Genomic DNA, 288358 nt, shown 5'->3' with positions numbered 1-288358 from the left:
AGGACTGCATTCCTTCTAGAGGCTCTAGGGAAGGATCTGCTTCTCTGCGTTTTCCAGCTTCTGCTCAATTTCCTGGTCTCACAACCCCATTCCTCCATCTTCAAAGCCAGCAACATCAGGCGAGTGCTTCTCGTGTTGCAGCCCTCTGACTTACCCTTCTGTCCCCTCTTCCAGGTTTAAAGGCCTGTAAATTGAGCCCACCTGGGTAGTTCAAGATACTCTCCCCATTTTAAGATCGGCTGATGAGCAACCTCAATTTCTCATTTGCCATATAACCTTACACACTCATAGTTTCTGGGGATCCAGGCATGGACATCTTGGGGGGAGAAAATACACTGACTACCACACCTAATAATGTCATTTTAGTTGGGAAAATAGGATTTTCTGAAAGATGGAAGTAAAGACAATCCTCGCAATTCAAAGAGAGCCAAGGCTTAAACTGAGATTTTCCTGAAGCATAGCATTTAGCATGCAGTGAGTAGTCAAGTACATTGTCACAACGTAATTGAGTAGCAATATCAGTTCTGTGTACCTTGAAAGATGCACATCATCACTATTCATCAACAAATTGCAAATTAAAACCGCCATTAGATTCTACTACCCACCAATAGGATGACTAAAATTAAAAACACTGATAATACCAAGTCAAATTCAAAGGCTAACATAGGCCAAATAAATGAGAATGCGGCCCATGGGCCACAAGTTTGACATGTTTGATGTAGAGCAACAAGAACTATTATGCATTGCTAGTGGGAATATAAGATGGCACAATCACTTCGGAAAATATTTTGGCAGTTTATTGTAAAGTTAATCATTCATTTATTTGACTAGTATTCTACTTCTAGGTATTTACCCAAGATGATGAGAACATATGTACACACAAAGGCACGAATGTTCACAGCATCTTTATAACAGTCCCAAACAGAAAACAACCCCAAAGTCCAGCAACAAGTGAACGAATCAACAATTGGTGGTATAATCATACAATGGAATACAACTCACCAATGAAAAAGGAACAAACTACTAATGCAAGCAGCAACATGAGTGCATCTAAAAAACATTTTGGGCCAAAACCGGTTTGGCTCAGTGGATAGAGTGTCAGCCTGCGGACTGAAAGGTCCCAGGTTCGATTCCGGTCAAGGGCATGTGCCTGGGTTGCGGGCATATCCCCAGTAGGGGATGTGCAGGAGGCAGCTGATCGATGTTTCTCTCTCATCGATGTTTCTAACTCTCTATCTCTCTCCCTTCCTCTCTGTAAAAAATCAATAAAATATATTTTAAAAAATAAATAAATAAAAAAAATAAAAAACATTTTGGTTGTATACATTTGTAAAACTACTTGAACTATACACTTAAAATGAGTGAATAGATAGATAGATAGATAGATAGATAGATAGATAGATAGACACATAGATACCTTAGTAAAGATGATTTTTTTTTAATTACATAAAATAATTCGAGAATATAGTAGTGATCTGGAAGATATGGCCTAGGAAATCTCAATTAATATTCAGAAGATATAGAAAAATGTTAAAGATAAATTTAAAAACAGGAAGTTAGCTTCAAGAGACATAATTGTCTAAAAGTTGTAAAATGAAGAGACAAAAATATGATAATGTCTTCAAAGTTCTGAATGATTGTTTTACTTAGATTTATATACCTGGGCAAGCTACTGTAAAGGGGGGCTCTAGTTCCCAGGCACCCTAACCCTCTGGCATTTAGAAAAGCCTAGCCAATGGAAACTGATGGTAAAAAACTGAAGGGAAGCAGAAAGGTATGATCCGAATGTTCCTCTCCCTGTCTTTGATCTGTACTGTCTCCTGAGTCCTCTGTCCCAGTTCCCAGTCACTGTCAAGGTTCCATGTTCCATCAGGTATCCCTAGCTCCTGAGCTCTACAAACCCCAGCTGCTTTTTCCCTCCTGCCCTAAGGCTGATAGAGCTCCTACTGTTGCTCATCCTCCTAATGTTTGTCTTTAATTTGGGCTGGTTTTATAAAATTTTTAGTACTATTATGACTGGTACTTATTTTTGTCATTATGAAGTACAGCTGTTTATTCTTCCATCACCTAGGTAACCAGTTTCTTCTATTGCATCTTCTCTGTTGGCCTTCGTGCACTTAACCTTCTAGTGCATTTGATGTTAATGTAACATGTGAACAAGCAAACAAACAAGTTTATTGTTATTGAGAAATGTTTTACAAAGAGAATAACATTGTGATTCATTATAAAGTTATAGGTAAAGGCTTACTTTAAGTACAATAGGAACATGGGAACAAATTTTTACATTAAGACTGAAAAGTAACAATCATGAAAGACTTGATATGTTAATTATTATTCTCCCTTTATAGTCCAATGAAGTAAGGACCAAATTGTATAATTTTTCCTAAGTGATAATGACAAAGTTGGGAACCACACCAAGATCTTTGGACTAAAAGTTTAATGTACTTTTCATAAAACTTAATTAGCAGTAGGTTGTGGTTACTTTGATGAACACCAGTAGTTCCTAAGGTAGGGTGAGGACCTTGAAAAAAAAGAAAGAAAAATATTCTCTGTTGAAATAGCTAGAATGGTTTTTATTGTTCTGACAGAACCCTGATTGACGTTCCCATTATCACCACTCCTATTCTACATTCTACCAAAGGATCCTCGCCATCACAGTAAGAGGAGAAGAATAAAGATGATCCTAGTCAACACAGTAAGAGAAAAACAGCTTTCGGAGAGCGGCCACAAAGCCTGTGCAGCCACCACAGAACCCGGAGCTGTAGTATCCCCTCCTCTTCCACTCGTTGCAACCAATAAATTGCAACGATTGTAAAAAAAAAAAAAAAAAAGAAAGAAAGAAAGAGAGAAAGAAAGGTGATCCTAATCATCATCCTAGCTAATAAAGCGGGAATATACAAATTGACCATCATGCCGTAACAAGATGGCTGCACCCACAGTGGAGGCAGGGATTCCATAACACAAGATGGCTGTGCCTGCAGTGGAGGGCGAGTTCCCTTAACCAGCCTTAATAAGCAATTAGCAGGGACCTGAGGCTGTGCCCCCCGCCTGGTGGGGCTTGACAGGGGACCTTAGGCTGCATCCCCCCACCCCGGTGCCAGGCTGGGAGACCTCAGGCCGCACCCCCCGCCCCAGTGCCGGGCCAGGGTACCTGAGGCCATGCCCCATGCCCCAGTGCTGGGCCGTGGTACCTGAGGCTGTGCCCCCCGCCAGCAGGGCTTGATAGGAGACCTCAGGCCATGCTCCCCTGCCCAGTGGGGCTTGACAGGGGACCTCAGGCCATGCCCCTCACCCCGGTGCCAGGCTGGGTGACCTCAGGCCACGCCTCCCATCCTGGCGCCAGGCCGGAGGACCTGAGGCCATGCCCCCTGCCATACAGGGCTTGATGGGGGACCTCAGGCCATGCCCCCCACCTGTGGGGCTTGACAGGGGACCTCAAGGTGTGCCCCCCCCCAGCCCAGGTGGGGGGGACCACAGGCTGGCCAGGTGATCAATCAGGGGGCCACAGGCTGGCAGTGTGATCAATCAGGAGGCCCAGGCCACCCTCTGTTGGGCGATTGATCAGGGGGCTCCGTGGAACTGGGGAATGGGGGTGGAGGGATGGAAGACATGGACAGCACCAGGCCAAGGTGGGTGCGGGCGGCAGCTGGGGCTGCAAAGGCCTAATGCTTGCATGAATTTCATGCATCAGGCCTCTAGTAGTAAGAGAAAAAAACAACAGTGCAAAAATAAAGACATTCCAAATAAAATAAATTGTGAAAGTTTTCTACCAAATGATACTGGAAAAGGAACTTCTAAAAAATGTATTCTAAAAATCAGGAAAATGGTCCCAGAAAGAAGAAATAGCTTCTGAGAAGTCTAAAGGAAAGCAAAGAGGGAGAAAGAAAACCTAAAATAAGTATAATGGTTGTCGGAAGCCAATTCCAGCATGTCAGCAGGGTTGAATCATCTGGAGATGGCTGAGGGCATTTCCCCAAACCTGAAAAGGATGCATAAAATGATTGCTTGCTGCCAGACAGCTAAGGGCACTTCAATCTACATGTTATTGCCTCCTACTGGCCAAACACCTGAACAGCCGAATGCAGTTTTTCCAAAACCTGACAATCTGACAATGGATTCTGTACATAACCCTACCCTTTGAAGTGTGTATCTACCTCGCCTTAGGACAAATTGTGTTTAAAAAAAGCAAGGGGTCCTGAGATGAGGAGAACTTAGTTTCTGTAGCTAAGTCTGCTCTGACTCCCTATAATGCTTTCCAAAATTATGTTTCGTCTCTGGACTCTTATTTAATTTATGCACAGCGCCTTCTCCAGATTGCTGAACCCTTCTTGATGCCGGATCAAGACCACCAGCAAATGGTGAATAAGAAATGAGATAGAGAGAACCAAGATGGCGGCATAAGGTATAAACCTGTGCATGCTGCCTCCCACAACAACACTGAAATTACAACTATAAGACAAAACAACTATCATCCAGAACCACGGGAAAGCTGGCCGAGTGGAAGTTCTACAACTAGAAGGAAAGAAAGAAGTGCATTGAGACAGGGTAGGAGATGCAGAGGCACCAAGAACAGAGGTACGAAGGCGCGCGCGAGGTGGCTGCACCTTGATGCACATTTTTTTCAATCGGAAGGGGATACAAGCTCTCGAACGCACTGAGCTCGTTGAAAGCGAGATTCTGAGGTCCCAGACTCCTACTGGGAGAAACTGGACTGTCTTGCAGTGGTTTGGAAAGTGAGGGCGACTTTCTTGCAGAGCTGCTTGCAGGGATCATTGTTGCTGTGGGGGCATGGGACTGCAGAGACACCAGGAGTTGCAGACACGCTGACGACAGTTGCTCTGCCCTGGTGATTCTCTGAGACCCCACCCCACTCAATTTACATCCCCTCCCAAGCTGTGCTCAGCGGTGCAAAGAAATCACCTTGGCTTTTGCAGCCTAATCTAACTGCAGGTGGGTTAGAGAGCTCCAAAACTTCCAAATTCCAAACAAAGAGGAGAAATCTGCTGATATCTCTGTACCTCCTGCTGGGTGGACTCACACAGTGGTTGACTTGGAGATCCAGGAGCCAGGGTACCCCTGGTCAGATACCAGGTTTCAACTCCTCACATCCATAAGGGACACTCTCAAGAGGCAGACTCAGTGAGCACCAAAGCCCCACTAAAGCAAATCCTGCCCCATAAGGCTGTCTCTAGCACAGCAGTTCTTCTTATAGACACAGTGGGTCCTTGCAGTCAGCCAAAAATGCAAAGACAAAGAAACATGTCACAAATGAAAGAAATGGAGGAAAGCAAACTAATGGAGGACATAGAGTTCAGAACCACAGTTATAAGATTACTCAAGAATCTTCTACGAACCTCCGAGGAACTTAGTGAGACCTTCAAGGATCTTAACGAGAATGCCAAAAAAATGGAAAAGTACCAGTCAGAAATTAAACATACACTGACTGAAATAAAGAATAATATACAGAGATACAACAGCAGACAAGAGGATCCCAAGAATCAAGTCAAAGATTTGAAATATGAAGAAGCAAAAAACACCCAACCGGAAAAGCAAAATGAAAAAAGAATCCCAAAATACGAAGATAGTGTAAGGAGCCTCTGGGACAACTTCAAACATACCAACATCTGAATTATCAGGGTGCCAGAAGAAGAGAGAGAGCAAGATACTGAAAGCCTATTAGAAGAAATCATGACAGAAAACTTCCCCTACCTGATGAAATAAATAGACTTACAAGTCCAGGAAACGAAGAGAACCCCAAAAAAGAGGAATCCAAAGAGGACCACACCAAGACACATCATAATTAAAATGCCAAGGGCTAAAGACAAAGAGAGAATCTTAAAAGCAGCAAGAGAAAAACAGTTAGTTACCTACAAGGAAGTACCCATACGACTGTCAGCTGATTTCTCAACAGAAACCATGCAGGTCAGAAGTGAGTGGCAAGAAATATTCAAAGTTATGAATAGCAAGAACCTACAACCAAGATTACTCTACCCAGCAAAGCTATCATGTAGAATTGAAGGTCAGATAAATAGCTTCACAGATAAGAAAAAGCTAAAGGAGTTCATCCCCACCAAACCAGGATTATATGAAATGCTGAAGGATATTCTTTAAGAAGAGGAAGAAGAAGAAAAAGGTAAAGATAAAATATATGAACAATAAAGTGACAACAAATACATACCTATCAACAAGTGAACCTAAAAATTAAGTCAGAATAAACTGGTGAATATAATAGAAGCAGGGGCATAGAGAGGGAGCGAACTGACAATTCTTGGGGGGAAGGGAGTGTGGGGAGTGCGGGAAGAGATTGGACAAAAATATTACACCTATGGATGAGGACAGTGGCGGGGGGTAAGGGCATGGGGTGGGGTGGGAACCAGCTGGAAGGGAGCTATGGGGGGAAAAAAGAGGAACATCTGTAATAATCTGAACAATAGAAGATTTATTAATTAAAAACAAAGAAAAAAGAAAAAGAAATGAGATAGATACAGAAGAGCTTTAAGAATTAGAAGAAAAAGAAAAAACAAATTAGAAGAGATTCCTGATAAAGCTGGAACTTTAAAGATACAAAAACCCTCCTTTTGTTCTGTCACCCTCTCTTCCAAATACATAGAAATATACAGTAGGAAGTAGAGGTTGAAGTCACAGACTTAATAACATAGAAAAAAGGTGGTTTGTGTTTTGTTTTGTTTTGAGATCATTACAGTGCTTGTAGAAGAAAAAGATAAAGAGATTAAAGAAAATTCAGAGGTGGTAATGGATATTGAGAACAAAGATGATCCTTCATTGTCATCCCTGAATTAAGAAACTAATGAATAACATAGGGAAATGTATTCTAATATCCTATCTAATAATAGACAAACATGGTAATTAACCATACCTCCACTATGTTTCCCATTGACTAATCAGCAGGATATGCAAATTAACTGCCAACAAAGATGGCAGCCGGCAGCCACGCAGCTGAAGTGAACAGGAGGTTTGCTTGCTCCAGTGATGGAGGAAGCCAAGGTTCCCCACCTGCTGCAGCCCAGCTCTGAGCTCCGGAAGCAACAATGTTTCAATTATAGAAGCTAAACAAACTCCAGATACCTGCTTTCAGCCAGCCGGGGCCTCAGAGCTTAGAGCGCCAGTGATGGCAACAGAGTTTCAATTATAGGAGCTAAACAAACCCAGATACCTGCTTTCAGCCAGCCACAGCCTCAGAGCTGGAGCTGGGCCTCAGAGCTGGAGCTGGCTCTCAGCTCCAGTGACAGCTATAGAAGGTAAATAAATCCTAGAAGAAAAAAAAAAAAGAAGAAAAAAAAAAGAGGCTGGGAGCTTCAGTCACCCGCCAGCCTGAAAACGGCTCTCAGCCCCTCACCCAGACTGGACACGCACCCCAGTGGGGACCCCCACTCTGAAGGGGGTGTGACCAGCTGCAAACAGCCATCAGCCCATCATCCAGGCTGGCCAGGCACCCAAGCAGGACCCCCACCCTGATCCGGGACACCCTTCAGGGCAAACCAGCTGGCCCCCGTGCACCAGGCCTCTACCCTATATAGTAAAAGGGTAATATGCAAACTGACCCTAACAGCAGAAAGACTGGGAATGACTGGTCACTATGACACACACTGACCACCAGGGGGCAGATGCTCAATGCAGGAGCTGCCCTCTGGTAGTCAGTGTGCTCTCACAGGGGGGAGCTCTGCTCAGCCACAAGCCAGGCTGATGGCTGCCAATACAGCGGTGGTGGTGGGAGCCTCTCCTGCCTCCTCAGCAGCGCTAAGGATGTCTGACTGCAGCTTAGGTCTTCTCCTGCTGGCAAATGGACACCCCCCAAGGGCTTCCAGGCTGCCAGAGGGATGTCTGATTGCCATCTTAGGCCCAATCCCCAGGGAACAGGCCTAAGCCAGCAAGTGGTCACCCCTGAGGGGTCCCAGGCTGCGAGAGGGCACAGGCCGGGCTGAGGGCCCCCCTACCCCCGAGTGCACAAATTTTTGTGCACCGGGCCTCTAGTACCATATAAAACTCTTTAGCAAAAATAAAAAACTGGAAATTTTTTACATATTGAAAGAATATACCATTTTTCAGGAAAATATGACAGAGCTTTCAACACCAAGCCATATCTTGGTGAAACTTTTGAACTTCAATGATTAAAACTTTATGCAAGAATATCAAGTCACTCCAAGGTGGAGACAGAATCAGGCTAGCCTCAGATATCTTCACAATAATATTCTGTTCCAAAAGATAAGTTAGCAATTGCTATAACATTCTAGAGGGAAAAAAGTATGAGCCAAAAGCATTATGCCCAACCAAGTTGTATTTAATTTAAAGTCATAAATTAAAGGTGCCTTTGAACAACCAAAAGAAAGAAATAGAAAACATTTGTACCCTTTACATCCAACTGAAATATGAATCAACTTTGTAATGGAGCAGTGATAAAATCCCATGGTGAACATTTAATCTTTATAAATGTCATACTAAATTATAAGCAACTATGGTAATGACAATTATAGAACCAAATGTAAATGTGTTAAAACTTGGCAAAATTAGAATAAGATAACTAACAAAATTGGAAGATGGGAAAAGCAAGTGAGACTGCTAATTTCCTTGCCATTTCTGGCAGGAAGTCAACCAATAGAAAATTAGTACATATGGTTAAATAAGATGACTCTAACTTCTCAATTACTTTTTTTATTTATAATTTTGAAATTCTTTTTTAGGGAAGAAACATTTATCAGCAGCTTTCATTTTCACTTCAGTTTCTTTTTCTTGTGTTAAATTTAATTACATTTACTTTCATTTCAGTTTATTTTGGTAAATTGTATTTTATAATATAATTAAAATCAAATTGAAGACTTTCTATTAAAAAATATGATATAATTTTTATAAAACTAGTGTTATTTAGTTCTCTCTCTCTCACCTTCTATCTCTATATATGTACAGGATAAGCCTGGAATAATAATGTTACTGATGGTATGATTATTTTATAATTTCTCCTCTGTACTTTGTCAACTTGCTTGAATTTTTAATGAAATTAGCAAAATAAAGTAATTAATCAAAAATAAGTAAAATGTGCCCAATAACAGAACATTGATATTTTTATCCATTTAAAAAAAAAATCAAATACAATGAGGCTTACTCTTAGCAATTAAGGCATTTTAAGCACTTAAGTCTTCTTAAGAAATCCTGATCCCTTCCTTTTAAGATTGCAAATGAGATACTATATCACTGATAATGCTTTGGAGCAAGCCACCAGATATCACTGAAATAACCTCACTAGCATTATCATTGTCATTAACAAAAAAATGTTCTCATCTCATTCTTCATATCCCAAGCTCATGAACAGTCTTCCTTTAAAAGCCAGACCAATGCCATATGGGGGAAAAAGACTAGTCTTTGCTTCCCATTTCACTTCTTCACACAGTATCCTAAAAGATCATACTCAATGATCACAACCAACTTGTTACTAAATGTTTTACTTTTTTCTGTAATACTAAGTCAAAGTTAGGAAGCATAAAGCTGAATTAGTGCAGAATGCTCTCTGTGAATAAGTCATGTGGTAACTAGCATCCCAATAAAGACTTTCATTGAAGTGGCAATGTCCTTCTTTGTTGCTTACTGATCTGTGAATAACTCTTTCTTGTCTGTACCATGACTCAGGAAACAATCACTAACCAAACAAAGAAAATGTTTCTTCCATGTGAGGAAAAACAAAAACTGCTGGGCATGTCTCCTTCACGTCTATTCCACCCCTAAAACCCAATGTCAGGCTACTCATCAGTGGTCTTGCCTACATTGTTCTAGGTTGCATACCACTGATTTGTTGTTGTTGTCATTTTGCTTTCCCTCCATACATACTGGTCATTTGTTTGGGGCTGGTTTTGCACACTTCTTAATATGGATAGATTGGTACCATCTATACTAATAAAAGGGAAATATGCAAATTGGTCACAATGCCCTAACAGTCATGACCAAATATGCTAATTAGTCATGGCCGGTATGCAAATTGACCATCATTCCAACACAATAATAAGAGAAGGATATGCTAATTAGTCCTGATATGCTAATTAGTCACAACCAGTATGCAAATTGACCATCACTCCAACACACAAGGTGGCCACTCCCATGTGGTCAAAGATGGCCACCCCCATGTGGCCACAAGATGGCCTGCAGGGGAGGGCAGTTGGGGGCGACTGAGCCTGCAGGGGAGGGCAGTTGGGGGCAATCGGGCTGGCAGGGGAGCAGTTAGGCATCGATCAGGCTGGCAGGGAAGTGGTTAGAGGGTGATCAAGCTGGCAAGCAGAAGCAGTTAGAGGAAATCAGGCAGGCAGGCAGGCAGGTGAGCGGTTGGGAGCCAGCAGTCCTGGATTGTAAGAGGGATGTCCCAGATTGGAGAGGGTGCAGGCTAGGCTGAGGGACACCCCCCCGCCAAGTTAACGAATTTTGTGTACCGAGCCTCTAGTCCTATATAATAAAAAGCTAATATGCAAATTGTACCCTCAGGAGTTCTACTGGGAGACCGGGAGTTTGATCGCTCGCTATGATGTGCACTGACCACCAGGGGGCTGGATGAAACATGGCAGGCAACCAGCAATGGTGGGAGGCGGGGGTGCTGAGGGAGTGAGGAAAGGAGAAGGTAGGGAGGTGGGGAACCTGATTGGCCCTGATTGCTGGCCGGTCCTAGGGACCCTACCCATACACGAATTTCGTGCACTGAACCTCTAGTTTCTTGATATAAGGAGGGAGACTGAGTCTTGCTTTTGCACTTTCAGAATTGATAGTAGTCAAGACTCTCTCATTACCAAGTGACAGACAACACAAGGCAACGTAGCGTTAGCAAAAAAACAGAAGCAGTGAACTCACAAACCAGGAAGTTCAAGGGTGGGCTTCTGCCACAAAAGATCTGAAAGACCAAACTATATCATCTGAAATCAGCCCCTCTCTATCCAACTTTTGGTCCTGCTTTCCTCAGAATTAACTTCATCCTCATGATACACAAACTAAAACCACCAGCCACTCCAGACTTATCCATTCAAAAGAGTTTGTGGTCCCAGAGGAAGGAGAAGGAGGCCTGCTGTGCACTATATTAATCCCCATAGAGGTTGCACATGATTGACAGCCTCACCAGAATTACATGGATTGAGGGAGGCTTATCTTGCTTAGCATAATGCTCTCCATGCGCATCCATGCTGTTGCGAATGGTAAGAGTTTTTTCTTTTTTACAGCAGCGTAGTATTCCATTGTGTAGATGTACCACAGTTTCTTAATCCACTCATCTGCTAAGAAACAGAAAATTTTGGAAGTAGAATTTTGTAGGATTTTTTAGTAGGATTTGCCCCTAACTGTAATATTGTGTTTTAGGATACTTTTTTAATAGGTGGTATGGTAACGGTGAAGTTTTTACATTTATCACTTTGGTAAACTCATAAAAAGTTTTTCAGAACACACAAAGTAATTCTTTTCCATAGAAAATTATTGGTTTTTATTGTTGAAAATGTAGGGGAGATTCTAGTGAACATGGGCTGTTTTTCCTGGAAAGCATTATGCTAAGCAAAATAAGCCATTTGGAGAAAGATAAATATCACCTGATCTCACGCATTTGTGGAATATAATCAACAACATAAACTGATGAACAAAAATAGATCCAGAGAGAGAGAAGCATCGAACAGACCGTCAAACCTCAGAGAGAAGGCAGGGGAGGAGGAGGGGAGTAAGAGATCAACCAAAGGACTTCTATGCATGCATATAAGCATAACTCATGGACACAGATAGTAGCGGGGTGAGGGCATGTGCTGGGGGGTGGGAGTACCTGGGGAGAGGTCAATGGGGGAAAAAGGAGACATATGTAATACTTTAAACAATAAAGAATTTTTTTTAAAGTTTCTGGTTCATCCCTCTTGCCAGTTTTATTTTTCTTCTGCTTGTAGGAAATCATCAAACTCAGGACTTTATTTATCCCAATACATAGATTCACATTCTCACTGGAATCTACTTCACTATTTACGATTTTAAATTATCATGAGGTAAAGTATTTATTTTGTTATTTTCATCACTATCTTTTTATCACTACTTTTATCTTTTAATACACTCTTTGGAGACTTTTAATACATTTCTTAAAAAATGTAAAATTAACAATAACATGTAATTAATGTAAAACAAACTACAAAACAAACAAACTACACTCTGTTATTTTAGGGAAAATGACCTAACAGCACTTGTGGGGCATTGTAGTAGTTACAAACATGTTCCTGAATTTTTGGACATTTCTCTCATTGAGAAATGAAGTCTATGTCCCCTCCCTTTGAACTTGTACTGACTTTAGTGACTTGTTCTTAACCAATATTATGCAGTAAAAGTGACAGATTGTGACTTCTAGGGCTGGGTCATAAAAGGCAACACAGCTCCAACTTTGGTGACTGATCTACACTGATTTGGAGGCTGAAAGCTCAACTATCCAGAAGTGCCATGCTGTGAGGAAGCCCCGGCCACATATAGAGACCACTAGAGGCCTGGTGCGGGATTCATGCACTGGTGGGGGGTGGGGCCTGTGGGGATTAGCCCGCTGTGGGAGCGCCTCTCATCCTGGTCAGCCAAGAGGCTGTGGACCCACACTCTGAGCGGCTGCTCCCTAGTCCAGCATCTTCTGTGGAGCCAGAGCGCTCCCCTCTCCAGGGGACCCGGTCAGCAGGGCCCAGGGACAATAGCACTGAGAGGTGACGGTGAAGTAGGCCTCAGTCTGGCAGCAGCCAGAAACCTGCTTCCCAGCCTCCATGGTCAGCTCTGCTGCAAGCCGGGCAGCAGCGCTGCATGGCCTGGGGGATCCAGAGGAGGTGACAGGGAGCGAGGAGGAGGAACCTGGGGTGAGGAGACAATGATAGCAGCCTGGGTTCCTGCCCATCGGTTCAGGGTTTGCAGCAGGAGCAGCTGCTCATCCTGGTCAGCTGAGCGGGGCTCCCATTGTGGTAGCACACTAACCACCAGGGGGCAGCTCCTGCATTGAGCGTCTGCCCCCTGGTGGTCAGTGCATGTCATAGCAACTGGTCAACTGGCCGTTCTGGTAATATGCAAATTGACCAAACGGCAGAATGACCAGAATGCCCACAGCCCCTCCCCCCGGCTGGCCCCACCCCCGAATGGGCACTTCCAACCAATTGGGAGTGGGGCCTCCAGGAAACCACCCAAGGACCCTCCCTCTGGCCTGCCTGCCCCTGATGGCCCCCATTGGACGGGCTAACTGGACCCCATGAGTGCACAAATTCATGCACTGGGCCTCTAGTATAGGATATTTAAACATTGGAGTCAATATCTTCACCTGTGGTCTGAGCCAGTAACCAGCATCAACCACCAGACATGTGAGTAATGATGCTTCCAGTTGATACTAGCTCCCTCCATGGAGTCACTCCCAGATGTTTAGTGTTCCCATCTGAGGCTCTAGACATCTTGGTGCAGAAACAGGCCATTTCTACTCTTACTTGTTTGAATTTGTGAACTGTGAAATCTCTGAACTTAATAAACTGGGTGTTTTAAGAAGCTAAGTTTTGGAGCAATCTGTTATGCAACAATAGATAACTGGAGCAGGCATATCCTCATCAAATATTAAGAATGTGATGGTTAAAACCATAAGACTCTATTGTGCTGTACAATCAGCTGGACAAAAAGTAGAGAGCCTTAAAATATAATTGTGGCAAAGACGTAGGGCAATCTCATACACTGCTGTTGGAAATGAAAACTGGTCAACCATTATAGAAGACAAATCTAACAAAATCTAGTAAAATTGCCCATGCACATGCCTAGTGACCTCAGTACTACTCATAGCAATATAGCCTAGAGCAACTCATTTGTCTGTTTGAAGATATGCATCAAAAATATTCATTGCAAAACTATATGTCATAGCAAAAACATTTAAAGCAATGTAAGTATCCAGCAAAACAAGAATAAATAAATAAACAGAGGTAAATTTACATGATTGAATTCTAAGTGGGAGAGAAATGAATTTGAGTTACAAACTTCAACATGGGTGAACCTCAGGAGCATAAAACAAAGAGGAGGAGGAAATTGCAGACATATCTATAAATATGACATGGTTTACCACAAGTTCTAGATGCATATTACCTCAGCATAGTGGTGAATAGCAAAGATTATGATGCCAGAAAATAACTGGGTTCAAATTACACATACAAGCCAACTGTGTGTCCTGGGGAGAGTTACCCAACCCCTTTGGGATTTATTTTCCTCATTAGGGAAAATGGGGATAATAATAACTAAAATAACATTACCTATATCATAGAAGATTTTATGAAAATTTTAGCACTTTTAAAGCCCTTAAAAGAGTGCCTGGAGCATTGTAAGTGCTCATGTGGCTATTTTATCATTTGCATAATGAATAGAGTACATGAAAGTGATGAATACCAAATTCAGGATAATGATCACCTCTGGGACAGGGATGAAGCAAAGGATGGAGATAAAACTCAGGAGGGGATCACAGGGGCTTCTGTTGTACTATCAGTGTTTCCTGTATGGAAACAATATGACACCTGCATTAGTGTTCATTATATTTTATACATTTTTAGATGTTTTCAATATTCCATAATAATTACTGAGAAGAACAAAGACTATCATGAAGATTTTCTGGGAAAACCTTCACTAAATGTACATGTTCACTCTTTGAAATGATACTTCTGGCCCTAGCCAATGTGGAAATGTGGAGCAAAATAGAACAACAATAGCACAAAATCTCAGATGATTTCAGAAGAAAATAAAGAAAATACTCAGGTGCGACAAATGAAGAAGGAGCTTAAAGCTATGGCATAAGCAGGAGTGAGATACTAGGGTGGCTTACAGGAATAGACTAGCTAGAGGCCCTAGGGATGGGCCATTGAGAGTTTTACTGCTCACTAATGTTGGGAGAGGAGATGTGGTCGGTCATACAAGAATAGCAGACACGTCAGCATTAAGCCTAGAGCCTAAAGACTGAGTATCAATGAAAAGGGTACTGAAAAAAACTCCAACCTCCATCCCTGGCCAATGAGAGGAAAGAAGATCGTCATTTGGTAAGGGCTGGGCTCTGTGTGTGGCGGGGGAGGGGGGGGAGGAGAGGGGTACATACTTAAAAAAAAAAGACAGCTTGAGAAATCATGTTCCCATGTCTGAAACTCACAAATATGAGGTCAAAATGTATGGTTTGAAAATTCAAGCAAAGGAATTAACAGAGAAACTTGTCAAGACTAAACTCCTTTGTCAGATATAACTGGAAAACCATATAATGGTGATATCTCCATAACCCAATACTCTCCCTAGGAAAAAAATCTAAAAGTGATATTTAAAAAATTACAGATCACATGAGGAAATCAGCTATCATGAAGGAAGAGTTGGAAAATACACCAAAATGGAAAAATCAGCACTCTAAGAACCAAAAACTAAGTAATCCAGCCTCAAAAATTAAATGTTGAGAATATGGAAAGATTGGGAGAAGAGTCGAATGAAAATTCTAGAAACAAAATACATATTAATGGAGTAGAGAAACCACAGACTATTGTTGCATAGTAACCTGTAAAGAGAGAATTTAAAAATTGGAAAAGAGAACTGAATAAGTAACTAGGAATGTGGCCCAGAGAGATGAAAAATGTGTAGGATAAAATGAGAAGACCTAAAATATATCAAAGAGAGAGCAGTAGATATTCAATTTTCAGAACAACAATGACTGAGAATTTCCCAGAATTAAAGAAACATGAGTTGTTGTTTTTTGAAAAATACGCCACACCCATGGAAAAGTGAATACAAGCAAATATACACCAGGTGCAGCAGAGAGAAACTGTGGAGCATCAAAGAGCATGCCTGAGAAAACCTTCAGTGCATCAGATAAAAAAGTTACCTACAAAGGATGACTATTAGATTGGCTTTTTATCAGCAAACATAGATTCTAGAAGATCACAGAATAATATCTTCAAAAGCTCAGAATAAATATCTGTCAACCTACAAACCCACTTCAAGTTATGTTCTTTGGAAGAGTGAGGGAGGCAGAGAGGTCATCTTCAAGTCAGCCACTCACTAAGAGAAATATTTTTTAAATGTACTTCAGTAAGAAAGTGAGCCCAGGAGGAGGAAGATATGAGGAGCAATAATAAACAAAGGAGTTAGCAAATATGTTAGTAAGCATTCAACATAAATAAATACAATAAAGATTTGTGAGATGAATATGAATAAGATTATTGTGTAGATGTTCCTTTTGAAATCACAAGCCATTTCTAACTACACTTTGAAAAACACTGAAATAGGTTTTTCTCCAGTAATTCAAAAGTGGTTGGAAGCAGACATGTTTTGCCTCTTTAATGCCAATATTTAAACCTCTGTTTATTTTTCTGATGTTATTGCATTGATTAAGGTCTCAAGAAAGGTTGCATGGTTGCCGGGAGCCGGTCCATCCTTGCTGTTTCAAGGGACCTGGCATATATGGCATACTGTTCTTAATATGTTTGCTCACCTTCTAGGCACTATGTGTTTTAACCAAGGTCTCTGAGAAAGGTTGTTTCCCCAGGTAGGGATTTTCCCCTGAAGTTAGGGAGGGAATAAAACCTCTTAACTAAGTGCCAGGTGGGTAATTAATCACTTTAACTACGGACAATCATGCTTAAGCTACATAATCTTTACTCCCTAGAATGGAGATAAGAAACGCCCTAACCTTTGTAATAGAGATTGATAGGATTGAATCAACTGGTATAAATACAGATGTAACAAGACAGCAGGAGAGAGAGAGAGAGACAGAACCTAGGCACAGAACCTACACAGAACGTTCTCTAGAGACAGAAGAACTTTGCTGGAGAGAACATGGCAAAAGATCCTGGACAGAAACTGACCTCAGAACCTAGAGACAGAACCTAGCGAGAGAACATGGCAAAAGATCCTGGACTGAACCTGACTACAGAAATTGGCAAGAGAACCTGACTAGAACCTGGTGACTGAACCTGGCTGGAGAACCTGGCTGGAGAATCTAGCAAGACAACATGGACACAGAACCTGGCTAGAGATCCTAACCAGAACTTCACTGGAGATCCTGACCAGAACTTGGCTAGAGATCCTGGCTAGGCTGCTGATCAACTGAATGCTGTCTCCGTATCACTCCTTCTTCGCCGACTCCGTCCACACCTTTGGGGACCCCTGGACCCGCTGGGGTTAGACCCCAGCACATGGTGTCTTGTTCTTCACGTAAATGCAAATGTTTCTAATATTTATTAATGTTTGTGACAGGGTTTTTGGAGATTACTGCTACCATATTACCATATTTCTCCTACTTATAATTTACTGTTATTTTTAATTTTAAAATTAGGAATGGATGCTACTGTAGTGAATTATAATAACAGAATAATTGATTTACTAAGGTTGAACCAGCAAATAGCAATCTATATATATATAACCCTAATATGCAAATAGACCAAACAACCAAACAAACAATGGGTCACTATGACATGCGCTGACCACCTGGGGGCGTGCCAGAACATGGCGGGTGTTGGCAGCAGGTGGCAGAGCGCAGAACATGGTAGGTGTCGGCTGCTGCAGGGGGGAGGGTGGAGCAGGTGAGCGGGAGCACCAGACCAAGGCAGAGCACTGGTCACTGTCATCTCTGGTGGTTACTGAAAATTCTTTGCTCCTGTGTGCTGCAGTCCCACCTGGTGCTCACACCCGCTGGGAGCCACGGCTCACTCCTGCTGCCGGCGCCTGACACCGGTCTGATTGCTCAGTGCAATCAGCGGGTGCGAGCTGCGGCTGCTGGCCCCAATCACTCCTGAAGGCTTCTCCACCTCCCCCTGCTCCTGAGGGGCGATAGGGCAGCAGCTGCCCATTGATGGTGCTGGTCCCACTCGCACCCGCTGTTGGTGCCGGCCCCAATCACAGTCAGCGGGTCCGAGACCGGGGCCGGCGCTGACAGCACATGGGAGCCGCGGCGGCGGGAGTGGGGCTGCCAGCAGAGAGGGGACCACAGTTCCTTTCAAGGTGCACGAATTCATGCCCTGGGCCCCTAGTATAAATATAATGGAGTCACAACATTTATTTCACACTCCACTTGGGATAGAGAATATGTAACTCCTTTACTTTATCCCGTATCAATCCAGGTCCCCCCTCCTCCAATTCTCCAGCTTCTGGCTAAGGAAAGGGTTTTTAGGCTATTCAATGTAATGTATAATCCAGACTAAGAAATCAAGCAGCTCCTTTAGAAAAAAATTGAGTCTCTCTGAGAGTTCTGCGCCCTCCCTCCCACCTGATTCTCTACCCCAGATAACATGTCTGCAGGAAGAGAGGGAGTGGGTGACCTGTGTGCTCCCCTTGCACTGGGGAAGGGCTCTCAGGCATTGTTCCTCCACGCGTCAGGCACCATGCTGACACTGCATCCGCATCATCCGCTCTTTTGCATAAGACACCCCAAGTATTTCCAGCTTCATTGAGTTCCCCCTCCTCTCAGCTCTCAGCATGTTCTGTCCACATTAGACATTTGGCTGTGCCCTGCGGTGACTCTCAAGCATAGTAGCTCTAAACATATGATGTGCTACTGTCTTCTGTTGTGAGGTTGCCACTGGTACTTTGTTATTAATAAATTAAAATACCCAAGATCCTCTTGGATTCAAGTAGTCCCCTTAACCACACTCTCTCAGTTACTTGAAATATAACACACTTTCTTGGGTCAGCAAAAGAGAAGTGACAGCTGTGGCCGCACAAACACCCAGGGGAGTGTGTCTCCCATGAGATTATCGCGGTCGCAGGTGTCATGGTATAAATGTCCAGCACTGCTGACGCGCTTGTAGCAGCTCCTGTGCTGCCACAGGGCTTAGTGATGCTCCTTGCTGTCTTCGTTCACCGGATAGCCTGGCATTCCCGGCAGGCAGGGACTTGGTCATGTACGCCTTTGAATCAGCCTGCAGTCCCGTCACATAATGTGTGTTGATTGAGTGCCCAAATGCTGGCCTGAAAAGGCTCTGGACACATTAGCCCAATGAAATCATACATTAAATGGACTGACCTAAACTGTCTATTCTGATACACCAGCCCACAAATTAGATTTCACAGCTATTTTTCTCTATTAGCAGGATCATAAGTGGAACACGCAAGGTTTTAAAATAACATCTACCCGGAATAATATCTTGGCCCTTTATCATTCACTGGTTGTGCAGAATTGAGGAAGGTTCTTGGCCTGACTGATCCTCAGTCTTTTCACTTGTAAAATGGAGATTTAAGAATGCAAATAAAATGAAAACAAGTCAAAAACGGGAAGCATCTAACACACACACTTCCTGGCTCAGATCGGTATGCAGTGGATGCTCATTCTCTTCCTCCTCATCCCTTTCCCTCAAGGAGCAGGGGGAGGTTATATAACCAGGGACATAGGAGAAGAGGAAACCTCGGACATCAAAAAAGGGATGTCTGATAACTGTGGATCCAGAAGCTGAGTTTTACTTTTTGCCCCTGGCATCTGCCCTACTATAGTTGGGCAGGTTGTGAGCACCCGTGGGACTGCCCTTGAGGCCAGTCTTCAGGCTAACTCTCCCAGCCCGTCTGTGGGTGTGGCTGGCCCGGCTCCTTGTCAAGACAAGTGCCCCTTTGTGCCTGCTCTTTCCATTCTTAGAAAGATGACTAATCTGCTCTGTGTCTGAGAGATAAATGCCTTGTAAGTTGTGGTCTTTGCCCAGATCTATGACTATGTTGCAGGAGCCTGCAAGGTTCACAGGGTCCTGGCACTTCCTGAGGTGATGTCACCATGGGATTAAAAGCCTGTCCTGGAGTGGCCTTGCCCTGTGTATCTAGATAGGAAAGAGCCTTCACAGCTGGACAGGAACACATAGGGAACACTGGCAATGAGCAAAGCTAACATCTATTCTAGTTTAACCTCTTTTCCTCTGAAAAATGCCCTTTTTTGCCTGGCCAGTGTGGCTCAGTGGTTGAGCATTGACCTATGAACCAGGAGATCATAGTTCAATTCCTGGTCAGAGTACATGCCTGGGTTGCAGGATCAATCCCCATTCAGGGTGTGCAGGAAGCAGCCGAAGAATGGTTCACCTCTCATCATTGATGTTTCTATCTCTCCCTCTCCCGTCCTCTCTAAAACCAATAAAACTCTATATTTTTTAAAATGCCCTTTTATGAAACATTAGCCAAGGGTTGCTCTTTTTGTCTGGGTCATGTGGAAAATTGTGTTATTCTAGGAAGGAAATGAAGTGGCATTTCTTGGCAGCTAATTTTGAATTCTGCATTTTAAATCAGTCAAAGAGCTTCTGCAGCTGGCGGAAGATAGAAACTTATTTGAAGAGAGGAATGAGAAGCTCATCAAAGAATTACAACTCCTCAGGGCAATTTTGATTATAAATAGGATAGATGCCATCTGCCTAGCATGGTTTCTTCATTCATTCATGTGTTCATTCAGAAATATTATTATTAGGCACGTCAGTTGTGAGGACCTTCTGTTCAGTACTCAGGATACAAAGATGATAAGGCACAAAGATGGGGGACATACACGTGAACAAGTAATTAAAGCCACATGAGACAAGTGCAAAGAAATGCATAAGTAAAGCACAGTGATAGCTGGGGTGCAGAGCTGCAGAAAGGCTGTCAGGAACATTTCACAGAGTAGGCGCTGAGCTTTGGTTTAAGGATGAATTGGTCTCTAGGTATATCAGTGGGGAAGGGCAATCCAGTCAAAGGGAACAGAGAGTATGTATACAGGGAATGTATACAGGGAATTGCAATTAATATTCTGTAATACTGGAATGCCAGAGAGCAACTGGAAAGTGTTAAGAAATGACGTTGGAGAGGTCATATAGGATCACAACTTGAGAGGCATGGAATGTCATACTATGATCATTGACCTTCACCCTGTAGGTTACTGAAAGCCATTGAAGGACATTATGTAGAATGTGATCTTAGATAAAGATAATGTGATCTTAGTTGTATTTGAGGGCTTAGGCTGGGATCAGGAAGAAGAATGGATCCTAAGAAATGAATAAAAAGTGTTATAATCCAGGAAAGAGGCACTTGAGGTCCCCAGTAAAGTGAAAAGGAGGGGACAGATTGCAGGACTTGGTGACCATTGGAGTATAAAGTAAGGAATTCCCAGGTTTTAGGCTTGAGAAGCAGATTTGTGCATGAGTCCGTGTGGCTGTTGAGAATGTGGTTGGAGATGTCCTCAGCTCCTCAGAGAGGTCTGGATGGACATGTAGGTTTGGGAGTCATCATGCATAGTCCAGGTGGGAGTTGAATCCTTAGGGGAATATACAGAGCAGCAATCACAAATGAGCAGCTCAAGGCCCAATATAGTAGTAGATATGTTTTGCTTGGCCTGCAGACTGCTTTTAAATATTTAAATGCATTGCCAACATTTAAAAATTGGGAGATATAACAAAGAAGGAAATTTAAAGTTTGAGATTTTCTGGAAAAAAATCAGAGTATCTGGCAACACTGAGCCCATATTCTCATGGTGATAACTGGCCAGGCCTGATGAACGACTTCCCCTTGAAAAGGGGCATCCAGCTCACCTCTCTGTCTCCCTGTCCATTTTCACTCACACCACCTATTTGGCCCCTGAAGGTCTGAGTTTGCAAAGAGAGGGCTAGAGAACAGCCGCAGTAAAGGGGCCTGCAGCAGCAGAACCATGCCCCCCAAAGACATCCATGTCCAAATCCCCAGAACCTGGGAAGAGGTTAGGATACATGGTGAAGAGTAAGTAAGGTTGCAGATGGAACTAAGGTTGTTCTTCTGCTGAACTTAAAATAGAGGGGGGCGGGGGGGTTGTAGATTACCCAAATGGGCCCAATATAATCACATTAAGTCTTTAAAAGTGAAAGAGGGAGACAGAAGAGGAGGTCATGCAGTGTGAGAAGGACTCGGCCCCATGGTGCTGACTTTGAAAACCGAGGAATGGAAGAGTCCTTAGAGTGGGAGAGGCAGGAAGTAGAGGAGAGTCTGAGACAGAGATGTGACTTTTACAGCATGGTCAGAATAATGAGATGTTAGGAAGACTTGACAAGCCATTGCTGGCTTTGAAGATGGGTGAGGCCCATGCGCCTCTAGAAAAGGCAAGAAAACAGAGGTTTCCCTAGAGTCTCCAGAAAAAACATAGCCCAGCTGACACCCTGACTTCAGCCCAGTGAGACTTCTAACCTTGAGATCAATAAAATAATAAATTTGCATTCTTTCAAGCCACTAAGTTTAAAGCTTATGACAGCCATAGAAAACTCTTCCATGGCTGGTAGAAAAGGAGTACACAGGGAAAGGGACTGAGAAAAGCCACAGAGAGAGGAGTGAACCAGAGGGAGTGCAGTTAGATTGTCTAGAGATGACCATTTTCAAGTAGGGGACGCTATCAAATGACACTGAGATGTGAAGTCCAGTTCTGAAGGCAAAGGTTGGAATTTATCAATGTTGTCTAAACCTAGGGGTAGTCAGAATGACTAAGGGACATTGTTTGAAATTCCAGTTGCCAGGGTCCACCCAAGGCTACTGTTTTAGGCTCTGATACAGAGATAAGTCTAGCCATCCCTAAAGGAGATGGCCTGATGTTTGACTAGATTAAATAAGTACTTCACATTTGTTGACTTAACTCTTACTTCTAAGGCTCTTTGCAGCCTTTTAACAGAAGAAAACCCATTTGAACTTTAATGCCACATTTTATTAAAGCTATTTATCTGCATGATTTTTGTCCCTATGTGGGTAATAAACTACTCGCAGGTGCTTGCCAAATATTTGCTGAATGAATAAATAAAATGAATGTAGCCACTGGAGGACTCCATTGTTTTCCAAAGCTTGGCAGGATGAACAGAGATCATTTCTCTCTTAAGCCTGTATAAATTAAATAATTCATTCTCTAGTTATGTGGGTGAAGTTGTAATTTTCTACTTAGATGCCTGGAATCTCCTACTGCTTGTCAGGTCATCAGAAGCAGCCAGGATTATACCCCAAGGGGCTCGCCAATCTGTATGACAAGGCACCTCATTTCATGGTCCTTTCTTGAAATGGCCTTTGGTAATAGTACATTAGCCAACATAAAATGAAAACTATCTCTAACCTGATCCTGGAGGTTGTAGAGAATACTCCCAGTTAAATACCTAAAGGGCTGAGTTAGGAGACTGGCCTCTGAAAATTATCAAGCTAAGAGTGCCAGCCTTAGCCAGTCACAATGGCCTTCCTATACTTGGTATAACTCTGACGTTCAAATCGTGACATTAGTGTGGGCCCTCGACACACTGGGTGACAGAGTGTGACACAGGCCTGATCTACTTTGCTTTCTGGGGCAAATTACAAAGGACAAGGAGAGATAGGACACTGTTGTACGGCTGAAGTTCCAATGCAAGAAGAGATTTCCAAATGCTCTGCATTGAATGGGAGACTAGAATTCCAGTAGAACTTTCAGGCAGAAGGGCCATGAGCTGAGATCCAGAGGGTGGAGTCTGGGAGATTCTGAGGGACACCCTGCCTCCTAAGAAGAAGGAAGATCGATCAACTGTGCGAATAGTAATAAGTGACTGACAGAGAGTGCTGACTATGTGTTTTCATGTCAGTGATGGCAGGAACCACTGAGATAACTAGTTGGAACAGAAGTCAGGTTGCAATGAGTGAAGAAAATGCTTTTGAAAAGCTCAACGGCCGAAACCGGTTTGGCTCAGTGGATAGAGCGTCGGCCTGCGGACTGAAAGGTCCCAGGTTCGATTCCGGTCAGGGGCATGTACCTTGGTTCAACGGCCGAAACCGGTTTGGCTCAGTGGATAGAGCGTCGGCCTGCGGACTGAAAGGTCCCAGGTTCGATTCCGGTCAGGGGCATGTACCTTGGTTGCAGGCACATCTCCAGTGGGGAGTGTGCAGGAGGCGGCTGATCGATGTTTCTCTCTCATCATTGTTTCTAACTCTCTATCTCTCTCCCTTCCTCTCTGTAAAAAATTAATAAAATATATTAAAAAAAGAAAAGAAAAAGAAAAGCTCAATGGAGTTGGGAAATTAGGTCAGGATGCTAGGAAGAGATGTCATAATGAAGGAAGATGTTTTATTTTGTTGATATGTGCTTGATTTTATTTTGAGAATAAGGGGGACTTGAACATATACTATCTGTGGAAGAGAGAGGTTTTAAAACAAAGGAAATAAAATTATAAAGGAATAAAGATAGAGGCGAGATAAAGAAATGGGATCATCAACACTGTCACAGGTAGGATTAGTCAATAACTATTTATTGACACCTTACTATGTGCTAGGCACTGACCTAAATGCTGGGAATGAACAACACATACAGTTATGGTCCTTTCCTAGTGACATTTACAGTCTAGAAGAGAGTGTGTTTTCCTTCCGTTCTTTTTAGTTGCAAGTGAGAGAAACCCACCAGCTTAAGAGAGAAAGAGCAACTTATGTAACAGAAAAAAAGAAAAGAAAAACCCTGGCATGGCTACCTCCAAAGATAACAAAAATGTTTTCAGGGTATTCTCTCTCTCTCTCTCTCTCTCTCTCTCTCTCTCTCTCTCTCTGCACTCATGTGATAGCAAACATGGTGCCCACTATCTTCATCATTATGGGGTCCATAAGGCCTACAGTCTCAATAAAATAAATAGACTAGATGCATCTCAATCAATGGCTCTACCAAGATTCTCTGGATTAACTCCGATTGTGCAGGTTTCATTTATGTGTCCATTCTTACCTGTTAACCATGGCCAGGGAGATGGGGTATTTTGAATGGCCTCAAACTGGTCACATGTCCACCTCTGGAGCAGGAGTTGGGGTGGGATCAATATTAACTCACCACATGGACTAAGAACAGAAGAGGATGGTTCCAAAAAGGCAATTTTGGTTTCTCAGCCAGAAGAAGGGACACTGGGAGTCCACTATAGAGAGGATGCCCATGAAAAGAAAGAAGTGCCTCTGTTCTCTTTGGACTGGAGCAGAGGAGGGACGGATTGGTGCCAAGGGGACAATTTTGAAGATGCAGGGTGGGAACGGGAAAGTCAATAGCTGGAACACCAGCTCTCCTGAAGATGTGGAAGCCAGTGCACGTGCAGAGGGGATGGGGCAGAGGTAAGTTAGGGAACTTGTGGAAAAGGGTTAAGGTTTGGAAGAACAGCTGGGGGAAATAGGAAAAGGAGCTGAGCCATGACAAAAGGATCACTAAGGGTTTCCTGATTTTGAAGGCCATGAATTTGACATGGCCCTAATTTGCACAGTTATACAATTTTCTCCACAGGCTCAGCCCTGCATAATTATAGCAATGGCCATTTGTGTGGAAAGGCACAGCAAGGACCCCAATCTTCATACCCATTCTGGAACAATTTGGCTATTGGGTACACACCCAGCAGTTGTATTTGTACAAGAGCTTCTAAGCCTTTTAGGAGACGTGGTGCAGAAGGAGAGAGAGTGGGCCTCTATGACACAACCCTCCCACCTCTCAAGGAGCCACCCTCTATGGAGAGGACACTCACTGGGGGCTTGAGGATGCCCTGTGCTTGGGCCCCTCCCAGTCCCTGGCTCCTTGGGCATGAAGAATGTGCAGGTGGCATCTCTGGCTGGTACCTGGCAAATACTTCATGGCCCTGTCTCTGTTACTTTTCTCTACCTCAAAGCTGTTGAGGAACTAACTTTGGTTAAGCTCCTCTTGAATACCAGGCACTTTAAGTTTGAGATCTCATTTAGCCCTCTTGTCGTATTGATAAGATATAAGATAAAATTTCCTAAAGTGATATGGCTAAGGAGAGGGTCTGGATGGGTTAAGGCCTTAGCTTTGTCTGTCACGTGCCCACCTGGTTTCTATTATTGGGGATCCTAAAACACTGCTCCCTACCCTGGGATCCAGAGATTCCTGGAGGCCCTCAAATGTCCTGCCAGGGCCTGTGAGACTGTTTCCTCCTTTGAAGGGCCTATAATTTGCTAGAGTTTCAGACTTTGGCCTGGAGAAGTGTGCTTGCTGGTGGGGAGACACCTGTCAGCCCTGAGCGGTTGTGGACAGGAGCTTCAGAAGCAAGTACTGAGCTTGTGGTGGTGGGCGCTGCAAAGGCCAGGGCCACGCTGGCTAACCACAGCAGTGCCTTTGCCAGGGATGTGTCAGAGAGGGATGGCCGTGTCTTTCAAGAAAGCCAGGAGGAGACATGCAAGCTGCCAAATAGGAAATGTCAAGGACAGTAATGATTACAGCCTAAAAAAAAGTTCATTGGCCTTCAGAGGGCAAGGTCCAGGGGGCTTGGCACCCAGTTACAACACTCAACTAGGCCCACCCAAGCACCACTGTATGTGTCAGCCACTCCCACGCTCGCCCCAATCCAGGAGGACATGGAAAAATGAGAGTTTAAAAGCAAGCACTGCACAGAACATTATGTTTAAAAAAACACTTCCACTTTAAAAAAGAAAGTTTTTAGTCCTTCATGGAGGTATTATTAAGCCCATCTTATAGGGGACGAAAGCAAAGCTCAGAGCAGAAGTTCACCCAGAAAAAGAGCAGCAGGGGCAGGCATCAATCCTGGGACCTTCCGGACCAGAACACTTCCACGGAACCCACAGGAAGCACCTTTGCCAGCGGGGCTGGAAGAGGTCAGCATGGAGGTGGTGGCCGTCTCCTTGAATTCCCTCGTGAATGTACTTTCACATTAATGTGCTGTTTTCTCCTCTTGTAAACAATGAATGAGTATGAAGGAATATTCTTCGTGAAAAGTTGTGCAGTGGGACAAAGGTCTTTAATGCTTCACATTCGGTTCATGGGAAGTTTTCTCTGACTCCTCACCAGGGAGGCCCTCCTTTAGCCAAAGTCAAGTATGTCCTTGGCTTCCATTGTTGTAAAGCGCAGGTAAGGTGTATGGATTCTGGTAATAAAAGGGAGGCAAATGGGACTTTGGAAAGCACAGCATGTTAAACAGTGAATGCTCTGCTTCCTGGACAACACACCTCAAAGCCTCTGTACCCGCCAAGGCAGAGGCAGCACTAAGCCGGAGCCACCACCTGACAGGATTTGTTTGACAGCCACAGTTTTTGTTGTTGTTGCTGTTTTTTCATAGTCTTTTTTTAAAAAAAGTTTACCTAGTAACCAATATTTAACATTTGGGTGTGACCATTAAACAAATCAGGTTTCTGACCCTACTCAAAAACAAACAATCCTACTTAAAAAATGGGCGAAGGACATGAATAGACATCTCTCTAAAAGGATATACAAATGGTCAATAAGCACATGAAAAGATGCACAGCATCACTAATCATTAAGGAAACAATAATCAAAACCACGCTGAGGTACCACTTTATACCCATAAGGACAGCTATCATAAAAGAGATAGAGAGAGAGGTAAATTTTATGTATATTTTACCACAATAACAAATAAATAATCAGATATCCATTTTTCCTTGGGAAAAAAAAATAGATTAAGACTATGCAGACACACTGGGCCCACATTCTCAGTCAGCGGTTCATGGCAATAGAAGAGGCCTCTGAGCAGAGGCTCCTGGGAGCTCACATCCCAGCAGTAGATTACAAAGTCACCCAAGAAGCCCCCAAGCAGTGGAGTCTCAGGCAGATTTAAAAAATGTATTCAGTAAAGGGGGGGGGGGATGTAAATTATAAAGCTTAGGGATCAGATGCCATTTCTGGGAATGGGGATTTCTCTGCCAAGGCTCATAGGACTGGTGACTGGCCAGGGGACCATCCATTGCCTGGACCACACTGTGTGTCTGCGTGTCTCTGTGGCACATGGATCTCAGCCCAGGCAGGACTCCATCCAATTTTCTGAGCAGGGAACTCTCTTCTGCATGTGAGTGTTCTTCCTGGGCCTCACTGGGCAGATGAAAGACCACTGACTCAGGCAGCCTGGAGATTCATAAATTCCTCCAGCTCGAGTAAGAAACCCAGGGGAATAATTTCCAGTTAGGGGGGCGGGGTGAAGAAAATAATTTTCCTCCCACCTTTTGTAAGTTCTTCTGGCCGGGTTAATAATCAAATTAGCATGAGACAGATTAACAGGAGAAAAAAGTCCAAATTTCATTACGAATGTATATGAAAGTCCAAAATGTATGACGAATGTGGTACCATACAACATGGGACCTGAAGGTGCACTGGGCAGTTTTAGACAAAAGAGAAGGAGGCAAGGGCCTGAGGTTCCAAAGGGAATGCAGGCAACTTGCAGGTGGATGGGAAAGAACAAACACGTAATAAACAAATTCTTGCTGGGCTGCGGGAAATAATGGGACACAGGGAAGTTCACAGGGGCTTTGCTAGAGTCCTCAGTCTGCCATGTTTAGTTTATATGACGATGCTATGCTGATGCCCCTTTCCTGTAAGCAGGTCTATCTATATGAATTCCTACAGACAGGTAAGCGATTCTGAGGCTTTTGTTTCTTCATAACCAGCTTAAAATTAAGATTTTAAGCACAAAAGCATACTTTTGGGATGGCAAAACTTTGGTCCCTCCCATGGTTCAGCATATAAGGAGCTCTGTCCTAAGGGCAAATAAAACTCTGAATGGACTGAAAAAGAAGCAACTCTTCTCAGATTCCCAAGAAAGGGGAAGACACAGGGCTAACTGCTGCCGCTCATACTGGAGAGACAGACAGACAGACAGACAAATAGAGCGAGTCTCAGCTCTCCAGAGCAGAGACTGAGGAGTGGAGCAGTCCCAGGTTCCAGTGCTGGGTGGGAAAACCTGAGCTGTAACTAATGAGTTAAAGAAGGCTCAACGTGGATACCTCTGGGCATTAAAAACGTTGGGGAGCGCTGACCTATGAACCAGGAGGTGCATGTCTAGATTGTGGGCCCCTTCCCCGGCAGGGGGCGTGCAGAAGGCCACCTACCAACAATTCTCATCATTGATGTTTCTCTCTCCCTCCCTCTCCCTTCCTCTCTGAAATCAATAAAAATATGAGTTTTGTTTTTTAAAACATGCCAGGGGAATCTGTCTTGGGTTGTGGGGAGTAGGTGGCAAGCTTTTGTGTGTTTTTTCTCCAAGAATTTGGCCAGGTTTTCACAGCAAGTATCTGAGAAATATAACCTCAGGTTTCCAGCAGGGAGAGGGAAAAGGAACCAGTTTGCATTATACCAGAGTGCTCTGTTCACTTAACAAGGCCTGGCCTCAGGAGAAACCAGGCAACCAGAGAGTAATCTGCTAAGGTGCTATAGAGCTTACCTGGCCTGCCGGAGGCAAATACCCAAGTGAGCTGACCCTAGCCAGACCTAAGGGGATGATGGGATGATGATTCCTAGGACATCACTGTGATGTTTTAAAGATGCAATAAAAGTTCTGTATTGAAAAAAATAAGGTACATGAAAAAATGTTCCACATTGTATGTCATAAGGGAAATGCACATTAAAACCACGAGATACCAACCACTACGTACCCATTAGAATGGCTAAAATCCACAACATTGACGACACCGAATGCTGGTGAGGATGTGGAGCAACAGGAACTCACAGGCATTGCTGATAGGAGTGCAAAATGCAGAGCCAGTTTGGAACACAGGTTGGCAGTTTCTTATAAAACTATACTTACTCTTACCACATGATCCAGCAATCCTGTTCCTCAGTATTTACCCAAAGGGAGTAAAAACTTATGTCCACAGGGAGAAACTAAGATGGCGGCATAGATAAACACTGGGAAACAGTCGCCTCCCACAGCAATTGAAAATTATCCCAAAGGACAGAGCAAACATCGTCCAGAACAACAGGAAGGCTGGCTGAGTGTAATTTCTACAACTAGAAGATAAGAAAAGCACGCTGAGAGCCAGAGGAGCTGCGGAGGCTGAGTGCAGAGGTACGGCGGCGGCTCGCGCGCGCGGAAAGGGGGTGGCACCTGAGGACGCGGCTGTCTTTTTGAATCACAAGCTCCCGACTGCTCTGATCTCCGGTTCTGGGAAGTCTCTGGGGACCCAGGACTCATACGGGGAGAGGCTGCTCTGTCAGGCGGCAGCGGGCGAACTTGAGGGCGGATTTCCCTCAGAGGTGCTTGCAGCCATTACCGGGACACTGAGACGCGCGACTCCGGGCGTGGAGAATCAGCCATTGCTTCTTTCTCCGGCCTTTTGACTCCCTGAGACCCCGGCCCACCCAGGCTGCGGCAGAGGCTTTTGCATGTGAATGCCCCGGCCCTTTGCAACCTGATAATTACCTAACTGCAGCCGGGCCAGCCAGACCCGGAACTTCCAAGAGAAGGCCCAAGGCCCCGCAGCGGCTTGCATTGCTTCACAGCTGAGCCTCTTCGTGGCCCGGCTGTGAGGCCTCAGGCAGGGGCTGAATTAGCACCTCCTTAGATCCAGGAGCCACTGTACCCAGTGGTCAGAGGGGGACCATTCTCCCACTTCAGACACAGCTGCTTCCCACAGCCAATTGGCCTGGAGGTCAATTCCTCCCAGTGATCCTACAACAACCAAAGCACCAAGAGTGCACCAAGAGTGTCCACCCCAGGTAACTGGGGAGGCTGAGCCACTGGGCCCTACAGGACACCTGGCGCGCAGGGCCACTCTATCAACACAGGGAAGCAGCCAAAATGCGGAGACAGAGAAACAGGTCACAATTGTCAGAAACGGAGGAGGACAGACGACTGTATATAGAGTTCAAGGCCACGTTTATAAGGTTTTTCAAGAATTTTATGGAAACCGCCAATAAATTTAATGAATCCCTCAAGGAGTATAGTGAGACCATGGAGGACATGAAAAAGGACCAACTAGAAATTAAGCATACACTGACTGAAATAAAGAATATTTTACAGAGATCCAACAGCAGACAAGAGGATCCCAAGAATCAAGTCAAAGATTTGAAATACAAAGAAACAAAAAACACCCAACCGAAAAAGAAAAAAGAAAAGAGATTCAAAAAGTATGAAGATAGTGTAAGGAACCTCTGGGACAACTTCAAGCGTACCAACATCAGAATTATAGGGGTACCAGAAGGAGAGAGAGGGCAAGATATTGAAAACCTTTTTGAAGAAATAATGACAGAAAACTTCCCCCACCTGGTGAAAGAAATGGACCTACAAGTCCAAGAAGCGCAGAGAACCCCAAACAAAAGGAATCCAAAGAGGACCACACCAAGACACATCATAATTAAAATGCCAAGAGCAAAAGATAAGGAGAGAATCTTAAAAGCAGCAAGAGAAAGACAGTCAGTTACCTACAAGGGAGTACCCATCCGACTGTCAGCTGATTTCTCAACAGAAACCATGCAGGCCAGAAGGGAGTGGCAAGAAATATTCAAAGTGATGAATACCAAGAACCTACAACCAAGATTACTTTATCCAGCAAAGTTATCATTCAGAATTGAAGGTCAGATAAAGAGCTTCACAGATAAGGAAAAGCTAAAGGAGTTCATCACCACCAAACCAGCATTATATGAAATGCTGAAAGGTATTCTTTAAGAAGAGGAAGAAGAAAAAGGAACTCTTACCATTTGCCACAGCATGGATGGAACTGGAGAGCGGATAAATACCACAAGATCTCACTTATTTGTGGAATATAATGAACAACATAAACTGATGAACAAGGACTGATCCAGAGACGGAGAGGCTTTGATTGGACTGGCGGGCCTTTGAGGGAAGGTAGGGGAGGGTGGGGGCAAGGGGGAAGGATCAACCAAAGGACTTATATGCAAGCATATAGGACTAACCAATGGACACGGACAACGGGGGGGTGAGGGGATGAGCGGGGGGGGGGGGGGGTAGAGGGTACACATATGTAATATCTTAATCAATAAAAAAAAAAAAAAAACTTATGTCCACAGAAAAACCTGCACTTGGGTGTTTATGACAGCTTTACTCACAATTGCCAAAATGTGGAAACAACCAATATGTCCTTCAGTAGGTGAATGGATAAACTATGATACATCCAGACAATGGAATATTATTCCTCACTAGAAAGAACTGAGCTATCAAGCCATGAAATGACATGGAGGAAACTTAAATGAATATTACTAATTGAAAGAATCCTTTCTGGAAAGGCTACATACTTTCTGATTCCAACTGTATGACATTCTGGAATAGGCTAGACTCTGGATATGGTTGTTGCCAGGGGCTGGTAAGGAAAGAGAGATAAATAGGTGGATCACAGAGGATTTTTAGGGCAGGGAAAATATTCTGTACAATGCAAGTCATACATTTGTCCAGACCCACAGAATGCACAACACCAAGAATGAACCCTCATGTAAACTATAGACTTGGGTTCATGATGATGTGTCACTGTAGATTCATTCATTGTAACAAATGCACCGCTCTGGTGGGGGAATGCTATGTACATATTGAGGCAGCAGGCAGATGGGAAATCTCTATACCTTCCTCTCAATTTTGCTGCGAACTTAAAATGACTCCAAATAAATAAATAAGTAAAATCTTTACCGCACCCAGGGGCTGGCTGAGTCCTCCCTGAGACACTGAGGTGGGCCCCAGAGGGGCAAAGTCCATAGCCCATTGCAACAGGGCTCCCAGAAGAGGTCGATTACCAAGACCTGTGTCTGCAGAAAGCATCAGATCAAAGAATAGGAGACAAAAGAGAGTAAATAGAAGAAGTTAGAAGTAGGGAGCCCATCGGCGGGAATGGAGTTATTAAATTGGAAGAACTAACAAAATAAATTGGAGGGAGATGACGAGTTAAACTAGAGTCAGCGAGGTGCTGGGTGTTCTATGGCTGGTTCCATTTGGACCTCAGAGGCCTGAGTATTCCTGCCACATGTGGGTATGGGGTGCTTCCTCTCCCTGGACGTAGCCAACATGTGCTAACATCCTAGTCTTCGTGTCCAGTACTGCTGAGCATCCAGAGCCTGAACGTCTCTGTGATTGTGGCAAAAGGGTTTCACACTGAAGGCTGGATCTGTCCTTGGACTGACTGACTCTGGCCTTCAGCTGATCTCCCATGACAACTTAGTAATAGTGGAATATGTGGTAACAGTGTGCCAACATGAACATAAGTCTTCATATATTCAGCAGTTGACTGTATTAGTGTGGGCCTCCAGAGATGTGGATCAGTTTCCTGCTAGGCAGTTTTTATGTACGTTTTGCTTTCCTGAGCTTGTTTGTGTGTAGTTAGCCCATTTGATGTTAGTACAAACAAGTATATTTACAGGCACCGAAGGGCAAATTGTTAACCCAGACTAGAGAAGCTTCATAATTTTCTTTCTTTCTTTGAACATACATTTCATTCAATAGAAAAATAGAAGTTAGAAGTAAAAAGAATTGTGTTAAAATTAGTTGAGAAAGAAAACTCAGTTGGTGTGTTTTAATTAAATTAATTGTAATTAAGTGCTAATGTTTGAAATGCTAAACCAGAATCAGGAATGCTGTTCAGGCCTATGAGCTATGCACAACAAGAAGAGTTGTGTCCCAAAAGCTGAATAATGACTTACCCCAAACTTAGGACTCCCCGTAAATACCGCACTGCTTCATTTGCCCAACTAAAAAATATCAAAGGAAATCATGATGAAACCGATTTTCCTATTAATGTTGGATGTTTCCTAAATAAATTGACATACAAAAATATCATGTATCTCTGAAGGCAAGGAGATGAGTACTGATTGGACAGCTACTATGTGCCGGAGGTTTCTACAGGTTCTGAGGGTGATGGGGTGGAGAGGCAGGACGGTGGGAGGAGCTCAGGCCAGGGAGATGGAACTATCAGTTCTCTGGTGCCTGGTGTTGTCTGGTGCACTTGGATGGCCAAACCCTCCAGACTCAGCAACTCACTTCCCTACTTCTCTAGTTTCAATAAGCTCTATGGCTTGGAAAGTCACATAAACTGTGAAATGGGAGTGTTGCAAATCAACCTATCATAAACTACCATGCCCTATTTTTATTACCTTTGTGGCATTTCAAGGTGAAAGCCTATATTTAGCCCGTCTTTTGTTTTATGGGGAAATTCCAGCTGATAGGCGTAAGGTTCCTCTTGCCTGTCCCTGGGACCTGCACTCTCACACTGAGCTGCGGGGAGCTTGAGGTCCAGAGGTCTCTTCTCTAGGACAGTGTGGGGGCAAACAAACAAACAAACAAACAAACAAACAAAAACCTTCTTCTCTCACTTTCTAAACTCTTCTCACTGGGCTAGCTAATCAAATTAACAAAGATAGGTTAGGTTAATAAGAAAAAGATCAAAATGCTAAGACATGTGCACAGGGACTTCAAATAGGCATGAAAATCTCAAAGACAGTGAGGCAACATTGGGTATAGATGACGTTTCGGACCAAAAAAAAAGGCGGGGAAACAGGTTATTAGATCTCAGAAGTGAGAATGGGTGACTCACAGGTAAGTTGAGGAAGAGTGGAACACACATGGCAGGTAAATTTTTCCTAGGCAACTCAGAAACGCGGGGACAGCCCTCCTATTTGCCAGAATTCAATAGGCTAAGATGCACATCCTATGATCTCCTTCCTGAAGCAGAGTTTGCTGTATGAATCTTTTGGAAGGAAAGGGGGCAGGGTCAAAGGCTCTTTCTGAGTCTTTTGTTTTTAAATTAACAGCTTAAAATCAACATCTCAAAAAGCAGTTTCAGGATGGCAAAACTTTGGTTCCCTTTCACAGTGAATAGTCTGGGAGCCATTTACAAAACTGGGCCTGACTGGCATTCCCTTTATCTCCTCTTAAATTCCACAGCATAACCTTCAATGTGGGAACTTTAAAAAAAGTTTTTTGAATTTTACAAAAAGAAATGTCTGGGAGTTGTTTGCCAATGTGGAAACGCTCCTTAAGCAAAAGAAGTGATCTGTTTCATCCACCCTTTCTCCTTCCTTACGAAAGATAAACATGGGGAAACTCGCTGTGCATCCATCTGAAGCTTGAAAGGCCGTCTGGCTGATCCAGGGTTCCATCTCTTCCTGTGACAAGAACACAACAATTTGTTGTGTGTTTTTTAAAGTGAATAAAAACAATTCCTCACTTCTTAAAATTTATCTTAGAAATAGCAAAAACTTGAGAGAGTCCCAGGAAGAAGTGAGCAAACATTGCCAATATGCCAACATGTCTATGAATTTAACAGAAAGAGGCCTTCCACTCTCTCCACACCACTGCATGTGTGGATTTCTGGCCTTGTCCCTGCTTGATGTATTGGTTGTCTGTAACACCATCAGGTTGTAAATCATCACTCCACCTCGCCCCACAGCCTGCTGGAGGGTGTCTCTAATTCCATAAAGCTCAAGGCAAGTGGCTGTTCAATTAAGGCACAGAGTCTGCAGTCAAAAGGTCTGGATTTGAGATCTGTGTCAGTCACGTACTCACCATGTAACCTTGAGCAATGTTATTTCCACTAGCTAAGCCTATTTCCTTGTCTGTGTGATGGAACAATGGTAGTACCTACTTCAGTTTCCTCATTCATAAAGAGTAAATAACTGTCAAACTACAGCGGGAAGGCTGGGGAGGGTTGGGGGGCGGGAGGTGGCAGGTAAGAGATCAACCGAAGGACTTGTATGCATGCATATAAGCATAACCAATGGACATAAGACACTGGGGGGTAGGGGAGGCTGGGAGGATGTCAAGGTGGGGGGGGGGAGGGGGAAGGAGACATATGTAATACTCTTCGTAATAGTTTAAGCAATAAAACAAAATTAAAAAACAAATTGAAAAAAGAGTAAATAATAACATTACAGATCTCAAAGATGAAATAAATGAGGGTAAGGTGCAAAGCAGTGTGGTATACAGCAGGCATCCAAAAAATGGTAATTACAAGTATAATAATATAAAGATGGCACCTAGAAAATTATTTTCAACTTAGGCTGGAACTTAACACTGACACAGAAGGAAAAGAGCTGTCCTGTGGCCAGGGGCACAGTCTCTCTGAAGAAATGCTTCAAAGGCCGTGCTGTAGTTAGTCTAAACTAAGTTTACTGCACCCTAACTACCCATGAATTGCCCCTAGCTCACAGTAAAACCCTGAGAAAGCACTTATCCTCAGTTTCTTCATCTGCATAATTAAGCAGCCTCTTAAAATTCATTCAGCATTTATTCAACAAATATTTGTTGAGTACCTACTGTGCTCCAAGCATACATCTAGATGCAGGAAGCACAGCTTTGAATAAAAATTTCCTGACCTCCTACATCCTAGAGGGGAAGTTAAACTGAAGTATGGTAGCAGTCATCTCAGGTAGAAACTGTAGTTTAACTTTAACCCTGCTGTTTGGCTTCTGTATTTATTTGCTTTGTTTAACAATAGAAAAGTTGCTTTGATTTTCTGAATTGTATAAATCATCCCATTTGATTGAATGCCTTATTGATTGTAACGTGACTATCCCATTGATTGTGATCTAACTGGTTTTAGACAGCAAATTCCTCTGTACCTGGGAACCAGGACAGCACAATTATCCCAAGACCTGAGGGTTCCAGATAATGTTTCCCTGTCAACTCAGTGGTCCCAAGTCCCGAGGGCTCTAGATAATGTGTTTCTGTCAACTCAGTGGTCCAAAGACCCAAAACTATGACTAATCTTTGTAGATAACTAATCGGCTCAATCTCGCTTCTGAAACTGCTTTGTGCAAACCAGGGTCCTCATTCCAAACCCTGGGCTGTAATCAATACCTTTGTGATTTTTGTCTATAGAAGTCTGGTGTTTCGGCCATCTTATCACTATGAGATTTGGGGAATGGCCCCTCATAGTCCCGGATTTGCAATAAATGTGACTCTTTAATTTGACTTCTTGAGGCATCCTTCTGTGATTCGTGGGGTACATTACAACAAAACAATAAACGAAAATAAATGCCATATATATATTTATATATGGTATGTTACATGGTGACAAACGTTATGGAGAAAAATGAATTAGAAAAGGGGCTCTGTAAATACAGGAGTCGAGGTGGATGAATAATTCAATTTCCAGTAGGGTCATCAGAATAAGATTTAAGAAGATGATATTTGAATAAAGAGAAGGTTAAGGAACAACTAATCCAGATAATTGAAGAGAAAGTTTTCTAGGAGTGGAAACAGCAGGTGCAAAGGTCCTGAGGCAGGGGGATGCTCTAGTAAACAATGAGGTCAAAACAGAGAATTAGTGCTGAGAAATGGGAAGAGGAGGTATCTTGAGTACATCATTGAGTCTCAAACATAACCCTTCCTGACGCCAGCCCTGTCATTCTCCCCCCACTCTTGTGAACCAATAAATTCTCTTTAGGGCTTGAGATAGTTTGAGTTGGGTTTCTGCAACCTGAAACCAGCATGTTCTAAGTAATAAAACTATTCTGTAAGTATTAAAAAAGAATGACAGACAAACAAATATACTAGCATAGAAAATAATCACAGCAATTATTAAATGAAAAAAGTCAAATTGCAGAATAGTATCTTTGGTAGCATTCTGTGTATATAAAGTGCATTTTGTGTGTGTATTGTGCGTGACTTTATTGCATTTATTTTATTTTTATTTTAGTAAATGCCTGCAGGATAACTGGAAGAACACTTACCACGCTGTTAGTGGGAGATGAGATTAGGAAATTTGTATAGTTCTGCATTGTTTTCTGATGGTGAGCATGTTATTACTTTCATAATAAAAATATATAATGTAAAAAAAAAAAAGGAAGAAAGTTAGTCACTGAATGTATCAAATACCTGCCTGCCCCATTTCTCTGATTTTTCTGTCAGAGAGAAGAGAGTTAGAGGCACAAAAGAGAAATGGTTCCATTGTTAAGCCAACCAACACTATATTGATTGAGATAGTAAATCCGAGAGAAATAGACAAACTTAGTTACATAAAACTAAGAGATTTGCATCATAGGGAATTAAATGCCCAGAGTCTAACCAGTGGATGAAAATTAAAATGAGCTGGAAAATGATCAACACTGTTTGTCTCATAGTTTGGGGGGTGGTGTTGTGGGGCGGGGGGGGGGGGGGGACAGGAGAATTAGAATCCTACTCGGTCTTTGTAGAGCCACCGGATGGAGATTGGGGACCCACAGGCTAGAACTGAGGGAGCCTTTGAGGCGCTCAGAACCTGCAGTATTTCCACTTGCAGTTACACAGGTGCAGGGAGGACCTTGTTAAACAGTCATCTAAAGGGAAGATATTAAAGGAGAGAGGTTGTTGAGGAGCCCCGTGGAGAGGGAGTTAAGAGAGGACAGCATGTCACAGCAAGTGAAAAAGGCAAATCCAGCAGTGGACCTTCACCCCCTGACCAGCTGAGGTGGGGTGAACCCCAAGGAGGTGGCCTTAATGAACGCTGTTACTTTATTCAAAGGATTCAGGGAGAAGGAGGCCCCATGAACTTGTATGTCATTAGTGAGGCAACATAAGCAAAGACATATATTTCTTCTGTTTCACATGACACCAAATTCTAGGAATTAATCAAAGAAAGTTAAATCTCTCAGCAATAACTTACCATTTTCACAAATTTTACAAATCTGACATGTAGCAAAGAAAGAGATGGGTTGATACATTTAGGACAAATGTACCAAAAAGAACATGAGATGAAAGGGACAGAGTCAGAGGCAGTATCAGCTTCTATTTTCAGAAAACAGCAGCCTTGGACATAAACCAAAAGGCAGGTGGTGTGCACGCACTCGCACTGAGACCAAACCCACATCAACCTCTGGTCACAGCTGCAGGAAGAGATAGCAAATCGCTATCTCCCCATCTGAGGAGCTACGATAAAGATTGCATGACAACATAGTCCTTCCCCAAGGAAGATGTGCACCATGGGCACCCTGCCTCTGGGTTAACTCTTTCTGTAATCCCTGTTGATTTTCAGCCTCTAGTGCAGTGGTTCTCAACCTCCTGGCCCTTTAAATACAGTTCCTCGCCGAGACCGGTTTGGCTCAGTAGATAGAGCGTCGGCCTGCGGACTGAGGGGTCCCGGGTTCGATTCTGGTCAAGGGCATGTGCCTGGGTTGCGGGCACATCCCCAGTGGGGAGTGTGCAGGAGGCAGCTGATCGATGTTTCTCTCTCATCGATGTTTCTAACTCTATCTCTCTTCCTTCCTCTCTGTAAAAAATCAATAAAATATATTTTTTTAAAAATAATAATAAATAAATAAATAAATACAGTTCCTCATGTTGTGACCCAACCATAAAATTATTTTCGTTGCTACTTCATAACTGTAATGCTGCTACTGTTATGAATTGTAATGTAAATATCTGATATGCAGGATGGTCTTAGGCGACCCCTGTGAAAGGGTCGTTCGACCGCCAAAGGGGTCGCGACCCACAGGTTGAGAACCGCCGCTCTAGTGCCAACTTCTTCCCCTTCCCAGAAGCTCGTTTGACAGTAATCACCTCTGGACACGCTCAGCAATGGGGTACTCTCCTATTCTGACAGCTAGGCAGAGGCAGAACCTAAGTGCAAGTCTTTGCACGGTGACTTCAAATTTGGCTTTTTCTATCTTACAAACCTGGATGTATTTCAACCCAGGTCATCTATCCATCCACATCCATCTAACCAGGAAAGGGTCGGCACTAATGGCAGACACTGGGGAGACATATGGAACTGGATGTGAGTGTGACGCTGCCATTATAATGGTATAACCATGGGCCTGCTAACTGGCTCTCTAAACCTCAGTTTCCTCAACCTTAAAAGGCAGCTGAAGATGGATACCTTTGGAGTTGTACTTGGAATTAGAAATGTTGCATGTAAATTTACTTGGGCTGCTCCATAGTAACATGTATTATTGTTATTACAGACTATTGGAGGAGGAGACATCCGAGGACGCTGAAGGTCACAGTTAGCTTCATGATATAAAAAACATGGGGTGTTGCTGAAGAGCAGAGGGTAGGCTTCTAAATCAATATTGAAAGTAGGTATAGAGTGAAGTTTCAGAAGTTTGAGGATGTATAGGGGTTAGCTAGAAGAAGGTAGGCAGAGCAATTCTGGGCAGAGAAAGCAGAGTGTACTAAGGCATGGGGGTGTGAAACACGAGTATGCATGGTTTTGGTGATGGAAGTAAAGATAGGGTTTAGGGCAGTGGTCAGCAAACTCATTAGTCAACAGAGCCAAATATCAACAGTACAATGATTGAAATTTCTTTGGAGAGCCAAATTTTTTAAACTGAAACTATATAGGTAAGTACATTGTTATTAACTTAATTAGGGTACTCCTAAGGCTTAGGAAGAGCCACACTCAAGGGGCCAAAGAGCCGCATGTGGCCCGCGAGCCGCAGTTTGCCGACCACGGGTTTAGGGGAATAGATGGCTGTGATACAAAAGGGATGCTCAGGGGCCAGCGCTTGAGTAGTCTTGCGTGCTAATCTAAGAGGGTTAAATTTGAGGCTTAATGTTGAGGAGAAATGTGGTCAGATTTGTGGGAAGGATAAATTAGATAGAAGTCAAACTAGTGACAAATGCTTAAGATGCCACTCAGAGCTCATGAATATCAACTTCAGAGCAACTATGTCAGAAGAACCTATATTTTAATCCAGTGCTTCAGTGTAAATCTTATTTGCAATAAAGTGAAAGAAAAATTCTTTCACTTTATTGCAAATAGGTAAGAACATAGGGCTGGACTCAAACTGTGTTTGAATCAGGACTCTGCCACTTCCTAGCTGAGTGGCAGAAGTATTTACCCATTGGCAAGGTATTTGACCATTGTGGATCTCAGTTTGCCCATCTGTAAAATGGAATAATAATACCTGCCTCAAAAGGGTTGCTATTAAGATTGTAAGTGGTTAGAACAGTTCATGGACTAAGCAATCAGTGATGACCAGTATTTAGAGATGATACTAGGAAGGCTGTTTGGCCTCCAAGCCACTCTCCACAAGATGGCTGCCTTTGCTGGCTTCTTGGCTTTAACTCTCTGGATTGGAATCAGCTGCCAATTAAGCCTCAGTAATTCCCAGTTGCTGAGTTTATGTAAAAATAACATATTTAATGCTCATTGGAGCATCCTCATCAATTGTAATGTCTCAAACAGCTCAGTTCATTATTTTAAACACCATAAGACAATGATACATTCTGGTAACATTCAGGTGTGGTTTTTTTTCTTTTTATTCCCACCTATTTCTTAAAATATGAAATATTTGGACTTACCAAATAACATGCTATACATATAACAAAGCATAACAGCAAACCCAGTGAAATCACTTTTCTGAAATGTTGCTAATGCCATTGCAGCTTGCTATGGTCCTAATGTTTGTCCTACACCCCCCCGCCACCCCCCGCCACACACACACACACACACTCTCCCACCCCCCCTCCCCCGCCCCTCTCAAATTTACATGTTGAAATCCTAATCCTAAAGGTGATGTAATTTGAAGGTAGGGCTTTGGGCGGTAATTCAGTCATGAGTGAGATTCCTGCCCTATAAAGAGGCCTGAGAGGGCTCCCTGTCCCTTTCACCATGTGAGGAGACAGCCAAAAGACAGCTAGCTGTCTATGAACCAGGATGTGTACTGACCAATCGTTTTTCATTTTTGTTGCTGGGAATTCATTGTTATTCCTTTGTCTCACTGTTATTCCTTTATTGATTCATAATCTGTATTTTTCCCTTTGGGCTAATTTTAGTAACTTCTCTTTGTCTTTGGTATTCTGAAGTTTTTCAACAATGTGCTTAGTGGTGTGTGTGTGTGTGTGTGTGTTGAGATTTATCTCACTGGGGACCCTTTAGGTTTTAGTATCTGAGGTTACTATCTTTTATCAATTCCAAAAGTGTCTCATTCATTGTCTTCAAATATTGCCTTGTCCCTTGAAATTCTGGTTAGAGGCATATTAAAGCTTCACCCTCTGTCCTCAATGACTCTTAACTTCTCTGCTATATTTTCCAGCAATTGTCTCTCTGTGCTGCCTCTGTGTAAGGCCCTCAATCTACTCTCCACGCCCCAGTTCTCTCTTCAGCTGTGGTCTTCTCTGCTGTTAATACTTCCACTGGAATTTTAATTTCAATCTTTTCATTTTTCACTTTTAGACATTCTATATCGTTATGTTTCAAATATAATGGATATTTCTATAGTCTGTTTCACCTTCCTCACATTTTTCCTTTCTTTATAATTTAACATATTAAATACACTCAATTTACTTTTGAACTTATTAAAAAGAATTTAAAAATGATATATATTTTTATCACTCATGTTAACTGCTTCAGAGAAGTCGTCTATTTTTACTTAATATTTTTATTATTTAAAAATGCTTATAGCTTAGGATATAAGAATCTTACCACTGGATCCTTACCTGCCCCTAGAAGTCTGGGTCCAGCCATCACTATGGACCCAGCTCTCACTGTACAACATGAGTAAGTAAACCAATATCACTCTATGCCTACTATTTAATGTATATTTCTCTTGTCACTGAGTCTGTCTCCAACTGGCCATATGGCTACTGCAAACTTCATTAATTTAATGAAGGAGTTTATTTTTAACTCTCAGAGACTTAGCCTCTCCTTTCTATTACTGAGGTATCCTGTATTCCAATGACATCTTTTCAATAATTAGGGATAGTTTCAAAAGACAATTTGATCTGCTATGTACTCATTGATATAAATACTGGCTTATCAACTATACCAAAAGTATCATGCATTTTCTAACTGATTTATGCCTTGTAATCATATATCAATCCAATTCTTGCAGTAAGGGACAGATATCACTTATTTTATAAACTGCCTAGACCAAGCATGTCAAACTCAAAAGCTAACATGGGCCAAATAAACAAGTCATGCAGCCTGGAGGCCCCGAGTTTGACATGCTTGGCCTAGACTAAATTTCAGCAAAGTTCATTTATTTCATACAAGAAAACAGACCCCCCACACTATTAAAACAAAGATTAAAAAAAAAAAAACACCTAGATTTGTTTTCAAATACTTACTTGGCACTTCCTACATGTAGAAGTGATAGCCAGCATTCCAGGTGTGAATCAGGTATGGCAATGCTCACAAGAAATGTTTACCTTACCAATATTTAGTTTTTTTATTTAAAGCATATGGATCTATCCTCGATATCAGCACATAAAACCTGCTTTAGTGCCTTATCAAACTTTTTACTGTCTAACACATACCAAATCTTGATTGAGAGAACTAATCCTAATATCAAAAGCCAGTGGCCATCACGACCGAAACAACTGGACAGACGACTGAACAGCAGGCTGCGTGGGGCAACCAGGACGGCAAGGGAGGCAGTTGGGGGAGACCAGGCCAGTAGGGGGAGGTCTGTTGGGGGTGACCAGGCCAGCATGAGGGGGCAGTAGGGGGTGACCAGGCTGGCAGGGGGGGGTGTTAGGGGCAACCAGGTTGGTGGGGGGGCAGTTAGGGGCACCCAGGTTGGCAGGGGGCAGTTATGGGTGACAAGGCTGATGAGGGGGGACAGTTGGGGGCAACCAGGCTGGCAGGGGGCAGTTAGGGGTGACCAGGCCAGCAGGGGAGGGCAGTTAGGGGTGACCAGGCTGGCAGGGGAAGGCAGTTGGGGGCAACCAGGCCTGCAGGGGAGGGCAACTGGGGGGTGACCGGGCCTGCAGGGGAGTGGTTAGGGGGTGATCAGGCAGGCAGGCAGGCAGAAGTGGTTAGGGGCAATCAGGCAGGCAGGCAGGTGAGCGGTTGGAAGCAGTAGTTCCAGATTGTGAGAGGGATGTCCCAGATTAGAGAGAGTACAGGCTGGACTAAGGGACACCCTCCCCTCTTCAGTGCACAAATTTCGTGCACAAGGTCTCCTGTATGTATGTGTGTGTCTGTGTGAGTGTGTATGTATGAATATAAACACCAGAGGCCCAGTGCATGAAATTCATGCCCTGGGAGGGTGTCCCTCAGCCAAGCCTGCACCCTCTCCAATCTGGGACCCCTCAGGGAATGTCCGACTACTGGTTGGACCTAAACCGGCAGTTGGACATCCCTCTCACAATCCAGGACTGCTGGCTCCCAACCGCTCGCCTGCTTGCCTGCCTGGTTGCCCTTAACTGATTCTGCCTGCCAGCCTGATCACCCCCTAACCACTTCTCTGTCAGCCTGATAGATGCCTAACTGCTCACCTGCTGGCCCGATTGCCCCCAACTGCCCTCCCCTGTCAACCTGGTTGCCCCTTACTGCCCCCCCCCTGCTGGCCTGGTGGCCCCCAACTGCCCTCCTTTGCTGATCTGGCCGCCCCTAACTGTCCCCCCTGCCAGCCTAGTTGCCCCCAACTGCCCCCTCCCGAACTGGTCACCCCCAACTTATCCCCCTGCTGGCTGGTTGCCCCCAACTGCCCCCCGCCCCCGCCAGCCTGGTCACCCCTTACTGCCACCCTCTGCCGGCCTGGTTGCCCCATGCAGCCTGCTGCTCAGTTGTTTGGTTGTCCCTTACTAACCCCCCTGCTGGCTTTGTCACCCCACTCAGCCTGTTTGGTCATTCGTTCGGTTGTTTCAGATGTGACAGCCCCTGGCTCTATATATATGGATTGTTGAACACCTATTAGGTTCCTAAGGCTGCCATAATAAAGTACCACAGACTGAGTGCCTTAAAACAACATAAATTCTCTCACAGTCCGGAGGCCAGATGTCTGAAATCAAGGTGTTGACAGAGCCAAGACCCCTCTGACATGTGGGGAAGGATCATTCATTGACTCTCCCAGCTTCTTGTAGCCCCAGGTGTTCCTTGGCTTGAGGCAGCTTAACTCCACTCTTCACCTCTGTCTTTCTTTTGTGTGTCTCTGTGTCTTCACATAACACCTTCCTATCTGTCTCATTCTTACAAGGCCATCAGTCCGTAGGATTAGGGCTGCCTCTCTACTCCATTATGACTTCATTTTGACTAATTACACCTGTAATGACTCTATTTCCAAATAAAGTTACATTCTAATGTAGTGTGGATTTGGAATTCAACATATTTCTTGGGTGGACACAATTCTACCCAATGACACATACTATTCCTTCTAGAGAAGAGTATGTCTTCCAAATAGGCTTGGATTATACTGTCTTAGAATCATCGGAATTTGCTTTCTTTGTACTAAGTTTGGGTGCCAGGTTTTCACCTCTCATTAAACAATGCTATAAGAAAAAGCATGAGCCTTGGCCAGTTATCTCAGTGGTTAGAGCATGGGCCCACAGACTGAAGGGTCACGGTTTTGATTCCAGGTCAAGAGCATACACCTCAGTTGCAGGCTCCATACCTGGCCTTGGTCAGAGTGTGTGGGGGAGGCAACCAATGAATGTGTCCTTCTCACATCCACGTTTCTCTCTCTCTCCCCTCTCTCACTCTCCCCCTTACCCTCTCCTTTCCACTCTCTCTGAAAATGGAAAAAAAAATCCTCTGATGAAGATTTAAAAAAATAATTTAAAAAAGCATGATGAATGTCACTACTGTATTTACTAATTCATTAAGAACCCTGCCCCATTTGATTTTTTCCCCCAGGACTAAGTGTTACAAAAATTCTCCCCCAGAATAACTTGGATATTTTCCTTTAAAGTCACTGAGAATCATACATCTATTTATGTGCTACTTCTTGCTTTGGCTGCCAGGAAGCTTAAACATTTTAATAACTATGTAGGATGCTGCAGCTACATGATCTGCATTTTTCCTTCTCCTCTCATGTTACTTTTATTTTAATTTGGACGGTATATAATTTTAAAAGATGGTTCTCGTAACAAGTCACTAAAATACTTTTGCAAAAATGTAGCTAGTAAGTAGGAAAAAGCCAAAAAAAAACAAATAAATAAGTCCCTCTTCTTCTCTTCTCTCCTCTTCTCCTCTCACTCTCCTTCTCTCTCTCTCTGTCCCCACTCTTCTTCTTTCACAGCACTTTCCCTCTGTCCCAGCTCATCCATCACTGAATGACTCAAGATTATAAGCCATCACCATTCAGTTCTCCAGCTTACATTTCAGGTGCATAATCCAAACTGTATGCAGATAAACAAGGAGGGGGAGGCAAGACAATCACTCAATTTATCCTTGAGTAAATCTACTGACTTCCTTCAAAGATAGAAAGAAAGAAAGAAAGAAAGAAAGAAAGAAAGAAAGAAAGAAAGAAAGAAAGAGAGAGAGAGAGAGAGAGAAAGAAAGAAAGAAAGAAAGAAAGAAAGAAAGGAAGGAAGGAAGGAAGGAAGGAAGGAAGGAAGGAAGGAAGGAAGGAAGGAAGGGAAAGAAAGAACATGGGACCCATGCAACAGTAAAAGTAAAAGAAATCTGGAAAAGCAGAGGTATTAAACAAGGAGAAAAAATTAAATCACTGAAATTCACACTAAAAGCCCCCCAAAAGTAGAACTTACTAGTAAACTGAAGAAAATTGGACATGGAAGTCAAGCTGTAGTAGACAGTCAGATAGGCATGAGCAGATCAGGAACGATGGGCCAGGTACAGAGGGTCACCAGGGCGGAGAGCCCTAGGTGCCTAACTAACAATGGGCAAAACTACAAGCCCTTGTGCAACCACTCCCTTAAGCATTAACCCCTGGAAGATGGCATCTAGGCTTCCACTGTGTTTCAGTTCCAGGCCCAGAGAAGCAGCAAAATCAGACAAAGTAATGTCATAGCTGACATCAGGACCCGATGCCTTGACTAATGACCCTCTGGAGCCGACCAATCAATGGAGACCCTGGGAAGACAAACTGGAAAAGCTCATGAATATTCTATTGAGCCCCTCCCCTGAGACCTCAGATAAAAGCTCTCAGGATAGAGGACCTAGCAGGCTCTGTTTATGGAGCATGCCCAATGGGACTTTCCCCACCCCCTACTTCCCCCAGGATCCTCCCCTCCACTCCCCTCCCCTCCCCACTCCCCTCCCCACTTCCCTCCCCACTCCCCTCCCCTCCCCTCCTCTCCTCTCTTCCTCACCCCTTCCTCCCCTCCCCTCTTCTCCCTCCCTCCCTGCCTTCCCCTCCCCTGCCTTTCCCTCTCCTCCTCTCTTCCCTCTTATACAGCTCACTTCTTCTACCTCTGTGACTTCCAAATAAACTTTTTCTTATAATTTGAGTCCTGGCTATGAATTCTTCTCTTTGCCAGAACTCAAGAACTGAGGTTGCTGAACTGAGGCTAGCACTTGGGTGCCGTTTTTCCACTGCTAACAAAGCTGTTGAAAAAAGATCACATAGAATTTAGTGGGAAATGGCATAGAATGAAGGTGATCAAAGAGTGGATGAAAGATATGGCTAACAGACAATGGAGAAGTGACAAACGACTGATTGCTGGACTGACTGCTGTCTTTGAAGATGGACATGAATAGATGGAACTGAAAAAATTTACATAATAGAAGAATTTTCTAAAAGAAAGCAGATCTTAAAATTACATTTTGAAAGGGCTCACTACATTCCCAGAAAATTTAATAAGAGCTTTTTTCTTAGAATTTCAAGGATTGAAAAAAAAATCCTGCAGCCATCTAGGCAGAGGTGAAATGGCCAACTTTGACAACAAAGAAATTGGATATATTCCAAGCAATGGTAGATGCTAGAAGAAAATGCAACAGTGGTTAATGAATATTGAAGGGGGAAATAATTCTATACCTGGTCTAATCACCTTTCACATACAATTGTAAGAGAAAGAAATTCTCAAATATGCAAAACTGAAAAATACATAACATTTATGCACTTCTGAAAATTTTTTCAGGAAAAAATTCAAGACCATGAACAGGTGAATAACAAAATGAATGAATGAATGAATGAATGAATGAATGAAAAAGTCATGAGGTACAAAAGGTTTGGCAATGAGCTTTGAGTCTACTTATACCTAAAATTATATTTAAATAACCAGTACCCTAAGTCATAAAAATTAAATATAATTGTTATAATGCTTTAAAAATTACATAATATAAAGAATAATATTTTGATGACAATACATTAAAACAAGAATCATATTTGCTCTCCAAACTAATAAAAAGAAGATAGTCTATGTAGATCAATTTCATTATCTTTCATCATCATTTCATTTCTAAGGTAAAATGAGAAATATAAATATAAACATATTATTTAACACACTTTACAATGTCCAAATTGCCCAAGTAGAGTATGGCATTCTAAAGTGACTCCCTGCCGAAACCGGTTTGGCTCAGTGGATAGAGCGTCGGCCTGCGGACTGAAAGGTTCCAGGTTCGATTCCGGTCAAGGGCATGTACCTTGGTTGCGGGCACATCCCCAGTCGGGGGGGAGTGTGCAGGAGGCAGCTGATCGATGTTTCTCTCTCATCGATGTTTCTAACTCTCTATCTCTCTCTTTTCCTCTCTGTAAAAACTCAATAAAATTAAAAAAAAAAATTGAAAAAAAATAAATAAATAAAGTGACTCCCAATGGCCTTTACCTTCTGGTGTTCATGGCCTTTTGTGTTGGTCAAACATAATGACTTGCTTCTCCAAAAAAGCATGTGGTAGCCCTGGCCAGTGTGGCTCAGTTGGTTGGAGCATCCTTTGGTACACCAACGGGTAGAGGGTTTGATTCAGTGTGGCTCAGTTGGTTGGAGCATCCTTTGGTACACCAAAGGGTAGAGGGTTTGATTCCCGGTCAGGGCACATACCTAGGTTGCTGGTTTGATTCCTGGTTGGGATTCCTCGAAGGAAATTAATCAGTGTTCTCTCTCACATCTATGTTTCTTTCTCTCTCTCTTTTTCTCTTCTTCCCTTCTCCCTCCCTCCCTTCTTCCATTCCCCTCTCTCTGAAATCAATAAGCATATCCTTGGGTGAGGATTTTTTTTTAAAAGCATGTGGCAAAATGATGGATTTTACTTCTGAAATCAGGCTAAGAAAGACTATTACTTCTGTCTTGCTTACATGGTTTCTCTGACATTTCTCACATACTTGCTTTGATAACGTTGTGAGTTGCCCTCCTATGGAGAGGCCCAGGTGGTAAGAAACTGAGGCTCTCCAGGGCCCATAGGAACTAAATCCTGCCACAACCACATGAGTGAGCTTGAAAGCAGATCCTCCCCCAAGTGTGGCCTTCAGTTGAACACAGAGCCAGTCCAGTCTTGACTACAGCTTGTGAGCACCCAAAGCAGTGGACTCTGCTAAGCCATGCCAGGGTTCCTGACCCACAGAAAGGGCTAAATTTTAGGGTGGTTCTTTACACAGAAATAGATAACTAATTCACAGTGGAAGATTAAAACAATAAGACCAAAGAAAACAGATAATAAATCAAAAGAGAAAACCAAGGAATGATAAGGATTCAAAATTTAAACAAATATAACAGATAAGATTAGATACACGATCCTGGCCGGGTGGCTCAGTTGGTTAAAGTGTCCTCCCGTCCTCCAAAAGATTGCAGGTTCCGTTCCTGGTCAGGGAACATACCTAAGTTTCAGGTTCCATCCCTAGTCAGGGCAAGTATGGGAGGCAACCAATCTCTCTAAGATGGATACCTCTCTCTCTCTCTCTCTCTCTCTCTCTCTCTCTCTCTCTCTCTCCCTCCCTCCCTCCCTCCCTCTCCCTCCCCCACTTCCATTGTCTCAAAAAAAAAAAAAATCAATGAAAACATATCCTCCGGTGATGATTTTAAAAAAGATTAAACATATCTAATTAAATAATTTCAAGTGGGTAATAAACTTTTTAGAAAATGATTAAGTGGGACAGAGATAGTCACTTTATAATGGCAAAGGATACAGCTCACAATAAAGTTATTACTAGTATAAATCTTCATGTATCAAATACTATAGCATTAAAATACACAATGAAAAACTTCAAGAAATAAGAGGAAAAAGAAAAGTTGGGAGATCTTAGTGAATTTTTTTAATTCTTGAAAAATTAAGAAGAGAAAAATTATGCATAGTTATAGAAGATGTGAATAACAGGATCAAAAAAGATTGATGGTAATATCTGCTATAAAATAGATGCTCAATAAATACTTATATCAATCTTACAGCCTGTGAAGAAAAAGAATACTAATATTGTAGGTTCGCATGTAACATCTACAAAAAGAAATCATAGTCACAGGAAAAAATTTTAGACAATATATACCAAACACTTCACAGGGATAATTCTCTCACTCCCCACTCTCTCCAATCCAGCCACACTTGGCAACCTTGGTGTTTCTTGAAAACTCCAGGAATAGATTTATTGGGAATTCTGTTAGTAATTTCTGGTTGTTTTAATTTCTTACCACATAGTTCATTTTTCATGATAAACAAATAAAATTTTTAAATGTTCCATGTCCTTATCTCTTTATAATTTTCCTGAATCAGTCCATTCCTGTCTTTCTTTTCTTTCTGACAGGAAATACTGTTCCACCTTCCTTCCAAGATTAAACAGTGCCTAGTTCCATCATCAATTATCCCCATGCTCTGAATTTTCATGTTTCAGCTTGTACTGGCTTCCTCACTTCACCTTATCAGCATAGTTAATTGTGTCCTGTTCCCAATCCTAGACCATCCTTTCACCCGTAGGGCCTAGCTTCCCCCTGTCCTGCTTTGTCAAAATTCTGTCTTGCATCCTCCATTGCCACAATTCCAAATCCACCTCTTCTAGACATACTTTTTATCGGATCGATATTGCTTATGGGTCTTTGTACTTAGAGTAATTACCAGCTTGCTCCCAAACCCTCAGTTTCATCAAAGGGGTTAACTCCCTGGAAAAGATCAAGGTCAGAAGTGGGGAAGACTATGCACTCTAAACAAGTCAGCTCCTCTCTTGGCAGAAGTCATGAGTGAGCATTGCCCAGGGACTGAGTCCTCCCCTCTTCAACATTCCACCAACCTGGATCAGAGTCCATCTGATGATCAGACCTCTTCACCTCCAAACACTTAGCCCTACTATCCAGTGGACACTGGTTCAAGCCACTCGTGTTTCTTGCCTGGTTACTGCAATAGCTTCTTGCCTACTTGCTTTCACCATTGCTCTCTATGATCTATCCTGGAGAGAGCAGCCAGAATAATCCTTTGAAAATATGCCTGATCATGTTACTTCTCTGCTCAGAACTCTCCAGCTGCTGCCCGGGTGAAAGTCAAAGTTCTTGCAGTGCCCTACCAGTCCTACCTCACCGTCGGTCCCAACCCAGTGGTTCCCCTCAGTCCTCTCCCTCCCCACGCTCTCCGATCCAGCCACAATGGCTTCCTTGGTGTTTCTTGAAAACTCCAGGCACACATTTACCTTGAGGCCTAGGCCTAACTGTTCTCTCTTTCTGAATGTTTTTCCCTCAGAAATCCCCAGGACCATTCTCTTGCCAACTCAAGATCTTCCCTTGCATGTCACCTTCTTAACAAAGTTCACCCTGATCACTGTAGATACCATATCATCCCACACTCTCTCCTGCATTCCCAATCTCCTTTATCCTGTTTTATTTTTTGTAACAAATCACTTTCGAATGTACCATAGAATGTACTTACTTAGTTTATGTTAATTATTTAATGTCTGCCTCTCCCACACTCACATTAGAATGTAAGCTCCATAAGGGCAGTAAACTAGAATGGTGCCTAGCACATAGTCGGCACCCAAAAGATATTGATTGACTGATTGAACAAGTGGTTCTCAGCCTGGTCAAACCTAATGCTCCTTTTAATAACAAATATTGGGCACATAATGTTTAACAGTGGGAGGGGGAAAATCATAAAGTACCTACACAAGTAATTTTTAAAAATTCAAAGATATGCCTTAACTATAACATAAAGGATAAAGTAAATGTGTGATCCAATACAGAACTGCTCGGGCATGCCTAAACTAAAAGACACAATGAAATAGATGCTTGTATCCATCTTTAGAATTGCAGTGAAATAGCCACGAAATGGACTGTACTGGTCATTCAAATTCCTAGAATGGCATTGCCATTCGATTTATCACCACATTCTAGGCAAATTTAATATATCTTAAACTGTGTGAAAGATACTTTATGTTTATATATGAAATAGATTCTAGGCTAGGTAAATATAGACAGGTTTTTCATCTACATGAATGAGCAGTGGGAAGGTCAAGAAATGACAACCATCTTTCATTCCCTAGACCTCTTTCCCCACATCCAATTGATTGTACTGCTCTGTCCATTTTCCCTCTGAAGTATCTCATAGCTGCTTCCTTCCTTAGAAAATTTTCATAGCCTAATTGATACTTCTACTCCAATTCATCTTTTGATGCTTCCACAAAAGGAGTTTCTGAAGATAATATATATATATATATAAAATTATTTATACTTAGTATAGTACCTGACATATAATCTATAATAATAAAAGCATAATATGCTAATTAGACCAGGAGACCTTCCAGACATCCTTCCGGACAACCTTCCAGGCGAAGCCAGGGCTTCGAGGGAAGCCCAGGCCCCAGGTGCCAGAGGGAAGCAGGTGCCGGCAGCTGGGGGAAAGAAGGCCTACTTTTGCACAAATTTCGTGCATCAGGCCTCTAGTAAGAGTATAAATATTTATTATACCACACTAATATTAATACTTACTTTTAAATTTTACTTACTTAATAATAAATAATAATAATTACACTATACTAAGTTTTTCTATCTCTTTTAATCTGCACAGTCAATCATAAAGTAGGAACTATTATTTGAATCTTAAAGGTGAGGTTTGGGGAGTGTACACAACTTACCTAAGGTCACAGCGCTGGCTCAGAAGTGACAACACCAGGATTCCAGGTCTATCTGGCTTCTAAAATGTGTTTGTTTTCGACTTTCCTATGGCCTCTAGCCTAATCACAACCTTCTGCTCAGTCTCTATCCCTATCCCACCTGCCTTTTCCTTCCCACCCTATTCTTCCAATCCATAGGTTCTTCTTCTGGTTTTACTTAGTTCCTTGTTTAGTAAGGACTTACTCATCAGCTATTTCAAGGAAGTCCTTCACAGCAGGCTCCTCTTACTTTGCCCACCATGTCTGTCTGCTTCTCCCCACTCTCTTCCCCCCTGCCCCCACCAAGGTACTATTGGGGAAGGAAATGGAGAGTGAGTGGCGCCAACCTTGGTAAGTGTACCAGTAAACACACAAAAAAAAACCCTATATTTGATTTTGTCTCTGCCTCACTCAGTGTTGCTTTATAATTCTAATATAATGAACCAGTTAAATAAAAAGTTCTTTGTAAACTGTAGAGTGCTTTACAATATAAGGTGCCATTATTCACCTTCCCTTTGCATACATATCAGGGCTTCAACTGAGTTATTCTGTAAGCAACAGAATAGGTATTTCAAGCAGGGAATGCCACGTGTATGTTGGAGGTGAAGGGAGAGGATGGCCCTAAAGAATATAAACTTGGCCAGGGAAATCGCTTTCTCGTTCCTGCCAAAACCCACTAAGTAAAACGTGGCATTCGTCTGAAAAGCTCCAATTTTAAAATCTTTCTAGGAGTGCTGCCCTCCCCTAGCTCCCTGGGGGTTTTAAGTTCTTAAAAATGTCCTGCCTGCCCTAACTGGTTTGCCTCAGTGGATAAAGCGTTGGCCTGTGGACTGAAAGGTCCAGGTTCAATTCCAGTCAAGGGCATGTACCTTGGTTGCAGGCACATCCCCAGTAGGGGGTGTGCAGTAAGTAGCTGATCAATGTGTCTCTCTTATGGATGTTTCTAACCCTCTATCCCTCTCCCTTCCTCTCTGTAAAAAATCAATAAAATATATATATATTTTTAAAAATGTCCTCCCTTACATTCACAAGGCCCCTTCTCCAGGCCTTTCCCATCACTTCACTTGCAGGCCTTCCCCCTTCCTGGTGACCCCAGTCAAGGACTCCAGCCCTGCCCCGCCCCGCCCCGCCCTGGGGAGGACTACAAGTCCCGGCGTGCCTCGCGCGCCCGGCCGGCCGCTTGGGGGCTGGGCGCGTGGCCGCCGCTGAGCTCTGCGCGGGGGGAAAGCCTCCCGGCGCCGGCCACGCGGGGAGGTAAGTGATCCACTCGTGCTGCGAGGGCACTGGGGACGCCCCGCCCTCTCCCGCTCCAGTATGAAATGACACGAAGAAAACCACAATAAAAACCCTCCCTTGTTTCTGCTGTGTGTCCGGTGCCTCTGCAGCTTGTTGCACCCACAAGCGAGGAACCTGTCACCCTAGAGTGGACGCAGGGCAGCCGTGTGCCCGGCCCGGCGGAGAGCGGGGTCGCCGGGGGCTGCGGGGTAGAGCTCGCAGAATGGAACCGGGTGGCGGCACGCCCCACACACCCTTTCCAGAGACAGGCTGCCCGGGAGCCCCCAAACTCAAAGCGACCGTTTCTTCTTACAAGTCTTGGTCAGAAACTTTTCCCTGTGTCGCCGGGGCCACCAGCGTGCCGTTTGGCTCTCGGACGGCGCCGCTGGTCCCAACGGCTTGCTGGTGTCCCCTCCTGCCCTTGGCCCGCGTCCAGCGCCCCTTCTGCAGGCCGCCCCTCGCTTTCCCTGGAGATGCCCCTGGTGTCCCGGGCGACTCCTCAAGATTTCTTCTGCGGCCACAGGGCCCCACGCCTGCGCTCTGCCACGTGGGCTGGACACTCGGGGCTGGTTCCCCGACGGGGGCAGGGGCGGCGGTTCCCCCGGAAGGCGCTGGCTTTCTGGGCCAGGCTGCTCTCTGGGGGATGACTGCTGATCAATAAGAGAAGCCTATCCGAAGCACCCGCTTCCCTCCCCTCCTGACCCGTCCCCCCATCTGAGCCCATTCCCAAGTGTACCCCAAAGCTCTGCTCCAGAACCCCAGGATTAATGAAGGTATCTTAGCACATTCCATAATATCCTGGAACAGAAAGTCTTGTTCGTTTGCATCTATCTCAGACCCTCACTTACACACACACACACACACACACACACACACACACACACACACACCATGGACACGACACATTCTGCAGATAAATACCACACACCACAAACAGGCACAATGCACAGACGCAGTACACATAGCACAAATATGACGCTCATCACACATACATTGCTCACACATGCATCACACACACCATTTATGCTACACACAAATGCCATACACACGCTACACATCATTTTTATTAGCAGAAAAGAAGGTTAATATCATTTTGTTGAAGGGACTGAGGAGGAAGTGGGTTAGCACTAGTATATATACTTATACCCACAAATGTCAGTTTATTCCAAAGTTAGAAACTAGCTGGTGTCAGAATTTAGAATGCCTTTGTGGCTCATTTTTTTAACAAAATGGAATTGATTTCCTACACCTTCGTAAACGCTTTCCCTTGTCTAACAGACAAACTTTTGATCACAGCAGGCAAGGGATGTCCTTTTCTATATGTAGGGAAAAATTCTTGGACAGTCTTCACAGAGTCCTTCTTCCTGAGATTGTGTCTAAGGAATAGTTGGGTGTAACTTCATTTTCTTTGCCTCTCCTTTCAAGAGCAGAGAGCTGAACCTCATTTTGTTCTGAGTAGTGGCAAGATAATACTGTCAGGACACCTTCCTCGCCCCCAGGACTCGTAGGCCCGCCCTCTTCCATTTGAATTTAGTTGGGAGAACAGTTCAGGAATTTCAATTCCAAAAGGTCTGTAACATCTGCTGGTGAAAGAGCTGTCTCATTCAGAAGAGTTCATCATTTTGATCAGCTGTAGTAAAAGGACCCACCCATTTGACTCATGCTCAATTAATGGTGCTCAAAATATATGTAAACACTTAGAATTCATCCCTAAATTATTGTTTGCTTTTTCAAGGGGCAGTCGCAAAAATGATGAGAAAGACATCTTCCTCAGCAATGATTTTTCAAGAAGTTGGAAATTTCTAATATCATTCCTGGAATAAGTAAGAGAAAAAATTTGACTTTAAATGTCAGGTTCCAAGTTTAGATCATAATTGCTGATCTTGTAGTTCCCTTGAAAATTACTAAGGAAAAGGGTGAGCCACAGATTTCTCCTGAATTCTGCCCAAAATCTATACAGTATTACAGCAGCAGATGACTTCTTGGAAACTTGTATTCTCCACCCTATCTTGAGTGGTTTTGTTTACATCTTGGCCCAAAAGTTTCCAAATTTTGATTGGTGTTTATTTCAGTGGCAGCTATGTATGTTTCATGTCTGTCTGCAGCATGTTTGTGGAATGGGAATGTTTATCTCTACAGGGGGTTTCCCAAGCCAAGTACGAGAACTGGGTAACTTCATCAAAAGACCATGCCCAGTCTCTACCCCACTTCCCAATTTCCCGAATTGGGGTTTAGGATGGTAGGAGATACTATGACTTTGGGGGTTGATACAATATTTTCTTTTTCATATGTAACTAATAGAGTACCAGGTGCTCATAGATAATAAGAGGTAATTGAATGTATGGAATCACACTGTTTGTGCAACTGCGATAAACAGTTAAAATTAAACCTTCCAGGCACTGGCTGGTGTGGCTCTGTTGGCTGGAGCATCCTGTATATGGAAAGGTTGCAGGTTGTATTCCTGGTCAGGGAACATACCTAGGTTGTGGGTTCCATCCCCAGTTGGGGCGCATATGGGAGGCAAACAATTGATGTTTCTCTCTCACATTGATATCTCTCTCTCCCTCCCCCTCTCTCTAAAATCAATAAGCATATCCTCAGGTGAGGAATTTTTTTAAAAAAAATTAAACCTCCCAGAGCGAATTGTTTTGTTGGAGAATAAGGTTTGTTTCATTTAGAATTTTTTGCTGATTTCATCTGGTAGGATGACTACTTCAATGAAAGAATGTGGGCATTCTCAGGAGGTCTGGTCATCCACTGTGCATCCTCTGAAATAGGTTACTTCCTGCACGATGAAGTAAAAGGGTTTTCTGCTGGGCATTGCTTTCCTTATCCTCGCGAAGACTGCTTAAGAGCCAGCCCTGGGAACTGTGTCCACAAGTGTTTTAGGAAGAGAGAGTAACTCAGGAAGGCCGCTTCTGCAGGTCCACTGGTTAGAGCAGACCCTAAGCACCAGGTTCTTTCTGTTAATGTCTCTTCATTTTTTTTCTCGCGCGGGGGAGAGAGTTTGAAACATGACATTGATGCTCAGAACAGCAGCACACACTTGATCCTGCAGCACCAATGAAGGGGAGGGAGGAAATAAAGCCACTGAGACAGCTGGGTTTTCCTTGCGCGATACAGGTGCAGGGAGAGGCGTTGGGGCTGGGAGCGCGCCCTCCCGGGCGGGGCGTGGGAGGGGCGGGCATGGGGGGCGTGGCGTGGGGGCGTGGCGTGGCAGGGGGGGGGGGCGGCGCCGAGCGCGGCCGCGGGCGGGAAGGGCGCTGTCGCTTTAAAAAAGCCGCCATGAGCCGCGCGGCAGTTGGTGCAGCTCGTGTGCGAGTCCCAACGTCACGCTGGCGGCGCGCCAGCCCGGTGCTGCTTCGCGGTGTCAAATTGTCCCTCCTTGTTGAATTCCTTTGCCAGCCTACTTTGTGAAAGAAAACAGTGGGGTTTCTTTGGCTGTTCTTGATAAGCCTATAAAAAAAAAGTGACATGTTTTAGTTGCTTCTAGGTAGGTTTTTCTTTTTACTCTCCCCCCCTCCCCCCTAAAAAAAAAAAAAAGAAAGAGAAAATATGAATAAGACCGTGTCGGGGGGTGCTACAGAGTATCCCTCTGAGTGTTTTGTTTTTGTGGTGGTCGCTGAGATGCTGAGAAAATGGTGACTCTGTCCACAGTTTGCCACGGCAGTGACAGCCTCCCCGGCGCGGGGGCAGCCTCCGGCCCCTCCGCGCGGCGGGGTGTCCGCGCCGGTCACCTGGGTGCGCGGCTGGCTTCCTCCCGGGGTGTCGGAGGGTCAGCGCGGGGCGTGTGCGTGAGTGTGAGTGAGTGTGCGTGAGTGTGTGATGAGTGTGATGAGTGTGCGCGTGGTGCGGTGAGCCCCTCGCAGGAGTGTTTGCCGACCCTCCTCCTCGGACTGGGCACAGCTCGCGATGCACCGAAGGCTGCGCTTGCCATGTCAGAGTCGTCCCCGGAGGAGGAGTGTGAAGTGATGGGAGAGGAAATGTCTTTAATTTATGGCTTCAGCTGTACAAGAGCAAGCTCGTTTCAGAACTAGTGTTTTTGTTTTTTGTTTTTTTTGAAGGCAGTTTTGTTCATAGCTTTTTCATCTTGCTAATTGCATATTAGTTGCGGAGGGGTTTTTTTGTTTGTTGTTTTTTTCACAGTCCTTGTCCTACTACACAAAAAGACAAAGTGATGGATGCTTTTCTATCTCCTTGAATGTTTTGGTGATTTTTTAAACATAAATCTGAGTAGCTGCCTTCCCTCTCTTACACGCACACGGAGGCTCCCACCAGCACCACCTTCCTGTGCTGAGGGCTATCTGACATTTTTGTGAGCTCCCAGCATGGCCACCTCCCAGGGTTTTGAGGCTTTTTCATTGAGAGTATGTGAGGTAGGAGGATACTTGCTGACAAAAGCTTTAAGTGCTCTTTGGCATTGCTATGGAAAAAAAAATATAGAAAGAGTGGGAGCAAACAAAACAAATGCAATAAGAAAAAAAGAAAGTGCAGCCCACGGTGGGAAGGGGCAGGAAAAAAAGGGATTGTTTTTTGTTTGTTTTTTTTTTTTCCCAGGACTTGGGCTCATTTCTGAGTTGCAATGTCTTAAGTGGGAGCTTGCACCCAGAGGAAGCTGTGCCAGTTCACACAGAACTTGTTTTGAACAAGGATTCAATTTCATTTGCAAATGCTTATTGTCAAGGCAGGGAGTGCCAGCACAGAGGAAAGCACCCCTATCCGACTCCTCCAGCTCCTTAGGTTTAATCACATCTCTCCAATCGCGAGGGAACTGGAGATTTAAACAAACATACGTGCGCTGGTGTGAAGCTGTGAAGGAAGCATTATGTTTCCGGTTCAGAATATATATTCTTCTCTCACTTTCTAAGAATTAAACACAAGCTTTTCTCCCTTATTGATTAGTTGCTGAAGTAAAGGAACCCTGCAGCCTTCCCATGCTATCTGTTGACATGGAAAACAAGGAAAATGGCTCTGTCGGTGTAAAAAAGTAAGTGAAACTGGCTTGTGAGTTCTGCTTCTGCAAACAACAGAGGGGCTTGGCTTCTCTTTTTATACTCCTGCTTATCTACCACAAGACCCTGGTGGGGGCTTGTACTTGGTTGGTCTGCACTGGCCACCAGCCTCCCTTCTCCCCCTTACGAAAGTCTTTTTCCATATTCCATGTCTGAGACAGGTGACCCAGACTCCAAACTGCAGAAAGGGTTAGTGGGTCAGGCTTTGGAACAGGGACGGTTGAGGATTTCAGCCCTGCATTCTGTGTATGGAAACAAAAACACCAACACCGAGCAGGCACACTCTGCCCTCCAAGCCCATAGGCTACAACGGTGGGGGCAGAAAACAGAGTTCAAGTCTTTAAATTTCATTTTTTATTGATTTCCATGTCTCTTTAAATAAAATTACCTCTCTCAAAACTGAGAGCTGTAATGAGGGAAGGACAAAAGCTTCAGCGAGAATACTAAGTTTTAACAACTTTCCTGTCCTAATTTTATGAACTTTGCTTTCCATGGTTAAGATTTCAGTGTATACCGTAGCATTCTATTTTAAGGTCTGTTCTCACATTTGAAACTTTGATTATATTTGCTGTGAGTTATATGCTTGATTTTTTTTTTAAATTGGAAAATTCAGTTGCATTGTGTAGCATATTCTGAAACAAAACAAAAGTGAACTCACAAAGACATCTGTGAGTATATGAAAAAAAATGTATATTCTCACTTAGGAGTTATATTAAAGCTATAACCACTTTGATTACAAGGATAAAGTAAGTTCCAATCCAGTGTTATTTGTTTCATTTCTTTCCATGTCATTTAGTTTAAAATTGCCTTCATCTTGAGCTTAGGGGGGAACTAATTAAATGTAATCTATAGAAGCTGTAATATCTAAATGAGGAAACACTGTGCTTTATGTGTTTATGAATGAAGGTATATTGTTCATTAAAGTTACATTAAACTTAATAAAAATGCTTTTTAAAATTCCCAGGTAATTCATTTATCAGTGTCCTGCTGACATGCTTATTCCCATTCTTGAAGTTTGGGGTAGGTAGATGTAGGGGGAATGAAAGGAACAGGTGCTTTTATATGTATGCGTTAGATCAGTGCTGTCCAATAGTACTTTGAGCATTGATGGCAAAGTTCTATTCTGTGAAGTCCATAATGGTAGCCACTAGCCTCATGTGGCTATTAAAAACTTGAACTGTTACGAGGGTAACTGATGAATTGAACTTTTAATTTTATTCCATTTTAATCAATTTAAAAAGTTAACTGCTTTATTGAAATATAATTGACATGTAATACATTATAAATCTTTAAAGTACAAGATTTGATAGGTGTTGACATTTGCATACACTCATGAAACCAATACAATTAAGATAATGAATGTACCCGTCACCCCCAAAGTTTTCTCATGACGCTTTGTATTCTATATCCCAAACCCCACCATCCTTTCCTGCTCCGTATCCTCAGGCAAGCACTGATGTGTTGCTATAGCTGAGTTTACTTTTTCTACAATTTTGTGCAAATGAAATTTTTTCAGAATGTGCTTTTTTTCAGCGAGGGCGGGACGGGGGTCTAGTTTCTTTCACCAAGGATGATTAATTTGCGATTCATTCATGTCATAGTGTGTACCAATAGTTCATTACTTTTTATTGCTGGTAATATTTCATTGTATAAATATATAATTATTTGTTCACTGTTTATCCTTCCACTTGTTGGTAGACATTTGGGTTGTTTCCATTTTTTAGGTATTAGAAATAAAGTTGATCAGACCATTTGTAAACAGGTCTATATGTGGACATACACTTTATTTCTCTTGGATAAATATTTAGAAATGGAATGGCTGGGCTGTATGGTAGGTGTATGTTTAACATTTTAAGAAACTGCCAAACTTATTTTCCAAACCGGTTGTGCTATTTTATGTTCCCACCAACAGCAAGTGAGCATTCCAGTCTATATCCTCACAAACGTGATTAGAAAATATTTTCTTGTATGTGATTTTTATTTTCATTCTCTCTTTAGTGTCTTTCAAAGTGCAGAAGATTTTCATTTGGATAAACTCCAGTTTATCAAGTTTTTACATTATAGATAGTGTTTTCAGTGTCATATCTAAGAAGTGCTTACCTAACCCAAGGTCAGGAAGATTTTTTCTTATGATTTCTTAGACTGAGGACTATGATGTTTTAGTTAATTTTTGTGTACGGTGTGAGATAGGAATAAAAGTATTTCTGTTGGTGGTGGTGGTTGTTTTTTTGCCTGTGGATATCCCATTGTTCCAGCATTTGTTAAATTGTTTCTGCAATTTTGTTGAAAAATTAATTGATTATATATGTGTGGATCTATTTCTGGACTCTATTTTATAGTCTATTGATGATTTTGTAGATATTCATGCCAATACAACACTATTTTGATAACTATAGCTTTATAATAAGTCTCAAAATCAATTTTTGTTATCTACCCAACTTTATTCTTCTTTTTCAAACTTGTTTTGGCTCCTCTAGGTCCTTCACATTTTCATATGAACTTTAGCATCAGCTTGTCAATTTCTATTTAAAAAATGCCTACTGGTTATTTGATTGGCATTGCATTGAATTATAGATCAAATGAGGGAGAATTGAAATCTTAACAATATTCTGTTTCCCAACCCATTTTTCTCTATTTACCTTAGGTCTTCTTTAATTTTCTCAGCTATGTTTTGTTGTTTTCAATGTGCAAGTTTTGCACACCTCTTCTCATATATTTCCCTACATATTTCATATTTTTATTCTATGATAAATTGTATTGCTTTTTAAATTTAAATTTTTTTATTGTTTGCTGCTATCTAGAAATGCAATTGATTCTTTTATATCTACCTGTATCCCACAACATTGTTAAACTCACATTACTTCTAGTAGATTTTTGGTATCTAACATAAACAATTACGTCTTCTGAGAAAAGACAGTTTTACTATTTCCTTCCCAATGTGGATGCCTTTTATTTATTTTTCCTACCTTATTGCACTGAATAGGACTTCCAATAAAAAGTTGAATGGAATATTTCCTTCCCAATGTGGATGCCTTTTATTTATTTTTCCTACCTTATTGCACTGAATAGGACCTCCAATAAAAAGTTGAATGGAAGTAGTGAGATTAGATATCCTACTTTTGTTCTTGATCTTCAGAGAAAACATTTAATCTTTTTAAAAATCTTTCTTTTTCTGTATGTCATTTTTTTGTCTGCTTTTCTTTTTATTCTTTATCATTGATTTTTAAGCAATTTAATTATGAGACTTGGTGTAGTTTTCTTCATGCTTCTGGTGCTTAAAATCTGTTTGTTTGTTTTTATCTGTAGGCTTAGTTTTCATCAAATTTGAAAATTTTTTAACCATTTTTCAATTTTTATTTTGGTTTCCCACCACGTCTCCTTTGGGGACTCCAATTATAGGTATATTTGATCACTCAATATTGTCCCACAATTCACTAATGCCAATTAATTTTTTTGTCTTTTATCTCTGTGTTTCATTTTGGATAGTTTCTATTGCTTTGCCTTCAAGTTCAATAATATATTTTTTCTGAACTGAATAATCTCTTGTCAATCCCACCCAATATATTTTTCACTTCAGACAATGTAGTTTCCACCTCTAGAGTTCAACTTGAATCTTTTTCCATATCGTCCATGTCTCTACTTAACATATTCAGTCTTCCCTCTAGCTTCTGAACAAATGAAATGTACACATAATACATGTTTCAATCTACTTGTCTACAGATTCTGTCATTTCTCACTCAGTTTCAGTTGATTGCTTTTTCTTCTCTTTATGGGTTGCATTTCTCTGCTTCTTTGCATGCCTGGTAATTTTTGTTATTAAAACTATACTAAATTACAGTTGGCATCAATAGTGTATTAGTTTCTGCCCAGCCGGCATGGCTCAGTGGTTAAGCAATGACCTACAAACCAGGAGGTTATGGTTCGATTCCCGTTGGGGCACATGCTTGGGTTGTAGGCTCGATCCCCAGTGTGGGGCGTGCAGGAGGCAGCCTATCAATAATTCTCTCATGATGTTGGTCTGCAGACTAAAGGGTCCCCGGTTCGATTCTGGTTAGGGGCACATGCCTGGGTTGTGGGCTTGGCCCCTAGTGTGTGGTATGTAGGAGGCAGCTGATCAGTGATTCTCTCTCATCATTGATGTTTCTCTCTCTCTCTCTCTCTCTCTCTCTCTCTCTCTCTCTCTCTCTCTCTCTCTTTCTCTTTGAAATGAATAAAAATATATTTAAAAAATAGTGTATTAGTTTCAGGTGTACAACATAATGATTCAGCATTTGTATACCGTACGGTATAACCACCACACTAAGTCTAGTAACTATCTGTCACCATACTAAGTTAATTACAATATTATTGACTACACACATTCTCTGTGCTGTACACTACATTTCCATGGCTAATTTGTTTTATAACTGGAAGTGTGTACTCCTTATTCCCCTTCACCTTTTTCACCTATACCTTTACACCTCTCCCTTCTGGCAACCATCAGTTTGTTCTGCTTCAGTGAATCTGTTCTTGTTTTGTTTTGTTGTTTTACATTCCATATATAAGTGAAATCATATAGTATTTGTCTTTCTCTGACTTATTTCATTTAGTATAATACCCTCTAGATCTATCCATGTTGTCACAAATTGCAAGATTTCATTCCCTTTTATTGCTAATATTTCATTATATATAAATATATACCACATCTTCTTTATTCATTCATCTGTTGATGGATACCTAGGTAGCTTCCAAATTTTGGTTATTGTAAATAATGCTGCAATGAACATATGGGTGCATATATTTTCAAATTAGTGTTTTTATTTTATTTGGATAAATACTTAGAAGTGGAATTGCTGGGTCATATGGGTAGTAATTTTTAATTTTTTGAGTAGACTCCATACTGTTTTCCATAGTGGTGGCATGCCTGGTATTTTTTATTGAATATCAATATTGTGAATTTTACCTTGTTGAGTGCTGGATATTTTGTATTCCTATAAATATTCTTGATCTTTGTCCTGGGATGTGCTTATGTTACTAGGAAACAGGTAATTTGATCCTGTTAAGTCTTGCTTTTAAGAATTGTTTAGACTGTCCTGGTTGGTGTGGATCAGTTGGTTGGAGTGCCGTCCTGTACACTGAAGGGTAGAGAGTTTGATTCCTGGTCAGGGCACATACCCAGGTTGCAGGTTCAATCCTGGTCAGGAGGCAACTGGTTGATCTCGATCTCTCTCTCTCTCTCTCTCTCTCTCTCTCTCTCTCTCTCTCTCTCCCTCTCCCCCCCCCCTTCCCCTCTCTCTCCTCCCTCTCTTTCCCCTCTCTCTCCTCTCTTTCTCCTCTGTCCCTCCCTCCCTCCCTGTCTCTAAAATAAATGGGAAACATATCCTCAGGTGAGGATTTAAAAAAAAAAGAAGAATGGTTTAGGCTAAGGGTATTTTTCCCTTTCATCGAGGTAAGACTCACCTTTGCACTCTAGCAAATGATCCTGAATTATGAGGTTTTTCTCTCTGGCAGATGAAAACAGACACTATTCCCATCCCTGCATGATCTCCAAGGATTGTTCTACTTTTTTTGAGTGGTTCTTTCTCTAGCCTCAGGTAGTTTCACTTGTATGTGATAACCATTACTCTAAGTACTTGAGAACTTCAGATGTCCAGAGTTCTCTCTGTGTAGCTCTTCTTTTTCTAGGACTCCACCCTGTGCACAGCCTAAAATCATTTTCCAGGTAGTAACTGGATACAGTTTACCTTGCTTGTTTCGCATCCCTCAGGGATCACTATTTTTAATTGCCTATGTCCAATGCCTTGAGTGTCATTCTTTCATATATTTTGTCTGTATTTTAGTTGTTTTAGGCAGAAGAGTAAATCTGGGCCCTGTTACTCCATTCTAGACAAATAGAAGTTCCAGTTAATTTGTATAGCAACAAGTGATTAGTGATTAACCTATGGGACAGGGCAGAGTAAGATTATATCGCAGAATCCCCAAAGGCTTAAAACATAGTCTTTTTTTAAAAAAAACATAGTGTCTTAATGCTATTTCTGAGATCTACCAAAATTGGGGCTTACAGTTGCTTCCAATTTGCTTTCTAGGTATGGAAAATATAGTTGCTTACTGGGGAATGTACTATTGTTACAAAGGATCATTGCCAAAGAAGCCTAGTATAATAGACCTTACTCCCTGGCCACATGCTCCTGATCGGAGCTTCAGTTTTACAAGGCTGCTATTTATGGAGTCCCTTCTATGTGTCTAGCACTTTGTGTAAGCCTTGTTAATTCTATTTTGAGGTACGTGTTATTATTCCCATTTTATAGCTGAGGAAATCAAAGCTCCAGGAGGCTAAGGGCCTTCTAAGATTTCACAGCCTGTAAGTTAAGTGGTGGGACTGGGTTTCAGACGAAGGCTGGCTCTGAAGCCGAAGTGCTTTCTTCTGCACTGCAGTGACTAGGTTGTCAGAGGCGCTCTCAGTCACTTTTACTACACGCGTGCAGCTGTAGAAGCCTTTTTTTTGTTTGTTTTCAAGATTTGTAGATGGATACAAACATCTAGCTACACTAATAAAAGAGAAAAATGGTAATTGGCGTACGGCGATACCGTTTTCATTGGCTAATCAGGGCTATATGCAAATTAACTGCCAACTAAGATTGGCAGTTAACTGCCAACAAGATGGCGGCTAATTTGCATATGTAGGCACAATGCAGGGAGGCGAAAGGGAAAGCAGGAAGAAGCCCCCTGCCACTGACAGTGATCGGAAACCCAGGGGGGAGCTAAGAGCTGGGGGGCAGGGCAAAGGCAGCCCTGGGACCGCCTTTGCCCTGCCCCCCAGCCATGATCGGAGAATCAGGCGCCTTTGCCGCCCTGGCCAGTGATAGCAGGAAGTAGGGGTGGAGCCAGCGATGGGAGCTGGGCACGTCGAAGCTGGCAGTCCCAGGAGCTAGGGGTCCCTTGCCTGGGCCTAAAGCGAAGCCCACGATCGCGGCGCCCCCCGCTGCCACTGCAGGTCCCCGCTGCCCGGGCCGGACGCCTAGGCCAGAGGCTTTAGGCCTGGGCAGGGGCGGAGTGTAGGGAGCAGCTACAGGGTTAAGCCTCGGACTGACCTGTGGACAAAGTCACAAACAATTCCCAGCTTAGAGGGCACAGTCCTCTTAGCATAATTAGGCTTGACCTTATGAGGCTCCCTAGATCTTATCTGGGAAGCTAATGGGCTGAGGAAGTGCCAGAAGTATAACCATGGTGTAAACAAGTGAAACTCACAAGAACAGAAACAAGTGAAACTCACAAGAACAGTGTAAATAAGTGAAACTCACAAGAACAGTGTAAATAAGTGAAACTCACAAGAACAGTGTAACTTTGGTAACCACTACCTTGTTTACCGCTCACTATAAAATAAAGGCTCAGCTTGCCTTGGGATCTTCCCTGTGGCCTCAGCCAGGCACAGGGAAGATCCACGGAGACTAAGGAAAGCTAGAGAGTTTTGAACGCTCTCTCCGTGTAAAACATTCTTCGCCGACTCCGTCCACACCTTTGGGAACCCCTGGACCACTGGGGCTGGCCCCCAGCAGTGGAGCCTGCAACCGCGGGGAGCTGGGGGTCTCCTGCCCAGGCCTGACACCTCTGCCGGAGGCCTCAGGCCTGGTCAAGGGGCCGATCCGGTGATTGGTGATCGGAGGGTGATGAGGGTCAACTCCTCTGGCCGAGGCATCAGGCCTGGGTGGGGGGCGGAGCCGGGGATTGGGGGGATATGATGGTTCCCTTGCCCAGGCCTGAAGCCTGGGTCAGAGGCGTCAGGCTTGGGCGGGGGGTGGAGCAAGATCAGAGGGAGATGGGGGTCCCCTGCCCAGGCATGATTCCTGGGCCAGAGGCCTCAGGCCTGGGCGGGGGCCAGAGCCAGTGATCGGGGGGAGATGGGGGTCCCCTGTCCAAGCCTGACACCTCTGGCGGAGGCGTCAGGCCTGGGCAAGGGGCCGATCAGGCGATCGGAGGGTGATGGGGGTCAACGCCTGAGGGCTCCCAGTATATGAGAGGGGGCAGGCTGGGCTGAGGGACACTCTCCCCCCCACACAACACACACCCAGTGCACGAATTTCGTGCACCGGGCCCCTAGTATATATATATATATATAAAGAGCCAAAGTCCGTAACACCCAAAACGACCAAACGGATGACCAAACGCCAGGCTGCGCACGCAGCAGGCTCTGTTGGATGGGGGCTGGCAAGTGGTCTGAATTGCCATCCTGGGTCCTGGCCACCCACTGTGGAAGTCAGTCCTGGGTCCTGGAGCAGTGGCCGGGCAGGGGGAATTTTGCAGAGCATGGCGCGGAGGGACCAGCCTCTCAGAGCAGTGGTGGAGCAGAGCAAGTTTTGTGGAGCATGGCAGGGTGGGAGGAGCCTCACAGAGCAGTGGTGGCGTCAGGGGAGCCTTGCAGAGCAGTCGAGGGGCCGTCAGCATGGCAGAGTGTCCCGTGTCCCGGGGCGGGGAGCTTCACATAGTGTTGCAGGGCGGCAGAGGCCATGCGACGGAGGCCAGGCTAGGCCTAAGGACCCTAACCATGCACAATTTCATGCACGCTGGGCCTCTAGTCTAATAGTATAACCATAACTTAGCAAAGATAGGACTTCCCTTTCCAAAATGGTATATTTCTTGTAAGTGCAGAATATTTTAATGTCTGTGCTAAGTACACTAGGCCAGTTATTTCTCAAACTTTGGTTTGCATCACTTGGAAGGAGTATTAAAATATAGATTGCTGGCCCCACCTCCAGAGTTTCTAATTCACTCGGCCTCTGGTGTGCCCAGGAATTTGCATTTCTTACTTGTTCTCTGGTGATGTTGATGCTGATGTTCTGAGAACCACTGAACTAGGATAGCTCAAGGTTTTTCAACTTATGCACTATTTTTTGTTGTTGCTGTTAATCCTCACCCAAGGATATTTTTCCACTGATTTTTAGAGAGAGTGGAAGGAGGGGAGAGACAGAGAGAGAGAAACATCGATGTGAGAGAGACACATCAATTAGTTGCCTCCCACATGAGCTCCGACCAGGGCCAGGGATTGAGACTGCAACTGAGGTACGTGTTCTTTGACTGGAATTGAGCCCTGGACCCTTTAGTCCATGGGTTGACACTCTATCCACTGTGCCAAACTGGCTAGGGCTCAACTTATGCACTATTGACATTTTGGGTCAAGTCATTCTTAGCTGGGGTTGGTGGGGGTGTACCCTGTGCATTGTGGGATGTTTAGCAGTGTCCTGGTCTCCCCCCATAGGATGCTAGTACTGCACCTTCTCTGATCATGACAATAAAAAATGTCTCCAGACATTGCCAATTGTCTCCTGGGGACAAAATCAACCCAGTTGAGAACCACTGCTCTAGGCTAAGCTCAGCATGAAAAATGTGTAACAGGGTGAATAGGACTAGTTAATATATTTATATTTGTCATTTCTGCTTAAGACTCTTAAAAGACCATGAATTTCAGTGTGGAGCTTCCTCTGCCTTTCTTTTTCTGCCTCTTGCTTAATATAGAAAGGGAAAGGATAGTGAAGAGAGGAAGAATAAAGCAAATGTGGTGAAATGTAAATATTTGAAGGATTATGGGTGATGGTATATGGGCTTTTTGCACTACTCTTGCAACTTTTCAGTTATAAGTCTGATTTTTAAAAAATCTAGCCAATTCATTAGTTGAGAAGGAAAATTCATCTTCCTTTAGGAAAGAAAGTGTGGGGACCCTGTGTAGAGTGCACTGAATGTTCCAGGCCACTCTGAGCATAGGAATCATAATCAGGAGTGCTCAAGGCTAAGTTGCTATATGCAGGTGCAAGAAGCAAAGACACAGCTATCGTACTGTATGTGTACTGCGCAAGCGTGCCCTTCTATAACCCAAAATAGTGGGGTCACTGTTTGGAAAGAAGCCTCTTTGTCTAAGTTAGTATTAAAGTATGTTACTGACCAGCAGGCAGCTCGCTTGGAGGCAGCTGCTTAGTGAGGCAGTAGCTCTAAGGATGGCTCCTGTACAGCTCCTATGTTGGAGGCTACAACTACTTTGTAGGAAAGATGTATTGTTACCCAGCCGGTGTACGGCTACTCTATGGCACTTTACTGTGAAGAACTGCTTTGTCTAATAGTGCCTGCCATAGCAATGGCTACTTGGGCTACAGTAAAGACTCTCATATACCCACAACTCCTCATGGCTTCTCCGTCAAATAGCTGGCGTCCAAGGGAGTCCAGTCTCTGGCAGAGGGACTGGGACCTGACAGAAACAAAACTTCCAGCCCAGATTTGGACACCAGGGAGAAATTAAGCGTGACATTGGAAAGCAATGGACAGAGTCCAGTCAGGTTGTGCAGTCGGGCTTGACCTGGTTTTTGTTAACTAGCAGAAGAATAATTATTAGGCAAATAATTTAATTTCCCTCTGACTTGGCTCTCTTGATTTAAAATAGGAGCGGGGGATTGTTGTGAGGATGAAAAGAAGACACTTTAGACTGTAAAGTGATGTAGCAGTGATGGTCTTTATAGTCCAATTCCTAAAGCACCAGAGCACCTCCTGTGAACCACACTGCTAATTGTCTTCACAAATGTTACTTCATTTAATCTCTGCAGCATAAGCTATGGTAAATATTATTGCAGTCTTTTTTCAAGCAAACAACTGGGGCTCAGAAAAGTGACTGAAGTTCACATGAGAAAGTGGCAAAGCTGAGGTTTGAACCCAGCTCTTATGACCCCAAGATGACCTTTTTTTTTTTTTAATCCTTACCTGAGGATATTTTTCCATTGATTTTTAGGGAGAGTGGAAGAGAGGGAAAGACAGAGTGAAATACTGATGTGGAGAAACACATTGATTGGTTGCCTCCTGCATGCGCCCTGACCAGGGCCCAGGCCGGGAGGAGTTTGCAACCCAGGTATGTGCCCTTGACTCAAATCAAACCTGGGATCCTTTGTTCCATAGGCTGATGCTCTATCCACTGAGCCAAACCAGCTAGGGCCCCAAGATGACTTTTTTTTCCTTTCAAACAACTTTGTCTTATAACTATCCTCACTCAATTCATAAACTGGATGGAGTCTGGCTTTAGTGTTGGGACAGGTATCTTCTAGTGCCAGACAGACCATGGATTCTTATGTCATTGTTTTGTTTTTGTTTTGTTTTTTTTTACCAGCCGATGAAACAATTTTATTTCACAGTTGTATTTAAAACCAGAAAGACACTGAGTTCTCCATATAAAAACATTAGTAAAGGCAACTGTACTTTCTAGAAAATGATTACATAGACCCTCTCCAAAAAAAAAAAAAAAAAATGCATCCCATTATATGCTTTTAGTGAAGCTGCTTGCAATTTGAAACCTCACATCTGGACTGATTCCTAAAACATACCATTCCACCACTGCACCATTTGGTTCAAAGTATAGAATATTGTCATCAGTACATGTTCCTGCATTCTTACGCATTTGCTAATACACATATGGACTGGGGGATTGTCACTTACTGCTCCATTGGTTCATCAGCCTTTTCTGCAGGTTCATCAGCAGGTTGAGCAGGCTGTGCCTTTCTCTGTGGCCTTTCTTCAAGGCCTTCCAGGAATAGAGACACATCATCATCATCATAAATCGTAAACTCCAAGTCTTTACCAACAATTCCAATGGAAACATTCTTTGTAGTTATATCTTGTTCTGCAGGAAGTGTCTCTCTTAAAGCACGCAGACCATGCTTAACCAGTTCATTCAAATTGCACTCCATAAACTCAGACATATGTCTCTCCAAGTAAGTATGAGCTGATTGAGAATGGGCTCCAATGGACATAGCTCTGCAGTCAAAATAGCTGACGGACAGGTTTGGAAAACATGAGGGCCCATATCATCATAACCAGCAATAAGCAGTCCAACACCATATGGTCTTCGGCCATATCTTTGTGTTGGTATCTGGGTCTTGCTTCCAATTAGAGATACAAGATGAGACACAGGAAGAGGTCTGTCAAATACAAATCTGGAATCCAAACACTCCTGGCGCATAAAATTACATAGCAGTCTACCATCAGCAGTAAGTCCCGCAATTGAAATACCAATATGGTTGTCAACATGGAGAATTTTTTTCTGATGAGCTGCAAGCTCTGACTGTGCTCTCTTCAATGCAACCAGTACTGCATGGGTTTTTGATTTCAGACCAACTATGGCTGAACCTTGTTTGACAGCTTCCATGGCATATTCAATTTGATGAATCCTGCCCTGAGGGCTCCAAACAGTGACATCATTGTCATACTGGTTGGGAAACATGGTTCCGACGCGGCCCTGGCTGGCGGCTCCTCCTGCAAAGCTGCGGATCAGCTCTTATGTCATTGTTGTAAGAAAGGGAAAAAGATTTTTGGAACTTATGCTTCAGGCCTTCAATTTGGCAAAGTTAACTAAATGACTGTGACAGGATAAATACTACATTGACACTTAATTTTAGTTCAGGGTCTTCAGTAAAAAACAAAAAAGTTGATAGGAAAAGCACGCACTGAAAAATTACATTTAAAAAGTGACAAAACTTCTGTCAAGATGGTAGCATAGGTAAACTCAGTACTCGCAGCCATATCAGAATTACAGAATTACAGCTAAACTACAGAACCATCAGCACTCAGAACCACCTGAAATCTAGCTGAATAGAAGTCCTACAACTAGAGATTTAAAGAAGAAGCTACAGCCTTAGCCAATTTGGCTGTGGATAGAGCAGTGGTCGGCAAACTCATTAGTCAACAGAGCCAAATATCAACAGTACAATGATTGAAATTTCTTTTGAGAGCCAAATTTTTTAAATTTAAACTATATAGGTAGGTACATTGTTATTAACTTAGTTAGGGTACTCCTAAGGCTTAGGAAGAGCCACACTCAAGGGGCCAAAGAGTCGAATGTGGCTCGCGAGCCGCAGTTTGCCAACCACGGGGATAGAGCGTTGGCCCGCAGGTCCCTGGCCTTGGTTGGGGTGCCTGCAGGAGGCAACCAATCAATGTGTCTCTCTCACATCGATGTTTCTCTCTATCTCTCCCTTCCACTCTCTCTAAAAATTAATGAAAAAATATCCTTGGGTGAGGATTAGCAAAATAAAAATAATGAAAATGAAGAAGCCAGGTTGAGACTGGTAGGAGGGGCGGAGACACAGAATTGTCTGGTCCCACACCCACATGTGTTGGATAAAAATCAGGAGGAATATCTCAGCTGCGGAGATTCCACCTGAGGAGCAAGAGAGTCCCAGCCTCATACCAGACCCCCAAGTCCAGGATTCCAGTGTTGGGAAGAGAAGTCCCCATAACTTCTGGCTGTAAAAACCATTGGGAATTTGGGCTGAGATGGAAGGCTACTGGAGTCCCAGGTAGTTCTTCTTAAAGGGCCGTCACATGGACTTACTTTGGCTCACTCCCTTTTAGCTTCAGTACTGGGATCACAGCGCAAAAGGTGCCAGAGACATAAAGGGAAGAACTGAATTGCCTGGCATGAGGGTGAGAGTTATGTGTGAGGCAGCTTTCTCTTAGACAAAAGTACTGGCAGAGGTCATTATTCATTTGATGAGTCCTCCCCCCAGAGCTGGCAGACAGGCGCCATATCTGACTCTCCATTAACTAAGCTATCACAGTTTGCCCCCACCAGACTTGCAGGCCCACCCACCCACCCAAGCTGTTTCCAGTGGCTTTTCCATAGTAATAGCCTGTCTTGACTCACACTTCAGACTTTCCTAAAATCTCCCAAACAAGCAGTATCTGGCCTCAGAGTGCCTCATATCTCTTGCTAAGTAGGCCAAGGCCCAGCACTAGCAACAGCTGCCTGTGGTTTGTAGCTTGGCCTAGTCTCAGCACCTCCAAGCGCAGCACAAATAACAGCCATTTGCAGATCACTTTGTAGCTCATGATGGGATGCCCTGGATGGAACATAGGTGGTAGCTGACCTTGACTTGAACCTCCAGGTAGGCCCCAGAGTCAGCATACCCAGTGAACAGCTTCTGATCATATTTTAGCACTACCAAACCACCTCCCCCGGGACACATTTAAGGGGCAGACTATATCAGCACCAGAACCTGGATGAAGTAAGTCCTGTTCTGTGGTGGGGCCCTTGCACAGCTGATCCACCTCTGTGGTTGGTGGTTGCAGCCAGTCCTTCTAGATGATTGGCCTGGAGTTTATCTCTCCCATTGATGTGCCAATAGTAAATCAGGCTCAACTACAATAGGAGGCTGTACAGCTCACATCGGTAGTGGGGAGCACACCTTAAGTACCCAATCTGAGTGATTGGGGAGTCTGTGCCACTGGATCCTACAGAACAAATTCTTTATAATGGCACTCTACCAAGCCTGGTAGATATAGCAGGTTTACTTAATACATAGAAACAAACACAAGGAGACTGCCAAAATGAGAAGACAAAGAAAAACATGTACCAAATGAAAGAACAGAACTCCAGAAAAGAACTAAACAAAATGGAGACAAGCAATCTACTAAATGCTAAGTTTAAAACACTGGTTATAAGGATGCTCAATGAACTTAGTGAGAACCTCAACAGCATAAAAAAGACATGAAAACCATTTTAAAAAGTCAGAAATGAAGGATACACTAACTGAAATGAAGAAGAATTTATAGGGAATCAATAGTAGAGTAGATGAAGCTGAGAATCAAATGAGAAATTTCAATATAAGGAAGCAAAAACATCCAAACAGAAGAGCAAAAAGAACTCAAAAACATTAGAATAGTGTAAGGAGCCTCTGGGACATCTTCAAGCATACCAACATTCACATCAAAGAGTTGCCAGAAAGAGAAGAGGGAGAGCAAGAGATTGAAAACCTATTTGAAAAATAATGACAAAACTTTCCTAACTTGGTGAAGGAAATAGATATACAAGTCAAGGAAGTGCAGAATCCAAAACAAGATTAACCCAAAGAGTCCCATATCAAAACATATCATAATGAAAATGCCAAAGGTTATAGATAGAGAAATGTAAAAGCAGCAAGAGAAAAGTAGTTACCCACAAGGGAGCTCCCATAGACTGTCAGCTGATTTCTCAGCAGGAACTTTGCAGGACAGAGGGGACTGGCAAAAAGTACTCAAAGTGATGAAAATCAAGGACCTAAAATCAAGATTAATCTACCCAGCAAAGCTATCATTTGGAATATAAGGACATGTAAAACGCTAAAGGAATTTATCACAACCAAATCAGTATTACATGAAGTGTTAAAGGGTCTTCATGAAGAAGAAGAAGGAGAAGAAGGAAAAAATATGAACCATAAGATGGCAATAAATACATATCTATCAACAATTGAGTCTAAAAAACAAAACAAACAAAGAAACAGAACAGAAACAGATTCATAGATACAGAGAACATGTTGATGGTCGGCGGATGGAAGGGAGTTGGAGGATTGGATGAAAAGGGTGAAGGGATTAAGAAGTACACATTTGTTGTGACAGAATAGTCATGGGGATATATAGTACAGCAAAGGGAATCCATACTAATAAAAGGGCAATATGCTAATTAGACTGAGTCAACCCAACATCTTCCAGTCATCCAGTCCTCCTCCTGGACAAAGCCACGGTGTCAGGGTCCAAGGCAGAGGCGGTTAGGGGCAATCAGGCTGGCAGGGGAGAAGTTAGGGGCGATCAGGCAGGCAGGCAGGTGAGCGGTTAAGAGCCAGCAGTCCCGGATTGCGAGGGGTCCCAGATTAGAGAGGGTGCAGGCTGGGCTGAGGGGTCCCCCCCTCTCCTGCCCCGTGCTGTGCACAAATTTCGTGCACCGGGCTTCTCGTATATAGTCAGTAATATCCTAATAGCTATGTATGGGGTCTAATGGGTACTAGCTCACTTAATGACTTATATAATGTCTAAGCACTGGGGTGTACATCTGAAACCAATATGATATTGTATGTCAACTGTAATTAAAAAATAATAAATTATTTTTCAAAAACAGAAAAGTTACCAAAATATGAACAAACATTCCGCAGAAGGGGAAACAATATGACCAATTAACATATGAAGAGGTGTTCAATATCTTTATTGACCAAGAAAATATCAGTATTACAGTAATATGCCCATTCACTTGGCAAAAATTTTAGTATCTGACTATAACAATCATTGGGATATGGATTTATAGGATATAGTGGTGATGAGAATTTAAACTGGTACAACAACTTTGGAAAAAAATTTCATATTATCTTCAAGTATTGAAAAATCAAATATTTTGTAACTTAACCATTCTATTTCTGGACACATACTAGTACTGCTAAATAGAAATAACACTTGAGCCACATATGTAATTTAAAATTATCTAGTGGTCATATTTAAACAGATGAAATTAATATATTTTACATTTGACTCAAAATATCCAAAATGTTATTTTAACATATAACCAACATAGTATCCTTTATCATAAAGAGCTAATTAGACCAAACAGCAGAACGGCCATCCGGGATGACTTTCTGGATGAAGCCGGGCTGCGAGGGCCAAGCCCCTTGCATGAATTTCATGCATTGGGCCTCTAGTATTATTAATAAAATAGTTTACATTTCTGTACTAAATTTTCTAAATCCATTGCATATTTTATACTTAGAGTATTTCTCAATTTGGTTATAATTTTTTTATTAGCAGTTTTTGATCTGTATCAGACTTAATAAAATTAATTGAAAAAGTAGAATCACATACCCCAATAATTCCAAGCATACTTAAAAATTCCAATAAAGGAATCAAGTACCAAAATGTTATTTTCTTTTAATATATGCATACACATTGACACAACTGTTTCTTCTTTTATAGACTATCTGATTTGACTTTGAAGCAAAAGCATTATCAGTTTTGAAACTACTCCTATCCAAGTTAAATATACTGATTCATATGTTAATATTATTATCATAGCTCCTAACCAGTCTGGCTCATTGGATAGAGGGCCATGCAGACCAAATGATCCTGGGTTCTATTTTGGTCAAGGGCATGTACCTTGGTTGTGGGCTCAATTCCCGCATAGGGGACATGCAGGAGGCAGCTGATTGATGTTTCTGTCTCATTAATGTTTCTAACTCTCTATCCCTCTCACTTCCTCTCTGTAAAATCAATAAAAATATATTTTAAAAATATATATTGTTATAGAATTAAAGAGGTATTATAAAAATTTATAAGCAACTATAAGTTTGTCAATATGAATAAATCATCCTTTAATTTTTAAAAAATTGATTTATGTTAGAAAAATTTGCGAAATTATTTTTGTTGTATTCTGTAAAGTTTCCATTTCCATACAAAATTTTGTGCCTGTTTAACTAGGTCACAAATTAGCTTCAAGTTAGATCATTTATACGTAGTCTGATATCAATGAGAAAATATAAATTACTCTGGCATTTTTAGTCTTTAATTTTGAATATTTGGCAAGTATTTCTTTTGTTTTAATAAAGTCTTGAATTGGACTTAACGGTACAATGGGTTTTTGCAAAATTCTTCCATGACTTGTCCAACAATCATTGGCAAAGAACACAGTCTATTAAATTTATTGTGTTCTATTTCTTTTGAGAGTTACATTATCTGGCATTCATCCATAGCATTGGCAAATATACACTGACTCATTTAACAATAGTATCTATGACACTTTTCACAAGTCTGTTTTTGAAAACTGAACATGAATATCATACAGTATAGAATGAAGCAATAAGAAAAACATAAGTCACTTGTTTTAAAATTACATTAAGTCCAGATTTTATTTTTTACCTAATGTGGCTGAAGTTCCATCCACTGGGATAGAATTTAATTTTTGCCAATCTAGCTGAAGTTCTTCTTAGATGTAAAAGATTTGAAAATATTTAAACTATGAGTTTGATTTTTCAGGCCATAAATTGACATAATTTCTTCATAAATTTGGGTGTGTTTTGAGACAAAGCACACTCCAAGTTATTTGGGCAGTGTCTTTTATGCTGTACTATTCATCGAAAACTAAAGAAAAGGAATTGTGTTTTTCAAATTTTGAAAATCAATTGATATTAGATAATGTTAAGTAAATCTTATATTCTTACACAATTTTTTGCGGTTTGATGAAAGAACCTTTCATTTTTTGTGAAGCACCTTTTTAGTCTTTCCTCATAATATTGTAACAAATCTGAATGTAACCACATATCCGTCAAAAAACTATTTTCTTTTTTATGCCAAAAACAAATCTGTTTGTAAGCTTGGATTCTTTAAAAACCACTTCAGAATGTTTTGTCGGACATTAAATTTTTATTTCACGCAACTTGACTTCATCAGTTCCTTTTTGATTATTGAGAAAAAAAGTTACCAAAATTCACTATATATGCTGAAAATGTCTCTCAATATTTTCCGTTTTTTTCTTTAACATTTTTTACACAACATACAGCTTTTTTTTTCCCTTTTGTTATGCTCCAACAAATTGCAATTGCTATTCATCATGAAATTTCCAATATGCTTTCACTCACTCTTCTTCTCTCTTTATTGTTAGTGCTAATTTCTAGTGCATCACCTTTTGATTCTGCATCAGGAATATACTTCTTTTTTAAAATCTTAAAATTTGTTTAAACTTATTTAAACTAAAAACATTTTATTATATTTAAAATAGGAAGAAGGTCAACTTAATTTCCAATTACAACATACAGAGATCCTTATAACCTGTGCTGTTTGCATCAAACACATTATATTGTTACATGGGTACATAGGAAAATTCATTTAAACTGAATCAATCTGTTGACACCAACTAGGTTGGCCATGTATATATGTGTAATGCTAGATAGGACACAGGCATCTGATAAGAGAACTTCAATTTAACAATAGTATCCTAAGTGATACAACATTTAAAGTGAAATGTCACACCAAAACAATGAAGTTGCTTTTAACAGAAACATATTTTGTACCAGTTAAATTTCTTAAATTGAAACTAATTTAAATTAAATAAAATTAAAAATTCAGTTCCTCAGATTTTGAATGTTTAATAGCCACACGTGATTAGATGCTACCATATTGCACAGGTATGTAGCCAAGAGAACCTTGCACACGTACATCAAGAGGAAGGTTAAATGAGTATAAGATTGAGGATGAGGATGGTTTTGGGTCAGGGGAGTGAGGTTGGGTTAGTTATTGGCAAGATTCTAGCATTTATTTTGCCTGGTGGATTCATGAGTGCTTATTAAATTTAAAAATAAATGACTAAGAGGGAACCATCTTAATAGTTGGGAATATATTCTTCTAGACAGTTTCTGTACAAATACTCTTGTATCTATCTACATATATACACACTAGAGGCCTGGTGCATAAATTTGTGCATGGGTGGGGGTCTCTTGGCCTGGCCAGAGATCAAGGCCTATCAGGGGGCTGGCCAGCCGGGGGGAGGGACCGCGGGAGTTTGGCTGTGGGAACGCACTGACCACTAGGGGCAGCTCCTGCGTGGAGCATCTGCTCCCTGGTGGTCAATGTGCGTCATAGCGACTGGTCAACCAGTCATTCCAGTTGTTCCAGTCATTCGGTCATAATGGTCGCTTAGGCTTTTATATATATAGATAGTCACACAATAGTGTACACATATATTCACATGTATTCAAGAATATACACACATATGTGGTACATTCACAAAATACACATATATTCAAAGAACACATAAATAAGCTTTTATTGAACAAATGGAATTATAGTGTTTTTTTGGTGGATTTCAGATGCACAGATTTTGAATTAATCATAAACCTTGGTACTTGACACTCTTATCATTGATCTCTGTTTGGCCATACTTAGATCCATGTTAGAATTTTTACTAAATTTTGAAAACAATTCTAGGTATTTTACATGTATATTTATATCTGTATAAATTACAAGTATTCAGTGTCAATTTTTTACATTCACTTAATCTTACTCTCTTTTTCATCAGTTGGTCTTTTTTTCCTTCTTCCCTTTTGAACAGAAAGCAGTTTATCTCCCCACCACCAAGCTCCTTACCCCTCAGCGGAGAAGCTCTACTGCAATAGAAAGTTCACAACGACAAGTTAGCAAGGACTTTCAAAAGAATCTATTTCTTATTAATGTCATGCCTTTTGTTACATGTGTATCTCACTATCCTTCTCTGTCTTTGTGTTCAGTGTGTTGTTTCATTATGAAAGATTTTTTTAGAATTTTAGAACTAAGATTTCTTTTATAATTTGTAAAGTGATAACTTTTTTTTTTAGTAATGAAGGTTATAAATGTTTTAAACTTGCTTTAATATTACACTATTAGCTTTTTTAAAAAATTGAGATATAATTGACATATAACATTTGTTTCAGATGTACAACACAGTAATTCATTATTTGTATATATTGTGAAATGTTTACCATGATCTGTCACCATACAGAGTTACAATTTTTTTTCCTCAGCCACTTTCAAATATATAATATAGTATTATAGTCAAACCTCGGTTCTCGAATGTCTCCCACCTCAAACAATTCAGCTCTTGATGGAAAAATGTCTCAGTTGTCTAACAAAACTTCGGTTCTTGACCTGATAATCCTTTCATGCTGACAGCCTGTGTGATCAGTCACACATCTGTCTGATGACAAAGGAGAGAATGCATGTGTATGAGTCAGTTTACTGCTAAACCTCATGTTGTTAACAGCTCAGGAAATTGTGCTATGAATATTTTCATGTTTTTTTTGCTTTTGTTGCTGCTTATTATTAAATACTAGAGGCCCAGTGCACGAATTCGTGCACCAGTGGGGTCCCTTGGCCTGGTCTGCGGGATTGGGCTGAAACTGGCTCTCCGACATCCCCTGAGGGGTCCCGGATTATGAGAGGGCTCAGGCCAGGCCAAGGGACCCCACTGGTGCACGATTGGGGCCAGGGAGGGATGCGGGAGGTTGGCCAGCCAGGGAGGGACCACGGGAGGGCTCTAGGGCATGTCCGGCCAGTCTCTCTCAGTCCCGATGGGCTGGACCTCAGCAACAAGCTAACCTATTGGTCAGAGTGTCTGCCCCCTGGTGGTCAGTGGACGTCATAGCAAGTGGTTGAGCAGTCTTAGCATATCATTAGCATATTACACTTTGGTTGAACGGACAACTGGACACTTAGCATATTAGGCTTTTATTATATAGGACTAGAGGCCTCATGCACAAAAATTTGTGCACTGTGGGGGGGGAGTCCCTCAGCCTGGCATGTCCCCTCTCACAGTCCAAGAGCCCTCATGGCATGTCCTACTGACAGCTTAGGCAGGGAGCGGGCCTAAGCCGCAGTCTGGCCTCCCTCTGCAGGAGGCAACCGGGCTGATCAGGGGAAGGCACCGCCCTCATCACCCTGCTGCTGCTGCCAGGGCTCACAGCTGCCTGAGCCCACAGCTGCCTGGGACCTGGGCCTCACAGCTGCCAAGGTGTTTTCATCGACATGGACTCCAGTCTTTTCACCACGAAAAAATGACAACTTTTTTTAGGCATTTTCAAGATGTCTCTTTCATAAAGTATGACATTTCTTTCTTTTTTTTATCCTCACCTGAGGATATTTTTCCATTGATTTTTAGAGAGCATGAAGAGAGAGGGAAAGACAGAGAGAAACATCAATGTGAGAGGGACACATTGATTGATTGCCTCCTGCATGAGCCCTGACCTGGGCCCCAGTCAGGGAGGAGCCTGCAACCTAGGTATGTGCTCTTGACCAGAATTGAACCAGGACCCTGCAGTCCACAGGCCAAGGCTCTATCCACTGAGCCAAACCGGTTGGGCAGAATATGACATTTCTTAGCCCCTCCACTAGCGGACCTCTGTATTTTCCTCCAGGAATGAGGTAGAAAAACCCTAGATCACCTTCTTGGATTCTTATTACCCAGGGGAGTGGCGTACCGTAAGCTTAGTCAATAAGCGGTCAGAAAAGGTGTTTCCTGTGCAGCTCACGCGCAGAGGTGGGACTTCTGGTACACGGCAGCTGCCAGGCCCTCTCTCTCCAGCCCTTGGCAGCCATGGTGAAGGCCCTCTCTCTCCTCTCTCTGGCCCTTCGCAGCCACGGCAGCTTTGTCGGGAAGGACATCTGGAAGGTTGTCTGGAAGATGCCCGGTCTAATTAGCATATTACCCTTTTATTAGTATTGATGTTCAGTAAGTCACCATTGGTCCTAAGAAGATTAGTGATAGCAGCAAAGTGAAAAGGAAAGTTGTGAGAATAATGATAGAGCTTAGACATGTACTGTATATAAAAAGGTTAAAACGGAATTATTTGGAAATCTGGAACGGATTAATTAAATTTACATGATTTCTAATGGGACAAAATGATTCTGTTTTTTAACAAATCACTTCTGGAACAGCTTTCCGGAACGAATTAAGTTCAAGAACCCAGGCCCCACTATATTAGCTATATCATCGTGCTGTACATTATATTCCCATGACATTTATTTTATAACTGGAAGTTTGTACCTTTTGATCACCTTCACCCATTTCTCTCACCCTCTTCCACCTCTGGCAACCACCAATCTGTTCTCTGTATCTATGAGTTGGGATTTTTCAATTTTCTTGAAATATTTTACTTTCATATTCCACATATAAGTGAGATCATACTGGCTTTGTCTTTCCCTGTCTGACTTAGCACAACACTCTCAAAGCATTGTTGTAGCAAGGCAAAATTTCCTTTTTTATGGCTAAAGCATTTCATTGTGTATATACCACGTTTTCTTTATCAATTTATCCATTGTGGACACGTAAGTTGCTTCCACATCTTGGCTATTGTAAATAATGCTGCATTGAACATTGTCATACATATATCTCATCAAGTGTTTTTGTTTCCTTCAGATAAATACCCAGAGTAGAATTGCTGGATCACATGGTAGTTTTTAATTTTTTAGAAACCTCCATTCTGTTTTTCATAGTGGCTGCACCAACGTACATTCCTACCAACAGTGCTCTTTTCTTCACATTCCCACCAACACTTGTTATTTCTTTTCTTTTTATGATAGACATTTTAATAGGTGTGAAGTGCTATCTCTTTGCAGTTTAGTTTTGCATTTTCCTAATGATTAGTGACGTTGAGCTCCTTTTCATACACATGTTGGCCATCTGTGTGTCTTCTTTGGAAAGTGCCTGTTCACATCCTCTGCCCACTTTTTAAACTGGATTGTTTGATTTTTTTTTTAATTTGCTAATGAGTTTATAGTTTAGATATTAACTCCTTATCAGATATGTGGTTTGCAAATTTTCTTTTCATGTGGCAGGTTGACTTTTCATTTTGTTGATGGTTTCCTTTGCTTTGCTGAAGCTTTTTGGTTTGATATAGGATGTAGTCCTACTTGTTTATTTTTGTTTTTGTTGCCTTTACTTTTGGAGTCAGATCCAAAATATCATCACCAAGATCAATGTCAAGGAGCTTATTGCTTATGTTTTCTTCAAGGAGTTTTATAGTTTCAGGTCTTATGTTCAAATTTTTTTTATCAATTTTGTGTTAATTTTCATGTGTGATATAAGGTAATGGTCCAGTTTCATTATTTTTCATGTGGTTGTCCAGTTTTTCCAACACCATTTATTAAGCTAAGTATTAAGTTAAATAAATTATCATTTTTGCCCACGTGAATTTAGAGGATTAGGAGATGAAGGTAGGAGTAAAATGTTAGGGTCAAGTTAGAATTTATTATTGGTATGCTAAAATTCCAAAACTCTGATTTCAATGTAGAATTATCATCAAGAGACTTTTCATATAACAATAATAATGGCTACTATTACTTACTTCATTACAATCTAACAATGTTCACATGCACAGAAATCTACACATCAGTCAGCTCTTCATTTGTGTGGCAAGCAATTGCTCTAGGATTGAATAAATAACCTCACGGAATATTTGGTAATTTGCCTGGAAGCCTTGCCTGGCTCCTTAAGGAAAGAGGACAAGGAAACTGATAGAAGTACTTGTATGTCTGATCACTGGCTGTAGCTTTCATTCATTTACTCTTAATCCTGTCCTTTTGTGGTATCACATACATAATCAGCAGTCCTTAGATGTATATTCTTTGAAAGCAATGAGGGATTGTATCTAGTTTGCTAGGTAGTTCTGGGATACAATCTCCCAATCCTACCCCTCCCATCTGTTCTGTCTACCTTTCCCAGACCCCACAACTACACTGCCTGCCCCACTTTACCTGAATGCAGTGAGTGATGGTTCCTGGGATGCTGTTCTTTCCAGAGAAAAACAAAATAAAACTCCTAAGACATTTGAAGTGGCTAAATACCAAATACTTCTTAACAGATGGAAGAAAGAGAGGGAGGGAGGGAGGGAGGGAGGGAGGGAGGGAGGGATGAGAGAAAGAAGAGGGGAGGGATGGGAAGGGAGGGGGGGGGGGAAGCTGAGCCACTAATTTAAACATGAAAAATGACCTTTCCAATGAGTATCTGATCTAACCCTTCTGCAGATATGTTTGGTGGGACAAGTTAGAGTGCTATATTTCTTGAATACAGATATATATGGAGTTAACAGTGATACTTGTAACTGGTACAGTTTTAGTTTTCTTTGTGAAGCTAAAATTTATTCCTTAATAATTTATGGCTGGCTCTTTATTCGGATATATGGTGTATTAGTCAGCTTGGTCTGTCATAACAAAATACCATAGAATGGGTGGCCTAAACAACAGAAATTTATTTCTGAGTTCTGGAGGCTGGCAAGGTTCAGATCAAGATGCTGGCTGATTCAGCTCCTGGAGAGAGTGCTCCTCCTGGCTTGCAGATGGCCACCTTCTCACTATGTCCTCACACCGACTTTCCTCAGTGCATGCATGTGGCTCTTACATGACCACCAAGCCTACTGAATTAGGACTCCATCTTTATGTCCTCATTTAACCTTAATTGTCCCATCTCCTAACAGCCCTATCTCCAAATATAATCACATTGATGGTTAGGGCTTCAATATAGGGATTGCAGAGGGGACTGCACATTTAGTCTTATCATATTGTCTTATGATAAATGTTTGATTATTCCCTAAATCAAATTATAACTTGAATTAAGAATTGTGTTTACTGTTTTGATTTATACCAGTATGTCCATTGCAAATAACTGTCTTAAAGAAGTATACATTGAACATTTCAAAAGTGTAAAATGCATAAAACTGCAGTCAGCCAAGCATAATGTCATATTTTAAGTATGAAAATAACAGGAGCTTCCATCAAAGCCAGCAGAATTCACAAACCTGCATCATTTATCTTTTATACAATAGTAGCCTTGAAGGGTTGCTGTTTTCTACTTAGTTTCTGGTGTGCTATTGCTATCCTTACAGAAAGAAAACTGAGTTTGTCTAAGCAAAGAAGCCACACCTAAGTCCTCTGGGATGGTGCCACTGTGCTGTGGCTCCGAGCAGGGAGGGGAAGTTCTTTGGTCAATCCTGTATAATAAAAGCCTAATATGCAAATAGACCGACCAGCAGAAAGACCGGTCGCTATGATTCGCACTGACCACCAGGGGGCAGGTGCTCAACACAGGAGCTGCCCCCAGCCCTCAGGCCCCAGGCCAGTCAAGGCGTGTGCCAGCAGGGACTCCCCAATTGCCCCACTGGTTATCCCACAGAGAGAGACGACCAGCAGCAGTGGTAGGGGGCAGGGCCAGCAAACAGGTAGCACCAGGCTGGCCAAGGTGGGTGCCAACGGGGGGCCCCTGATTGCCCTGCCAGTTGCCCCACAGATCAGTTCTGATCACCAGCCAGGCCTAGGGACCCTACCCGTGCATGAATTTCATGCACTGAGCCTCTAGTCTTTACATAATTGTCTTTAGTATTAATGCTTGGGATATGAAACATTCATATGTTTGTGTTTAGCAAGAATCTTGGCATAAATTGTATCTGATAGTGAATAAAAACCGGAAGTTCATTGAGTCCTCTTGGGAGGAGTGTCCTTATTTATACAAGTTCAGAGGCTTTCATTTGCACTAGAAAGTTAAGAACAGGTGGGAAAAGAGGCAGCTATAGGATCCTTTCTTTTCAGAAAGATGTGGTGGGGTGTTGGGGAGACATTCCCAGCAGACATATCCAAGGACAGTGTGTTATGCCACTTGAGAGGAAAGCCGTCAGCCTGAGGGAAGAGACCTGTTATAGTGGAAAGAAATGATGCAGGAGTCATCCCTCTGTCCTTGGGACCTGCTCCTGGATTTGCTGCGGTTCCAGGCCTCCAAAGCCTCTCATCCCCGCACCGAGCACAGCCTGACTCACATTGCCGTGATGACTTCTACCTCAGAGCCCTTCCTCCACTTGTCTCTTCCTCCTGCTCCTTCACCGCCTTTTGGAATAAGGCAGGGAATGCACATGATCCTCTTTATCATGCAGCTGACTTGAGACTTTCCTCTTTGCTGGAATGTTTCTGAGACTCATCAAATGACTGGCTCATAATAGGCAGGTTAAAAGTAATGAGTAATTGGAATACAAGATTGACTGGGGATATTCCTATGGGGACATTGAGCCAGTACCTTTTTTTTTTTTTAAATAAAAAAATGTTTTTATTGATTTCAGAGAGGAAGAGAGAGAGAGTTAAAAACATCGATGATGAGAGAGAATCATTGATTGGCTGCCTCCTGCACACCCCCTCCTGGGAACTGAGCCCACAACCCAAGTATGTGCGATGATTGGTTCATAGGTCTACACTCGACCACTGAGCCACTCAGGCTGGGTGAACCAGTACCTTTTAAAAACAAGTAAGGTGCTAATCCCTGGAACTTAAACAGACGAGCTTTGAGTGGCACGACCAAAGTGGTGGCCATAGAAAGTCCAGGATTTTGCTCAGTTGAATTTTGGTACATACTTGGGATGGGAAATAAGCCTGGAAAGTTATGTCTGAATCAAATCCCTGAATACCAAGCTAAAGAATTTGAAATATACAGAAGACTTGTAGAATTGCTTTTTCAATGTCTTCATTGCTTGGGTATGCTGCAGCTAAATGCAGTCAATGTTTATTTATCTGAATATTTAAAAATAAAAAATGGCCTGTCAAGAACCTTTGAATCATTCTCTTTTGGGGCCTCCCTGCCTTGTAGCCAGATCCCTGCTTGTTAGGATGAAGAGAGAGGGAGAAAGGAAAGGAGATAAAGCTAAAGCTCATTTAGTTGCTACATTTTGAGATATGTCATAGGCAAAGAGATCAATATTAATTTATTACAATCAGAATTATATTGCTTTTAGCCAAACGTTATTTTAAGACAGGCAAAGAGTAAGCTAATTTAATTTTGAAAGTAAGTTATAAAGGTCAAGGCAGTACAAAGTTAGAGTGCATTTCTGAGTGGAAAATTAAGTAACATAGAGAATTAGTTTTATAAGAAGAGTAATGTGATACATATATATCACCATAATATATTAACCAGTGTCTAAAGTAACTTTTGTTCTGAACTTTAAAGCACAAATGCAATTACTGAGTATAATGGGATTTTGAATCACATATGGATTGTATTTATCCAGTTTTCTCTTGTTCTGAGAAATCTTCAAACTCTATAATACCATTAAGTACTGTAAAATATACACATACTAGATTCAGAGAAAGAGTTTCCACATGCCTATTTTCCACATGCCTTCACTAATAAATAAAGAAGAAACAGATACTATTGCTACCAGCACTTAAAATTATAATGTGGGAACATGAAAACGCTCATTATAAGGTCCCAGTCTGCATATATCTGCCAAATTTGTTATTTATTGCATTTCTGTTCCCAGGATGATGTCTCTCTAGCTATCTTTAAAAGTGAGGTGATTGTTTAATTCAGGGATAATCATTTCCCAGTGTGACTTATTCACACATGATATAATTTTTATCAATCCATGATGTACCTAACCATATTCACATATCCACAGGGACCAAAAGGTGAGTGGGCTACATGGATACATTGATTTGATTAAGTGATGGGATTGTAGACAAATTTTGCCCACATTTTTTGCTATTTTTTTTATAATAAGGTAAAATTCCTGGAAAAGTATTCAGGAGTTGATCACCTTAATACATTGTATTCCAAGAAACATTTTGCTATGACGCTAGTGAATAAATAATATTAAATGATAACAGTACTTTTATATCTGCCATCTCATTTCATCAGTGCAAAATTAGCAGCCACAATGGGAACCACCATTTGGGAGGTATTTTAAACAGCACCCTTAAATTCCTTCTGGAATTTGATATGCACAAGTTATAAGAAAAGATGTGGAGAGAATGGCCCATTTAAAAGGAAACGAAGTGCCCCAGTTTGGCCACAAGCAGCAGTCCTTGAGGAGAAGTGTGGCTCTCCCAGTGGGGAAAAGTGACACTGAAATCTCTCCTCTGCAGTTTTCTCATTATTTTCCCAGCCCGGGCACTCTGGCCTCGCCAAGCCTGCCATCATGTTGCCTTGGATCATCTCCAGCTTTCTCCTTAAAACTGTCGCTGAAACCATTGGAAGGGCCTAGGGAAATCATTCAGCATGCTCACAAGCATGTCAAACTTGCGGCCAGTGGGCCACATGCCTTGTTTAAATAAATGCGGCCCGCGGCCTGCTGGCCCCAAGTTTGACATGCTTGTGAAGTGACCATGTGTGCCTGCATGTATCTGCCTGTGCAAGCCTCCCCTCTCAGGGCCTAATTTAGGGTGTTTGAGCAATAGATAACCTTCAAAATAGCCTTTGAAAATCTTCAAGTGTCCTGGTTGGAAAAAAAAACTATATGGGCCCTCCCGTGCATGCATCCTCAATGGCACCTGCTCGCCCCTCAGTGCTAGAATGACTTAGAGTTCACTGTTCACATGCCAGCTTCCTCTCCCCAGATTGCCAGCTGCTTGAGGGCAGGGCCTGCCTTTGCATTCCTATCTCCGTAGCCCTGCATCCAGCACAGTACTGAGAAGACTTTTAGTAAATATTTGTTGTATCAGTGAATAAGAAGAGTAGAAGAGCATAGATTTGGAGGCAAGCATATAGGGAATCCAATCTTAGCTCTGTCTACTCTGTGATTTTGGGTGAGTGTCTTAATCTTTCTGAGCCTTAGTTTCCTAAAAACAGGATACAGTAGCCAGTTCACAAGCAGCTGGCAGGCAGATAATAAGTAATGAGTGAAAAGCATATTTTAGACTCTTAAGTGCTCTTTGGTTGCAAGTCTATTAATGTAACAGATCTTTGCTGTGTATTGATTATGCACCATCAGACCTGTGCTACAGGTGCTGAGAGCTACAGAGATGAAGATAGACAGGCTTCTCCCTTCAGGATGTGAATAGTCCAACATGGTGATTTCTCTTCTAAGTTATTGGCGGGGGGGGGGGGGGTAGGGAGCTATCAGTCTTAAATTTAGGTGGATTACTTATTAAAAGCATTGATTGGTTTCTAACTTCTTCTTTCTTCTGCGTGGAATCCCCCACCCTAAGAATGAGAGAGCACGCAGCTCCCACTGCTCCTGCTCTTCATGATACACTGCCAACAGTTTTGCCAAGTTCTTATTCGCTGCTGCATTGCTAGTACTCACGAATATTTCAGAATTATGGATGAGATGATGTCATATCCCAGCAGAGTAAGAATCAGGAAAGCCTCCCACCCTAAAATTAGAATGTAGCAGACTTTGTTATTGTAATTAGATAACTATTCTTTATAGTTAATTGAAACCATCCACAGAGAGAGTGAATTCAGATGTTTTCTGTGGCACTTAAAAGTGTATCCATGGGACTCTGTGCTCACTGCTAGAAAGTGAGCTGATTAGAAGACTTAAAAGGTTTGTTAGAACAATGAACTCCTTTCCAAACATTCTTCAAGCCTGCCTTAAGCAAGAGAAGGAAAATGGTACCTCAAAGAGAGTCCCCAGTGTTCGCTCATGTTGTTATGTTAATGGTAGAAAATCCCAGCACGTGTATAATGTTTTTAAAACCTATGTAGCTTTGATATTAAAATACATAATTAATGTTTGACAACATTATGGTGTAAAGCAGGTTTGTTCCTATGTAGATTGCCTCTTTAATAGTAGAAAAGATGTATGTATGTGTGTGTATGTACATGTGTGAGCATGCATGTCCACAAGTGTATGTGTGCATGGGCATGCATTGTTTATGGATTCACAGTCCCTAACCCCCAAATGGAAGACACCTCCAACTAGTAAACATTCACTTTAAATGGTTTAAAATTAAGTGCTGTGGTGATAAATCATTGATCACAAGTGCCATTATTAATGACTCCCTTTTCTTTAGCTAGGACAGAAGTTTGTTTTTTTCACCAAATATTTTAAGTTCCTACCATGAGGAAAACATTGTACTTAAAGGGAAGGAGAGGTACAGCTAGACCCTGGATTTTTGGAAGTTTGGATGTTTGATTTCCATTAAAAGTAATATGAATCTTTTCAACTTTCACTAAATGTTGAATGTCCCCAGGTTTAGTTCCAGGTCCACTTCTCTTATCCTCTACAAGGTTTCAATTACCATCTAAATCAGTGGTTCTCAACCTTCCTAATGCCGCGACCCTTTAATACAGCTCCTCATGTTGTGGTGACCCCCAACCATAAAATTATTTTCGTTGCTACTTCATAATTGTAATTTTGCTACTGTTATGAATCATAATGTAAATATCTGATATGCAGGATGTATTTTCATTGTTACAAATTGAACATAATTAAAGCATAGTGATTAATCACAAAAACAATATGTAATTATATATGTGTTTTCCGATGGTCTTAGGCGACCCCTGTGAAAGGGTCATTCGACCCCCAAAGGGGTTGTGACCCACAGGTTGAGAACTGCTGATCTAAATGCTTCTGCCTCACAAATGTGTACCTCTAGCCCACTCAGCTGCTTTGAGCTCCAGACTCATGTCCCACATTAAATCTCTACTTGACTATAGATGGTACCCTAAATTCAGTGCATCCAACTAACCCTGAGGGTGTTATCTAAGTGAAGTAACCATTCATCCAGTTACATTTCCTTCATTCTCAATGTTTAGTCCACCACCAAGTCATGCTAATTTTATTGCTTAAATGTATCTTAAGTCTGCACACTTCTCCTTTTCTATAGCCACTGCTCTAGTCTTGGTCACCATGATTTCTTGTTCAGGTGACTCCAATAGACCTCTCACTGGCACCCCTTCTTTCCTTCTGGCTCCTCTCCAATGCTCTTCAAAATGTGAATCTTACTAGGTCATACCCTTTGCATACGCCCATTTAACAAGCCCCCATTGCTAGTGCACAAAAATCCAGAATCCTCAATGTGGCCTCCAGGACTTACATAGCTCCCTTGTAGTGTATATTCCTCTCAAAGAGCCTGGAATAATCTTTTCCCTGACTTTTTCATCTGGTTAATTTCTGGCTGCTTTCTAGACCATACCTCAAAAGAATCTTTCACAGAAAAGCCTCCCTGACCCCTTACACTGACCACAGTGTGCAGCTGCACATTTATTGTGTGGTTACTGATCAGTGTCTTCCCCACTGGACTGAAGGCCCACAGAGCAAGCACCATGTCTGTTTACGCACCAGTGTGTTCCTAGCTGGAGAGCCAGCAGGAGCTCTGTACTGAAGGCTCTCCTAAGCCAAGTGAATCGTATTTGGAATTTATCTTAAAGGCAGTGGGAAGTCTTTGGAGGATTTTAAGCAGGAACATTGTGATTGGATGCTTACTTTGGAAGAATCATCTTGGATGAGGAGTAGTGATATCAGACAAATACTCCCCAAAGAGAAGTGAGGCAGAGTCACAGTAACTGAAGGTCCCTGCCATTCGTTCTCTATTCCACTTCTCCTGTCCCTCCTCTTTAAATCCAGTCCAGTCCAGCCAGTGTAGCTCAGTGGTTGAGCATTGACCTATAAACCAAGAGGTCATGGTTTGATTCCTGGTCAGGGCACATGCCCAGGTTGCAGGCTCAATTCCCAGTAGGGTGTTTACAGGTGGAAGCTGATCAATGATTCTCTCTCCCTCTTCCTTCCTCTCTCTGAAATTATATATATATATAAATTTTTTTTCAAATCCAGCCCAGCAGCTCACCCACCAACCCTCAAAAACAATTACTTGATCCATCTAGGCACTTGAACATTGATTGAGTTCCTAACTTCGCACTTGACACTAGGAACAATAAAGTCAGAAATGGTCTAGGTCCAAATGTGTATCTCTAGCCCACATCTCTTGCCCTGGTGGGAGACTGTTGGATAAGCAGAGAGTATACTCCAGCATGGGAAGTGAGACCAGGGGAGTTTGAACAGAGTTCTTGAATGCAGAGGAGGTCATAGCTAAAACAATCCCCTGGGAGAATAAGAAAAGGCCTCGCAGAGGAGGGTGCATTTGAAGTAGGATGGCCTAGGAAAGAATTGTGCGTTTTGCCAGGTAGAAACAAATGGGGAGGGGCATTTAAGTGGCTGGAACAGCATGTGTAAAGTCCTAGAGCTGTAAAAGGGCATGGCAGACCGGTAAATGGCATTAGCCCTGCAGTTTCACAGTGGCAGAGAGGATGCATGGGAAGGGCGATGAGGAAGGTGGTAGGAGATGGAAAAAGACAGGCACGTTAGTGCTACTTTTTAAAGGGTCTGGTGTTCTTGACTCAGGCTGTGGGCTGCCAGAACCACTGGACCACTCTTTATAGCTCTGGATTAAAAAACAGTACATGAGGAAATGCTTTATATTGAAAGTCTAATGGTGTATTAGGAAAGCAGTGACCGAGCCAGTGAGAGGAATGATCTTCTGAACCCAAGAAACACAAGCATGACTGTGGTCCTGAGGGAGGTGAATTGGGATCTGGGCCTCCAGAGAAGAGCTGGCTGGGCCTGCCATTGGGAGGCTGAGTCCTGAGCCTGGCTCCACACTGGCATGGTCTGTCCTGACCAGCAGTCTGGATTTGTGTTTTGCAGTTCCCTGGATAACGGGAGACCACCCGATCCTGCAGACTGGGCCGTGGTGGATGTCGTCAATTACTTCCGGACAGCGGGATTTGAGGAACAAGCTAATGCTTTTCAAGAACAGGTAACTGTGTCTAGAGAAACACATGATGAACACAATTACCCTCCCTTCCCACAGAAGCAGAAGGAAATGAGGAGGAAGAGGACCAGAGAATAGTGAGGGATCTGTAGGCTCTCCGCATGTCCTCCATACCAAGTCCTAATCATATCAGGCCTTAACAACCCCAGGAGGGTGGGAAAGGGCAGAAAAAAGTGACAAGCTAAAAGTGCAAGAGGAACACTCAGGCCCTGAGACAATCACAGCTGCAGAGAGGAGGGTTAAAGCTCATTTACATCTGTATATTCTGAAAGATGCAACAGCCCTACCTCCAACACAAACACACTAGAAAGCAGAAAACAGAAAAGAACGAAAAAGGAGAGACAAATCTGACAGAGACATGCAGCCCTATCTACTAGTGGCCTTTGCACCAACTGATCTTAATAACCCCCTCCAATTTGCTTTCCAGTGCTTAGCAAAGTAGAGTCGAAAGAGCACAGGATTTAGTTAAATCCTGGTTCTTCTCACACTGCGTAACCCGGGCAAGTTACTACATCTCTGAGTCTTGGCTTCACATCTACAACATGAAGCTATCAATGCCTCACTTGATGGGGGGTGGGGTGAGGATTCAAGGACAATGTGTGCACAGTGTCCCTAACAGTGTCGATGCCACCAAATGTTAATTCCCTTCCCTTAGGTCCAGGGTTAGTATTGGGAAGAGAGAGAGAGAAGCAGGGGTCCCTCCTGATGGTCTGAGTGATCCCTGGCCCTATTTTTCAGATCTGTAGGAATAGTGCTCGAGGGGCTTTGCCAAGAGGAAGCAAACTGGGGAAGCAGGTTGTGGTCCACACCGGGCCAGCTTTCTCCCTATCAATAAAGGCTGCCATTTTCCCAGCATTAAATCTTATATTATAATATAATTGAGAATATTATGAACTGAAGAATGTGTCTGCCTGCTTCTTCCATATACTTTTAGCCCTTTCTTATTCTCTCAAGTTGAGTTTGGATAGTTGAACTTTTTAATATCATATATGCCAACCTCTAGATTTTCTTCAACCAGTATTTCTTTTAACCTGATTGCTGTTTTTTTAAAAAATTTGGAACATTTGCCAAAATAGCAGGTTGAGTCACTTCACACCCACCAGAATAACTAAAATTAGAAAGATTGATAAACCCAAATGTTGGTGAGGATGTGGAGCAACCACACTCTGTCACATTGTCAGTGGGAGTGTAACATAAACACTCATACATCTATGCCATGACCCAGCAGTTTCATTCCTATTTACCAGAAAGAAATGAAAACATATGTCCACAAAAGATTTGTACAAAATTGTTCTTAGTAGATTTATTTATAATAGTCTAAAACTGGAAACTGAAGTGCCATTAATAAGATAGTGCATATACAAACTCTATCGTCATACAATAGCATACTACTCAGTAATCAAAGGAATGAACTACTGATGAATATAAGTTTGGGTGAGTCTCAAAAGATTATGCTGAGTGAGAGAAGCCTTACACAAAAGAGTTCATATTGAATGGTTCCTGTCTCGGTCTGTTTGTGCTGCTGTAACGAAAATACAATAAATGGGGTGGCTTATAAACAACAAATATTTATTTCTCACAGTTCTGGAGGCTGGGAAGTCCAAGATTAAGGTGGCTGCAGATTTTGTGTCTGGTGAATGCTCACTTCCTGACAGTGAGCATTGCTATGTTCTCATAGGGAGGATGGAGTGAGAGCTCTCTGGCACCTCCTTTATAAGAACAATATCCCATTCATGAGGACTCTGCCCTCATGACCTGTCACCTCTCAAAGACCCCACCTATTAATATCATTACTAATACCTCTATTACCTCATGGGGATTAGGTTTTAACATATGAATTGGGGTGGGGGGTGGGGGTAGGGCACAAACATTCAGGCCATAGCAGTTTCATTTAGATAAAGGTTGAAATGGGAAAATGGGTCAGTGGTAGAAAAAAATCAGAACTATGGTTGCCTCTGGATAGGTGGGAGAGTAGAATGACGGATGGAGCATGAGGGAACTTTCTGGGTGATGACAGTTTCTATGTCTTGACAGAGTTTAGGTTATAGGTGTATGCATTGTCACTGCATATGCACAAGTATATACAAATGATTCAGATTTGTGCATTACATAACCCTTAAATTTCACCTCAAAAGGAAAAGAATTATTTGAAAAATTCTAAAATTAATGGCATACAAACTGAAGCATTTAGTTTACAACTTATTGATGTATATAACTTACTTTGAAATATGTCAAAATATGGATTGACAATTGGAGAGAGGGATGAGTAGATGGGTAGTAAGTAGAGAAAATGTTCATTATAAATCTAGGTGGGGAGAATATGGATGTTCATTATGATATACATGCAACTTTTCTTTACGTTTGAAGTTTTTATCATAAAATTGTGGGGAAAATAGCTCAGGTTGGAAAGTGAAAGACTGGTCAACTGGAACATAAGTTATTTTGGTTTGCAATGGTAGAAAGTCCACTTGTATCATTGTAGTTGAGTAAATTTGAACAATATTGCAAAAGATTAACAAAAAAAAAACAAAAAAAGGACTTAGCTATAAAAGGTCTCTTGGCCAGATTCCCTGCTGCCCAAAAGCATTTTTCAGAGTAAGCTTCTACTCAGACTTTCTCAGAGGAATATGTCCCAGATTGAAGTGGGAGTGTTCTTTGGGCCTTCTGGATTCTGTACAGACCTCAGAAATGGAACTGGCCAGCTTTGAGGTTGGCTCAGGAGCAGGCCCTTATCCCAGGGATGACATCACTCTGGCCCTAGAGACACTTGGAAGCAAAAGGGAACAGACTCTCCCAAAGCATTTCATTCAGAAGTCTTTTTTTTTGGGGGGGGGGGGGGCGGGGAGGGAAGGAGCATCATCTTGCTACTGTGCTGAACCCGCCTGAACTCAGAAGCCTAAGAAAAGAATTCCCAGGGGACTGGAGTTTTGCAAACATGGTGCAGAAGCTGGAGTTCCTTCATTCTCATGGAAGGGTGGTTGGGTAGGGGAAAGAGTCTGCCTTGAATTATTCTCCAGAAGTGATCCAAATCTTCCTCCTGCTGTGAAATTCTCATTGCCTTCTCTGCTCATTAAAAGAGGGTGAGAGGTTGATAAGACAAGTAGCTGCTGTGATTTTCATGAGGACTGAGGGTTAGGATCCTCCACCACATTAACCTCCCTCCCCCATCATCATGCTTCAGAGGCCTTCAGTGCTTCACCTCCAAGGACCTTCCTGGCAATGAACCTCAAGCAGTCAGCAGTGACTCACCAAGTTCCTTCTAGATGGGAAAACTGCAGGCCACCCCCAGGCCAAACACGTGACCTTCCCAGGCACATCTTCTAGGTCACAGCAGGCAGATCCTTAAATATCCTCAGGGAAAGCTTTGCCCTGCCAGGAACACATGGAGAGCATCCCCTAAACCACCTTAGAAAAGGCCAAATCCAGAGAGGGTGGCACGGTTGCCAGTGATGTGGGAGCTTAGTTCCATGGCTGTCTTATGGGCTGAATGTTTGTGTCCCCCCAAGATGTGTGTGTGTTGAAACCTTAACTCCAATGTGATGGCATTGGGGGCTTTTGGGAGATAATTAGATTGAGATGGGGTCATGAAGATGGAACCCTTATAATGGGATTAGTGCCCTGAAAAGAAGGGAACAGAGCTTGCTCCTTCTCTCTGCCGTGTGAGGGCAAAGCAAGACGGTAACTATCTGCAAGCTAGGAAAAGGGTCCTCCACAAGAACCCAGCCACCTTGCTGCTGTGACCTCGAACTTCTAGCCTCCAGAACTATAAAAAACAAATTTCTGTTGTTTAAGCTACCCAGTTTGTGGTGTCTTGTTATAGCAGTCTGCACTGACAGTGAGGCCAGACATGTCTCCACTCAGACGGGCTGACTTGTAGGAGAGTGTCTGCCTTCATGGTGTGGTCTCACAGTACACACCTGGATACTGTGTTGCCTTAGCAACTAGACTTGATGCGGTTTTCTAGCAGCATGCTCCATTGGAAGATGTCAGGCCATTGAGTGACATTTGTCCATGTTCCTGTGGCATGGAGCGGCATCTGGAATAAGCTGGTGATCTTTGTGAAGCCTCCTTTTCTCTGTGCAGATAAACTGCCACATGATAGTTATCTCCATTAAATTTCCCTCTGGTTCAGTGATCTCCGTGAAGTTTTCTTCTGGCAAGCCTCTTCTGAGCCTTCTGTGTGAGCAACAGCTACAGGCCTAACTGTCAAAAGGGAAGACCTGGGCTCCTGCACAACCCCCTGTCTACACCCATACCAATGACGTAGTGTCCATAGTGTGTGTGTGTGTGTGTGTGTGTGTGTGTGTGTGTTGGGTTGTGTTGCTGTTCTGGCCAGTCTCGTCTTATGATCAGTGATGTCATTCTCTCTCAAGCTGGCATGTAGTTTGTGTCATCAAGGGAGTTGGGTCCACTGGCTGCGTTAACATTGTGCTCAAAGGGTTCAGTGACCCATCGAGCAGGAGGCAGTGGGAGCCCTTCCTAAAGAGGGCAGTGATTCCAGCACTGTCACTCCTGTCCCTCTTTCCCGCAGACATGGTGGTGTGGTGACACGTTCCCACGTGTCTTCTAACAGACAGACCTCTTAGGCTGTGGCGAGGGGCATGTGTGAGAGTCATGACTCTTGGTCTCTTTTCTCCTGACTGACTGACTCACTGGTGATCCCGGAGGGTTTGCTTTTCTAGGAGTCAGATTTCTGTAGTGGCTGAGGAGTTAACCAAGCAGCATATGCTCAAGCTCCTGCTTTAATAGTCAGTTGTTATTGTAGAACTTGCCCTCATGAAGCATGCTTTTAGGCACAGCATAGGGCACAGAACCATTTCAGCTGTTGCATATACAGCTGAATTTTCATGACGAGATGATAACAAATTGGCTTTTGCCCCTGGATATAAGAGTCAAAAAAACTTTAGAAATTTTACTTTTCTAAGAGCATTAGTTTTTAAGAGAAGACCTTTTAACTAAGCTAATTCAAGAACATTGCCACCTTCCTCACAGAACAGTGAGGATCAGATTCATTTTTCTAAAACTCTGAAGGCTAAATGAGCACTGTTCTTTGGTGTAAAGCCGCCTCTGTTGACAATACTTGCAGTGGCCAGTGGAAGCATTCTTGCAGTACAGTTCAGCAATTTTATCACTTAAACTGGACCCCAACTGCAAGCCACAAAGATAGTTCTGCCCATTTGTAGTGTAGTCACATCATTTCTACCTTTTTCTGACTCACATACTCATATGTACTGAATACATACTCTAAAGAAGATCTGCCATTTAATCAATGTCATGTAATTCACATTGTTCAGATTCCTCAAACTTATAAGTAAATGACATCAGTGATTCTGTTTTAAGAACAGTTGTGTATCAATGAGATAATTTTTTCTCAGAGCATCATGACAAAATAATGTGCAATGCAAGGTGACAAATTAATTTTGCTCTCTGTTATCTCCTCATTTCCCCTAAACCAAATAAGAACAGTATTTCACTCTGAAATGCCTGACAGGTTGTTTAAGCCATTAATTTGAAAAGCAGAGATTGGCATTTCTTTTCAGATAACTTTTGGTTAAATTTTGATATGTTTCTGAGACCACTGACATAATAAATATAAGTAACAATGTTTACTGCTACAAAGTGCCAAGTAACACTAACCACATCAGATGGAGTAGTCGAGTGGGGAAGTCTGTCAGAGCGACCCTGAGCATGTGTTCTAAGTCATGGCCAGATGGATTTCAACTGTGGTGATTTCAGATGAATAATCTCTATATATAAAAGCCTAAACAACTGAATGACCAGTCTGCTGGTTGCTATGACACGCACTGACCACCAGGGGGCAGATGCTCAGTGCAGGAGCTGCCCCCTGGTAGTCAGTGCACTTCCACAGCCAACCTCCCGCAGCCAGCCAACCTCCTGCGGTCCCTCCCCCCGGCCAGCCAACCTCCCATGGTCCCTCACCCTGGCAGGCTGTCCTACCACCCCACCCCCTATTGGCCCCAATCACCAACCAGGCCAAGGGACTCCACCCGTGCATGAATTTTTTCACCAGGCCTGTTGTTTCTAATAAGACTCAGGACAAAGCCAGGCTTTGTGGGGAGGGGTGTCTAAAGCTTACACATTTCTAGCAGACCACCTCAGGGCCCCTGCAAATTTAAGCTTCATTAGCTTCATGGTAAATCTAGCTCTGAATCAGACCAGCTGAAACCCCACAAATTGGAAATAACTATTATTACTTTATCAGCATTTCATAGTACTAAGTACTGAAAATAGTCAAGGTGTTCTGCTACCTGATATTTCTTTCACAATTGAAGGCTTCTGAAATGCTTAAAATATTTTGTAGCATAATGAACATGGGAAGTGTCAGCTCACACTCTGCTGATATGTTCTTTCATCCCATAAAAACATAGAAAAAAGTTAAAAAGCAAATAAGAAAATGGCCAAGATAATTGAAAGTGAAACTGATAAGGAAAGAATCTTTTGAATTCTTGATTGAAATAGATTTCCATAAACCAAAAATCCTAAAAGGTTGTTTAAGTCATTCACTTGAAATGAGAACAGTTGTAAGACATTATGATATAGACAGGCATCTGGTACTTCTTTGGGCTTATTCATATTGTTTCCATGGTTGTTACAGCTTTTTCTAACATTCATTGAAATAAATATAAGACTGTTACAGTAAAAGAATTATTGTAAGTACTAGAAGCCCATTGCAAGAAGATTCGCACAATAGGCCTTCCTTCCCCTGGCTGCTGGCACCGGTTTTTCTCCGGCACCCGGGACCTAGGCCTTTGGTGTGGCTGCAGCGGAGAAGCCAAGCATCTTCAGTCTTCATTCTTCATTCTGGCTGGAGCCTTCAGTTTTCCCTCCGCACCTGCATATGCAAATTAACCACCATCTTTGGTGGGTTAATTTGCATAGTCACTGTGATTGGCTGGTGGGCGTAGCAGAGTGACACAAATTTGCATGTTTCTCTTTTATTAGTGTAGATTCTTTTAGTTTAATAAAAAACCACCTGAAACCATTATAGGTATGAGAACCATTTGAAGGAAGCACAGAGGATTTCGGGCAGAGGAAGGATAAAAAAAAACAAGGCATGGGGACATGAAATAACAGTTTATCTTGAGGACTCCAAATACCTTGGAGTAAGAGGAGTGGTCCAGGGAATGTCCAGGGATTGTACTGAAAGGTAAATAGGGGTCCAGTTAACAGACAGTCTGGTTTAAGAGGACTGTGCCTGTCAGGCACTAAGAGAGGATAGTAAGTGGGGAGTGCCATGATGAGACTTGTGTTTTTGAAAGATCAGTCTAGTGGTAGTGTGGAGAGTGGCTTGGAGGACATGGAGACCAAAGGCGAGAAAGATGCCATAACAGTTCCATTGGGGATGTGCCGGGGTCCAACCCCAGCGGGTCCAGGGGTCCCCAAAGGTGTGGACGGAGTCGGCGAAGAAGGAAGGACACGGAGACAGCGTTCAGTTGAGCAGCAGCCTAGCCAGGATCTCCAGCCAAGTTCTCCAGCCAAGTTCTGGTCTGGATCTCCAGAGAGGTTCTGCTTAGGATCTCCAGCCAGGTTCTGTGTCCATGTTCTCTTGCTAGGTTCTCCGGCCGGGTTCCGTAGCCATGTTCCCTCACTAGGTTCTCCAGCCAGGTTCTGTCCAGGTTCTCCAGCCAGGTTCAGTCACCAGGTTCTAGTCAGGTTCTCTTGCCAATTTCTGTAGTCAGGTTCAGTCCAGGATCTTTTGCCATGTTCTCTCCAGCGAAGTTCTTCTGTCTGTAGGTTCTGTGTAGGTTCTGTCTTCTTCCTTCTGTCTTCTTAGTTCTGTCTCCTACTGTCTTGTTACATCTGGATTTATACCAGTTGATTCAATCCTATCAATCTCTATTACAAAGGTTAGGGCGTTTCTTATCTCCATTCCAGGGAGTAAAGATTATGTAGCTTAAGCATGATTGTTCGTAGTTAAAGTGATTAATTACCCGCCTGGTACTTAGTTAAGAGGTTTTATTCCCTCCCTAACTTCAGGGGAAAATCCCTACCTGGGGAAACAACCTTTCTCAGAGACCTTGGTTAAAACACATAGTGCCAAGAAGGTGAGCAAACGTATTAAGAACAGTATGCCATATATGCCAGGTCCCTTGAAACAGCATGGATGGACCAGCTCCCGGCAGGGATGGAAGGTAAGAGATAGATTAGAGAGTCTAGGAAGGCAGTCAGAATAATTTAGTGGAACATTAACAATGGAGATTGAAGTTTTGTCCTGTCCTGGTTCTCTGCTATAACCCCAGGACTGAGCTCCGTGCTCCCAGGCGGGAGACCGTGGTGACTTGGGTGACTGCCAGGTTTCCAGTTTGGTGGTTATCAAGTACTGCCACTAACCAGGATGTTTGTGGGAAAATGTTAGAGGGCTGAAATGATCCCAGTTTTGAGTGCATTAAATGTGAGGGCCTGTAAGTAGATATATCTAGTATACAGCTCAGGGCTCAAGTAAGGCCTAGAAACAGAAATGTGAGAGTCATCAGCACTCATAGGAGGGAGTAAGAATGAGAGAGGCATTTTGAAGGGGATCTTAGAAAAAGGCCAAGGAGAACACCACGGTTTTTATAGGAGAAGAAAGGCAACAGAAAAAGCAACTGAGAAAGAACACTCAGGGAAGTGGGCAGAGAACCAGTAATGAGAGGTTGTATAGAAACTCATAAAGGGAAGAGTTTCAAGGAAAATGCAGTGATTAACAAGGTCAAATACATCAAAAAGGTGAAACCCAATGGAGCTTGTGCACAACAGTGGAGTTGGGGGGAGGAATATGAATGACACTTTCCTCCAAGTTGAGTGAGTGAGACTTGAGACGTGAGACATGGGATGTAGGCAAGTGGAGGAAGAACCAGTAGCTTAAGGGTCCTCTAAGCATGAAGGCTCTTTCCTCATGAGGGAAGAGACAATCTGATTTACATGCAGGAAAGTAACCAAAAGAACTGGACAAGTTAAAATTGGATGAAATTGAGGACAGTTAAATTACGCAAAACTCTCTGAGGATAAGGAAAGGGATGAGGTCAAAAGAGTATGGAGGGGTAAGGATATGGAGAAATTGAAGCCCTCATGCATTGCTGGTTGGAATACAAAATGGTGTAGCTGCTATGGAAAACAGTTTGTCAGTTCTTCAAAAAGTTAAGTGTAGAATTACTGCATGATCCAGAAATTTCACACAAAAGAATTGAAAAGAGGGACTCAAACAGATACTTGCAAGCAATCTTCATTGCAGCATTATTAGCAATCACCAAAAGGTAGAAACGACTCGTGTCTATGAACAGATAAATGTATAAACAAAATGTGGTATACACAGACAATGGAATATTATTCAGTCATAAAAAGGGAAGAACTTCTGATACATGCCACAACATGGATGAACTTTGAAAGTATGCTAAGTAAGATAAACCAAATAGTGCCTGGATTCCATTTACTACTATATGCAATACCTAAAATAGGCAAACTTATACAGACACAAAGTACATTAGAAGTTACCAAGGGCTGAGAAGAAGGAGGCAGTTATTATTTAATGGATTTTCTGTTTAAGGTTATAGAAGAGTTTGAAAAATAGTGGTGACAGTTATACAACATTGCAAATGTAATTAATGCTGAATTATACATGTAAAAAGAGTTAAACTGGCCTATTTCATGTTATATATATTTTACCACAATATAACGTAATGTCAGCCATAACATACATGGTGGTTCAAATAAGTTCAATTATTTTATTTTTTTAACAGAGAGAATATGAAAGGATTAATTCTGAGCAAGACAGGGATATCTTCCTCTATCCTCCCTATCCTTCCAATGCTCTGGGGCATAGGTGAGGATGTATGTAGATACAGCTATAATTGCCCTCGTCCTCAGGGACATTAGGTAGCTCCTAACAGTCTCTATTTCCTTGGTTAAACAAGAGCTAAGCACCTCTGCTTAGAGTGGACAGGATGGGTAGAATTTTAATGAGCAACTAGAGGAGAGTAAATGAAGGTTAAGAATGACCACCAAGGGAAATGGAAGAGGGAGCTGACCAAGGATAAATATTTCTTGATCATATAGATAGTCCATACTGGTGGAGTTGAAATGAAAAGGTGGGTATAAATGGGGGTGAGGAGTGAGAGAACAGATATTTAGCTTTCAGTGTTGTAGAAGTAGGACTTTTCTGGTTGATGATAGTATAAGGGTAGGCTCTAAGAGTGAAGGTGAAGTTGTAGAAATGGTTGGTGTATTAGAGTAGACTAACTGCTGGCACACTAGATGAAAACATGCATAATGACTTAATTAAAGTAGAAGTTTATTTCTTGATCATATAGATAGTCCATACTGGGGGTGTCTGTTTCATAGTAATTCAAGGATCCAGGATGGAGGTTCTATCATCTTCAACCAGAAGTTTTCAAGATTATCTGGGTATTGCTATCTAGTTGCTATAAGGATAAAGAGCAAGGAGGAGTTCACGTAGGTGGTTTCATTGGCCAGGACCTGAAAGAGGTGCACATCAGTCCCTTCATTGGCCAGAGTGTGGTCATATGACCACACCAAATTGCAAGGAAGTCTGGGAAATGTGCAGTTGTGTGTCCTAGGAAAAAAGCAACCAGCAGCCCTCGCTACACTTGAACTTTAAAGCCATTTTTAAAGCATTTCTTGTTGTAGTATTGTTACTTAGTTAAATACAGAGAAATTTCAAAAAGACTAACTTTAAAAAAGCACCTGAAGTGAAGAAGCTTTATCTGATCATGCATGGGCAACACTCATTTCTAATTCTGTTCCTTCAACCTACTCTTTTTTAAAAATCTAGTCAGACATTTCTATAACCCAGTTACCTCATTTGATGAACTGAATTTCATACTTTTTCCTTCATCAAAAATGTGTACAAGATTTTTTTGTGAGATAGAACCCCTTTATCACTCACTTTGTGCCAGCAGCAAATATTAAATAATACAGAAAGATACCATTAAGTCACTGAAGGCATCAGCTCAAATGATCCAAAATAAATTCTGTGCCTGATTTAAGTGCAAGACCCATTTTGCTTCAGACTGTTACTTTAATAAATGAGGTAAGACTTCTTTTTAGAGCTGCACAAATGTTCTCTCCCTGTTAACAAGCTTCTCAGTGTTGGATATTTAAATTAGGTGAAATCTGCCCTAGCTGGTTTGGCTCAGTGGATAGAGTGTTGGCCTGGGGACTGAAGGGTCAATTCCAGTCAAGGGCACATTCCCCAGGTTGCAGGCTCAATTTCCTGCTTTACCTCACTATTTTTCCACCTTTCTTGATGATCACTCTTTTTCTCTTTCTAGCCTTTCTCTTAGCTTCTCTTCCCAGTGGGGGCATGCAGGAGGCAGCCGATCAATGATTCTCTCTCATCATTGATGTTTCTATCTCCCTTCCTCTCTGAAATTTATATATATATATATATATATATATATATATATATATATATATATATATATATATATTTAAATTAGGTGAAATCTCCCCAGCATGTATATTATCCACCCCCAATTTTCCACCAATAGGAATACAAGGCAAGCACAGCATCAGCCAAGAGTCATTGGCTAATAATGTTCCATCACAATCACTCCACCCACAGTGAGCTGCAGAGGGCAGGGAGGGCAGGAGGCACTGCAAAGGACACCTACAGCAAAGAGGAATTTCTCCCAAAAGAGACTGTTCCAGGAACCCTGTGATAAGATTCAAAGGGTCTTGGTATAGACTTGAGTAGCTCACCATCTTCCTTTTCAAAATCATATGGAAACTCTTCAGAAAATAAACTCTGTCTTGGTGAGGAAAGATCCTTTAAAGAAACATGGTGAATTATTATGAAGTACTAGGGGTGCCTCAAAATGCTTCCTCTTCTGATATTAAGAAGGCTTATCACCAGTTAGCTCTTCAGGTACACCCAGACAAGAACTCAGAAAACAAAAAGGCAGCTGAGGAGGAATTCAAACGAGTATCTGAGGCCTATGCAGTCTTGTCTGATGCCGAGAAACGCAACAGTTATGACAAGTCCAGAAGGAGCCACATCAAAAGAGAAAATAGAGGAGATGGCAGAAACAAAAACGATTTGAAGGAGGAACAGTGGTTTGAGAGACCACACTGTGGCTCTCACAATGCCTTTGAAGATAAAGACCTCTTTTCGGGAGATTGTTTCCCCACTGGCCATGTGGGTAAATCCAGGAGATTCCACTCTTCCTTTTTTGATGTGACCCCCATTTTGGACACAGGATTTTCCACTTTTGTATCCCTGGGCTCCAGACCAGATTCCCCTTCCTCTGGGAAATTTGTCCCCTTTGTAAGCAGTGGGATGGGAAACTTCAGACTGGTCACCACTTGCAGCCAGATAGTGAATGGCAAGAGAGTTGTTACAAAGAAAGTTCGAGAAAATGTGAGAGAGAAGACTGAAGTGGAAGAAGAAAGTCCATTTCATCAGCTTCCTCTACGCCGTTGGTAAGGAGTTAGTTGCTGCAGTATTTTTGTACAGCAGTCTTTCCTGGGAGGCTGGTGAGTCTGATGCTTATCAGAGACCAGAGTTGGAATCTGAGAGTGTGTTGAACTGGAACGGACAGCAGTCAGCTTAGTCCCAGCATCTCACTTTGCAGAGGAGGACAATAATGGGCCATCTGTTACATAGGGAACTAGGAAGCAGCAGAGTTTGACCTTTAATTTAGGACAAAGTCTTCTGATTCTAAGTTGACCCTTCTTTCCCCCTGCACTATATTTGAGACACTAGAGACCACCACCATGAATATGACCTGCTGAGTCAGGGCCCCACCATCATAAACCCCATTGACTTGTCTTCAACTCTCTTCCTGCTCTACCTCGCTATTGTGCCACTTTCTTGATGATCACTCTTTTTCTCTTTCTAGCCTTTCTCTTAGCTTCTTCTCTTCCCACCTCATCTTTCTTACCATACGTTTCCAATGCACCAAACCAAAATTAGGCTCAATTGAAAGAGTTACCTAGGTGTGTGGACTGTTAGCAGAGAGAAAGAGTGAAAACTAAATGGGTAAAGATTTTTCACATACTTTTTTAATAGCATTTATTGAGTGCTAAGCAGATGTCAGGAATTCTACTTCACATATGTTACCTCAATAATACTTCAATAGTGAAACACAGTAGCAACTTTCCCCCCATGACATAGATACGAAAATGAGGCTTAGAGAGATTAACTTGTCCTTGGCCCAACCTAGTAGGCAAAAAAATAGTGTCTTGCTCTAAAACAGTGGTTCTCAACCTTCCTAATGCCGCAACCCTTTAATACAGTTTCTCATGTTGTGGTGACCCCCAACCATAAAATTATTTTCGTTGCTACTTCATAACTGTAATTTTGCTACTGTTATGAATCATAATGTAAATATCTGATATGCAGGATGTATTTTTATTGTTACAAATTGAACATAATTAAAGCATAGTGATTAATCACAAAAACAATATGTAATTATATATGTGTTTTCCGATGGTCTTAGGCGACCCCTGTGAAAGGGTCATTCGACCCCCAAAGGGGTCGAGACCCACAGGTTGAGAACCGCTGCTCTAAAACATGCTTATCTATCGAGGTATAATATCTGTGGATCCTACTCATTTATTTTAGAGCTAGGGTCTTGTCCTCATTGGGAATTTATACCTGTCATCTCTAAATTTTACTTCCATGCATGAGTACTTGCTGGAACTTAATAAGTCTGCAAACATTTTTAATATTATTGCCCAGTAGGCACTTGGTTATTCTTCCATGAAGACAGAAGACAGAAGTAATGTTAAAAGTTTCACTGCCCTAACCGGTTTGGCTCACTGGATAGAGCGTCGGCCTGCGGACTGAAGGGTCCCAGGTTCGATTCTGGTCAAGGGCACATACCTTGGTTGCAGGCACATACCCAGTAGTGGGTGTGCAGGAGGCAGCTGATCGATGCTTCTCTCTCATTGATGTTTCTCTCTATCCTTCTCCCTTCCTCGCTGTTAAAAAAAAAAAAAAATCAATAGAATATATATTAAAAAAAAAGTTTCACTGAAACTAGCAAATGATTATCCCTTTAACACAGATATATGGACAGGATCCCAAGATGTGAATTATCTTTTTATTTGGGCTTTAATCATGATATACATGGAATCATGGGATTTGGTCACACTTCAGACTCTTAATTTATACTAAATGAATGGGGTCCAGGGAACTGGTTCCTTGTGGAGAATTACTGCTGGAGTCTGCATTAGAACTCCTGTATTCCAGTCTCCACTCTCAGGCTCATTCTAGTGCACCATACAGACTGGCAAACTTTTATACACGTTACATAACAAATGAGTAGCTTTCTTAATTCAAGGAGTATTCCTGTGTTTGCGATTTTTATGAAACAAATGTTTTATGAGTCTTTGAATTTTTTAAATTTTAATAAATTTTTAAAACTTGAACAGGAATATTCCTGCATCCCTCTGGCCAAGGGTAGCATTCAGGTAGAGAGCACTCTTCCAGAGAGGAAGCAGAAGATGGATTTGGAATAGAAATACATCTCCTTTCTTTCAAAGCGTGCACATTTCCCCTTAGTAGCATTGAGAGTCTCCTATATGTCTGGCACTGTGCTAGTTGCCTTACATGAATGCATCATTTTTTATCTTCAGAATCCTTCATGGGTTTACTTCCATTTCACACGTGAGGAAACTGAGGTTTAGGGATGTTAGGTCCCTTACCCAGGGTCACACAGTAAGTTGTGGAGACAAGGTTCACACGGTGGTTTGACCTGGAAGCTCACATTTCCATTACGCTGAATTCTACTCCCATTCATCTGAGCTATTATAGTTTACTTTAATAGGAAATTTCTGTTGTTGAACTCTATTCATTTCAAAAGTTTTAAAATGAGGATTTCCAAGTAGAGCTTTCTTTTGAACCCTAGTCCGAGGTGAATTACAGTGTGGCTACTGAACAAAGGGAAAATCAAATTGGAGTGTGGAATATGATTTTCCATTTTGTCTCAAATAAAATCCCAATTTCAGCATTTTTCACAGACATACTTGGCTTTTGACAGAAATGCTGAGTTGTAGGACTTTTTGCCAGCAAAGATTTTTAAAAATTCACTTTCAGTTAATCAAGGAAATTTTCTTGTTGTATAGCAATGAAAGCAGTGTCATCTCTTCCTGGTGCCAGTTTGAAATATGTAATAAGTGAAGTAGGAGCAGACATCAGCAAAGGAAAGATGGAGAGCAGGAAGGGCTTGGCGGCTTTCTAAAGCATTCCAAGTAGGTCTGTGTCATCTCAGCGCGTAAGCGAGAGCATGCGCATTGAAGTGACCTGTGACTCAGATTCCTGTGACCTCACAGTGCCTTCAGAACAGCTCCCGTGACTTCCAGGTGTCAGAAGCTCCTCAGCCAACTCTCATACTTGCAGATTTGACTGATGGGCCATCTTTGGGGTTACTAGCTGCTGAAAAAGAAGAAAAATACTTTATATATTTTTTTATTAATTAAATCTTTATTGTTCAGATTATTACATTTGTTCCTCTTTTTACCTCCCATAACTCCCCTCCACCCAGTTCCCACCCCACCCTCCTCCCTCACTCCCCACCCACTGTCCTCATCCATAGGTGCACGATTTTTGTCCAGTCTCTTCCTGCACCCCCCCCACACCCCTTTTCCCCCCAAGAATAGTCCACTCCCTTTCTATGCCCCTGATTCTATTATAATCACCAGTTCATTCTGTTCATCAGATTATTCACTTGATTTTCAGATTCACTTGTTGATAGATGTGTATTTATTGTTCATAATTTGTATCTTTACCTTTTTCTTCTTCTTCCTCTTCTTAAAGGATACCTTTCAGCATTTCATATAATACTGGTTTGGTGGTGATGAACTCCTTAGCTTTTTCTTATCTGTGAAGCTCTTTATCTGACCTTCAATTCTGAATGATAGCTTTGCTGGATAAAGTAATCTTGGTTGTAGGTTCTTGGCATTCATCACTTTGAATATTTCTTGCCACTCCCTTCTGGCCTGCAAAGTTTCTGTTGAGAAATCAGCTGACAGTCGTATGGGTACACCCTTGTAGGTAACTGACCTCCTTTCTCTTGCTGCTTTTAAGATTCTCTCTTTGTCTTTTGCTCTTGGCATTTTAATTATGATGTGTCTTGGTGTGGTCCTCTTTGGATTCCTTTTGTTTGGGGTTCTCCGCGCTTCCTGGACCTGTAAGTCTATTTCTTTCACCAGGTAGGGGAAGTTTTCTGTCATTATTTCTTCAAATAGGTTTTCAATATCTTACTCTCTCTCTTCTTCTGGCACCCCTGTAATTCGGATGTTGGTACACTTGAAACTGTCCCAGAGGCTCCTTACACTATCTTCCTATTTTTGGATTCTTTTTTTCATTTTGCTTTTCCGGTTGAGTGTTTTTTGCTTCTTCGTATTTCAAATCTTTGACTTGATTCTTGCGATCCTCTAGTCTGCTGTTGGGAGTCTGTATAATATCCTTTATTTCAGTCAGTGTATGCTTAATTTCTAGTTGGTCCTTTATCAGAACCTCGAGGGTCTCATTAGATTTCTTGTAGGTCTCATTAAGTTTATCAGCAGTTTCTAGAAAATTCTTGAAAAACCTTAAAAGTGTGGTTTTGAACTCTATATCCAGTAGTTCGCTTTCCTCCATTTCTGTCATTTGTGTCCTTTTTCTTTGTCTATGCATTTTTTATGCTTCCCTGTGTTGATAAAGTGGTTTTCTATGCTAAGTGTCCTCTAGGGTCCAGTGGTTCATCCTCCCCAATTACCTGAGGAGGACACTTTTGGTGCACCCCCTTGTGGTCTTTGTGCACAGTCTTGTTGTAGTTAAGCCTTGATTGTTGTAGGTATCACTGGGAGGAATTGACCTCCAGGCCAATTGGTTGTGAGAATCAGCTGTGTCTGCAGTGGGAGAACTTCTGTGCTGGAGACACCCCTCTGGGGCAAGACTTGCTTCAGTGGGGCTTTGGTGCTCACTGAGTCTGCCCCCTGAGTGTGTCCTTTATGGTTCCACGGAGCTGCAAACTGGATGGTCCCACTCTGACCTCTGGGTTTCCTGGCTCCTGGATCTCTAGGGAGGTGCTAATCTAGCCTTTGCCTGAGGCTATCCAGCAAAAGCCTCCCTGCAGGGCTTGGGTGGGGCGGGTCCCATGGGATCAACAGCGTGGGGCTAGCAGTTATGGCTGCTCTCAGAGGCTTCGCTTCTTAATGTCCCTGTAATCACTGCCAGCCCATCTGAGAGAAAGCTTCCCTCAAGTTCCAACTGATGCCAGACAGTCCAGTTTCTCCCGTATGAGTCTGGGTCCCCAGAAACTCACCAGGTACTGGAGCTCAGAGCCTGAGACTCCCTCCCGGGCCCTCAGCCGCCATCCCGCTCTGTGTGCGCCTCTGTACCTTAGTATTTTACTTCCGCACTGCGCCTCCTCTGAGTCTCGGTATGCTTTTCTCTTTCCTTCTAGTTGTAGAATTTCCACTCAGCCAGCCTTCCTGTGTTTCTGGATGATGTCCATTCTGTCTTTTAGTTGTATTTTTGAAATGGTTTTTCAACGCAGCAAACTCCAGTGTTTCCCTATGCCGCTGTCTTGGTTTCTCTCCTCGAAAAATACTTTAGGATTAGAAATTCCATCCCTATGTCCTTACTTTTCCAATTGCCCTATCAACAAATTGCTTTGTTATGCACTATGGTTTTGAATAGTTGTCTCCTACATATTAATGGGGGTATTTTGTTTTCTAGTAGATGATGAAATAAAGGTTTCTAACACTCAGAAACACCACAGACTAGTTAGAAGTAATTCCTTGTCCTTTTGCTGTGGTTCATGTTAGGTATTTGAAATGAGGACCATGGGTCTATGAAGGAATAAGGACAAGTAATTGTATAACTTACAGCTCAGGGAGCATTTGCAGTGGTGGTATCTCATGGAATCCTGTCCAAATCCCATATCCCCTATTACCTACCGAGGAGAGGGGAGGAAGACACTTGCCTAAGGTTACAGAGTGGGTGTTTCTCCAGCCCCCTAGCCCAGTGCTATTTCTCCCCCACACAGAGTCCTTCAAAGCAAATTTTCTGCCTGGCCTAGCAAAGTACATGAGAGAGTGTGAAGGAATGGCCCCCTTGGCCCTGATGTAGGAGGGGGTCACAGTTTTATGTACCTTCAGTTGTATAGTAATGAAAGCAGCGTCTTCTCTTCCTGGTGCACATGTGTCCCCTTGTCTGTCCATCACTGGGGGAGGTGGGTACAGATGTGCGTGGGTAGAATGATGAAACAGATGTGTCAAGGTTTACCAAGCATGCACAGCTGGTTCATCTCTTTCAGGTTCCCTAAAAGCTAGTTCAGCTTCTTCCCACAATTAAGTGATAACAAACATAAGGTGCAGTCAGCATTCTCAGTGTTTCCTTCCCAAAAGTTTCACACCACTTTCAACACTCTGTGTCCTCATATCTTGCATGAGAAGCCCATTTTTATTTACCCCAAAGCTCTGTAGTCTCCAGGGTAGCTGAGATGTAGGATACCTTGTTGGGTATCTGAAGGGTATGGGGAGTGGACTCTGAGAACAGAGGAGGGAATTTGTGGTGGGCAGAGCGCTGCCCCTCACTACCTTATTTGGAATCTCAATGATCCATTAAGAGGAAGTATAGTGGGGCCCTCAGCATGAGAGCTTGATTTTTAGGTTGCGACAGGATGGTTCTCCTTTTAAAGCTCAGGAAAGGAGTTCAGAGTGAGTGAGTCATTTTTCCAATGTCCACTGTTGTGATTGACAAGATTCCAGAAAACATAAGTCCCCAGTGGTCCATCTAAACAACACATATTTACTTCTAAGTGTCAAGATAAACAGGTAGAGTTATGAAAAGAACATCGGCTTTGGCTGTGGACAGATGAGAGTTCAAATCCTGTGCCATCCTTTCCTAACTTCTTAATCTTGATTCTTGGTTTGCCTGTAAAACTAAGATGATAATCCCTGCCTGTCCTAATTTATAGAGTTATTTTAGGAACGAAGTACCAAAAATTCTGCATAAACTATAATCTAAACTAATAATAGAGGAATTTGCAAATTGGCCGGGATGCTGTTATGTAATGACCAATCAGGGCAGGGGCAGGGCCACAGCAAAGAGCTCTCAGCATGCCTGTGCCAAGGTCCAAAGGACACAGAGAGGAAGGAGAGCAGATAGGCAGGGGGACCCTGCCAGGAGGGGAAAGCAGATAGGCAGTTAAGGGGATCAGACCAGTAGGGGAGAGCAGATAGGCAGTTAGGGGGAATCAGGCCAGGAGGGGATAGCAATTAGGGCAATCAGGCCAGCAGGGGAGGGAAGTTAGGGAGAACAGGCTGGCAGGGGGGAGCAGTTAGGCAGTTAATGTGATCAGGCCAGGAGGGGAGAGCAGTTAGGGCCATCAGGCCGGCAGGCAGGTGAGCAGTTAGGAGCCAGTGGTTCCAGATTGCGAAAGGGTTCCCAGATTGGAGAGGGTGCAGGCTGGGCTAAGGGACCCCCCATGCACCAGGCCTCTAATATATATGCCTAAGTGACCATTACAGTGGAACAACCAGAATGACTGGTCAATATGATGTGCACTGAGCAGGCAGGCAGGCGAGCGGCTAGGGGCGAGCAGGCAAGTGAGCAGTTAGGGGCGAGCAGGCAGGCAGGCAGGTGAGCAGTTAGGTGCAAGCGGTCCTGGATTGCAAGAGAGCGTGGACCGGGCTGAGGGACCCCAGCTGCCCTTCCCCCCACTTTCCCCCATTAATGAATTTCGTGCACCAGGCCTCTAGTATATTTTATAAGTGGAAAGTGTCATTATTCCTTTTGGAAGCAATATTTTTTATCCTTAAGGATATGTACTCCAAACTTACTGTCAGTTTTTAAAGATACTTGTGATGTGATCTTGAAAACAAGAACAGTTACCTCTTGTATTTTATCCAAAAAATAGAAGATGGAAGATAAAAATAGAAGATTCAATTTTTCCCCATTTTGGCATAAGTGAACAAGTCATGATTTTAGTTTGGAGACAATAATATGACTTTTTCCTTTGAACTTCCTTTTTGTTTCATTATTCTTGAGCTTTTGGACTTACATGTTGACTTTCCCCTCTGCTTCCATTATAGGAAATTGATGGAAAATCCCTGCTATTGATGACAAGAAATGATGTGCTGACAGGACTTCAGTTAAAGTTGGGGCCTGCTCTGAAAATCTATGAGTATCATGTAAAACCTCTGCAGTCAAAGCATTTAAAGAACAACTCTTCATAGTACAGTCAAATTGGGGTCTCAGACCTCAAAAATACATATTGACATAATTTAGTTTCATGTGATGAAACTTTGTAAACAGAATACATACATGTGTATATGTAAAGAATTTCAACCAAATGAAATGTTATCCTATTGGATAGACTAGGCAATCCATCAGCTGACCTGAATTCAGCTAGGAGGAGCAAGGAGAACAGGTGGATAGGATGGTTTTCCTTGTGGAGTTTGTCAAAGAGAGTACAAAGAAATCAATGTTTGACATGAGTAGATACCCTTCCCCAGAAAAGCTTTGAGGTCATAAGGACATTATTCGTTTCTTCATAGATGGCTTTCCCAAAATTCTTTTAAAAATTCAATGGGATGAGCATGTTTTGATTAAAGACTTGGGGAGGGGGAGAAAAAGAAAGGGATTGCTGTCTCCCTTGAGTTCCTCTGCTCCTTAGAGCTTGTGTTACTGGGATGGAATTGCTGACACCCTTTTTTACAGAGGGTCCTCCACTTGACCTTATTAAGGTTTCACTGGGATATGCTGCGATTTTTGAAATGAACATGCATTATGGCCCCTTTAGAAGCAGAACCATAGCTCTGAAAAGAAAAACTCTGTTGTGTATTGGGGATATCCGTCCATATTCAGCTGGCTTTCACAGGGAGTAATGGTATTTTCTGCATAGAATTGCTTTTAAATTGGTTGTTTCCAAAAAAACAGCATTATTTCACTTTATGGTTGTATTTATAATAATTTGTTTCTGAAGAAATTTGCCAAGAGTTACAGATCAAAAAGCCTTGTTACTAGTACAGAATATTTTTATATACATTCTTTCATGATGGTGTAATATTTTTTAAATTGCTCTGATGCTTTGTTTGATTCCTGGTTTGAGTACTTGTTTTTAAGAATTTGAAAAGGTGGGGTTGCTACATCTCTGTTCAAAGAGACATTTGTTCAATCTCTGTGTGTTGATGCCTTGTTGGATTGTGTTTTGTGGTTGCAATAAAGCATTGCTTCAGTTTATTCCTGGTGTAAGTTTGATCTTTTTTGCAACTGGGATTAAGGATTAAGGTTACTTCTTAAAACCATGGAAAGTTAAACCTTAAAAAAAAAACACTTCAGACATAAGAAACATGAGATTTATATGTGGATTTATCTTCTTTACAAATGGAATTGTCCAAGGATGCCTTGTTTGTTCTCTTATCCACCCAACAGCATATTTTAGGTGTTCTTTTAGCCAAAGATTTAATTTAATTTTTTTGCTGTAGGTCAGTGGCGCGGGGTGCGGGGAGGTCGTGATTTTGGAGGGAATTTCTGATGTAAACTATGAAACTTCTTCCAGACAAAAGCTCATATTCCCATATACAAAACTTTTCAGAGTGGTTGGACTCCCTGAAGTTCCCTCTTCCTTCTTCTCAAGTTAAGAATCACTGTTTTATTGAGTGTTATAATTCAGTCCCCTGTGGAGGTCATTTCTCTAAAGAATACAAAGTCTGAAGATGAGAGTGAAAAACACAGGAATCAGTATAGTGAGTGGGGTCCAAAGGTACATTCCAAATTAATTGGAATATGGAGTTTACGAAGTATCTGAAATTTAAGTAGTGCTTTGTTTTGCGCTGTAAGTAGGAGAGGGGGTCACAAAGGAGACATTTTCTATCCCCAAGTTCTCACAGTCTACCTGAGACAGAAAACAGAAACATAAGAGAGTAAAAGGCAGAATATTGTTAAGGATTGTGGGAGGGACTGATAAAAGGGGAGCACTGCGTAAAAGGTGGGAAAGAAGAGACAGGAGCTCATGCAGGAGGGCGCTGGAATGAAGAACTTCACTAACTTTCTGAAGGAGTTTCCCACAAGTGAAATAGTGATGATGATTGAACCCTCTACCTCAGAGGGATAGTTTGAGGAATGTCCAGGCCCTGCTTCCACGCATCCACCTGGTACCTCCTGGAATAGGGTTTGGCTGTGAATGATCAAAATCGCCTCCCCAGCCCGGCTCATGTGGCTCAGAGGTTGAATGTCGACCTATGAACCAGGAGGTCTTGGTTTCATTCCTGGTCAATCCACATGCCTGGGTTCGTGCTCAATCCCCAGTAGGGGTGCCTGCAGGAGGCAGCCGATCAATTGAAGTATAGTAACCTCCATCTTGGGTAAAAACCGCTGTTTAAAATTTTAACCCTGCTATTCTGGCTTCTGTAAACATTTGCTTGCTTAATAGGGAAAATAAGACGACTCCCCATCCAGAGAGGCCATAAAATATGCCCCAGACGGAGTTGTCAGTGCTGGCACCAGGCCAGGACTTGAGATATGGTCTCACAGCCCTATCCCAGCAACAGGACTTTTGCTCAGAAGGTCCTGAAGTGTCATTCCAAATTTGGAAAACAAAGAGCTGAAAAACATATAAATTGAAAAGACTTCCACCATATTGGGCCTCAGAATTTGAGAAGCAAGAGTTCCTCTGGGCCCACAAGCGCTAGTGAAAATGAATAGTACTCCAAATAAATTTGGCTTATTGATTAAGGCATCTTCTGATTTACAATATAGCACAATAATTCCCATCACTGATGTTTCTATCTCCCTCTCCCTCTCCCTTCCTCTCTGAAATCAGTAAAAAATGTATTTTTAAAAAAACACCTGCCTCCCTTGCTCTTAACTTACCTCCACAGATAATGTAAACAAGACAGAAGCTTATAAATGTCCAGAATCAGGCATTCCCTGGTATGGTCCCCCATAATGTTAGGAACACAGACTCCACCTTTCTTTTGCCCTATTATGCATGATACTCATTCCTAGAATTTCATAGCCCAAGATGGCTGCTTTGGCTCTTGCCATCACCACTTGAATTCCAACCAGTGGGAAGAGGTAAAAGGAGAAAGGTGCATACTTCCTTCCTTCCAAGAAATTACTCATAATACTTCCTCTTATATCTTGCTGTCCAGAATTCAGTCACATTGCCATAACTAAGCTGCAAGGGAAGTGGAAATATTTTTTTCCTTAGAGACCCTAGGCCCAATTAAAATTCAAAAGTCCCATTATTCTACAGATAAAAGAGGAGAAAGAATATTGAGGGATGACTTACTGTCACCAGTCAGCTGGCCATGGAACACGGGGGATATGACACTGAAAGTGTGTCCTTAGTTGTATTTTTCTCTAGATTTGAACTTGGGCTCACACTCCTTTTAGTCTGTTTTTATAGCAGTCACCTTTCACCACTATTGGAAGCTTTGTTCACTAATCCCAACCTAAGTCAGCTAAGCTTCGGACCTGGACTGCTTTATAAAATGCTTGTCAGAAGGAAAAAAGCGGGGGGGAGGAGGGGGTAAATTAACCGAAAAGCAAACTATTGTCCATCTTCCTCTCCAGACACGCAGACGACTGGCTTCAGCCATAAAATTCTGTGTCTGGGTGTGGGCGCGGAGATCCCAGTGTCCTGCTGTCCAGGACTGCATTTCTGCATTAAGTTTTTTTTCAAACTTATTAACCAACCAGCTAGACCAGCCGGGGGCAAACTACGGCCCGCGGGCCGGATCCGGCCCATTTGAAATGAATAAAACTAAAAAAAAAAAAGACCGTACCCTTTTATGTAATGATGTTTACTTTGAATTTATATTAGTTCACACAAACACTCCATCCATGCTTTTGTTCCGGCCCTCCGGTCCAGTTTAAGAACCCATTGTGGCCCTCGAGTCAAAAAGTTTGCCCACCCCTGAGCTAAACTGTCTGCCTCACCTTTGGTCTCTCTGCTCCTTTGGCGTTTGGGGGCCACTTGACATTCACAGCCCTCTCTCGAAGCAAGAGTATTATCACCATCAATGTTGAAGACAGCTTGACAAAGTGCATATTTTTAGAGAGAAAATTGTGAACCTTGATGTCAGCTAGGAAATAAGGATTCTGAGGTCAGGAGATGGCAGTGGGGTATTTTGCAGAGAAATGCTGATGTAGGGGATTGGTTCATGTGGGATTGCATGAAAAATGACTCCCAGTGGGGCCTCAAAACAATACCTTACATTCTGTCTGGGAAATGTAGGGTGCAGGATTCTCATCCCCTAACACCAATAAATGGTGGAGAGCAGCGGAGTCAGAATGCAGGCCTCAGAACAAGCTGAATGGGATGTAGGGTTTGGTACGTGGCCTCTCTGTTTACTTGTCACCTGAGACAGGTGTTAGGAGTTCATTCATCTCCATGCATTACCATTCTAGTTTTGTATTAGCTCCTTGGCTCTCTCATTTTCCCTTAACACCACCACAGCGTTCACCACACCTACAATAAATTAGCATTTAACCAATAATTTTTTTTAAAAAAAAAAGAAAGAAAGAAAAACAAACCAAAAAGAATCAAATCATTCCCCCTCAGCCTCCATTGACAACTTTCGAGCAATATTGGCAAATTAGAGACAGTCTGCCTTTCCTACGCCCAGAATGAAGGCCGTGACAGGCAAGCCTGAGAGCCTTGGCAAACGCTGAAGCTGCTTCCCTTCCTGTCCCCGCCCACCCCCAGTCCAGGGGAAAATCCGTGTGATCAAAATAGGCCCTGGAGAGCGGCTGGGAGTCCTTGAAATTCAGCAGGTAGGCAGCCTTTGTCTCTAGACGGCAGTGAAACCATAGACATCTGATTCCGCTTTATTTTTAATTTTTTCCAGCACAAAAATGAAAGTCCATTCTTTATTTCAGTGGTAAGAAAGCTCTTACGTGGTGAAGGTATTACAAATTACATAGTAAAATCCTAGTACTAGGTGGAGTTTTAGAAAAATGTTTTTCTTTTTTTTTCTTTATTGATTAAGATATTACATATGTGTCCTTATTCCTCCATTGACCCCCCATTACCCCCTCCCTCATGCCCTCACTCCCCTGGTGTCTGTGCCCATTGGTTAGGCTTATATGCATGCATACTAGTCCTTTGGTTGATCTCTCCCCCTTACCCCCACCCTTTCCTACCTTCCCTCTGAGGTTTGATGGTCTGATCAATGCTTCTCTGTCTCTGGATCTGTTTTTGTTCATCAGTTTATGTTGTTCATTATATTCTACAAACGAGTGAGATCTTTTGGTATTTATCTTTCTCTGACTGGCTTATTTCACTTAGCATAATGCTATCCATGTCCATCCATGCTGTTGCAAATGGTAAGAATTCCTTCTTTTTTACATCAGCATAGTATTCCATTGTGTAGATGTACCACAGTTTTTTAATCCACTCATCTGTTGATGGGCACTTAGGCTGTTTCCAGATCTTAGCTATGGTGAATTGTGCTGCTATGCACATAGGGGTGCATATATCCTTTCTGATTGGTGTTTCTAGTTTCTTGGGATATATTCCCAGAAGTGGGATCTCTTTTAGATCGCACTGGGTTTTTATTAATGTGACCGGGGTCTGCGACTAGTCCAGCAAATACACATGCCACATGCGGAAGCACTTCAGGAGTGGGAGTGAGCATGCCTCAATGCCAGTAGCTTTGATGTTCTCACATAAAATCTAATGTTGGAATTTGATTATTTTCAACCAAAGGGCCCCACAGGGTATCAGAACCACAAGGGAGTTTTAAAAAGTACTTGCCACTCCACCTCCCCTTTCAGACTCTAGAAAGGACATTTAATGAATTGATTTAAAGGCAAGGTCACAAGCGGGTCGCTTTTCAGTGGACTCTAAGCTGACATGTTTTCCTTCAGCCAGTGAAGAATGTGTGTGTTTTTACAACTACATTTGCATTCTTCCTGGCAAGGCCGAAAGCTCCCATTTATTACAATCTTTTTAATAATATATTTTTTATTGATTTCAGAGAGGAAGGGAGAGGGAGAGAGAGAGAGAAACATCAATGATGAGAGAATCATTGATCATCTGCCTCCTGCACGCCCCACAATGGGGATAGAGCCCACAACCCAGGCACGTGCCCTGACCAGGAACCGTGACCTCCTGGTTCATAGGTTGACAATCACTGAGCCATGCCGGTTGGGCTATTACGATCTTTTAATTCCTAATATTTTGTAACCAGCAGGTGCACACTTTTACATTAACTGCCTGGACCCCTGAAGGTATGATGAAATTTAAACTCCCTGATCTAAAAATAAAGCTAAGAACACATAGCCTCCTTAGAGTGAGTTAATTCAGGAACTAGAGATTGCAAGTAGATTTCATTGAAAACAAGCTGGCGTATTGCATTGGAATATGCAGCAGGTATGAGCATCATTTTTGATGCTTAGTGGACATGATGAATATGATGAAAAAGAGACCCATTGCTGACAATCTCCTCATTCTGTCCTCAACAAATATCACATGTGAGCATAAATTGTGTTCCTCTGAGTTCAGTGTACCCTGTCAGGGCACACACAGTCCTTCCATTGCACTAGTGAAATATATCTGTGGAGGAAATTAATTTGGGGAAATCTAATGACCCACCGTTGCCCAGCCGCTGCCATATTTGGAAGCCAAATACAAAAAGTACTTACTGGTGGTGATCCATCTGCCTGTGACGGTCATTGCAAATGGGATCTGCAGGGGTCAGGTCTGGGCGCAGAGCCATTAACTGTTTTCTGTAATGATTTGGAGGAGGAAGTTAAACGTTCAAAGAGCTGACTGCTGTAGGACAGATATGCTTCTTAGGAGAAAACTTGTTAATTCTACTTCTAAACCAGGAACAGAAGCCACGGGAAGAAGGGAGAGAGCCATGGTTGCATTAATGAGCAGCTCGTTAGCTTCATGCTGGAGCTCCATAGGCAATTAAATAGCTTGGGTACCATTTCTTGCCAGCAGTGGCAGTTCCATAGAGAGAAAAAGAGATTAAAATGATCACATCCAAATTCACTTGGTGACTGTGGCTGTCTTATATCTTTGTGACCCTCAAGAAGAGAGTTGTGTGCAGCATGCATTGGGGCAGATTAATGGAGGAGCCTGTGAGTGAAGCAAGGAGGTAGCTGTATTAATTAATGCCTGTTTACCTCAGCTAGGCAGGGTGTTCCTGTCTACAGCTGTCTTTAAGGAGAAATCAGGAAAGCTGGGGATGTTAGGCAATCTCCAAATAGAAAACAGGCCCCTCCTCCATAGAATAAGTACATGGGCAGACCTGTCACCTTTATCATAGCTCAGGTAGGAGAGAGGCCAGTGAGTAAAAGTGTAAATAATACTACACATACGTGTTACCTGTGGAGCAGGCTATGGCCCGGGCAGCCAGATCTATAAACAGCAAGATAAGGGAACATGTGCCATGAGATAGTACATACTATCACCCAGGCATCACCTGTGGGGCATTTTAGGTCACAGAGTTTAGAGGCCTTAAGCTTCCAGAAAAGTCAGGTAATGCAACCAAGGAAAGAGCTGCCATAAGGGTCTTCAGCTCTGTCATCTGTGGGCCATATCCATGCAAAGGTTTCAAGTTAAACATGTTTCTGAATTAAAGGTGGCAGAATCATCCCATAAATTGTGTTTCCTTCCCTTTTTCAGGGGATTACACTCTATTTTTATATGCTGGGAAATATACCATTTGAAAACAAGACTCATGAGATTATGAACATCATTTTGAGGGGAACTCAGTAAAACTCTTCAAGCAGCCAGCATTTCCTATGACTGAAAAGTAGTGTTTGGGGCAGTCTTCTCTCTCCTGTGCCCGAGCTTAGGGGCACGAGCTGATACACTGCGGTGCAGTGAGTAGAAGCACTGAGGCTGTTCCAGATGAATCTGAACTTGAATCCAGCCCCACGCTTTACTTGACATGGGAACTTGGGCAAGTTGTATGGCTCCCCTCAGCCTCAGGTGCCTCATCTTTCTCTAAGGCAGTGGTTCTCAACCTTCCTAATGCCATGACCCTTTAAGACAGTTCCTCATGTTGTAGTGACCCCTAATTTCATTGTTACAAATGGAACATAATTAAAGCATAGTGATTAATCACAAAAACAATATGTAATTATATATGTGTGTTCCGATGGTCTTAGGTGACCCCTGTGACAGGATCGTTTGACCCCCAAAGGGGTCGCGACCCACAGGTTGAGAACCGCTGCTCTAAGGGCAGATACAGAGACAGAGCAAAGCAGCACCAGCCTGGCACTGCCCAATAAAAATACAATGCGAGCCACTTATGCAATAAATTTTCTGGTAGTCACATTTTAAAAAGTAAAAAGAAACAGGAGAATTAAATAATACGTTTAACCCAATAAATTCCAAATTTACCACTTCCATATGAAATCAATACAAAAGTTATTAACGATTGTAAAGTTGTTACTTTACAATCTTTTTTTCATGCCTTCAAAATTCACTGTATTTTATACTTACAGCACATCTCCACTGGGACAGAACAGCTCACGCGTATCCATTAGGATTACTTTCAGCTGAAAACACAAGTAACAGTAACTTAGACAAGACAGAGTTTCCTGAACATGTATATGAGGTCTGAAGGTAAGCAGACCAGGGTTGGCATGATCATTCCATAGTCACAGGGTCCCAGACTTCTCCTGGGGGGGTTGCTCCACCATCCTGCATCTTCCTGTGAGGTCCAACATGGCTGCTCTAGCTTCAGTTACCACAACTATATTCCAGCCAAGAAGAAAACAGAAAAAAAGTTGCATACAGCACTTTCACTGACATCTCTTTAATAAGAACTTAGTCCTTGGCTGTACCTACCTGCAAGGGAGGTTGGGAACTGTGGTCTTTATTTCAGGCAGCCAAGTAGCCAGCTAAATGACAGGAGGATGGATACTGTGGGGAAGCTAGCAATCCTTCCATAACACCAGCCTGCCATGGTTGATGGAGGATTGAATTAGACTTCATCGTACAGTTAATCTATGTACATAAAAGCCTAAGCAACTGTTAAAACCGAACAACCAGAACAATCGGAACGACCAGTCGCTATGACGTGCACTGACCAACAGGGGGCAGACATTCAACACAGGAGCTGCCCCCTGGTGATCAGTATGCTCCCACAGCCAACCTCTTCCTGCTGACCAACCTCCTGCAGGTGGGTTGTGGTAGATACAGACCCTTTCCCAGGAGGGCCTCGAGGCCGGCAGCCAACCTCTTACGCCTTGTCCCTCCCTCCAGCCAGCAGGCCCCGATCCGATCCACCACCCACCCGCAGTGGTGGCGGCGCAGTGGTGAGGGAAGGAGGGGGAGAAAAGGTGGGAACCGTGCAGTGGCGGGCTGCTAACAGGGGCATCAGCGTCAATTCCTTCTGTGCCCAGCTCATTGCCTCTTCTCCCAACGATGCTGGGGCCTTCAGGGCCCAGGCTGAGACAGGAAACTGGGGGTGGGTGGCAGCAGATGAGGCCCTTTTCCCAAGGGGGCCTGCTCCCTCCTTGGGGCCGGCAGCCAACCTCCTACGGTTCCTCCCCCATCCCTCCCCCAGCAGCAGGCCCCATCCCTCCCCCCGGCCAGCAGGCCCTGAGGGTGGCCCGGCAGTGAGGGTGGGAGGAGGGGGGGAGTGGAGAACTGCGTGGTGACGGGGTGCCAATGGCAGCGTCAGCATCTGGCGTCATTCCTTCTGCGCCCAGCCCTGCGACCATCACCTCCTCTCTCAACCCCACTGGGGCCTATAGGCCCTGATCGGCCTGGCCCTGATCGGCCTGGCCCCAACCGGCCTTGATGGCCGGCCAGGCCTAGGGACCCTACCCATGCACGAATTTCGTGCACTGAGCCTCTAGTAGTATTATATGAAAAGTGAATTAAAGTATGGTTTTATTACTATGATCTCACTCCATTTCAAACCCAGCCAAATCACAGGATTAACAAATATGCAGAACCCAAATACTGTTCATTTGATGCATCTTAATATTACTAAACAGTAAAACAATTACTTTCTTTTAATATATATATATATATATATATATATATATATATATATATATATTATTGATTTTTTACAGAGAGGAAGGGAGAGGGATAGAGAGTTATAAACATTGATGAGAGAGAAACATTGATCAGCTGTCTCCTGCACAACCCCTACTGGGGATGTGCCCGCAACCAAGGTACATGCCCTTGGCTGGAATCGAACCTGGGACCATTCAGTCCGCAGGCCGACGCTTATCCACTGAGCCAAACCGGTTAGGGCAACAATTACTTTCTTAGGTCCTTGGATTTGGGGTGGTTCTAGAGTTTTATCTTCATAAGGGCACATAAAAACAACAACCTTGCATTATTTCAGTTCCAAAACAAATTGTTATGCTGAGTTAAGGGAAATGTGCTAAGCAAAATGCATGTTTTTATTCATCCCCAAAGACCTAGAGAGGTTAGTCTGAAGTATTGGTGAGTTCTAAATACATCCTGTCCCTAATTAAAGATGAACACTCAATGACATTCAAAATAGTTTTGTGAGCCTAATGAAAAGGACACCTCTGATACCTTTCGGTAAATAACAAACAGCAAAAAAATTTAAAATAATAAAAGTTTTAAAATCTGTAGATCTGCATTCATTTATTTGAGCCAATTAGGCTGACATCAGTATGTTTAATTGTCTGGGCAGATTTTGCAATGAATTTTTAATGCTAAGGTGACTTCTCCCAGCCACCAGAATGTAGGTTATTAATCAGTCTCCGTATGGTATGCATACAGAATGCAGAGTAAGTTAATATTGCCTAATGGACATGTGGTTAAAAAGGAAAACTTTGGAGCTATGAATCCACAGTGGAGGAGCAAGGAAACACTGGGTGAAGGGTCAAGAGACCAGGGTTCTGGTCCAAGGTCTGCTACAGACTTATCTGTAAGACCTTGAACAAGTCTCTTAGCCTCTGTTGGTTCAATTGCCTCCCATGTAAAATAAATAAGTTCAACCATAAGTTTATTAAATTTAGCAGTTAATGTTTGTGATTTTCTGAGAATGCAATTATTTGAGTTATATGTGTCCCTCCTCTCCTTTACCACTCAGTGAAAACTCAGCATTTTCATCTTCAACAATGTCATTTCCCTTTCATAAATGTTCTAAGATTTTCATTTGATTGATTTTCTCTTGGCTGTGCAGTGGGCTGGGAACAGTGGGCTTGAGAATTGTTGAGTTGGCTGATTGTATGAGCCTATAGGTTTGAATTGAAATCACTGTCACTGGATCCCCGGAGGAAGTGCCTCCGTTTTAGGAAGAGGACTTCCCCACAATCACAGCCTAGAGTTGAGGGGATAGAAAAGCAGAATTTCCCAGTGGATCCATGCCCATGTCTACCCTTTGGTTACCAGACCCATGTGCTCTACTGTCTGGCGACATAACATCATACAAGTATTTGCGGAATATACTGTATCCTGGAGAATGGTACTGCATCATCACATGGTGTCATCTCCAAACTGGCATATCCTAAAAGACCGTTTATCCATCACTCTATCAGGCCAGCAGCTTCTGGATGGAGCTGTATGTGATAGGACCAGAAGGTCATGTGGTCATATACAGACCATCATTTTATTTTAAAGTAAGTCCCTTGGTCTGAGCAATGTTATACAAGACTGTATAAACCCTTGAGTGGTGCTGCCAGCTGAGTCCCTGTAGGCAGGAAAGGCAAATCCATATTCAAAGCATGTACCAATTCTGGTTGAGTCACTGCCCCTTTCAGAGTGAAAGGGGTACAATGTATTCAACCTGCTGCCAAGTAGCTGGTTAGTGTTCCCAAGGATTGGTGGTGGCATATCAAGTCTTACTTGATATTGATCTCTAAAGTTGGATATGTGTTAGCAACAGTTGTGATCTGTAATGGAAAGTGGAATCCCATGCTTTTGGGCCCATGTATGGCCTCCATCTCTGCTACTATGACTACTACATTCATGAGCTCATTGTGCCAGCATTGGGATCACCAGTGACAAAGGATGACTGACATCAACTGGCCAAGTCATTCTGTTCACTTGATTGGACAGTGCCTCTTCCATCATTGATGCCCTTTGATAGACATTATGTAATATGAATATCTTCACATTTATTGCCCACTCCCACTGTGACTTGTGACATCTTCATTTATAAAGGTGACTGAGCAACAACATGGAGAAGTCAATGCCACTTAAAAAGAATTATATTTCTTGGAAAAAAGAGGACATGCCACACCATGCAGGGCCACAGGGAAAGCATTAGGTTTGGGTCAGGAGGCAGAATCAGGAGCAAAGGGAAAGCCTGGGTCAGAGCCTTACCTGGAGTTTCCATGGGAAAGGCAAACCAAGGCAAAATCAACAGTTTAGGGTTGGTTGTTTTGAATAATTGCCACAGGCTTTGGGGCATAGGGGCTGTCTCTACCTGCTTGGTTCTTGGCCCTGGGTTGACTTAGGGCATGGGAAATGCTGGCATGGTATGTAAGTTAGCTAAAGGAAGTGGTTAGATTGTCTGTGAGAGGCATGTACCCAAATACGTTTTAATTTTTAGGAATTAGCTATCCTGGCAAGGGCAATCTCTCCCTGGGTTCTTTTTTTTAAAATATATATTTTATTGACTTTTTACAGAGAGGAAGGGAGAGGAATAGAGAGTTAGAAACATTGATGAGAGAGAAGCATCGATCAGCTGCCTCCTGCACACGCCCCACTAGGGATGTGCCCACAACCAAGGGACATACACTTGACCGGAATCGAACCTGGGACCCTTCAGTCCACAGGCTAAAGCTCTATCCACTGAGCCAAACCAGTTAGGGCTCTCCCTGGGTTCTTAAGTCCCCCTCAACATCTCAAAACATCACAAGCAACAGAGAATAAAAAACATGATTAATGCATACAGGTCCATTCACCAGGGTCTTTCTTCTCCCCAATCTGTCATTCTTTCTCTTTCCAGAAGCCTGACCAACCAACTGAGCCATTTGCCCATAAGTTTTTATATATTCTTACTTTTCTTTCTATACAAAGTAGATGACCTTTTGGTGCATTTCCTAAATATTTACTCATTGGGAGGATTTCCCTTTGACACTGTCATAAAAGCTACCCTCCTCTATGGCCACTACTGAATGACATGGAGGATGAAACCCACATACTTTTCTTGTGCCCTCTGCCCTTACTTGTGCTTGATCCCAGATCTATCATTTCCGTATTACAATGGACTCCTTCTGGGCTCACCAGCCCCTAATGCGTGGTGGGTTTGACAGAAACCTGTAATGATAAGTAGCTCTGGCCACAAAGCCCCTTATATCCCATAGACATACATTTGTCTTTACTAAGACCCAGTAACACACCAGGCGCTATTTTTCAAATAGTGAATAATTGTCTGCTACAGATAGCATGTGCCAAACCCTAGGAGTCTATGTTGTAATTTTCCTATTGGGACTTGCTGTGAGCCCCGCACAGCATCTTTCCCAAGGAGAGACACTTCTAATAGAATAGGGTCTGCTAACTCATATGGCCCAATGAGTAGGCATGTTTGTACTGAGCCTGGACCTGCGGCACAGCCTTTTACTGCCCTGGGCCTCACACAAAACTGGAAGCCTTCCTTTGCACCCAGAAAATGGGTTGGACCAGTATTTCCATTGGAATACGACGCCTCCAAAATCTGAAGAGGCTTCCAGGCATTGTGCTTCCTCCTTACAGGTAGAAAATTTGAGATGCAGTAATGTGTTCTTTATTTTGGAAGAAATATCCTGGAATGCCCTAGACCAGGGATCGTCAAACTTTTTCTATATAGGCCAGAGAATAAATATTTTAGGCTTTATGGGCCAATAGTCCCTGTTATAACTACTCAACTGCCATTGTAATATAAAAACAACCATAGACAATACATAGGCAAATGGGCCTGGCTGTGTTCCAATAAAATTTTATTTGCAAACTGCATGTGGTGGGACAGATGTTTCTAACTCCTACCCTAAACCACTCCTAAAAACTTCACTAAAAAGGTGGGGCCCGTGATGTTTCTCCACCATTCTCTGATGCACAAGCATCACTTCTTGCTCCTCCAGTCCAATTAACATGATAATATATGGGTACAATGGACCAATGTGATGTTCTTTGGAATATCTAGATGATCAAGATCCCACATACCAGTAGTCGGTAAACCGCGGCTCGCAAGCCACATGCGGCTCTTTGGCCCCTTGAGAGTGGCTCTTCCACAAAATACCACATGCAGGCGCGCACGTACAGTGCCATTGAAACTTTGTGGCCCATGCCCAGAAGTCGGTTTTCGGAAAGGAGATAGATGAAACAAGCATACAAGACGAGTGTGGATGGGAGAGTTGTAAGGGGCCGACCTCAGCGAATGTACCTCAATCAGATTGAGGACGTTTTCAGCAAAGGCCAGCTTAGGAGTTCCCTAATTAAGTTAATAACAATGTACCTACCTATATAGTTTAAGTTTAAAAAATTTGGCTCTCAAAAGAAATTTCAATCGTTGTACTGTTGACATTTGGCTCTGTTGACTAATGAGTTTGACGACCACTGCCATATCCCAACAACAGGAGACTTAATGTAGTCCTAGGAGCAAGGCCATAAATGAATACAATGGTCCATTCCATGTGAATGGAAACTGCTTCCATTCCTCCTTGATTTGAAAGTCTGATGGGTTTTATCCAGTATCCTCAGGATTCAGTCTCATATATGTCCTCCAGCTCCTGTATTACTGACTCTTTGCCATTCTTTTGAGCTATAATCCCTTTCCTCCCTGAGTGGGCCCAGCATATCTCTGTCTGGTTTATGATGTGACTTGACCCTAATTATAGGTCTGTTAGCCAGGAGGGGAGGTGGGGATAAATCCCAGGGGCACTGTTTCCTTGCTAGGCAGAAGCCTCTGTTTTGTCGTCAAACAAAGGGGAGCAGTGCTAGCTTTCAACAGGGAGGAGAGGCCAGAGAATTCAGGGAAATCTGAGGATTCAAGGTTCCGGGTCCATCAATCAGGTCCCTGGTTTTGGTGGGGAAACCTTAGGGTTGAGAATGCAATCTTCCTTGGAACTCTGCTCTTCTTATAATCAAGTCCTGTGTTTGATCCTAAGATTTTTCTGACATCTGGCCATAGAGTCTTATTTATACAGGGTATGGCAAAAGTAGGTTTACAGCTATGGGTACTCAAAACAGGGTTTATTCTTATATTATTATTTATTATTGTATTATTTTCCATATGAACAATTGTAAACCTACTTTTGTCCCACCCTGTATACTACTAAAGAACCCTCTTGCTTTCATGCTTTTCCTTCTATTGGTTATTAATCATCTTCAGCTTTTAATTCTTTCTAAATGCTTTAATGGTTTCCAGCACATTCATCCAAATTCCATAGTCCTTGTGATAATTATTTCTCCCAAACCTCTCAAGCATCTAAGATATTGCCCCTGCCAGTGTATTCCCTTTCTCCATTATCCCCTCCCAATTCACCTCTGGTGAACATTTCATGGGCTCATTGCCATCTGGCCAGTGTGTGGTCCAGCTCCAAAAACCCATCCCTAAACTACTCCTGGCAACCCAGGTTGGCTTGCCTGTGAAGCTCACAGTGAGACCCTGAGATTTTCATGCAGGAGGTTGATTAAGGGGTGATCTCTGAAACAATGCCTGTGAGCAGTAAGGGAAGCAGGATTGGCCAGGGGGAGAAGCTGAACTGTGAGGCAGTTGCAACAGAGGCCTCAGCCAATCAGGAGCTCTGGAGCTGGCATGTCCCTGCAGGGTTATCCCAGTTGAGGCAAAGGGGTCAGGATTTTGTGTCTCCCACATTGACTAGCAGGGGAGTGAGTGTGAACTTGGGTGAGACAGCTTCCTTTAGTCAAGGGCAATTCCTGTGCAGGGATCTAACTATAAGCCATCAGAGGGAAACACTTTCGGCAGCTGAGTGCTTTGGTCCCAAGGGAGATCTGGGTGATGCACCAAAACAGCTTTAGCAGGAGCTTTACCGCCCACTTTGTGGGGAAACACTACCACACACTGAAGATGGCAGAGCAAGGGGCGGAATGAGCCTGAGTACTTGTGCTATTACCAAATGGACAAACCATTCTTGGGTCAATCTATTTCAACTTATTAAGTAAATAAAAGGTCCTTTCAGGTTAAGATACCCTTAGGTATTCAGTTACTTGATACCAACAGCATTCTAACTAACATGCATTATCCCAGTTACTCCTCTGTGACTCTGAGGTAAGTACTATTATTATTCCCATTTCAAAATTAGAGCACTAAAGTTTAAGGTAAGTTGTCTAAGGTCACACAGCTAGAGATTGGTGGAGCCCGATCTAAAACTTAGCACTCTCTACATCCAAAGTTCTCTTCAACCTTTTATAAACATCTGTGTGACAGCTGGTCAAACTGGAAAGGAAATGTCACCATCCCCAAATATGAACAGAATAGTAGCCTGTATGTAGCTGAAGGCCTAATAGGTCTGCTTCAAGATGCTCACTGTCCCCTGACTTGTTATAGTCGATTGAGTGATTGCCCCGAAGTCCTATGTCCACATCCTAATTGCCAGACCTGTAAATGTGGCCGTATGTGGGACAGAGGAACTTTTTAGAGGTCAGTAAATTAAGGATCTTGAAATGGAGAGGTCACCATAAGTTATCTGGGTGGGCCCCAAATCCAATGACAAGTGTCCTTACAAGAGTCACCCAGGGAAGACTGATAGACAGAAGAGAAAGAGGCAGTGTGAACATGAAGGTAGAGGTTGGGGTGGTGGAGCCACAAGCCAAGGAGCCCTGAAGCTACCAGAAGCTGAAGAGGAAAGATCAAGGACGGAATCTGCTCTACGGATCTTAAAGAGAGCACAATCCTGCCAACACCTTGATTTGGGACTTCCGGCCTCCAGGCAATGAGGGGATACATTTCTGCTGTTATACACCATCAGGTTTGTGTTAGTTACAGCAGCCTTGGGACACCAATGCACCTGGGTTCTTCTCTTATTCTAAATAGACTTATTTCTCTTTCTCATATAAAGGTAATCAGTATGCCCTTGTTCTAAGCTTGGTTGACTATATTCCTTATGTGGTAAATTTCCATTGGGATCCTTTATACTTTAAGGATTGAATGGCAACTGCTTCCTCAGCAGATGCTATGGCACCTCTGGGGATGTGAATGAGCGTTCTCCTGAGAAGTAGGTCCATCGCCATTATATTCTCAAAAGGGCCTCAGTAAGAGCCAAAAAAAGACTTGAAGAATGTCTGGGAAAGAGTCTGGGCAAATGGAAGAATGAGAGGCAGCTGAGTTCTTTAGGAAATGAGAACAAAGAATATGAAAACACAAAGAGATTAAGTTTCCATTATTTGGAAGCAGGAAGGACCCAGCATGTCTGGTTAGAAGGCTTGAAATCCATGCCTTTAGAAAGAAGCTTTGGTTTTCTCACAAATGCAGGTGAGGAAGCAGAAATGGCAACAGTTTTACAAAGAAGATGACAAAAGGCAAACCCCATTTAGCCCAGAGTCCGAAGGAAAAGAAATGCTCTTTCTGGACAGAGGGTGAGGAGGTTAGAGGGAAGTTAAGGTTTCTGTAGTTAAACCTCGCAGGTGATTGAAAAAGATTAATTCTCTTCCGGTGACAAATGAGTAAAATGCTGTCCCAAAGGAGTTACTTCTGCTGTGGAGCAAAAAGGGAGGAAAAGCAAGTTAGTAAAAGTACAGAATGGTACGGCCTTAAGTGTGACTCTTTTTAAGGAAAAGGAACAGGACATATTTTCTGAGCCCGTCTCAGTGAAAAGTCAGGAGATGGAATTGAGAGGATTTGGAACAAGTCCTAGCCAGATGCTTGGCTGCCAAGATCACAAGCCCCGAACAATGGCTACTCCTTTGTGTGCTATGCAAACTGCTTCCCAGGTGGTAAATGCACCTGCTTTATTCCCCCTTGAAAGTACTAGGAGATGGGGCGGGGATGGGGAGAGAAGACGGGAGAGTGTGTGAGAGCAGCTCTGCTTCCCAGAATATTGGAACACAGCCCCTGTCGCCTTCCATAACAAAATTACGAAGCATTTGATTACAAATAACTCAGAGGTACTTACAGTTCAGCGGCCTGCTCCGTCTGCCAGCCCTGAATGCAGCAAGAGAAACCCAAAGCCTGTTAGCAGCACACAGATTACAATCCTAACCACAAAACAACATCCTTCACAAAACAGGAACCTGGTGGGAAATTCACAGGCCACAGGCTTTCCTGCCGCACACCTGTGATACAACATCTGGGATACAATAGCGCATCTGCAACCATCACAATAAATGTTTTAAGAGCTCAAGGGAAGCAAATGCAGCTATGTATACAATGGGCCAGCATTTCTAAGGATTGCGCTCTAGCATGGATTTCTCCTCTGAAGCCTCCCCAGTGTTTCTATAACTTATGTGACCAAGAGAATATCAAGGGGAAAGGGTTTTGCTCTTGTTTGCTTATTTAGGAAAAATCATGTTAGACTCTAAATTCTTCCTTGAACAGAATTATAAAATCAGTAGGAGGATAAAATGCACTAGCCATTGGGCCATGCGAGGTCTGTGATGTGGAAGCACATTTTGTAACCTCAGTATTTGATACAGCACAGAGCTTTCTTTATCGAATGACTTCATCCTTCTTATCTCCTGTTCTTTCAGGCTCCAGCAGGTGAATGGCCTCCAGCATCTTCTAAGGTTTGCTGCTCTCAGCCCTCCCATCTCTCACCCCACCCACAAAATCCAACCATGGCTTTCTATTTGGGTCAATAACAAAGAAAAAGAAGGTAGGATACTTCTTTTAACAAACACATACATATCTCTGTGCGACAGGCATAAATACCATCAAAGCACTTTACAATTGTTTAACCCATTTTTAATCCTCAAAAACCTCTGAGGTAAGTTCTGTTTTCATCTCCATTTTATACATGAGGAAACTTGTCATATAGCTACTAAGAGGTGGAACCAGGATTTAAATGAGCCTGTGAAATTAAACACTATACCATGCATCCTTAAGTAGTAATGTTATAAAGGTTAAAGAAGCAAAAGTATCAGATTATACTAAGTGCTCATATGCAAGCATTTATTAAAAATGGAGATTTTTTAAATTAATAAATTGACTTTTTTAAATGGAGGAAGGTTATCTAGAATGTTCAAGTGGACAGGTTTTCATAATGGGTTTCTAAAATTATAGTTTATGAAGCTTTATGATATATACAATAGTAGAGTTAGTCAGTTGATATAATCACCACTCCAATTTGTATGCATCTTTAAATCATCAATTATATTTATTTCTCTGATTATATAGGTAGTAAATGTTCATGTTTGAAAGATTCAGAAAAGCGCATGGCCAAAAATAATAATCTCTCATAATCCCACCATCCAGAAATCATCACCACTGATATTTCCATCTATAGAGTCTCTAGTCTTCTTTCTACATGTATATTCATTCATCGGTGTATTGACTTAGCTTTTATTAAATGTGTTCTTTGTGACAAAGTGATGCATTATTCAAAGAAAGCAATTTATACTTTTTTTTCCCACAGCCCCAATGTGTACTCAATATTCTCTAAGGCTTGTAAAATACATAAAGCCAGTACATTAAGATTACAAAAGTACTTTTAGAGTAGGAATAAACTACAACATTCTTAACAATTCAAATATTCAGTCTAATTGAAGTCAAAGTGGTGATATATTTCAAAATGCGATTTTTGTCCTTACATTTTCTGCAGTACCCAGAAGCAAAGTTTTAGCCTCAGTCGAATGAAAACAATGCTTGCTTCTTAAACTGGTGCACAAATTCATTGATATGACACTTTCATTAATTCATGATTCTTTGTGAATTGATTCCCAAGTTTCTCTAAGATAGGAAGACATAAGACAACTAAAAAGAAATATTAATTTATGATTGTTCTAATACTGCTCAGCATTTGTGAAATAAACTGTATCCCCAAAGCATGCTACAGCTACTAATCATAAAACACCTTGCTGAGGTAGGTGTAGAAGAATTTGTTCATACACGAGGAAAATGCACACTATAAATCAACATACTAGGTTAAAAATGCTATGATTTTTAGCACCACGAGTGGCCTAAGGAAGTCTTCAGCTGGGAATGGAGTCCAAATGGTGGCTGCAACGTCACAGCCTTGAAGCCAGCTTCCTCTTGACGGTACCAGTGATTCTGCCGTACGGATTGTCTGACGGGAGCAAGACCTGCAGAAAAAACACATTGGGACTTCAGAGACGTTAAAATAGACCTCTCCTTGAGTCTACGAATCAATATGAAATCAATGACAAAAACAACAGCTTGCTAAGCAGGAACATGTATGTGCCCTAAAATCCAGTGTCTTCAGGCACGGCCACAGCTTATTTTTCTGGCAATCGTTGAGAGATGAGCCAATTCTCCAGAAAATTAAAGAGTTTTAGAAAAATTTTAGTCATTGGGATATAAATGTTTCTCACATGCATTAAATATCCCTGCCTTTTAAATGGAGTGGCGTGAACATAATTCGGCTTTTGCCTGATGACTCCCTCTGAGCATCAGTCACTGTGCAGTGCTATCAGACCGCCATGCCCTCAGGAGCGTGTGAGGGCCACAGGGCTGCTATCCCAGTGCCAAATGGCTCCAGACAGCTGCACACTTGGAGTTCTTCCCCCCTCCCTGTCATTTGTCACTTCTCTGCTGTAGTCAGTGTGTCCTGACTCCCTGCTTCTCATGTGTTGCCTTCGCTTTGCACACACCTGCTGGGTGAGGGCCTGACAGTGCAGCCACAGACACGGGGACAGCTTGTTCAGTCACTCAGGGGCCTTCATGCAGAGCCCTGATCCAAAGAAACACAGGGCTTTTTGCCTTCAGATCCCCTGCTGGGTTCCAGGAGGGAGCTTCTGGTCTGACTTATTAGAGCAAGGACACTGTGGCCTCAGCCCTTGGGCAAGGGTCTGAGCTGGGATCAGTGCAGGCCTGAAAGTCAGACGAGCCGCACCTCTCTCTGCAGTGTGTGTGTGTGTGGGGGGGGGGGGGGGCGGGGGGGAGCGGGTCTGAACTAAGCCTCGCTCTCCTCACCGAAGCCTAGGCCTTTTTCTGTTTCACCGTTGGTGGACATGGCCAGGATTACACTTAGGTCCCTCTCCTTTAAAAGGTAATCGTTTTGCCCTAGCCGGCTTGGCTCAATGGATAGAGCATCAGCCTGCAGACTGAAGGGTCCCAGGTTCGATTTCCGCCAAGGGCTCGAACCCCAGTAGGGGGTGTGCAATGATTCTCTCTCATCATGGATGTTTCTATCTCTCTCTCCTTTTCCCTTCCTCTCTGAAATCAATAAAGAAATATATTTTTTAAAAAATGAAAGGTAATCGTTTAAAAAATCTTCCTGTCCTAATTAATGGCATTGTGATCATCAACATCCTCTCCTTTCAGCTGAATGAGCAGCAAGTGGGGTCAGGGCTGCTCTCCTCTGCAGCTCGGGGCTCCGTGTCAGCACCAGCAGGCACCTGAGCTGGCTTTGGCTTCCCAGTGCTGCCCCTCCGCCCCCCCTCACAGCTGGGGTGGTGCACAGCCTGCTGGAGCCAGCGACGTGTTTTGCAGAGAAACAAGGTTCCTGGCCAGGAGGGTGGCGGCTAATAAGGTTGCTGGGTCCCGGGCGGGAGGCAGAATGTAGGAACTTCTGGACAACCCTTCATGGGTCTTTGTTCACCAAAGGACATGAGTCTATAGCAGCAGAGCCATGTTAATAGATGGCCCTTCTCTATCTTCCTCCCCCCACACACTAAGCAAAGCTACCAAAATGGGTGTTTTTCATACGCTAGAAGTCTGTGGAAGGATGGATCAAATAAAGAAACTCAGCCATTCTGAAAGTGGTCCGAGGGTGTGGGGGGTGGGAGGGGTAACAGGGCCGGGGGGTGGGGGGGTCCTGATCTCCCAGGACTGGCTGCCACAGGTTGCCTGTCGGGACCTCGAGCTGTCTAGTCAGACGCACTGACTTGGTTAACCGTCTGCCACGGCTAAAAATAAGCCAGGGTGAGCGCTTTCTCCAAGACTAGCTTTCCTTTCAAAACCTGCATTTTCCCATCGTGCCTTCCGTGATCGCAAGTAGAAACACAAACACGCTTTCATCCTTTTTTTGTGTATATTGTATGTTACGGAATTGACTACTTAATCAAAAGTTAGAGATGATGGACGAGATGAAAATGGAACCTTTTATATCTCCTCATCGCCTCGTGATGGGAAAATAATGAAGCTGTGACCTTGTGTGGCACTTTCCAGAGAAGGAGATCTCAGGGCTGTTTCCCTGGGCACACTGTTCTTTCTCTGTCTTTCACTCTGGGCGACTTCCAACCCTCCTCTATAATCACTCACCCACTTCCAGGTGCTCCAGCCTCAGAGAGTGAGAGGCCCAGAGTCAGGGCTCTCGTCAGTGGCAACTATAAATACTCCAAAAGCAATGGCTCTCAAGAGTTTTGGTCGGTGACATTATCAACCCAAGTTTATAAGGAGGGCGGGGGGGGGGAGGGTAGATGTGCTTTAAATATTTTTAAAGTTCTTACCTCGTCCTTGTTGACCAGTCCCATTTTGGACATGTCTATGTTGAAGTAGTGGATGTTCGGCAGGCTGATTTCCATGTCTTCTATCTGGAATCCACCATAGTATACATCACCTTGGGCAACTGTGGATCCATCTATCCATCCACCACTCACCCCCTCCCCAACCTGCCCACTAGTCCGTTACTCAGGTTCCCCCTCTATCTCTGAAACAACCTCTGATGGTCCTCTACTGCCCAACACTGTTCTCCTCTCCTGGTCCTATTATTAGACGGTGGGCCCACTCTTCTCCTCTCCATGTACAAAACCTGCTTCTCAGAAAAGCAAGAGCTTCTTGGATCAGAAACCTGGGACACTGCCTGGCCGGTGTGGCTCAGGGGTTGAGCGTCAACCTATAACCTCAATTCCCAGTCAGGGAATTGAAATACAGAGGAAGGCACCTAACTCGGGTACAGGGGATAGGACCATCCAGGCTTTCTGGAGGGAGAGGTGTTTGAGTTGCGTCTTAAGGAACAAGTGGGGGTTATCTGGGTTCACATTCACAAGTGAGGGAGCAGAGTCGTATGGAGACAGGAGGCAGCGTGGAACAGTCATCTACTGCCGAGGGTCTGCCGCATGTGAAGCTCCGCGAGTGAAAGTCTTTCCATGCGCCTAGAGGTGAGGCAGGAGCTAGATCAGGAGGGCCTCTGTGGTCTTAGTGACAGTCTGACATGCTGGGGTTGTGCTTCGATCCCCAGTAGAGGACGTGCAGGAGGCCAATTAATGATTCTCTCTCTTCATTGATGTTTCTATCTCTCTGTCTTTCTCCCTTCCCCCCTGAAATCATTAAAAAAAAATTTTTTTTTTTAAAGAAAGAAACCTGGAAGACCTCTTCAGCATCTAACTGGTCTCCTGGGCCTGGCCAGTCAAGCTCCTAATTCCCTCCTCATTCCACTCCTAATGCTCCAGGCCTTTCCCTAACATGTGTGGGCCCTGAGGAAAGAGTATAATTGGAGGCCCACATACCAGATGTCTAAAGATTTAGAAGTTATAAATCAAGCTAAAAAAAAAACTTTTCTGTAAAATATGTTGTATCTTTCTAATTTGACAAATATACCTTCATCGCAACCTGGAAGGCCAGGATTAGATTTAAAGTTCTCTGACTTCTCCCAGTGCCATGCCAGGACATGGCAGCATGTGAAGAGTCAGTCCCCAGCCCTAGCCCATCCCATCTTCTTTCTTACGTCAGGTGGGTGGACATCCCAGCTTACATATCAAGTCCATTCATACCTCTTGCAAACATCTGACTTTTGCCCACTCTCAGGCCTAAGGGTACACACACTGATGGCATGATCTGCCCTCCGGAGGATGGATCTAGGGAAGAGACTGCTCAGGCTCTGGAATTAGTCTCAGGGTTATTTGGGCAGGAAATTCTGGGCTACACTTATCCAGAGAATGCTCTAGGGGGGATGCACGGACTCCTGCCTTGGTCTTACTGACTTTTCATCCAGCGGAGAGAAGCTCAGCCAGAAGAAGGCCTGAAGCGAGCCTCCAGGGTGCTGGGCCATGGCAGGAGCCCCTCTGCCCAGGTCCAAGGGTAGTACTCTTCCCGTCTAGCCCCTCATGGCCACAGTTCAGGCCCATTTTTTAGATTTCTGCCACAGCCTCTCAACAGTTCTTGTCTGAAGTCTGTCATCCTTTTACTTTATTACACTTCTTTCAGAGTGATCTTTCTCAAGTGCAAATATGGTGGCATCAGACCCTGCTTAAACCCCTGGGTGGCTCCTGAGAGCGTTCAGGATACAGTACAGACTGTCACTAAGACCACAGAGGCCCTCCTGATCTAGCTCCTGCCTCACCTCTAGGCACATGGAAAGACTTTCACTCGCGGAGCTTCACATGCGGCAGACCCTCGGCAGTAGATGACTGTTCCACGCTGCCTCCTGTCTCCATACGACTCTGCTCCCTCACTTGTGAATGTGAACCCAGATAACCCCAACTTGTTCCTTAAGACGCAACTCAAACACCTCTCCCTCCAGAAAGCCTGGAAGGTCCTATCTCCTGTACCTGAGTTAGGTGCCTTCCTCTGTATTTCAATAATAATTTATTCTTTATTGCATATAGTTTACTGATATGATTCTTTCACTGGATGATGTTATCTTCGAGGGTAGGGACCATGTCTAATGTATCTTTGTATTCCTCATGCTTTGACAGAGGCGTAATAACCATTCAATAATATCAAATGGCTGGCTGGATGGCTGGATGGACAGATAAAATCACTCTGCATCTATCCTTCATTTTCTGGATCTCCTGAAACTTAAATATGGCAAGATGAAAAGACTCAAAGAATTTTCAGCAAAGCTAAAGAACTATATAGCACTGGCCTGTGTTTTCAGGTTGGACAGATTTTTTCCATTTTTTACTCTCTCCTCACTTGCTATAACAAGCTTTTGAACAACAACAGATGTCATTTTTCATGTGTCTCCCACTTTCTTATTTTAACTCTCAACTCTTTCTCAGAGTTGACATGAGACACAACAAGTTCTCTCAGTCCTCGGAATGGCAAATGATAAAACATACCTCAGGAACCCGGCTCAGGGACAGCACCTGGATGTCATAGAGGGTCTTCTGGACCGAGGGTGAGTACTCGCCTTTGTCATGGGGTCCAGCAAATTTCTCCAGGACAATGTCCCGAATGGTGTCCCTAGAACACAGAAAAGAGAACTGAAGACTCATAGGGTGGTCTTTAGGAATGCGTTATAAAGCTGAGAAGCGGTGACCTTCCTGTCCCTCAGAAAGCAATTTTATTGTTGATTTTAGAAGAGATTAATATCTTGTAATATTAAAAAAACTCACTTCTATTTCCTTACACACACACACACACACACACACACACACACCACTCAACAAACATATTGGGTGTCACTGGGCTATTTTCCTAACCTGGCACCAGGGCCCAGTGGGAATTCCAGGATAAATCTTCTGTGCTTGAAGAACCCATGAAGGGGACTCCCAAGCACTCCAGCACTCTTACTGCTCAGCATGGCTGATTCTTTGAATTGTTGTTTTAGGGTGTTTTTTTGTTTTGTTTTTCTCTGCACTAAATATTTTATTTTATTATTTTATTGAATTCTCTTAATATACCTGAGGCAGGTGCTGTTATTATCACCAATTTATAGGAGAGGAATCCGAGCTTAAAAATTAAATAATCCACTTGAAGTCCTTCTCTTTAGTGGGGGTCCCAACTAGCACCCTAACTCTGGCATGCTCAATTTTGTACTCTTTTCAACCAAAATATATCAGGCTGCTGCCCATGGGAAATGCTTGAAATAAAAAAGGAAACACAGATTGAGGTGAGTTTCTCTTTAAGCATTTCCCAGCCTGTCACATCATCATAGGAGCAGAGCTAAGCGTTAACAGTGGGAGCAAGCTACCGGGGGCAGATTCCAGCTCATCATAGCTAGGAGTTTTGAACAATTAGAGCTTCAGCAAAGGAATGAGATGCCTGGTCAAAAAGTAAACTCTGGGGGTACAGAGGCTTAATTATAGCTTGTAAAGATATTATTATTTAATCATACCTTTATATTGTTAAGGCATTTATCATTTATAAAGTGCTTCAGTGAATGTTATCTCATTTTGAGTGTAGCTTAGAGTGACCGACTGTCACAGTTTGCTGGGGACCAAGAGGTTTCCTGGGACATGAGACTTTCAGTTTGAAAATTAGAAAAACCCTTGATGCAGAGGGTTTAGCCCTTTCTGCATCTACGATGAAGTAGTAAAGGCAAATATCATTATCCTCACTTGTACCGAGGTTCTTAACATGGGGCCCTGGCCCAGCAGTATCAGCATCACCTGGGAGTTTGTTAGAAATGCAAGTTATCAGGCTTCACGTCAGACCTGCAGTCAGAACCTTTGGGGGGTGAGCCCAGTGACATACATCCTAACAAGCCTTCCATGTGATTCTGTGAACACAATCATATTTTAGGACTACCGACTTCATCAATGAAAAGCAGATGGTCATGGAAATTAGGTGGTCCATTCAAGGTCATTATTGCTAATAGAGTCTGAGATTCAAGTGCAGATTCATCAACTCAAAGTAAGACCATTGGCTTTCTGTTGCCCAACAAAAAGGACTTTGAACAGTGGGGAAGTTGAATTGAGTGGCCTCCTCCCTTTAAATTGAAGACTTCATGAACTCCAGGCCCCAAGGACAAGGGCAGACAGCACCTGTGCCAGCGCTAGGCTCTAGCACATGCTCATACCAGGTAGCCTCAAAGTCCACGTCTCTGCCCCGGTAGCGCCACTTGCAGTACACTTGGGTGGCAAAGCACCGGTCCTTCACCTCAGGGAGGGTGGTGAACTGGTCCTTGATAAATCCTTCAAATCCAGACTGGGTCGTTTTCAAGACCTTGAGATCTTTGATTCCTGAATGAATGACTGGAGGTCCTGTTTTAAGTAAAAAGGTAAGAGGGGATCAGTGCCTTCTTACTGATCCCTCGCCCTGAGGATTCTGGTCATTAAAACATGGCACACTATGCTTCTACCGAGAACTACATCACTGCCCATGTTTTCTGTCTCCCTGACTCCTCTGAAGTCCAAATGATGAAGATGGTATGTCTTTCCCTCCATCTGGATTCCACGACCCACTGCCCTCTCCTGCCCTTGGAGAACTGAAGGTCAGAGACTAAACCTCCATGTTGTGTTGAAGCCCACAGAAATGAATACTTTCCTCTCAGCTACAAGTAGGGTTGTTTTCTAGTCCAAATACCTTCTATTATTTGAGCTGCATCTCTTTCAACAGAAAATCATGCTGAAATGACTTAATAAGCAGTTCTGTCTGCTGCTAGGACTCCCTGTTTGGGGGTAGTCCTCATGAGGATTGTCTATACTGACTTACGGCGCCAGTCACCACCAGATCCTCAGTTCCCTTGTGGTTATGAACTCAGCAAAACCAGACAACTTCATGAAGGGACAAGAGTATAAGCCTGACTGAGCCTAAATAGAGATGGGGAAGATGAGGCTGATGACATGCAAGGCATAGGTCTGCCTAAGTTTTTTGACTGAAGGAGAAAGGACAAAGTTGGTTCCTGAGGACCTGGGGGAAAGAGTGCAGAGCTGAAAACAGTGGAGGGGATGATGTGGCTCTCCCCACAGCCCCTGATGTCACCTTGTGAGGTGAACGGGGGAAGTGGAGGGGTGAGAGGCATAATCTGAATAAGCTGTTTGCTTGTGTGCCAGGCAATTTTAGCTCAGGGTCCAGTTGGCAGGTGAAGCAAGAGTTAGTGAGGGAACAATTATCTTTTTCTTTTTCTAAATGGAACACACTGTAGCTCCAACAGTTTGGTGAAGCCTAAAGAGACCACGGCTTCAGGTGACACACTGAGAAGCCCCAAGGCACAATGCTCTGTGGAGAACATCATTCTTCCCAAGGAGCAGTGATAACTGGCACAGCAAATGCTGAGCAGAGCCAGCGAGGCAGAAGCTGTACCCAATGGTGCCAACTTCTCCCTGAGCACATGAGACAGCCCCTCAGGCTGCCAGAAGGTGGGAGAGTTTAGCTGGAGAGGCCCAGAAGTTTTGTAATGAGAGAGCGACAAGGCCAGGAAATTTCAGGAATTAACATCACTATAGTCTGATTTGTATGTGCAGTCTGGTGAGGCTGGACATTCAGGGGACACTTGGGTACACATCCCCGCTAGCACAGTGCTGTGGCAGGATGACAAAGGCCACCTCTATTCAGTCTTAAAGTTATTCCTGATTAATATCTAACCTTCCTCGTCTGCTTAGTAAATAAATCAAGGGCTGGAGGTGTCAGGCATCACTATGTTCTACATGGTCTTAGGTGAAGAATAAGAATGTAACTCATGATCCTCAATTACGATCCAGGGCAGCTTTAATAATCCAATAGTTTACATTGTCTGTGTGGTGTCAACCCCTTAGTTAATTCAGGAGCTGTGGAGTTTCAGAAGTAGATAAATAATGACTATATTTTGATATTTTCCTGGCCACAAGTGTGCATCTACTAGAGAGAGCAATGGCCAGGGCTTAGTGGTAGATCTGCTGATGAAACATGTACTGATTAAATAAGGTGTTCTGACCAGAGTGTTCCAAGATAATGTGCTAAAACTGATAATTTTCAGGTTTTTTTTAAATACTAGTGCCCTGGTGCACGGATTTGTGCACATTGAAAGGAAATTAATTAGGAGGTGGCCAGCAGGGCAGGACTGGGTGGGGTGGGACTGGACCTTCCATGGTCCCTCCCCGGCTGGCCACACCTGTGGTGGTGCCGCAGCTCGAAGGGCGTCTGCAGAGTGACCAGGGTCCCTCTGGCAGGTGGGGTCCCCCAGCCTGGTCTGCAGGGATAGAGCCAAAACTGGCTCTCTGACATCCCCTGAGGGGTCCTGGATTATGAGAGGGCTCCCTCCTCTCTGGTTCTGGGGTGCATCACCCAAGAACTACCGCTACCAAGTCGCCACAGCTTGGCAGCTCTTGTGTTGAGCGTCTGCCCTCTGGTGGTCAGTACGCATCATAGATACTGGTTGGAGCGTCTGTCCCCTGGTGGTCATTGCATGTCATAGCTACTGGTCGGATGGTCACTTAGCCTTTTATATATACAGATTCTGAAGTTCTCATTGGAAGTTATATCTGCAGAAGAATCAAGAGAAGGACACCAGCAATGCCTTAATGCTATTAGGTTGCCTGGGTTTATCGGATTCTAGATGAAGACGTGGTTCTGAAAAATCAGCATTTCTAAATGCAATGTGGAGCTGATCCAAGTGAGTCTAAGTCCCAAATCTGAGAGAAGTGTAGGAGTAATCAATAAGCATCTGTTGAATGAGTGAATGCAAGAGTGCAACATGTCTGGTTCACATCAAGAAATGAGTGTCTCACAACTTAGTCTCTTTTTCTCTAGACAGTTCTCTTCCATTGGTCTTTAGCATTTCCTTTCCTGATCACCCCACCCACAACTCTAATACAGAGTGTGGCAGGGAGAGGGGGAGAGGGCATCAATATCCTCTAAGAAAGTCTTGACTATCAGCATGAGTTTAGTTGTTATCTTTTTCAGTCATTACCTTACTGAATTCTCACATCTCTGTTACATAAGTAATTTTACCCAGGGGACTTCTAATCATTTGCCCATAGTGACCTGGCTAGGAACTAGCAGAAGTGGAGTTTGAAATCAATACCCCATTTTGAGATTCCATACGTTTCTTCCTCCTTTTTGGATTATTCTCGTCTACACAAAGTTTTCTCCTTCCTTTAACTCTCCCATTTCCTTACAATAAGAGGTCTTTCCAGGAGATAAAGGGGTTGCCATTTCCCATTCCATAGTGTACTTTGGGGGGCCTCTAATACAGCCCCGACTGAAAAAATACCATCTCCATTGTTCTGAAATGGAATGTGAAGCATCATTTTTAGAGTGGCCCCTATGTGTCTTGAAAACTTTTTATTCCTTAAAAATGTCCTATTGAAATACAAAGACCCCTTAAAGGACTGACTCTTTAAACCTTTATACATTAATACTATAATCTATTTCCAATAGTAATTGCCTCTAAAAAATATCCTATAGAAATGAAAGTGGGTTTGCAATCAGAAGTAGTGTTAAAAAAAGTAGTGGGAACCCTTGAAGGGAGATAAAGAGAAGGTGAAGGAGAAGCAAAGGCAAACTTTATCTATTTTATCTTTTCCTAAACAGCTGGCCTTGATTGCCAGCATCCATGTAATTAAAAAAAACTTTGGCTCCTCCAATGGTCTTAATTATAAGAGGATTCCTGGATACTGTTGCATAATGGTTGAGACCACAGCCTTGGGCCTCAGAATCTCTAAATTCAAATCTAAGCACTCTCTGTGCCTCTCCTCCCCAATTTATGAGCACTGTTCCCCTGAGAAAGTTACTTAAACTCTTTCTACCTTGATTTTCTCATCTGTCAAATGGAGATGGTAACCATACTTATTTCCTAGTTGACAGATGTCTAAGAAAAACTTGTAAAGAAAAATGGCTGCCCCATAGAAATGCTCTATAAAGGTTTTTATGATGATTTTGCCAGAACTGACTTCTTCTTAAAACTTCTACCACCTGTAAATATTCCCCAGGTTTCACAAAGGCTCACTGGGTTCTGAAAACTATTTCTGATGAGCCGTCACTATCCACCTCCAGCCAGGGACGAGATTTATTCATCTTCCAGGAGTGTCACTCCTGCCAGGCAACTTTGAAATGATCTCCTTTCTTGCTAGAATAAGACAATGGAGAAAGCAGTTGCATTTTCTAATTTGTTTTGGCCTTGGTTTCACACAGAATAAAATGTCTCATGTTCCCAAGGACAGTTAACTATTTGCTACAGTTTTGGCAGAACACAAACCATCTACTCCGGTGCACTCATCATTCTATGAACAAAAACAACAACAGAAAACCTATACTCTTTGAATGTGAATTTTTTCCCTTGGCAGACATTAGACTCTGGATGAAATCAGAGAGCTTATTGTAGCTCCTCTGTTGGCAGTGCCCCAGCTTCCTAAACACTGGTAAGAACCTGAGCCTTTCAAATTCATAGACCCAGCAACTAAAAATGTGATGCCTCACACACTTTAAAAAAGATTCCAATGTAGACTAACAAGAAGGAATTCACCCCCAAAGACTGTCCTTTTCTAGGTTACTTCCCATTAAACCACTTAATCAGCTTTTTTAAGTTTTTTGGTTTTTTATTTTTATTTTTTTGTCTGTCTGCCATGGTTATGGAGATTAAATGCCCAAGGAAGATTTTCACATTTCACTTTGCCAGAATACAATCTTCTCCAGCTTTTAGTGTCCTCCCACACACTTAACAGACTGTGGTGTATCTCTCAGAGAAGCACACATCCTCCCCCTTAGTTCTCCAAGGGAAAGACACTCACTGGGAATTAATAGAAAAGTCCAATTCCTTACCTACGCATCAGGTGTCACAAAGCACAAAGCTTTACTGAGCCAAGAAAAAAATCCTGTCATGAAGAGGATAATTGCTTCCACATTTAACACCTCCAAAAAGGACACAAATAGCTAAAAGCAGAATATTTTAAAACTATATGAAATCATTCTAGTAGAAAACCTCTAACTTACAAAGTGCTAGAAAAAAAATGAAGATCAATTAAATGTCATTTGCCTTGAGAGTCCATTTAGCACATGCAGGGAGAGCGAAAGCTCCCTCTGTGCACTTCTGGGTGGGGAGAGCTGACATCACCCAGAGGAAGGAAGTTAACTGGGCTTTTGTACCACTAGGTGATCATCAAGATGATTTTAAAAGACCTGGGGTTTGACAAGAACTCTTCTTTTGCATGAACTGGAGAGCACTTTAGTCTTGATATCTAAAGGACATGCACAGCCTTCTTGGACATACTCAGGCCGTCGCTGGCCTGAGTCTCCCACTTGTCCCATCTCACTTCTATGGTCTGCTCAGCTTGACATCTCTTAAGTCTATTCTCCTCCAGGACTTCCCTGTCATCATCCCTTCCTTAAAACCATCTTCCTACTCCCACTCGTTTCCATATTAATAGACTATTTTTCACAGCCAGTTGAGATCTCATCTGCATCCTTCATTCCTCTATTTAGCCATGAATTTTTATAATTAGTGTCAGATTGGGAGAAATTTGATGAGTTATGATTCAAATAGTGAAGAGGTTTGGGGCCCAATAGAGTTTAAATTAGTAACTCAGCCATCCTAGTGACTTCAAGGCACGGCTAAGCTTGGAGCTCATAGAGACACATGAAAGAAAGAGTTTGGAAGATCCAAGTTCCAAAATAACATCTAAACCAGCAGTCTGCACCCCACATGCAGGGTCCAGCCCTCCTCTCAGAGCTGGGGAAGTCACAAACATAACAGTCCTCATTCCTTTGGGTGAACAAATTTCTTTCACTCTTCCAGATTCTCCCATGGAACTAGCAGACTTTGAGACAGCCTAAAGTACACTAAATGATGCAATGGGAGTTTTACAGCAATTCTCAGGGCCCAAAACAGTGTTTGAGACTCAGTAGGCTTTCTATAAATGTTTGCTCAATTGATAAGAATGAATCCAGTCCACTAAGAGAAACCCAGTTACATATTCTGCTGGGAAAAGTCCCTTTTGGGAGTTGCATGGCTGAATGTGTGATTAAGTGCATGTGTTTGAGGGGGCAGAATTCTCACCAACCTAGCCAGCCCCCCACCAAAAGCCCTACTTAGGGGTTTATAACAACAGCCTTCACTCTGGATTGGTGTGTGTGTGTATGTAAAATGATTATTTTCTTCAGTTAAGCCTACACAAGGGCATTTCTTACTACAATAATTGTATATTGGCTCAACTCACAGTTTCAACTCTTAGATAATAAACAAATGAAGAATTAAAATCTGCTGCCCAAAGAGCACCAGATCCTTACTCTCCAAAGAGGCACAAAGTACAAATGTCATCTTCATACACACAACACTGGAAGATATGTGTGTGCACTCACATATGTGTGCACATACATACTGCCTACTCTTGAGGCAACTGTTGCTTCTTGCCCTCCTCTGATCCCTCCAGCCCCAGGGCATATTGGAGAGGCACTGGATTCCAGATGAGTCAAGCCGAGCTTCTGGGAACACTGCCACAGTGATCGTAATACCCCGAAGCTCTGTAGCTTTCTGCAGAAAGAAAAGGCTCTGGCCTAATTATGGTGACTAGTTTTTCCACCCTACAGCAGCCGGGTGACTACAATTCAGGCTGATGATAACTCCTAGAAATTCCTAGAAGGAACAAGGGTGTGAAGAGCAGCCGGTTTCTTATTATGATCAGAAGAACCTTGTACTTGACCGCCCCACTTCCAACTCCAGGGCTCTGCTAACATATTCTTTATAGAAGTCACCAATGTTCTACTTGCCAAACTGCACAGTTCCTCTTCAGTCTTCTTTTCACCTTCCAGTTGCAGAGACTGCTAGCTGTTCACTAAATCTACTTCCTCTTCCTCCTGGGTACCTGGCTAGACTACTTTTCCCAGCCTCCCTTTGCAGTTAGCTGAGGCTGTATGATTGGCTGCTCTCAAGTAGAAATGCTATGTGTTACTTTCAGGCCTGGGGTTATTGTAATTATGTTCCACCATTAATTTTAAAATTTCTTAAGAATTATATAATTGTCATTGCTATTTTAAGTGAGGTTCATTTTTATAGTAGTAGTACGCAAATAATGTGTCAGGGAAACTTGACTGTTATTTACTAGCTATTTCCTATAATACTTATTATAATTAAAGCATGGTATGATATTTAAAGTACTGGTCAGAAAGATCAGAAATTTGGGGGTTTGTCAGCGTGAGCCTTTTTTCCTTACCTCAAAACCTGGTAATAAAAATGATCCACTCCATTTAACTCCCAGATTTCTTGCAAAAGCTATTATTTCATTTTTCATTTTTAAGAAAAAAAGTAGATTGTTTTAAAATATAATTTAAAGTCACAATGCTCATTCTCATCTCAGGTTAAAAAGCTTTCAAAATTCTCTACAGTTTCCTATTAAACAGAATAACTTAGAAGAAGAGAAACCTGAAATTGCTATAGCAGAATCAAAACATGAAAAATATTTTCTCACCACTCCTCAACTGTTCAACCTCACAGAAGTGCGTTCCAGTGGGAGTATGAATAAACGCGTGGACATGCTTAGCTCCATTCTGAAATTTAGAAACCAACATTGTTTCCAATAAAATTTCAGTATGTCATAAAGCCAATTTCTTTAATTAAACTGAGAGCACAAATAAGTAAAGTAACCTTTTCAAAACGCTTCCAAGGGACTTCTTCCACGTAGACTTGAGCTCTGATGACATGGTTAAAAGAAGAAAGGAAATGTTCACAGATATTCATAGCAAACGTTTCTATGCTTTTGATCTGTAAAAAGAAACAAAATGGGGGTGAGACCAAGATGGTGGCATAGGCCTCCCATAACCACATCAAAATTACAACTAAAATACAGAACAACCATTATCCAGAACCATCAGGAAGCTGGCTGAATGGAAGTCCTACAACTAACGAGGTAAGAAAGAAAGAACACAGAGACTGCTGGGAGGCGTGGAGGCATGGAACGGGCTGGTCCAGCACCCACATGTGCCACTTTTTTAATTAGGTGGGAGATTGTCTCTGCGGAGGCCGCCCAGAGGAGCAAGGGGTCCCAGCCCCACAGTAGATGCCCAGCCCAGGGTCCCAGAGTTGGGAAAAGAAGTCCCCGTAACTACAGCTGTAAAAACCAGTGCAGACTGGGGCTCACTGACACAGAGGCTGCTGGAGACCCAGCTGCTCCTCCTAAAATGTTGGCAGACAAATTGAACTTGCAAAGTCCCACTTCCTCTGAGCTCCAGCGCCAGGGCAAGGCTCTCAGGACACAGACACATACAAGGAGGAACTGGATTGTCTGGCATCGGGGCAGGAACCTGGGGGTGGTGTTCTCCCAGACGAGGTATTTGCAGGGATCATTGTTCTTATGCTGGGACGTCCCCACAGGGCTGACTGACAGCCATTTCTGTTTGCTCCACCCTGGTGATCCCTGAGACCCGCCTCATCCAATTTCCAGCTGCACCCAACCAGTGTGCAGCGGATTTTGCATATGAATAGCCTGTCCTTGCTCAGGCTAAAAATCTGTCAAACAAACTGCAGCTGGTCAGGGAGCCCCAAACCTATCAATAAATAACCCAAGACCTAGCACCAGCACCCACCTGCCTTGCTTCACAGATGGGCCTCATCTGGGCACTTCCAAACCTGATACAAAGAAAAGGAATCTGCAGATCTCTCTATAGCTCCTGCTGTGTGGCCCCAGGCAGTGGCTGCCTTTACTCCTCTCTGGAGACTCAAGAGCCAGTGTACGCAGTGTCAGATCATACCAGATTACAACTCTACACATCCATAAATAACACACTCAAGGGGCAGACTCAGTGAACGCCAAAGCCCCACTAAAGCAAGTCCTGCTCCATAGGGTGTTTCCTGCACAGCAGCTCTCCCTCTGTAGTCACAGCTGGTCCTCATAGCCAATTGGCCTGGAAGTCAATTCCTCCCAGTGACACCAACAGCAATCAAGTCTCAACTACAACAAGACTGTGCACACAGCCCACAAAGGGGTGCACCAAGAGAGTCCACCTCAGGTGATTGGGGAGGCTGAGCCACTGGGCCCTATAGGACACCTACTACACAAGGCCACTGTATCAACTCAATGAGACATAGCAGCTCTACCCAATACATAAAAATAAACACAGGGAAGCAGCAAAAATGCAGAGACAAAGAAACATGTCACAAATGGAAGAAATGGAAGAAAGCAAACTACTGGATATAGAGTTCAAAATCACAGTTATAAGGTTACTCAAGAATCTTTTAGAGACCTCCAAGGGACTTAGTGAGACTTTTAAGGGTCTTAGTGAAAATGCCAAAAAATGGAAAAGGACAAGTCAGAAATTAAGCATACACTAACTGAAATAAAGAATAATATACAAGAATTCAACAGTAGACTAGAGGATCCTGAGAATCAAATCGATTTGAAATATGAGGAAGCAAAAACACCCAACCAGAAGAGAAAAAAGAAAAAGGAATCCAAAACTATGAAGATAGTGTAAGGAGGCTCTGGGACAACTTCAAGCATACTAACATCCACATTATGGAGGTGCCAGAAGAAGGGAGAGAGCAAGATATTGAAAATGTATTTGAAGAAATAATGACAGAAAACTTCCCCTACCCGGTGAAAGAAATAGACTTAAAAGTCCAAGAACCACAGAGAATCCCAAACAAAAGGAACCCAAAGAGGACCACACCAAGACACATCATAATTAAAATGCCAAGGACTAAAGACAAAGAGAAAATCTTAAAAGCAGCAAGAGAAAAGCAGTTAGTTACCTACAAGGGATTGCCCATATGACTGTCAGCTGATTTCTCAACAGAAACTAAGCAGGCCAGAAGGAAGTGGCAAGAAATATTCAAAGTGATTAATAGCAAGGACCTACAACCAAGATTACTCTACCCAGCAAAGCTGTCATTTAGAAGTGAAGGTCAGATAAAGAGCTTCACAGACAAAAAAAATGGTAAGGAGTTCATTACCACCAAACCAGTATTATATGAAATGCTGAAGGGTATTCTTTAAGAAGAGGAAGAAGAAGAAAAAGATAAAGATAAAAAATATGAACAACAAAATGGCAACAAATACATATCTATCAACAATTAAATCTAAAAATCAGAATAAACAAATGCAAAATCTAATGAACAGAATAAACTGGTGAATAAAATAGAATCAGAGGCATAGAAATAGAATAGACTGATGATTCTCAGAGGGAAGGGAGGATGGTGGGCAGGAAGAAATTAAAGATCTTATGTGTATACTAGTGGCCCAGTGCATGAATTTGTGTGCATTGAAAGGATATTAATTAGAAGGTGGCTGGCGGGGTGGGACTGAGCAAGATGGGCTGGACATGCCCTGGAGCCAACCTCCCATGGTCCCTCCCAGGCGGACCGTACCTGGGTGGCACTGTGGCTCAAATGGCATCTGCAGTCACCACAGCTCCACAGTAAACTAGATTCGGGGCCGACAGTGCCCCAGCAACAACCTAACCCATGGCCAAAGGTGGAATCTCACAGCCCCATGAGGAATCGGGCTCCCTCCTCTCTGGTTCTGGGATGCATCACCCTAGAACCGCCACTGCCAAGTCACCACAGCTCAGCAGCTCCTGTACATCTGTCCCCTAGTGGTCAGTGAATGTCATATCTACCAGCCAGTCAGATGGTCAGACAGTTGGACAGTCACTTAGCCTTTTATATATATAGATATGCATTATCTATGAACACAGACAATAGGGTGGCAAAAGCCTGGGGTGGGGCAGGACCCAGGTGGAGTGGAGCAATAGGGGGGAAAAGAGGGACATCTGTATAATCTCAACATTAAAGATTTAAAAAAAAAAACATTTTAAAAAAGAAACAAAATGCTAGTGACCAGAAATACTTGTCCCACTTAAAAATAATTTTTAATACCCATGGATCTCCCTTTTGAATCACGTGCTATCTAGAGACAGAGAAATGTAAAATTAGAAAGAATCTTGAGAGCTGAATGGGTTGTTATTCCAATTTTTCACAAGGGCTCCTAAGTGTAATTGATAAATCACCATCACCAAGTGAGACTATCATTTTTTTTAAGAAACCTGCTTTGTAGGACATGTGTCAATCAGTAGATGAGCAAAAGTAACGTGTTCAGATGCTTCTCACAATGAGTTTGCCATTACCTACACCAGGTACAGTACTACATTATACTCCAAAACACTCTGGACTCTATGAGGCTGGCAAATAGGCCTCCAAGTTTTCCGAGGAAAAATGTTAATGAAGGGTCGCTTCAGCTGTCTTTGCCTTGCAAACAGTCTTTCTGTTGACCATCCTCAGCTCTTCACCCTCATAAAGCAGCTCCTCACTTCCACACAAATTCTTCATATTAATCTCCAGGCAATGTTTGATGGTGTTATCATAATCTACAGATTAGTTAGGGCTTTCCTATAATTAAGGTGGACTATTTATACAGGTTTCCCCAGGATAAATCTGACATTTTTGAGACATATTCTACCTGCTGTCCTAGAATAATTATTAATAGCATCCCATTCCACTCTCAACAGTTTCCTGATTTGGAAAATGAAAGGACTAACTTGAAAAGAAACATACACCCCCATGTTGATTGCAGCATTATTACAATAGTCAAAATATGGAAATGACCTAAGTGTTCATCAATGGATGAATGGATTAAGAAAATGTGATATATATAATGCATTGGTTCTCAACCTTCTGGCCACTTAAATAGAGTTCCTCATGTTGTGACCCAACCATAAAATTACTTTCATTGCTACTTCATAACTGTAATGTTGCTACTGTTATGAATCATAATGTAAATATCTGATATGCAGGATGGTCTTAGGCGACCCTTGTGAAAGGGTCGTTCGACCGCGAAAGGGGTCCCAACCCACAGGTTGAGAACCGCTGATATAATGGAACATTATTCAGCCATTAAAAGAATGAAATTTTGCCATTTGCAAAAACATGAATAGAACTTGAGGGCATTATGCTAAGTGAAATAAGTCAAACAGAGAAAGAAAAACACTCTCTGATCTCACTTACATGTAGAATCTAAAACAAACTAATAAAACCAAGCCCACAGATACAGAGAACAGATTGGTGGTTGCCAGAGGTGAGGGGTCAGGGGTGAGAAGTCAAATAAATAAAAGGAGTCAAAAGGTACAAACTTCCAGTTGTAAAATAAATAAATCATGGGATATAATATGCAGCATGGAGACTACAGTTAGTAAGACTATACTGCATATTTGAAAGTGGCTAAGAGAGGAAATCTTAAAAGTTATCACAAGAAAAACAATTCTGTAACTATGCATGGTGATGGATGTTAACTAGACTTATTGTGGTGAACATTTTGCAATAAAGGCAAATAGCAAACCATTATAGTATACACCTAAAACTAATATATGTCATATGTCCATTATATTTCAATTTAAAAAATAGGAAAAATGTGTTCTGGTTTGGATAAAAATTATATGATCATTTTATCTAACATGAATTAACTTGGTGTTCAAACAGCCGGATTCATTCCTTCACTTCTCTTCACTTCTCACACAGTACAGAAAATGTAAGAATCTGTGCTACCCAGCTCTCTTTTTTGGTGCAGTACAGAAACCTGTTTTCAATTTATGTTTTTAAGAGAGCAATGCCTTTGTCCATAGCCATGTCTGTGCTTGCTGGGCCATTCTGATTAGCAAGAGAAAGGTTCAGAGTGGAGATATGCCTTGCAGAATTTGTATTTCAGTTAAATTTCTTCATTTCATGGGTGTGGATTTCATGCCAAAAAGCATGAGAAAAGAAGCTTTCCTAACTACATTTCTTGGATTTTTAGGCTTCTTAGCCAATAAAAAATTTTTTCTTGAATTGCCCAGAAATCTGCTGGTGGACCAGCACAGCTTCACTCACACTTAAAAAAACTTGAGGTGAAAGTGCTAACATATCAGACTCTATCAGTTCCAATGCCTTTTGAAAGAGTATAATTGCCTCCATATATGGATACTAAATGGTCATGGAGTTAGGAAGACCAGGAAAGCATTAAAAGTTGGACAAATATATTTCAAAGTGTATCTTGTACTTAAGATTTTCTTTTATAGCAACACCAAGAAGAGAAATTGTATTTTCTTCTATAAATTTTAAGATGAAAAAATAAATAATTAGACTCAAAGAAACGCATGACAAAAATGTGTAAATTTATGGTCTGAAATGCTCTCAGGACCTTGATTTTTGTCATGGTCCTAATCAAAAGGTAACCATAAAATTCTTTAATAGGTTTCTCTATCTAAAAGGTGTTATAAGTGTTGAGATCCAAGAAAAGAGAACAAAGAGGTGAATTAAAAACAAACAAACAAAAACAACCAAGCTTTTCTGTAAGATTGGGAACTTTAGAATGGGGGGAAAAAAAACTTTTTTTAATGGCTTAAATGTAAAAATAAGGTTATAATTGTAATAATCAGAGTATTCTTGAAAGCAAGGTCATGTCTTACTTTTGAAGAAGAATGGAGAAAGGAGAATCACAAAGGGAACTTGAAATAAGCAAGCAATATCATTATGTTATAGAATAGTGAATTCTGCATCATAATTGGCAGCATCTAAGAATAATAACACATACTCCTTTGAACTTTGCCAAGACGTGAACTGTGTTCTTGATGGTGTCTGTAGGGATGATGTCTGAATTATCTCCATGTAGATAATCTTTTTTGGAGCTCAGAGTAAGTTGCACCGAAGTTGCCACCTCTTTAATGCTGTGAAATTTTCCATCTCGCTGAATACGGAGAACTTTTACCATATCCTTCCCGTAGCCAGTTCGGACAAACTCCACCTCGTCATTCTGCAATGAAAACATAGTTGTTGATAAAGGCTAAGTGAAAGCAAAAGGTCAATTGCAATTTGTCTAAGCCTTAATTGTATCATAGACAGCAGGTCCTCGTTCTGGTATAATTGATCAGATGCCATACTAACTTAACTTTTATTTATATCAATTAGCCTGTGGTAAAACTGGTTACATAATAATGTTTTTCACTATACTTCCAAGAACCTATCAATATTAAGTGAGGAATTCCTATAATTTTAATAATCAGAGTATTCTTGAAAGCAAGGTCATGTCTTACTTTTGAAGAATGGAGAAAGGAGAATCACAAGTAACCAATGAAACTATATCAGATTGGCCTGAACACAGGTAGATGGCTTTCTTGATAATAATAAGTAATAATAATAACTGTACTTCATGGGCTAAACGACTCTGTTTTATTTAATCCCTGCTAAGGTAATCCTTATAACAGCTCTGAGAACTAGTATTATTCCCATTTTACAGAGGGAGAAACTGAGGTTCCAAAAGTTTAAGCAACTTGCCCTCCTACACATAGCTAGTAAAGGATAGAGCCAAGCACTCACACTCAGGTCTGTTGACTTTACCTTGTGTACTCCTAACCACTTCACAAACAGCCTTTCTTGTATAAAATGCTTTGACTATGTGAACTGGAAATAATTGTATTCCATTTTTTATAGAGAGTGATATTCTGGAGAAAATGTCTTGTGATCAATAAAAACAATTTGAAAATTGATTCTTCTACCTGCTGGCAGGAAGCAGGGTAATTAGTGACAGGGTCCAGGTTACCTTCAGGAGTGCGGAGCCAGGGCCGGCTGACGCAGGGAAAGCTACGCTTTAGCAAAGAGACACTCAATAAAAGCTTCGTGATTGAGTCATTAGTGCTCTTGTCTGAAGCTGGAGCCCTCACTAGCTAATACGTCCGTCTCCACTGCTGGGTTCCGCAGGACTTGTGCCTGGGCTTTATTGGTGTTGGAGAGGAGAGGCAGGAGGGAGCAGAGGAACAAAAACACATTTTTTTTCAGCATTGAAATTGCACATTAAAACTTTAATGAAAGAAGGGGACAAAAGTAAATCAAAAACAACATTCAGTGAAAATGTGGGGAAGGACACAGGGAAGGAAACTGGCCTGCTCATGGCACGTAGGTGATATGCTGAGAAACCCCAGGGCTGCCTACAAATGTTTGCATAAAAAATCACCAGGTCCCCTGGGAAAGTTTTTAAAATTCTAGCCAACATCAGAAATTATTGTAATGTTCCTAATCACAATGAGATGGGAGGCTGTCTTAAATCTTGGGGATAAACCCTAAAAATGAGTGGTGTCTGAATTCAATCCTTTCTCTGTGGGAAGGACACACTGAAGGGACAACTCTTGGAGAGGCCCCTCAAAAGCCTCTGACCCAATCGTTGGGAGACTTATAATTCAAAAACAGGGCCAATAAGAAAACAGAAGGAGCAGACTTAAGGGATCCTAACGAGAACTGTAATAGTGACAGGGAAAGGGGCGTGTTGTATAGTTATAATGGCTTTGGGATCAGAGCAGGCCCAAATGCTGCCTTCCTACTTACTAGTATAGCTTTGTAGCTGGTGACAAATAATTTGATGTCTCTGAGCCTCAGCGTTCCCATTTGTCCAATGAAGATAGACACTCCTTCTTGTAGGGTTGCTGGTGAGTGTGAAAGACCTGGTTCAGTTCCTAGTACCAGCGATGCAGAGAGGTCAACCCTAATAATAGTGGTCACATCCGGCCTGGCTGTGGGCACAGCAGCAGCAGAGAGAGCCAGGGGGACCTTGAGAAGGCCCAGTCTTTGGAGTGGAGAGCACTACTGGTAGCAGCTAAGAAGGACCCTGATGTGCCTTGAGCAACAAGAGATTCCACCTGGGGGAGAGAGGCACCTGGCTGGCTTGGGGCCCTTGGATGATATGGTCTGGGATCCAGAACCAAAGTCTCTGAAATTACCCATTGTCCCCAGTGCACAGTTAAGACTCAACAAATGTTATTCCTCAGTTCCATCCTCTGCTACAAAATCCTCAAGGTACAGTAGGTTAGTCTGTGAAAGCAAGTGGTCCCTAAGTGATATATATGAAGATTAAATGATAGCCACTCTTCCTAGCCCCAGCCTGCTCATCTCTCCAGTTTCATGTCTTGCCACACTATTTTGAACTGCTTCGCTGTCCTGAGCTGACTGTGGTTGCCTAGGCTCTGCATGCTTTTCAGCCTGTAGACCTTTGAATTTGCCACTCTTTCTTTCTTGAACACTCCTTCCCTTCCTCACTACCCAACTACCAACCTCTTCACCTGCCTAACTTCTTCTAGGCGTCCAATCTCAGATGTCACTTCTCCCGGTAATGTGCCCCAGCCCCTCAGGTCTGGAGTAGGTGCCCTTCAGTGCGCTTTCAAAATAGTTATTTTGTCAAATTGTATTGCAATTGCCTCATTTTGTGTCTAATTTCTTCAGGAATGGTAAATTATGGAAGCAGGAACAATTTTTATCTTAGTTGTTATGGCAACCCCAGTGCTCTGCACAGTGCCTGGAACATCAAGAGGTACTTAATAAAGTGCTTAATAAATGTGTCTTGAATGAATGAATGGTGCACCACCACCTCCAACCCTGTGTTCAAGAAAATAACCCAAAGATTTCAATGCAGGAAGAGCTGCTTTAGCTCAATCAGGAAGTTCCTCTTCCTGGGAAGGTGGGGAAGGCCCCCTCTTTCCTCTGATCACCACAGCCCGGAGATCACAGGCACAGCTGGCCAGAGAACAAAGGCCCAGGAAGGGCAGAGCTGGGTGTAGACAGAGTCAGCGATGCAGCACAAAGTGTTCGCATTGCTAACAAGACCGAGCGCTCCAGCACAGCGCAGCCGTCCCAGAGTTCCTGCACGTCACACACGAGAGAGGCCAGTGGTCCTTAGCCAGCTCCTGACGAGGCCTCGGCACCCGAGCAAGGCTGGAACAAAGAGTCCGAATAAAAAGGACACAACCGTCTGAGGCTGGAGCAGAATGGAACAAGGACGATGCGGGACACCCAAGGGTCTCTCAGCAGGACCCGACAACACGGGTGGTAGCCTGGACCACAGCTGACGTTGTTCTTTTTTATAAGGCTTCCTCACTTCCATCGTCAGAGAAATCAGAAGGGCCAGAACCCGTTGTGCATCATGCCCAGTATGGCGCAGAGATGCACATCCGAGACGGCTGCACAGTAAAATGCAAAGGCCGCTCTCATCTGGCGCGTGGTCAGGGGCTGAGAGCGTGGGCTCTGGGCTCTGGAGTCAGGCAGGCCCGGTGTGGATCTTTGTCCTGCTACCTAGTAGCTCTGTGAATGGAGGCAAACTTCTCCATCTATAAAATGGGAATGATAGCAGTGCACCTTTCTTAGGATTGCTGTGAGGATTACATAAGAAAAAACATCACGTACTTAGAAAAGTGTCTGGCAAATAGTAAGTGTTCAATAAATGTTAGCTATAGTTATCATTGATAAATGATAATTCTATTTCAAATGTTTGCATCAAAGGGTCCCGTGGTTACTGTTTGCAATAAATAGCCAGACTGCACACCAATCCAGAACCCGGGTGGTGAAAATCAAAGACTGCTGCTGTGATGAGGCCTGAGTCAGCCTTCATGCTTCTGCTGGGATGTCCTGCCCCAGGCTGTGGGGCTTGAGGACATGGTTACAAAAGGACTCGATTTCCTAGAGAAACAAAACAAAATATCAGCAGGAATAATCTTTTCCTGGCTCCACATGAGAAAAATCCCCTTTTCTTAGACATCTTTTGAAATACAAAAGGATGGAGACTCATTATTTGCCCGCAAGTAATGTTGGAGGAAACTCTCAGAGATTTTAAGTAAATCATATGAAGTTTCACTTTTGTAATGAGATAGTGACTGTTCTCTCATTCCCAGGTCATACTGAAAGTGATGGAGGCTGTCACTACAGTCTAAGGCAGCGGTTCTCAACCTGTGGGCGTGACCCCTTTGGTGGTCGAACGACCCTTTCACAGGGGTCGCCTAAGACCATCCTGCATATCAGATACTTACATTACGATTCATAACAGTAGCAACATTACAGTTATGAAGTAGCAACGGAAATAATGTTATGGTTGGGTCACAACATGAGGAACTGTAGTTAAAGGGCCAGAAGGTTGAGAACCACTGGCAAGCGGGTCTTAGCCTGGAGTCTGTTAACCTCTACAGGGCCCCATGGATGGACTTGAGGCAGAAAAATATTAGGAACGATGAGGTAAAACTTTTACAAATGTAAATTTTAAAATAACTAGAATTTTCTTTCAAGACCAGCACTCTACCCTCCATAGCAGACAGGAATACAAAAGGGCTAGCTGTTTAGGACCCATCACCCAAGTGTGAATATCGATTCAGCTGTAGTTGTGCTGTGTCAACTGGAAGAACTATGCATGGAGACAGCCTGTGGAATGTGATGGAAAAGTTCTTCCAGTTCTCTGTGCAGGTTTGCCCGCTTGCCTGGATATTTTCTTGCACATTTGTGTGCAAAAGGACTTGGGAAGAAAATCCTGAACTAACATAAGAGAAAGGAGCACTCCAATGAACAATGTTAATATCACTTAGGTGATTTCTAACAATATGGAATGAGAAGAACAGTAATGATGCATATAACAACCACAGAGGCAGCTGGTATTTTTTTGGTTGCCTAGGATCTCCTAAATGTCACATAGGAAAATATTGATATCTAGTGGAAAATGCCATGTGGCTTTAGGCTATAGAGTAGTTTATTTTTGCCATCAAGGGAAGATGTGCCCTGAGTTATGTTCAAAGGGTGACCCTAGAGGGGTTTGTCAAGCAGATGTTTCCAGGAACAGTATAATGTATACACTTAATATGGTAGCGAGAAAGGGTGACCTGCTGCTTAATGAAGAGACTCCATTTACAGGCGCTCCATTACTTTCATACTTCTGCCTGCTACAAAAGAAGAGAGAGTCGTCACTAAATGCCAGGGGAAATGCTCATTTTCTTGCCCGCCTCTCCAGGGCACCAAGCAGCCTTAGGGGAGGGAACTGGATCAGGGCCCTGAGGTGTCTCTAGAATTGGGGGCAGGATACCCCACAAACAAAGGATTGATGAAGCCCTCCAAAAAGGCAGTTAAGAAAATTTTACTGAAATGCATACACTAAAAGATATCTCGCCCTAGCCGGTTTGGCTCAGTGGATAGAGAGTTGGCCTGCAGACTGAAGGGTCATGGGTTCAATTCTGGTTGCGGGCACATACCTTGGTTGCAGGCTTGATCCCCAGTCCTGGTTGGGGCACATGCAGGAGGCAACCAATTGATGTGTCTCTCTCACATCGATGTTTCTCTCTTTCTGTCTCTCCCCTGCCTTTCCACTCTCTCTAAATATCAATGGGAAAATATCCATTGATATTTTTAACAACAACAACAACAACAAGATATTTTGTTCCTAATGTATAAGTCTTGAAAATAAAAATAATACTAGCAACCATTTAGTGAGGGTTTGATATGCATCAGGAACTTTGCATATATTACTTCATTTAATTATTTAAAAAACAACAACCTGTAAAGTAGTTATATTATCCAAGTTTGACAAAGGAAGACACCAGGGCCGGGTAATCTGCCACGGTCAGACAGTTACTAGGTGACAGAGCAGGAGGAGAGCCCAGCCCATTTGGCTCCAGATGACATGCCCTTCCCCACTACCTCAGAGTCCCTACGTCCCTTGCTGGCAAGCCCCTCCACTCATTAGGAACAGGAAAAAAAGCATTCTGATCCCAACAGGAGGGGGGATGGCCATGCTATTGCAGAAACCTTTATTTCTGCATCATTTTTAAATTTTCCACCCAATGAGACCTACGGTATCTTATCTATTCCTCACAAAAACCTTGTAATTTGGTGGACAGACTCCCTATCCTATATAATAAAAGTCTAACATGCTAAGTATCTGGTCATCCGGTCGTCCTTTCAACCAATCAAAGTGTAATATGCTAATGATATACTAAGGCCGCTCAACCACTTGCTATGACGTGCACTGACCACCAGGGGGCAGATGCTCCGACCGATAGGTTGACTTGCTGCTGGAGTCCCGCCAATAGGGACTGAGCAAAATGGGTCGGACACGCCCTGGAGCCCTCTCGTGGCCTCTCCCCTGCTGGTCAACCTCCCGCATCTCTCCCCAGCCCTGATCATGCATTGGTGGGGTCCTTTGGCCTGGCCTGCACCCTCTTGCAATCCAGGACCCCTCAGGGGATGTCAGAAAGCCGGTTTTGGCCCGATCCTGCAGGCCCCACTGGTGCATGAATTCGTGCACCGAGCCTCTGGTTTTAAAAATAAACTAACTTACCCTAGCCGGTTTGGCTCAGTGGATAGAGCATCAGTCTGAAGACTGAAGGGTCCCAGGTTTTATTCTGGTCCAAGGCATATGCCTGGGTTGCAGGCTCGATCACCAGTTGGGGCCATGCAGGAGGCAGCCGATCAATGACTCTCTGTCATCATTGATGTTTCTATCCCTCTCTCCCTCTCCCTGCCTCTCTGAAATCATTAAAAATATATTTTAAAAAATATAAATATAAAAATAAACTAGCACAGAGATGTTAAGTGAGCTGCCCAAAGTCACACAGCTAATAGACAGACAGGAATAGTAGAAAAAGCTTGCTGAGACTGTCAAGTTTTATTTTACTTACACTAAGCTAGGCAGAACTTACCCAACACCAAGAGATGCCCACCCCCCATCCAAAACATCACTTTTTCTAGCACTTCAGTCATTTTTTTTTTTAATTACAGGCTAAGTATAAGCTCAGATGGATTCTGTGTTTATTGCAAGAGCATTTAGGCTGTGAAGTAAGGGGATAATCGAAGGGTGATTGCCCTTTGGGGCAGGATCAAAACTCAGTTTCATGCCTTTAACCACAGGGCACTATGTCTGAATTAAACATTGACATTTATCTGGCTGATGTAGACTTATGTGTGGTCATTGGAACCATGTTGCCAATGGACTGGTTTTAGTCCATCTGTAAGGACAAAGAAGTGGGTGCATCTTGGAAGAAAAGGAAACAAGGTGGGAAGGAATCAGCAGTGAATGAGCTCCCGTTTATGTGTCAGAGGCTGTGCACACAGCATCTCACCAAATCCTGACAGCGCTCTGTAAAGGTGCAGAGCATGAATCCCACCTTTACAAAAGGAAGCTGATGTTCATCATTTTCATTTGGTCAAAACCACTTGGCTAATGAGCATCGGGGGCAGGCATGGAACCCAGGCCTGATTATTTGCATTCTATCCCCGCTGCCTTCACACATTACAATGAAGTTCTTTATAATGGGATTTTACCTACCTAACCACTTTTATTTATTTCTCTGATTAGTTTTAATTCATTCTAACTCACATAACCCTAAACTCTTTTCCATTAAATTCCTACATTCACCTTTATTTTCTTAGCTTCTTCTATGTGACAAGCACCACAGTAAGCTCTCTAGAAACAACAGTAAACAAGACAGACACTGTTCTACCCGGATAGAGAGACTAGAACAAACTTTTTTGGTAAGGAATCAGAAAGCTAGTATTTTAGACTTTGCAAGCTGTTATGATCTCTGGTGCAACTGCTCATTTCTGCCATAATAGCATAAAGTAGCTACATAATACATGAATGAATGGGTATGACTGTGTTTCAATAAAAGTTTCTTTATAGAAACAGACAGTGGGCCAGATTTGGCTCACAGGAGTTTGCTGACCTCTGCTCTCTAAAGTAACCCAGGAAAGTCATCAAGTAATCAGAACACATTCTTGTAATTACTCTAATTGAAAAAATACAGTGAGCTCTGGGCCTATGTTGCAGAGACACCTAAGCCAGTTGGAGAGAGATTCAGGATGGCTTCCAGGAGAAATTGGCATTCACAAAACCACCTGAACAATGAGAGGAATTAACCAAATAAAATTTTTCTGGCCCTCTTCCACTTATGTTCTCCTTCAACCACATTTCTAAGGGACAATTCCTTATTTTATAAATATCTGAGTCTTTTTGCTTGTCTCATCCCTTCTTATCAAAATAATTCAAGTCCCCTTCCCTTCCTCCCTCAACAAGTGCATCAACTTTTTCCCTCAGTCTGTCACATTCTAGATTTTACTCCATACATCAGCAGTCTTTTAAAAATTTGAACAAAAATAAAAGTTGAACTTAGATAAACTTTATAGTATGTAAATCAGACCTTACAAGCCTATTGAAAATAAATAAATAAGGCCAGGAGTCCTTACAGGATGACTAAACTTTTTAAAAATATATATTTTTATTGATTTCAGAGAGGAAGGGCGAGGGAAAGAGAGATAGAGACATCAATGATGAGAGAGAATCATTGATTGGCTGCCTCCTGCACACCCCTTATGGGGACCGTGCCTACTGCATGTCCAGACTTGAACCATGACCTCCTGGTTCATAGGTGGACATTCAACCACTGACCCACACCAACCAGGCAGGATGACTAAACTTTGATGAAGCCAGCACAGACCAGGATCTGGAAAAACTTAACTTTATCTCAGTCTCAAAAAGTTACCACAGATTAAGCATCAAGGAGCTTGAATTCATAGTCCAAAATCTAAAGTACACAATGAGAGAGAGAGAGAGAGAGAGGGTTGTAGAAACAACAGATAGCAAAGTGTGACTTGCCGAGTCTTCAGATATTAAAATTATCAGACATAAAGTACAAAAATATATACTTAATATTTTTATAGACATGAGAGAGAAGAATGAATTTATCTTTTTTTGAGATAAGAGTGTAGCTTCTCTTGAACAAGAAACAAGGGACCATGAAAAAGACCAAGTAAATTTGAAACAGAACCCAGTAGACCCTTCTAGAAATTCATTGATAAGTGGATTAGTTATTTGGAAGGGACAGATTAAGTAACAGATTAATGGCGCCAAAGAGAGAAAGAAAGAACTGGAAGATAGATCCAAATAAAGAAGCAGGGATTAATGCAGATGTACAGGAGACATGGAAGAGATATAAAATGTACTAGAAATATATAATAGAGCAAATGTGGAAGAGGCAGAATTCCAAGAGATCAAGACTGAGATTTTCTAGAATTACTGGAGGAATGAATGTAAACTTTTAACCATAAAATAAGAAGCCCATTAACTAGTGAAGAACTCTTTCTTGTTCAATACACTTGGCCAAGTTACAAGGAAGGGATTTTCTACTATCTTTTAGATTTGATTATGTTGTGAGGCAGAGATAGTATATTTATAATATTGCATTGCTTGGGCTTAAAAGGTAGGAAATATTGTGAAAAACATTCTGCCCAGGTTACATTTTCTCCCTATACCAAATGCACTGTGTTTCTGTCCACAAGATTATTTTGCTATTTTTAGTAAAAGCTGGGACACCTTGGAATCTAGGCTTTAGGGTGATGTTGAAATCTGTGGAGCCCCATAGCATCCAATACGGTGTGCAACCGCTAGTGATTGCATAAGGAAGGTTGTTGACTGAAATCGACTGATCTCGTCAGCAACAATGGGAGATAAGAAAGCTTACTGAAAGCAACATTTGAAAGTAAATAACCTACCAGTATTTTTCCAGACCTTGAAATAAAATTAGATTTAGCAAAAACCATCTTAATTCAGATGTACCCCAGCTCAATTACAAAAAGGGCTCAGGTTGTAATAAAAATCATCTTAGCTAATATTTGTGGATCATTTTCTATTTGCCAGGCAATGGGCTAAGAATGTAATGAGGAGAAAGCAGAAATTATTTTCTATCTTATTCAACAAATGTTTAGCCTACATAACTAAAAACAAGATGCTTATATTCTCTTTAGTCTCTAAATGTATCACTGAATTGTAAACCTGGCATACTCAGCTATTACCACTGTAATGCCAGAAGGTATTGCAAGATAAATAAAGTTAATTTTATTTTATTTTAACTTAGAAAAGTAAACTTCAGACTATAAAAATTTTTAAAAATTGATGAAAAGGTTGGGGTTGTTGAGATGCCTTTTTTTTTTTTCTGAATGCAGTAAAAACATATATAAAACAAAACAGTACCTAGGGAGAAATGGTCAGAGAACTATTCCTTGGTTTACCAATTTGGTGGGTTGTGCATCTACCAGACACAGCATAGCCTTGGCCTCCGGGCAGCGAGTCTTAGAGTCTAAGGTACACCAGCATTACCAAAAACCTCGTGGAAAAGGTAGGCTCCTGAGCTTAACTGGAAGGATTCTGATTCAGCAGGTTTGAGTTGAAGCCCAGAATTTTGCCCTTTTCACAGGCACCACGGGAAAATGTGAGTGGGCGGTCTAGACATCCCTCACAAAATACTTTTTTAGGAGAAAGAGAACCCCAAGCCCTCCCTTTCCTATAAACCCTGAGAGTCCTGAACAACTCCCATTTAACCACAGAACTCAACTGATTCACAAAGGTCCAGTTTGATCTGAATCCTGAAGTGGCTCTGATCTGGATCCATGCGTATAGGAACTATCAGAGCCACAAGGATTTCTAAGTGTGAGGTAAACTGCTATTTATTATAACAGCATCTTTAATAACTGATTCAAACTATCAAAGAGGAATTCTTTTCATATGCCTCTTTACCCCTCCCCTCCTCTAAAAAGAGAATGGTCTCACCTTCTTATAGTCGTTATGGTAATGTGCCATTTTCTCTTGGCCTTCTACTTCAGATTCAGTCTCAAAAATGAGAAAGACTAGTTTGGGCAAAACAGATATTTCTAACATTTTTTATTTGGCCTGAAGAGTAGGCGGTCGATATGTTTACCTGATTGCATTACAGCCAATGGACACCAAGGCCTCATTGAAGTACCATGTTGAGTGGCTAAAACCAGGAGGTGGAGAGCATATGTAAACATCTTTGGTAAAATACAACTGAGTTTGCTCTTTGAAACAACCCTTTGAAATACCCTTCAGGAACTGTTTCCTCAAGATAGAGAATATTACAAGTGATAGAGCTTAGTTAATACTAAACCATAAGTTGTTGTCATTTCTATTTAATGAGTAAACCACAAACATCATAGAGAGACTATCATGAAGGGGAAACACATGAAATATATTTAATTCAGCATCTATTTATCAACATGGAATTCCCTTGTCGACTGAACTTTATATTATACAACGCTCACTCCAAAGGGTTAAGTTATGTCCCTTTTTCTCTCTAGGACTTTTTGATGACTTTGCAGACCAGTCAACAATTCAGCACAAAGACATCCGGAGTCACGCTAGCGTGTTGTGACAGAATCACAGGACTATGTGGGATTCGTCCCATTCTGAAAATGCCACGAACAGCAGAGGTAAATGAAAGCAAATGTCAGAGCCAGCACAGCCTGCGAGAGACCTGAAACTCAGACTCCACAATCTATAGGGAAAGTTCTCTGCTGTGGCACTGAGTGGAGGTGGTAGATGGAAAATGACAGCAAGTCTTCTAAGAACAACCCTTGCTTTGCTCTTCCTTGGCCTCTTCGGGGTCCTGGAAGCGACAATATCATGCAGAAATGAAGAAGGTGACGCTGTGGATTGGTAGGTAAAAGAGATGTAAGGTTTTGTGTATGCAAATAGAAAGCCAGAGTGTAGAGGCAAACTGGTTCACTGTGAAGTTCCCCAGGGGGACTTCCACCTGCCTCTCCCTTAAGAAGAGAGGAAATTAAAGTGGGCAAATGGGCCAAATATCCAGATCGGCTTCTGAGTGAGGGATCGCCCCCCTGAGAAAGAGCTGAGCAGTCCTGTGGGCCTGACTCACTGCTCTCAGCGGGCAAGGCTGGTGGGCACAGGTGTGGGGTAGAGCTGACAGTTTCTCTCGGTTGGCAATTTCCTTTCATTGCGCTGTGGCTTTGCTAACGGAACCCTTCCAGCATCCATTTAGAGACTGACAAGGAGAGAAGTCCAATTACTTTCTTTCTGACGCTGGAGCTTACGCTTCTCATTGTGACAATGAGGAAGGGGACACGATCGTACACAGTCCTGTTGGGTTCGCCTCACTTATCAGGCAGCACAAGCAGCTATTGGAGCTGCCGGTAGGTCAGTGGCCTCTTGAGCAATATCAAAGAGACTAAACACAGCTTTGCATCATGGTCATGGATTCCCCCAAAGCTTTGATCACTTTCTCACTCTTTAATTAGGGTATTTTAGTTTGCCACTGTGGTTGGCGTCAAGCATTGTGTAAACTTCAGGCTGGAGAACGCAGGCACATTCACTCAGCCTCTCCGCAAACAGTTTCTGAGCTCATAGCAGGCCCTGTGCTGAGCTTTGAATATACAAATATAAACAAAACATATTTGCCCTAATGAGCTCATAGTTATGTGGGAAGGGCATAGATGGCGCATTGGGGGGTGTAGAGCCCACAGATTTCTCTGCGTAAGTAGTTTTTTGAAGTAAGTTTTAAGAAAAAAGATAAGTTAGGAAAACAAGGGAGATGCAAGGGCTTCTCAGGCCAAAGAAGGAGCAATGAGAAGGTCCAGAGGCAAAATACAAGGGGGAAAGTTTGAAAGCAGTTCAATATTGCTGACTCATACGGAGAAGGTGAGGAGATGGTAGGAGGTGAGTTTAGGGAGATAGGTGAAGAGCTTCATGTGCTGAGCCCCACAGAGTCTGAGCTTGACTTTGAAAGGGCCACTAAAGGACTTCAGGCAGAGATGTGATGTGGCCAGATTCATATTTTAGAAAGCCCGCTAGCAGTACTGTGACAGCTGGACAGCTGGGGATCAGTCCCAGTGATGGCGAACCTATGACACGCGTGTCAGAGGTGACAACGCGAACTCATTTTTTTGGTTGGTTTTTCTTTGTTAAATGGCATTTAAATATATAAAATCAATATCAAAAATATCAGTCTTTGTTTTACTATGGTTGCAAAGATCAAAAAATGTCTATATGTGACACGGCACCAGAGTTAAGTTAGGGTTTTTCAAAATGCTGACACGCCGAGCTCAAAAGGCTCGCCGTCACTGGCCTAGAGCCGTGAGGACCAATAGGACCTTTGCAGTATTACACATGAGAAGAGGAGCGGACACAGCTTAGAGACGTGGTCATGGAAACAGAGAGGAGAGGACACGCTGGGAAGACGTAGAAATGGGTGGCTGGAGGTCGGAGGAGAAAGGGAGAAGGTAAAGAAGACTTGCAGGTTGCTGGCTTCTGTGACTGCGGGGACGTGTTCCCTAACGGGGGGGATGAGGAGATTTGGAGCAAAATATCACAAACTTGGTTTCAAAACTATAATGATGAGCATCTCTGGAACAGTCTTGCATTTAGATTTATCTGACCTCAGCATAGAGATCAGGGCTAGAAATTGATTGAGGGAATCATCAACATGTAATTGGAGGTGCTCACCCAGGAAATATATGTAAAAGCACTAGTTCTCAACTGCTGTGCCATGGCAACTGGATAGTTTACACACCTTTCACTGGGGGGCGGGGGGGGGAGGGGGAGGCATCAAATTGTTATAAATATTTAAAACTTTTTCTTGCTGTAACTAAATGGACTTATTACTTAGCAGTGTCAGTCAGAGGGAATGCTGAGCTGAGCAGACGGTGAGACAGTCTAAAGCTGCTACAACTTACTTAAGTCAGCACCAAAGAATAGTTTTCTTGCTTCCTGCCACATGTGAGGAGCTTGCCCTGGAAGTAAGAAAGCACGGTCAGGGCAGGAAAAAATTTACTTAGAAGCCTAAGAGTAAAGAAAACCAAGTAAATAGTGAGAAGCTTTTATGGGCAGTTGAGGCACTGTTGTGGGGTAATAGTAAATTCATGACAACGTTTGCTTTACTGTGAGTGTTGGAGGATTAGATGTGGGGTTTGTACCATTAGGGAGTATTTGGCTGGACCAGGGTGATTTTGCCCTCAGGAGACGTTCAACAATGTCTGCAGACAATTCTTATTGGCACAACTGGGGAGTACTATTGGCATCTAATTGGTGGCAACCTGGGATGCCACCATGCACTGGACAGTCCTCCACCACAAGGAATGATCGGGCTCAAAATGTGAACAGAAGCCGAAACCGGTTTGGCTCAGTGGATAGAGCGTCGGCCTGCGGACTGAAAGGTCCCAGGTTCGATTCCGGTCAAGGGCATGTACCTGGGTTGCGGGCACATCCCCAGTAGGAGATGTGCAGGAGGCAGCTGATCGATGTTTCTCTCTCATCGATGTTTCTAACTCTCTATCTCTCTCCCTTCCTCTCTGTAAAAAAATCAATAAAATATATTTTTAAAAAAATGTGAATAGAGCACATTGAGAAACCCTGAGCTAGATGATCCAAACATGCCCACATGCTACATTGGCCCAACCACCTCTCCTCCCCAAAGGAGATACACAAACAGGAGACAGTAGTGAAGGAAAGCATGGTGCCTACTTAATTAACCGGTATTACTCCACCTTTAACTCTCACAGTAAGTTGTAGCAGCTTTAGACTGTCTCACTGTCTGCTCAGCTCAAATTAACTTGGCACTGAACGCTCAATGGAGAGCATTCTTTTAACCTGAACTGAAGGATGTGGCTTAGGCCAGAGGCTCAGGGGAGCCTCCACCTACCTGAAGCCCAAACCCAAATCTCAGACCCAGTCAGCCAGTCACAAAGGTGAGCATCCAAGAACTTAGGGCAGAAGAGAAAAAGCACATCAAAAACGTCTCCAGTCCAGGCCTGGGCCTTGGCCTTCTCCCCAGTGTGGCAAAATGGACTGTGGAAATGACAGAGAGCGGCACTCTCAATATTCCTGGACTATCACTGTAGGAATCCCACCAGCAGGCCAGTTAATGTCTTAGAATATGCCCAGTCAGATTCATATTTCCTTCTCTGGGAACAAGCAAGAATAAGGGTGGGAGCCCATAGAGCATTGGCCTGCAGACTGAAGGGTCCTGGGTTTAATTCTAGTCAGGGGCACATGCTTTGGTTGTGGGTTCAATCCCCAGTAGGGGGCATGCAGGAGGCAACTGATCAATGATTCTCCCTCATCACTGATGTTTCTATCTCTCCCTCTCCCTTCCTCTCTGAATGCAATAAAACCTATATTTTAAAAAAGAAAAGAATAAGGGTAGGGAAAAAGGCTGAGGACTTGAGCATATTCCTTTCCTAACACTCAGAGGCCTTTGTGAAATGTAAGTTAAATGATGTATTTAAGTGATTAACACTGTGGCTGCCATCAGGGAAGCAGCCAATATATGTCAGTCATTCATAATGATTGCCTTTGCTAGGTTTACCTTTTATAAATTACCTAAAAGGCAAAATGAGGAAAGTAGAAGGACTGGGTTAGAGTACCTGTACCTGGACTCTACTACCAGAAGCTGGAGGAAGAGCAAGCAGCTAATGAACAGCACCAGGAGCGTTTTGGGAAGGACATTAGAGCAGCTGTATGAAGCCTATGCCTCCAAGGTATGTGATAGCTAAGTATTAATTTAAATCATATAAAAATGCACAAAACAGAATCCAAAGCTTCCAAAAGATTTTAACTGCTCAGCCACCCAACCCCAACCACAATCTGGATCAATCTGAGCAAGACCTCAGGGAATATGTCATTGGGCTCTACAGCAGCGATTTTCAACCGGTGTGCCATGTCAGGCGCACTGGGGTGCCGCAAGAATTTTTAAAACATGCAATGCCTGACTAGTTAGTCAGGGGCACTGACCTCTTTTTCCTTAGATTGTCAAATCAAAAATGACAACTGCTAAGACAACAATAGCCATCTTGTGTGCGTGAGTCAAAATTATTCCTATTTTTTTGTCAGATTGGCAAAAAATATATTTTTTGGTGTGCCGCAGAATTTTAGTAGTTTGTATGTGCCATGAGATGGAAAAGGTTGAAAATCGCTGCTCTGCAGTAATGCCAAATTGTTGATACATTCAGCACCATGTCCAATGGTATCACTGGGCAAGGTGTGAACTAATTAAATAGCTAAGTCTTCTGGCTGCCAAATTCATTGCTTGCTATCTCATCCCTCTAATGGAACTATGGAGAAGAACCCGCTCCTGGAACAATGCAATGCAGATCTTTGATCAATGTGGCATTAGTTATGGAGTTGTTTAAGCCACGAATGGGGGTGACCTACTATGTATGTAAGGGGTCACCCAGTCTTCTTTTCATTAATCTTTTTCAAAATGGTAGGTTGAGGGCTAGATGCTTGTTCAAGACCCTAGATCTAAGTTGCCTGAATGGAGATTAAACCTGCTATCTGCACTTCATCAGGCGATGAGCTAACCAGCAAAAGAGACGTGAGTTAAATAGGCTGCTGGCTCAACGTGGGCAGTTTCCCAGTGTCCCTGGCACCATCTGCGGTTCAGTGACAAGATACCGCTTTCCATCAGGGGTGACGAGTAAAATCAAACAATAATCAATATCCAATTACACTCAGGTATGCATTTGCTAACAAACAACTTACAGAGAAGTAAATACATAAAATGACTCGGCACTTACAATGTTCTGGGCTTTTCCACACATTAACTACTTAACCCCCCAGCAGTACTATTAGACTCTGACACTGCTGTGCATGTGGATCTGAGTATTTATTCAAAATGTGCAGAGGCTGTCACTGTGCTTGCTAACGTTCATTTTTCTCACTTGCCATTAAGACCAGCCTTCGGAGCCAAGTTTCAAAGTCAAAACTTATTTGTAAGCTGTTTGAGCACCTGTGCTGTGCCAGGCACTGCTCTAGGTGCTTTACAAAGAATATTTTATCTCAGCAACTACTCCGTTTGGAATAGATTATTATGTAAAGTCAAAATCGCCCGCGGCTGCTTCTGCTTTCCAAGGCTGGGGCTGAAGGCCTGGAACACGACTCAGCAGCGATAAAATACACACATTGTTCCCTTCTAGTCTTAGAGACTGAATGTGGGGGGGGGGGGGGGGGGCGTGGGGGGGGGGGAGATGGGGGAGTGGAGACGAGCAGCATTGAGCCTCTCTCAGCAACCTTAGTTGGGGCAGAGGTTCTCAGTTTGGCAGAATATAATATTGATATTTGGAGGCTCAAAAGTAGCTCCAGTGCCTAGGAGGGCAAGAGAGCTAAACTACTCTGCAATATTGAAAAAGGGGTAGATGGGAGCTAGGAATTAAAAAGTAAAAGAAACGTGGAGGGAAATTGGGGGCAGGTCAGCGTGATCACGTACAACTATTCAATGTTCATACCTTCATGAAAACCTGCTCATACACAATGCCTTCAGTGATGGTTCTAGGGAAGAAATTACAGTAAAGGGCTGATTTCCAGGTCTGATTGGCGTGGAACCAAATGAAGAATGACAATAGTGGGTGATATCCAGGTGAGATTGGGTGCTTTTTGGGAACTAGAACTATGTGACTGTGAGAACATAATTCCCCACCTTTTGATCTGGAGTTGAACTTCTGAGAGTAAAATGTGAGGCCAGACCAACTGGTTTTAAATCTCACATGTGAAGGTGACCTAAACCAATATCTGGATTACATTTAAAATTGTTTCTCTTCTTTTGCCTCTGTAAACAAGAATCTTCCATACACCTTCCTAATAACACCAAATGATGTTGCTGTTGCCTGTACCTGTCTGTCTATATTCCGGCTAGCCTGGAGGCAGAGACTTGACCCTTCTTGTTCAACATCCACTTGTCAAAATAAGACTCAACGTATGTGTTAAAGGAATAAAGCTGTCCAAAGGCACATGCTTACATCTGCCTATCTTAAGTCCATGATCTTTCCAGAGAGCCGCTATTCCAACTACAGCTACAATCCCTATAATCTTAGCTAGTTGTTCAAACCTGGTTAGAATAATACATGTCATCGTATTATAAAAAATACATTTCCTCATTGAATCTTTCCAGAGCCCCTCCACATTGCACCCCAAAAGCACCTCTGCCCTCATTACCACATTTGCTGCAGGCTTAACGAAGAACTGTCAGAGGTCTCCAGAGAAGGATGCAAACGCCAACGGTAGCTATGGTTGACTGTGGAAAATGAGGGTGAGAAAACAGCTTACCGCCCTGATGTTTCTAACTACAGTAGCCAAGAATGCTATGCAGATTATACTGCACAATTTTTTACAAATGTTTTTAGATTACATCAAATAATTAAGCAGCTATAAGAGATTCAGTTATTGACTTTTTTTTTTCAAAGAGAAAAGCAAAGGCCTTTCTTAAGGAAATGGGTTGTCCCTTTCTGCTTTTAATTGTCACAGACTTTTAAAAATATCGACATTATTGGATTCAATAAAGATCACTGCTTCATGACAGAAATGAAATGAAACCACACAGAGCAAATAGAAGTAAGTTTCTAAAACATGACACTGAGATACTCTCAAAATAGTAGCTTAATTTTGGAGAATTTATTAGTATTTTGGGTTACCAGATGAAACCCAATACCACGCCTTCAGTTTCACCACTTTTTCTAAGCAGGAAAATACCAATTTAGGAAGATGAAGCGATAGAGAAAGGGACCGAAGGAAAATCCTCTCTAGTCAGTGAGGTAGAGGAGCCGAGAATGAGAAATCCTGATTCAACACAGCACCGCGACCAAGCAGCGGAGCACAAAGCAGGCAGAAGAAATCAGATCCTGACAACCTGCTCTGCATCGTGCCTACACTATCAATGCGAGAATCCCTGGTGTAATCCTTAACTACTGGCTGTTCCTACTTCATTTCCTCAACAAATACTTAACCACTTTTTTATTATACACTGGTTGTCAAATCAGAAGCATAGATCCAAAACAACCAAGGGAAATAGAAATGCAATCCTCACACACATCACAACGCATAGGGCTCCTGTCAAACAGGACAAAGCCATGCCTGGGTGTGAATGGACTTTCTGGCCCTGGTCTTATAGGTCCCAGAATTCAGACTGATGGGGAAGCTGCCCATTAGGAGAATGGGTAATTTCTCATGCGTATTAATGAAAGCTCTGCATTGCAGGCTAGGTAGCTGGTAGAAATGTTGTGAGCATTTGTAAGTGGAAGATTTACACCATGTACCCTAACATGTTCCTGCAGAATAACAACACCGCCTATCTAATGTACAACGACGGAGTCCCTAAATCTGTGAATTACAGCAGAAAATATGGACACTCCAAAGGTATGACAAAGGCTCTTAGTTTCTCTTTCTTACTGAAAGTCAACATTTTCTTAAACATTTTGTCTTCAATATTCTTATATTCCACACTAAAAAGAGAGCTTTTATTTTTTAATGCTTTATTTTAAGTTATAAAAATGTGATTTCTCTATCACAAGTTATAATTACACAATTTCCTTTCCACAAATGCCTTTCTCTTAACATATTTTTAGATGTATGCTTTATAACAAAAATTCATGTACTGACTACTAGGAAAACTAGCCTATATGATAAAAAGCTAACATGCACATGGTCATCATGCTGTCACGCTGGGGCAGGGGGACCTGAGGCTGTCCCCTGCCCTGTGGGGCTTGATGGGGGTGGGGCCAGCCGGGTCTGGGTCTCACGCGATTTCGAGGTGCACACAGGTGGGTGGGGACTTGACTCTGTGTCCCGTGGCGCGCACCAGACTCTGATGGGAGGAAGATTTTCATATACATTTTACTGATTTTCTTTCATCTCTAACACTTCTATTATAGAGAAAGGGCAAATAGCAATATTAAAATATTTCCTCTAATTAATTCCCACTTAATGTGCACAAATTTCATGCACCAGGCCACTAGTAGATATACATGCATGTGTGTCTCAGTGTGTACACCCACACATTTTAATCAGGTTTATTAAGTTATAATTTACATAGAGTAAAAGTTACTCTTTTTAGTGTTTAGTTGCCGTTGAACATTTGCTTTTAAATGTTTGTTTATAAATTTAAAAATTTATTTTAATTAGTTTTTACATTAGTTTTTGTTATATATTGTTATTACATATTATAGTAATTTTTATTATAGTAACTTTTAGTATTTTTCTATTTATAAGCTATGCATCTGCACATATACATGCATTTTAGAAAAATTCAAAATGCCAGTAAACAGAACGAAATCTGTCATCTTAATACACATTAAATAATCACACTTAATGTTTTCTAAATTTTTCTAGCAAGCATATTTTTTTAATTTTTAAATATATTTTTATTGTTGATAGTATTATAGATATCTGCCATTTTCTCCTCCTTTACCCCCCTTCTCCCAGCCCCTACCCACCCCTCACAGGTCTTCACCACCTTATTTATCAGACATATTTTAAAGCATTTTTATAAAACTATCATTACGACTAGTTTTCAACCTTTTTGCAACTTAATATATTATGAATAACTTTTCATGGCAGCAAGTATTCAAAAGGTTCCAAACCCAAATGTCTTCGGGAACAGGCAAGAGATGTCAGCAAGTTAAGTGGGTGGAACAAGCAAGGTAACTGTCCTTGGTCTAAAAGGGCAGTTACTACTTAGCAGTCTTATCGGAATGCAATTTTTCAGAGGATGTTTAAAATTAGTATTTGTGGGAAATCTCCCCAGTGTGTAAATGTTGGCAATTAATTCAAAGCTTTAAAAATACTCTGCAAGCATAATAATATGGATCTGTGGGCTAGTTTTGCCCTGTGGGCTGCCAGTTTGCAACCTCTGATTAAGAATATAATTTGTAATGGCTGTCAAATGTCATGAGCATTGAATGCTTTTTATTTATTCAAGTTGCCCTCCTATTTGTATGGAACCCAACAATTTTTATAATATGCCACATTCTCCAACTTCTCACCAACAACCTCCCACCACCACTCTCATCCACTCTGTTAGCTGCTACAGGGATTTGGTGGGGCGGGGGGGGAGAGGCGGGGGGAGAGCAACTGGAAAAGGATTGGGACTTAATGTCAAGTGGAGGAGTTCTCTTTGCCAGCAGGTGTCTTGACATCCTGTGGTATTCATACCAGGAGGTTAAGATTTCAGCCAAATAGCACACTCATCTGAGCAGAAGATAGCCCCTGAAAGTTATCCAGCTCAGATAACCAACAGAATTTTGAACATTTTCTATTCATACACAGGTATTGATTCTATATGCATTGAGAGAGCAATATTGTGCTTTCTTAAGTGTGTTTTTGAAAGAGAAAGAACTGGCAGGCATTTGGTTTCCACTTAAAAATAAGGCAAACGTGAATGAGTTTTATGTTTGCATGGTCATATACAAACCAGAAAGTCTTGTTAGCATACCAAAACTACCCTAATCTATATATATAAAAACCCAGCAACCATTACAGCGGAATGACCAGAACGACCAGTGGCTATGATATGCACTGTGGCAGGCAACCAGCCTGATCCAGGCCGGATCATCCCCAACACCCCAATCAGGGTGGGGCCAGCCAGCCAACTGCCTTATTGGCAGAAATTTGGGGTCCAGGAACCTTGGAGGTGCTCGGTCTTGGGCAGCTGCAAGGGCAAAGCTCTCCTTTGGCAGAAGTGGACCCAGGATCAGGGAGCCAGAGTTGGGGATGGGTTGGGGAGGCTTTCCCGGTGGGTGGCCACAGCAGTCTCTCTGGGCTCTGCACAGCACCCAGGCGTCTGGCCCCAGTTGGAGCTGTGGCAGGAATAGGGGCTGCGGGGCACAGGGGGCAGTGGCACACAGGAGCCAGGAGGCGTGAGGCCCGACCTGGGCTCTTACCCTGCCCGCTGTGCCCCGCAGCACCAGCAGGTGAGCCATGGTGTGCAGCAAGGTGCTGGGCCGCCCACCAGAGGGGAAGCGAGCCAGGAGGCAAAGTCCCGCGCCAGCCAGAGCCCCGAGCACTGTGGGCAGGGCCAGAGATGGAAACCCTGGCAGAGTGGGCAGGGCTGCAGCCCCGAACCTTTTCAGCCTTGGCCTTGGAATTCTGCGGGCAACACGTGTACTGGCTACCAGCGCGTCAGAGGTCAGCCCTGCTTCAAGGGAGAGGACATGGTGGAAAGTGGCAAGGCTACAGGAGGGATAGGAAATGTTGTGGCCATCTCCAGGAAACACAGCTGCCACGGTCTTCAGTAACTATGAACAGATAATCTTTGGTCTCGGTTTTACAGAAGAGGAAGCTGAGACTCAAAGAAGGGAGCCTTCCGCAACACCTCACCCGCTTCTCAGACCTGAGTCTGTGCAGCATTGTTTTCATTGAAAATAGAGGATCCGAAATGTTTTAAGATCTTTGCTATTTTAGGCAGGAAAGAATTTAGCACAGGGAATTGGTGCTTGGGAAATCATCAGAAAGCTGGAGGAGCGGGTATTAGGCTAGGTCCCCAGGAAAGACTCCCTGCCCAGTGGAAGGAGTTGCCCCCTCAGTCACAACTGAATTCTAGGACACTCTGGCACAGCTGTGACCTAGGGTTCAGGAAACTGCTGCCCTCGCACGGGCCCTCCAGCTCCCACAAAACAGGTCACTGGGCACTGCCTCTGCCACAACTGCCTGTGCACAGCCTGGATTCCGCTGCAGAAAACCTTCACATCTCTGCAAACATGATCACCAGCAGCAAACAGCCCAAACTGCAGGACGATGCCTCTGCCCCACTTCTGCCTTCAAAATATTGTGCAAGCACATCCAATCGGCAGAAATAAATTCATATCCAGAAACCTAGCTGCAAAGGAGTTTGGGCAATTTCAGACTTTTGTCTAGGAGTGAGATCTTGCCAATGTACCTCATGTGCCTGGTACTGATAAAAATGGGGCCCAGCTGGTGGGGCTCAGTGGTTGAGCATCGATCTATGAACCAGGAGGTTATGATATGATACCCGGTCAGGTTTCAGGCTTGATCCTCAGTAGGGGTGTGTAGGAGGCAGCTGATCAATGATTCTCATCATTGATGTTTCTATCTATCTCTCCTTCTCCCTTCCTCTGAAATCAATAAATATTTTTTTAAATGGGGTCAAGCTGTATATATGTGTTATAACGAGTTTTTCACTTCATAGATCACTAAATGTCTTTCTTGTTAAAACCATACTTATAGAATATTATTTATTTATCATTCATTTTAATTGATCTCAGAAAGAAGAAGAAGAAGAGAGAGAGAAACATTGTTCCATTGTTTCCTGCACTCATTGGACTGGGTATTGAATCTGCAACCTGGGCATGTGCCCTGATTGGCAATCAATCCACCACTTTCTGGTGTATGGGATGATGCCATGCCGGTAATCTGACCCCAAATTCTAGCCTCCAGAACTGTGAGAAAAACACATTTCTGTTGTTTAGGCCACACAAATTTATGATATTTTCTTATGGCTGTCTGAGCTGACTAATCCTATTTAATAAAAGCCCGGTGACTGAATAGCAGAATGACCAAATGACCGGAACAACTGCAGCCCCTCACCCTGGCTGGCCCTGCCTCTGATCAGTCCCCATCAGAGTGGGCCGACTGGATCCCACCAGTGCACGAATACATGCACCGGGCCTCTAGTATATTTATAAACACAGAAATAGTCATAGATACCTGTTAGACCGGGTTCTTTTTGCCGTGTCACAAGATGATGAAAATTTCTTTTCTTCTTTGCTGGCTTTCATGTTATTTGGCTCTAGAGATTTTTATAAACACAATTAACTGAAATGCTTCAGCATGGTTTTCCTTTTTTCCTCTTTGATTCTTTTTTTTTTTTCTGGTTGGTGGAATTGGATGATTCTTCTGCAAATATATGATCACTAGTTCCTTACAACAAATTAGTGCAAGTACATTTCTTCATTTGATATTTTCTCTTTCAACTCTGCTTTTTGGCCAGCTTTTGAAAATAACTTAGCTGCTTAGCAGTGAAGGCATATCTAAAGCTTACCAGGTAACTATATAGTTTAACAAGGTCAAATTCCAATTTAGCAAATTTGCATTCTGTCAAAACAAATTTTCTCTGTGGTTTCAACAAGAAATTCCGTTAACTCTTCAAGGGATGGCTGCCCTGGGCCCCCTTTTGTGGTGGCTTATTATCAGAAATGGGGCAATTGTGCCTGAATTGGTTTTGAAATCTTTAAAGAAAATAGCTTGTGATTATTGGCCTAATAAAATATTAGCCTGAAGTATAAATGGGCTTAAATGTTGTAACTTTGAACTCTATTTGAAAAAGGAGATTTGCTTTTCTAATGTATCTGAATTAACTGTATCTTTGGTAGGTTTACTGCTGTGGAACAGAGTCCAGGGGTTCTGGCTGATTCATTCTACTCCCCAGTTTCCTCCAATCCCTGAAGAAGGCTATGATTATCCACCCACAGGGAGACGAAATGGACAAACTGGCATCTGTGTAACTTTCAAGTATAACCAGTATGAAGCCATAGGTAACATTAGTGTGTGCAAAAAGAGATAACAATGTTGGAGAAGGGGCAATATTAGTGTACTAGAGGCCTGGTGCATGAAATTCATGCATGGGTAGGGTCCCTAGGCCTGGCTGACAGACAAGGCCAATCAGGGCCTTCCAGATGCTGGCTGGGACCTTCCTTCATTCTGCGCTGCCCCCTGGTGGTCACCGCACATCATAGTGAGTGATAGAACTCCTGGTCGAACTCCTGAGGGGACACTTTGCGTATTAGCCTTTTATATATATAGATTTGGGCTATATGAATAAATTGGGCACTTCATTTGTTTCTCTATTCATAGATCTTCTGAAACCTACATTCTGATTTTGGCTTTGCCATGGTGAGGCTTGGGGAGGGCTCATTTACTAGAGCTTGGTTTCTTGGGTCCTTCCATGAATTCTATGAACTTGATCAGGGATAGTAGTTGCAAATGTCTATAGTGGCCAAACAGGTAACAGAAATGGGTAAAACAGATGAATGTTGCATGGGCAGTGGGTATAGTGACAAACTGGGGTGCTGACTCTCCCCAGCTTCTCTCAAGAGAGAGAGAGAGAGAGAGAGAGAGAGAGAGAGAGAGAGAGAGAGAGAGACTGCTTTTTAAATATGGTTTCAAGATTTAAAAAAAAAAAAGTACAGATCTCATGTTGCCTGTAGCCTGCCAATCTGACCCATCTGAGTCCCCAGATGATCTTCCTTTAAGGCCTCAAGCTCAAATGGTCCAATTAGTTGGCTTTGGAAAACTATGATAGACGAGGAGTAGGAGAAGGAACACCATTTTACCAATCACTTTTTACTGAGGTGGCTGCTACTAGTAAATAGCAGCAAAGAGTGACTTGCCTCTAGATAAAAGGCTTAGAAATATTTCATCCAGTTTTCATCTTATGACAAGGATTTCTGAGCCAAATCAAACCCCAGTCTAACTAGTGGAGTTCATGTAATCATTAGACAGCCAAATAACATAAAGCTTAGGTGTGCACATCATGAATTGATCATTCCTGAAGCTGGAGATTGGAACATGGGTGCTATATACATATATATATATATATATATATATATATATATATATATATATAGCCTCTGATGCCAAATTGCCTGGGTTTACATAGCAACTCCATCAGTTACAAGCTTTATAACTATGGGCATGTGACATGAATTGTCCATTAATTCACCTATAAAATGAGGATCATGATAAACGAACTTACCTAATAAGATTGCTATGAGGACTAATTAGTAAATCCACGTAAAATTTGTAAAACAATGCCTGCAAAGTAGGAAATGCTGAATAGATGTCAATTATCTTAACTCAAAATGTATGTGAAAGCTATTGGCTCTTAAAGAAGGGAATACTTTTGTTCTGTTTTTTAATTCACAAAAGATCTATAATATAACAAGACTTCCATTTGTATCTTAATTCTCAGATTTTCTTGATCGTTTTTTTTTTGTTGTTGTTTGTTTTTTCAGACTCTCAGCTCTTGATCTGCAACCCAAACATTTATAGCTGTTCCATCCCAGCTACATTTCAGCAGGAGCTCGTTCACATGCCCCAGCTGTGTGCCAGGTCCAGCTCTTCAGAGACCCCTGCCCGGCACCTGGCCGCACTTCAGTCAGCCCAGGGACAAAACTTCCTCCATTTTGCAAAGTCTGATTCTTTTATTGATGGTATGAAAGACCATCATCAAACAATATGCTATATAACTCTGCTATTGAACTCATTTGGGATTGTGTAAAGGAAATATGATTATTCAGGGGAAAAGAAGTACAAAAGGGGGGGAAAGAACATTTTCAGACACAAGTATCATCTTAGTAATAATGAAAATAACTTTTATTTGCATATTACTTTAGCATTTACAAAATGTTCTTCCATCCACTATCTCAGTTATGTTGTTATTATTATTATCTGTGACATCCACATATCAGAGATGAATGATGATTTTCATTCCTGAGGATATTTTCAGATACTTATCTAATTTAATAAAAGAGAAACATGCAAATTGACTGTACCTCTGATACACCCACCAGCCAATCAGGACCAAATATGCAAATTAACCCAACTAAGATGGCGACAGCCACAGAGCTGGAATGAGCAGGAGGCTTAGGTTGCCCCCCACAAAGGAAGAAGCCAAGCTTCCCACCTGCCCTGCTGGCCCTGACCTCCGCTCAAGGCTACAAAGTTTCAATTATAGAAGATAAATAAATCTCAGATACCTGCTCCCAGCCCAGCGCTGTGGTCAGCCTGAAAACAACCCTCAGCCCCTCACTCAGGCTAACCAAACCCCCATGGGGTGAGGGTCCCTGCTGAGGGGCTTGGCCAGCCTGAAAACAGCCATTAGCCCCTCACCCAGGCTGGCTAGGCACCCCAGTGGGGACCCCCACCTTGAAGGGGGTGTTGCCAGCCTGAAAACGGCCTCTAGTCCTATATAATAAAAGGTTAATATGCAAATCGAACGAACAGCGGAATGACTGGTCGCATGATGCACACTGACCACCAGAGGGCAGACACTTAATGCAGGAGCTTCCCCCTGATGGTCAGTGTGCTCCCACAGGGGGAGCATAGCTGTGGTGGTGGGAGCCTCTTCCACCTCTGCTGCAGTGCTAAGGATTCCCGAATGCTGGCTTAGGCCCGCTCCCCGTGGGAAGCGGGCCTAAGCCATCAGTCAGACATCCCCCAAGGGGGTCCTGGACTGCCAGAGAGCACAGGCCAGGCTGAGGGACCCCCTGAGTGCATGAATTTCATGCATCAGGCCTGTAGTCTAAATATAAATACTAACCTAACTATCTTTCTCCTTATAAATTCTAGACATTTTTGCAGCCTGGATGGCTAAACAGTTGAAGACACACTTGCTTACCGAAACCTGGCAGAGAAAGAGACAAGAGCTTCCTTCAAACTGTTCCCTTCCTTACCATGTCTACAATGTCAAAGCAATTAAGATATCTGGACAATCTTATTTCAGTTCTTATCAGGATCATGCTAAGTGGTGTATTTCCCAAAAGGGCACCAAAAATCGCTGGACATGTATTGGAGACCTAAATCGCAGCCCATATCAAGCCTTCAGAAGTGGAGGATTCATTTGTACCCAGAATCGGCATATTTACCAAGCATTTCAAGGTTTAGTTTTGTATTATGAGAACTGTAACTAAACTTGATGAATGGACATATGTACTATTAATTTCAACATTGACAATGGATCTTCTCCCATTAGATTCCTTCTGTATATATTAAAGCCTGTGAATGTACTTAAAAATCCACATATTGTCAAGCAAACACTTTTCTCCACATATTGTCAAGCAAAACACTTTATCTTCTAACTAGAGGCCCGGTGCATGAAATTCTTGCACTGGGGTGGGGGGATCACTCAGTCCGGCCTGTGCCCTCTCGCAGTCCAGGACATCCCTCTTGCAGTCTGGGACCCCTAGCTCGTTACCGCCCACCTGCTCGCTGCTCCTAACTGCTTGGCTCACTGCTCCTTAGCACTGAACCAGAGGTGCGAGAGGCTCCCACCACTGCTGCTGCGCTCACCAGCCATGAGCCTGGCTTGTGGCTGAGCAGAGCTCCCTCTGTGGGAGCGCACTGACCACCAGGGGGCAGCTCCTGCATTGAGCGTCTGCTTCCTGGTGGTCAGTGTGCATCATAGCGACGGGTCATTCTGGTCTTTCCACCGTAACTGTCACTTAGGCTTTTATTATATAGATTGGTGGCAATTTACCTCCTTTGCATTTATATTCTCTCTACATAAACTATCATATATAACTAAAATGAGAATAAAAGAAAAAAATATTTGCTCCATACTAGTCACCTCTCAATTGTTCATGGAGTGATTGGCAATCTTACAGATTAAATTTCATCTCCTTCATAGAGACTTCTCTGACTCTCCTGCCCACCTTTTTTTCTGAAGTGGGGAGGAAGGAAACCTCTTTCTCTGTGTACTTCATGCTATTTACTCCTATTCCTCTTAATTTTCTTTCTCACTGGTTTATGGTTAAACTATATCATTCTTGCAGCTGCTACTTACTAACTACATGATCTTGGATCATACACTTGAACTCTCTGAGCCTTGGTTTTCTTATCTATGAAATGGATGTAAGAAGCCTAACACAGAGTTGACAATACTGTGGAATTTTAATCTGAATTTCCACACCCAGCAAGAAAAGACAAAAGAAAGTTTAGAATGAGTAGTATGTTCAAAAATTTTTTTTAAATCAGATTAGGAGAAAGAAATGAAACAGCACCTAAGTCTAGCCCATCAACTTAGGGGAAAAGAAGTGTAACAAAGAAACCAGAATAAAATCTAATACTTTCAACTCCAGGATGCTTCATTTTCTGTAATTCTTATTAATAAACATAGCTATTATATAAATCAATAATAATAAATTTATATTAATTACTAATTGTTTCATAGAGTTTGAGATATAGTTCCTAACTTTAAGAAGTTTACAACCTAGCAAAAGTAATCACATCAGGAAGGATTGCAGAATAACTTGTTTCTTTTTTATTTGCACTTTATTCTTATTTTAAAATATTATTGTTAGTAAGACTTACTAATTATAAATACTAACTTCACTAACTTTCTCCATATAAACTCTAGACATCTTTGCAGCGTGGATGGCTAAGCAGTTGAAGACACACTTGCTTACCTGGCAGCAAAAGAGACAAGAGCTTCCTTTAAACTGCTCCCTTCCTTACCTGTCTACAATGTCAAAGCAATTATGATATCTGGACAATATTATCATTATTATTATTATTATTATTATTATTATTATTATCATCATCATCATCATCATCATGTAGTAGTGTCCTTGCCTGTGCCTTAGCATTGACAGCTGGTAGCCTTGAACACCAGAAAAACAGTCCTGGTTCTGCGGTCCAAGTTTCTTAGGCTTGTTACCATTTCCATTGCCAAGAACACTGTTCTGATCAGACGTACCTAGCCTTTTCCAACTTGATGGCTTCCACCAAAATTGACATCCTAGTATTCTGAAGGAATTAACCTAACAGCCTCCAAAGTGTCTCTTTTGTCCTCATGAACTAAGTCACTTTTTCTGTAAAATGTGGCTTTGACCTTGATGCTGAAGACTTAACTTATCCCCATCCACACAGAGAGGGTTATTACTTCCCTCCCTACTAGTGAGAAAAATGAACCTCATTAACATTTCCAGTGTCCCTTGAGAGGTATAGAGGTTCAGTATTATCATGTGGCATTTGCTATTTTTTAAAAAACTGCATGTCTCTCACTTAGACAGCACTTTTCTTTTTTATACCTACACTAGAGGCCCGATGCACAAAATTTGTGAAAGAGTAGGCATTCCTTCCCCTGGCTGCCAGCATCAGCTTCCCTCTGGCACCCAGGACCCAGGCTTCCTTCGCAGCCCTGGCTTCGGAAGGTCATCTGATCTAATTAGCATATTACTCTTTTATTATCATAGATAGTCCCAGTAGTTCAAGGATACCAAATAGTTGGGAGGAAAAAATATATATATCTTGGTCTTGGAAGTTCCCTGTGGTGGAGCTTAGAGGCAGTCACAATAAATGAAAGTGAGCTAGCATTGCTGTCTTTCTCAACATATGCCCAAGAATGCCACCCAATTATGATGATTCCTGTGGGGAGACTGAGATATGTCTTTAGGAGAATGACATTATTGGAAGGCAACTGAAATATATGAGAATATAGAGGATGTTTTTGTTGATTCTCTTTAAGTGAAATGGGAGGTTTTGGGAGAGATCAATTAATGAAATTTAAGTTCTAAACTACGGTTTAAAATAAGTACTAGAATGAAAGACTCATATCTAAGATGGGAGTGTATCTTACAAAGAAGTATGGGATGTGTTTGGCTGTAAACAACTTTGTGATAGTGGAGAAAAAATAAAAATAAAAAACCACAACCTATGGCACTAAATAGAGAAGAGGATGACAGTTCTAATATGAAAATCCCAAATCATTTTTGCTGTGCCCCATACCTGTCTTAGAAAAACTATTTTCCACAATCTGTTGGTATCAAGAGACCCTTTCCTCTCCAGCTCCAAATAACTGGACTAAGAGCTGGCCTGTGACACCAAAGAAATTAAGCCATAGGCCAAGCTAAGGCAATCAGGTTTGATAGTGAGTTTAAAGCAGGGGCGCCAACACTGAGTTTTGAGGCTAGGGAACTGCATCTGGAGGGTCATGTCCATTGAAGATAACTTCTCTATTTTCTGCCTGGTGCACCGTAAAGCAGAAGATACCGGGCTGCAAAGGCTGGAGAATGGTGCAAACGTACCACAAGATCAAAGGAGCACAGAGAGAGTGATATCAGTTCCCAACTTAATTCCTTGTAGAGCCTAGTTATTCTCCCTGGTCACATATTCTATGGCATACCCCTATATCCTTTCATCAAATGCCTCATTTTTAGTTTAAGTTAACTTGAGTAGGTTCCTGTTTCTTGCAAGCAAACAATTCTTCTCTAAATCATGTAGACACAAGAATGACAATGTGAATGTAGTACCAAATCATCTCAATTGGAATAATAATTGAGAAATGGGTCATAGACAATTCTCACAATTTCACAATCTCAGGTGTTATACATACCAACACGGAATATCGATTATTCTGTGTTGGTATATAAAATGAAAAGTAAACTTGAAATTGTAGGATAGAATAATAAATATGCTTCATATGAAGCATTTTGTGGGATAGAATAAGAAAGAATAATGAGCCCTAGCTGGTTTGGCTTAGTAGATAGAGCGTCCCAGGTTTGATTCTGGTCAAGGGCTCATGCCCAGGTTGCGGGCTCAATCCCCAGTAGAGGGCATGCAGGAGGCAGCTGATCAATGATTCTCTCTCATCATTGATGTTTCTATCTCTCTCTCCTTCTCCCATTCTCTCTAAAATTAATTAAAAAATATATTTAAAAAAAGAAAGAATAATGATAGAGATTTAAATATTCAGACACTTACTAAGGGTTTTATTCAACCAAAATAATTATTTATTAACTTTTGACTTAACATACTGACAATTTCATTTCCCAAAGAGTAGATGAAATAACCAGGCCTTGAGATTTGCAAATGAGGTGAAATGAAAGTAATAGTGCCCGTGAAGAAAAAGATCCCTGGATGATTATTAGGGAAAGAAAAGTTGAATGTAGTCCAAGTTTTAAAAGTCTGAGATTGAGATACAAAAGAAAATATGATTCCATGGCAGAAGACTCTTAAAAGGAATGCAGTTCAAGAGGTTAAGAAGTTATCAAAAATAAAATTTTGACTATATGATTTCTCTATGAGAAAGAAAAAGAGAAAAACGTCTACAGAAAGCATTGTAACTCTATAGCCTATTTTCTCACAAGCTCATATGTAACTTAGGTGCATACAAAGCATGGGAGGAAAAGGCCAGTGAACAGGGAAGAGTAAAAGAATGGCATCAACCTATATAAAGAATTATGTGAAACCACGAAGTTATTTGTTACAAAAAATGTGGTTAACAAAAAATGTTTATACTTATTTTTGGATCAAGATTACATTAGAATTAATAGTAGTTTGTAAATGCCTAAAAAAGTCTCTTTTACTTTTGTCTTTTCAGTAAAGATGAATGGTATTCAAACTGAAAAGGTATGGAAAAAATGGTCTGAGACAACAAAATCAAGGCCACTGTAATGTAATTTTAAAAGATCACTCAGCTCCCTCCAGTGAGTTTATGTTTCCAGGCCCAATCTTCTATAGTGAAAACTACCGAAAGACCAGAAATCTTTGAGAAAACATGGAAAACAGACAAATATCATTTTAATTTTCAAAGCTAGAAGATCTGTTCTCCAGTGTAATCCCCAGCATGATTTTTCGGTGGATCCTTAAAAGGCCAGATTGCAAACCCTTGGAAAATGATCAACTAGACAATCTGAAGGTGTCAGCATGAACCAGGTTCTCAAAGAATTAGGCATCTCTGACTACCTCACTTCTTTTTTTGACCAGAGTTACAAGACTGGTTGATCATGAAATTGTAGTATCCTTGGACTGCAACAAAATGAAGCTCTCTCTTGATATCCTTATCGTCAAGATGATAACTTGGGGTGGATTTGAGTACAGTCCAATTAATTTTATGCATTATTCAAAGGGTAGTGATAGTGGATCTGTCAACTTGAAAGGAGGTTCTTGGTATCATACCAAAGTGCTCAAGCATTTTTCCCAATTTAATCCATCAAGCATACTCTAGACTAGACACTGTGTGAGTGAAAGAAACAACACTGAACAAGACAGACAGTCTCTGCTCTTATAGATCTTGTATTTGAGTCTGTCCTTAGCCTTGCTCCATAAACATTTTTATATGACTTTGGTGAGTATTCAGAAGATATATTTATTAAATTTGTATATGCTAAGCAGGTAAGAGGAATATCAAATTCAGCAGATGATGAAATTGCATCCCAAGGAAATTTGAAAGGCTAGTGTCATGGGTTAAACCAAGTAATAGTAAATATAAGGATAAGTGTAATAATCTGCCCTTAAATCCACAACAACAACAACAACCCACAATGGCCATCACAGAAGTATAAGTTGAGAGGAAATATAGTTTAGCAGCAAATGATGTATAAAATGATCCAGAGGTTTTGGCAGAAAACTCAATATGACTAAAGAGTTTAATTGACTAAAAAAATTAAAAAAGAAGATAATGCAGTCTTGAGATATATGACTAGAGTGTATACTAGGAAGTAAGAAAATAGATATATTCTATCTTGTGTTAGTGGCCTAGGTACCACCTTTATGAGGAACTTAGAAAGAGTGGAGGATGTATAGAAGATATTGGCCTGAATACTGATGGCTCTTGAGACAGGAGAAGGAGCAGTAGAAATAAATGAAAATGTCTATTTCTGAAAGGTCTTATTGGGGACAGGGTAGATATCTTCAAATATGCAAAAGACTATCTAGAGAGGTAAGATACAAGAATGAAAACAGAGTGATCTATATTTAGTTCAAACTAACTACAAAGTGTGTTTGTTGCCAAACCTCTTGCTTTGGCCTATGATACACCCTAGACTCCCTCTCCAGCTGTTCTTCCAGATCTCCCCCAGACAGTTACTACACTTCACCCACTGCCATTCTTCTTGATCCTCAAACTCACCAAACCCAACTCCACCTCACAGTCATGTGCTTACTATTCTGCTGTCTGAAAAACTTTCCTCCCAGCTATGTACCTGACTGACCTTTTCTCATCATTAAGTCCCTCAACAATTAAGTAATTTCTTATGAGAGGCCTTTCCTGATCACTCTACCAAAATTAGCATCTCTGGTCACTTTCAAACACAACACTCTATCTTATTTTATTTTAGCCTTTACTACTCATTATATAATACTAGAGGCCCAGTGCATGGATTGGTGCACATTGAAAGGAAATTAATTAGAAGGTGGCTGGTGGGGCGGGACTAGGCAAGATGGGCTGGACATGCCCTGAAGCCAATCTCCTGTGGTCCTTCCCCTGCTGGCCTCGCCTGGGGCAGCGCTGGGTCTCGAAGGACATCTGCAGGGTGAGCAGGGTCCCTCTTGCAGGTGGGGTACCACAGTCTGGCCTGTGGGGATTGGGCCAAAACTGGCAGTCTGACATCCCCCGAGGGGTACTGGAGTACAAGAGGGCACTCTGCAAAGTTGCTGTTGCTAGGCAGCTTCTGCCTTGAGCATCTGCCCCCTGGTGGTCATTGCATGTCATAGCTACCGGCTGGTCGGCTAGTCGGCTGGTCGCTTAGGCTTTTATATAGAGAGATTTTCTTCATGACAGATCATGGATTTTTGTGTTCTGTTCATTGTCAAATAACCCAGGTCCTAGCAGAATGCCTGGAATATTAAGTGTTCAGTAAATATTGGCTGAGTGAATGAATGAACATAAAAGATGGCAAGATCTGCTCAGATACATGTTTGAGTGAAGAGCAAAATGTCATTGGAAGGGGTGCGGTCAAGAGGATTCACACATAAATCAAAAGGCAGAACTGGATATCTTAAAGTCCTTTCCAACACTGAAATCCGATAATAAGCACTAAGTTGTGGGATGTGTTATAATTACACTATTGGTCCAGAGAGGGATAATTAATGAAGAACAGCTAAGAAGTCTTCATTGAAGAGGTGGAAAATCAAGGGCTCTTCAAGGATGGCCAGAGTTGGAGTGGGAAGAACCATGTTCTAGGAGAAAGCAATAGTGTGAGCAAAGTCTCAGAGGTAGACCTGAGGAGCACATGAGAAAGAGACAATTGTAAGGATGAGGCTTGACTAAAGGAGAGGTTGTGCTTTGGGAATTTAAGAAAATGAGACAGGGCAGGTAGAGCAGGGACACAATGTGAGGTGGGACCTTAAAGTCAAGCTGTGGGTTAAACTCAATGGTATTCTTGAGGAGATAGATGAACACCACAAGAGAGGCAATAATTTAAGAGAAGTTAGACTATGACAGAGTCTACCAGTGGCTCTCAACCTTCCTAATGCCGCCACCCTTTAATACAGTTTCTCATGTTGTGGTGACCCCCAATTTCATTGTTACAAATTGAACATAATTAAAGCAAAGTGATTAATCACGAAAACAATACGTAATTATATATGTGTTTTCCAATGGTCTTAGGCGACCCCTGTGAAAGGGTCGTTCGACCCCCAAAGGGGTCGCGACCCACAGGTTGAGAACTGCTGGTAAGCCTTGTAATCAATTTGGACTAAATGATGTCCTTTCAGCTCTAAAACAATTTATTTTTTCTATTTTATTCCATTTGAGGAGGCTCTGATGATAATCCTGATGTGAGAGATGATGTCCTGGCAGAAAATTATAACAAGTGAAACATGAAAAGGTAAATGTGAGAGATAATGTTTTTTAAAAGCTGTGAAGATTTTATGCCTAAATTAATAATAACTATAGTTATTTCCATAATGGGTACCTGACATATAGTAGGTGCTCAATAAATATTTGCTTGCCACCATAAAAAGGTCCTATTACTGAACATTGGCAAGATATCTATGAGCCTTTGAATGACAATGGATTTACATATGTCTGTCACTCAGTGTCCTGCAGGTAGCTGGCTGACTATGGTTACATGGAAAAGATGTCCTCTATTGTAAACAGATGCCTTCTATGACCTTTATGACTGTGGCCTCATTAGAATCATTCTCCACCCAGACCAGTTGTTATAACCTTACATGACCAAACCAGACCTATATGAGGCAGCATCATAAAGGGATGAAAATGATTTTTTATCCATCTTTCCAGCACTTATACATTCAATGAATGGAGTCCTTCTTAATTACTTTAAAAGCCCATCCTTTAGTCTCATTCTTCCCACCCACCCTGACACTTCTCTTTAAAAAAACTTTCAGCCATACAATAAAAATGTCTCATCATTGTAGGCAGTGGCCCATGCCATGTAACTCTCTGCCAAATCTCTAAGGTATCAACACAGCTCCCCACAGTAGGCAGTGATGGTTAAAGATCTGGATCCAGCTGTCCCTAGCCCCATTTCACTTCCTCTTACTTGTTAACTGGCCTCTCTTTCCACTTGACTTATTTATTACTAAGATTTCTTGATTTTTGTTGTTGTTTTTCCTCAGATTTTTTGCAACATTCCTTAAAGGAAATATTTAATACATTAGTTTTATTTGAATGAATTCAGTATGCCACCCCATGAGAGCCCAGCTGAATTTGGAGGTGGGAGCAGAGTACAGCATAACAGCTCTGTGTAACAGTATAACAGGCTGGGTTTGAAAGCTGGCTCTCCGACCTTGAGCAATTACAAGCTGTGTGTCCTTGAACAAATTATTTAACCTCTCTAAACAATTTTCTACACTGAAAAACAAGAATGATAATAATAGGAATAAGATAATCTATGTAAAAACACTTCGTGCCTAGCACATAAAAATGTTCCCTTATCTTCCATTTTAAATGCTCAGAACAATCATAAATATTAACTATATTAATTAATCTTCTTAATTCAAAGGTTGAGGGAAAAGTAAATGCTCTATCTGCACCATGTTCTAGCAACTGCTCAATTCTGTGAAGAATCAACCTAACAGATCGGTGTAACTAAAGCAAAGGAGCCGGACATGCGTTTTGAGCTGTTCCCTTTCTCCATGGTGATAGTGCTTCCTCAATAACAAATAGACAAATATATAAAAGCCAGGCATTTTTTGCTTTATCTCCTACTTGAGGACTCAAGAGGAAATGAGTGAAAGACATATTCTCAAGAGAAGAGGAAGGTACAGACATAAGCCTTGCAAACATGCATGAGAGTTCTTTGCAAATGCTTTCAGTACAACATTAACAAGCTGACTAAAGGGAAAGGGCGCTGCTGCCATTGTTTGCAGAGCAAACAGGCGTGAGGCCATTGAGGAGAGCAGGGCTTTGGAGGTTTAAATTCCAGTTCTGCTACTTTCCCTGCGGCCTCAGGCAATGTGCCCAAGCCCTCAACACCTCGATTTCCTCATTTGTAAAATGGAGAAATTAAGAAAAATAATGTATGTAAAGTTCTTACACAGGAAGCAGGCAGTGTATACCGGATGCTAATGAGATAACATTGTGTGTTCTGATCAGGGTTTCTAGGCTGCATCATCTGAAGTGTACATGGCGCTTTGGTACAAAGGAGGACTTTGGATCTGAATAGGAGGCAGGCGGGTGTTCAATAAATATTTGATCATTTGTTTTGGCTTTCCTGGAAGCACCTTGTGTACCTCATACATGGGTTAGGATCTTCTTCATAATCTTTGTAGGTAGGGAAGCTACCAGCTTCTTAGATTTGCAACATCCTCACCTAATCCCAAGATCCTGTCTATTTCATTCACCACTGTTTTCCTTCATTTCCTAGACTAGAGTCTCGGAAAGTTTCCAGTAGTTTTGCAGGAGACCTATCCATGGAAGGAAATCTTGTTGATATTCGGACTGTGTTTAAGCTTTCACTATGTGTAATCATCCCTCTACGGTTGGGAGCTATTTCAAACAAAATTGAGGGAAGAAGAGTAATTTAGATGAGTGTCCTAAGCAATAGATAGAAATCAATGTTACATATCTATAACCTTCTGAAATAGGGGCTGTCTCCCTTTTTTTTTTCTTTTGTGTAAGAAGATTGTTATAACCTCTAGAGGCCACTGATTCATGAGGGGATGGGAGCTGTGGACTTTGGGGGCAGGGTCGGTCTGAGCAACTTTGGGTCAGCCAAATAACTGGAGTGTCAGGGGTGGTTTGGAGAGGGGGGAGGTTCTTTAGAAAAGAAGGCAAAGCAAGAAAATAGAAATTCCACCCTTTGGTGCATATATTATAGGGGAGAAATATATAAATCAATTTTGAAATAACTTTTTCTCATAGATTAATGTTTTGTATTTCTTTCATATTTTTAACATAATTTTAAAATATGTTTAAAATATATTTTTAAGTTTTTAAAATATATTTTTAATTTTAAAAAGAAATATATGTTCACTAGAGAATATTGCAATATACAGTTAAGGAAAATAATGAAAATTCAAAGTACTTTGCAAAAAAGCAGATCAGTGGCTGCCTGGAGCTGGAGGTTGGGGGAAATAGAATTGATTAATAGGGGCATGAAGAAACTTTTGAGGGGAGATGCAAGTGCTTTGTCTTGATTGTGGTAATGATTACAAATATGTATACATTGTCAAAATTCATAGTACTGTATACTCAAATGGGTTACAGCATTTCACTGCATGTAAATTATACCACTCTAAAGCCAAATGATACTTTTCGAAGAAACTCCTGTCATTACTCATACAAAACTACTGTTAATACTCTTGCATGCATTTTTTCAAATGATTTTTTATGTGTTTACTAGAGGCCGGGGGCGGGGGGTCTCTCAGCCTGGCCTGCACCCTCTCCAATCTGGGACTCCTGTGGGATCGGGCCTAAACCAGCAGTCAGACATCTCTCTCACAATCCGGGACTGCTGGCTCCTAACCGCTCACCTGCCTGCTTGATCGCCCCTAACTGCCTCTGTCTCCACTCCCGGCCTAAGCCACAGTCTGGCCTCCCTCTGCGGGAGGCGATCTGGAGGACCAGGGGAAGGCGCCTCCCCCATTACCCCGCTGCTGCTGCCACTGCTGGCCTGAGCCTGGGCCCTTCACAGCTGCTGTGGCTTTGTCTGGAAGATCTCCACCCTAATTAGCATATTACCCTTTTATTAGTATAGATGTATACACATATTTTTTTACATGAAAAAAATGACATCATTTTTTATCAAATGTAACTGGGTTTTGTTTTTTTTTCAATTTCTATTTTTTACTCTCTTGCCTAGAAGTAGATTTTACCACTATAACCAACTGCTCCACAAAGCTTATTACATAACACTCAAGCAGGGGGAACTTGCTTTGAGGAGAGAGAAATAGGAAGCTATTTTGACTTTAACAGCCTCCATAATCTCATTGTTGATGATTTCACAATCACTGCACATTTACTAGGCAGGGTCTTACTATATAAATGTTGGATAACATTTGCTATCAAATTTTAATGGCCACTGAGTGCTGAGAAACCCACAAGCAGCGGCTGCCAACACCCTTGATCACATCACATCTGCCTCTGAGAATGCGATGCTATCTATATGTGTGTGCCTGATGTACAGCTACAAAGCTCTTTGCACCTAGAGTTTTACCAGACACTTGAAAGAAAGAGGACAACAGAAAATTCTGACTGCTTCCTTCAGAGACAAAGCTATCATTTTTCAGAAGTAATTTTAAGGGAGGCAAAACTTTACTTCTACCCTCTTAGAATCTCTTGCCAGGTCTAAGAATAAAACTGATGTAAGACAAAGTAGCAGGATAAAATCATACAAACTTTATTTAATACTAGTGGCCCGGTGCACAAATTTGTGCATGGGGAGGGGGGTCCCTCAGCCCAGCCTGCACCCTCTCCAATCTGGGACCCCTCGGGGGATGTCCAACTGCCAGTCAGACATCCCTCTCACAATCCAGGACTGCTGGCTCCTAACTGCTTGCCTGTCTGCCTGCTTGATTGCCCCTAACCACTTCTGCCTGCCAGCCTGATTGCCCCCAACTGCCCTCCCCTGCCAGCCTGATCACCTCGAACTGCCCTTTCCTGCCCACAACTGCCCTCCCCTGCCGCAACCCACCTCCTCTGCCGGGACCTGCCTCCTCCACGCGAGGCAGCAGAGATGCCAGGACTGGCCTAGAGTTCCTTTGGATCAGGGCTCTGCATAAAGGCATCCGAGTGGCAGAACAAGCGGTCCCCTGTCCATGCCTGAGGATGGTCAGAGACACTCTTGGGTGCGTACAAAGTGAAGGCAACACATCAGAAGCAGGGAGTCAGGACACTGACAACAGCAGAAAAGTGACAATGACAGGGAGGGAAGAAGAAGAACTCCAAGCGTGCAGCTGTCTGGAGCCATTTGGCACTGGGATAGCAGCCCTGTGGCCCTCCAATGCTCCTGGGGGCATGGCGGTCTGATAGCACTGCACAGTGACTGATGCTCAGAGGGAGTCATCAAGCAAAGGTCAGATTATGTTCAGAACATTTTGTTTAAGAAGACAAAGTGAAGCATTTGGGGGGAAAAAATCACTTTCTAAAATAAAATTTTTTAAATGGGCATTTGTTTGGATTATATTATGTTGGTTATTAATAGTACTTCCACTTAAAACATTAGGTATATTTCATATTACTACATTAAAAATCCTATTCAGTGAGAACTGATTTTTATCTTTGTAGTCTTACTGATATATAAATAGGTGCACCCACACATACACCTATTTTAAACTCAAATCTTCTGTCTTCCTGCCTCTTCTGGGACTTGACACCATTATTTATCTCCTCCCACATCTTCAGCCACTTTTTTCCTACAAGGTCTTTCTCTTCAGCATCTATATAATAAAAGCCTAAGCAACCATTACGGCAGAATGGCCAGAACAACTGGTTGCTATGATGCACACTGACCACCAGGAGGCAGGCACTCAAGGAAGGAGCCACCTCCTGGTGGTCAGTGTGCTCCCACAGGAAGAGCGCCACTCAGCCAGAAGCTGGGCTCATGGCTGGCTAGTGCAGTGGCAGTGGCTGGCGGGAGCCTCTCCTGCCTCAAGGGCAGCGCTAAGGAGCAGCAAACTGAGCAGTAGGGAGCAGCCATCATGTGGGCAGTAAGGAGCAAGGGGTCTCAGACTGCAAGAGGGCACTGGCCAGGCTGAGGGACTCCCCCTCCAGTACATGAATTTCGTGCACCAGGCCTCTAGTATAAACATAGTTAAGTCCCTCCCACCTTGAAAACAAAACAAACAAGAACCTCACCCTCTCTCAAAACTAACCTATGCTGTTCCTTTTCTTCTGATTCTTAATGTCTACGTCTCCAAAGAATCTCCTTTTGCTAATTTCTAATGCTTTCTTTTTTTAAGTTTTTTAAAAAATATATTTTATTGATTTTTTTTACAGAGAGGAAGGGAGAGGGATAGAGAGTTAGAAACATCGATGAGAGAAACATCGATGAGAGAAACATCGATCAGCTGCCTCCTGCACACCTCCTACTGAGGATGTGCCCGCAGCCAAGGTACATGCCCTTGACCGGAATTGAACCTGGGACCTTTCAGTCCGCAGGCCAAAGCTCTATCCACTGAGCCAAACCGGTTAGGGCTTTTTTTAAGTTTTAATATTACCTTTTGCTCATTCATATTTGAAGGTACCCCTTTTCATAAGCCATGCTTTCCTCTGCGTCTCCATGAAGCTCTTTTGCTTTATTTTATTTCTAATCCTCTCTCACCAGTGTCTCCTTTCAAGTTTCCCTTCCCCCTCTCTGAACCCTCAGAGTCGATATCCCTCAGGATTCTACCTCTTCTTACTTGAAACATTCTCCCTAAGCAGCTTTGTTCCCTGTTGCTCGATGACACCCACCTCTATATTTCAGACAAAGTTCTCACTTCTGTATGCATATGTGCATGTGAGTTCAGTGAAGGCACCTAAAATGTCCCATATTCAAGCCTCCTTCCTGCTCATCAGACCTGCTTCTCCTTGGGTTTTCCCATCTGAGAAACACTCATCCAATAACCCAGCTTCGGAGGCAACATAGATTCTTCCCTTTCCCTCATTCTCATACAAACAATTGTCACCTCTTGATTCTGCTTCCTTAATATCTCTCAGATCTATCCCCTCCCTCCTGCCTTCCCCATGTGCTGCTCTGCCTGCACGTTGCATCAGGGTATGCCTTCAGTCCTCACCTTCACTCTTCCGTTCTTGATTCCTGACTCCTTGTACTCCTTGACTCCTCTTTGAAATTTTGGATTTGGTAATCTGGATTTATTCTCACTCACAATCCAGGACATAAGGCCCTGGTCCTGGTGTACAGTCCAAAAAGCACTCTTGGAGAACCAAGATGGCGGCATAGGTTAACGCCGGAGTTTGCTGCTTTGAACAACTACTTCAAAAGTGAAACCAAAAAACGGAAGGGACATCACCCAGAACCACAGGATCGCTGGCTGAGTGGAAGTCCTACAACTAGGAGGGAAGAGAAACGCATATGGACACTCAGAGGAGGCGCAGTGCTGAAGTCAAATTCTGAGGTGTGGAGTGCGCGGAGGGGGCTGGCGGTGGAGGGCACGGTTGGCGTTTTCAATCAGGAGGGAGTCCCAGACTCTGAGCTCCAGATCCGGCCAAGTCTTTAGGGACCCAGACTCAAACGGGAGAAGCGGGACTGTCTGGCTTCGGTCAGAGCGAGTGCAGCTTTCTCTCTGAGCTTTGCAGCGGGTGCTGGTACTCAGAGAGGCAGAGCCCCTGGGGACAGGACTGAGAGCCGCCATAACTGCTCTCTCCAGCCCACCCTGTTTATCCTGTGCGACCCGCCCCGCCCAAGCCCTGCACACAGGCATTTGCCGGATAGCCTCAGGCAAACACCAGATTAGCACCTCCCTAGAGGACAGAAGTTCTCTCACTGCAGACACAGCTGATTCTCATAGCCACTTGGCCAGGAGGTCAAACCCTCCCTGGTATTAGCTACAACAATCAAGGATTAACTATAAGACTGCGCACAAAGACCACTATGGGGTGCACCAAGGAAGCATAACAAAATGCGGAGACAAAGAAACAGGACAAAATTGTCAATGGAAGATATAGAGTTCAGAACCACACTTTTAAGGTCTCTCAAGAACTGTTTAGAAGCTGCCGATAAACTTAATGAGATCTACAAGAAAACTAATGAGACCCTCGATCTTATATTGGGGAACCAACTAGAAATTAAGCATACACGGACTGAAATAACAAATATTATACAGACTCCCGACAGCAGACCAGAGGAGCGCAAGAATCAAGTCAATGATTTGAAATGTGAGGAAGCAAAAAACACCCAACCGGAAAAGCAAAATGAAAAAAGAATCCAAAAATGCAAGGATAGTGTAAGGAGCCTGTGGGACAGCTTCAAGCATACCAACATCAGAATTATAGGGGTGCCAGAAGATGAGAGAGAGCAAGATATTAAAAACCTATTTGAAGAAATAATGACAGAAAACTTCCCCCACCTGGTGAAAGAAATGGACTTACAGGTCCAAGAAGCGTGGAGAACCCCAAACAAAAGGAATCCAAAGAGGACCACACCAAGACACATCATAATTAAAATGCCAAGAGCAAAAGATAAAGAGAGAATCTTAAAAACAGCAAGAGAAAGAAACTCAGTTACCTACAAGGGAATACCCATACGACTGTCAGCTGATTTCTCAACAGAAACTTTGCAGGCCAGAAGGGAGTGGCAAGAAATATTCAAAGTGATGAATACCAAGAACCTACAACCAAGATTACTTTATCCAGCAAAGCTATCATTCAGAATTGAAGGTCAGATAAAGAGCTTCACAGATAAGGAAAAGCTAAAGGAGTTCATCACCACCAAACCAGGATTATATGAAATGCTGAAAGGTATCCTTTAAGAAGAGGAAGAGGAAGAAAAAGGTAAAGATACAAATTATGAACAACAAATATGCATCTATCAACAAGTGAATCTAAGAATCAAGTGAATAAATAATCTGATGAACAGAATGAACTGGTGATTATAATAGAATCAGGGACATAGAAAGGGAATGGACTGACTATTCTTGGGGGGGAAAGGGGTGTGGGAGATGCGGGAAGAGACTGGACAAAAATCGTGCACCTATGGATGAGGACAGTGGGTGGGGAGTGAGGGCGGAGGGTGGGGCGGGAACTGGGAGGAGGGGAGTTATGGGGGGGAAAAAAAGAGGAACAAATGTAATAATCTGAACAATAAAGATTTAATTTAAAAAAATTTAAAAAAAAAAGAAACATCGATGAAAGAGAGCGATCAGCTGCCTCCTGCACGCCCCCTACTGGGGATGTGCCCGCAACCAAGGTACATGCCCTTGACTGGAATCGAACCTGGGACCCTTCAGTTCGCAGGCCAACGCTCTATCTACTGAGCCAAACCGGTTCGGCTATAGGGGTTCTTTATATATTTTGGATATTTGTCTTTTGTCAGATATATGTATTGTGACTACATGTTAATGGATTGTAAGACAATATTAATAAGATATTAGCTACTGAGAAATTGATTTGTAAATTCAATGCAATGCCAATTAAATACCAGCGGGTTTTTCATACAAATTAAAAAAAAAAAAAAGCACTCTTCCCCAACTCTTACCACCATCCTCCATAAGGGAGACAGAAACTGGACACTTTCTCTTCGTTGAGGACACTTCCCAACAAACCATAACTCAGTCATAAGTAATTATTATTCTCTTTTAGACTTGTTGGTCCCTTTGTTGGCCTCTGCTTTATGCTCTGAATTATTGGGCAACACTTGAGTGCCGATTTCAATATCGAGATCATCAATAGGACCGCTTCTAGTACGTGCCTTTTCTTTTGGTTACTAGTCACGTTTTATTGACACATAACATGTCTACTAATTTTATAACATATGCCAGACATTAGTCACAAAAATATCATAAAAATTACAAATGTTACCTTCTATCAGAGAGAGTTCCCCCTTTCCTCTGATAGGCATAGGGGGTAAGGGGATGGTCACTTCAATTACACGAGAAATTGAGGTGTGTTGGGCCAGAATTTCAGTTTTACCAAGACTTGCTCTACCTCTGGTCCAACCCTGTTCCTGGAGCATGGTTCTCCTGAGTTGATGATTGTGAGCCTGAGGGTCATCATCACCTCAGCCCTGAAAGACTATAAGAGATCTAGCTCTGCTCTTCAAGAGTTACAGCCCAACTCGTCAGCTCCTGTGCCTCACAACTTCAATATCTGGTAAATGTCTTGAGGAGAAACTGGAGGCATTTTGAGGCAAGGTCCTCCCTAGGGGATCTTTATCTTCCAAGCATTTCAAGACTCTGAGAGGTAGATTTCACTATGTCTTCGAGGAGCTTTACCTTAGCTCTATAGCCTCCTGTGCAGTACCACAATTCAGCAAATATGTTATGGGGAAAATCAACCATGTGTTTGAGTGTCCTTCTTCCTATGTCACATTATCCCTTTAAAACTGTTAAAAACTGTCCTGCTGTTTTGTTTTTTTCTTTTTTCCCCTTTTAACCCCAGCAGAAGTTCTCTTTAACCCACAGTCCCGATTAGCAAATGCCCTAGGGAAAAAATATCAGATAGTGTTGGTTCAATTTGGAAAGGATTCTACTTTCTCTGGAATTTTAGTTCATTTAATCTTCATTGCATCCATAGCAACTTGATGCCTTTAAAATATGATTTTTGTCATTTATCCAGGCTATCCTTGTTGTTGTACTACATCCGACCAATAAAATAGTCTCATATAAGACTGTTGATAATTAGTTCAGTATTTTGTGCATAATGTACAATAACTTGCCAATTGAATTTTTAATTAATGAATAAAAATTCATTTAATTTTTTTAGCATCATTTCCTTCTAGTGAGATATTTTACATGAGTTTAATGCTTACTGGTATACAAAATATTTTCAGTTCAAGAAAGAATGTGGTCCATAGTCCATATTCATTTAATTTTTACAATACCTCTTTAATAGGAGTCAGAATAATGGTAAGGAGGATAAAAATAGCCACTATTTACTTACTCTGTGCTAAGCCCTATGCTAAATACTTTACACAGGCTATTTTATTTAATCTCTACAGTAAGTTGAGATACCCCTCTCCCTACTTCCATGAGGAAATAGAGGCTGCTGAATGTTAGTGATTTGTCTAAATGCTCAGAGGTGGTAAATGGAAGATTTGGGATTCAAATACAATATGTTTAGTTCCTAGTCCGGGATATTTTTCACTGCATTTCAGCCTTCTGTCTGGTATGCTACCAGTTTTCCTGTAGGGTTGAACTACAATGCCTGATATTCTTCAACCTATAACCGTTCCTAAGAACTACATGAATATAAAATGTAGTTTGACATACCATAAGACAATACTGAAAACACTTAAAGTAGGGTAAAGGACTTGAATCGGTTGCCTCTTTTTGATGGAGATAGTTTTGCCTTGTTTAAATGGCATTTCATTTTCTGGTCTCAGACCTGGACAGCAATAAATATTTGTAACACAAATGATTAGATAGGATGAGTAAACCTAAACCTCACAGGAATTAAATTTGTCACTTTGACTTCACGAGTACCTCACTTCAAATTTCTGTTAACCAGCCACAGGTGAAATGCTACTTTATATTGGTAAAAATAAAAGCTATCCCATTTGTTTCTTTAAAATTCACTACTTAAAAAAACACAAAACAGCAATCCGAATGTCCCATGTTAAATTATTTGTTGTCATTTGGAAAAATAAAAAGATTTACTGAAAAAATAAATCAGCCATTTCAGAAACTAAGTGATTAAAATACATACTTTTTATCATGCTGAACTAGATTTCTCTTTATTCAAAATCATTATTTTTTATCACTTATCTCACTAAAAATGCCCACAGAAATCTTTTGTTGATGCCATCTTTCCATTCATGGTATAAGTGAGACAAGGAAAAGTGAACTGACCGAAGTGTTTATCAGGCATGTTATTAGATACGGATGGGTGGGTATTATAAGCTTTATTTAGTTAAAGCATCATCTTCTTTTCTTATGAAATGTGCATGGAAAATAAGAAATACAAACTTCTCACCAAAAGAGAATTTTAAGAAGAAAATGACATCAACAGAGCCCTGCATTCTTTATTGTTTCTGCCTGAAAGCTATTATTAGTCTCAGTGAGTGAGTGGAATAATTATTATAAACAGAATCCTTTCAGAAAGAATTGTCTTTACCTGTTCACCTCCTGTGTGTGTATAAATTTATACATGTCTTTTATAGATGTAAATAAATCTATTTAGCTATATATACACATACATACACACATGTATACACATATATGTATGCACATATATGCATGTATTAAGGTATATATACATTATATATGCATCTATAACCTATACGTGTATAGACATATGTGTCATAGTAGGTCTTTTGTTTATTATATAGATATTTATTCTTTATATGTAGATATTTCTTGACCTTTCAAGGTATTTTCAGATCTATTATATAATTTCTCTTCATAAAAGTGATTATGTTAGCAACAGAAGAAATCATAGTACAAAGAGTTAATGCTTGTACGTGATCACAGAGCAGAACCCAGGTGACAGCCTGGTCTGGGACTCTTCCTTTGCACGACGCTGTCATGCTTGCGTGATAGGCTTCACTCCAGCTGAGTCTGGGAAGGACACCATGTCCCCATTTCGATCTCCCTGAATCAATTCACTCAAACAAAAGGTCATTTTAGACAGAAGTCCAGTGTGACTGATTTCTTTCACTGTTTTGCCCAGTTTAAATAAAATGAGCACATCAGTGTCTTTGTTTCTGTATTATATACACAGCCTAAATGCTGACCAGGTGCTGTAACACTAGCCTCTGTGACCCATTTTAAACCCCATCTTTTGGATAAAATAAACACCTTTGTCTCTAATTAGAATATGGCTGAAAGGAAGGACAGAGAAGATGAAAAGACAGCAGATGACCCTTTTCTAAGCTAACACTATTAAATTACAAAGGCTAAAAAAGCTATTTTTGAAAACTGCAACCACGGGGAGCAAATTTATCGATCGTATCATTGTTTTTTTCCTCCCTGTTGCTAGGATGTGGTCTATATTAAACATAGTTGTTGCCTTGGTGAAAATCTTCCCAGAGCAAAGTAGTAGTGCTCCCCCTGCTGACCAAGAAGCCCAGGTTGTGGTTTTGTTTTTTTGTTTTTCTTTTCTTCTCAATTTAAAACAAAACAAAAAAATTAGGCAAATAGATGTCTTCAGCATATCGCTTTGGACATTCCTTACAAAATTATATTCTAAGGATATTAGACACTATTTACATGACATTGGAAATTTTCTTTCCTGGTATATATGAAGAGACATGAGGCAAATTCTAACCAGGTGCCAGGTTTCTCATTGCTTGGGGCTATTTCTTTGTTTCCTCTCTTTTAATTCAGGGTGAGCCTGGCAATTAAGGCCGTTCTCACCTTGATATAAATCATAAAGTTCTTTGGGTGCCATTTAAATTTTGAAAGGGCCCAGGACAGGAAGTTGCTTATAATATTAATAGTGATTTTTAATAATCACTAGTTACTTACAATAGAGGAGATGGAGAAAGAAAGAGGATTTAACAAAGGTCTTAGCTTTCTTCACCATGAAAATTACTGAAAGCACCTAACAATAAAGCTGGGAAGTGGTAGGGATGGAGTGGTCAGATTATGAAGAGGCAGGTGAGCCTCACTGAATTGGATGCAACCTATACAATTAGCTATTACCAGAGGGAGCAGAGTTTAGGAGAGGAATTGGGAAATGGAGTTATAGATTTAAAAATCATCAATCTACAGTATGTCAGAGTTGAAATCATAAGTATGGGCGAGATCATCCAAAAGGGAAAATAAAGAAAATGAAGAGAAAGGGCTGAGCATAGTAACTTGAGGAACATCACTAATATTGAAAGAATGGGCAGAGATGAACCATTAGTGAAAACGGAGACAGAAGCCTCAGAGATTTTGAAGAAATTATTATTAGATTAACCAAGGAGGAGAAAAATTCAAGAAGGAAGCAGTCAGTAGCATCCAAAAACAAAGCCAAGAAGATGAGAACATATTCCACTGGCTTTGTCAGTTAGGAGATGCCTGGTGACCCCAAGAGAGTTTCAGGATGGTTGTGAAAGTGAAAACATAATTTTAGTGACAATTGAAATGATAGATGAAAATGTGATGAGATAAACAATCCTATTGAGAAATCTGGCAGTGAAGTAGCAGGGAGAAACAGAGTGGTGCTCAGAGGAACCAGTAGGGCAGTAGGAATTTTCCTAAGACTAGTGACATGCACATGTTTGAAGGCTAATGAGGAAGAGCCAATGAAAAGGAAGAGACAGATAGGAGTAGAACGATTGGTTCAGACAGGTTTGAGCGAAGTCGGGAGTGGAAAGGATCAAGAGCACAGGTGGAATCTTGTAAAGAGTAAGAACACATTTCTTCTGGGACAGCTGGACAGTAGGAAAGGATGTACAAATGAGTTTTGAATGGTGGTGGGGATGGTGATTTCAGGAGGATGGTACTGAGAAGAAGGTTTAAGGAGACTAGCCAAGGTTTTATGCTAGAGCCATTGCCATAGGAGGAAAGGAAAATCAAGCCAATTAAAGATTCATAAGAGATTCCCTGGGCAGTGTGGAGGGGACTGTAAGATTGGAAATAGAAGCTGAAGGAGATGAGCATCTGCATGGCTGGGTGGTTTTCTCCATCAGTAACAGGTAAACCAAAGGCATGAGAAGAAAAACAAGTAATTGGGCTGGTTCAGAGTTAGAGACTGCCATGGCCAGTGACATGGACAAAAGAGTCATGTCCTGGTGAGCATGTGGCAGTGAATAGTTCTGCTGTGGAATGCAGGAGGAACATGAAAAGAAATGAAAATGACATGGAGAAAAGGGATAGGGTGGAGGTTGCAGGGGTGTGGCTGACAGTTTGGGAAACTAAGATGAGATCCAGAGACCAGAGATACCAAAGGGACTGACAAGCTCATCTAGTGGGAGAGTGAACTTGGAGAGAGATGTTGAAGGATAGAAGCTGGAGTCTGTAAGGGGCTTTGAGAATTCCAGATCTTTGGAATGGAGCAATTCTTGGTCTAAGGGTTGCTGAAGGGGAATGTTCATGAGGCTCTCTGAGGCTGAATAAAACTTAGATGCCAAAACCCTCAGAGAATTCCTCATAGACTGTGGGGAGATAAACCTAAACATCAGGTTATAATAGGATCTATAATAGACTCCTATTTTGTAAGCTCCTACTATATGCCAGGCACTCTATGGAGGCAATTTGGAAATGTTACCTCATTTAATTATCTTTTCATTGTTGCTACTCAGTGGAGTTACTTTTACTCCCATTTTACAAAAGATGCAACTGAAGCTCAGAGAAATGAAGTGACTTGACCAAAGTCCCTCAGGTAGTAAAATGGCAAAGTTGGAATGTGAATCCTCCCAGACCATAAGCATCATACTGTGTGATTGAGTGTTTTGTCCCCAGCAGCTAAAAACATCAAGCACATTTTAGGGACCTAAAAAATTGTCACAAAAATAAAGAAGGAAGGAAGAGAAAGTGTAAATTAATAATCTTTAAAAGTGAATGAAGGACTTGAAAGGCCACATGCTTTCCTCTATCCTCTATTACCTCCCCAAAATGGTGTGGTCTAATAAGATGGCAAAATCTAACTACCAGCAATAAAAAACAAAGGAGCCCTCCAATCATTCCACTCCTCTTCCCTTGCCATTAAACACGGAGTTTTGTTTTTAAATCAGAGTCCACACTAAATTAGATTTCTGACATCAAGCCTTCCTGATTATCTTCTATCTGTCCTAGGTTGTCACGTGGGCCACATAAATAAATAAAACAATCTGTTCTTCTCAGACATGGAGCTTTCCAAAAATGATCAGCACTACCAGTTTTGTGCCAATCCTCCCTCCACTTCCCTTAAACTAATGAAATGGGCTTAGGTTCCTCTGGGGACAGAGACAATTGAGGTGAAGCTAGATTTTGCTGGTCAGAAGCTGAAGTGAGAATGGGAAATGTTTTGTGTCCTTGCAAACGCATAGGGAAGTGCTTTCTCACCACAGTCACTGGGAAGGAGAACATTTTCACAGCCTCTATTTTTGATAAATATTTTTAAGAGTGCAATGTTGTAATAAGAGAAAACTTAGCACTTGCGTGTAAGCTCTCGGAATAGTTTTTAAAGCACCCTTATCTCTCACCCCTACCCTCCTGACACTTACTATGGCAAGGTGTTGGTAAGCCTGTGACTGCCAGAAGGCTGGCACCTTACCCTCCAAGTAGGTTGGGGGCAGGTAAGTAGTCTCAAGTTCATGAGAACAGAGATCTGAGCTCTAAGAGGCAGGAGGAAATACAAAATGAAGCTCTCGGGCAGTTTTCAGAGGTCTGTCTGCGAGAGTGTTTCTATGGCGTCTCTGGGCTACTCTGGGGATGTGGAGGGTGAAAAGTTGGAGGACGGGGATCCATTGCCCTCCATCTAGCACAGCTTGCTCTATACACTGGGTTTCCGAATGAGGTTTCATTTAAGCAAAGATTATGCTAATTAAAAGAAGAAGAAGAAAAAAAAACCCAGAAAAGCTCCAAGGTTCTTTCCAGGTCTAAAAATATGCTATGATTCTAAATCTGTGGAGCAGCTACCCAGAAGATGACATGCTGTGATTTGCTGTGGTTTGAGGAGACTCACAATGATTTGTTTGCTCAAAAATCTATCCTATAAAAAAACCAGACTGATGATTCAAGGAGGGAAGGTGGTTAGGAGAGGTTCCGGTTGCTCTGGGAAGGAAGGAACCCCTCAAGTCAAGTCATCCTGAGGGGACCACAAGGAGCCTAGGGACATCACAGGGGCCCTGATGGCCGGCAAGGGAGAAGGGCCTTAAACAAGGCCATGAGCACCTAGGAAAATTCCGTGCTTCAGCTAAGACTGACCCTAAACCCAGCTTAAGTGAAAAGCTTAAATTTTTTCCTCGTTTCCAAGGAAACATACCTAAGGGACACAGGTGGTAATTCCTCCTGGAATTGACAGAGAAATTCCTCTAAGGCTTGACTACTGGGTTTGTATCAAACAAACAAGCTTGGCTAATCAGAGGGGATCACAAGCTATGATCAGACCAAATGAAATAAATGCTTAAGAACTTTGGGCATGGATGGGAGGTGGAAGGATAAGGGACAATATATCTTTGTCTATTCTAAGCCGGAGGAGGAAAGAAGACAGCGATTCTCAAATCCAGGTCCAATATAGAAAAGGTAACAGTCTATGTTTGTAACACTTTATGTGACTAGGATTCATTTTTAATTTATGAATAATGATGCCTAAGGACAGGGGTCAACTTGTTATTAATAGAACAGTATAAACTGAAAATAATCCATGCATTTACTAGGCTCTTTCCTTTGATTCTTGAATATCTGTATCCTCCCTCAGCAGCTTGCACATAGTAGGTATTCAATAAAATACAGGGGTGAAAAAAAAATACAGGGGTGGGGCAAAAATAGGTTAATGATAATAATAAATGATACAATAATTAATCTTACCTAATAATAGACAAACATGTAAATTAACCATCCCTCCACTACACTCACCAGCCAATCAGGAGAATAGGCAAATTATCCCAACAAAGATTTGCATATGTAGGGGCAAAGTGGCGGAGTGAAGACTGAAGGCTCCGGCCAGAGTGAAGGCCTGCGTCCCAGGTGCATGAATCTCTTCATGCAATGGGCCTCTAGTTAATTAATAATAATACAAGAATAAACTCTGTTATGCGTACTCACAACTGTAAACCTACTTTTGCCCATCCCTGTATGTTGAATGAACAAATAATGTAAGATATTTGTGAGTATGGAGCCATGAGAGCATTGAAGATTTTTTTTCTACCTCAGGTGATTGATAGCTTCTTCTGGGGACATGAAAGTCCCCACATCAGTGTTAGCTGAACAGCAACACTTTATTATAGACTTTAATACTGAAATTAATTCCTGTGGATGATGTGAAGGATCTTGGCAGATCTAAAAATGTGCTAAGCCCTTTACTAGCAGTGTATACAGAAGCCACAGTTTTCTTTTAGGGACTAGTTTTTGGGATAATAATATTTGTTTTCCCAGCATTAGTTACAAAATTAAATGAATTGAGTGCAAAGACAATGCATTAGATTTAAAGTAATTCTAGAAAAACACAAACAGTTGCAATGTAAATAAAGACTTTGCTGGAAAGCAGAGCTGGCGCAAAGGCTGTATTTCTATACATAAAAGAAGAGAAAGCAAATTTTATTCTGTTTCTTGTTAAAAGATCTTCCTAGTTGGAATTTTTAGACTCAATTGACACAATCAGGAAGGGGCTGCTCTAGTAGAGGTTGTATATCCCTAAATATTCTCAATTTCTTTCTGCAATTACATAAAATGGGGTAAAGTTCTATAAACATGGAATATTAATTAGAATCATATTTGTATTTCTACTTACCAAATCTAATCATTCATTTGTTTTAATAAAAATCTCCTTGATATTACTGTTAAATATTCTAAAAAGTATTCCCTCTTTAGTGGTGTTCAACTTTTTTTACTATACGGTAACTCACTATTAATAACAAACCTTAATCATAACAAGTAGCCCTGCACATTACTACAAATTCTCAGTTCATGAGGGTATGCACATTCCAGAATAGATGATGGGACGATTACAAAATCAACATCTAGTCTTCTAGCCATCCACTCTATTTTCACTCTTCCCTGCTTTCATTCTATTTTGTTCAAAGAGAAGTCAGAACACCTCACTCCTCTGTTCAAAATTCCACAATGGCCAAAAACCTTGCTGTCACTCAAACAAGCCAGGCGCACACTCCCTGCTCAAGAGCTTTGCATGTGTTAGCTGTGTAGGGAGCTCTCTCCTTCCAAATGTCATCATGGTTTGCTCTCTCTGCTTCTCCACAGCTTCACTCAAACGCCGCCTCCTCGGTAAGGCCTTCCCCACCACCCTAACATTGCAATCTATTCCTCACTCTGGACATTGTCTGCCCTCTTTTTTTTTTTTTTTCTGTATTTTCTACTTAGCACACCTAACCATTTAAAATAATGTATATTTTACTTTAGTATCTTTCTGACTTGTCCTATAACTGGAATAGAAGCTCTGTGTTTCTCTGTTTTGTTCCCTGAGGTGTGTCTAGATCTAAAAGAGTGCCTGTACCTAACAGCTGCATGTAGGTATTTGTTTAATGAATTGCATGACACCAAATGGAACCAACCTCTTGAACCAAAAGTGAGTAGGAAAAAGATGAAAAAATAAGTAACATGTTCATTTGGCTTTACTACTTTGCATCAACTGCTTTTGATAAAGTTGAAATACTTTTATAATGTCAATCTTTTGCATAGTGGATTTTTTCATTTATCCAAATGTTCCTATCTTCGTTCCCAGAACTCCAAACATGATGAGTAGCAAAAAATTTCTTTGTACTTCATCCACTCTATTCTTTTCCACCACTTTAAAGGCATAATGAGAGGGATTAGGAGTAAGAATAAAAAATATAGATAATGTCAAAATGGGCAAACAGTCCCTGAAAAAGACAGCTAGTCTTTTCAATGAAAATAGTCAAATGTGGGCACAAAGAAATTTTCTTCAATGAGGTACCCTATCTGGTTTGAGTTGTTTAAGCCACTAAATTTAAATAAAAATACTTCTTACTTACTTTTTAAATATGTTTTTATTGATTTCAGAGAGAGGAAAGGAAAGGGAGAGAGAGAGAGAGAGAGAGAGAGAGAGAGAGAAACATCAATGATGAGAGAGAATCATTGATTGGCAACCTCCTACACAACCCCTACTGGGGATCGAGCCTGCAACCCTGGGCATGTGCCCTGGCCTGGAATCAAACCCTGACCTCCTGGTTCATGGGTTGATGCTCAACCACTGAGCCACACTAGCTGGGCTCAAATAAAAACACTTTTTAAAAAACTATATAAACTAATGTACTAGAAGGTAATTCTCACTACACAAGGAGACAGTGTTGCTCAGAAAAACTAAAGATTCTATTTCCTTAGCTAAGTCATAAACATGAATCATCATCATGCACCCAAAATCACTACAGAAAGAACCAATGTGATTTTCCATATGGCTACTGGTCCAACTTCTTCCAAACCTACTACCTTCTGAAGGAAAATGGATGTTGCAAAAACAAAAACAAGGAAAACACAAATGCATTTATAAAGCCCCATTGGTAGGTGCTCTGTTTGAATACTCACTCAAAACAGCAGATCAGGAAATTGTCTTTCTTTTTTTATGGCTTTATTTTTTTCATTGACCTTATTGGGATGACATTGGTTTGCAAAACCATACAGGTTTCAAGGGTACAACTCAGTAAAGCATCATCTGCACACTGCGTCATGCTCCCATCGTTCCAAGCAAAGAGTCTTTAGGGCCAAATTTTAAGAGGTAACTTTAAATTAAAAAGAATATATTGAAATTATACAACTGTTGATGGTTAAAGTTGCTTCAGCCAGAACTCAAGTCTTCTTTCTTTTAAATTGCCTGCAGGTAGTCAGGGCTTTGTTGGCAGTGCCAGTGATGAGGGCTGAGGATTTACCTTCTCATGCTCTATCGGTGTTTTATTAATTCACTCTTAGAGTTAAAGAGATGGAGGAGGTATGCCTTGGAGATTAGAGTTACAGCTGAACAAAGTCACCAATCAATTTGAGCAGTGTGTTCTGCTCGTAACATCAGCTCTCAATTATTCCCCAAGTGCATTGCCGTTAGGCAGGTTTCCCACATGGAATGTTAACACTGGGCTGTCTTTCTCCTGCTATCAGCGTTCTCCCAAACCAGTGGTCGGCAAACTCATTAGTCAACAGAGCCAAATAGCAACAGTACAACTACTGAAATTTCTTTTGAGAGCCAAATTTTTAAAACTTAAACTATATAGGTAGGTACATTGTTATTAACTTAATTAGGGTACTCCTAAGCTGGCCTTTGCTAAAAAACATCCTCAATCTGATTGAGGTACGTTCGCTGAGGTCGACCCCTTCCAACTCTCCCGTCCACACTCGTCTTGTATACTTGTTTCGTCTATCTCCTTTTGTTCATCCTCTCTATATGTCCAAACCATCTCAACATACCTTTCTCAATCCTCGACACTACATCTTCTTTCACTCCACAACGTGCCCTAAAATTAACTTAATAAACTTTACTTAAAGTTTTAAGTCAACTTCGCACTTAAGGGGCCAAAGAGCCGCATATGGCTCGTGAGCCGCGCTTTGCCGACCAGTGTTTGGGACCCAAACTCACCTGGGCCATCCCAGGCTTGTGGGTGCTTCTCAAAGTCAAGTCACTTTCAATGCCATTCGCCTAAAGCAAATCATAATGAGGAGGGGAAAGCCACTACAGGACAACAAAGTAACACATCCCAAAGGCAAACAAGCTACTCATGCTAAGTTTCACATAATAAGCAATTAAAAACGGGTTGTTACTAGGATGATATCATTTTTTTTTGAAGACAGGTGATTTTTTAGGCATACACTTACAGGCCTTGTCCAGGACCCTTGGTGACCCAATAACTTGCATTTCAACAAGCTGGTTCCACCAGGGCATATTTAGAGCCCTTCCTGGGTTCTTAAAACACGTACCAAGTGTCTGAGAACACAAGTCCTAGGCATACTCTTCCACTTGTTGTTTATCTCCGTTTCATTCTCCTTGCTATTCCAAATCAAGGTTGACCTATTTTTAATTTGTTGAAAGATAGCTTATAGGAAACTTTTCCAATCTCAGGATAACCTGTGCCGGGAGCCGGTCCATCCTTGCTGTTTCAAGGGACCTGGCATATATGGCATACTGTTCTTAATATGTTTGCTCACCTTCTTGGCACTATGTGTTTTAACCAAGGTCTCTGAGAAAGGTTGTTTCCCCAGGCAGGGATTTTCCCCTGAAGTTAGGGAGGGAATAAAACCTCTTAACTAAGTGCCAGGCGGGTAATTAATCACTTTAACTACGAACAATCATGCTTAAGCTACATAATCTTTACTCCCTGGAATGGAGATAAGAAATGCCCTAACCTTTGTAATAGAGATTGATAGGATTGAATCAACTGGTATAAATACAGATGTAACAAGACAGAGAGAGAGACAGAAATTGGCACAGAACCTACACAGAACGTTCTCTAGAGACAGAAGAACTTCGCTGGAGAGAACATGGCAAAAGATCCTGGACAGAAACTGGCCTCAGAACCTAGAGACAGAACCTAGCAAGAGAACATGGCAAAAGATCCTGGACTGAACCTGACTACAGAAATTGGCAAGAGAATCTGACTAGAACCTGGTGACTGAACCCGGCTGGAGAACCTGGACAGAACCTGGCTGGAGAACCTAGCGAGGGAACATGGCTACAGAACCTGGCTGGAGAACCTGGAGAACCTAGCAAGAGAAACATGGACACAGAACCTGGCTGGAGATCCTAACCAGAACTTCGCTGGAGATCCTGACCAGAACTTGGGCTAGAGATCCTGGCTAGGCTGCTGATCAACTGAACGCTGCCTCCATGTCATTCCTTCTTCGCCGACTCCGTCCACGCCTTTGGGGACCCCTGGACCTGCTGGGGCTGGACCCCGGCAAACCTGGCAAGCCTTACTATTAAAGGAAGTTTTTAAAAAGTGAACACTCAAGATACTGCAAAATCCATTGAGGCCAGATAAAATACTTTTTTCTACTATGCTTGAGTAAGAGAGCTTAAACATGGGCTCCTGACTATCAACAAATACTAGGAAACTGGGAGTTTACAAGGAAACCTGATACTTTGTTTCAACATATAAATCATTAAAACTCAAGGAATGAGCAACTGAGTACAGCAACATCCTAGTGACTATTACGTGAGTCCAGGTAAAGCTCCCCAGTTTCAGTTAGAGAATATTATTGTTGCCCTTTGAGCTAATGACTATCAATGGATGTGTATCTGACCATAACTGCAACATTATTTACACTCCAGTTTCTTGCCTTAAATATAACCTTGTACATACTGCTGCCAAACTCACATTGGGCCCAGCCGGCGTGGCTCAGTGGTTGAGCATCAACCTATGAACCAGGAGGTCCCGGTTGGATTCCTGGTCAGGGCACATGCCTGGGTTGCAGGCTTGATCCCCAGTGGGGGGCAAGTAGCTGATCAATGATTCACTCTCATTGCTGATATTTCTATCTCTCTCTTCCTCTCCCTTCCTCTCTGAAATCAATAAAAAACAAAACAAAAAAACTCACATTGGCTGCTCACTCACCAGGAATAATATTTAGTTATAGTTGCCCCTATAATATGCTGTCCATTGATTCTCTTGATCAGTGATTTTTGACTTTTAAAAACAAAGATCTTTTCTTCTAAATAAATCTTACTTAGCATCCCACTTTTTAAATAAGTTAAACAAGGCTACCCTGGTTGAAGTGGGAATGGAGGCTTAGATCCCCTTCACACCCACCACCACCAGGCCTCAGACTCTAGAAGAAAATGGTGCAACCCTAGAGCTCTGCAGGGGGTGGTTTAAATCCATGCTGGAGATATTGTTACTATCACTGCTGGGTCAGACCAAACTGTCAGAGAGACATGCATTTGAGCCTTTGGGCTTTTGTAGATTAATTGTCTGAAAGTTCTGAATCAAATTTACTCAAATTGCATTGAGGTACCTTGTTTTCATATTAAACTAGAGGCACAGTGCACAAATTCGTGCATAGGTGGGGTCTGGTGGCCTGGCCCCAATTGGGGCAGATAGGGGCTGGGCCTGTCAGGAAGAGGAGATGGCAGGAGGTTGGCTGGCCAGCCAGCCCACCCTGATCAGGGCCTGATCAGGGAAGGGGCCGCAGGCGATTGGGGTTGGGGGGGGCTAATTGGGGGTGGGGCTGGCCATGGGGAGGGACTGTGGGAGGTGGGCCAGCTGGCCCCACCCCAGAATGGGGTGAGGGGTGCCGATAGGGGGCCAGCAGCCTGGGGAAGGGGTCATGGGTGGTTGGCCGGTTGGCCCTACCCCTGATGGGGTAGGGGTGCGATCAGGGGTGGGGTGGCCAGGGGGAGGGGCTGAATGAGGTTGGCCACCCAGCCCTGCCCCCTATTTGGGGTGGGGGGTGTGATCAGGGGCGGGCCTATTGTGGTGGGGTGACCAGGGGGAGGGGCTGCAGGAGGTTGGCCACCCAGCCCTGCCCCCTATTGGGGTGGGGGGTGTGATCAGGAGTGGGCCTATGGTGGTGGGGCTGGCTGATCAGGGGCAGAGCTGGCCAGGGGGAAGGGAGGGGGCATTTGGCCAGTGGCCAGCTCTTGATCAGGGTGGGAGAGTCTGATCAGGGGCAAGCCAGCAGCGGGGAGGGGCAGCGATGTTGGCCAGCCGGCCCCACCCCCTGATCAGCTGGCTCGCTGGCCACAGTGGGTGGCATAGCGACCGGTCATTATGGTCACTGTGACCATTATGGTCACTGACTTTTTATATATATAGATTAGATTTACTTAAAAAGTAACCCAAAGGCCCTGGTCCTATAGCTAGCTCAGTTGGAGCATTGTCTCTGGCTGCCATGGTTGGGGTTTGATCCCTGATCAGGGTAAATACAAGAATCAACCAATGAATGCATAAATAAGTGGAACAGCAAATCAATGTTTCTCTCTCTCTCTCTCTCTCTCTCTCTCTCTCTCTCTCTCTCTGTGTGTGTGTGTGTGTGTGTGTCTCCCGTCCTCTTTCTCTCTAAAATCAGTTTTTAAAAAGTAACAGTATAGTAGCCAAAATGGTGGACTTTGGAGCTAGATACCCAGGTTTCAAATTCCCTAATATTTATTAATTGCATCATTTCATGCAAGTTACTTGACCTCCTTGTGCCTTTGCTCCCATATCTATAAAAAGGAAATGAGGACAAAATAGTATCTATCTCAGAGAGTGATGTGCGCCATAAATGAATTCAAGTATATAAAGCAATCAGAAGAATGCTATTTATGAAGAGCCACACAGGATTGATTCTTTTCTTTAGTCCTCAGTATTAAGAAAATTTATCTCTCACCCTGCACTGTATATTTTTATCATGAAAACACTGTAATTCTTACAAATGATTATGATATCTGCTTTATTGTGGCAAAATACAAAGAGGTGTCTACTTCTCCCTCGGGGCCTATTGGAGGCACAATCAGCCAGTCTCCCACTGAGACCACACTAGGCCTCAGAATGCTTTGCAAGTAATTCAGGCCGCTCCTACCACTAAGTCAAAGCTGGCAGGTAAATGAAACCTACTCCGCTCCCTGGGCTGCAAGTACTCTTTCCATTAAACCACTCAGCATTCCAGGAGGAAGAAACAGCAGGACCAAAGAAATTAATACAGAGCGTGCTTATGAAATAGCAAATATAAGAAGCCAGCGTAAGTTTTTATTTATCAAAAATTGATATTGACTTCCTGTGCCAGGCACTTAAAAATATTAACTATTAATGTTAAATAATATAAACTTCATAATAACCTTTTGAGGAAGATGCTATTATTCCTATGTTACAGAGGCAGAGAGAAGTTAGGAACTTGGTCAAGGTCACACAGCTCCCCAATGGTAACCCAGGCAGTCAGCTGCAGAAGACAGCTTTAACCACCTGAGGTGAGGCCTCTCGCTGGGAGTATGGAAGAAAGAAAGAATGTCAGATCTGGGCTTTAAGAGGACCAACCTGCTAGCAGGAAGTAGGGTGGACAAGGAGGGGTGACCAGTATTGCAATAATGCCCCCCTTATCTGCAAGGGAAACGTTCCAAGCCCCCCAGTGAATGCCTGAAACCACGGGTAGTACTGAACCCTACATATACTATGTTTTTCCTATACTTACATGCCTATGCTAAAGTTTAATTTATAAATTAGGCACAATAAGAGATGAACAACAATAACTAATAACAAAATAGAACAATTATAACAACATCCTGTAATAGAAGTTACATGAATGTGGTCTTTCTCTCTCTTGACTAATTTTTATATTTTTCAGTCCAAATCTATTGAATCTGGGTAACCATCCCTTACCTGGTAAATGGCTTGGTGCCGCTCGTTTCAAAGATCCCTTGCTGCTGCCAAACCGGTTTGGCTCAGTGGATGGAGCATCGGCCTGCGGACTCAGGGGTCCCAGGTTCGATTTGGGTCAGGGGCATGTACCTTGGTTGCGAGCACATCCCCACTGGGGGGCATGCAGGAGGCAGCTGATTGATCTCTCTCATTGATGTTTCTGGCTCTCTATCCCTCTCCCTTCTTCTCTGTAAAAAAATCAATAAAATATATATTTTTTTAAAAAAAAAAAAAAGATCCCTTGCTGAAGTCTTCCTATAGGCTCAATGTTTTTTGGCACAACATGCTGCCATCGGTAGGAACAAGTTTTCTGTTTATGTCTCTACCCAGAAAAATAATACCTTTTCCATCTTTACTAACCACAGCATGCACTGTAACCATAGCTCTGCAGTCTGAGGTGTGACAGCAAAACTAACACGAATTTCTTTTTTCTTCTTCACAATTTTACAGGTTAAAGATTTGTTCTTACTGTGGACTGCAGCAACTGAGGTCTACAACTTTTTCTTTCCTTTTCAATTGAGAACTTTCACCTTTTCACTTAAGAGAAGCATTCTCCAGCTCCTTTTTGGCATATCTGAATGGCCATCATCACTACTCTTGCACTTAGGGCCGTTATGAACTAAAATAACAGTTACATGAACACAAGCGCTGTGACACTGAAACTGGACCTGAAAACCACGAGGGCTACTAGTGACTAATGGGGTGGATGCAGCACGGACACATTGCACAAAGGGAGGAGTCACAGCCCAGGTGGGACAGCGCAGGACTGCGCAAGCTTTCACCACGCTCCTCAGAACGGCAAGCAATTTAAAACTTCGGAATTGTTCGTTTCTGGAATTTTGCTTTTAATATTTCAGGCCACAGTTGACCACCAGTAAGCAAAACTGCAGAGAGCAAAACGGAGAACAAGGGGAGACTACTGTGAGTACTGTTATGTGCTAAGCACTCTCCTGAGTATTTTACATACATTCTGACATTAATTCTCACAACTCTTTAAGGCCAATGTAATTGTGATCCCCATTGTACAGGGAGATTAAGCCATGACACATAGGTAGTAAGTGGCAGAACTAGAACTCAAACCTTATTCTGCCTGACTCCAAACCCGTATTCTTCACTGCTCTCAAAATATGACTTTATGTGACGTGTGTAGTAAGAAATAACAGGAATGAAATAATACCGATATAAGTCATACTGCAAAGACGGAATTCATGGAGTTTAGCAATTGCTTCAGTGCATCGAGGAAAGGGGAGGAGTCAAAGATGACTAAAGTTTGAAGTATGAATAAAGCTTGGAGAATAGTGACATTGTTCAAAGAGACAGAGAAGTCAGGAAGAGCCGGCTCTGAGAGCATGATGAGTTCAACACTCATTCCAGAGAAGCAAAGTGGAGTGGAGCAGAGATACAGAAGGAATATCCTAATAGGCATTGCCAATTTAGCAAAAATAATAGTTCCATCTTTTTGTGAAAACTTCTGTTTCTTCTACAATCCTCTCCCTTGCCCCCCCCCCCCGCGCCCCTGATCCCACCACCAAAAGATAGTAAGGAATATTTTTATGAGAGAAAACAATTATGATTGATTTTTAAAATCTCATGTTTATGCTATTAATTGGTTTGTGACCTAGACAAGTACCTTGACTTTTCTGTGTTCACTCATTTTCCTCCTCTATAAACTACGTAGGTTATCTAGACCAATTTTAGCTCAGACTTCACTAATGTTTACTGAATGGATGCCAGGCTTCTTTCCAATGCTGTAGAGTCCATTATTCGAAACAGTAAAAAGAGGGACAAAGGGCCTTGAGCCCCAATAGACATCACAGCTAACAGTGCCGCTGCAGTTCATTTCATGCAAATTCCCTTAGTGTATAAACCAAGAAAATGAGCACAGGGTCTTGACTCATTCTGGATAAAGAGCTGGTTAGCAACAAAGTCTGATCTAGAACTGAGATCCTGGCTGTCAATCTTGTGCATTTCCCTGGACACCACCATGTGTTTTTTTAATCGTCTGGCTTAGAAATGTTTGCCTCGGATGAACTCAGAGTGAATTATAAGGGGGAATAAACCTCACACACACGTACATGAAGCCTCACTGACCTGAGAGAGATTTATGTGTTGGACTGAAGGTCCTTATAAAATGAAATTCCATAACACTACAACATAAAAATATTAAGACTGCGTTAATGTGCTTTTTATAGCACGGCATTTATGGCTAAAGCCTCAGACAGAATTGCTGCTCTCACCACAGCAGACACAGTGTAACTTCCGAAAAGTCACTCCAAATTCTCAGCTCCCAAGACTACAAAAGGGAGGTGATGGTGCCCTCCTAGTCGGGGAGTGCCCTTGGCCGAGTGTGAATTCAGTTCCCACTTTTACTTTGCTGCTGGAGGAGCAAAGAAGAGAAATGGGCATTCTGAGCTACGTAGGCAGGAAAGAAAGTGGGTGACAGAGGGGAGCAATCAAGTAAGTCCTTTGTCAAAACCCCAGGCCCCTATCTAATTACCCCTCTCTTTACTGCTGGCCCTAAGAAGGCTACAGAAATGGAGAAATAGCAAACAACTATATTTAAAAATGAACACTCCAGTGAGATCAGATTGCACTGCCTGAGGAGCTGTGTGCAGATGCCCACACTGCCCACCCAAGGGCGGGCTCTGCTCACAACCTCTGGGCTGAGCTGTGAGGTTTAATACAACCACCTGGTGTACACCTTGGAATTCCTTAGAGATAGACACTAAGCAAACAAAGAAAAGGCTAATAATGAAACCAGCTCATTGATTTTAGATATCATAGTCCTCCTACCTTCTAAACAAGAGTGAAAATAAAAAGATGTACTCAACCACATGCCTCTTTTGAGGCAAAAACAGTCTGAAACACTAAATAATTAGTTGCCCACTCTGAACATAGAGTAGCGTACCTCCTCTGACACTGTGTGCTTCAAGTCTTCCTTTTCTGAATGATAGGCTTTATGATACTCACAATTCCAGGTCCAACATACTTATTATATCTCTTACTCTAAAATGATTTTTTAAATCACGCTAATATTCATTCATTCATCTACAAATATTTATTGTCTCCTATGTGCCAGGCACTGTTCTGAGTGCTAGAAATACAAGAGTGAGTGAAACAGACTAAAATCCTGTGCTCATGGAGCTCATATTCTGGTTGAAATCTCTCCCTCTTTATTTTCAAACTGCCCAATTTAATAAATGTTTGTTGAATGAATGATAAATAATATTTGGGGTAATATGTGAGAATCAGACAAATTACAGTATAAAGATGAGATGTGAGCCATTTAAAACCTAAACTAGACTGTATATATTTTATAAATTTGTCCTTGAGTTTCATCTTCAACTCTGCTTTTTCTTTTTGGGAAGTAATTTCTTGGAAGTGTTTCTACCAAACACTTTGTGTAAAACATCAACAAAGGAAAAAGACACTCTGCAAAGAGAAAAAAAATAAAATGGAGAGTCTGCCAATGATCACCCTCATTCAGCGAGGCCCTCAACTTAGAGACCTTGTGTTTCTATGCCGAGCATCAAACTTTTAAAAAACCAATGAAGTGGCACCTCAGAAACCAACACTAAATAAGTAATAATCTGTCTGAAAACTTACTTCAAGGCGGTTCAGAGATGACCTTCCACAGCCTGGCCTTTGGGGTTCCATGCTTGTTTGAGTTCATCTGAACCCAGCAGATCACTACTGACTTCCAGTCAGTGGCAACTTCATTTTCATAATGTCCTGTCCTAGGTGGTGTGCTCTGTGGAGGGATGGGCCAGACAAGCCCAGGAGTTTCATAATGCTGTCAGGCTCAGAGCATGTCCTTTGCCTCCGGGAAGTAAAGTTATGAGGATAAGAGGTTATGAGGGAAATCACTTCTAGCATCAAGGAATGGCAACACATATGGAAACACAGACATCAAAGCCTGGGTAATTATTAAAACAATTTTCCAAAGAAAGAGGTCCCATCATTGGAGGAAGCCACCTCTCACTCTCCTCTCCTAAGCTGACGCGATGAAAGGAAAAAGATTTATTATTATACCGGGAAGTTAAAAAAAAAAAAGAAAGAAAGGAATACCAGAACACCACAAGCAAATGACATTTGCTAGCTTAAATAATGCTACCTTCATCTCAGGGTGGCCTCTCCTTAGAAGGCAAACCTATAATAAAAGAAATGAACTAAGTTTTGTTTGCCATCTCTCTTAAGAAAAGTATCATTTGTATTATCATAAACTACATTCATATCCAAGAAAATAGCTGAAGCTAAACAGAAGTTTTTAAATAATACCAACAATATGCAGGTAAAGATCCTTAAAATAGAAACACAGAACAAAATAAAAAATGACTTTATGAGGTCCAGGGCAGAAGCTTACCTCCATCCTGAGGACAGTAGTAAGAGGTGCATTCAGCTTGATTCCCTTCTTGGATTGTCCTCTCAGGTAGTCTCTTGCAAGAAGGCTGACTTGACAACTACTACTAATAAAGCATTAGAAGCAGTTCTCTTTTTAATTAGAGGCCCCCTTGCCTGGCCCGTGTGGCTCCGTGGTGGAGCATCGAGCAACAAACCAGGTCATGGTTTTATTCCCACTAAGGGCATATGCCTGGGGTTGTGGACTTGATCCCCAGTAGGGGGCGTGCAGGAGGCAGCTAGTCAATGATTCTCTCTCATCATTGTTTCCATCTCTCTCTCTCTCTCTCCCTCTCCCTTTCTCTCTCTTAAATCAATAAAAATATTTTTTAAAAATAATAATAATAATTAGAGGCACCCATGTAATGACAAGCAATAGCTCTAATATGTATATTGAAAAAAACATGCCCAAAACTATTGACTTTTGTAAAATGTCCTGGTCAGAAAGGCTGGAAGAGGGAGAGATGGATGGTAGTGGGGATGCAGATATAAAAAGAGAGGATGAGAGAAAAGCGACACTTTTGTGTTGCCTAGTTCTAGTCATTTGCTTTTGAATATTTTAAAAATATTTTATGAGCATTGGTTCCTCCTTTTTCAAATTTTCATCTTTCTCTTCAGCTTCCTTTACTAGAATTTTCTTCCTTTTTATTATAAAACATTTTTAATGTTGACCTTATTGCAGGTGTTCCCCTTTCCACTTGCTCTCTTTGCCCACCTCCACCCACTCCTGCCTCCCCCTCCCCTGGCCTTTCCCACACTACTGTCCATGTCCATGGGGTATGCATATATGACATATATTGTATGTTCTTTTTTTTATTGCTTAAAGTATTACAAAGGGTATTACATATGTGTCCATTTTATCCCCCCGCCCTAGACAGTCCCCCAGCCTCCCCTATCCCCCAGTGTCTTATGTCCATTGGTTATGCTTATATGCATGCATACAAGTCCTTTAGTTGATCTCTTACCCCCCTACCTCCTGCCCCCCAACCCTCCCCGGCCTTCCCGCTGCAGTTTGACAATCTGTTTGAGGCAGCTCTGCCTCTGTATCTATTATTGTTCAAAAGTTTATAATGGTCTCTATTATTCATGAATGAGTGAGATCATGTGGTATGTTTCCTTCATTGACTGGCTTATTTCACTTAGCATAATGCTCTCCAGTTCCATCCATGACATTGCAAATGGTAAGAGTTCCTTCCTTTTTAGAGCAGCATAGTATTCCATCGTGTAGATGTACCACAGTTTTCTAATCCATTCATCTACTGATGGACACTTAGGCTGTTTCCAGATCTTAGAGATGGTGAATTGTGCTGCTATGAACATAGGGGTGCATATATCTTTTCTGATTGGTGTTTCTGGTTTCTTGGGATATATTCCTAGAAGTGGGATCACAGGGTCAAATGGGAGTTCCATTTTCAGTTTTTTAAGGAAACTCCATACTGTCTTCCATAGTGGCTGCACCAGTCTGCATTCCCACCAGCAGTGCACAAGTGTTCCTTTTTCTCCACATCCTCTCCAGCACTTGTCGTTTGTTGATTTGTTGATGATAGCCAGTCTGACAGGTGTGAGATGGTACCTCATTGTTGTTTTGATTTGCATCTCTCGGATGATTAGTGACTTTGAGCATGTTTTCATATGTCTCTTGGCTTTCTGAATGTCCTCTTTTGAAAGGTGTCTATTTAGGTCCTTTGCCCATTTTTTGATTGGATTGTTTATCTTCCTTTTGTTAAGTTGTATGAGTTCCCTATAGATTTTGGAGATTAGGCCCTTATCAGATATGACATTGGCAAATATGTTTTCCCACACAGTGGGTTTTCTCATTGTTTTGTTGATGGTTTCTTTTGCTGTGCAGAAGCTTTTTATTTTGATGTAGTCCCATTTGTTCATTTTCTCTTTAGTTTCAAGTGCCCTAGGAGCTGTATCAGTGAAGAAATTGCTTCGGCATATGTCTGAGATTTTGTTGCCTTTGGATTCTTCTAGAATTTTTATGGTTTCCTGTCGTACATTTAAGTCCTTTATCCATTTTGAGTTTATTTTTGTGTATGGTGTAAGTTGATGGTCTAGTTTCATTTTCTTGCATATATCTGTCCAATTTTCCCAACACCATTTATTGAAGAGACTATCTTGGCTCCATTGTATGTTCTTGCCTCCTTTGTCAAATATTAATTGAGCATATTGGTTCGGGCCGATTTCTGGGCTCTCTATTCTATTCCATTGATCTATATGCCTATTCTTGTGCCAGTACCAGGCAGTTTTGAGAACAGTGGCTTTGTAATACAACTTGATATCTGGTATTGAGATCCCACCTACTTTGTTCTTTTTCAGGATTGCTGCAGCTATTCGGGGTCTTTTTTTATTCCAGATGAATTTTTGGAGAGTTCGTTCTAGATCTCTGAAGTATGCCGTTGGTATTTTAATGGGAAGTGCGTTGAATTTATAGATTGCTTTGGGTAGTATGGACATTTTAATGATGTTGATTCTACCAATCCATGAACACGGTATGTTCTTCCATCTGTTTATGTCTTCCTCTATATCTTTTTTCAACGTCCTGTAGTTTTCTGAGTAGAGGTCTTTTACCTCTTTAGTTAAGATTATTCCTAGGTAGCTTAGTTTTTTTGGTGCGATGGTAAACAGGATTGTTTTTATAATCTCTCTTTCTGAAAGTTCACTATTGGTGTATAGAAATGCCTCAGATTTCTTCGGGTTAATTTTGTATCCTGCTACATTGCCAAATTCATGTATTAAGTCTAGTAGCTTTTTGATTGAGTCTCTAGGGTTTTGTATGTATAATATCATGTCGTCTGCAAATAAGGACAGTTTTACTTCCTCTTTTCCAATTTGGATGCCTTTTATTTCTTCTTCTTGCCGAATTGCAATGGCTAACACTTCCAGTACTATGTTGAACAGGAGTGGTGAGAGGGGGCATCCTTGTCTTGTTCCTGTTCTTAGGGGAAATGGTGTCAGTTTTTGTCCATTGAGTATGATGTTGGCTGTGGGCCTGTCATATATGGCTTTTATTATGTTGAGGTATGATCCTTCTACTCCCACCTTGCTGAGAGTTTTTATCAAAAATGGGTGTTGAATTTTGTCAAATGCTTTTTCTGCATCAATTGATATGACCATGTGGTTTTTTTCTTTCAATTTGTTTATGTGATGTATCACGTTTATTGATTTGCGGATATTGTACCATCCTTGCATCCCTGGGATAAATCCTACTTGGTCATGGTGTATGATCTTTCTGATGTACTGCTGAATCCGATTTGCTAAGATTTTGTTGAGGATTTTGGCATCTATGTTCATGAGGGATATTGGCCTGTAATTCTCTTTCATTGTGTTGTCTTTACCTGGTTTTGGTATTAGGGTGATGCTGGCTTCATAGAATGAGCTTGGAAGTGTTCCTTCCTCTTGAATTTTTTGTAATAGTCTGAGGAGGATAGGTTTTAGTTCTTCCTTGAATGTTTGGTAAAACTCCCCTGTGAAGCCATCTGGTCCTGGGCTTTTGTTTGCTGGAAGCTTTTTGATGACTGCTTCAATTTCTTCCATAGTTATTGGCCTGTTGAGATTTTTAGATTCTTCCTGATTGAGTTTTGGAATGTTGTATTTTTCTAGGAATTTGTCCATTTCCTCCAGGTTGTCTAGTTTGCTGGAGTAGAGCTGTCCATAGTATTTTTTAGCAATCATTTGTATTTCTGTGGGGTCTGTTGTTATTTCGCCTCTATCGTTTCTGATTTTGTTTATTTGGGCCCTCTCTCTTTGCTTCTTGGTGAGTCTGGCTAGAGGTTTGTCAATCTTGTTTATCCTTTCGAAGAACCAGCTCTTGGTTTCATTGATTTTCTGTATTATTTTTTTGGTCTCTATGTCATTTATTTCTGCTCTAATCTTTATTATCTCCTTCCTTCTGCTCACTCTGGGGTTTTCTTGTTGCTCTCTTTCTAATTCTTTGAGTTGTAGAGTTAGCTGATTTACTACCATTTTTTCTTGTTTTTTGAGATAGGCCTGTAGAGCTATAAACTTCCCTCTCAGGACTGCTTTCATTGTGTCCCATAGGTTTTGGATTGTTGTGTTTTCATTGTCATTAGTTTCCAGGATGTTTTGAATTTCTTCTTTGATTTCATTGGTAACCCAATCAATATTTAATAGCATGCTATTCAGCTTCCAGGTGTTTGAGTATTTTGGGTTGTTTTTATTGTAGTTTATTTCTAATATTATGCCATCATGGTCTGCGAAGACGCTTTTTATGATTTCAATCTTCTTGAATTTGGGGATACTTTGCTTGTGACCCAATATATGGTCTATTTTTGAATATGTGTCATGAGCACTTGAGTAGAATGTATATTCCGTGGCACTGGGGTGAAGTGTTCTGAAGATGTCTATTAAGTCCATCTGATCTAGTGAGTCATTTAGGATTGCTGTATCTTTGCTGATTGTTTGTCTAGAGGACTTATCCAGTGATGACAGTGGTGTATTAAAGTCCCCTACTATGACTGTATTGTTGTCGATCTCTCCTTTGATATCTTCCAGAAGATTTTTTATGTATTTGGGTGCTCCTGCATTGGGTGCATATATGTTTATCAGAGTTATATCTTCTTGTTGTATTGATCCTTTTAGTATTATGAAGTGGCCTTCCGTATCTCTTGTTATGGCCTTCACTTTGAGGTCTATTTTGTCCGATATAAGTATTGCTACCCCAGCTTTCTTTTCTTTTCCATTAGCCTGAAAGATATTTTTCCATCCCTTCACTTTCAGTCTGTGTGAGTCCTTTCTAATGAGGTGGGTCTCTTGTTGACAGCAAATGTATGGGTCATGATTTTTTATCCATTCAGCCACTTGATATCTTTTGGTTGGAGCATTTAGCCCGTTTACATTTAAAGTTATTATTGAAAGGTACTTGTTTGTAGCCATTTCTTTTTTGTGTGTGGCTGTTTTCTTTCTGGGATTTTTATTTCTTCTTTTTACACCAGTCCCTTTAGCATTTCTTGCATTGCTGGCTTGGTGGTGATAAACTCCCTTAGCCTTTTTTTTGTCTGTGAAGCTTCTTATTTCCCCTTCAATTTTGAATGATAGCCTTGCTGGATAGAGTATTCTTGGATTCAGTCCTTTGCTTTGCATCACTTTGTAAATTTCCGTCCATTCTTTTCTGGTCTGATGTGTTTCTGTTGAGAAATAATTTGATAATCTAATGGGAGATCCCTTGTATGTAACTTTCCGTCTCTCTCTTGCAGCCTGTAAGATTCTCTCTTTGTCCTGAATATTTGCCATGGTAATTATGATGTGTCTTGGTGTGGGTCTTTTCGGGTTCACCTTGCTTGGGACTCTCTGGGCTTGTGTGACTTTTTTCTTCCCCACCTCAAGGAAGTTTTCTGATATTATTTCTTCCAATAGGTTTTCTAATCCTTGTTCCTCTTTCTGTTGTTCTGGCACCCCTATTATTCGTATGTTGTTTCGTTTCATGTTATCCCAAAGCTTCCTTAGGCTCTCCTCCTGTCTTTTAATTTTTTTCTCCAACTGAAGTACAGTTTGGGTGTGTTTTGCTTCCCTGTCTTCTAATTCACTAATTCGGTCTTCCGCTTCTCCTAATCTACTGTTGATACTTTCAATGGTGTTCTTTATTGCAGCTATATCACACTTCATTTCTTCTTGGGTCTTACTTAAGTTGTCGATTTTTTCATCTGTTTCTTCTTGCTTCTTGGATAAGTTGTCGATTTTTTCCTCCATCCGGTGTATGCACTCTAGGACCCTTATTCTGAATTCTTTTTCTGTCATGTTGTATGCCTCTGTATCACTTAGCTGCTTTTCTGGTGAGTCCTCCTTTTCTTTCCTTTGGGGATTTCTTTGTCTACCCATGTTTGATCTCACTGACATATATAGATATTGAGTCGTTCAGTGGCTGCTCCCTAGGTGGCAGTGGCTCCTCGGGCTGTGGTTGCTCCTTGGGCGGTTGTGGTAGCAGCTGCTCCTCTGTTGGTAGCGGGTCTTCTGATGGGTGCTGTTCACAGCTGTTGTGGCTCTTCTGGCTGGTGGAGGGAGGCTTCACCCACAGCAGCTGTTCCTCAGACAGAGCGTGTGGAGATCAGGAGGCCACTGTTGCTTGGATCTGCTTTCTGTGGGGAGAAGCAGAGTTCCTCTGAGTTCACGTAGTCGCGCTGCTTGAGAGCCGTTGTTGCCGGGTTAGTAGCTGGTCTCTGGATGCCGGTGACAGTCACCCAAGATGGCACGGTCTCCGCGGCTGTGCCGGCCTATTGTATGTTCTTTAGCTAATCCCTTCACCTTCTTTTTTTTTTTTAAATATATTTTATTGATTTTTTACAGAGAGAAAGGGAGAGAGATAGAGAGTTAGAAACATTGATGAGAGAGAAACATCGATCAGCTGCCTCCTGCACATCTCCCACTGGGGATATGCCCGCAACCCAGGTACATGCCCTTGACCGGAATCGAACCTGGGACCCTTCAGTCCACAGGCCGACGCTCTATCCACTGAGCCAAACCGGTTTCGGCGCTTCACCTTCTTTATTTAGTAACATCCCCCTCCGCTTGGGCACCAGCCAGTCTGTTCCATGTGTCCATGCTTCTGGTTCCATTTTGTTCATGAGTTTATTTTGTTCATTAGATTCCACATATTGGTAATGACTTTTTCTTCTTTTGTTGCTTTTTCTCTTCCTCTTTTACTCCTTTTTCTCTGTACTGCAAAATTCCAAGTTCCTATATAAAAAAGGAAAAAGAATGAAATGAGAAGGGAGAATGAGAGTGTGATCAGCATTAGAGGAGGAATCATTTATCTCCCTTGAGCGCTGGTTCTATGAAAATATCTGTATGACCTGGTAAAAATTATTTCAAAATGTGGCAGAGATGGAGACTTAAGAAGAAAAGCCCACCATTATAAATTCCAGTTATGAAACATATTAACACATTCTCGGTCATTTATTGTACCCCCCACGCATTCCACCTCCTGGCTTTGATATTACATAAAAACATACAGGAAACCTTTGAATGCCAGAGGCCCGAAAATGTGCATGAAAAAGATTACTAAGGACAATATCTTGTGGATGACCCACAAGCCAGTGAATAGGATAGACTGGCTGTGGTGGGGGCAGGAGAGATTAACCAGAGAACATATATACATAACCCATGGACACAGACAATAGTGTGGTGAAGCCCTGGGAAGGGCCAGGTAGAGGGAGGATCAATAGGGAAAAAGGGGGGGTATTTGTAATACTTTCAATAATAAAGGTAAATTTTTTAAAAAAGATTGTTCAACTTTGGACACAGGCACGATCATTGCTGTCATTACAGTGACTAAGAAGAGCCTCTACCCAGAGAAACAACCCAATAGATCTAGTAATAAATGAATGCTTTCCATCCGTGAGTAAAATATAAAATAACACAAAATATATAAATAAAAATACACTCCTATCTAATAAAAGAGTAATATGCAAATTAACCATCACTCCAATGCAAATGATGGCAGCACCCAGTCCTCTCAGCCCCGCTGGAGTCCTCCAGTCCTGGGGGTGGCTGCTGAGAGCAGGATCTGCTTGGCCATCGCCCCGGCGATCCGGGAGCTGCCAAGCGGGCCCCGCAGACAGCAGAGAACCACGGGGAGTGGGCCAAAGCCATCAGTAGGACATCCCCTGAGGGCTCCTGGATTGGAGAGGGTGCAGGTCTGGCTGAGGGACCCTCCCTCCTGTTCCCCATGCACAAATTTAATGCACTGAGCCTTTAGTAAATAATCATAATAATAGGTATCTTGAAAAGTATTTTTATTTTTAAACTACTGAAGTATTTTGAAGTACTAACTTCTTTTATCTTCCTCTTTTGTGTTTTTTCAGTTTTCTTGTGCCTCCAACCTGCTTCCCAATTCAAGCACTTAGAAAATTATGTGTTTATTGCCTCTGAGTAGCTTTGGGGCGAGGTGGAAAGCAGAAGAGGCCTACAAGTCCCTTATGACTCTTCCTGGACCTTAGGAGAACATAGTGGTTTTGTGAAAGGTGTGAAAGCGTCGATGCTAAACATAAAAAAAGTGTCTTGGTCAGAAATATAAGGGGAAGAAGACTTTCACTAGTTGAGATTCCCTCTGTTCCAGGGTAGTGGCTGAGGGGAGAAGAGGAGGAGAGAGAGGAAGGACTGCAGGTTCTGAGAGCAAAGCAAACCTGAGCCCACTTATTGCCGGCATACTAATGCAGCAGCAAGACCTAGACAGTAAAAAGCTGCTGGACTGGTAAAGTGAAACAACCTTAGTACAAAATTTCCAGCTAATTCCAGCAGGTAAAGGTCTTGCCCATAGGTGAGGTATAAATTATGGTTCTTAGCTTGGAAGCAAACCAAACCTGATTTGAGACTGTATTACCTCAGCAAAATGGAATTTATTGGAAGGTTATGGGAAAATTCAAGCAATCAAAAGTAATCTGGGAGCACCTAGCTTCAAAAGGAAAAGACTAAGGTAATTCTGGTCATTTTGGTGACCTGAGTAACAAGAAGCAGGGCTTCCTCTAGGGCAGTGGTTGGCAAACTGCGGCTCGCGAGCCACATGCAGTTCTTTGGCCCCTTGAGTGTGGCTCTTCCACAAAATACTGGCTCTTCCACAAAATACCAACTTCTGTGCATGGGCCACAAAGTTTCAATCGCACTATTCGTGCACACCTGCACGTGGTATTTTGTGGAAGAGCCACACTCAAGGGGCCAAAGAGCCTCATGTGGCTCACGAGCCGCAGTTTGCTGACCATGGCAGGGTGCTGACACCAAGTGGATCAGCGATAATCTTTTCCCATCCTTGACTCACTCTTACAAAATTTAAATTCCTGGAGGAATTGAAGGAAACTTGTTCAGATCTCTTGCTCAACTTTCAGCTAAGGAGAGTAGGATAACTTATTGGATAGTTGTAGGAGATTGTACACATTGTGAAAAGATTAAGCCTCCACCCCCAAAAGAAAATCAAAGTGCTATTACAAAAAAAATTAAAGAAAGAATGGATGCTGGGCAGACGTAAACAATATATGCTCACTACAGATGACCACTTTAGATAAATAAAAAATCTCATATGCTTGATTACTTTTTAATATTGTGAAAATCAATTGGGAGAAGTTGGAGTTCAATTATATTTATTGTGGAACTCCCCTGCTTACAACTGTTCATTGACTCCCTATTCTGTCCAATAAAGCTCTAACTTCCTTTATATTCTTATCCTTGCCTATCCCTCCAGCTTAATCTTCAATTCCTTTTTCCCCCTGTAGTTATGTCCTAATAATCCCATGCAATTTTCTGCTCTTGAACATGTTTCCCTATTTCATATTTATGAGTTTTTACACAGGCAACACCCTCTGCTTGAAATTACCTACCTTATTCCTTGTCTACCTGGAACTCACTGACTCAATTCAAACACTTTTCATGCCTTTCTGATACCTATCATCCTCTCCTCCACCACGTTTTCTTCTTCATCTTGGTATCACCATTATATATCTTGCACATGACTCTATTTTTAAAATGTATTTTATTGTGATTTTTCATCTACTTGAAGTTGTCCCAGAGGCTCCTTATACTATCTTCATATTTTGGATTTCTTTTTTCTGTATAAATGGTTGTTGAATGAACTAGTGAATTTTCCAGTAAGACACCAATATTCACCAAGGGCCCACTCTGTTTGGAATCATATATAGAAGGCATAGTAGTTGGTAGTCATTCAGAATCTTTACTAAGGCAGTATTTCTCTACTAAGGGTAGAACATCAGTGGGGAGGGAAAAGTGGTCATGGTAGGACATAAGATTTTCTGAATATTCAATCTTACTTAATCTCCATGCAAGCATGGTGTACCATTTTCTGCCAACAGTATTTGCTGATTTTTATTTATGTTCATTTCATATCTGTAGTGGTAAAGTTTATACTCCAAAATATTATCATATTTTTGATGAACCACTTGGTTTTATAGAGTGGATCATTTTATAGAATAGACCCTAAGAATATTGCCTGAGCTTATTTATTTCCAGGATTTAGGTTCTTTGGTGATGTAATTATCAGGACTCAAGAAATTATTCAAAGCCATTTCAATAGTGGGACCTTTAAGGAACTGAAAAATTAATAGAACAAACAGGTCAAACACATATTCACACCCATCTGATGTTATGCATAGTTATGAGAATATTATTGACTATATTCCCTGTGCTATACTTTTCATCCCGACTATTCTATAACAACCAATTTGCACTTCTTAACCCCTTCATCTTTTTTACCCATCTCCCCAATACTCCTCCCATCTGGCAACCATCAAAATGTTCTCTATATTTATGAGTCTGTTTCTGTTCTGCTTGTTCATCTATTTCACTTTTTAGATTAAATTGTTGATAGATGTGTATTTATTGACATTTTATTGTTTATATTTTTTATCTTTTTTTCCCTCTTCTACTTAAAGAAAACCTTTTAACATTTCATATAATGTTAGTTTGGTGGTGATGAACTCTTTTAGCTTTTTCTTGTCTGGGAAGTTCTTTGTCTATCCTTCTATTTTAAATGACAGCTTTGCTGGGTAGAGTTATCTTGGTTGTAGGTCCATGCTTTTATCACTTTGAATATTTTGTGCCAATACCTTCTATCCTGCAAAGTTTCTATTGAGAAATCAGCTGACAGTCTTATAAAAGCTCCCTTGTAGATAACTAACTGCTTTTCTCTTGCTGCTTTTAGGATTTTCTCTTTGTCTTTAACCTTTTGCATTTGTATTATGATGTGTCTTGGTGTGGACCTCTTTGGGTTCATCTTGTTTGGGACTCTCTGCACTTTCTGGACTTGTATGCCTATTTCTTTCACCAGATTAGGGAAGTTTTCTGTCATTATTTTTTCACATACATTTTCAATTTCTTGCTCTCCTTCTTCTACTTCTGGCACCCCGTGATGTGATTTTTCATCTACTTGAAGTTGTCCCAGAGGCTCCTTATACTATCTTCATATTTTGGATTCTTTTTTCTTTTTTTCCTGTTCTGATCAGGTGTTTTTTGCTTCCTTATATTCCAAATTGCTGATTTGATTCTCAGCTTCATCTACTCTTCTGTTGATTCTTTGTAAATTATTCTTCATTTAAGTTAGTGTATCCTTCATTTCTGATGGGTCATTTTTTATGCTGTCGAGGTTCTTACTAAGTTCATTGAGCATCCTTATCTCCAGTGTTTTGAACTCTGCATCTAGTATATTGCTTGGCTTACTTACTATTCATTGGGTTGTTGGAAGAAGATAAGAGTGATGGTGTTTAAGAGAATAAACTTGCAATGAGTAGTAAATAAGTCATAGAGATTCAAGTACAGTATAATGAATATAGACAATAATATTATCCTATATAATAAGAGAGGACTATGCAAATTAGGCCAGGACTCTGTAATGTCACCACCACTTGGCAGGGGATGGGCAGGAGGGAGAGGGGAGTGGGGCCTGCTGCCAGGATGTGAGTCTGTGGTGCCTCCTTTGGAGTTGGGGAGCTAATGATCGATGTGCTCCAGTCCACCTCCACAGCCCTTTCCAGCAGGCATGGGGTTGCTGAGACCCAGGCCGGGCCTCTGGCCACAGATGCACAGCTTCGCAGAGACCGACTCTACCAGGCCGCGGGGAGGCCATGAGGCTGGGCTGCAGGGTGCCGGTTCAAGATGTGACACAGAGAGGAGGTGCGGGAGGAAATCCAGAGAATGGGATGTGGGGGTTTAAGACTCACTTCCTTTGGGCTTTGTCCTTCTTGGCCTTGGTCCTTTTCTTTTGGGCCTGGAGCGCAAAAACCGCAGGCGAGTGGGATGGATGAAGACCGAATGTGGAAGAAAGGAGGTGACCCAGGTGAGGGTGGAGACCTAGCAGCAGTGGGAGGCCAACTGTAGTAAGGCCTGAGGGGCTGCTCCTGGGCGAGCTCCGAGGCTTTGGCAAAATGGCTGGCCAGGAGGCGGTAGCCCAAGGAGCGCAGAGCGGTGCCGCACCGGCTCTCTATGAGGACACCCCACACAGGCGCTGCCTTCACCAGCAGGCTCTGGGCAACATCTGCAAATGCAACTGCAACCTCTAACATTCTGGACAAAGAACTGACCCTGTGCCCCTCTGGGTGCCAGGCTTGCTAGGAGTGTGCTGTCACCAATGCCATAAATCAAAGGCAAAAACCTGGCGAGGTGGGGTGCACAGACTGGGCTCAGGCGGGGGCAGGGGGCGGCCGGCTGGGATCTGCCTCACCTGCGGAGAGCGAGGTTCTGCAGTGGCCCCAAGATGTGGGTCAGCCCGGCGGGGAACAAGGGGCATGGAAGGACGCCTGGGCAGAGGGGCGCAGACCCGCAGCCTGAGGCGTGGGTTGAGGGGTGGTGCCACCTCAGTGGAGGGATGCCACACTGCAGGGTACCCAACTGACTTGTGGGATCCAGAGAAGCTCCAGGTGCCGGGCCTCACCCGGGCAGCCTTTGCACTTCAGAGACGATGACTCCTGCTCCTACCTTGGCCCAAAAGCAAGCCCGCGCCCGCCCTGCCCCACTGCAGCGCCCCCCTGCGTGTGAGTTCGAAGCCTACCTCCTGCTCCAGACAAGGGGGGACAGTAAAGAATGGGGGTGGGGGCAGGGGAGAGGAAAGAATGTGGAGCTTCGTGATGAAGAGGTGCTTGAGAACGGGGCTTGGAAGCCTGATGGGGTTTGTTCTGTTTGTCCCCCGGCTGCCCCTTAGGAAGGGCAGAGAGCGCGGCTGTGAGGGCGCACTGAGTTAAGTTCCGCAGCCAACTGGAATTGGCCTCAGTTTCCTGGTCTGTAAAATGGATTAAGCGTGTCCCAGTGCCTTTGCTGAGCTTTGAGGGCCAATTGAGATACTATATACAGAAAATGAGGGAAGATGTGAGAAAGAAAAGGAAGGGCAAGCAACACAAAAGAAAGATTGGAAGGAACCTGTAAACCTATTGTCACTTAAATAGGGACTATAGTCAACAGTGTTGTAAGGACGGTATGATGCCAAGTGGTACTGGAAATATCGGGGAACACTTTGTAAAGTATATGATTGTCTAACCACTAGTCTGCAACTAATATAAAACCTGAAACTAATACAAAATAATATTGAATGTAAAGAAATGAAAATAGGAGTGAAATTTTTATAAATTTCAAAGTTCAAATAAAGGCTGTAAAGGAAGAAAGGGGGAGAATAAAAATAGTGTTTTTCATTTTACCGCTTTATTGTCTTTTCAGTACATACAAAAGATAGTTGCCTGTATATGGTGCTTTTATATTTTTCTATGTCATTATCTCATTTGATGTTCAGGGCAATTTAAAGACAAGATAATTATTCCCTCCACTATTCAAAGAAAGGAAATCTTGGTGTCTGGCCCCAGTGATTCAATCATCCAACCCTTATTGTAAAGCAGGGTTAGTGAAATTTTCTCTGAAGGGTCATATCTATACTAATAAAAGCCTTGGGGGTGATCGGGCCAGCAGGGGAGGGCAGTTGGGGGCAATCAGACTGGCAGGGGAGCAGTTAGGGGGCAATCAGGCAGGCAGGCAGGCAGGCAAGCGTTTAGGAGCCAGTGGTCCTGGATTGTTAGAGGGATGTCCCCTAAACCAGCAGCCAGACATCCACCGAGGGCTCCCAGATTGAAGAGGGTGCAGACCAGGCTGAGGGACAACCCCCCCCCCGCCCCCCCCCCCCGTGCACGAATTTCATGCACCGGCCACTAGTGTACTATAAAGATTTTAAAAATTAAACCTATGTTCCTAACCATTAAAATACATTACTTCCCAAAACCAGGGCTCCCTTTTTATTTAATACCACAGCACTTATTGATAGATATAATCTTCTAACTTCTACTGTTCTTTTCCAGTGCTATTTAATGCCTGAATTGAGGTATAAGATTTTATGTTGTATGTTCTGATTCTTCATTATACATTAAAGTCCTTGCAGAAAGGGGCCTTATGTTGTGTTTTGTTCTTTGGCTTCCTCACAGTGCCATGCTTGATTGTGAGGGTTCAGAAATATTTCTAGAATAAATGAATAATAGAATCATCTTACTTAATAGTGTATATGGACTAAATGTGTTACACTCATTAAGTACATTTCCAAGTTTAGGGAGACTTCCATTTTTAGTGAAGATGCCTATGGATAAATACCATGACTCCAATTTAAATGTGTGATATGACAATACAATGTTCCTCTGTATATAACACTCTGTGTTTCATTATCTAGAATAGCAAACCCTGACCACTCTATGCTAGATGTTAGTTTCTCAACAAATGCTAAGATGTTTATGCTAGTTTTAGATAAAATATGAAATAGTATCTTTTATCAGCTATGTAAAGTACATTAGGTACATCTTCATTTTGTATAAGGCTAGAGGCACAGTGTTCTAGTAATTCAAATGGCAGCCGAATATGAAATCTCCCTATGAATGATTTCAATGTAAAATCTAGTCCAAATATTTGAAAACTATTTTATTCCTGAGAGAGAAACCTGGAAGAAAAATCAAAATTCTCCCTGGCCTATGACCAACAATTTTGTAATTGTGTCAACCAAATAATTTCCAATTTAGTACCTCACTTCAGGAAATCATAAAGATAATTCTTTCCCACTTCCTATAATTGTGAGCTCCTGAGTTAAATCTGCATAGTTTAATTATATATATGGAAAACAATGCATCAAATATACATATTTTTTACTTAAACTTATTTTGCCAAAATTGTATTAACCTCTACCATCTCTGCAATAGAAAACATGGGTTGAAATGGTTAAGTGAAAAATATTGCTCTTACATTTACTGCTCCAAACTTCATGCATCTGCCTCTTTTAAGGGATCCACATTGCACTTCATCAAGTGCTTTGTTCCTGAACATTCATTGCAGAATCAAGAAAAGAAAATGAGTATATGCAGATGTATGGGGTTGTTCACTTAACAATTCATTCTAAATAATATGAATCTAAGTACATGACACATGATTAGTTGAAAGAGCTTTGGCCTAAGAATTATGATTCTTGGTTTATCTGGTGCTGTTTTTAAACTCTTCAAATTTTTATTTTCCCACTGGAAAAGTGGGGATCATTCCTGCCTTGCATCCTATATAATAAAAGCATAATATGCTAAGTGTCTGACCACCAAGGGGTAGGTTAGCTTGCTGCTGGGGTCCAACCGATTGGGACTGGGCAAGAGGGCTGGACACACCCTGGAGCCCTCTCATGGTCCCTCCTGTGGTCCCTCCCCGGCAAACCAGCCCCCATCACCCCAATCAGGACTGGGTGAGACGGCCTCAATCGGCCCCGATGGCTAGCCAGGCTGAGGGAACCTACCCATGCATGAATTCATGCACTGGGCCTCTAGTTTATTTATAAAAATTTTTTTATAAACTTTTATTTTTATAAATAAATTTTATTTATTTTATAAATAAAAAATTTTAGAAGGATTCAGATGATACATTGGAAAGACTTTGAGAATCTCTAATGTTAGATGTATCATAAGTCTTGGTATTTTAAAGTAGTTTTGGCTTTAGTTTACATACATATTACCAAAAAAGATAAGGGAGATAAATAGTTTCTTCTATTACAGGCCTTTTTCAGAATTTCTCAACATATATCTATAGCCAGAGCAAGATAACATGTTATCCTTAAGTACTTTAAAACACAAAATACAATAAAACAGAAAGCATGAAAGAAGACAGATAACTTTTCGTTCAGCCCAAAATTTATTTTAGAAATGTTAACTTCACCATGAACTATTCACCTTCAGCCTCGAGTGTATTTCATATGGATGATTAAAAATTTTGATATTCTGGTTTCCACTGACAAATTCTGCATTTTGACAAGTTTTGATGAAGTCTATTCACTCTAGACAATTTATGCAAACCTAAGTTGAATAGTTAGTTGATTTTGAGTTTATCCCCTTGAATTCCTAGAACTGCTCAGAATAAATTTTAAAACATAATTACAGGTAGCACATTGAGTCAGTTGGTTAGTCAGAGAAATCCAAGCTCTGAATGCCTACTTCCTGCAGCACACTGCATTAAGTGCTCTGGAGGAGGGTGGAGGTGGATGAGATCAGTCATCCATGAAATTATTTGAAGATTGTTATTAAAATAACATATCATCAAGTGCAAAGTACTCAAGTGAAAACTCTGTACATATAAGTTCAAGGAATAGAGAGTAAATGCCTGTTCTAGATATTTAGAAAATGTGTTTTTTGACAGTTAGTAGCTTAATTTCTTTTACCTAAAAATAATTCAAATAGTTTGTTAAGTGAGGATCAGAAAGAGATTTTTTAAAAGAAATTAAAAAAAAATTTTCTTCTGGAATAATTTTAGATTTATGGAAATGTTGCAGAAATAATACAGAGAGTTTCTATATAACCTCATCCAATTTCAGTTAATGTAAACATTTTACATCACCATAATACATTTTTCAAAACTAAGAACTAATATTGGTACATTACTATTAACTAAATTTTGGACACTGTCCAGATTTGTTTTCCACAAATGTCTGTTTTCTGTTCCAGGAGGCAGTCCATATACCATATTGCATTTAGCAGAAAGAGATTTTATTTATGTATTTATTTATTTTATTAGTTTTATTTTTCTAATCATACTCTTGGATTATCTAGATATGCAGTTATATTACCTGGAAATAATCATCATATTGTCTCCACTTTGCAATTCTTTTATTTTTCTAGCAGAAAGAGATTTTAGTGTCATAGTAATTATATTAAAAAATCCACCATTTCTGAGCAATAAAATGGATCACTGCCAAAAAGGGATGTGCACAGTAATAAAAACAGGTTGTGTCTGAAAGCCACCCGGCACACCAGAGTGTCAGATTCTTAACTAACTTTTAGCAAAAAGTAAACATGATCTTGTAGCTAGTTACTAATCTCTCTTTTCCCCTTTTTTTTAAATATAATTTTTTATTTTTTAATGACAATCTGCATGCAAAATTATATTAGTTGTGGGTATAAACATAGTGATTAGACATTTATACAACCTAGAAATTTATCACCCTGCTAAATCTCCCACCCATCTGACACTGTACATAGTTATTACAATATTATTATTTTTTTGTTAGTCCTCACCCAAAGATATTTTCTATTGATTTTTTGGGGGGAGAGTGGAAGAGAGAAGGAAAGACAAAGAGAAACACATCGACTGGTTGCCTCCAGCCCTGACCAGGTCTCGGGCGGGAAGGAGCCCACAACCAAGGTACCTGCCCTTGACCAGAATCAAACCCGGGACCCTTCAGTCCACAGGCCGACGCTCTATGGCTGGGGCCATAGTTATTACAATATTGTAGAGTATATTCCCTATGCAATACTTTACATGCCCATGACTATTTTGTAATTACCAATGTGTACTTCTTAATCCCTTCCCCTTTTTCACCCATCCTCCCAAACCCCCTCCCATCCAACAACTGCTTAACTCTGTATTTAGGAATTTGTTTCCATCTTATTTGCTTATTTTATTTATTTGTTTATTTATTATTTACTTATTTATTTATTCATTTTAATATATTTAAATATATTTTTATTGATTTCAGAGAGGAAGGGAGAGAAACATCAATGAGAAACATCGATCAGTTGCCTCCTATACACACCCCAATCAGGGATCAAACCTGCAATCTAGGTATGTGGCCTGACCAGGAATTGAACCTGCAATCTTTTGGTGTATGGGATAATGCTACAACCAACTGAGCCACCTGGCCAGCACTCTTCTTCTTTTGGCAGCCTTCCTGTGTTTGTTTTTCTATGCATTAGATAGAGCTGCTGCGTCTCCCAGGCTTGGTAGAGTGGCCTAATGTAGCAGGTGTTTTGTAGCGTCCAGTGGCACAGCCTCCTTGATCACCCAAGCTGAGCACTCAACATGTGGCCCCCTCCCCCAATGTGGGTTGTGCACATCCCCTATATGTTGTTGAGCCTTGACTGCTCTTGGCACCTCAAGGGGAGAGATTTACCCCTAGGCCAACTGGCTGAGAGGATTGGCTTCAACCACTGTAGAGGATCAATTGTGCAGGGACCCACTCTATGGAACAGGAGCAGGACTTACTTCAGAAGGTCTCTGGTGCCTGCTGAGTCCACCCCTTGTGTGTGTCTCTTGTGGGAGAGATTGGCTGGTGCTTCAATGTGGTCTGAAGATGTCCACTAGGTACACTGCCTCCGGGGCCTCCTGGAAGAAAATGCAGGCCTAGGTCAGCTGATGCCTGTGCCCAAACCAGGGCCACCTGGTATGAGCTACAAAATGATATGCAGATGGTTGGTACTTGTAGTGGGCTTGGAGGTACCCAGAAGAGATCACGCTGTAAACTGAGGCAGGCTGCCAGGAGTTGGGACTGCTTAGCAAGAGGTATGAGGTGTCCCAAAGCCAAATGCTTCTTGTTTGAAGTTTGTGAACCTTTGATAGATTTTAGAAAATTTTACAGCATGAGCCAAGGTAAGCCCTTTGTATGGAAAAGCCACCGGAAGCTGCTTGAGTGGGACAGGGTCACGGGGATTAACCAGGGATGGACCAACAGTGTTAGCCAAGTTGATGGAGACTCAGATACAGTGCCTACCTGACCCTGCAGAGGTAGGGGTCAGCAAAGGCTGACCCCAATGGCTTCTGCCAGCACTTCTGTCTTGGAGAATTCTGCCCTTCCAGACAACTTTCAAGCCCACCTAAGGCTGTTTCTAGCGGTTTATCCATCTGAATGGCCTGGCTTGACTCATGCTTCAGACCTTCCTAAAATATATCAAACAAGCTGCATCTGGTCTCCACATGCCCTGTACCTCTTGCTAAGTGACCCGAGACCAGCCGTGGGCAAACTACGGCCCGCGGGCCGGATCCGGCCCGTTTGAAATGAATAAAACTAAAAAAAAAAAAAGACCGTACCCTTTTATGTAATGATGTTTACTTTGAACTTATATTAGTTCACACAAACACTCCATCCATGCTTTTGTTCCGGCCCTCCGGTCCAGTTTAAGAACCCAATGTGGCCCTTGAGTCAAAAAGTTTGCCCACCCCTGCCCTAGACACAGCACCAGCAGCAGCCAGACTTAGTTTGCAGCAGGGCCCTGCCAGGGCACCTCCAAGCTCAGCACAATAAGCAGCCATGAGCAAGTCACTTTATAGCTCATGCTAGGTGGGCCCAGGTAGAACACAGGTGGCAGCTGACCTTGGCCTGCACCTTCTGGGAAGCCCCAGAGCCAGTGCACCCAGGAGACAGCATCAGAACATGGTGAAGCATCACCACCCAACTGCCTCCACAAACAACACACTCAAGGGGCAGACTCAGCAGGCACCAGAGCCCTGCTTAAGCAAGTACTGCTCTGTGGGGTGGACTCCTGCAGAGCTGTTCCTCCATGATGGTCAGATATCAGCGGTCAATGGTTGCAGCCAGTCCTTGCAGCTGATTGGCCTGGAGGTAATCCCCTCCCATTGACATGTCAAAGCAGTCAAGGCTCAACTACAATAAGAAGGTATACACAGCCCATATGGGGAGCAGAGAGAGTTACACCTTGAGTGCCCAGCTTCAGTGATCAGGGAGGCTGTGCCATTAGACCAGCCGTGGGCAAACTATGGCCCGCGGGCCAGATCCGGCCCATTTGAAATGAATAAAACTAAAAATAAAAAAAAAGACAATACCCTTTTATGTAATGATGTTTACTTTGAATTTATATTAGTTCACACAAACACTCTATCCACGCTTTTGTTCCGGCCCTCCGGTCCAGTTTAAGAACCCACTGTGGCCCTCGAGTCAAAAAGTTTGCCCACCCTGCATTAGACCCTTCAGAACACCTACTACATAAGGCCACTCTACCAAGCCCAGAAAACAGCAGCTCTACTTAATTCATAGAAACAAACACAGGAAGGCTGCCAAAACGAGGAGACAAGGAAACATGTCCCAAATGAAAGAACAGAACAAAACTCCAGAAAAATAACTCAACAAAATGAAGACAAGCAATCTACTAGATGTAGAGTTCAAAACACTGGTGATAAAAATACTCAATGAACTTATTGAGAACCTCAACAGCATAAAACAGAACTAATCAGAAATGAAAGATACACTAACTGAAATGAAGAATAATTTACAGGGAATCAACAGTAGAGTAGATGAAGCTGAGAATCAAATCAGTGATCTGGAATATAAAGAAGCCAGGCAATTCCGTTTCTCCCTGTGTGTCCTTGGTAGCATTTTTTTTTAAATCCTCACCCAAGGATATATTTTTCATTGATTTTTAGAGAGACTGGAAGGGAGAGTGGAGAGAGAGAGAGAGAGAGAGAGAGAGAGAGAGAGAGAGAGAGATGTGAGAGAGGCACATTGATTGGTTGCCTTCAGTATCAAGCCTGCAACTAAGGTACGTGCCCCTGACCAGGAATCAAAGCCACAACCCTTCAGTCCACAGGCTGACACTCTAACCATTGTGCAAAACCAGCCAGGGCCCTTGGCACCTTTTGTCCTGCTGCTCAACACAGTACTCAGCATAAGTGAGTCTGAGTAAGTCCATGCATAGGCCATTTAAGAGGAATGTCTGGAACTCCAGCAGCAATCCATCTCACTCAGCCACAATCCCTGCATGTTTTTACAGCTAGAAGTTATGACAATCTCTCTTCCTGGCACTGGAACCTGGGGCTGGGAGCCTTGTATGGGACTGGGATTCCTTGCTCCACAGAGGGGAACCTCTGTAGCCAAAATATGCCTCTGTATTTTTAACCACCACATGTGGGTATGGGACCAGCCCATTCTACCTTCCACCCCTCTTATAAGTCTCTGCATGGCTTCTTCTGTATATCCTTAGTTTATTGGACTTCAGTTCAGCTATACTTGAGGAGGCTCTCAATGATGGTTGTTCTGTAGTTTAGTTGTAATTTTGAAGTGGTTCTGGGAGTAGGTAAACACAGCTTTTACCTACTCTTCAATCTAGATCAGAAGCTTCCATTAATATTTTATTTGCCTAAAGATAATGATTATATCACTACAAGCTCTACCATCATTGTTAGAGGTTTGTGTTTTTTTGTTTTTTTTATTTATTTATTTTATTGCTTAAAGTATTACAAAGGGTATTACATATGTGTCCTTTTTTTCCCCCCGTCCTTGACAGTCCCTTAGCCTCCCCTATCCCCCAGTGTCTTATGTCCATTGGTTATACTTATATGCATGCATACAAGTCCTTTGGTTGATCTCTTACATTGTTAGAGGTTTTTTAATATATATGAGAGCATCCTATATAATAAAACCCTAATATGCAAATCGACCAAATGGCAGAACATCCAGTCACTATGATGAGCACTGACCACTAAAGGCAGACGTTCAATGCAGGAACTGCCCCTTGTGGTCAGTGGGCTCCCACAGGGTGAACACTGCTTAGCCAGAAGTTGAGCTCAGAGCTGGCAAGTGCAGCAGTGGTGGCAGGAACCTCTCCAGCCTCCACTGCAGGTGGGCAGTAAGAAGCAAGGGGTACCAGACTGCAAGAGCCCCCAGCTGTGAGAGGGATGTCTGACTGCCAGCTTAGATCTGATCCCCGAGGGGTCCCAGACTGTGAGGGATCCCACCAGTGCACGAATCCATGCACCAGGCCTCTAGTAATCTAATCTAATAAAAGAGAAACATGGTAATTGGCATACGACCGCTACCCTTCCCATTGGCTAATCAGGGAGATATGCAAATTAACTGTCAGCCAAGATGGTTGCTGGCAGCCAGGCAGCTTGAAACTAACATGAGGCTTGGTTGCCTCAGTGACGGAGGAAACCAACGTTCCCGCCTGCCTTGCCGGCCTCTGAGCCTGCAGTTTAAGAAACATTGTAACGAATATAGACGCTTTCAGCGAGCTGAGATCTCAGAGCTGGAGTCAGAGCTGGAGTTATACATTGTTTTGATTACCTACTTTCAGCAGAGGAGGCCTAAGAGCTGGAGCCTCAGAGCTAAAGATGGCCCAGAATTTAAAAAAAAAAAAGAAAAAAAGGAGCAGTTGGGAGCTTCCGTCACCCGCCAGCCTGAAAACAGCCCTCAGCCCTTCACCCAGACTGGCCAGGCACCCCAGTGGGGACCCCCACCCTGAAGGGTGTGTGACCAGCTGCAAACAGCCATCATCCCCTCACCCAGGCTGGCCAGGCACCCCAGTGGGGACCCCCACCCTGAATGGTGTGTGACCAGCTGCAAACAGCCATCATCCCCTCACCCAGGCTGGCCAGGCACCCCAGTGGGGACCCCCACCCTGAATGGTGTGTGACCAGCTGCAAACAGCCATCATCCCCTCACCCAGGCTGGCCAAGCACCCCAGTGGGGACCCCCACCCTAATCCAGGACACCCTTCAGGACAAACCAGCTGGCACCCACCCATGCACCAGGCCTCTACCCTATATAGTAAAAGGGTAATATGCCTCCCAGCACCGGGATCAGCGTGACAGGGGGCAGCGCCAAAACCCCGATTGCCCTGCAGCTCTGTGTGTGACAGGGTGCGGCGCCCCAACCCCCTGATCGGCCCTGCTCTGTGTGTGACAGGGTGCGGCGCCCCAACCCCACCCACCCTCCCACGGGCCCTGCTCTGTGTGTGACGGGGTAGAGCCATAACCTCCCCATCGGCCCTGCCCTGAGTGTGAGAGTGGCGGCACCCCAACCCCCTGATCGGCCCTGCTCTGTGGGTGATAGAGGGTGGCGCCCCAACCCCCTGATGGGCCCTGCTCTGTGCATGACAGGGGGCGGTGCCACAACCTCCCCATCGACCCTGCCTTGAGTGTGACAGGGGATGGTGCCCCAACCCCCCAATCAGCCCTGCTCTGAGCCCGACCAGGGGCTGCACCTAGGGATTGGGCCTGCCCTCTGCCACCCGGGAGCAGGCCTAAGCCAGCAGGTCGTTATCTCCCGAGGGGTCCCAGACTGCGACAGGGCACAGGCCGGGCTGAACGACCCCCCTCCCCCCCGAGTGCACAAATTTTTGTGCACCGGGCCTCTAGTAATAATAATAAAGAGAGAAGTAAGCCAATCTTCAGGGGTCCACAAATAAAAGGTAACAGGGAGATAGCTTAGCCTAAGAAATAGCACTGGGTTATGTACATCAATAAGAAGCCTTCATTACCCACAACTCCTCACTCTCTTAAACCTCTTCTGCATGGCATTATGAGTACTACCATCAGTGACCTGGACTATCAAACAGTGCCAATAGTGAAACATATAATTTGAAATTAAGGCAATTTCTGGAAAATTAACTCCTAGTAGTCAATCAAAAGGGAGTCTTTTGTCTCTGTTTGAAGGACATTTTCATAAAACTGAAATGAGGAATAAAAAAAATTAACCATTAGGGAAACACTTCGCTTGGCTTCCATGGCTCTCTACTGTCTTTCTCTTTTATTGGATTCTCCTTTTCTTTCCAACTCTTCATGTGGGACTCCTCCAGGGTTCAGTCCTTCATCCTCTTCTCCTTTTCGGTTCTCTAGCTACACTCACTATCATGGTTTAAAACACTACCTGTGTGCTGATGACTCCCAAATGTTGATCTCTAGTCCATACCTCTCTCTCTTGCTGCAGAATCATACATCCCAACTGAGTACTTGAGAACAATCATAACTAAGGGTCTCAACCTTAACATTTACAGAACTAAACCTTGATTTCACTCTTCAAATGTGCTCCACCAGTAGTCTCTCACATCCTACTGATGTGACTCCATCCTTCCAGTCGCTCAGTTCAAAAGTCTTGGAGTCATCCTGACTCTTCTCTTTCTCTCGTCCTTCATTCAATCATCAGGAACTTTCAAATGAATCTGACCACTTCTCACTCCCTCCATTAGCACCACCCTGGCCCAAGACACTGTCATTTCTTCCCTCCTTTCACTTTCTCTCCCCTTAAGTCTATTCTCAAAAGGAGAGTCTGAGTAATGCCTTTAAAATCTGAGTTAGGTCACGTTACTCTTTTTCTCAAATCCTCCAAGAGATCTGCATGTCACATAAAATAAAAACCAAAGTAAAAAAAAATAAATAAATGAACCCCTACACAATCTCTCACTCTTAACCCCCTCCTCCCCTTCCTCTTCTTTCCCATTTGACTCCTGGCCTCCACGGTTCTTCCCAAACATGCCAGGCTTGCTACTAACTATGCGCCTTGCAACTGTGCTTCCTTTGCTTGGACAGCTTTTCTAAGGTTTGCAGCTCTTCCCCCAGATAACGCCACAGTTTACCCCATTATCTCCTTCAAATCTTTGCTCCTGACCGAGGACCAACCAAAACCTTCGCACATGGGAACCACGCTCCAAACTGAGCTACGTTCGCAGCCAGGGACTATGATTCCCTATTTAAAAGCTGCAACATGCCCTTCTACCCTTCGTCTTCTTTATCCTGTTCTATTTTTTTTTCCACACCGTGTATTATTTACTTTATAGCTCACCACATTATATACCTGTAAGCTCATTTTAGACTTCTCTAGTAAAATGTAAATTCTCTACTGAAAAGATTTTGTTTTAATGTTTTGAGGGCTTGAACATAGAAAACGTTCAATAAAGAATTCCACGAATTCATCATTTCACTGTCCATACGGCTTGGCAACCCCATTAACTTTTTGAAACCTAAATTTCAACACCTGCTTAAAAGGTTAAATACTCCGCCCGGCACTCTTCATTTTTAAGACCTTTCTGCCCCGGAAGTAAAAGCCTAAGAAGTCGGAGGAGGAAGCTATTTCCGTTTCCGTACGGACGCCAAGGAGCAAACACCATGGAGAAGACCGGCGGCAGCCGAAAGAAAGGCCTGAAGCGCAAGAGCGCTGCCGAAGAACCTCAGGAGGCTGCAGTCGGTGAGGATGGGGCGACGGAAAGCGGGGGCCAAGCCCCGAAAGCGTCCGCCTTCCCGCCGGGCTTCAGCATTTCCGAGATTAAGAACAAGCAGCGGCGACACTTAATGTTCACGCGGTGGAAGCAGCAGCAGCGGAAGGTAGCAGAGGGGCGGAGGCGGCAGGGCGCATGCGCAGTGTCCCTGGCGCGCGGGAGAGGGCGGCGCGGGTGGGCGTGTTGCACTTGCGTGGTCTCCCCTCCCAGGGATCCCAGCCGGAGGGTTGGGCGGGGCTCCCGATCGCCTCGTCCTGCTTTTTGCCGGAGCGGCCCGGTTTCCCTTTTTTACCAGCTCCTGGCTAGGGTTCGTGGCTGAGAATGAAAGCAAGAAACCCTGCTCGCCCACTAGTGAAAAGTACTCCCTCCTGACCTGGGAGGCAAAGGCTCCCTCTCCGCGCGGTCCCGTCCACCTTCAGCTCCGGGTGGTTAATGCCTAAAACCTAATGCAGGCAATGCGTAAACTCAGAGTGATGCTTCTCTGATTACTGCGGCGACTCGTACTGAAATTAGTACTGTAAAGTTTCTAGTAATCTTATTACTCCTTTTTATTTTGTTATTTCCTTTTTTTTCTTAAATCTTTATTGTTGAAAGTATTACATATGTCCCCATCCCCTCCCACATTGACCTCTTCTAGCCCGCCCTCCCCTGCCCCTTTCCCTCCCCCCCACCCCCCTCAGGCTTTCACCATCCTGTTGTCATACAAGTTCTTCGGTTGATCTTTTCCCACACACCCACCCTTCCCTGCCTTCCCTCTGAGATTCGACAGCCTGTTCCATGCTTCTATGTCTCTGGATCTGTTTTGTTCATCAGTTTATTTTGTTCATTGGATTTGATACTTGTCTTCCTCTGACTGGCTTATTTCCATTAGCATTATATTCTCCAGGTCCCTGCATACAGCTTTATCCTCATACTGTTCTGTGAGGTAAACAAGTATGGGGAGATAAGCAGATAAAGCCTAAGGTCACGGTGCTCATTTGTGGTTACATTTCCGTTGAAAGCAAGAGTTTGCTTATTCTTGCACATCATAAAAGTTCACACACATAATACTCTTTATATGTGCCTGCCTCCTCTTACTAGATTTTTTGAAACCCTGGACTGAGCCTTAAGTGCTAACGTGCTATTGGAGTACATACAAGGAGCATCTAACCGGCCGTGGGCAAACTACGGCCCGCGGGCCGGATCCTGCCAGGTCGGCTGTTCTGTCCCAAGCGGAGGGCTCTCTTGCTCTCCCCTCCGCTCCTTCACCAGCAGCGGTGTTAACATGGCAAGTAGGGAAACAGGGCCGCAGCTCCTTCTTCTGAGTCCAGTTTAAGAACCCACTGTGGCCCTGGAGTCAAAAAGTTTGCCCACCCCTGAACCATTGTGGTGCGGGGGAAGGGTATTCTGGAAGACTTTTGAGCCCTGATACATTGAGGCTTAATGAATGCTGGGGGGGGGGGGGGGGGGGGAGTATTTTCTGTTGTCAGTTAAGCATTCTGTTCAGAAATCTCCAAAAGATACATATTCACAGTACAAACAATCTTAACTTGCAAGCACTTAATAAGTTTAAAAGCATTTTTTGATTATAAAATATATGGATAGTTATTTGTACTTTTATGGGAAGCAACCTGAAAACAAATCTCCCATTCCCATTTATTTTTAGTACTTTCCTAGAGAAACAGCCAGCATAGCCATGTTTTTCATTAGGATGCAACTTGTTAGAAATGCAGAAAAAAAAATTGGTCAACTTAGATTTTTGTTTTTTAAGAAGCAAAGTCATTGTTACAAAAATCGTATTGATTGTTCAGTTCACTTGTTTTACAGTAACTTAGGTATGAAAATCTATGTCAACATTTTAATTTTAACAAATTAGGAAGATTAAAGATTACTCCATGTAAGTATTCTTAGCATTAGTAATTTGTAGTTTCAGTGTGTTTGTAATCTAACTAATGATCTCTCATTCTTTTTTTCTTTTTTTAAACCTTTTAGGAAAAGTTGGCAGCTAAGAAAAAACTTAAAAAAGAAAGAGAGGCTCTTGGTGATAAGGTAAAGAAAATTTTTAGCCATCTATCTTAAGAAGGAATGCTCCCTGATATTTATGTTGAATGACTTTCTTTTAAAATTTATTTTGAAATATTTCAAGTGTATAAAAATAATATAGCAAACTCCTTTTTACCCTTTACTCCGCTTAAGAAATAATGCATTAGCAAATACTGTTCCAAGTCCCTTGTGTGTTTCTGATTGCTTGTTCGTCCTCAGATAACCACTCACGAAATTGCTGCTTATTGTTCCCATGCACTTCTTTATTACTTTTACTGTGTATGTTTGTGTTCCCAAACAAGCACAGTGGTAATGTTTTAAATGTTTTAAAATTTTAACATAAATGTTATGCATATTTTGACTTGCTTATTTTACTTTATGTGTTTGAGAAGTAGAGACATACACATCTCCTTGACTTTGGGAATGGGGGAAGCTCCCTAAATTAGAGCTGGAGCTCTTGAGATTTGAAGCAAAGGTTCTTTGTCAGACAAATACTCTTCTGTTAAAGGACTGGGTGAATAAGAATGAGAGCTGTCACATGATATGAATCTGTGAAGAGGGAGAAGGGGGGGATGGAAGGAAGATGATATGCCCGGATGGGTTATAGCAAAGGAGAGAGCAGAGATAATGCATCAAGAAAGCATTTGGCTATTTTTGTGATAAGTGAAATCTTTCTATTGAAAATTTTAAAAAGAACTAAATACTTGCACATTATTGCACAACTAAGTTATTTTCATTTGGTTTCATTTCACTTATAGTTTGTTCTAGGTTATGATTTATACTTGCAAATTTTTAAAAACGTACAACTCTTCCCTCTTCCCCTCTCTTAAGATGAGGTACTAAGAAAGGATAAGTGTTTTTGAAGAAGGGAAAAATATAAAGACTGAAACATTTTGCTTTTTCATGCATTCTCTTAATAGTATTAGGTTAAATAACATGAAGTTGCCAATATTAGACTTTTCTGACCTGCAAAATTCTATCAAGCAATATTAGTCTCTTTTTAGCTCTCAATAATCAATTATAGCAAATTAATATGCTGATCACCATTCTGTTTTTTTGTACTGAAAGATGACTTCCTAGAACTGCCTCCTTCAAAAAATGATTTAAAACTTAATATTTGTTTCATAGAATAATAAAAATAAAATCCTAAATGGTTATCAACTCATGCTTCTTCTATCTCTGCTAGTGTACATATACTTTGAATTAATTTTAGTTAGTGTATGTTACAGTTCTGTATTCCTGATCCATACCATTTTATTTACAGTTTTTGGTCTAAGCTGAGTATGCATGATTGCTAATTCTAAAAGTATTCCATTATGTTGTTGGACCTTTGTCCTATCTATTCGCTGTTCATATTTACTAAAGGACTTGTATGCCTGCATATAAACATAACCATTGGACATAGACACCAAGGGGGTAAGGGCAAGAATGGGAGTGGGGAGGATAAGGACACATATGTAATACCTTAATCATGAAAAAAAATATATGAAACTAAAAAAAAGAACAATAGTGATACTACATCTTTCTTTGTGTGAATTGCTCCCCCCTTTCATTCCTTACCATAAATCCCCCGTTCTAGAATTACTACTTCAGCAGATAGATTTGTAGCTTTTGTTGTATATATTCTGAATAGCTTTTTGAAAGCTATTGGGACAAAGCTACATGTATATTTACTTTTGTAATTTTTTTCCATTTTGTTTGATAACTTTTATTTTTAGTGGATAGTTATTTTGACCAATATTTTTCTCTCTGCTACTTCTGTCTGTTTTTAAGCCATTGCATCCTATGTTGGCAATTCTTTTAGTATGTGTGTGTTCCTGCTCAGAGAATTAAAAAACGTTTTACTCAGTATTGTCATTAGGATTGATGTAGCAGTGGGTTGAAATGAGGAACAGATTGTGTTTTTGGATTGTTTATAAATTTCTGTTATTCCCAACTGTAATGAAAAATTATTTATGTAAAAATGCTTCTACAACTTAATCTTATTTCTTTTATTTAGGCTCCACCAAAGCCTTAATGTTTTTTCTTTTATTTAGGCTCCACCAAAGCCTATACCCAAGACAATTGACAACCAGCGAGTATATGATGAAACCACAGTAGACCCTAATGATGAAGAGGTAACATTAAAAGTCTTAAATAAATTTGGATGGCCACACTTGATAAATTATCTGTTCATATGTTGACAGTTAATTTAAATTACTGTCTGGTGAATTCGTATAATGGACTGATACAGCTATAATGTTGGCACATTATCTTATTTGCTATCAATTGTTTAATAATTAAATTTCCCAGTAATTGCATAGAAAGAGGCAGTGATTTATTTTCTAGAAATTTATTATGTTTTATACCTTTTGTCATTTAATCTCCGTATAATACTTCTTTTTTATATATCATTTAAAAAGTATTTCTCATACTGTAGAATTTTGTAACACCTGTTAAACATTTTGAAAATTAAGGATAATATTTGATGGTATATTTTGTGTCCTTATAAAACCTTTTGGTTTTAAAATAATCTACTTTTCACATTTTTCCTTCAAAAAATTTGCAGTAGTATAGTCAGAGAATCAAGGTCTTTAAAATGTTGTATATATTTTTAAAATTTTGTATGTTTGCTTTTAAACAATGCTTTTTATCATAGTTCTTTTACATATCTCCTAATATTCACTCAGTCAGTCTTCCACCAAATGTTTTATTAATTTCCTACTGTGTATTGAGATTTGTTTTAGGGACCTGGGATCAATCAATGCAAATACTCTCACATATACACACAAAATTTCTGCCCACCCAGAGCTTATATTCCAGGAGGAGAGACAAACAGTGAACATCCTATATAATAAAGAACTAATATGCAAATACTCGCTACGCCCTCACGCCCTCGCACAGGAACTGCTCAGACACTCAACACTGGAGAGAGGAATGAGGACCAGCCAGGCACAAATGAGCTTGCGAGAGAGGAATGGGGACCAGCCAGGCTGCAGCCTGGGACAGGGACAAGCCACCCACCCCGCTGTCTCGGGCACCAGAGACTGCGCCTGAGGTCTGGGAGAGGGACAAGGCGCGCGCCCCGAGGTCCCAGGTGCCTGCAGTTGTGGCCCGGGCAAAGCTGCCCGCCCATGGTCCCCTGCGGCTGCCGCTGACCCTGGTGCCTGCAACTGGCTGGAGGGGGAATCCTGGGTCCCGGGTGTGGGGCGAGGCAGAGGTGGTTAGGGGTGATCGGGCCAGCAGGGGAGCAGTTAGGGGCAATCAGGCCATTAGGGGAGCAGTTAGGGATGATCAGGTAGGCAGGCAGAGGTGGTTAGGGCGATTAGGCAGGCAGGCAGAGGGGTTAGGGGTGATCAGGCAGACAGGCAGGCGAGTGTTTAGGAGCCAGCGGTCCTGGATTGCAAGAGGCAGTTGGACATCCCCCGAGGGGTCCCATATTGGAGAGGGTGCAGGCCAGGCTGAGGGGACACCCCCCACACTCCCATGCACAAATTTTGTGTACCGGGCCTCTAGTAATAAAATAAGTAAGATGTGATATGTTAGCAGATGATAGGTTACTAGAGTTAACAAATAGGGTAAAGAGGATTTAGGACTAACTGGAGTAGAGTTTGCAATTTTATATATATATACGAGTTTGTATGTGTATTCATTTATTTATTTTTTACATAATTTCAGACTTAATAAGAAAAATAGGAGTTTGTATATTTTCTTCATCCAGATATCCTAAATGTTAAATTGTACCATACTTACCTTTCATTTATATTCTTTCTGAAATGCTTGAGAGTAAGTGGCAGACAAGAAGCCTCTTTGCTCCTATATACTTTTAGAATGTTTTACCTAATAAGTGTATTTTTTAAATAAACATAGCATAGAGTTATCAAAATCAGACAATTAATATTGATATATAATATTATCTAATTTGTACAGCTTATCCAGATGTTACCAGTTGTCCCAATGATGTCATTTTTAGCAAAAGAAAAATCCAAACTCATGCATTTTATTCTATTATAATGACTCTTTAACCTCCATTAAATTGAAACAGTTCCTCAGACATTCTTTGCTTTTAATGACATTGACATTTTTGAAGAGTACAGATCAGGTAGTCTTGTAGAATGTCGCTAAAAATGATTTGGAGGTTTGCTCATGATTATATTCAGTTATGTACTTCTGACAGGAATACTACAGATGTGATGTTATGTTCATTTCAGTGCCTCTTATCAGGACTCATATATTAATGATTTTCCCATTACTGGTTATGTTAACTTTCATCACTTTTTATGAAACTGCCTGCCAGGTTTCTCCCATTATAACTAGTTTTTCCCTTTGTAATTAATAAGTATTTGGGGGATAGATACTTTGAGATTATATAAATAAATGTTACTCTTCAAACTTTTAATCAAGATTTTGCAATTACAAATAATTTTTTCCAGTCTGATAGGTGAGAAATTATATCTCAGTGTAGTTTTAACTTGCTGTTCTCTTGTTAAAAATGAGATTGAACATGTTCTTTTTTTAAAATATGTTTTTATTGATTTCAGAGAGAAGAAGAGGGAGAGATAGAAACATTAATGATGAGAGAGAATCATTGATCGGTTGCCTCCTTCATGGCCCCTATTGGGTATGGAGCTTGCAACCTGGGCATGAGCCCTGACTGGGAATAATGGAACTGTGACCTCCTGGTTCATGGGTCGACACTCAACCACTGTGCTACACTGGCCGGGCTGAACATACTTTTTTTTCCTGTCTTTTTAATCAATTATTTGTTCATGTCTCGTGCCCATTTTTCTGTTGGTTTGAGTTGCAGTTTCATATACAGCGGTCAGGGTAGGTTTCATTGAGATGACTTTTAGCAAAGACTTGAAGGATATAAAGAGATTAGCCATCTTTGGGTGAAAAGTACTTCAGGATGGGGAAACAGCCTATGCAAAAGCTGTAAAGCAGGAGCGTGCTTAGCATGTTTTTTGAAGTAAAGCAAAGAAGCTAGCATGCTGAAATTAAGTGAACAATGGGGGAGAGTTGTAGAATAGGTCATAAGAAAGTATGGGGAAAGGGAAAGCCAGATCAGTGACTTGGTTAACTTGTTTTTCTGTTCTTAGGTTGCTTATGATGAAGCTACAGATGAATTTGCTTCTTATTTCAACAGACAAACTTCTCCCAAGATTCTCATTACAACATCAGATAGACCTCATGGGGTAATAAATACATTAATTAGTATAGTTCTTAAATTCCTAATTTTCTTTTATTACTTTGACTATTTAAAGGAACTCTGTTTAGAAGAGTTAGAGATTGCCTTAGATGATGCCTGTGAATAAGCTAAATAAAATTTAATAATGGTAATACAGTGTAAGAAATGACTTGATAATTTGCAAGAAATGACTTGTTTTCTAAGCCTGATTCTTCAGGATAGGGTTTTTCAACCTCAACATTGTTAACATTTGGGGATGTATAATTTTTTGTTATGGGGGTTGTCCTGCTCATTATAGATACTTAGTTGCGTCCTTAGCCTCTATCCACTAGATACCACCAGTACCAGCCGTCCCCCACCCCCAGTCATAATCACCAAAAATGTTTCCAGACATTGCCAAAGGTTCCCTGGTGGAACAGAATCACCCCCAATTGAGAACCACTGCTTTAGGAAGATCAGCCTTTGGTAAAGGATGGAACTGTTCAGATTTAACTCTTGTCCTAGCATTGGTCTCTATTATAACATTGTCTTATAATAATCATTATGCCTTTCCTGATAAATATATATCACATAAGATTTTTATTCTTTTCATTTTTGAGGATTTTTTTTATTTTGTTTTACAGAGAACAGTACGACTCTGTGAACAGCTTTCCACAGTTATACCAAACTCACATGTTTATTACAGAAGAGGACTGGCTCTGAAAAGAATTATTCCACAGTGCATCTCAAGAGATTTCACAGATCTGATCGTTATTAATGAAGATCGTAAAACACCAAGTATCCTTTGTTTTTTAAGGAAGGGCTTCTATTTTGCATGGTTGATGTTAGAGATTAGCAGTAACATAAATTTTTGCACAGCAGTTAATAAGTTTGAATTTTGTAGTTTGCTTCTGACACAAACAACATTTAGTAGGAATGTTCTAGAACGGATTCAAGCCCTGATTTAATTTGCAAGAAATGACATGTTACCTCTCTTAACCCCCTTATAAGATTTGATTAATTTTTTCAATGTGCAAATGATACAGAAATACTTTTGACTGTGCCTCATGAAGTTGAACCTGTGGTGTATCTTTGAAAAGAAGAATTCAAACATTTACTGATAATCTGCTATGTGATAGGCACTAGTATCTGTCAGAAACAGATCTTTCAAGAGCTGATGGATTAGATGGGAAGAAAGGCATTTACGTGACTATAACTCAATTTCAAGTGACAAGTGCTATAGTAAGTAACAGTGAGAACTGAGATATAGATCTTAATTTTGACTACGTAAAATGAGGTGGCATTTGAATTGGGCATTATTGGATGAGTAAACTATTGAAGCTATTTGAAATAGCATGAGTAAAAGAAAAAAATGGTTAATATGTATGGTGTGTAAGAGATTGTATCACTGCCTACCAGTTAGGAAACACCATGAGGAGACAGGTTAGAAAGATAGCTTGGAACCACATTGAGTGTCAGACCAATGTTTTATTCTGTAGATGAGGCTGATAAGAGTGGCTTGAAATTAGCTGTAGCTGTCAAGAATCAAGGTATCTAGTTTGTTTTTTTTCACTTAGCATCTGAGGAACTGGTGCAGATAGTGACACAGCTAAGCCCCATAGCTTGTTACTTGGTTTTATAACCAAGGCCTAAGTCCAGACTTGATTTACAGTCTGTATTAGAAGATGTACTTAAACTGTTGGAGCGGTCATACCAACCAGGCTACTGTTTTAATAATCTAGGTGGGAAATCTCAGAGACATCAACTAAGACAGTAATAGTAAGGGAGAGGTGTACAAGTGAGGAACTTATGTAAACAGTAGGATTTAGTGGGAGAGGAGGAAATTCAAGATAACCATAGCTTCTACTCTGGATGAATAGGAGTGTTGATCCCATTATAAAGCAGACAGTATGGTTTGTAAAACTAATATTATGTACAAATATTTGAAAAACAATCAGATTCTCATCTTTTAAGGTTCGGCATTTCAAAGAATCAGGTTGTGCTATAACCACTTGAGGAATATTGTATAGGTCAGTGATGGTGAACCTATGACACATGTGTCAGAGGTGACACGCGAACTCATTTTTTGGGTTGATTTTTCTTTGTTAAATGGCATTTAAATATGTAAAATAAATATCAAAAATGTCTTTGTTTTACTATGGTTGCAAATATCAAAAAATTTCTACATGTGACACGGCACCAGAGTTAAGGTAGGCTTTTTCAAAATGCTGACATGCCAAGCTCAAAAGGTTCGCCATCACTGGTATAGGTAGTTATCTTAATTTGCTGCATCAAGGACTTTTAAAGCCTTGGGCTGCCAACCCTGCTAGGTAGGTAGGTGTCTTATATTTCATTCATGGCAGACAATTAGTAAATGGCTATTACTGAGTTTAATTTGTGGTACAGCAATCACAAGAATAAGAGCTTGTTTCTATCAAGAAGAGAATTTAGGAGTCTCTGGTTTTGTGGGATGATCAATTCAAAGCTGGCAGCATATCCTAACCTTACAAACATAAAATGTATATACAAATATATAAAAGTGCATTTTTAGGGTTATAAGGCTTCTAACATGGAGGTAAACTTATATTCTATTTACAGTGCTATAGTTACTCTTGAATCCATTCCTGTCTTATCATTCCTGCTAGAGTAGTGGACATTAGTTGCTTCACATACTTTAGTTGAATGCTCAAAACACCCTGTAGAAGGGGTTGATGAGCTATTTATCCTATTGTGAAAAGAGAAAAGGTAGGACAATAGGCTAATCCATTTTTCTGAAAGATTTATGTTGATTTATATGTCTAGAGATTGAGGCTTGGTAAGAAAATCTCTGTTAACCCAGAGGAATGCATGCACCCCACCTATTCACCTCGCTACAGATGTTAGGAGCCTTTGAGGATCAATTATTTAAACAATTCAAAATTTAGATCCGAGTTCAATATGTTCTTAGCTTTATGAACAGATGGATTAATTCTGAGTCACTTGCCAAATGGACCAACTGCTCATTTTAAAATGAGCAGTGTTCGTCTACGTAAAGAAATTAAGGTAAGTTTTAGGCATTCCTTGATTGGCATTGGTCCCCTCATAGTTTTTGCTTTTAAGTAGACTGACTTATCAGCTGCTTGATTTTACTAATGGCATTTGCTCTCCTAATTAAAGCAATAGTTTTATCTACTGGCAGGTTTCTTGTGAGACTGTCATAATTGAGTTATGGCAGACAGGCAATAACTTTCATTACTGTGAAATGTTACTTTCCTAGAACTTCCTTTTTGGTGCATTCACAGCATACAAAATACTTTTAATCTTACTTCATGGGTGTAGTAAGCCATTTGTGGTTGTCATTGAGATAAATTTCTCATTTGTCATGGGAATTATAAAACTTAAAATTGCAATGATACAGTTTTGCTAATAAACTTGTGATTTTTCTAGAGAAGAGGCAAGGACCCCACAGAACACGTACCTGAAATAATTCTGAATAATTTTACAACAAGGCTGGGTCATTCTGTTGGACGAATGTTTGCATCTCTCTTTCCCCATAATCCTCAGTTTATTGGAAGGCAGGTTGCCACATTCCACAATCAACGGGATTATATCTTCTTCAGATTTCACAGGTGAGGAAGGTACCTTTACTCCTTGACTTTTAATCATGAAATACCTGTTCAAGATAAACCTGTTCCTAATGTATTTTGACAGGTATTACAGATGAGAAATACGTTCTTTTCGACCATCATAAATGTTAAAGAAGTAATAGGTGGGTTAATGCAGACTAATTTCCTCAACTTTTTTCTTTACCTTTAAAGATACATATTCAAGAGTGAAAAGAAAGTGGGAATTCAGGAACTTGGACCACGTTTTACCTTGAAATTAAGATCTCTTCAGAAAGGAACCTTTGATTCTAAATATGGTGAATATGAATGGGTCCATAAGGTATGTACTTACTCTAGAAAAGCCATTTAGATGATTTTAAGTATGGGATGAGAAGGAAATCATGTACTTTTTAAGCTTTGAGTTCTACCTCAAGTTATGCTTCTGAATATCTTCCGTCATGAGCTAAAAACCATTTTCTGATGTGGTAATTGGATCTGGTGATTAATCCTGGTTCATTTGAAGTATCCTAAATATTAATGGTTCTCAAAGTAGGACCAGAAGCATCACCCAGAAACTTTTAAGATGAAAAATTGTTGGGCCATAGATTTACTGAATTAGACCCAGCAACCTATTCATAAGCTTGTGCTACCCTGATTCTGGTGCATGCTTGAGAATTATTTTCTATCTAGTAAGTAGTATTTCACTTAAGTGTGATTTTTACTTTAAAATTGTGTATGTTTAACACACATCTATTGGAACTGTAATTTCCAACACCTTTTATATTAAACCTGAACACTGATACTTCAGTGACAACTTTTAGCATTGTTACCCATTGATTGTGTGCTAACTTTGTTTACTCCCTAATTTTCAGCCCCGGGAAATGGATACAAGTAGAAGAAAATTCCACTTATAAAATACTGAAGGAATAGTACTGGATTTTGCAGAACGGGCCTATCTTGAATTTGTAACAGAAGACTCTTCAAAATGGCATTTACTGATTTCATATACCTTATATCGTGTCTGGACAAATTACCAAGTGCCATGAATTACCACTCACTGTTTCTGTAGGAAATACAAATAAAAGTATTTTGGTGAGAGTGTAGGTTGCAATTTAGATTTCCTAAAATTTTTTATTTTTAGTAACTGAATAATTTAAGTTGGAATCAAGACTCGATCTGACTTTTCCATATGCACTCTTTTAATCTTTATTGTTGAAAGTATTACTTGTCCTCTTTTTTCCCTATTGACCCCTTCTAGGCCTCCCCCACCCCTCTACCATCTACACTTTCATGGTACATGTGGGCGAGAGGAAAATACAGTGCTCGGTAGATACAATGTAACCAACCCACTGGTTTTCTACCAGACTCTTGGATCTGGCACAGAGTTTTTAACTGTTTTCTGAATGATTGGAGACCACACGTCTGGGATGTTTTAACATTTCCTTAAGCCTTTCCGAAGGATAAAAATTTTTAAGCAAAATGGTTTACCAAGGACTTAAAGCAAAGTTGCAAATTATTGAAGCCAATCTTTGGTTCCTTTTTTCTTATTACATTATACATCATTACTCTGTACTGTAATACTCCATTCAGGAATTGTCTCAAACTCTGAAGTTTTTCTTATATCTTCTAATGGAATTCTTACATCCAGTCTTTACTATCCTTATTAGGAGATAGGAGATAAAGTAAATAACTTAGGTGTAGTGGTAATAAACCCACAAAGGAGTTTATTAGAAATATTTATTATTAAAACAAAGTTAGCCCTGTAAATAACTCATATGAGTAGAAACTAGTATGAGCAACTTTCTCCTGACTCTTACAAGAAGTGTGCAACTTACCTTTGCTTTTCTAGCAGTTTTGCAAATGTATGGCATAAAGTTATATGAGAAGAGTTGATGGAACAAACGCTAAAAGCAGGCCATAATGACTGGGAAAATTGCCATTTAATTTAGGTGTTCAAAACAAACTAATACATAGTGTATTACCAATAATTAGGCAAAAATACTTTTTATACTAAGTATTTTATTTGTATGCTGCTGCCAGTGTATATAAAATAATCATTCTTGTGAAATAGAAATTCATGAAAATTCAGAGAGGTAGATGTTAAGGACTGACAAAAGCAGAAGTTTGTAGAGTATGGCACATGTTATAGGGTAAGCCTTTTGTACAGGCTTCAGATTTAGCTCTCTTTGAATATTTGCCGGTTCAAGAAAAGTGGTTTAGAACACCTGAAATGAGAAGAAAAAAAGTGAGTTAGAGTAAAATATCAAATAATCAATGGATTAACAATAGCACTGCATTTTGTATTTTTACAGCATTCATCTGAATGTTAGTTTATAAAGTACTTTCAATTAAACTAAATCTAGTTTTAAAAACAAAACCAGACACATCACAGGGTTTCTGGAGAAAAACGGTAGGAAATGACTATGCTGTAAAATGTAACCACCTCTTAATTTTCAAAACCAGTCTGAAGTATATATCATTTACAGTTTATAATAAGACTTAAAAATTAACTTGCTAAGATCACTGCTAAAATACACTCTGTCTTAATTTACAATGAACGATAGTATTGGGGAGAGCAGTTTGGTAATATCTACTAAGGTAGAAAGTGCAACCACACTTCACTCTTTACCCAACTAAACCTATATACAAAGAGAAACGTACATGGATACTGTTTATAGTGATATTTTAACAGCAAAGAACCGGAAATAGCTTAAACAACTCAACAGGACTAGATAAACTAAGGTTCATACACAATGAAATACTAGACAGCCAATTAAATGACTAAACAATTTATATGGAGATAAACCAACAAATATATGTAGTAAAAATAAAAACATGGGCATACCACATGTTATCTATGTGGAAAGGTAGGAAAAGTATATCATTTTAAAACTAACAAGCTTAAACTAATTCAGGATAGATACAAGTTCATCTTTATACTTGAAAATTTGATATATTCCATAGCGAAAATGTTCAAGAGGCATAAACAATCAATGGTGGAAAAACAAGTGTTTAACTTAACATTTGATTCAGTGCAAATTATAAAAACAAGATAGGCAGAAAATAGCAAATAGGCTGGCAAGGGCTCAGCATCAAGTTCCAGGTGAAATAACAAAGTTTAATAAAAAGACTAGTGTTAATAAAATTTAAATGTCATTCCTTATTGAATAATTTTACTTCTAGAAATGTACCTTAAATAGGTAAAGTATATATAAATATATAGATACCAAGATATTCCCTTCAGTGTAACTTCAAATTTGGAAACTTCAATATTCAATGAAGTATAATTCAGTTACAATACAACCACTGAACATCTCACAAATATTTAATGAAATAAAATTCATAAATGTTTTTAAACAAACTACATACCATAATCCTCTATTTTTTATTGATTGATTTGGGAGAGGAAGGGGGAAGGGAAACACTAATTTGTCCCATTTATTTATACATTCATTTTTGATTCTTGTATATGCTCTGGCTAAGGATTGAACCCACAACCTTTGGTGTATTGGGACGATGCTCTAACCCAGCGTTTGCCCATCAGTGGTCAGTGGACCACAGGTGGCCTGTGAGGTCCAAAAGGTTAGCGACCACTGCTCTAACCAACTGAACTACCTCTGCGCGGGGCTGATCCTCATCGTTAAGAATTTTTTTTTCTCTTAAAAGGAAATATCTAACAATGGTTATTTCTAGGTATACTGACCATGGTACTTTGTATTTTCCTTAGACCAGCTATTGATAAGTTAGCTATGCTGCTGTTGATAAAAACCATATATTTTTAAATGCTATGAGTATAACGTTTCAACTGTAAATTCTCTGCACTCATGTCACTCACTGTGGGCCTAAGACCACTGGCAGTAGTATAACCCAGAAACTTGTAAGAAACACAGGTTGTAGGACCTCACTCCAGACCCACTAAAATAGAATTTGCATTTTAACAAAGTGATTTATAGGTATAGCAAATCTAAAATGTTTTTACATCATATTTTTTCCTAGCCAAAAATGTTTCAATCATCATATCCACAAAGCTGTTTCATTAGACTGCCAGGATTAATAACCATTATTTTACTTTGAAACCTGGATTATTATCCCAGCATATTTAAACACTATCTGTAGACTCCTGTGAAATGTAGATTATTAACTGCCAGTTAAGAGCCAGGCTACTTAACAGTACTTTATATCAAATGAAAATAAACCATTTTTTAAGTGAATAGGAACATAAGTTTAAAAAGGATCTTTAACAAACCATAAAAATATGTAATTGCAAAAACTGCCATGAAGAATTAATATTGCCATAAGCAAGGAACTACAGCTTAATAGGAGTTAGACTGTTGAAAAGACTTACTTCCGTATGGAAAACCTATCACTCAAAGGTGCTTCCACCCCCCCTCACCCTCCCATGTTTCCAAAAATCTTAACCAATCACTGTATTTACTGGAAACATGCTGTACTTATACAGACTTCCTAGGTACTCCCAAATCTACAAAGCGTAATTAGGGAGGGCACAACTATGTAACATGGTATTTTGGGAAGCAGCTTCCTGGACTTTGAGGAGTTAGACTGTTTATAAAGGGTGTGTGCCATACGGAGTGTTTTGGTTTTTTTTAAAGCACTATTAGTTTAAGGTTGCTCCTCCTAGGTCAATACTAGTGAGTATACACCCTGACTAAAGCACTATGGCTTTATAAAAGGTAGCACCCTTGGGTTACACTTAAAATGTAACCACAGCATATTCTGGTCACATCTCTTTTGGACTAATATGGTTTTGCACACATTGACATTTGATCTGGAAGACAAAGATTAAAATTTAGAAGTTAGCTTATTCAACTGTCTCATTTTCTCTTGCATTCACAACTCCCAATTCTTTTCTATACTGCCCTATAACTGAATTCTGTTAGAGTAAAAACATCAGAATCAGTCCAAATCAATTGGTAGTACTTTAAAAGTCATCCCCATAAACATTCTATAAAGTTTAAAAACTATTTGCTACGTACACAAAAATTAGACTAGTGTTTAGGGCCCTCAAAATACACCATTAGGGCCAATGCTATAAAAAGTAACACAGCTTGTCACTGTGATTTTCTAGTAACTCCTATATCCTCTTGTATGGTTATTAAATCATCTATTTAACCCTCTTTATGGTAAGATAGAAACAATTAGTCTTCATGACTACTAAATCGGTAAATTCCATCAACCTTCACTTTCCTCACAAAACAAGACTGGAAACTTGCAGTGCCAAACAAAAGTGCATAGAAGCAAATAAAAAGACAACTGGTTATTCCAGCTTCATGCAGTTTTATTGTTTTACTGTAAGGAAACTTACCTTCAAAATTCATTTTACTACAAAAAGGAACAAACTTTCTGGGGTCTGAAGGGATTGGTACTTGAAGATACTCCAGTCAACAGGGGGTCATGTTGAGCATTCTGCAGACAGAATTGTTTCAAATCTGCCGCTGCCTGGGAAACCTATACAAAACAAAGTGGGAGGGAATGGGAGGTGATTAAGAATGTTTTCAGAAAAAGTTTTCTCACATCTTTCAAAATACCTGCAATAAATATTTCTCTTAACTCAAAAGATACATACTAATTGGAGATTATCAGTCACATACTGAGCTCTTAAAGCAGGGCATGTAATTAAGATTAGTTTGTTTCATTTTGCTTATTAGAAGAATTATCAAATGATTTAGTACAAAGGGTACAATTCCTCTTATCTGTAAAGTACAGCACATCTTGCTAGTTTATTAATAAGCAGGTTGCTCAAGTGCAACCTTGAAGGGAAGCAGCATCTTGCTTTTTATTAAAAAGCAGTACCCAAAGCAGTACACATGATAAGAGTTTAAGCAAAAAGCATTAAAATTCTAGCAAATTATTACTTCACCTTGAAAGCAATATTACTGGGAAAATGCTACCACTGTGAATGAACATGAAGTTCTAAATCTAAACCATTCAATTCACTGTTTTGGTATCATGCATCATCAGCTGTTTAATGTTACAAAACTGGACAGTGACAGCTTTCTGCTCAGTATCAGGGAACTAAAAGCTGATAGCAAACTTCAGTTAATTTTAACAACTTCACTGAGCAGCCTGCCTGTCAGAAACTGTATTTGCCTTAAGTGTGATTTTATTGTTGTTGTTAATCCTCACCCGAGGCTATATATCCATTGATTTTTAGAGAAAGTGGAAAGGAGGGGGAGAGACAGAAACATCGATGTGAGAGAGAAATATCAACTGGTTACCTTCCGCATGTGCCCCATCCAGGCTGGGGATCAAGCCTTCAACAGAGGTACATGCCCCTGACCATAATCAAACCCGGAACCCTTCAGTCCACAGGCCAATGCTCTATCCACTGAGCCAAACTAGCTAGCACCTTAAATGTGATTTAATAATTTTCATGTGTATACAATGCCACCCAAATAGGACTTAAAGAACTTCTATGGCAGGAGTCCTCAAACTACGGCCTGCGGGCCACATGCAAATACAAATATTGTATTTGTTCCCGTTTTGTTTTTTTACTTCAAATAAGATATGTGCAGTGTGCATAGGAATTTGTTCATAGTTTTTTTTTAAACTATAGTCCGGCCCTCTAACAGTCTGAGGGACAGTGAACTGGCCCCCTATTTAAAAAGTTTGAGGACCCCTGTTCTATGGCTTTACACTTTACTTTGTTTATAAGCTGTATCATTTAAACATCCTATATAATAAAAGGCTAATATGCAAATTGTCCCTACAGGCAGGAGTTCGACTGACCAAGAGTTAGACATGTGCTGACCACCAGAGGGTGTGGAACATGGTGGGTGTCAGCGACATGGTGCTGGCTGCTGGCAGCCACTAGATACCCTACCCGTGCACGAATTTCGTGCACTGGGCCTCTAGTCTACACTAATAAAAGGATAATATGCTAATTAGACCGGGTCCACTGGACATCTTCCGAACATCTGACTTCCTTCCAGACAGGGGGCGACCAGGCCGGCAGGGGGCAGTTAGGGGGCGTCCAGGCGGGCAGTTAGGGGGCAACCAGGCCGACAGGGGCAGTTAGGGGGCGATCAAGCCAGCAAGCAGAGGCAGTTAGGGGCGATCAGGCAGGCAGGCAAGTGGTTAGGGACAATCAGGCAGGCAGGCAGGTTAGGAGCCAGCAGCCCCGGATTTCGAGAGGGATGTCCAACTGATAGTTTAGTCGGACATCCCCAGAGGGGTCCTGGATTGGAGAGGGTGCAGGCCGGGCTGAGGGACCCCCCCCCCCACACCACGTGCATGGATTTCATGCACCGGGCCACTAGTTTGTATATTTGGTAAGGTGATGCAGGATACAAAAACAATGAACTGAATGGGGTTCAGGTGTAGAATATGGATCACTAAAAGATGCCCCAAATGAATAAAATATCCTAAGTCTTGAACTGAGGTTTAGGAAGATGGGAAAAATAATCATTTATTCTCAGTTTTAACTATCCTCAAGGAAGGTGAGTGCAGTAGTCAGTCCAGCTGGGGTATTTGGCCTTTGAAAGGAGTAAAGAGCATCACAGATGCTCTCTATACCAAGAAAGCCTGCAGATTATTGCTGTACCTGATAAAACGATCCATCATCCTGAGCTGAATCTAAACTCCACTCTCAAGTAGATGAATGGATTAGAAAACTGTGGTACATCTACACGATGGAATACTATGCTGCTGTAAAAAAGAAGGAACTCTTACCATTTGCAACGGCATGGATGGAACTGGAGAGCATTATGCTAAGTGAAATAAGCCAGTCAATGAAGGAAAAATACCACATGATCTCACTCATTCATGGATAATAGAGACCATTATAAACTTTTGAACAATAATGGATACAGAGGCAGAGCAGCCTCAAACAGATTGTCAAACTGCAGCGGGAAGGCCGGGGAGGGGTGGGGGGCAGGAGGGAGGGGGGTAAGAGATTAACCAAAGAACTTGTATGCATGCATATAAGCATAACCAATGGACATAAGACACTGGGGGGTAGGGGAGGCCAGGGGATTGTCAAGGGCGGGGGGAAAAAAGGGACACATATGTAATACCCTTTGTAAGACTCTAAGCAATAAAATAAAAAAATAAAAATAAAATAAAAAAAATAAACTCCACTCTCAGAATCTATGTGTATGTTTGGCTTATACAACAGTCCAGGGTAATGAGTTCCATAGGTTTATTTAACAATTGGGTATAGTAGTAGTTTTAAAATACCTGGTAGCAACTACTATGATAAATGGCCACTCTGCTCCCTCCAAAAAAAAAAAAAAAGGTAGGTATAGAGCTAAAGTGTTACCATTTTTCACAGTCTTATAACTTGATTTCATTCACATTGACTAGCAGCAAAAATACAGAAAAGTATCTGTTAATTTTCTGCCTAAGGTGTAGTAAATTCCAACTCAACTCCCTTTCACAAACTTCTCAAGCACCACTATGTGCCAAATATACTTCTAGACATTGAGAATACGTAAAAGCAACCAGGTCCCTGCTGTTATGGAGCTGACAGTTCAGAGAAAAAGACAGATAACGTGCTCTAAAGAAAAAAAGAATGGTTTGTTAGACTGTGATGTACAGGAAGGTGTCTCTGAGGAGGTGACATTTAAACAACTCAATGCCCCAAAATCCAGCCAAATGACCACCAGTGTGAACTGATCAGTGAGAATTCCAAGGAGTGGGGAAAACAGGCAAAAGTTTGAAAAACCTCACAAGCTGCTAGCCCCTATGGCGCTGTAATGATCACCATCCAGGAGGCTGAAATCCTATAATCCTGGCATAATTACTAGTGCCCCAAAGGTGTCCTGGATTGGCATTCAAGTGTACGGTCACCCTACATAGGGGAGAATTTCTCAAGCACTTGTGATAATTTCTATCAACTATTCAAACAAAGGTTTAAACAGTAAACTTGTGCTAGCTTAAAAATATCACTGGTAAAAAGAAAGCATCTAGCACAGTCATGGATAAAAAAAGATGCACAAAATGAAATCAAACTGACCACATTGTGCATCTAAAAGCTCATTTAAAGTCTCAAGGTTTGAATGGCACCCTCCTTCTGCCTCGCCCTACCATCAGACAAATTGAGAACTCTAAACCCGAGTCACTTGTGGTGGCTTTAATGTTCCGACCAGAAGCCTCCTAAAGAATTAAGTATAGGATGCAGGCATCATGCTGGGGAGTTATTGAAGGGGCCAAGCTCTTCCTAATGAAGCCCTCAGAGTCCTTTAGTCTGGGGACTTCATCTCATTTTCCTTGGAGACTGGGGCTTAAGGACCCGTACTTAACACAACTTGCAAGCAGCATTTTTTTTCTTTCCTAGGCCACTCTATTGTATAATAAAGGCACACCTGACTGTCCACAAATATCACTGGATAAGGTTAAGAATCTGGAGATTAGAGAAACGAATTCCAAACAGCGATGGAGTCCACAGCACTTACAGGACAGGGAGGGGAATCCCACACCAACACTAATGGGAATTTCCCTTCCCTCCTGAGGTGAACACAACTACGTTAGGTTCCTGACATTTCTACTGAAGGAAACGGGCAAATGGGAGACCATCTTATCCACAAGAGATTGCGGGGAGCAGTAAAGACTACCCTGATGAATTCAGAATCAAATCATCTTGGAAAATGGCTGCTTCTTTGGACAAAGTGAATGATTCCTATTCTACTCTCGTTTCTTCTTTTAATTACAAGGCGCGTTTCACACGTAAGATGATCTGTACCAGAAAGAAGCCAATCCACTTGGGATTTAAAAAAAATCTGGAGGAACTTGGAATAGCATTTGAATGTCAGGTTATCGCACACCAACACATACAAAAGGCTCCCCCCACCGCACCCCCCGCCACCCGCCCCAAAATAAAACAGCCAAAGACAAGGTCAATGCTAACCAAATGCCAAAACAAGTAAGACCGGTCCACCCTAACCGCTTTCCGGAGGTGTGCGGCCTGGAGGTACCCCCAAGGTCAGACCTCCGCGCACTGAGCCTACGGGCATGAAATGCACGCTTGGTGCGAGGTTGGTTATACAGGCACCAGAGATAACCTTACACGCCGGGACGTTTCAAAAACGAACATATAGCTCAAGTTCTGCAAGAAAGCGTCCTCAAGTTCGGTGGATGAGAGGAGCTGGAGGTAAGAATCTTCTGCTACAGGGAGTGGGTTTGGAAAGGTCTGCCACGAAAACAAAAAAATACGTCTGTTCTCAATCATCGGATAAAGCCCCGTGGGGCGACGAGAGGCGGAGGCTGGCAGAGGGACGGGAAGGGTGCGGACCGCGCGGAGGAGCAGCCGCGGGCCCGGCCAGCGCGGAGTCACCTCGCGGGGCGGAGGGGGGGCGGGGAGAAGGGGGGTCAGAATGCGGAACGCCGCAGCTCAGCCCGGCCGCCGGCCCGCTTCGGGAAACCCTAGGGCGGAAGGGCGCGCGAACCTGCCCCCCAACCCCAGCGCCGACCCACGCCGCCAAGTCTCTGACGTTCGCAGCTCCCGGGTCGCCCACGGAGGCCGGCGCGCACCCTCAGTCCGCCCGCCCCGGCCAGCTCGGCGGCGATCCCACCGCCACGTCCGCCTTCCCCTCCCCCTCGGCCGCCCTCCCCCTCGGCCGCCCGCCCCCACTCACCTTCACGCGGTTGAGCCCGGCCTCCAGCCGGAGCTGTTGGACCACTTTCTTCATAGCGGTGACGCTGGAGGAACCAGACATGGTGCACGCGAGTGCCGGGCAGATTGGTCGGTAGCGGGTCGCGGGTCCGCGGGGGCCAGTCGGCGGGGCAGCGACGCGAGGGGCGGAGCTCAGAACTTTGTAAGTTTCCGGTCCTTCGCCCAGCGGCTCCGCCCTCGGTGCGCATGCGCGCCTCCTCCGCGGGCAGTTTCAGCGCCACGCCCGGTGGGACGCGAAAGCAGGGAGGCGGAGACGGAGCGTGAGGGGCGGGGCGGAGCGTGAGGGGCGGGGCGGCGGGGCATGGAGCGTGAGGGGCGGGGCGGAGCGTGAGGGGCGGGGCGGCGGAGACGGAGCGTGAGGGGCGGGGCGGCAGCCGCGAGATGCGTGCGCAGACTGGACCAGCCTGCGTCCGGTGCCCGGGAGGCGGCTTTGGGAGAGGTTGGGAAAGCGCGGGTCCTTGGCCGCGGAGACCCAAGAGGCACCTTAAGGAGGTCGCGGAGTGGAAGCCGGACGCTTGCGGGAGCTGATCGAAGCCCTGGCGGTGGCGTGACCAGGAGGTTCCAGTTTTCCTGACGGAGTTAGCGGCAGAGATTGAGGGGAGGGAAAGGGAGAGCCCTGCCGAGGCGTGGGAACTAGAAGCACCCGGGTTCTCACTGTCACCCCATCCCCACAGGTGCCTCCACGTGACCCGATTGTGTCCTGTGGCGACCTTTCCACAGCCTGCTCCCCCCCCCCCCCCCCCCCCCCCCCCCGAGACCTGAGGCCGAGAGGGCGCGGCGGGCGCGGTAACCGCCCGCGGGGAGCCGCCGGCCGGCGGGCCGCAGCAGCGCTGGTTCCCTGGAGGAAACGGGATCTTCTGGTTCCGCTTCCGTTGCCTCTTACCTCTGGGTTTCCCGGAAGAGGTGGTGAAAAAGCCAAGGTGCTGCTTGACTATCTACACCTGTCTCCTCTTGTTATCTATTTCATTTGAGGAGTTAACACTTATTTTACTTAAAAAAAACAAAAACAACTTTTTTTGTGTTTCGGGAAAATTTGCTTTTTCTATATTTCACAAACGTATCAACCTTGATCTTCAAAGGGGTTTTCTAAAGAGATAGTAGGATTAATCAAGCAAAATAGGCTGCTTCATCCATGGGGAAAGTATGTGTTATGTCAACGCATTTAGGACAAATGTTTCCTATTCTTTTATATTTCTACATATACCTATATAGATATATCTATATTCCATATATATATATTCTTGTTGATTTCAAAGAGTAAGGGAGAGAGAGATAGAAACACCAGTGATGAGAGAGAATCATTGATGGGCTGCCCCCTGCATGCCCCCCACTGGGGATGGAGCCCACCACCGGAGCTTGTGCCCTCATCCAGAATCCAACCATGACCTCCACTCATAGGTCAAGGCTCAACCATGGAGCCAGGCAATGTTTCCTATTCTGGTGGAACAGCCCTTAACGACTATACTAATGATTTCAATGAATATGAATGATTTCATTATTAATGCATTTCAAATTTTTTATATAGGGAAAAATCCCATATATAATTTGCACTATGCCAACAAGTCCTAACTCATTTACTGAACAATTTAAATCATTTTACAAAAATGTCCAGTGTACTTAAGCATTGTACTTAATTCATACAATGGATGTCATGGTTAGGATTATAAACAAGGGTTTGAATTCAGGCCCTATCTATCCTTGGTATCCCTGGGCAAGCCACTCAAAGTTTGCTGAGATTCTGTTTCCTCATTTCAAAATGAAATAAAACTTCCCAGAGCTGTTTGTGAGAATGAAATGAAATTATATACATTAAGAATATGACAAGTTATCTCAATATCACTTCTCCCTCTTCCCCAGCAGCATTTTAAATTATTTCACTTTTGGTGGCTTGTTGACTAACTTCATTCACGCTTTACACATTTGGAAGATTAAAAATAAATATCTTTACTCAAAGAATGAAACATGAATGAATGGTTTTATAGATTATACAGAACTAGAAATCTGCTTCTCTGCCTCCCAACCCATTTAATAATTTTGTGTGAGATTCCACTATATTAGTATATTTAAATTAGCCCATTTCAGGTTTCCAATTTTAGTATTTATTTATTTCTAAAGTTCACTGAGCATCTCTTTGTATACTCTATAAATCAGACAGGAAATAAAAATCACCAGAATCCTTATTTCTCAGTACTGCAGAGTATCAGAAATTCTTAAGCTTCCCTAAAGATTCCACTAAACAACTACTAGAACTGATAAATGAATTCAGTGAAATATAAAATACAAAATATCCAGAAATCATTTACATTTTTATACACCAATAGTGAACTATTACAAGGGGAAACTTAACACATTGTTTGCGGGTAGTTTTTATCACGCACTAACAGGTGGCGTGGGCCATTTTTGCTAATTTTTGCGCAAATGGCAACGTTCAGTAAAATTACGATAACTTTAGTTTACGTTATTTATACGTTACCCGCATTCTACCGCTAGTCTATAAAAAACGTGTTAATACGTGTCCCGCACTCTACTACACTGGTAGAACGTATAAATACGTAAAACGTATAAATACGTTTCCCGCATACAATGTGTTAAGAAAACAATCCCATTTACAATTGCATTAAAAAAAATACCTAGGAATAAATTTAACCAAGGATGTAAAAGATACATACTCAGAAAATTATAAAGCACTGAAGAAAGAGGTTGAAGAAGATACAATTAAGTGGAATCATCTTACCTAATAATAGACAAACATGGTAATTGACCATACCTTCCCTACGCCTCCCATTGGCTAATCAGCAAGATATGCAAATTAACTGCCAACAAAGATGGCGGCCAGCAGCCACGGAGCTGGAACGAGCAGAGGAGGCTTGCTTGCTCCAGTGATGGAGGAAACCAAGGTTCCCCGCCTGCCGCCACCTGCTCTAAGCTCCGAAAGCAACAAAGTTTCAATTATAGGAGGTAAATAACCCCAGATTCCTGCTTTCAGCCAGCCGTGGCCACTGAGATGGAGCCTTGGGTTGCCCCTGGCGATGGAGGAAGCCAAGCCCTGGCTGGCTCTGAGCTCCACTCCAGGCTACAAAGTTTCAATTATAGAAGGTAAATAAATCCCAGAGGAAAAAAAGAAAAAAAGGAGAGGCTAGGAGCTTTTGTCGCTGGGAAGGCTTGGCCAGCCTGAAAACGGCCCTCAGCCCTTCACCCAGATTGGCCAGGCATCCCAGTGGGGACCCCCCACCCAAAAGGTGGTGTGGCCAGCCTGAAAACAGCCATCAACCCATCACCCAGGCTGGCCAGGCACCCCAGTGGGGACCCCCACCCTGAAGGGCAAACCTGCCAGCCCCCACCCATGCACCAGGCCTCTATCCTATATAGTAAAAGGGTAATATGCAAACTGACCCTAACAGCAGAAAGACTGGGAATGACTGGTCACTATGACACACACTGAACACCAGGGGGCAGACGCTCAATGCAGGAGGTGCCCCCTGGTGGTCAGTGCACTCCCACAGGGGGAGCTCTGCTCAGCCACAAGCCAGGCTGATGGCTGCCAGTACAGCGGTGGTGGTGGGAGCCTCTCCCGCCTCCTCAGCAGCGCTAAGGATGTCTGACTGCAGGAGTCCCTTGTTGCGGCCTGGCCTGCGCCCCGGCCCTCCCGCCCTCCAATCGCCATGGCAATCCCTCCACGCAGGCCAGCCGGCAACCCCAACCGGCTTTCCGATGGCGATCACCGGCTGAAGGCGGCCTTTGCCCACCCCCCAGCTCTTGCCTGCCGCCTGGGTTGCTGATCACCATTCTTCAGTCCTTCCCCTTTCGCTTCCCAGCATTGCGGCAAATTAACCACCATCTTTGTTGGTGGTAAACCGCCATCTTGGCTGGCAGTTAATTTGCATATCGCCCTGATTAGCCAATGGGAAGGGTAGCGGACATACGGCTAATTACCATGTTTCTCTTTTATTAGATAGGATAGTAAGTACACTTGTTTCTTACCTTTATGTTTCTGGACACTGAAGTTATTTATATCTATACCTATCTACATATCTATATATCTATCTATCTATACTTCCACATACAAAAAAAGCATCACTTTATTCTTTATCTGTTTTTTATTATACTAATAAGTAACATATACAGCCATATAACAAAAATGTATAAATTTTTCATCTCTTCAAGAGACTAGATCTGTTTGTACAGATCTTTTTCAAAATCTTAGTAGTTTGACAAAAGATGTTCATAGCTTTGGTTTTAAGGCTTCCCACATTTCTTCAGTTTGCTGTTTGGCTACAGCATCTCCAGAGTAGTCGAGACAGTTTGCATTCCACATGCCAATACCCCGTAAGCCCCACGTTTGTACATATGCTCTCTTTAAAGAAATGCTCTTCGGGTTATCATACCACACTTGATGAAAATGGCCAGCAGAATCCTATACAAATAAATGAAAGTAGAAATTTTAAGTATTCAGTGCAATAAGAGGGAAAACATTTCTTAATTTCAAGGATTCTAAAAGGATATAATGAAATAATAAAAATGTAAGGGCACAGCACCTTCCAGCTCTATGATTGCATGGCTCTATATATGATACTTGGTAGATATCGTTGCTTGTGGCATTTTTACAACAGCAGAGATTACACAAATAAGCCTCCCAATAGCTTCCATTTAAGGTTTTCTCATGCCCTAAGATTCCTTCTTTGCCCTGATCTGATTATCATCAACCAAGATGTATATCTGAGTAACTTGTGGAGTTTTTACATAAAAGTACAGATTCCAGTTAATTCATTTGACTTAATTAAAACCTTCCAGGGCTAGTGCTCTGATATGTATTTGTTTGTTTTGTGTTCTGTGTTCCGTTAGGTAATTGTGATATTCAGCTAAGGCTAAGGAGGATCACTGCTATGGTTCTCTGATACCAGCTTACACACTTTTTTTATATTCCCTACAGTTTCTAGAAATGTGCTTAGTTAGGAGCTCGACAGATTCTTTTGTTTATGATGCATTAGTCAAATCAAGAGGTAATGGCAATAGACAAGGAAAGTAACTTCTTTTCTAAGTCTTATGGAATGGACCTAAGAGCCTGTCAGGTCCGGACTCCATGGGTGCCTTATGCACACAGCTGATGAAAACCATAAACTAGAAAGTGGTCTTTTGCTCACCTTCTACCCTGTAAAGTCCTTCTCCCCATAACATCTGTCTCTATCTAGCACTGACAGTCTCTCTCTTAGAAGGTAAATCATCCTATATAATAAAGAGGTGATATGCAAATTGACCATCACTCCAACACACAAGATGGCCACCCCCATGTGGCCACAAGATGGCCGACAGGGGAGGGCAGTTGGGAGGAACCAGGCTGGCAGGGGAGGGCAGTTGTGGGCGATCAGGCTGGCAGGGGAGGGCAGTTGGGGGCGACCAGGCCTGTGGGGGAGAGCAGTTAGGGGTGACCAGGCCGGCAGGGGAGGGAAGTTAGGGGTGACCAGGCTATCAGGGGAGGACAGTTAGGGGGCAGTCAGGTCGGCAGGGGAGCAGTTAGGCGTCAATCAGGCTGGCAGGGGAGTGATTAGGGGGTGGTCAGGCTGGCAGGCAGAAGCAGTTAGGGGCAATCAGGCAGGCAGGCAGGCGAGTGGTTGGGAGCCAGCAGTCCTAGATTGTGAGATGGGTTCATGATTGGAGAGGGTGCAGGCTGGGCTGAGGGACACACACTCCCCCATGCACAAATTTCATGCACTGGGCCTCTAGTTTATTGGATAAAGGAAAGAGAAAAGGAGCAGATTTAGGCAAAAGGGTAGAGGAATGGGGGGGGGAGGGATAGGAGATAAAAATAGAATGACCTGTGGTCAAAAATAATTTACTGATTTTATATACATCTTGGAAAAATTTTAAAGGCAGTTCTCAACTAATGCTGGTAACATTTTTTTTTAAATGATAGCACCACTGGAATTAGAATAGTCTCCTAAAATAACTTCTTTGAAGAACAACAGTCACTAGTAAATAAATAAGCTATGGAATATTGAAGTTATAATAGACTCATTACATACAAGCATATCTTATATACTATATCTTATATTCTGTACTTTCAGATACTTAGATCTAGTAACAATTGTAATTCACCATTAAAAGACAACTTGAAGAACTTGTACCTAAATATAGAAATATTTATTTTTGAAGATTAGGAGCAAATTCTAATAGCTTTGAATTTGCCATCATTCGAGCTAGTACTCTGAGACTTTTTGACACTGTTAAGAAATTTCAAATGCCTCAAAATAGTGAAGGGTCAAAGGATGAAAAACTGAGTACATGTAGGAGTGATATATATGCATGGTTAGGCATAAATGCCTTCAAGAATACTGAGTACCAAGATGAAGCTGTATTGCTGAGACAGCATAAGAAGGCAGAATAATTCTCTTCAATCACATCAGAAACTTGATTTTGGTTGCTGCTAATTTTACAAGCAACAAAAAGAGGAACAAAAGCGGTATGATTAGATTGTTGTCTGAAGTGCCATGGAATGAATGGCCTTCAAGGCTCATCAAAATGTATTCTGAAATTTAAGACCTTAAAGAATGTGTCTTCTTATTCATTATAGAAAAAATAAGACAGGGATTCAAAAACACTACATCACAGCAACAACTATTATACTGTATTACATATTTCTAAATTATGTATAATTGGTTACATACAGTCTTTACAAGACATATGCTTGAAACACCCTTCCCCATGCATGTTCCTAACAGTGCTAGGAAACAAGGTTCTATGTTAAAACAAACAAAAAAAAGATGTATGTACTGTAGCACTGCTCAAAGCCTTTCTTATAATGTACATTTTAAATCTCCAGGAGGGACATACAGTATGCACTGTTTTCCAAATTTATTTGGCCACGGTGTGTGTGTGTGTGTAATATTAACAGTTCCTAGAACAGGATTCTATCAATACTATTTGACAAAGGCAACGTTACAGTATGCCATAGTTTAATTACTAGGTATGCACACTAGACTCTAAAGTTTAGAAAACTCTACAATAAAGTTTTCTACATAATCGATATATAGGCATGTATGGATCCATTATAATTTATTAAATACTAGAGGCCCGGTGCACAAAAATTAGTGCACTCGGAGGGGGGGGGGGGGCGGGGCACCTCATCCCGGCCTGTGCCCTCTCGCAGTCTGGGAGCCCTCGGGAGATAACGACCTGCTGGCTTAGGCCTGCTCCCGGGTGGCAGAGGGCAGGCCCAATCCCTAGGTGCAGCCACTGGTCCGACTCAGAGCAGGGCCGATTGGGGAGTTGGGGCGCCGCCCCCTGTCATGCACAGAGCAGGGCGGATTGGGAGTTTGCGATGCCACCCTCAGTCATGCTCAGGGTAGGGCCGATTGGGGAGTTGGGGCACCGCCCCCTGTCACACTCAAGGCAGGGTCGATGGGAAGGTTGCGGCACCACCCCCTGTCATGCACAGAGCAGGGCCAATCAGGGGGTTGGGGCGCTGCCCCATGTCACGCACAGAGCAGGGTCAATCAGGGGGTTGGGGAGCTCCCCCCGTCACGCACAGAGCAGGGCCGATCAGGGGGTTGGGGCGCCGCCACTCTCACACTCAGGGCAGGGCCGATGGGGAGGTTATGGCTCAACCCTGTCACACACAAAGCAGGGCCCGTGGGGTGGGGGGGTTGGGGCGCCACACCCTGTCACACACAGAGCCACAGGGTGATCAGGGGGTTGGGGAGCTCCCCCCTATCAGGCACAAGCAGGGCCGATCAGGGGGTTGGGGCGCCTTCCCCTGTCACGAACAGAGCAGGGACAATAGGGAGGTTGTGGCCCCACCCCTGTCACACACAGAGCCGCAGGGCGATCAGGGGGTTTGGGCGCTGCCCCTGTCATGCTGATCCCGGTGTCGGGAGGCCTCTTGGCTCCGCTGATCCCGGTGCTGGGAGGCATATTACCCTTTTACTATATAGGATAGAGGCCTGGTGCATGGGTGGGGGCCGGCTGGTTTGCCCTGAAGGGTGTCCTGGATCAGGGTGGGGGTCCCCACTGGGGTGCCTGGCCAGCCTGAGTGAGGGGATGATGGCTGTTTGCAGCTGGTCACACACCCTTCAGGGTGGGGGTCCCCACTGGGGTGCCTGGCCAGTCTGGGTGAGGGGCTGAGGGCTGTTTTCAGGCTGGGACTGAAGCTCCCAACTGCTCCTTTTTTTCTTCTTTTTTTTTTTTTATTCTGGGCCAGCTTTAGCTCTGCGGCTTGGCTCCAGCTCTGAGGCCTCAGCTGCTGAAAACAGGTATCTGGTTTGTTTCGGTTCTATAATCGAAACTCTGTATCAACTCCAGCTCTGAGATCCCAGCTCTCTGAAAGCTGGTTTCTGGGGTTTTGTTTAGCTTCTTTATTTGTTACAATGTTTTTTAAACTGCAAGCTCCGAGGCCAGCAAGGCAGGCAGGGAACGTTGCAGTCCTCCGTCACTGAAGCAAGCAAGCCTCATGTTCATTTTAAGCTGCCTGGCTGCCGGCCGCCATCTTGGCTGGCAGTGAATTTGCATATCGCCCTGATTAGTCAATGGGAAGGGTAGCGGTCGTATGCCAATTACCATGTTTCTCTGTTATTAGATAGGATGTATGGTTGCTATCATCATTTTTTATAAAAGATTATCAGACCACTAGTTAAAATTGATATTCTTACTGGAATTAACTTACATCATATATTTTTAGGGCTCCTCTTACAGTAACAATCCAAAGTGAAGTCAAAGCTAGTACTTAGAGTTTTGAGGTGTGAAAAATTATTATGCTAAAGGGAAACTATGAAAAATATACCTTTTCTTTGCCTCTTTGGTATGGCAATTCCTATTTATCAAACACTACCTGACAGAATTGCTTATCATTCATCCATTTCTTCAAATCTCTGTAATATTTTTAGTTTCTAATTTTAACATTGTTTTTCATTGGTCTCATATCACACAGTTTGACTGAATTTTGAAATAAATTTGAAATGATGCCATTTTCCATTGTAAAGTCCATGATGGCATCTCTTGTTCTCATCCTCATTCCTTTCTGCATAGGAGCCTCATCAGAGTCTCCATCTAGTTTGAAATGGAGGTTTTCAGAGCTAGCAGCCTATTTTTTCCCAAAGCTTATTAGAAGCCATAGTCTTCATACATATTTGTCAACTATTCAGGAAATCCTGTTTGTTATATGCATGCTTTTATTATACCACCTACAATGACAAGTGGCTCATGAAGAGCAGTTCCACTGTGACCATAACTTGAATTGCTCACCAGGGAAGTCAAGTTCCTGATTAAACAGATTCAAAGACAAGTTTACTGCTATAAACAGCAGTCAATATGTGTTTTTTTTTCCCCTTTTTTTAAATATATATATTTTATTGATTTTTTACAGAGAGGAAGGGAGAGGGATAGAGAGTTAGAAACATCGATGAGAGAAACATCGATCAGCCGCCTCCTGCACACCCCCTACTGGGGATGTGTCCGCAACCCAGGTACATGCCGTTGACTGGAATCGAACCTGGGACCTTTCAGTCCGCAGGCCGACGCTCTATCCACTGAGCCAAACCGGTTTTGTCAGCAGTCAATATGTTGTACCGAAAAGAAAACTGATAGAAATTCTCCATATCAAATAGGTAATTATGAAAATATGCAATTATAAAAAGTCTTACTTTATAGTTATAATATGGAGACTTCTGATTTTCATCCCATAGGATTCCAGAAAGAGAACTCTTGACTTGCTTCATAATTATTTTATAGGGCACCTGACGTCCTGCAGCATCACTACATGGAGCTCCCCGGAAAGGGACTTTTGCAATGGTACAAACATGATCCTAGAAATGCAGAAATGTTCATGTTAGAAATTATCATTTAAGTATATGTTAAGAGTTAAATCAGAAAATATACTGAAAACTATTTATTAGAAAAAAGGTATACTATATAAATGTAGATATGCTGACTATACAGTATGAAAATTAAATTTCATTATTAAATGAAAATATAGAACATTCAGAAACTTTCATGGGATTGAATATTTAAAAATAAACACTTTCCCTTTTAGTCTCAAACTACTAGTATATTTTAGAAATTCTAAAGTTTATATACACTATATATAGGATAGTTGGTAAATTCTAAATAGAATATTATATATTACAGCAAGGTCTAAAAATACAAAAGAAAGAGAAATAAATTATGTAAGAAATGAACTGTTCTTACCTCTGATAGAGTCAGGCAGGTATAATCATAACCATACCAGGGAAGACCCATTACAAGTTTCTTAGGGTTAATGCCCATCTTGATGTAGTCATCATATGCTAATCAAATAGGAACAGAAAAGGCATATTTTTTCCCTTCATATGTCTACTAATATATTTATACAAGCCTTGCAGCATCTAAGTTTGCAAAACAGGTACATTTCTGCAAAATACTAATACACTGTTTCTCCGATATTCTGAAAATCATCCCTTAAGAACTACATTATAGTCCTGGCTGGTTTGGCTCAGTGGATAGAGCATCAGCCTACTGACTGAAGGGTCCCGGGTTCGATTTCAGTCAAGGGCATATACCTCAATTGCAGTCTCAATCCCAGAGCATATGTGGGAGGCAACCAATCACTTGATCTTAGCCCAAAGGCCGAGAAGCGATGAGGCAACCAATCAATGTGTGTCTATCACATCGCTGTTTCCCTCTCTTTCTGTATCTCCCCCTCCCTTCCACTCTCTAAAAATCTATGGAAAAATATCCTCAGGTGAAGATTTAAAAAACAAACAAACAAACAAAAAACTATACATTCTAAATCACGTTATAAACCATTTCTATTAAGTAATAAAACCATGCAAAATAATTAAGATGAAATTAATGCAAAAATTACAAAATTTAATTCTAGAAAGAATGACACTTCAGGAAAGCATGCTGATTGTGTCTATTAACTGCTAGGTATATTTTATATTCTCGATTCTAAAGGTTTTTTTCTTTTAAAAATATATTTTTATTGATTCCAGAGAGGAAGGGAGAGGGAGAGAAAGATAGAAAAATCAATGATAAGAGAGAAGCATCTGCCTCCTGCACACCCAACCCTGGGATCGAGCCCTCAATGTGCCTGGACCGGAAATTGAACCATGACCATTCATAGGTCAACATTCAACTGCTGAGCCATGCCAGCCAGGCATAGGTTCTAAAGTTTTGGTAAAGTTCTATAAGTCTTAAACTTTTCGTCTGGGATGATCTTAGAATTTTTTATAGAAAGCACAAGTGTCTCATGTTTTCAAATACCCTAAAAGCATGAATTACAGCTAGGGATGAGACATGTCCCCCTCTTACTCTGTATTAGACAATCTGTAGTTATAGAAACAAAGAGAAAAGTGAAGAAATTACTAGTACTGTGGATCCCTTTCTGCCCAATGCTGCAAAATGTGTTGTTGTTTTTCCACCAAGAGAAGTTCTAAGACTATGTAGAATGTTAAGTAAATTTGCTACTTTTCATAACCTTTGAAATTACGGTATACCATTCAATAGCCAAGAAAGGGGTGGGTTATTCATCATTTCTGAAACACATTTGATTATGAAACCTTTTTTACTGTCTAAAGTTTTACATATGTCTCCTTTTTCCCCACTTGACATCCCCCCGCCCCAGCCATTCCCACCCCGGGCAAGCCCCCACGGCCCCAGTGTCTCTGTCCATTGGCTATGCTAATATGCATGCATACAAGACCTTTGGTTGCTCTCTAACCCCCCCTCCCCTGCCATTTGTCTCTGGATGTATTCTTGTTCATCATGATTATGAAACTTTTATTGATAGAGCACAATTATCATCTCTTCCATGAAACAGTTTGGGAAGATTAGATTAAATAATTACTTTTTAATTATAACAGAATTAAATTGTCAAATTTTTAATTATCTGTCCAAACAACTAGGACATGCTAAAATGAGGCCAGGTTCTAAGGTTTTACCTCTATATAAAAGAGAAATAATTTTTTACTTATTAACCAATCAACAAATGAGTGCCAACTATCTGAGAAAAATTCACTTGAGTCCATATAGTAAGCAATCTTTGATTCAATTGGTTGATGGGATATAAACTAATCCAAACTTTGGAAAGGATAATGCAAAGGCCATATCATATGAATGAGAGGTCAGAAATACTCTTAATTGTGATGCTATACAGGCATACCCTCCTTATTGCACTTCAAAGATGTGACTCTCCAGCCACAAAATGATTATGACTTCCTTTATTGCAATACTCACTTTATTGCTGTGCTCTAGAACCAAACCTATAATATCTCCTAGGTATGCATGTAATTTGCAATATAGCATGTACTAATAGTAAATGTCAAATGAAATAAAGCCAATCCTATCAATCATGTGTAGAAGGTATTCACATCATAACTATCTTTGCTATTAAATGATTTAACATTGGGTATTTCAACAACAAAAAAATCTTGCCAAGTTCTAGATTAAAAAATATCTTATTTATGTAATTTTGAGAGAAGTGTGTTGACTTGAAGTTAAAACACTTGAGTTTCAACAATGTAATACTTCATAGCTGTACAATCAAGATAACACCCTTCATCTCATGTGCAACAGATGACTAATAAATAACATACTTATTTAGAAGATTTTTAGAAGAATTAAATAAAAACTTTAAAACTTTAACATTTTTGTAAACTTTAAAGCTCTCCAAATTAAATGTGTTTCATGTTTCAAGAAAGCATGGAAAACGTATACAAATGCCTTAGAAATACTAAAATAAGACTTAGTGTTTGAGGTTATGGAATTAATATTAGCAATAAATGATTATTTGGTGTGTCTTACCAGTTATCGTCTGATTATAGGGAGCATTGGCTGCTGCAATACACTCTGACCAGACCTGACTTTGTTCATCATAAGACATCACAAAGAGAAAGTCACAAGCATCTGCAATTCCAGTATAATTATAGCACCTTCTGTCTATGCACTTTGGAGACCAAGCTACATCAAAGGTTACCTGTGGAGAAACGCAAACCATTTTACGTAACAGGATCAAATATGCATATTATGTTAGATGTTTTCTTGACTACATATTCTCATCTAATACTATCCAAGAAAACAGAACTGCTTTCATATATGAATGTAGGGTTGGACACATATGGAACTAGAAAAGGTCTAAGAAACACATTTTTTGCCTACATGGATTGTTTCAGACATATATTTGGACAATATTTTGGATACATATTTGGAAAGTGGACATATATTTGCAACCAGAGTTAAATATATATAATTTCAGGAGCTTTGAACTGTGTAGAAGGGGAGTCTTAAACTCAAATGTCTTCAAAGGTTAGATTGGAAACTCAACAGATCGAAAGAAACAGGTGTAATGACAGTAGGGCAGTGATGGCGAACCTATGACACGTGTGTCAGAGATGACACGTGAACTCATTTTTTTGGTTGATTTTCTTTGCTACATGGCATTTAAATATATAAAATAAATATCAAAAATATAAGTCTTTATTTTACTATGGTTGCAAATATCAAAAAATTTTTATATGTGGCACGGCACCAGAGTTAAGTTAGGGTTTTTCAAAATGCTGACACGCCGAGCTCAAAAGGTTCGCCATCATTGCAGTAGGGTATGGTGGGAAAGCAATTGGAAAATAAAAGCAGCACCCTAAAATAATTCAAATACAAAAGTTTTTTTTTGTTTTGTTTTTTTAAAAATATATATTTTATTGATTTTTTGCAGAGAGGAAGGGAGAGAGATAGAGAGTTAGAAACATCGATGAGAGAAAACATCGATCAGCTGCCTCCTGCACATCTCCTACTGGGGATGTGCCCGCAACCAGGGTACATGCCCTTGACCGGAATTGAACTGGGACCCCTGAGTCCGCAGGCCGACACTCTATCCACTGAGCCAAACTGGTTCAGCCAAATACAAAAGTTTTTAAAAAATTACCCAGGTTGCCTGACTGGTATGGCTCAATGGTTAGCACTGACCTATGAACCAAGAGGTAAGTGTTCGATTCCCAGTCAGGACACATACCCAGGTTACAGGCTTGATCCCCAGTGGAGGATGTGCAGGAGGTAGCCAACCAATTATTCTCTCTCATCATTGATGTTTCTATCTTTCTCTCCATCTGCCTTCCTCTCTGAAATAAATACAAATTTATTTTTTAAAATTATGCAGGATAAATTGGTCAGTCATATGTTGGTACAAGATGACTGGCCTGGAAGTAGGAGTCCGATTTACAATTACATTATTATGATGGGTTTATTCCAACATTACAGTTAAAGAATAGTGGTGTTTTATAGCTACAGGTATAATCAACTACAAATGAATAAATCACTTAAATGGTCCAATTTTATGGAAATATTCCAATAAAACTTAAGTGATAAATTATCTTCCATTTTGAATAGTGAGCCAGTATTCTACAGCAAGTCCGTTTGCCTTAACCAAGTATTAATTAGCCTTATATGTGAGCAAATATTCTAAGGCAGTGATGGCGAACCTTTTGAGCTTAGAGTGTCAGCATTTTGAAAAAACCTAACTTAACTCTGGTGCCATGCCACATATAGAAAATTTTTGATATTTGCAACCATAGTATAAAAAAGATTTATATTTTTGATATTTATTTTATATATTTAAATGCCATTTAACAAAGAAAAATCAACCAAAATAATGAGTTCGCGTGTCACCTCTGACACGGGTGTCATAGGTTCGCCATCACTGTCTAAGGTTTCATTAAAAGTTCTTATTTAGGCTCTCAGTAAACCCACTGATTAATTATTACAAATGATTGAGATACTTTAGTTAAAATTTTTACACTTTGACCAATTTATTCTACTATTACTATTTTTAAGACTTTCTCAAAGTTCTCTCAATAATTCTCTGAATATTAACACTAAAGGAAGCTCTACAAAAAGAAAACCTTATAGGTTATAAGGCAAAATTTTGCTTCTTGGACCCTGCCTTATTGCTGCTTCCTATTATAAAATGGGAGCTATACTATTGTAAATATATTTCAAATCCCTTTTGTAAGTTCTTACCTCTCCCCTAAACATTTAATAGTATTTTCACCTGGATTTCATAGTTAATCTCATATTTTTGAGAGGGCAATATTAATATTTTAGACAAATCAAAAGACTTTGGTTCATGTGTTGGCTCTGCTTAACTAGGTCTGTGTAACTTAAAACATCTGTGTTCCTACCTATAAATATGAGGGTGTAGAAAGAACTCCTCAGGAGCATTTCTAGCTCTTTAATTCTCAGACCAAAATTCTGTAATCTTAAATTATCACATTTCCCCCCAAACACATTTCTCCTTCCAGACTCTATTGTAGTCTCTCTCTCTCTCTTTTTCTGGTCAGCATTTTAAGAACCTTTCTGACTCTTCTTCCCAATACCCCATTGCTAATCTCGTGTTTTCCTTTCCTTCTCATAATTCTTTGGCTTCTTCCTTTCCATTAATTAATTAATTCAATAAACATTTGTTGAATAGTTGCTGAGTGTTAGGGTTATGCCATCATCCCAATCCAAACCATAAATCCTATTATTGTATTATCGGGTTAGTCCTTACTGGTCTCCATTTCTCCTCTAGAAACTTTACATACTGCTGTACAATATTCTTCTCCAAGCAGTTTCTACACATGTAACCTGTTACTTACAGAATAAAATGCATAGTCTTCAATCTGATATTCTTGACCTTCCACAATCTGGCCTATCCTGGCAACTGTACTTACCACTAATCTATCTAACATGAATTTGACATAGAAGCCCAAATTGTTCTACTTGCCCCTCAAACATGGAAATAGTCCTACTGCTCAATCTCTTCCTCCTTGACCTCTCACTATAGCTTAATCAGCACTAGCAAATAGGTTATTTTTTTCACTAACCAATTCTAATTTATGAATAAAAGCAATGTAAAGAATGTGGGGAGCTATGGCCAGTTGTTCAGTGGTTAGAGCATTGGCCCTTGGACCAAAGGGTTAGGGATTCGATTCCTAGTCAAGGGCACGTACTTCCTCCTTCCCTTCCACACTATCTAAAAAATCAGTGGAAAAACATATCCTCGGGTGAAGATTACAAAAAAACGCTTAAAAAAAACCCTGACTATTAAAGTAAACCATTAAAAAAAAAAGAATGAGGGTTAAGTCTTCTATAGCAAAGTATTGAGAAGAGGAATCTGGTGGCCTGCATACCAGATATTTGCTATTCTCGGTCTAAATTGTACTAATCTGAAAAGCTGATTTCCACTCAGATTAATCCTTGTATCATTTATTAATTTCTCAATAATTCTCAAATGCCCGTTACCAAATGTACCAGAATCACCTCGCACAACTTGATAAACATATAGTTCCTAGGCTCTATCCCAGATCTACTGAATCAATCACTGGGTATATTTTTAACAAGTATTCCCAAGTGATTCTGAAATAGGTTTAGAATCATTGGTTAATAATTACTTACATAATACAAAACATAAAATATATTTTACATATATGTATATATATATATATATAATATATTTTTTAGTCTAATCTAATAAAAGAGAAACATGCTACACCCACAAGCCATGCCCACAAGCCACGCTCACCAACCAATCAGGAGCATATATGCAAATTAACCCAACTAAGATGACGGCAGCCACAGAGCTGGAGTTGCCCCCGGCAATGGAGGAAGCCAAGCTTCCCGCCTGCCCTGGCCAGCCCTGAGCTCCGCTCAAAGCTACAAAGTTTCAATTATAGAAGATAAATAAATCCCAGATACCTGCTTTCAGACGGCATGGCCTCCGTTCAAGGAGGGGCTGGGACCTTGGGTGGCCAGGGGCAACCCAGGCTTGGAGCGGGACCAAGGCTACAAAGTTTCAATTATAGAAGATAAATAAATCCCAGATACCTGCTTCCAGCCCGAGGCCATGGCCAGCCCCCGGAGGGGAGTTATTAGCACTGGTGCCAGGCTAGGCTCTTAGGTATGGTCTCAAGACCTGCAACACCTGGGGCTTTTTGCAAGCCCGCTAAAGGTCTGGAAGTCCCATTCCACATTTGGGGGACAAAGACACCAAAAGCGGATAAAAGAGGGGCTTCCACCATATTGGTTTGCTCAGAATTTGAGAGGCAACCTCCTCTGAGTCTGTCGGCGTAATAAAGCTGTGTAACTCCATTTCTCTAAGCATTGTTTGGTTTTTCTCTGGTCTTCTACAACAATCTAACATATGCTCTCTCCTGGAAAATGTTCCATGTGCACTTGAGAAGATGTGTATTCTGTTTCTGTTCGATGGAATGTTCTGTGTATGTCAGTTAGGTCACTTTCCTCTAATACAGTTATTTTTAACCAGCGTGCTGCAAGAATTTTTAAAACATGCAATACCTGATGATTTAGTCAGGGGCACTGACCTTTTTTCCCCTAGATTGTCAAGTAAAAAAATGACAACAGCCAACACAACAACAGCTTTTCAGCATGAATGTCCTGTCTTGAACCATAAAATATATAGGTCATTTAATATAGCTGCATCTTATTGGTCATGTCCCATAATAAGGTTGCATCTGGTTGGTTAATTCTTGGTACAAGAAATCCTTATATACAAGTATAGGCACCTGATTTTTTAAAAAGTCACTTTGAGCAAAAAGGGTAGGTAATTACTATAATTTTTTTTATAAATCAATCAAATTATACCTATTTTTTTCTGTCAGATTAGCAAAAATATATTTTTTGGTGTGCTACAGAGTTTATATGCGTCATGAGATGAAAAGGGTTGGAAATTGCTGCTATAACCTTATTGAAGTCTCCTTACTGAAGTCTCCCTAGTGATTATCTGCATAATCTATCTGTTACCAGAGCTAGCTAATTATTGATGGGCAAGGAAGCAAAGGGGGAGACACTGTTGAGCATATTCAGCTGGGAAGCAGAAGCCTGTTTGCTTCACCAGGAAGCTATAGCTTCACACTCCCCCCAGGAACCACCAATCAATTGCTCAAAGATCACTGGGGGAAGGGATAGAACAAAGGGGAAGTAAACACATGGGCAATAAAATCAAAATGGCACAGTGGGAGGTGTTCACCACAGAAGCCTGTCAGTCTAATCTGGGAAAAAGATCACTGACGAGGGGGTGGACCCCAATACAAGTCCGAGAAAGTTTGGGAAGCTAATTGGTTATTTTGTTTGTTTCTTAAATATATTTTTATTGATTTCAGAAAGGGAAAGGGAGAGATAGAGTTAGAAATATCAATGATAAGAGTGAATAATTGATTGGCTGCCTCCTGAATGCCCCACACTGGGGATTAAGCCCACAACCCAGGCATGTGCCCTGACCCAGAATCAACTGTGACCTCCTGGTTCATAGGTCGATGCTCAACCACTGAACCACACTGGCCAGGCTAATTGGTTATTTTGAATAAGTTTCTGGTTCCTCCAAAGCCCAAGAATACATAACTTCAGGTGAATAAAGAAGCTCTCTCTCTCCCTCACTGACCTGCACTTGCCCCATTCATTCTTGTTCTCTCCCGCCTGGATACAAACGACCAAACAGGTCTAGTGGCCACCTGGCCCGAGGCAGACTATGCGGGCTCCCAAGGATTATGAAACAGGAACTCTGGGCATCGGCTTTTATTTTGGCCCTGCTGAAGACATGGTTGGACTTTTTCAATGGTGGGATGAAGGGAGATTGGACATTGGGAAGCCAGGAGAACTCTTTTAATATTGCACCACAAATAAACCATGCCACATCACAATTTCTTGTGTGTGGATCCTTGAAATGCTTTTCTCAAGATCCCATGAAACAGTCTTTTTCTCACTGACAACATATATACTGCTTAAATTGGAGTATAGAAGTCCCCTATTATTGTAGTACTAGAGGTCCAATGTGTGAAATTCATGCAAGAGTAGGCCTTCCTTCCCCCGGCTGCTGGCAGGCAACTGGGACTCGGGCTTCCCTCGTAGCCCCGGCTTCATCTGGAAGGTTGCCCGGAAGGACGTCTGGTCTAATTAGTATATTACGCCTTTATTATTATAGATTGCTGTCTATTGCTTCCTTCAAATATGTTAGCATTTGCTTGATATACCTGGGTATTCTAATGTTGGATGCATAAATATTTATAACATATATTGGTCCATTTGATGTGTCTCATAAGTTCCTTAAGCTACCTGCAGTCTTTTTCATCCTTTTTTCTTTTCATTGCTGATTAGATGAAATTCTCTACCTTTAAGTTTACTGACTCTTCTGCTTAATTCAGTTTTTTATTGAACCCTTCTGTTGAATCTTTCAGTTCTGTTATTGTTATTCTTCATTTCTATGATTTCTGTTTAGGACTTTTTAATATTTTATATCTTTGTTGAAATTCTCATTTTGTTCAGACATTGCTCTCCTGATTCAGTGAGCCATGTTATGACTATTATTTTGAATTCACTATGGAGTAAATCACTTACCTCAATTTCATTAAAGTCTTTTTATAATGTTTGATCTTGTTATTTTGTTTGGGGCCTGGGGAGGGTTGCAGTCACTACCTAGATGTGTGCTAATTAGAAGTCAGAGCCTCTGGCAGCAACTTTATGCAGTCAAACCCAGAAAAAGACTAGGAGATACATTGTTGGGTTTTGCCTGCTCTTTCTGAGCTGAGCTCTGTGGGGGCAGGAGGGGGAAAATGCCCATTACAAGTGCTCAAGTGCTTTGGGAAACTCTCTTTGTCGCTAACATCCTCTGGCTTTCAGAGCTAGGCTTGGGGGGCCATCCCTCACGTGGGAGCCTTAAAAATTGATGCATTCCAAACCCCTTCCTCAGAGAGAAGCTGTAGTTGGGGGCTCCCTCCCTATTAAATGGTGCTGTGTCAGGAGTGGGGTTTATGGCAAGAGTGTGCCTCACCCTTTCCTGACCACTTCAATGTTATTTTCTGTCGCCAGATGTGTATGCACTCAGTTAGGTTCTGGATTTCTCTCTGTAGAAATTGTTCCATTTGCAGCTGTACTTTTCATGTGTCCATTTCAGGTGGAAAATTCAGGAGTATCCTATGTCTTCATTTGGTCTAGAATCTCCTTGCCTAGTAGTTCTTAACCATAATCACCTATGAGATACATAAAAAATATTGACTCGGGGCTCACTTAAACTGTGTGAATAGTAGTCCCTGGGCGTGCGTTCCAGTGTGTACGTATGTGCATGTGTGTTTATGACTAGGTTTGAGAATTACTAATCTGGGGCCCCATTATCCTTTGTTACCCATACATTTCCTGGTAAGATGCCCTGTGCTATGATCTGCTCTAATCAAGCTCATTATGGCAGAGGGGATGCACTCTGCCTTTTGTCATAACTCTGACTGATTCTGGGGAGTGAGTCCTTTGAGCCTTAATGGGCCTTGGGTGCTTTACAAAGTAATTCAGTCTATGGAGCAGCTGCAGTACCTCTACGCTAAGGCAAGAGCTGTCTGTCCTGCACCGGAGAAAGCAGGGTCTAAACAATTTAGCCCTTCCTGATTCTTTCTGATCCCTTTGCCTAGCTAATAGTTCTAGTCCTGCTGCAAGGTTAGAAGGTGGTGCAATCCATGCTGTATCTTGATGTACATAGAGAACAGACTTATCATCTTAAAATTCTGTAAAACATTTAAAATAAAACCTCCAAAGTTCCAGAAATATTTTCTAGGATATAAGTACTGAACTTTTTTCTACTCAATTACTATAAAACAGATTGTATTAATTATACCTTCATGAATACATCTTGATAAGGAAATTTAGGGATTTCCAAAACACATCAAAGGAATTTTTACCTGTGATCCCTCAATTTCACGATGGAAAGAATCTGTAGTTTCTTTGACTAAAGCAGTTAAGGCATCATATTCAGGTGATGGACAAGTAACTTCTTGCTCTATGTCTATATTAATTCCATCCATATATTGTGTTTTGGCCAAATTAACTTGTTGAGCTATCCAGGATGTTCTGAAATGAGGATTAATGATATCCTTTAAGGACACATCTCCTGTGAAATCAATACACACATTTTGTTCATATATGCTTTTTACAGTTTAATGACATTTACTTCACAACCCCATTCCAAAGAGATCAAAATGTCCTTTAAACATCTCATTATTTTGGAACTCTAAGCTCCCAATTTAAGTCTTCCAAATGAAGAAATAACATACCAAAATAATAAAAAGTTATTACTCATTCATCTCCAAAGTAACTGTTATGAGTAATTAGTAAAATCATTCTCAAAGTAGAAGCAGAAATTGTGGACTATGACTAGCTAAAGGTCATCATGCTAATTAGGAGTCACGTTTTGCTCAAAGTGATGTAGTGGTTTATTTAATTCCTTAATAATATTTGTATTTGTGAAATGAATTACATAGCCTGTAAGAGTTTAAGATGCTAAAAAATATACTAGATGAACATGAAAAGGGAATTTTTTTGAAAGTTAGAATAGCAAATGATGCAAGTAAACTTACCAATTGTCTGGAGACATCTGGTAAAAACTGGCACTCACCTTTTAGCACTACTCTGGCTCCTTTTGAATGAGCATAGCACATAAGTTCTGAGTCATATTTTCCAAAAAGTGCCACAGTTGTAATCTGTGACCAGTCGTAAGATTTCCAAGTTTTGCCACCAACATCAAACACAAAGACCTGTTAGGACAACAGGGATAAGCAAGTACCATCAAACATCAAACATATGCTAGGCACTGGGGGCACTGAAAGTACAAGAGTGAAAAAGACATGGGGCGTAGGGTCCCAATATAATTGGTGGCAGGGGAAAGTAGCCAGCCTGGAAAGTAGGGAAGGGTAGCTAGGAGGAGACAGTAGCAAGTGTCAAGGCCCAGAGGCAGAGAGAGCATGGTGGTTGTGTAACTAAATACTGAGTACGGCTCTCACCTAGAATTTGTTTTTTGTTTTTACTTCTGACCTCCAAAACTGTAAGGGAAAAAAAGTGTTGTTTTAAGACACTGAGTTTGTGTTAATTTGTTATAGAGGCAATAAGAAACTAATACATTTAAACCACATTTTTGCTATAGAACAGTTGCTATAAAACTGAGTTAAACGTTTCAGGAAAAAATTAGAGTTTTCTTACGAAAGTCCTTCATATCAGATGAATTAGAATCACAGAGAAGTGAAACTGTTCTGTTCAGGAACAATGATGTCGCATTTAGATTGCGACAGCAGGGATGAACCAGAGAGTGGCAGGCAGGATTAAATCATAAAAGGCCTTGAAAGCCCTCTTGAGAAATTCGTATTTTATCCAGAGGGAAAGCGTTTAAAGGAGAAGTCACACTTTTACACTTTAGGTCTTTATTTATGTATGCATTTTTGGAAAATCCCTTCAGCTGAAGTGGAAATGGATTCAAGAGGGGCTAAAATTGGAGGCAGAATGTCTAATAGGGAAGCTGTTGGAAGAATATAGGCAAGCGATGTTAGTGACCTCAGCTAATGTTGTGGATCAGCAAAGGTGAGATTAATGAACAGATCTGAAAGATGCCAAGGAAGCAAAATTAACAGGACCTTGTGACTATTTGAATGAGTAAGGCAAGAGAAAAAGAGGAGGATATATATATATATATATATATATATATATATATATATATATATATATAATGTTTCAGATAGGAGAGATAGAAACATCAATGGTGAGAATAATTGATCGGCTGCCTCCTGCATGCCCCCCACTGGGGATCAATCCCGAAACCTGGGCATGTGGCTGATTGAGAATTGCACCAGGACCTCCTGGTTCATAAGTTGATTCTCAACCACTGAGCTGTACCGGCCAGGCGATATTGTAATTCTATGAATGATTTTTGGGGAACCTGACTTCCTAGAATAGTACTCAAGTTAAATTCTGAAGTAGATGATGTTATGTTTCTCCAGTATTTTTACCCCACAGATAATTCTAGAAGCACAGAAGGCTCACTGATTACTATTATTTTATCCCAAATAAGGTGTTAGTTGACTCAGCAAACACTTACTGAATTCCATCCAGTAAGGTATAGGAAGAGCATATTGCTAGGCATTAGGGACAAAGAGGTTAAAAAGAAAGAACAGGCCCTTTATTTAAGTACAGTTGTGGTAAGAGCTACATGGGAATGCGGGGCCCATGGCAGCATATAAAGGGACCTGCTTCCCTACTTGGGCAGGAAAACTTCACTGAGGGCTACACACTTAGGAAAGGAGTGAATTCTGGGGGATGGTCTAGACAGAATGGAGGAGACATACCTATGGACAAAAAAAAAGGCATTCTCAGCAGAGAAAAGAAAAGAGTGCAAAGGTCTCAATCCCTCAAGAGAATTTGGGATTTATGGAATCAAAAGAAAGTCAATGTGGCTAGGAACACAAGATCCTGTAAGTACATGGAATCAGATGAATCTAGTAAGGTGGCAAGATAAGTAAAGCTTTGGAGACCAGAGAGGATTTTGCATTTCATCCTGAGATCAATGGGAAACCATTAGAGTATTTTAAGCAGGGGTGGGGCCTAAGATACGCTTAAAGAAATAAGAGAGAGGAAGAGAAGGATAGCCTATCCTATATAATAAAAGCCTAATATGTAAATTGTCCCCTGGAAGTGGCAATGGCCCTACATTATAAAACAATGCTGTTTGGACTAAGCCTTTCCACCTCTCAGATGTCCAATTCCCTGTTATGTTATGTGCAGTCATCAAACTCTAAGCCAGTGGTTCTCAACCTTCCTAATGCCGCGACCCTTTAATACAGTTCCTCATGTTGTGGTGACCCCCAATTTCATTGTTACAAATTGAACATAAAGCATAGTGATTAATCACAAAAACAATATGTAATTATATATGTGTTTTCCGATGGTCTTAGGCGACCCCTGTGAAAGGGTCGTTCAACCCCCAAAGGGGTTGCGACCCACAGGTTGAGAACCGCTGCTCTAAGCACTCAGGTTGTTTTCATGTTGCCTCTGAAACAGTTGGATTAAAGTTGGCAAAGGCCTTTCAAATTGTTAGGTGAGTAGAAAGAAAATTCACTGAAAGACCTATTTTTACCCCCCTTCTTGGGTGGTTTTGAGGTGCCTAAAGGAAAGGGGTGGTGGGTAGAGGAAAGGAAAGGTAAGCAAAACATTCTGCTCTCCAATGCACTGTTGGAGTGCAAAGATTCAAACTGAACCCTCATATTCTCTCTCTCTCTCTCTCTCTCTCTCTCTCTCTCTCTCTCTCTCCCCCCCCCCCCCTTCTCTCCCTCTCTCTTGTTAATCCTCACCCGAGGATATTTTTCCATTGATTTTTAGAGAGAATGGAAGAGAGAGGGAAAGAGAGAGAACATCTAAGTGAGAGGAACACACATTGATTGGTTGCCTCCTGCTCGCACCCTGGGCTGGGGAGAAGCCTGCAACCAAGGTACTTGCCCTCGGCCAGAATTGAACCGGGACCCTTGGCCCGCAGGCCCACGATCTATCCACTGAGCCAGACTGGCTAGGGTTGAATCCTCATTCTCTTGAAAACCACGGGATCTTGCTGCTTAGGGAATGTCTCATTATCCTAATTCCTTGCTTGCAAGCACTGCAAGCGACACAGCCGGATAATGAAAAAAGCTTTGTTTAGATTCGGATCTGAGTTTGAATACTTGCTGTGAGACGTGGGAGGAATTACTCCATCTCTCTGAGCTCGAGTTTCCTCATTTAAAAGATGCAGGAAATTCAGAAATAGAAAGGTCCCGGGCAAGTAAGTGGTCAAATTGGTTTCAGCACCCGCACCACCTCTTTTTAGGGCTCAGTTCGACTCTATCGTCTCTTTGAGACTGGAGGACCAGACCCCGAGGGGCAGGGAGAGGCACCTACCTCGAAGTTGGAGTGGTTGCGGATGGGTTGGCACAGCGCTGGATCCTGGCACGGGCAGCTGGCCCCGGCCCCGAGCGGCCCCAGCAGCAGCAGCAGCAGCGGAGCGATCCCAGGGGCGCTGCTCCCCGGCCGGGCTAGGAGGCGCGGGAGTCCGCGCGACGCTCCGGACATGCTGGTGGGTCACCGCGCGAGTGGGTTCCCCGGGCCCGGCCGGAGGGGCGGGGCCTGCAGCTTTGGTTCAGGCGCGGTGGGCGGTGCTCCCGGGGGGAGGGGCGGGGCGGGAAGGGGCGGGGCGTTAGCCTGGCTGGGTGCCTGGGCAGCGTGTAGTAGGGAGGCCGCTGTGAAAGGGCAGCCAGGGCCTCTGGTCACAGGTGGCCAGTTGACGCAAGTAAATATCATCGCTACCTTTTATGTCCCCACCAACACGCTGCAGCGCTTAGTTTGCGCACTCCTTGTGGAGTCTGCTGGGGGAGGGTTCCCCCAGAATGGAGAAGTAGCGGTTCTTGGAAAGGAAGGAAGAGCTACGTGGTTGGAATGGCCCAGAGATGTTTAAGATACAGACATCCATTCTGAGTGAGGATGGCGGCTCACATACAGTCGTCTAAGTCCGCCCCCTGGAACGGTTCTGGAGCCGCAAGAGGTGCCACAGAAAAATAGGATTCAAGGAGGATAGTGGGGGGAGGGGGATTTCTGAGAAGAAGGGGGATTAGGTGAAAGCTGCTTGAGAAGCAGGTAGATTGCTAGATTTTTTCCCCTCCAACTTGTGTCTGTAGGCAGCCGCCCCTTCCCACCTAGGCTGAAGTTTTGAGGTTTAATTCTCTGAAGAGAGTAAAATCTCTAGGGAGTGCTTGGGAGCTATACCTAAAAAGGGAGATAAGGGACTGTGTGCCTGGATCCAAGATACTGACATCGAGGATCTCCACAAACTATACACCAGATCGCTCCATACTGAAAATCAAAGTCTAGAGAGGGACCCACTCACTCAGCGCTCCCTCCCTCTTCACTTCTTATCTTTTTAAGTCATGGACAGCAAACAAGAAAACACGATGATACAAAGGGAAGAAGCCTAACCAACAGAAAGAGGGATGCATCAGACACTGCAAGGTGAACACTTTTTAAAATTCCCAGTAATGTTCCCGGGAGGTTAAGAGAATATGTAGCCTCTATAGGCTGCAAGGGGTGGTGGGTAAATTGAGTTTGGAGAATTAGAAGGTAGGACAAGTGAGGGGGAAAAGCTCACAGAAGATTTGAGGAAAATAGAGCAAATGCCCCTCAAAGAGAAAGATAAGAAAATTGGAAGAGCAGTGCAGAGAGGAAGAAATCAATTAATTCAATAAAAACTTTCAGGACTCAAGGACATGAGTTTTCAGAATGAAAGAGCAAAGAACAGATCCTAAGAGTTTCCAGAGAGGAGAAAAAGTCACGTGGGATAGAGAATCAGGATGCCATCAGATTTCTCAATAGCAACACCCGAAGCTCAGACAATAAAACAATCATTTGAAATTC

The 288358-nt window shown here is 42.0% G+C and overlaps 7 protein-coding genes and 1 pseudogene across 10 annotated transcripts; 4 read left to right on the top strand and 4 right to left on the bottom strand.

The window, feature by feature from the left end:
• The first annotated feature begins 56853 nt into the window (after positions 1-56853).
• On the top strand, positions 56854-112524 carry SAMD13 (sterile alpha motif domain containing 13). The gene is made up of 4 exons (XM_081087613.1): positions 56854-57014; positions 58424-58508; positions 91203-91314; positions 111376-112524. The coding sequence occupies exons 2-4, from the start codon at positions 58456-58458 to the stop codon at positions 111517-111519; spliced, it is 309 nt and encodes a 102-aa protein (XP_080943739.1). The 5' UTR covers positions 56854-57014; positions 58424-58455; the 3' UTR covers positions 111520-112524.
• Positions 69650-70768, bottom strand: LOC308517298 (proteasome subunit alpha type-1-like; annotated as a pseudogene). The gene has a single exon. The product of its transcript is annotated as a proteasome subunit alpha type-1-like (transcript).
• On the top strand, positions 103127-103771 carry LOC308516921 (dnaJ homolog subfamily B member 6-like; the record flags this gene model as incomplete). Its single annotated transcript, XM_081087988.1, has 1 exon — positions 103127-103771. One exon carries the CDS (start codon positions 103127-103129, stop codon positions 103769-103771), a length of 645 nt encoding a protein of 214 aa, XP_080944114.1.
• Positions 112525-130480: 17956 nt separating the features above from the next.
• Positions 130481-162296, bottom strand: LOC308514911 (uricase; the record flags this gene model as incomplete). Its single annotated transcript, XM_081085257.1, has 8 exons — positions 130481-131429; positions 133758-133841; positions 136311-136434; positions 137993-138176; positions 145296-145374; positions 145472-145588; positions 151386-151604; positions 162189-162296. The coding sequence occupies 8 exons, from the start codon at positions 162294-162296 to the stop codon at positions 131355-131357; spliced, it is 990 nt and encodes a 329-aa protein (XP_080941383.1). The 3' UTR covers positions 130481-131354.
• Positions 162297-162966: 670 nt separating this feature from the next.
• On the top strand, positions 162967-178894 carry DNASE2B (deoxyribonuclease 2 beta). The gene is made up of 6 exons (XM_081085258.1): positions 162967-163091; positions 166750-166927; positions 170495-170576; positions 175547-175708; positions 177188-177385; positions 178524-178894. Exons 1-6 carry the CDS (start codon positions 162982-162984, stop codon positions 178862-178864), a joined length of 1071 nt encoding a protein of 356 aa, XP_080941384.1. The 5' UTR covers positions 162967-162981; the 3' UTR covers positions 178865-178894.
• Positions 178895-240647: 61753 nt separating this feature from the next.
• Positions 240648-253463, top strand: RPF1 (ribosome production factor 1 homolog). 3 transcript variants are annotated; one of them, XR_013995701.1, is made up of 9 exons: positions 240648-240889; positions 242755-242811; positions 244842-244922; positions 247884-247979; positions 248596-248749; positions 248963-249193; positions 251378-251559; positions 251749-251875; positions 252408-252644. XR_013995701.1 is itself a non-coding variant. In XM_081086861.1 (9 exons), exons 1-9 carry the CDS (start codon positions 240674-240676, stop codon positions 252447-252449), a joined length of 1038 nt encoding a protein of 345 aa, XP_080942987.1. In that variant the 5' UTR covers positions 240648-240673; the 3' UTR covers positions 252450-253463. The 3 variants fall into 3 exon arrangements, 1 of the variants encoding a protein (XP_080942987.1); XR_013995702.1 differs by lacking the exon at positions 248963-249193 and adding an exon at positions 250899-250993 and having other exon boundaries at positions 252408-252632; XM_081086861.1 differs by lacking the exon at positions 248963-249193 and adding an exon at positions 250911-250993 and having other exon boundaries at positions 252408-253463.
• Positions 253464-253627: 164 nt separating this feature from the next.
• Positions 253628-262362, bottom strand: GNG5 (G protein subunit gamma 5). The gene is made up of 3 exons (XM_081086862.1): positions 262128-262362; positions 256859-257001; positions 253628-253760 (listed from the first exon to the last, which is right to left on the bottom strand). The coding sequence occupies exons 1-2, from the start codon at positions 262206-262208 to the stop codon at positions 256876-256878; spliced, it is 207 nt and encodes a 68-aa protein (XP_080942988.1). The 5' UTR covers positions 262209-262362; the 3' UTR covers positions 253628-253760; positions 256859-256875.
• Positions 262363-266272: 3910 nt separating this feature from the next.
• On the bottom strand, positions 266273-287064 carry CTBS (chitobiase). Its single transcript, XM_081086860.1, has 7 exons — positions 286853-287064; positions 283557-283695; positions 282844-283052; positions 274937-275108; positions 272342-272439; positions 271798-271959; positions 266273-266579 (listed from the first exon to the last, which is right to left on the bottom strand). The coding sequence occupies exons 1-7, from the start codon at positions 287021-287023 to the stop codon at positions 266388-266390; spliced, it is 1143 nt and encodes a 380-aa protein (XP_080942986.1). The 5' UTR covers positions 287024-287064; the 3' UTR covers positions 266273-266387.
• Between the last annotated feature and the right edge of the window lie 1294 nt (positions 287065-288358).

Source organism: Myotis nattereri (genome assembly GCF_964212035.1).
Source record: "Myotis nattereri genome assembly, chromosome: 3".
Classification (NCBI taxonomy): Eukaryota; Metazoa; Chordata; class Mammalia; order Chiroptera; family Vespertilionidae; genus Myotis; species Myotis nattereri.
The sequence above is the reverse complement of the archived record's forward strand: the minus strand, read 5'-3'. Positions and strand labels throughout refer to the sequence as shown.

Coding starts and splice junctions, on each gene's coding strand:
- SAMD13 (XM_081087613.1), top strand. CDS start 58,456: ATGCTATCTGTTGACATGGAAAACAAGGAAAATGGCTCTGTCGGTGTA. Junction 58,509..91,202: donor GGCTCTGTCGGTGTAAAAAA/GTAAGTGAAACT, acceptor TGTGTTTTGCAG/TTCCCTGGATAACGGGAGAC. Junction 91,315..111,375: donor CTAATGCTTTTCAAGAACAG/GTAACTGTGTCT, acceptor CTTCCATTATAG/GAAATTGATGGAAAATCCCT.
- DNASE2B (XM_081085258.1), top strand. CDS start 162,982: ATGACAGCAAGTCTTCTAAGAACAACCCTTGCTTTGCTCTTCCTTGGC. Junction 175,709..177,187: donor TAACCAGTATGAAGCCATAG/GTAACATTAGTG, acceptor TTGTTTTTTCAG/ACTCTCAGCTCTTGATCTGC. Junction 177,386..178,523: donor GTCTGATTCTTTTATTGATG/GTATGAAAGACC, acceptor TATAAATTCTAG/ACATTTTTGCAGCCTGGATG.
- RPF1 (XM_081086861.1), top strand. CDS start 240,674: ATGGAGAAGACCGGCGGCAGCCGAAAGAAAGGCCTGAAGCGCAAGAGC. Junction 240,890..242,754: donor GGAAGCAGCAGCAGCGGAAG/GTAGCAGAGGGG, acceptor TAAACCTTTTAG/GAAAAGTTGGCAGCTAAGAA. Junction 251,560..251,748: donor ATCTTCTTCAGATTTCACAG/GTGAGGAAGGTA, acceptor TTACCTTTAAAG/ATACATATTCAAGAGTGAAA.
- GNG5 (XM_081086862.1), bottom strand. CDS start 262,208: ATGTCTGGTTCCTCCAGCGTCACCGCTATGAAGAAAGTGGTCCAACAG. Junction 257,002..262,127: donor CCGGGCTCAACCGCGTGAAG/GTGAGTGGGGGC, acceptor TGTTTTGTATAG/GTTTCCCAGGCAGCGGCAGA.
- CTBS (XM_081086860.1), bottom strand. CDS start 287,023: ATGTCCGGAGCGTCGCGCGGACTCCCGCGCCTCCTAGCCCGGCCGGGG. Junction 283,696..286,852: donor GCAACCACTCCAACTTCGAG/GTAGGTGCCTCT, acceptor TTGTCCTAACAG/GTCTTTGTGTTTGATGTTGG. Junction 266,580..271,797: donor CTCCATATTATAACTATAAA/GTAAGACTTTTT, acceptor TTATTTGTATAG/GATTCTGCTGGCCATTTTCA.